Source organism: Acinonyx jubatus, chromosome E4 (genome assembly GCF_027475565.1).
Source record: "Acinonyx jubatus isolate Ajub_Pintada_27869175 chromosome E4, VMU_Ajub_asm_v1.0, whole genome shotgun sequence".
NCBI classification, from domain to species: domain Eukaryota; kingdom Metazoa; phylum Chordata; class Mammalia; order Carnivora; family Felidae; genus Acinonyx; species Acinonyx jubatus.
Window position 1 is genome coordinate 19,719,425 of NC_069395.1, and position 281,796 is coordinate 20,001,220.

Here is a 281,796-nt window from a genome sequence, read left to right on the forward strand (position 1 = left end):
AGAAAGACAAACGTAGGTTGTTTACACACCATTTGTAGCTAATTACTTACTAAGAGTGCTGTATTTATAAAAAATAAATATTCCTTCATGAGACACAGAATCTAGTTCATGGAATGAGTCATCTAAACTTAATACATATTTGCCTATGCATATATGTACACACACACACACACACACACACACACACACACACACACACTCTATATGCACTCTATATAGGAATAGGGCAAAAGAGAATGAAGACGAAAAATTATTTATCAGGTACAAATTTGGCACAGCTACTGGCATATCTAAATTCAATATTTATGGCACACAACTATCAAAGCATTTTTCCACACTTACAACAGGTTTGGCAAACTATATGACCTACTGTCTACTTTTTTTTTTTAGTAAAGTTTTTGTAAATAAAGTTTTATTGGAACATGGTCACACTACACTGTTAGAGTTAAGTAGTTGTTAACATCATTTCGACAATGAAGATCTCAAAAGTCAAAGTATTTACTATCTGGTTCTTTATAGGAAAAGTTTCCCAAACTCTGCTTTACAACCCACCAGCTCTTTTTTATTGCACAACACATATAAATGTACTATGGTCCCACTTGTTTATTTAGCAACTAAATTGGAAATTCATCCACTTATGCAACATTTATTTGTTACTGCCACTAGGCCAACTGCTCACTCTTCTAAGCACCAGTGATACAAAGAAGAGCAGTACAATAAGGCTTTGATCCCATGGACCCTACTTTCTAATCTGGGAAAGCAAACAATAATACACAAGTCAACATAGTTTAAACACGATTAATTTCAGGCAGTGATTTACAGAAAGAAGACATTTTCAAGAAGACCAAGTGATACAATGTTTGAAGGTAAGAATTGAGGGGGGCATTAAATTGAATCAAGGAAAACTTTGAGAACAGGTGACAACTGATCTGCAACCGGAATAAAGAGTGTTTATTCATACAAACATTGGGGAAAGGGCTCCCAGATAGAACGGCAGTAATAAAGGTCCTAATGTAGGACAAACTCAGGTTGTTTTGTTTTATTTTTTTCAGAGAAAAGTAGTGCAGCTGAAGTGTAATGGTGAGAAAATCATGGTAGTATTTGAAGAGATGTAAGCAAGATAGAACAACCTAGTGAGAAAATGTCTAAGTATTAAATTAAAATAAATTCTACAATACAAAGTAGCATTATGACATTAGCAAGGGAAAAACAGTAAGTGCCAATACTCATTTTTTAAGCTTCTCAAAATGGTAATTCTGTATGTCTTTCTTTTGCTCTTTTAAATCAAGACAAGAGATCTTTCTTGAGGGTAGAGATGAAGAGAGGGTAAGCAGAAGCTTGTACATTCTCAGGGATGATATTTAATGTTCCTTATTTGTCTATGCCCTCCCATAATCTCTATACTTCTCACAGAGAAGCCATTATTGACTTTCAGCCCTCACACTGCACAACCCCATATTAAGTAAGAGGAATGTTTCTGGAAGTCTTTGGAATGTATCTGTCAATTGGTGAAGATCTTTTGTATTCTGCATGTTCTCCTTCAAAATACTTCCAGATGACTCAGAATTATATTTATGAAGGCACACTATTAATCTCTGCATCAATTATCAGATATCCTAAACTTAATATATTCAAAACAATAGTTTTTTGTATTCAAGGACACTCTGTCCCTTCTATACTCTCTGTATCCTTTGTGTACCAGCGTTAATAAGGTATCTCCTTTGGCAAAAATAGACCCAGCACTGATAGAGAATTGGTGGGCTAAGGAAAAATAAAATCATTCATATTTATCCAATAATTTGCACCTAATAAGTGTCATTTCCTCAATACTATGTCAACTTCTTCAATACTATTTTCCTCAATACTTCCTCAATACTCAATATTTCCTCAATACTATGTCAATTCCTCGATACTGTGACATAATCTAATAGCTATCATCCTTTTAATTTAGGAGGACTTGAGTTTGAATGTGGATATTTTTACTGACTCACCTTATAAATATGGATGAAAAATAAATATCTTTGAGACTCATTTCATTTATATATACAATAGGAATAACAGTATTTACTTTGTAGGGTATTAGTAGGATTACAATTAGTAATTGTAGAAGCCTAATGAGGTAGCTATTACTTCTTAAATCAAATAGATAGAAATAACAATCACTACCAATTACTAACCATCTACTATTTTCAGTCTAGTTAATAGTTATATATCTATATATATATATAATGTATTTATTAAAGCAATAGTCTGAAATAGATATCACTGGCCCTAAATTAATGATGAGAAACCTAAGTTTTAGAGACATTTAGAAGAAAGTGACAAGTCCCTGGTGAATTCAATATCCGTGATTTATATTGTTTGTAGTAACAGTGCTACATGATCTATTTTCATGATAATACTCTTTTGCCTCAGGCCCTTGACCTGGCAAAGATATTTGTCTTCCTGTCATGACACTGGTTCTACCTCAATATGACCTGGCCTGTCTTCCTCAAGAACACAGCACCTACCCACCTGGATAGCCTCTGTCTTCTATAATAAATCTGGAAATCCTCTATCAGCTAATGGTATTACCATATATCCCACAATGTCTTCATTTTTTAGACATCTGATGTATCTTTCTCCTATATGACACAGAAGCTGGGCATTGCCAACATTTTTAAAACTGGACTGCATCTTCCTTTTCAGCTGCGGCTTATTCCCTAGAATCTATCTTCTAGTCCAGCAGAGCCTCTCTCAATTCTTCAAATACATCAAAAACAATCATGCCACCATGCTTTGTGTATCCCTTTCCTGGATTATCCTAATTGTATTCCTTCCATACTTATGAAGACCTACTTTTTCTCTAGGATATAGGGGAAAAATAAAGGAAAACCATTTCCCTCATTCCAATTCCCAGACTGATATCATGGCTCCATATTCAGATTTCTCCAAACATTTCACATGCAATTCTACTGTAGTGCTTCCCTGAAAGTATCTGTCTCACACATGGCATTGCAAGGTACTTGAGCACATGAATTTAATCCTTTTTCTTTTTACTTCTGTATATCCAGTGTAAATCAATGTTACTGGCATTTATAAAAAAAAACAGTATAAGGAAATAATGTCATTTAAATTCATGCTTTCGATCGACTCTTACATCAATGGCTCACAGTGAATGATGCTCCTTTGTAGAGTCCTTCCTGCACACATTCTGTGTTTGGTCATAAAACTTCCACTGATGAAAGGCATTATCAGAAATGATGTTAGCAGAAGCTTCATAGACACTTGCACATTGGGACTCGCCTTCTTGAATGTTTCTATTTAGAAACCAGTCTACATTATGTAATAAAACTCAAGCTAGAGTACTGAAGGATGAAATTATGTGGTGAGAGACCACAGAATGAGAGGCTGCCGTGAACATTCCAGCTCCAGCTGAGCTCACAGTTGATAAAACCACGAGTGACCACAGCTATACCACATAGAACAGAACTGTTCAACTGACCAGTCAACTCACAGAATCATGACAAATAATAAATTATTGTTGTCTTGAGCCACTACACTTTGGACTAATTTGCTACACAGCAAGAAACACTGAAACAATCCTCTAAAATCCTGTATGAAGCATGTATAATTTCATGTTATATATACGGCTCTGTCTCTGCTTTTGAAATTTAGAGAATGTCTATTTTCTACAACTTGGGGATTTTCTTACCACACTGAATATGAAAGCATTTTGAGATGGCCCCAGCTTTACCAACCCAAAGATATTCTGGAAAGTGTTTACATTTAAAAAGACTCAAATCAAATGATGTCATCAGCAACAGTAAACTAAGGAAGCAAGATATTCTGAGAGTCACTATATTTTTTTGTATTTCCCAGCAAAATATAATGGTTTATGACATATCTTCATCTTCTCTTTTTCCTAAATATATCTCTTCTCTGTATTGTCACTATTTCTAACTGTGCTGAATATCTTTCGCTTGCCCCTTAGGCTAGACTCAAATGTCTACATTTCTCTACCCTGCACTGTGCTCTGGAAAGCAGTTCAATACAGATTGTGTCAATAACCCTCCCCACTCTCTTTCAGGAAGGAGAATATAGCAGGAAATTACAGTAAAGGCAGAGAGTGAAGCTGGTGATTTATATCTAGATACACATACTTTCCTCCTGAAGACTCCTTTAGGCATCATTTGAACAAAAGTTACAGTTCTTCTCAGGTAGCCTCCTTTCCACTGGCAACCATTCCAGCCTCTTGCTCCCATAAACCAAAGATGTTAATGGTGTCTTAGAGGACCTAGGATATAATACCTTGGGTTTCATTAGAGTTGGCCCACATTTTATAAATATTTCTCTTAGTAAATGCCTCTCAACTTGCCCCTATTTAAATATGCTATCTATGTCCTTTCAGGACTCTGATTTATTACTTCAGTATATTTTCCTGAGGGTCATTCATACAAATGTCCCAGCTCAATTGCAATCGAGACATCTCTAAATGGACAAAACAGCTGAGGTTCCAAGTAATATATAGGTTCCAAGTAATATTCCAAGTAATATTTAACCACAGTTACTCTCTTTCTTGAGTCAACACTACATGTGCAGTGTGCAATATCCATCCTTTTACGTGTTATATGAACTTGTAAACCTCATGTTCAATCAGGAAAAGAATAGAAAATAATAGGAATTCCGCATAGATGATTAAAAGAATAACAAAAAAACTATTAAAATAAATGTTTTTTGTCTTCTTTCTTTTTCCTGTATTTTCCTTTTTCTTTGTCTTATTTAGAAGTACAGGAGAGTTGACTTGCATGTCTCAGAAATCATTTTTATTTCTTATACAGGATTTTGTAGAATGCTTTTTGAATCTGCCAGAATGGCTTAAATGAACAATGCTTTGTGCAGTCATAGCTACCGCTTATTTGACAAGTTCCTTCCCTTTGACTGTTTGTCTCCGAAAGGATTTCTTATCAGATGAAGTGTATGTTCCTCCTTATTTTTTTTTCAAATTGTGTTGTGTGGAGTGAGGATTCTACAATGAATATATAACCTATGTATGTCTTATCAAGGGCATTCGATGAGCTGGTCAAAGTCACTGTTTCAGAGAATCTGAAAGTTTTAAGGGAATGATGGAAACTTCTGGGATGGTCATTACAAAGTGCTTCTGAAATCTTGATTTGCTCACCATTTTAAAAATGTATAAGTGGATAAGGAGCATTTAGGAATAGATTACTAAACCTAAAATGGTAAGTTGCTATTTATTCCATTTTCTACAGACTGAGGTATTCAGGTTTTATCTATGGATAAGGACTTTGGAAAAAAAAAGTATTACTATTTAGTAATATTAGTAATTTTTCATGATATTAGAAAATTACTATCAACTATATTCCTGTAAGAATGAAAACAAAATTAAATGCAGGATTTTCCTTAGATTTTAATTTCTAAATTTATATATATATATATATATATTATTTTAAAGATTCAAGGTGTGAGTTCAAGATTAATAAATTGAAGAGTTTACTACAGTGAAGATATTTCATGTGACTTTAACTCAAAAGTGGCAAATTTAAAAAAAAAAACAACCTTCAAATTTAATCTTATGTTTCCTATGGATACATACACACACACGCGCACACACACACACGTATATTATATATAATTGTTTTTATTCCTCTAGAACTTTATTTACTAAGATTATTGAGTAATGATCTTCCCTGTGCTTCCATTCTAAAAGCCAAAGTTAACCAAAAGGAAAGAAAATGTTCCCCTGTTTATACAATCCATTAATACTGGATAAAATTTGAAAAATTATAATAATTGCATTGTATTCTATGGTAAATACCTTGATATTGACATTTATTCAGCCATTAAGTAATTTCCATAAGAAAAGGAATTCTCATTGAAGAGTGAGACTGAGCAGGCTCTCTATGCAAACAGATCAAATATATTGAAAAGGCTGTAGAATTCAAATTCCCCACAGCTTTTTACAAATCAGGATTAAGGAGAAGCATTTTGACAAAAGCCCACCCAGGGGCTATTAAGAAAATGCAGTACAACTGTACTCTGTACTTTGTATAGTTTGTTGAACTTTCTTCTAGTAGCTAGGCTAATTATATTTGGTCTTCCTTTGGTCCCTCCACATGATTTCTAAGACGTTTTCTGCCTCTGTGTGATGACAAACAAAAGAAACCAAACAACACATATCTGGGATGAACATTTTAATACTGAATTATTCCAAACATTTCTCTGTGTGTGCATTTTTTGACAATTTTCCAAAACTGCATAGATTTAGCATCTAAGTTACAGAAACTCAGTTGAGTATTCCCTGGAATAAGTCATGTGTAAGCCATCAGAAATCACTCAGAGAGGGAAACAAAAATGAGCCTTCTATCTAGAAAAGAGTTCATGGTAGGTAAAGTGCAAAAAATATTAGTGTGGGGAAATTATTCACAATCAGGGAAAGTAATGCATAATGTGAATCCTCTGATTGTTCTGTAGCCTTGCCTTGTACTTCCTGGGAATAGGAGGGGAAAAAATCATGAAAAGTAAAGCAGTTTTACCAAAATCTCTTTAAGACATTGACATCTTAAGACACCAAGGCAGTGCCTAAGTATAGTATAAAATGCACAGGAATCCAAGAACTAGTGTTAGTCTGAATGCAATCAGGAGAGAGAAATCACATATGAACAGAGAAAGCTTACCATCAAAAACACAATAAGAAATAGGTACAAACATTAATCCACAAAAAATGAGTATAAGCTAATATAGGTTGTCTTTGGTCTGTCTTAGACACCAGGAACAGGACTATAATAATCAGTAGTTAGTATGCTTCTTTCAAATCTGGCTCTAGGTGTTCATGGAGATCAACATAGGATTATAACTGATCCTTAGAGAATCCTTTACTTCCACATCTACACAGCATCTAGATAATCTTTCAAAACAAAAGTCAACAGTGATATCACTTTACTCAAAAGTGAGCATGAAAACCACTGTAACTGGAAGATCCCAGAAGATCCTAAATCAAATGTTCCATTACCAGGCACAACCACTATTTGACCCTGCATCACTCTTCAACCATAAGAAGACTGCTCTGGTTAAACTGGTTTCCCACATATCCCACCCCAAATACTCCAAGAACACTCACAAGTCAGGGATTCTGTATGTTAGTATTTGCTGATTTCTGTCTATAGCACTATTTCCCAAGATATCTAAGTCCTGCTCAATGTCATTATAACAAAGGAGACTTTCACGGCAAACTTAAATGAATTGCTAACCGCCTATGCTCTTCTCTTACACTACACAGCATTATTACTGTTCCCCCAATCTCTCAACAGGAGGAAATTTGGTTTGTTTCCTACTATATCCTCTTATGCTTTAGAACAATGAAGAGCATTCAATAAGCTACTTTTACCACAACAAGTTGGAGTGTTCTAGATCTTGATCTAGAAGAACATTTATTTCCTCTTATACATAGCACCTAGCCCCTGTATGTCTGAAATATTTAAAATAGCATGAATGGATGAATAATAAATGGAGGTGTCAAAACAACATGACTCTCTTGTTATGAATCAGGAGTGTTTTTAATATGAATAAGCATGGCCTCTGCCCTTCATAGACTTGGGGTTTATTGTTTAGGCCAATCATACTAAAGAAGAAACGGTAGTCAAAACAATACAGTTGAGGTAGAGGAAAGTATAATTTGGAAAAATATAGCATAGTCTAGAGCAGTTCATGAAGGCTTCCTGGAAGAGACAATAATTGGGCTCATTTCTGAACTGAGTAAGGGAGAATGGGGTGTTAACCCAAATAGAAAGAGGAACATAAACATGATATTGAAATATCATGCTTTGGGAGAGTGAGTGAAACCAGTATATGTTTTATGTTCTATGGACCATGGGGAGAAGAATGTCAGCCTTTCTTTCCACTTTATAACTTTCTTGTTTCAAACAGATTTCTAAAAATTACATTCACAGATTCAGGGCAGTTCAAACTTCCAGGTTATTTTAGGTACTTGTCAAAAAGGTAGTTGGCCCCATTATCAAACTTAATGAAGTTCCCACATTTTTGCTTCTTACATTTCTTTCCTTGATGCTGAGATTGAAAAACAAAAATCCTTTGATGGACTTCTACTCCTTTATTTTTCAGGTCCTCAGCTTTATGATGTCTAAAGCCTGAAATTTTGAATTGACTGGTGTGTGTGACTATAAAAAGTAGAAATCCTCTTCCTGTTTTCCTGAATTCCTACATTTGGAAATATCATTTTTCATGTGCTAAGCAGGAATCAAACTAGTAATAATGTCCGTTTGCTGTTTAATATGCATTATCACAAGGTTTGGAAAATTCTGGTGAAGATAAAACACTGGAGTCATCTTCTTAAAGGATGTTCTTGTATTATTAAAATGAATGAGTTCATGAGTTTCCAAGGAGAATGGATTTAATCTGTATTCCAAGAAGACTTAATATATATTATTAGTATTAATTCAATTAAGGATAAGGGGACGAGGAGTTAGGGGAATTAGGAAATCAAACTAATCACTAGATGAGAGAAGGAATGTCTGACTTGTCAATAGGCCTTGTGATCAATACGAGAATTTTCTTTAGGTTAATTAAAATTATTGAAAAATAGGCCTCTTATATAACCCTCTCATGTTAGACAAAAAGAAAACTCAGTTTTCTCAATACACACTATGTAGTTTCCTTGGATCAGACGGGAAAATTTTGTATTAGTGAATTCTTAGAATGTATGTGCGTTGACTCAGAGATATTTGTCAAACTTGTATATCTTAACTTTCAGTAAAAACTAAGCAAACTTATACATACTATTTACTTATCAGAATACTTAAAGTATATCATGAATGTCACTACAACTCCACACCACATGCTCTTGATAGCCCACATAATTATTTTTTCATTTTTCCAATTGATTTAGTAAGTATCTGAGAATTTTGTGAAATACAGTTGTGTTCTCGGAAATCAGTTTATTACAGCTCTGAAATGTACTCTCACTGGCAACTAAATACTAATATCACATAATTACCCAGAGCCACAAAAGGAGCTTCAGATGTAAACTGATAAATGACTTATCTTCATTTGCTGATCCTAGCCCCCTATACCCTATACAAGATTTTTAAAAGGCATCATAACATAGGAGAGTTATTTCCCATTTATTCAATACATATTTAGAGATTCAATGGGCCCTATTGACACTAAACTTGTGTAAATAATTTGTAAAATGTAGACAGTTGTTTAATTAAATATTCTGACTATGCTGTCTCCATTGCTCACAATATTGACAGAACTAATTTTCTCCCGAATCATGAATGTATCTACTTAGAAATATAGGTCTGATTCAGACTGGACTCTCAGGGATCTCATTTTTATGTTAAACTGCATGTTTTTGGAAAATATTTTAGTTAAATCTGTCAAATTATATATTATTTGCAGTAAGTAAAAGAGTCATAGAAGACTAATGGAAATACACTGCTCTCACATGCACACACACACACACACACACACACACAGCAATTTCTCAATAAGAAATGATTCTTTAATGCCTCTCAGGTCTTGCAGGTATTTTGCAATTCAGTCTATACTCATTCTTAAAAAGATTATTTTTATTAAAATGAGTTTCTTTGGGCGCCTGGGTGGCTCAGTCGGTTAAGCGTCTGTCATTGGTTCAGGTCATGATCTCACAGTCCGTGGGTCCCAGCCCCACATCAGGCTCTGTGCTGACAGCTCAGATCCTGGAGCCGAGTTCAGATTGTGTGTCTCCATCTCTCTTTGCTCCCCCCCCACACTCGTACTCCCTCCCTCCCTCCCTCTCTCTTTCTCTCTTTCTCTCTCTCTTAAGAATAAACATTAAATTTTTTTTTTTAAAAAAAAGAAATAATACACAAGTTTCCTAACTCTGGGAAAGAAACAGACATCCAAATTCAGGAGACACAGAGAACTCCCATCAAAAAAAAAAAAAAAAAAAAAAAAAAAAAGCAGGCTAACACCAAGACATATTATGATTAAATTTGCAAACTGTAGTGATAAAGAAAACATCTTAAAAGCAGCAGGACAAAAGAAGTCCTTAGCTCAGAAGGGAAAACCCCTAAGGTTAGCTTCAGATCTCTTAACAGAAACTTGGCAAATCAGAAGAGAGTGGCATGATATATTCAACGTGCTGAATGGGAAAAATCTGCAGCCAAGAATACTCTATCCAGCAAGGCTATCATTCAGAATAGGAGAAATAAGGAGTTTTCCACACAAACAAAAATTCAAGTTTATGACCACTAAACCAGCCCTACATAAAATATTAAAGGGGGCTCTGAAGGGAAGGGAAAGACCAAAAGTGACAAAGACTAGAAAGGAACAGAGAAAATCTCCAGAAACAATGACAAAAATAGTAATGAAATGACACTATTTCCGTGGCTCAGTCAGGTCATGATCTCATGGTTTGAGTTCAAGCCCTGATTCAGGTGAGCTCAAGCCCCTCCTCGGATAAGCCCTGCTTCTCTTTTTCCCTTTCTCTCTTTCTCTCTCTCTCTCTCTCTCTCTCACTCTCTCTCTCTCTGCTCCTTGCTCACTTATGCCCTCTCTCTCAAAAAACATTTTAAAAAAAGATTTAAAAAATCTACTCTGAATATAAATGGACTAAATGTTCCAATCAGAAGACACAGGGTGTCAGAATAAATTTAAAAAACAAACAAAAACAAGTCCCATCTATATGCTACTTACAAGAGGCTCATTTTAGACCTAAAGACACCTGCAGATTGAAAGTGAAGGAGTGGAGAAACAATTATCATGCAAATGGATGTCAAAAGAAAGTCTGAGTAGCAATACTTATATTAGACAAACTAGACTTTTCTGTTCTTGTATTGTTTTTGTGCAGCTTTGGGATTAGGGTAGTCCTGGCCTCACAGAATCATTGTAAACATGTTCCTTCTACTCCAATATTTGTAAGATTTTGACAAAGATTGTTACTAATTATATATTTTTTAAATGTTTGGAAGAATTCACCAATGAAATCATGCAGTCTTGGGCTTTTCTGTGCTAGGAGATTTTTGATTCCTATTCAATTTTCATTCTTGTTATTGGTCTAAGAAGATTTCCTACTTCTTAGATTCATGATTCAATCTTGGTAACGTGTGTTTTTAGGAATTATCTGGATTTTTTTTTCATACTGATCTGTTGGTATATAATTGTTCATAATAATCTGTTATCATACTATATATCCCTATGGTTATCAGTTGTATTGTTTTCTCTTCCATTTCTCATTTTGGCTTTTGAGTCTTTTTTTTTTAATGTACTTAAAGTATTGACAATTTTATTTTTTTTTTTAGAAAAACTGGTCATTACTTTCAATGTTATTATTTATTCTGGTCTCTTATTTCTGATTTTTTTTAAGTCCATCCATTTGAGAGAGACAGAGACAGCACAAATGGAGTGGTAGAGGCAGAGGGAGACAGAGAGAATCCCAAGCAAGCTCTGCCCTACCAACACAGAGCCCAACATGAGTGAGGCTCGAGCCCACAAAGCCATGAGATCATGACCTGAGCCTAAACCAAGAATGGGATGCTTAATCAGTGGAGCTACCCAGGCACCACTATTTCTGATTTTCCTTTGTTATTTCCTTCCTCTACTAAATTTCAGCTATTTTTTTTTCTTTTTCTGGTTCCTTGTGGTATAACGTTGTTTATTTGAACTTTATTTCCTTAATTAAAGCATTTATAGCATAAATATCACTCTAATATCTGCTTTTGCTGCATCCCTTACATTTTGGAATATTGTTTTCATCTTCTTTTGGTTTGAGACATATTTTGATTTGCCGCTTGATTTCTTAATTTGCCTGTTTATGCAGTAGTGTGTTGTATTTTTTAGGAATATGTTAGCTAATATTTATATTATTTAATATTTACATTGTATATTTTTCAGCTTTATTGTTGATTTTTAGTTTGTACCATCATGGTTGGAAAATATACTTGGTCTGATTTCAATCTTCTTAAATTTTCAAAATTTGTTATGTCTCTTTTTATGTGATTTAACCAGGGGATTCATTTGTGTATCCTTGAAAAAAATGTGTATTCTATTTTTTGTGGATGGAGTGTTTTATACATATCTTTCAGAACCATGTATTCTGAAGTAAGCTACAAGTAACAAATGTTCTTTTTGAAAAACTAATAACTTTACTCGGGGTACTCATCTAAAATGGAGCATAGCCGAGGGGAGGTGGACAGGGGAATGCGTGAAATAGATGAAGGAGATTAAAAGCACACTTATGAAGAACACTGAGTAATTGTTGAATCATAGTGTACATCTTAATGTAATATAATACTGTATGTTAACTATACTGAAACTACAATTTACAAACTTAATAAAAACTAGAAATAAATCAAAATTTAAAACAAATCCAGGTCAGAATTACTTATTATTCCTTCTGCTCTCTCATCTTTGTTCCAATCACTATGAATGAGACAAGGAGAAAATGTTAAGGACCCTCAAGGCACTGTTATTTTTCAAACTGTAGATCTCAATACTTAATTTATACAACTAATGCTAATTTATCTGCTTTCTGTTAATTCTACATAAAACTGTTTGCAGGATGGAAATGGGGATTGTGATAGGACCAACTACCCAACAGGTAATCTATTTTCAGATACATCCTTGACGCTTTTCCAAAAAAAAAAAAAAGAGAGAGAGAGAGAGAGATACATAACAGTAATAATCTAGGTTCTTAGATTGCAGATGGCAAGGGCTGGTTTTCACTGAATATTAGGAGTAATTAATGATGCTTAAGGAACATACCAAGAAAGAAGGAGGAAAGAGCAAAATAGAGGTTCTCAAAGACTGAGGCCAAGCCAAGCCTTTAAAAATGAAAGATCTTCCTTTGATAAGAAATGCCTACCTCATGGAGGTACTGAAACCAAGGAGAACTGTCAACTGATGGACAGTATATTATATAGTTATCCATAAATCAGATGTAAGACTTATATACCTATCTGCCAAATGCAAATAGTAATTATGGTCCAGTGCAGAAGTAAATGGAATGCCCTCCCACCTATTGCTTAACACAAAGGATCATTAAGAATTCCTCATGATATTATATTTCAGTATATGTATGTGTGTGTGTGCGTGCATCTGTGTATAATTTTATATTTAAGTGGTTTCCATATCAACAGAGATAGTTTGATCTAGGTGACAGTAACAGTACAAAGATTGACTACAGCGAAAAAATTAAATAGATTAGTATCTCAGCCTTCTTGAGTTGAGACGAGTTACTTAACTTATATATTAACCTTTGAAAATGAAGAGAACCTTTTGGGGGCCACAGATTTTAAGACCAATAACTGAAGTTCTAGGGTCTTTGATTTACTTTTATTTTTTTTCTAATAGATAACTGGCATTTTGGCAGAAAAGACTTGCCAGAATTATCAAATGAAAACACAGAGTGGAAGGCTAAATTTGAATTTAAGATAATGAATAATGTTTAATATATGTATGTCCCAAATTATTCATTGTTGTTCTGAAATTCAAATTTAACTGAGTGCCCTATATTTTAGCTGGCAACTGTATGCTCTTGTTCCATGAGATTCTTTATCTGTACATTCTACTTCTTAAATGCTTATCTACCATACCATTAACTGCAGATAGATACTCCATGTTTACCTGCTCTCCTTGCTGGACAACTGCATTCTTGCTCCCTGTTCTAGTCTGACAGCTGGTTCTAGTCCCATGGATTGACAACCCTCACTTGGAACCCAGAACTCATTTACTCAGAGTTAATCAACCTTGTTAACCTTGTTTTTTGTTGTTGTTGTTGTTTTGTTTTGTTTTTATTACCCATTACTGTGATTGCTTAAATCATGTGTTTTTTTTTATTTACTAACAACTCCCAACTTGCATATTTTTAACATTGCAGTTGTGCCATATTATTTGTTTATTTACTAGGCCTCTTACAAAACCACAAACTACTGTAATATCTAAGATATTTTTGTTTCCCCAAAACCATTTATTGCTCCTTGGAGGCAATATTTTCCCCATTGAGAATGCATGCATTAACCCCTAAAGAGATCTTACCCTGGGCTATTGAGTAGATCTGCCTCAACAGGAAATATTTCATATTTCGGCTGCAGAAAAAAGGGAATCATCTCCTATCTCACCCCACTGTCTCCCTTTCCCCCCACCCCAAAAAGGAGCAACATTATACTCCACACATCTGGAGTAAATTTTCCATATGCCAAATACCTGAGACCTCTGTAAGAGGTCATTTCTAAAGTATACAGAGACTCACGAAAGGAAGAGAATCTACCGATGCTGTGATTCAGAATACCCTTTTTTGAACATCCTAATCTTTTAAACTGCAAGTTTTGAAATCTTTGAAAATTCAATCTTTTAATTTTTTTGAATAAGCAATTGAAAAATAAAATTGGAAAGACTTAGATTTTGAAATAAACAGTTTATAAAGATAACATTTTTTCATGGTTCATTTTACTAGTGACACATGTATTTATCAGCTTGCCATATGTTGGCACAGATGTGATGGTTCTGTCCAAATCTCTACAGATTTTTCTTCTCTGCTCAGAAACATTTTTCAATGTGGGAGCAGAGTGCCTTTGTGCTCTGTTAGGCCATGGTATAGAGTTAGCATATGCTCTCCAATATTTCTTGGCAAGACTGGCAACCACTATCTATTTACTTATGAGGTACTTTCCCATAGTTTTGTTTTGTTTTGTTTGTTTTTTGTTTCGTTTCATTCTGGTGTATATGTGGTTTGTTTGTTTGTTTTTAAAGGCTGTGGCAGGTTTAAATAGTATTTTTTAAATGGGCATGGCAAATACTCTTATTTATTTACATTTTAGATCAAATTTAATAGCATTATACTGTCTCTCTTGTAGAAATATATGATATCCTTTACCCCTTGCTTACCTGTTACCTACTTAAAAATCACTTATTTCAACTGAGATCTTTATTTTCCATTTTTATATACAAAAAACTGATATATATACTGTATACAATGATATTTAGAGAAATGAGTAATACCACACATGAAACCATCACCATGATTAATATAACAGATACATCCAGAAGTTTCCTATACCTCTTTGTGTGTGTGTGTGTGTGTGTGTGTGGTAACAACTTAACATGAGCTCTATCTTCTTACCAAATTTTAAAGTGCATATTACAATTCTGTTGATTATAGCCATTAGGTTGTATAGAAAATCTCCAGAACTAATTAACCTTGCATAACTAAAACTTCAGACTAACTGAACCACCACTCCTATTTTTCTTTCACATGACCCCTGGTAAACACCATTCTATTCTCTGCTTCTACAGGTTGACTATTTTAGCAGATGTGGAATTGGTGTATCATATGGTAGTTCTATTTTTAATTTCTTGAGAAATCTCCATTTTTTTCCACAGTAGCTGCACTATTTAACATTCTTACCGACAACATATAAGGGGTTCCAATTTATCCGCATCTTTGCCAACACTTGTTTTTTTTGTTCACTTTGTTTTTTGATTAGAATGATTCTAGTTTTGAGGTGGTATCTTGTGGTTTTTACTTGCATTTACTTGATAATTAGTGATCTTGAGAATCTTCTCATATACCTGTTCGCCTTTATATATCTTCTTTTGGAGAAATGTCTATTCAAGTACTTTTCCCACATTTCAATGGTTTTTTGTTGACTACAGAGTTGTAAAAGTTCCTTATATTTTTTGGATTAACCTTTTATCAGATAGTGTTTTACAAATATTTTATTTCATTCCATAGATTGCTTTTTCATTCCAAATATATTACAAAGCTACAGTAATGAAAACAGTATGATACTGCCATAAAGACAGGCATATAGATCAATGGAACAGAATAGAGCACCCAGAATTAAACCCACATATATTTGGTTATGGAACAGTCTCTTCAACAGATAAGAAAGTTTGGAAAATTTAACTGCCTCATGCAAAATAATGAAATTTGACCCTATCTTACATCATGCACAAAAATAAACTCAATATAATTAAAGACACAAATGTAAGATCTAAAAATATAAAGCTCCTTAAAAACAAACAGGGGGAAAGCTTCTCTAACAATGGTCTTGGAAATGATTTTCTGGCAACGATATGACCCCAAAAGCAGAAGCAAAAAAGTAAAAATACACAAGTGGTACAACATCAAACTAAAAAGCTTACCATTATTTCTTTCTACTTCCTTTATACTGAAACTAAATCCTTTCCCACTGCCTCCCACATTCTTCCTTCAGTTTGACATAGTACATGAGAAATGTATTACTTCTCTGTCATCAGTCAGATGGGCAATATTATAAATTATTTGACCATGTAACTGGGAAGAGCTGGGGATGAGGACATACTAAGTAACCCAGGAGCAATAACAAGGATGCTAGCCTGGCTTCTCTGTCATAGAACCTGATCCACTGTTCTGCAGACAAGTGAAGAAGCTGGTAAAGGTTTGGTAGAGTAGCAAAAAGTGTGTTTGGGATGCTTAAACTACTTTTTTTAATGAAAAATAAAGGCACATCAAATTATTGCAAGGAGGCCTGCTATCTTCTCCTACTATGTTCATTGTAACCTTGTGACTTTCCTGTGTTAACAATGGAGCAAACTGGAAAATATTTAAGTTTTTTTTGATTTTTCTTCTTTGGGGATGGATGGTCAACAGTCAGTCTAAGGTGCATGTGACAACAGCAACATAACAAGCTGCTAGAAAAAACATAGAAGGCTAAAAGGAGGTATAGGAGATCAGTATGTAAATACGGATACCCAGAACACAGAGAACAGCCAGAATCTCATTCACACAGTAGCACAGAAGAACTATTTCAAATATTATATAGGTGATTTTTATCTGACTAAACTTATTAAGAGATTTCAAACCTCTTAGTGTTTGAATTGATATTCCATTTACTGAGAGTCAGTTGTCAAGAGGGTTGCAAGACTTAGACTAGAACCCAGAGCACCCAGTGTTGAGCAAATTATCCATTAACTAATTTATTCGTCAAATATTTTTGAATGGCTAACTGGGTCAGTAACTGGGTCAGTTACTGAGAACATTTAAGTTTCTATATATAATAGACACGGATCTTGACAGAATGGAACTTGAGATATTATCTTGAGAAAATAAGGATGAAGATCCTATTTTTAGACAGAAGTGCAGAATAGGAGAAACAAAAACAAACATATTAATCCAATATTCAAACTGTGACACAGTATCAGGAAGCATATTTGTGGCTAAATCACTTAAGTATCAGGGGCAGTTGATGGCTCAGTCTGTTAAGCATCCAACTTCAACTCAGGACATGATCTCATAGTTCCTGAATTCTAGCCCCAAATCAGGCTCTCTGTTGTCAGCACAGAGCCCCCTTCAGATCCTCTGTCTCTCTCTGTCTCTCTCTGTCTCTCTCTGTCTCTCTCTCTCTGCCTCTCCCTGCTCATTCCCTCTCTCTCTCAAATAAACTTAAAAAAAATTAAAGTGAATAAATAAATCACCTAAATATCATACTGAATTTACATGGCTGTTTCTTTTATGAAAAACTTGATTCTTCATATTATTATGAAGAATGGCATTATTTTCCTTCTCATCCCATTTCGAATAATATATTGGCCTAATGCTGACAGGTGTGTGTTACTAACAAATTCTCAAACAACAAAACAAAAAAAACCAGATTTGTAGCTTTTGTAAATTTAGTGGTAAATACTCCTACCATGATCTATTATAATGCACTAATACTGCCGGCACAGGTCCTGAAATCATAGCAGTCAGTTCACAGAGAACTACACAGTGTGTTAACAGCATGTTACTGAATGCTGACCTCTTAATGTCTGATTGGCCTCTCAGCTATTAAAAGAACTTACCAAATCTTTGGAATTTACCCTTGAAAACTAATGGTATTAAAATCTTACCTTTGGATAGGTCTTACTCTCAGTAGCTTTTCTAGTTCTGGAGGAAAGAAGAATGTAGACACATTCACACTTACCTTATTTCCTTTCAATTTGCTAACTTTACTTCAGGGTTTATTCTAGAGTTGGAATTGGGGCTTGAAGTCCAGGTAGTTAATTGACCAAAACAATAGAAAGAAGACATATTTGGGACTACAGACCCGTATCTATCCATATTTATTACTCCATATAATAAAGGCAAATCTAGATATACATAGTGTATATATCTCGAATAATCATGACAATTCTTCTGAATACTTAATAAGTCCATATTATTACATGTCAAAATATATAGTGGAATCATAATTGAAATATATTAATTTAATACTTCATATCTCCACGTCTTTGCAGGCACACAGAAATTTCAAATAAGGCCTTACAAATTCAGGTACTGGTTATCAAATATAAGATGTAGGTTAACTTATGTCTGAAATAGATTGTTTACTACTTATCTGTTAAAGAAATATAGAAGGAAAGAGAACATGGAGGATAAAGGTTGTAAGTAAAAAAAACAAATTAAAACTATTAGTTTGTAAAAATGTAAAAAAAATCTGTGGATTTTCTATTATTCATGTGCCCATTACAATGGGTAATCAAGAACTGACTACATTGTAATTAGAACTGAAGTTGAACAACACATCAAACAATTCATAATTTATATTATAATATACCTCATCAACCCACTAAATATATATTAATAGGGCATTCAAAACCATGCATTTGGCATTTCAAAGGAAGCTTCCCACATCTGGGGTGATTTGGAATAAATTATCTAGTGCCCTCTCTGTCTTTCAACTATTTTTGGTGAGTTCTATTTTGCATAATATTGCAATCAGCTTTTGAGTAGAAAATGATAATGTAGTGGAAGGGGGTAATCTTCATCTCTGGACAATTCTAAAGAAAATAATACAATCAAGAAAAGAATAGAGAAACCAAATTTTGAGGTAATTAGCAGAATAAATGAATGTTGATAAATGTTGAGATTATTCAAAAATTATAGGTTTTAACTAACATTTTATTTTAAAATTTTCAGTTTTTAAAAGTAGAATTTCACTGAACTTGTCTCATGAAATTTTATTTAGCTATACGTCCATAATATTATAATAAACCACTGTAATAGTACTTCAATCTATTTATTTGATACTGAGAAATATTCTGATTCATCTGAATTTAGGAGTAACATTAATCATTATGCACTTCTGAGATATAATACTGGCAAAAGCTTGAGATGATGTATACTTGTTCCAATTTGCATAAAATAGTAAATGAGATGGGTTCTGGAAACTGGGAAGCTTGATGCTAAATGCCAACATCATTTCAGAATTCATTATTAATCAGATTATTTGTAGGTACTTTGGGTAAAAAAAGCTATAGTCAAAAGGTATTGTTAAGAACTATTAAAGACAAAGAAGGAAAACTCAATTCATTTTATTTTTTGATATGGTGCTGGATAATCAGCACCATATTTTGATAATCAGATGAATTGGGTAGTTGAATGAGGATAGATGTGAGAACAAGGAATTAAATGTTCGAATTATGGTATTTTTTTAGCAAGTTTAAAATATCTCTTTTAAATACTGAAATATGAACTCAGTTACAATTATAATCATAGAAACTATTGTTTATGAAGCTCAACTTCTGTTCCAGTGATTATTTTAGTGTTTTTTTAATATAATCTAATCCAAACAACATTCCTAGGATATAAAGTATTGTTATTCATTCTTATTTGAAAGATAGGAAATTGAGGTTTAGAGTCACAAAGTGTCCTGCTAAAGGTCAATTAGCGGTCAAAAAAAAGAGCCTGGTTTAAAACACAAGAAGTCTGAAACTAGCATCTATGCTAACTGGCAAGCTGTTCAGTAAGAGAAATACTAAACCTAGAAGTCATATATACATCCTTGAAAGAAGTGGAGGAAAGATCATATCTTTCTTTATTCACTATAGAAAACACAACAAAAATAAATACATAAAAATAACAAAAGAACAAATTTGAAGATATGATTTTTTTTATCTGATTGTGGACAGAGTATAGATCTATCCAACAAAGAAATGAGTTTCTTTCCAAAGTAGCAAACTCCTTATCCTGTGAATTATTCAAAGGGATTGCCTTGACCATCAGATATAATGTGGACAATCTCTCCCTGCATTGGGAGGAATGCTCATTTTTCTAAGAAAAAAAATGCACTTGAGGACCTAAATTTTTTAAAAACTTACTGATGTTAAGACATTACTTTTTAGATAATTTGGATAATTTATAGATAATTTCTAAAAAATTACTGATGCTTAAGACTGATGCTAAATTTCATTTCATTTTTTTTCTCTATAGGCAATAACATTCATCAAACTTAAATGTAAAGATATGTCCACATATTAAGTAGAAAAGGACAAGTTTATTACTGATTACTTGAAGAAATCTAAGCAAGAAATAGCAACAAATTTGTCTTTCCTTTACATCTTTTAGCCTCAAATATAGCAGTAGTTACTTATTCTGAGGATATTGATTTTGAGTCATTTATCACTGTGATAAATGTGTATATATATCATGTACATATGTCTATACAACAACTCATCTCTAGTTTCATTCTGAAATATTAGTAGATGGGTGAATGATGTAACCCAGAAGACAAAAAGGATATGAAGACTACAAATTACTACAAAATATCACAAAAGTTATTATGATTCATTTTATTTTCACTTAGCATAATTTCTGGCTCAGAGTAGGTAAATGGATTGTTTCTTAAACAATACGCCTCTATGAATGTAATACCATTTGATAAGCTGGAAGGGTTTTATTTCTTAATCTGACTAGAGAATTGTACTGTTGGTATGATTTTATCTATTGCTATACACTCATATGTTATTTTATCTGTTTTCCAAAGGTAGTACTTCATAAAGTATGTTTCTTCAAGGTTTGACTCCTAAATATATTCATTTTGTACACTTTTTTATTTCCATTGACCACAGGGTGATTTTGATAAGTGCTGTCATTATGTTTCAAGAGGATATCTTCTGATTCTTTTTTGAATAAGAGAATAGCGTTCAAATGTGTCCTACAAAGCATACACATGCAGTGAAGCTCTGTATGTAGGTACTGATGCGATGAACAAGTCGACAAAAAAAACAAACCAGATAAATTATTATCATGCACAATTGTTGAAATGCTGGAAATTGTACTGACCCAAAGTATATTTTTTAAGTTTATTTATTTATTATTTATTTATTTATTTATTTATTTATTTATTTATTTAGGGCACAAGTGGGGAAGGAGCAAAGAAAGAGGAAGAGAGAGAATCCCAAGCAGGCTCCACACCACCAACACAGAACCCAGTGCGGGGCTCGAACTCACAAATTGCAAGATCATGACCTGAGCTGAAGTTGGACGCTTACCTGACTGAGCCACCCAGGCATTCCACAAAGCACATTCTTATAACTGCTAATTAAGTGCATGTAATATTTAAAACAATTAGGTAGGCAAACATGCATATAAGGTCATCTGCTAATATTTTTAGTCTACCTTTTATTCTAGCAAAGCCAAATATTTTTCTTATAAATATATCAAGTTTAGGTGTGTGTTTCCAGACAACAGTAAGCTACAACTACAGGGAATATACTCATGAACATAAAGAAGATTTTATTATTTATTCATTTTTACATGTATTTGTTTCCATCTTTCTTGAAATCTATTCTCATAGATTCTTTATTTTTCAGATCAGCAAAAGACCTACCCCTTATATTTTTAGAAAATATATAAACCCCTTATAATTTATTAAAGCACATCATAGACTAACTACGACACAGTCATTCTGGATGATGACAAAAAAATGCAGACTTGGGGGATTAACTCACATATGTTTAATCCAGGTGTCTGAGGTGGGGGCATCACAACCTATAGTTTGAATAGGAATACCAGGTAATCTTTCTACATTATGAAATTCTAAGTCCATAGGTTCCATGCTTTTAAAAACTCATTCCAGTGTTGTAATACACACCTGATTAAACAGAAATTCAAGCTAATTTTTCATATCCTTACCTTTTACTTTTTACAAAATATGTGTCTTCCAAGAAATGTGTATCTTCCACTATGGAGACTGATGGAACTTTAACCAGTTATAATGGTCATATGTTTTTCTGGCTTCTCCCTTGAAAATTATTGTGCCACCCTCACTTTTTTTTAATGTTTATTTATTTTTGAGAGAGACACAGAAGGTGACATAGGATCCAAAGTAGGCAACAGGATCTGAGCTGTCAGGACAGAGCCCCATGTGGGGCTCAAACTCACAAGCCATGAGATCATGACCTGAGCTGAAGTCAGATGCTTAACCAATTGAGCTACCCAGGTGCCCCTGTGCCACAATCACTTTAAAAATAATAATTTCTAAGTGGGGGAGCCAAGGTGGCAGAACAGCATGGAAGTTTTTTGTGTGTCTCGCATCCATGAAATACAGCCAGACCAAAACTAAACCATCGTACACACCTAGAAAACTGATTTGAGGATTAACACAACAATCTGCACAACCTGAACCACAAAATTCAGCAGGTACGTGGTGCAGAGAGGTGAACGTGGGGAGAGAGAAGCAGCGGAGGGCAGGGAGCCGCTTTTGCGTGAGGAGAGAGGAGGGAGATGGCGGGGGGGGATATACAGGAAAAGCACCCCTCCCCAAAAGCAGCTAGAGAGAAAGACTAAACTAAAAAGGGAGAAAGGAGAAAGGAGAGGGTTTAAATTCCATTAAGACTATAAACAAGGGGAGTGCAGAGTCTGCAACTCCACAGCTCAATACCCGGCGGTGCTCTGGTGGGAAGGGCAAATCCCTAGGAGCAGAGAGTGGGGTCCCGGAGGTTCTTGGGCCACATGGGAAAAAGCGGTTCCACGACTGGAAGGACATTTGGTAGAGACTGTTGAGGCCACCTGGTCCCAGCAGACCCCAGAGAACAGCCATATTCGCTGGTTCTGGTCATTAAGGGTGAAGCCTGGTGCCAGATGTGTGTTATAATTTTCCATGATCCCTGAAATGCTGCTGCTACACTATCTCGTGAACTTTTTCTGGGGCGGGCTGGCACCTGGCCGCAGTCTCTGGGCATTGGCGGCAGCACAGTCCCATGAACTTTCCTGGGTGCAGCCGGCATTTGAACATTGCTCAGTGAGACCCTCCAACAGAGGGGTGAAATGGGTCAAAGCCACAGTCCCTCAGAAGTAAGGGGCTGGGGAAACAGCCGCATCTGAGACAAAACTCGGGAGAGAGGTACTACCTGGGGCTTGGTGACAGACAGTGTAAAAGCAGGGAGTAGACAGAAACTGAAGACAGAGGACGGGTGCACGATTGCTGATTGGGGAGAACAGAGTTCCAATACTAGAGACTGGATAGCTGGGTGACACCATTTTCACCGCTCCCGCGCATGCGCATATGCACCTAGGAGCACCACAGCAATCCACCCCAATAGGCTAGCAGCGCCATCTGGTGGAGAGCGGAGCCATTACACTGAGCCCTGCCCAACTGGGCTCACCTTGCTCTTCAAGAACCCAAGTCTCACCTGATGCTTAGATTTTGGACTATGAAGCACTTCATAGTCTGACTTCTAGAGGAAAACAAAGTAATTTCAGTCATATTTCAATCTGTTAGCAGGTCCATCCATTCAATTTTCTTTCTTTTTTTTTTCTTTTATTCACTTCTTTTCTTTTTCTTGAATAGAGAGAGTGAAAAAAATCATTTTTATTTTCAATTTTTTAAAAATATTTTCTTTAATTTTTATTACTATATTTTTAACTTTTGCGTAATTTTTTTCAAATTCTATTTTATTTCCACATTTTATTTTAGTCTACTACAGTGTATTCATTTTTTCAAATTTTCAATTTCCTTTTTTCTTTTCCTTTTTTCTCTCTCCCTTTTTTTCTTGAATACAGAAAGAGAAAAAAATCATTTTTATTTTCAATTTTTACTAAAAATATTTTTCTTTAATATTTTTCTACTATATTCTTTACTTTTGTGAATTTTTTTTCAAATTCTATTTTATTTCCATCATTTCATTTTAAAGAATGAATGAATACACTACCTTAGTGTATTCATTTTTTTCAAATTTACAAACAATTTCCTTTTTTGTTTTTTTTTCCCATTTTTTTTATAATCTATCAAGCCACTTTCAACAGCCAGACCAAAACACACCTAGGATCTAGCATCATTTATTCAATTTTTGTGTATGTGTGTGTTTAATTTTTCAATTTTAATATTTTTTTAATTTTATTTTTTTATTTTAATTTTTTCTGCGTCATTAATTCCTTTTCTCTCTTCAAAATGACAAAATGAAGGAATTCACCTCAAAAGAAAGATCAGGAAGAAACAACAACCAGGGATTTAACCAACACAGACACAAGCAAGATGTCTGAACTAGAATTTAGAATTATAATAACAATACCAGCTGGAGTCGAAAATAGATTAGAATCCCTTTCTGCGGAGATAAAAGAAGTAAAAACTAGTCAGGATGAAATAAAAAATGCCATAACTGAGCTGCAATCACAGATGGATGCCACAGCACCAAGGATGGATGAGGCAGAACAGAGAATCAGTGATATAGAGGACAAACTTATGGAGAACAATGAAGCAGAAAGAAAGAGGGAGATTAAGGCAAAAAGAGCATGATTTAAGAATTAGAGAAATCAGTGACTCATGAAAAAGGAACGACATCAGAATCATAGGGGTCCCAGAAGAGGAAGAGAGAGAGATAGGAGCAGAAGGGTGATGTCAGAAAATCACAGCGGAAAACTTTCCTAACCTGGGGAAAGACACGGACATCAAAATTCAGGAAGCACAGAGGACTGCCATTAGATTCAACAAAAACTGACCATCAATAAGGCGTATCAGAATCAAATTAACAAAATACTCAGGGAAGGAGAGAATCATGAAAGCAGCAAGGGAAAAAAAAAAGTCCTTAACCTATAAGGGAAGACAGGTCAGGTTTGAAGCACACCTATCCACAGAAACTTGCCAGGCCAGAAAGGAGTTGCAGGATATATTCAGTGTGGTGAATCAGAAAAATATCCAGCCAAGAATTCTTTACCCATTAAGGTTGTCATTCAAAATAGAAGGAGAGATAAAAAGTTTCCCAAACAAAAATTAAAGGAGTTTGTGACCACTAAACCAGCCCTGCAAAAAATTTTAGGGGGGACACTCTGAGGGGAGAAAAGATGAATGAATGAATAAATAAATAAATAAATAAATAAATAAATAAATAAATACCAAAAGCTACAAAAATTAGAAAGGACCAGAGAACACCACCAGAAACTCCAATTCTACAAACAACATAATGGCAATAAATTCATATCTCTCAGTACTCACTCTTAATGTCAATGGACTCAATGCTCTAATCAAAAGACACAGGGTAACAGACTGGATAAGAAAACAAGATCCATCTATATGCTGTTTACAAGGGACCCACTTTAGAACTAACGACACCTTCAGATTGAAAGTAAGGGGATGGAGAACCATCTATCATGCTAATGCTCAACAAAAGAAAGATGGGGTAGCCATACTTACATCAGACAATCTAGACTTTAAAATAAAGACTGTATCAAGAGATGCAGAAGGACATTATATCATAATCAAGGGGTCTATCCAACAAGAAGACCTAACAATTGTAAACATTATGCGCCAAATGTGGCAGCACCAAATATGTAAATCAATTAATCACAAACATAAACTCATTGATAGTAATACCATAATAGTCGGAGACTTAAACACCCCACTCACAGCAATGGACAGATCATCTAATCAAAAAATCAACAAAGAAACAATGACTTTGAATGACACACTGGACCAGATGGACTTAACAAATATTTTCAGAACACTTCATCCTAAAGCAGTTGAATATACATTCTTCTCCAGTGCACATGGAGTGTTCTCCAGAATAGACCATATACTGGGACACAAATCAGCCCTAAGCAAGCACAAAAAGATCGAGATCATAGCATGCATATTTTCAGACCACAACACTATGAAACTTGAAATCAACCACAAAAAAAAATTTGGAAAGGTAACAAATACTTGGAGACTGAAGAACATCCTACTAAAGAATGAATGGGCTAATCAAGAAGTTAAAGAGGAAATTAAAAAGTATATGGAAGCCAATGAAAATGATAACACCACAACCCAAAACCTCTGGAACGCAGAAAAGGCAGTCATAAGAGGAGAGTATATAGCAATCCAGGCCTTCCTAAAGAAGGAAGAAAGATCTCAGATACACAACCTAACCTTATGCCTTAAAGAGCTGGAAAAAGAACAGCAAATCAAACCTAAAACCAGCAGAAGAAAGGAAATAATAAAGATTAGAGCAGAAATTAATGCTTTTGAAACAAACAAGCAAAAACACAGAACAGATCAATGAAACAAGAAGCTGGTTCTTTGAAAGAATTAACAAAATTGATACACCACTAGCCAGTTTGATAAAAAATAAGAAGGAAGGGACCCAGATAAACAAAATAAGAAAGAAAGAGGAAAGATCACAACCAACACAGTAGAAATAAAAACAATAATAAGAGAATATTATGAGCAATTATATGCCAATAAAATGGGCAATCTGGAAGAAATGAACAAATTCCTAGAAACATATCCACTACCAAAACTGAAACAGGAAGAAATATGAAATTTGAACAGAACCATAACCAGTAAGGAAATCAAATTAGTAATCAAAAATCTCCCAAAAAACAAGAGTCCAGGGCCAAATGGCTTTCCAGGGGAATTCTACCAAACATTTAAGGAACAGTTAGCACCTATTCTCTTGAAGCTGTTCCAAAACTAGCAATGAAAGGAAAACTTCCAAATTCATTCTATGAATCCAGCATTACCTTGATTCCAAAAGCAGACAGAGACCCCACTAAAAAGGAGAACTATAGACCAATTTCCCAGATGAACATGGATGCAAAAATCCTCAACAAGATATTAGCCAACTGGATCCAACAATACATTAAAAAAGTTATTCGCCACGACAAAGTGGGATTCATACCTGGGATGCAGGGCTGGTTCAATATCGGCAAAACAATTAATGTGATTCATCACATCAATAAAAGAAAGGACAAGAACCATATGATCCTCTCAGTAGATGCAGAGAAAGCATTTGACAAAATACAACATCCTTTCTTCATAAAAACCCTCAAGAAAGTAGGGATAGAAGGATCATACCTCAAGATTTTAAAAGTCATATATGAACGACCCAATGCTAACATCATCTTCAATGGGGAAAAACTGAGCTATACCCCTTAGGTCAGGAACAAGACAAGGATGTCTACTCTCGCCACTGTTATTCAACAGAGTATTGGAAGTCTTAGCCTCTGCAATCAGACAACGTGAAGAAATAAAAGGCATCCAAATCAACCAGGAGGAGGTCAAACATTCACTCTTCACAGATGACATGATACTCTATATGGAAAACCCAAAAGATTCCACCAAAAAACTGCTAAAACTGATTCATGAATTCGGCAAAATTGCAGGATATAAAAGCAATGCACAGAAATCGGTTACATTCCTATACACCAACAATGAAGCAACAGAAAGAGAAATCAAGAAATCGGTCCCATTTACAATTACACCAAAAACCATAAAACACCCAGGAATAAATCTAACCAAAGAGGTGAAAATCTATATACTGAAAACTATAGAAAGCTTATAAAAGAAATTGAAGACACCAAAAAATGGAAAAAGATTCCATGCTACTGCATAGGATGAACAAATATTGTTAAAATGTCAATACTACCCAAAACAATCTACATATTCAATGCAATCCCTATCAAAATAACACCAGCATTCTTCACAGAGCTAGAACAAATAATCCTAAAATTTGTATGGAATCGGAAAAGACCCCGAATAGCCAAAGAAATCTTGAAAAAGAAAACCAAAGCAGGAGGCATCACAATCCCAGACTTCAAGCTGTACTACAAAGCTGTAATCATCAAAACAGTATGGTACTGGCACAAGAACAGACACTCAGATCAATGGAACAGAATAGAGAACCCAGAAATGGACCCACAAACGTATGGCCAACTAATCGTTGACAAAGAAGGAAAGAATATCCAATGGAATAAGGACAGTCTCTTCAGCAAGTGGTGCTGGGAAAACTGGACAGTGACATGCAGGAGAATGAGCCTGGACCACTTTCTTAGGCCATACACAAAAATAAACTCAAAATGATGAAAGACCTCAATGTAAGACAGGAAGCCATCAAAATCCTTGAGGAGAAAGCAGGCAAAAACCTCGATCTTGGCCGCAGCAACTTGTTACTCAGCACGTCTCTGGAGGCAAGAGAAACAAAAGCAAAAATGAACTACTGGGACCTCATCAAAATAAAAAGCTTCTGCACAGTGAAGGAAACAATCAGCAAAACTAAAAGGCAACTGAAAGAATGGGAGAAGACATTTGCAAATGACATATCAGATAAAGGGTTAGTATCCAAAATCTATGAAGAACTTGTCAAAATCAACACCCCAAAAAAATAATCCAGTGAAGAAATGGGCAAAAGACATGAATAGACACTTCTCCAAAGAAGACATCTAGGTGGCCAACCAACACATGAAAAAATGCTCAACATTACTCATCATCAGGGAAATACAAATCAAAACCACAATGAGATACCACCTCATACCTGTCAGAATGGCTAACATTAACAACTTGGGCAAAAACAGATGTTGGCGAGGATGTGAATAAAGAGGATCTCTTTTGCACTGTTGGTGGGAATGAAAGCTGGTGCAGCAACTCTATAAAACAGTATGGAGGTTCCTCAAAAAATAGAGTTACCCTATGACCCAGCAATGCACTACTAGGCATTTATCCAAGGGATACAGGTGTGCTGTTTCGAAGGGACACGTGCATCCAATGTTTATAGCAGCACTATTAACAATAGCCAAAGTATGGAAAGACCCCAAATGTCCATCCATGGATGAATGGATAAAGAAGATGTGGTATATATACACAACGGAGTATTACTTGGCAATCAAAAAGAATGAAATCTTGCCGATTGCAATTACGTGGATGGAACTGGAGGGTATTGTGCTCAGTGAAATTAGTCAGTCAGAGAAAGACAAAAATCATGTGACTTCACTCATATGAGGACTTTAAGAGACAAAACAGATGAACATAAGGGAAGGGAAACAAAAATAATATAAAAACAGGGAGGGGGACAAAACAAAGAGACTCATAAATATGGAGAACAAACTGAGGGTTACTGGAGGGGTGATGGGAGGGGGAATGGGCTAAATGAGTAAGGGGCACTAAGGAATCTACTCCTGAAATCGTCGCACTATATGCAAACTAATTTGGATGTAAATTTTAAAAACATTAAATTAAAAAAAAACAAAGAAAGAAAGAAGAAGAAAAAAAGAAAATGTTTCCAACACACCAAAATGTGCAGACCATTTTGTAACTGGTATATAGCAATATACCAGTTACCAGCTACCAAGATTTAATAAATGCTATTTTCCAAAATAATAATAATAATAATTTCTAAAATACCTCTTTCTGTGGAAGAGCTTATAAAATCTCCTTAAGAGGGTTGGCATTTTTTAAATAAAGAAAATAGGAAAACATTTTTTGTTTATTAATCTTTATCAATACCTATCATTTGTTATAAAAATTGAGTAAAACTTTGTTTTAATGCAAAAAATATCCCAAAACAAATACAACAAACAGTAGTGTTATTTTGTTTGATTTCTCAGTATCTGAAACCTTCCCTTCTCTTTTTATCCAGCATTAAAAATGCATACTAAAGATTGTTTAGTTCAATAATTGGCAATAATTTAAAATTGCATGCTGTACAACACAAGCCAGGTGCAAGGTACTAATTGTGTCATTTTCCTATAACTAATGAATGTTTCATTTTCCTGGGTGATAATATACATAGATATAGATATTAACACATTATTTACATACATGTGTATATAAACATTTATGTATATACACACACACATACATATACATACACACACGTAAAAAGAAAGATGCAGTCATTTTAGTTACAATTAGTTAATGTGGATAACACCACCTGAAAGTAATTTTAGCAGTAGAAAAAAAATTCAAAGTATCACTACATAAATGAAACATAAAATCTATTTCATAACTTAAAACATGAGTCAAATTTTTTATGATTAAATTTTTTGGTCAATTTTTATTACATTTCTGAGTAAAGCATTTTCACCTCAGTTATTTGCAAACTTTCTTATCCCCATTCATCAAAAGAAATGTCCAAACTGTATTTCCTTTTTTTGATGTTTTATTTTTACTTTTGAGAGAGAGAGAGAGAGAGAGAGAAGAAGGAGGAGAGAGAGAGTAGTTCAGAGGATCTGAAGCAGGATCTGCACTGATAGCAGCGAGTCTGATGTGGGGCTTGAACTCACAAACCATAAGATCATGACCTAATCCGAAGTCAGATGCTCAACTGAATGAACCACCCAGATGCCCTGACCAAATTTTATTTCAATTGAAAATGATAGATCTTAGGGTGCCTGGTGACTCAGTGAGTTAAGCATCTGACTCTTGATTTTGGCTCATGTCAGGATCTTAGGGTTCGTGAGTTTGAGCCCCATGTTAAGCTGTCCACTGACAACGTGAAGTCGGCTTGGGATTCTCTTTCTCCCCATCTCTCTCTGTCCCTCTCTTTTCCCTGTCTCTCTTTTTCCCAAAATAAATAAACATTTAAAAAAAAGAAAATGATAGATCTTGATTAGATAGAGTGAAGTATAAAATGTGTACACAAAAATTATAGAAAACATATTGGCCTTTCATTTGAAGCCCTCCTAGAGTATATAGAAACAATTGGTATATCCTATCCTATTTAGCTCCATGTTACCTCATGCCTCTCTTCTAACCTTTATTATCCTATTCATTTTGTTTTAATTTATGTTGTATAATACAGAATTTGACTGGCCTTTGTCCCAGGTTCTTGGGAAGGAAACTAAATTCTTGGAATTTGCCAATATGAATGTTTTTGTTATTCAGTAGCTCCTTGAATCACAATGAGTTTATGCTAATCGGATGTCCCAGGATGAGGGCTGGCCTCCCAAAAGACTAAGCATGTGAATAAAAGGTTGGGTCTTTACCAGCTCAGCTTCCATGGAGAGGAGGTGGGCTGGAGTTTAATCATGAGGTATGTGATTCAATTATGCATGCCAACATAAGTAAACTCCATTAAAAACTCTGGACACTGAAGCTCACTGGAGCCTCCTGGTTGGTAAACACATGAATGAACCATGAGAGTGATGTGCCCTGATTCCACAGAGAGGTATGGAAGCTCTGTACTTGAAACCCCTCAGATATCACCTTATATATCTTTTCATTGGCTGGTCCTGGTTTGTATCCTTTATCATAAAACTGTAACCATAACTGAGTTCTGTCTTTCTAGTTAACTATCAAACCAGAGGAAGCTATGGAAATGCTAGTATTTATAACCACTTGGTCAAAAGTGCAGGTCGCTTAGAGACACCCAAGTACAGCTTTGGCATCTGCAGTGAGGTCGGTCTCATTGGAGACTATGTCTTTTAATTTACAAGGTCTGCATTAATTCCTAGTGGATAGTGTTAGAATTGTGTTACAATGCACTACTTAGTGTCAAAATAGTGTGCTTCTCTTAAATAGTGCTCCATCCCTTAAAAGAAATACAAAATCATCATAGGCAGACATACCATTAGTTCCCAGGTATCTCTTCTAGCTCTACACAGATACAGATGCCCGCCAAAGCTTACTTGCAGAGAAGAGGGTACAGAGTCTAAAATTCAAACATGAGAATCAGAGCCAGTTTGAAACTTGCAGAGAAAAATAATTTGATTTTATGAAAAGCAAAAATGGTATTATCACCTAATCTAGGATTAGACAGGAAACAGAATGCAAAAGGAATGCAAATCACAATTACTATCACTTCTCTCTCATCCTTGACATCACATCAATGACATCTGAGGAAAAAGTGAGAACAAAACATTCTCTGGACATATAATTTGTAAAAGAATGAGTCAAGTATGTATCCCATAAGCCATTTTGTTGGAGAACAATTACACTATAAGCAAACGAAGAAAACATTCAAGTCATCAATTGGATCAGTTTACACACAATTCTAGTAAAAAGAGATACATACTACAAAACCCTCCAATCCTGTGAGCAACTTAAGCTTATTTAATAATAATAAAAAAAAAAGGCTACAGTCTTGTCTTCCTAACTTCAAGTCTGCCAGTTGATGCATATTACCAGCTAAAAAATTGCCATTCTTAAAATGATTTAATGCATTTGGTGCTGAAATAATTTTACTATGGTCTCTGCCATGAACACACATCCTCCTCCACACCTTTCCTCTTTTTTATTGCTAAATGCCAGGAGTTTCAAGGCATAGTTCAAGGGTCTCTGTTATCCTGTATATCACTGTCCCACAGGCTATTGGCTTTAAATAACATCTATATTCAAGTAAGTTCCAATGCCAGCTCTGACCTCTTTAGTCAATCTTATGAAGCCAATCGTTTACTTAATACATTTATGAGATATCCAATAGGGATTCCAACTAAAACTTAGACAGAGACTGAGAAAAAAAAATAGAATTCCTTATTTCTATAATATTCATTCAAGCATTTTATAGCCTCACTTTTTTATCCAATTAAGTTTTTTCACATATAATTACACAGATTTGTTTCAATTAATATTAAGTACAAGTTGAAATAGTAAAAGGAATCATGCTCTATCTAGAACCAAATCCAGGGTTTATACAGGCTAGACTGGAGTTTGTATTTCTCTGAAAACACACCAAAATATATCAACTGGAATAAAGTGCTTAATCTTTCTGACATATTTTCCACAGATTAGGAATTATAAAAATAATTTTGAGCACAATAATTAAAGTCTAAGAGTTTCTGGTATTTCACAAATATTTTATTCTGATTTCATTTTTAAAATTCAATATCAAATTACAAACATAAAATTTAATTTAATTATTTTTAAAACTTAAGAAATAAAATGTGCCCATATTAAACACCAGATTTTGTAAAATTTATATTGAACTCTGCTGTTACATTAGCCCATTTTTGTAGAAATCTCTATATAAAGATTATATTACAAATATGTTGTGTGTTTTATCCGCTCAATGACTGATCTTTAACACAAAATTAAATTTTTTTCTTACAGTGCCCAGCCAAATCTCAGATCTCAGCTCTTCCACTTACTAGTAATTGAGGTACTGACAAGTAACTTAGCCTTCCTTAATTTTCACTTCTTTAAAATGGAGACAATCATGGTATTAACTTAAGGAAGTTGTATGAATAAAAAAAGGGTAAAAATACAAAGTTCTTATAAGAGTGCCTGACACACAGAATGCAATTGTAGAAAAAGGAAGACTGGGTTAGGAAAAAAGAATATTCTGATAACATATCCAGAAAAAAAAAATCATGGCTTGGATAAGGAGGTGCAGTGGTATTGTTGATAAATATGCAGATTTAGGATGTATTATGATGTTTAGATGCATTATAACACACATTCCATCAAAGGGATGAGAAGTGCGAAAATGGAAGACTCAAAGATGATGTCGAACTTTTGACCTGACCAACTAAAAGACTATATTTGCCATTAAATGAGATGAGAAGTGGTTTTGGAGTTAAATTTGGAACATATTAATTTTAAAATTCTAATTAAAATATCTAAGTGGAGTACAAGGGGGACAGCTGAGCTATAAATATTTGGGATCATCAATATACTAAATGTTATTTAAAGCCATGAAACTGGGGGCGCCTGGGTGGCTCAGTCAGTTAAGCGTCCGACTTCGGCTCAGGTCATGATCTCACGGTCTGTGAGTTCGAGCCCCGCGTTGGGCTCTGTGCTGACAGCTCAGAGCCTGGAGCCCATTTCAGATTCTGTGTCTCCCTCTCTCTCTGCCCCTCCCCTGTTCATGGTCTGTCTCTCTCTGTCTCAAAAATAAATAAACATTAAAAAAAATAAAAAATAAATAAAGAAAGAAAGCCATGAAACTGGATAAGATCACACACAAAAAAAAAGATTAAGGAATACATTCAACGACTGAGTTTTAGTATTCCAACATTAAAATATTAGTACAGAAAGAGACACAACATAGAGAAAATAAGATGAAACAGCCAGTGAAATAGAAGGAAATCCAGAGTATGTGTCTTATAAGCCACGTAAAGAAAATGTTTCAAGGAAGAGAGTAGAATCAAATTTTGCAAGGAGGAAGAGGACTGAGCATTGACCCTTTGCTTATATGCCTACTTAGTAACAGTGCTTTTGTGTCCAAATAGCAAAATATGACCAGTGTTAGCAATTCAGAAGTGTTTGATTTTTCGTACTTCAGTTTTCTCTTTTTCAAGTTCCCACTAAAGAAAGAAAAAACAATAATCATTTTTTCTGACTTTGCATCAGTAATTCATTAAGATTCAAAGCTGCAGTTTACATTTCAGACGAAGTACGTGTAAATGGGACTTTAATTCCATAAGAATGCATTATTTTTAATGAAATAAATTAATATTTATTTTATTAATTGCATACCAGTATTCCTTGTTAAAAGATAAATGTGTCACATTCTTCAGTTCCCTTTATGACATCCCAATGTTTCCAGTGCTTTATAATTATATTTGGCTTTAAGCCTAAACTTACTCAGCCCAATGATGCAATTTGTCACTTTTATGTGTAAGGTCCAAATGATTTCAATGTGTTTTATGCATGTAAAAAATGCAGGACATGTCCCTGAAGATTGTGAGAACACATTTTCAAATTACATGCTGAATTTTTACTCCTCAAATACTGACTTTTCTACTCAGGAAATAATATTGAATGCCCTGTGGATACAATATATAAAACGGATATCCAAGTACATCTGTGAAATTCTGAATTAGAGCTAACTGCTTTATTCACCAAGAGGCAATCACAAGAGTGACCTGAACTCTTTGTTTTCAATATACACTCATCACCATGCCTGGTACTCTTGTATATTACAGTAAGCAGCTTAAACTGTTACCCTAATCAATAACCCCTTGATCAATCCAGTGATTCAATGAAGAACTTTTTATAAAGTATGTGCTGTTTACACTGAGATATGTGCTGGATCTGAAAGAAAATTTCCTTTTATTCTTTGCTCTCAAGACCACTCATTGCAGAAACATGGGTAAGGCATGCAAAAAGAAAAAGAAAACAAAGCAGTATACCTTAAGTTCTAAATTATCTGGCATATATGCTTACGGGCTATAGGACTCCAGCAAAGAGAAAGATCTGTGTGATTTGGGATATTTAAGGAAGAGACTAAAGATACCATTTTTAGAAGAGGGATAATGAGTATTTCATGTAACAGTGTTTAAGTTCTAACCCTCAGTAGGTATTTGCTAGAAAATAATTGTATGACTTTGAGGGATGTGGCTAACAAGAGAGAAGCAAAATGACCTAGTGATCAAAGCAGACAGAAGAGTTAGCAAAGGCACAAAAGTGTAAATGTGCACAGCCTATTCAGAGCAAATATGATAATAATCTTGCCTAGAACTGAATGAAGTTTCCAAAGTAATATAATTCAAAAAAGAATAAGGTCTCACATGCAGATGTCTTTTGATAGCATATTAAACCAGAATTACTTTCAGGAGATGAAGATTTTTACATTGACAATTTTTACTACATTATTCTCCTCAACTGTCTATTTAGTTTTCCTTAATTGCCAGGCCAACAAAAAGCTATGGATATCCAGAGATAAATAATGTGAGAAAGGATATGACAGAATTGTTAAAAGTACTGTGCTAATCAAGACATAGGCATTAGCTAATTAATACTTTGCTAGACAAATTGTTTCAGCTAGTCTGATTAGGAAAAAGAAATGCATTGTTCCTATTACTTAATCTCTCTCTCTCTGTTTAACTTCCTAAGCCAGATGGCCACTTTTTTGGCTGGTTTTCATCCCTGTTTTGTTTTGTTTTTTTTCCTGAATATCATCCATCAGCCATAGTAATAGTACTCTTGGTAGAAGATATGATGGAACTGGGCTACCTGTCACAAAGCCTATAGGAGAAAAACATTAGGAACTGAGAAAGGTCATCTAAGTCAAGGGTATGGGCTTGTCACTGAATCAAGAGTATGGACTGGGGGTCATGCATTCAGCTGCAGAGGCTGACTTTGTTAAAGTGGCTCAAAATGCACAGAAAATGGACAATTTAGAATTGGTACCAAAAATAAGAATCCGGGCAACAGGTGAATTTATGTTGTGGTTCTGGCAGACCTCTGATTTGTGGTTGAACTCATGCCAGTGACTGGATGCCTGATGAGTAGAATTGAGAAAAGGACTAGCGAGAGCAGATCAAGGCATCAGAATTCAAGTCTAAAAAGCTAAGCTTGAAATGTCTGAGATAAAAAAACCAAGAGAAGAGAAATACAGAATGAGATTAGGGAGGCTTGCAAATTAAACACCTTAAAGATTTGCTACATTTACCTTTGATGCACATATATGAGACTTGTTTGAAATTAAAGAATCTCAACAGTTTTGTGGCAAGGGGTGACCTCTGCAATGCAGAATCACAGAAATAGTATTTTGGCTGTAGTTCCTCTGCAATCTGAAAGCATAGGAATAGCATTTAAGGCTATATTCTCCAAAACAGGAGAACCATATCTATATTAGTATAATTTGTGTTTTCAGAAATAAGTTGAATGACTACAACAAAACCATTGATAATTTTTGAGTGCCTAAAGGAAGAAATAAAACAATGAATAAATTAAATGGTCCTGATCTTTCAGACTAGGATAGTTGACATTACTCCAAATTCCACCAGATGATGGGGCTAATCCTACTTTAGTTCTTAAGCCAAGCAATGAAGATGGCAGTAAATTTTTCATAGACTCAGTAAAACATAAGGCCCAAACAGATAGTAAACACTTGTTATTTCTTGCTTTAGCTGGCTGTGGTAACTGAGACCATCTGTGTCAATGTGACTTAAAGTTTGCCTGGGAAAGATAAGACTGTAAAACAACAAATTACTTCACTGTTTGCTTTGGGAAATGCCTAAAAAGTAATTTATTGAAGACAAGAAACTTCTCACATAAGCCACCGTCCCTTCTCAAATAACAGTTTATTTGCTTCCACACCATTTCCTCACTTGTCCACCAATCCCAAACTGCAAGATCATGAATTCTGCTCCATCCTAATTATGTGTGCACCTTGGAAAATCCAACTTAAAAGGATCTACCTTGAGTTCAAACACTTACAGACTTTTCTGAACCCTACTGCCTTTCAAGTTATTCCTAAAACTCACCCATTTTGCAGTGTTTGAGCTAGTTTTATCTTTGCATTTTAAAATAAGTTGTCTAATTATTGTACACCTAATATTACACTGTATGTTAACTAATTGGAATTTAAATAAAAGCTTTGAAAAAATAAAATAAATTGTCTAATGCTGGTTTGGCAAATTCAACACCTTCCTTAAACTCAATGCCTTTCACCTCTTTATTTTTAGCTACATTGCTGGTTCTGGTTCCTTGCAGTCAGGTTTGTCATGGCATTCATAAGAAGAGGGGACATACCGGTGTTACTATAAATTACCTTAAACTCAGAAATATATGACACTCAGTGCTGAACCAAATTCTGTAATTATATATAAAGTCATCCAGGAGGTCTCTCAAACAAGAAGAATTATATAGTATCATAAAGGGTTGAAGGTAAATGTGGATTTTAATGTAGGAAAGATCATATTCAAAATGATGTACTATATACATTATAAATAGAAGCTAAGCAACTAAACTATTATTAGTTATCATGAATAATTCACCAACTAAACTATCACCAATACTAGCAAGAACTAAATTTGTGATTTTAATTAATGTTTAACAAAGCAGAACTATTCTCCCTTATATAGCATGATAAATGTCAAGGATAAAGAGCACAATGTTTTTAGCATCTTGGAGGGCGGGGCCCTGGGGGAGGTTGTTTTTTGTTTTGTTTTAGCATTTAACATGAGTATTAAAAATCAGATTCTTAAATTGATTTTTGGAGCTTCTTATTCTATGCATTATTTGCAAAACTTCAGATAAGCAAACTAAAATCTAGTACTTCCTTAAATTCTACTACTTAAGTACTATTTCTGGAACATGATATATACCATAGCATCCATCTTTTATTCACTCAAACTCTTCCAAAACACTGAAGAGGAGGAAAAACTCTTCAACTAATTTTATGAGGCCAGAATTAATTAGCTTGATACCAAAATCGCATAAGAACAGTATGGGAAAACTACAGGCCAATATACCCAATGACAACAGATGCAAAAATTTTCAGCACAATATTAGTGAACTGAATTCAACACTACATTAAAAGAATTATATGCCGGGGCACCTGGGTGGCTCAGTCGGTTAAGCATCTGACTTCGGCTCAGGTCATGATCTCATAGTTTGTGAGTTCAAGCCCCACATCTGGCTCTGTGCTGACTGCTCAGCACAGATTCTGTCTCCTTCTTTGTTTGCCCCACCCCCACTCACACGCGGTCTCTCTCTCTCAAAAGCTAAATAAACATAAAAAAAATTTTTTTAAAGAGTTATACACCACTAAATGGAATTTATCTCTGGGATATAAGGATGATTCAAAATATACAAATCAACATATGTGACACAGCACATTAATAGAATGAAAGGTAAACTTCATATGATTATCTCAATAGATGTAGAAAAAGCATTTGACAAAATTCAACATCTTTTCATGTTAAAAATTATCAACAAATCGGGTACAGAAGAAATACCTCAACACAATAAAGGCCATATGTAACAAGCTCACAGCTAGCATCATATTCAATGGTGAAAGTTGGAAGGTTTTTCTTTAAGATCAGGAATAAGACAAGGATGCCTGCTCTCACCATTTCTATTTAACTTGGAAATTCTAGGTAGAGCATCAAGCAAGAAAAATGAATAAAAAGCATCCATAGTGGAGTGGAAGAAGAAAAATTGCAGATGATAGGATCTTATATACAGAGAATTCTAGTGTCCAGCAGAAAACTATTAGAACTAATCAATAGAGTAATGTTGCAGATACAAAATCAACATATAGAAATCAGTTATGTTTCTACACAATAACAATGAAATACCTAAAAAAGAAATAAAGAAAATAATACTATTCACAATAATAACAAAAATGATAAAATTCTTAGGAATAAATTTTGCTATGAAGGTGAAAAATTTGTACATTGAAAATTATGACATGGATAAATTAAAAACAAAACACAAGTAGAAAGATATTCCATATACATGGATGAGAGGAATTGATATTGTTAAAATGCTCATACTACCCAAAGCCATATAAGATTCAATGTTATTTCTATCAAAATTCCAGTAGCATTTTCACAGAAGAAAAAATAATCCTAAAATTCATACAAAACAAAAAAATCTAAGTAGCCAAAGCAACATCTAGAAAAAAAAAAGCTGAAGACATTACATTTTCTTATTTCAAATTATATTACAAAGCTCAAGTCATCAAAACAATATGGTACTGGCTTAAAAACTGACACACAGACCAATAATATAAAATCAAGAACCTAGAAATAGGCTTTCACATTTGCAGTAAACTCACATTAACAAAGGATCTAAGAATAATCAAGTAGAAAGCATAGTCCTTCATTAAATGGCTGTGGGGAAAGTGATCTCAGGCCAAAGAATGAATTTGTACCCCTATCTTATGCAACTCACAAAATTAACTTAAAATGGATTAAAAACTTAAGCATATGACTTAAAACTGCAATACTCCTAGAAAAAAAGCATAGGTAAAAACTCCTTGACATTGGTCTTGACAATGGTTTTTTGGAAGGTATGACACCAAAAGCCCAAGCAACAAAACTTAGTAAATGGCAGTACATGAAACTAAAACCTCTGCACAAAAAAGTAAATGATTAACAAAATAAAAAGTCAACCTATGGAATAAATTATCTGCAAGCTATCCATCTGATAGGGAAATAATATTCAAAATATATAAAAAATTCATACAACTCAATAGGAAAACAAAGCACAATCTGATTAAAAAATGAACAAAGCATCTGAATACGTATTTTTCCAAAGGAGGTTTACAAATGCCCAACTGTCACATGCAAAGTTCTCAACATTGGGGTGCCTGAGTGACTCAGGTGGTTAAGACTCCAACTCTTGATTTCAGCTCAGGTCATGATCTCATGGTTCATGTGTTCAAGCCTTGTGTGGGGCTCTGCACTGACAGCATGGAGCCTGCTTGGGATTCATTCTCTCTCTCTCTCTCTCTCTCTCTCTCTCTCTCTCTCTCTTTCTCTCTCTGCCTCTCCCCTGCTCACTCTCAAAAATAAAATAAACATTAAAAAATGATCAACATTACTAATCATCAGAGAAATGCAAATCAAAATCCCCCAAAAATGTCACCTCACACCTGTTAGAATGTCTATTATTGAAAAGACATGTAATTACAAGTATCGATGAGGATGTGAAGAAAAGGGAATGCTTGTAGACTGCTGGTGGGGATATACATGGTACAACCACCAAGGAAAACAACATGGAGCCTCCTAAAAAAATTAAATATAAAATTACCAAATGATCAATAATTATACTTTGATATATCCAAAGGAAATCAAATCAGGATCTCAATGAGATATCTGTACTTCCATGTTCATTTCAGCATTATTTACAACAACAGAGACATTGAAACAACCTAAGTATCTTTACAACAATGGATGAAACTTGAGGGCATTATGCTGAATAAGTCAGAGAAAAACAAATATAAAAAAATAATAACAAAACAAATGGTATCACTTCCATGTGGAATCTAAAAACACTGAAATTATAGAAACAGAGGGCAGAATGGTGCCCTGGTGTCTAAGGAGTGAGGAAAATGAGAGATATTGGTCAAAGGGTACAAATTTCCAGTCAAAAATGAATACTTCTAGTGTTCTAATATACAACATGGTGACTACAGTTAACAATACTGTATTATATACTTGAATGTTTCTAGAAGAGTAGATCTTAAATGTTTTCACCACAAAAAAAAAATGGTAATTATGTGAGATGATATACTAAAGGTGTTAACTAACCATACCATGGTAATATTTTTCAATATACATACAAACCATCACATTGTACACATTAGATTTACACAATATTATGTGTCAACTGTAGCTCAATGAGGCTGGAAAAAACATTTATGAATGTGGAAGGATGTTACGTTCTCATGGATAGAGTTATAGGATATGGTTTAGGCAAGGAAATGTGAAGGATGTTATGGTCGATCCCAGGTAGAAGCTTCAAGAGACAGCAAATGATTTACTATATATTCTTATTTGATTCTTCTATCATGACAGTTTATTTCAAAGTAGAGACTCCATTAGCTAGGATACTACAGTGAATCATGAGAGCACATAGCCCTTGATAATCTACAATGTTCATGTAGCATAAGCAAAAAATTAAACATTTGTATTTTATGCTAGTATAGTTTCAAGTTTGCCTTGGAATCACATTGTCAAAGTTCGGTTACACTCCATAGTATTTGGTCCTTAACCTAATTAGTATTCTTTGCCTATGTTTATTGTCAGGTCACGGTTTTTGGGGGGGTTTGTTGTTGTTTGTTTATTTGTTTTCATTATTGCCATTTAAATTAGATCAAAAAATTGGTCAACATTAGTGAACCTAAAACTTAACAATTCATAACAGCAGTTAATTGTAAAGTATTATCTATAATTATTAAAATTTTCATGTAGATACTTTGACTATGCAATAAGGGTTAACTCAGCAGGCCTGGGTTGCTCCAATTCTGTGTACTCCAAAAAAAAAAAAAAAAAAAAAAGGACTGGCTCTTGACTATCTTTTCAAAGAAAACCTCTGAGACATTGGAATATAATACCTGATAAGTGCTTTTATATGTCTGAGACCCTGGCCACATTATATGAGTTGACCAGATTATGGTAGCAGTGTGATCTGTGATAAACAACCAATTTTGTATGCCTGAGGTCCTGAGACATTCTGTACTAGTTTGACTTCTGGGGGACAAGAGATTAAGTAGCTATCACAGTCATGCACTACATGCCAACAAAATAAACTACCCCCAAAATATTCTTGACCAAGGCTTGGGTGCCCTTCCCTGGCTGCCAGGCTTTGGAACTTGTTGACACTTATCATTGCTGGAAGAATTAAGATCACTTCTAAGTGATTCCACTAGGAAGGGATGTCTTGAAATTCATATATGGTTTCTCCAGGACTTCACTTTATGCATCTTTCCCCTTTGCTGATTTTAATCTGTATTGTTTCACTACAATAAACTGTAATCATAAATATAACAGCTTTTCTGAGTTCTGTGATTCCTTCAAGCAGATAGCATACTCTGAGGCTAGTCTTAGGGACCACATGACACAGAAACACAAGTTAAAATACCTTACAAGATTATTTTAATCACTAAGTGTTTATAAAAACTAAAAACCATGACGCTAAAAGCAAAGGCAAAAATAATAAACAAATGACACATATCAAACTTAAAAGTTCTGCACAGCAAAGAAAACCATCAACAGAATGAAATGGCAACCTACAAAATGAGAAAATATTTGTAAATCATGGGTCTGTTGAAGAATATCTAATATATAAAAACAACTTATATAACCCAGTAGCCAAAAAAAACAATTAAAAAATGAGAATATCTGAGTAGACATTATTCCAAACAAGCTATACAGATGGCCAACAGTTACATGACAAGGTGCTCAACATCACCGATCACCAGGGAAATGTAAATCAAAACTACAGTGAAGTATCACCTCACAACTTTAGAATGGTTATTAACAAAAAGAGATAAGTTGTGGTGAAGATATGGAGAATAGCAAACAATTGTACACGGTTGGTAGGAATGTAAACGGTACAGCCACTATGCAAAACAGTATGTAGTTTGCTCAAAATATCATAATTGCAACTACCATATGATCCAGCAATTGCACTTGTAGTTATTTATCAAAAGGAAACAAAAACATTAATCTGAAAAGATTATCTGTACCTCCATGTTCGTTGAAGCATTATTTACAAATAGCCACAACATGTTAACAACCTAAGTGTCCATTCGTGGAAGAGTGAATAAAGAAAATGTGGTACGTGCGTGTTTGTGTAAGTGTGTTTGTATATGAATTTTATTAACATGTATCTATAATTTTATATTTATTCTGTATATTTATAGAGAGAATTTATATATATGATGGAATATGATATAAAGGCTATAAAAAAGAAATTCTGCCATTTGTGATAATATGGATGGACTTTGGGGGCATTGTGCAAAGTGAAATAAATCAAGCAGAGAAAACAGCATAGGATCTCACTTAAGTTGAATCTAAACGAAACAAAACAAAAGAGATAAAGAGCAAATTGATGATTGCCAGACGCAGGGAGTAGGGGGTAGGCAAAATAGGTGAGAGTGGTCAAAAGGTATACACTTACAAGTTATAAAATAAATAAGTCCTGGGATGCAATGTGCATCCCAAATGTTTTATATTTCAAAGTTGCCAACAGAGTAGGTCTTAGAAGTTCTCATCACACACACAACAAAGTTATAGTTAGGTATAGTGACAATGTTAACTAGACTGATTGTGGTGATCATTTTGCAATATATATAAATATTGAATCATTATGTTGTACATCTGAAATTAATACGTTAACGGCAATCTTACCTCAAATAAAAATCCTCTAAAAATCAAAATACAACTCTGTTAAAAAAAAATTAAAGACTGACCACAACAAATAGTGAAGAAGATGTATAGCAACTGACACTCTCACCTACTGCTTGTGAGTATGTGAAGTGATAAAACCTATTTAGGAAACTACTAAAAGCTTCTTGTAAAGGTAGACATAGATCTATCCTTTAAACTAACAATTCCATGCTTGGGTATTCACCTAAAAGCAGTAACATATGTCCACATTAATACTTGTACAAATATGTTTCTAGAAGTTCTAGTCATAATACTTAAAACTCAAAGAACCCAAAATTTCATCAATAAAACAATGTATAAACAAAGTATGATATACTCATAAAAATGGAAATAAGTGAAAAAATCTATATGATCAATATGGTGTGGAGAAAAGGAGGCCAGGCACAAAAGAACACAAAATATATGGTCTAAGAAGTTCAAGAACATGCAGAATAATCTGTGATGACAGAAATCTAAATAGTCATTTTACGTGGTATGGAAATGAACTGGAAAAAAGATGCAAGGAGCTTTCTAGAATATGGAAATGTTCCATGCCTTGATAAAGATTTCTGTTACATGAAAGAAATTCTGTCCCAATTTGTACAATTTTGATTCATAACTTTCATTATAACATTTAAACAATGGGTATTTTCTGAGTTTTATTTGCATTAGAGCTAGGGTACCCTTTCAGTTCCTACTCCAAAAATTTTTCTTCCCTTCTAAAAGAAGCTTGATCTTGTTTTCTTTGCAGCCCTCTTTCTTTAGGAGGCTCACTGCAGTGCCATCTGAATAAATAGGAGACCTTGTTTAAAGTCAAACAAAATGTTTTTTCCTTTCTATGCATTTTGTTTTAGCATGGATGGGTTATGTAATTCCAGAAAATAAGATGCTAAATTATTTGATGGTTTCCTGAAGAAAAGTTCTCTTGTTCTTAATGGACACACGGTTTCATCTTCTTGTTTCAACTGTCATTTTTGTTTGAACTGGTACATGTTTTGTGACCATTGCTAATGCAAGCCTAATGACACTCTAACATCAATAAAGGCAAAGGTGGAAAAACTTGATCTCTTTGATGCTATTGTATTGGTTCAGTGGATAAACCTATTATGGAGCCACTCTGTGGATGACTTTTCAGGTGTGTATAAAAGTTCCATATTATGGAATAAATATATAACATTATAAAAGTTCCTTATCAATATAAAACTAAAAAAACAAAAAAACTTAACAGAACTAGATTTTTTCCCAATCCTAAATGGTAAATGGTTTATAACAAAAGATAAACAAAATTACATCAGCAGAAATCCATCAAATAATAAATATATAGGCTAATCACAGAGTCAATGTTATGACTCAATTGCCTTGACCATCAAAACCTTACCTAATAGCCTCAGATAAAACATAATTTTTCTGTTCCTATATGCTCCAGTATGATAAAAAATGATAATATGTTGCAGTATAGTCATCAGTGATTTAAAAAGAAAAAAGAAAACATCTCCAAGTACCATACTCCTCTTGAAGATACACAGTACAACATCTCTATTAATCTCCATGCAATATTAACTTAGTACATTTACTCTGAGTAAGCAAATATGTATTCCAAGTAATGTATTATTTACTAAAGCTAAATTTATTTTCAAATTTTATTTCCAACATTAATGATTAACAAGTGAATGTTATTACTTGACACTGCCTTTAGCTTGACTTTATAGAATAATATTCATATTGTAAAATATGTACCTGAAGCCTAAGAAACCTACAAGAAATTCTATCACAGTGATTCTTAACGATATACTAATTTAATCAACTATAAGAATTCAGCTTTCTAGAAAGAACTCTCAATTGTTCTGAAACCAAAACTATTTTGCCTTTAGAAGAGAACTGATTGGAAAGTTACAGAATATGCACAGTAGAGTTTAAACAATGAATACAGAGTAGGTACTTTCACTTTGATTTCTTCTAGTTAATTTCACTTCTTAGTTTCTCATACAAAATTTCACTTTTTACCTCTCATGAGGTGCCAACGGAATATTTAAACACTACAGAGAACCGTTTTCACTTGCTTAAGATCCTAATATGATTTCTATTAATTTTCTATTTTATAAAAATTTAAGGTATATACCAAGAATTATACTTTGTACACTGCTTTTTTAAACTCCCGAACAGTCTCTTCATGGATTATAAGAAGTGTCATTCGGTAGGAATGAAAGCAGAATATTTGAATGGAATGTTTTTATTTAGGGTTAACGTATATTTCCAGTAAGTAAAACACTGGATCTTAAATCACTAACCCATTATTACTAGGGCTGAGCAAATTAACTCAGCCAACTGACCCTTCCTAAAATAAATCCTTTACTGAAGTCTATAAATGTTCAATTAAGTTTCTTTTCATTACCTTTCCTTTTTAAAATTTTTTTAATGTTTATTTATTTTTGAGAGAGAGAGACAGAGTATGAGCAGGGGAGGAGCACAGAGAGAGGGAGACACAGAATCCGAAACAGGCTCCAGGCTCTGAGCTGTCAGCACAGAGCCTGATGCGGGGCTCGGACTCACAAACTGTGAGATCATGACCAGAGCCAAAGCTGGACGCTCAACCGACTGAGCCACCCAGGCACCCCGTACCTTTCCTTTTATTCGCAAACACTCTTGAATTTACATGTTAAATCTCAAAAAATAAGGGAAAAAAAGACACAAGAAGAATTTTCTTTGTAGTTTATGAAAGTTCATAATTCTCTTTTCCCAAGATGATTTCTTTCCCTTTAATATGGATTCTACTGACCATTGTGGTTTATTGTTGGTGCCCTGAAAATTTTATCTTCCTGTATTTATGTATTACCATGATTTACCATAAAATATTTTTCTACAATAACATTTTATTAAAACACTGATAATTTTTGAGAGAGAAGAAACATAAAATGGTACAGATCCATTTTTCACCTACTACAGTTACATACTATAGTTACATGCTACATTTTTCACATACTACAGAATACCAAAGAATGTAACCTACACTCTATATCTGAATCAACTTCATATTTAACATGAGGCCCTTATAGTGCATTATTAAATAGTTTAATGCCATGGAAGTTTGATATGTCAAGAGACAGTCTTCTGATAGTATATAGTAACCAAACACTTACATTATAACATCAGCAGTACTGCTCTACTCTACATTATGCCATGTGAACACTATGAATGACTGAGAGAACATATCACAACTTCAATGCCAGAATTGCACAAAGGAAGCCAACATCACATTAAGAAAACTTGTATTTTCAATCTAACTTAAATCTGGAAGTTAATCATGTATTACTCTAATGATTTTCTTTATATGTAGAATAGATCCTAAGTCTTGATGGCACTTTGACAATTATTAGAAAAGAATGAAGAACCTAGCATGAAAGACTGAATCAAAACATCCCAAAACAAAAAAGTGGCCTCAAATAGAATACTGTCCATAATATTCAGTAAGAATGCTTGCATTTCAGAATAAAAGAATTGCTTCATCTAGGTAATCAACAAATCAGTTTCTTTACAGCTTTGTCAGATCACAGCAGACTTCCAAATTTGAGGAAGAGAATAGACACGTCTAGAGGCAGGGTCAAGTTTACAAAACATGAAACATTTTGCAGTGAAGAATATCCTTTTGTAGTTTCACATAACTTGTGTTTAAGTCAAAGTCTTGTGTTTCATAAATGTTTCTAACAGTGTTTGATGAAGGAATGAATGCTGTTTGATATCTAACAAAAGCTAACACTTTCACCTTATATTATTTGAACTATGCTGACCATACAACAAGGTTGAGGTGCTTTAAAGGCAAATACTATATAAGAATTTCTAATAGGAGTTATTTTTAAAGCAATTATATTTTCCAAGCACTTATAGATGGTAAGAAACACATTTTTTTAATTAACAGATGTATTTGGATTTATAGCCCAGGCCAACTAAATAGAAAGAATTCACCCAGAAAACAACTCATCAAAAAAGTAAGCAGACATTATCATTTAATAAGTAGGTTAAGGTTCTATGGTTGAAATAAATTACCAATTGGCTTTGTAGTTAAGTCTTTCTAATGTGACATACAGGCAGGGCTATAGCAAAACCCAACATGGTTCATCATGTTCCAACCCCTTGATCATAAGTCCAGAAATTTGAAAATTAAAAGCATAAAGACACATATTTACTGAGCCTTGCACAGTGCTTGTAACATAGTAAATGCTAATAAATATCTGCTTAGGATGGTGAAGATTCCTCTAATCTTCATTCTGGTCATGGGTAAAAGAAAGAAGTAGACTTCTTTTTTTTCCTGGAAGATCAATAATCTCAGTATTTTCTCACAATTAACTTTACCATGTCTGTTGAGGCCAAGATTCGGTTTTCAAGATTTCAATTAAAAAACAGGTTTATTTCTAAAAACTCTGATGTGAGTGTGCAGTGTGACACTGACTGAAAATGTGTCTTTCATCATCACTATTTTAAAAAACTGGTAAAGAACACGTTTGAAGCAATATGAATTACTACCACAAGCAGTCTTATTCTCAGAACATGTCAACCACAGGGAAAGAATGGAGAAAACTAGCACCAACTGCATGCTTCCTAATTATTGGCTACTCTTTTTTGGCAAAGCAATTAATTTAACAAGCACATATACACTGTTTACAAGGTGTCAGGATTTTACTCTGTGCAACTTTCCACATACTATTTTAGCTGGGTTTCAACAATCACTTTATGAGATAAATATTACTAGCATCTTTTTTAATAAAATACATATTCAAGATAAATAAGTTTTCTAAGACAGATATATTAAGAAATGAGAATTTAAATCAAGCATACCTAACTTATTAGGAATTATTGCTTGTTCTCAAAAGCCAAGATTTTCCACTTATTCTGCGGTGTCATTGAAGAAATCCATCAACTAATCGCTCAAGGCATTCTTTGTGGCAGTGGTCTCATATGATGGTGAGCAATTGCTACCCCGTGTGACCCCACTTCATTTAGTTTTATTTCAACAGTAATCGATGATAGCAATAAAAAGGTAATAAAATATGGATCTTTGCCCTAAGGATCTGGTACTTTAGACATTACATCCATATAATTGGAAACTAGAATTATATTTTGCTTAAGAAACAAAATCAGACATTTTTGTGTCTAATTTTTTTAAGGGAGGTACAAATGGCAAAACCTACTTTGCCGTATTAGAAGCTCTGTAATAATAAAACATTTTTTCTTCTTTTTGAGAATTCACTACTTTCAGGAAAGATGTAAAGTTTTGATGATATTATCTTTACTCCACAAATAATATTTCTGTCAAATCTGAAAACCCCGAATATTGTAAAAAAGGGAAGTGCAAATAAGGGATGTTAACTTGCCCTAAGACACACAGTCACAGAGCTGAGATTACAACTACATGGATTTAATATGCGTGCATTTGTCTCCACTATATTACACATGATAAGAGGTACCTAGAGGACTGAAAGAGTTGATTTCCGGCCAAAATAATTGAGGTCTTAAGGTTAGTGCAATCCATAGGACTACATCAGTAGAAATTGCAAAGTGGCTTTGCTATTTAAAGATATTATGACCCAAAGCCTTTAAAATGACTGAATAACTTTTTAAATGCCACACAGCATTGACTGTTTAGCTATATCTGTAGTCAATGCTACAGAATCTCAAAGCAGAAAGTTTTGTCTGGACTCCATGTCTGCAGAACTGTAGAGACACTGGGTTTTTCCACACATATAATATTACGATCAGGGCAGTCTCACAAGCACTATTGTTCTGATTTAAAATAAATGAATCAAAATAATGCCACCGTTCATATTTAATATGGCAACTAAAAAAATAAAACAAATATTTTCATTTTAGAACACAGAAATCACTTTTTCTATAAGGGTCTAAATTGGTTTTGCAATAAATTTTCATTTGTATCAATTAGAATTGTTAATTTAAATATCTCTTTACACAGCAAACCATAGCTGAATCTTCCTTCAAGATCCAGAAATTATATATATATATTTTTTTTTCACCCAGGAATCAACATAAGCCAATTCCTTTCCATAAATCTGTGAGCCTCTAATAGGAAAACATGCTGAAGAAAAAGCTTGAACTTTCAATCAGGCAAGATATCCTTGAATCAATCACATGTATCCTGGTCAGCTTCACCAATTATGCAACCACACAGCGTAATGCTAAGGTGATGTCATGGGAGACTGTCATATTTCTAATGCATTTAATGTGCGTGTGTGTTTTGTGTTTTGGTTTTTGGTTTTTTTTGTGTGTGTGTGACTCTTAGTCTTCATTTTTGAATCTCTAGAAAGTAAATTTAGAATTTATCAGTTTAATAGAGTAGTGATACTGCAGGTGATGTTCTTTTCTTCTTAAAGAATAATTGTTTCTTAGACAATAATTTAAAGAACAAGAACAGAGGTACATAAGGTGTTCTCTACAATTTTATATGAGTACCATGTGGAGACCATCTTGTATGTGGAGGGAGCAAGAGTAATGAGAAAAGGTTAGTTTGGGGTTTATTTAAATAGGAGAGATACCAACAGGACTGGCTAATGGACTAGACAGAGGATGTGAGACAATAAGAATCAAGAATGCATTGCTTCAATACGTACTGTTTCTGTCATAATAATAAAAACTGACAAATCTTCTTTTCCAAGAATATTGATATATTCGTGTCATGTGGGATGGCATTAAACACCCACATACACATACACATGCACAAATTATTGTATCTTTACCTTACTATAGATAAGGATTCATTTAATTGTTTTATATGTGATTATCATGTTTGACCTTCAGATCATCCTGTAGCATAAAAAATTGTATTATCTCCAAGTAAGATGAAGAAAATGAGGCACATGTCAGTCAAGCAAGGTTTCACAAGGTTGCTCATATATATACTAAATAGCAGAGCCAGAAATTAAACCACAACACTCTGTCTGCAAATCAAGGCTTTTAACTACTATTCCATGCTTCCCAAGCATGTCTTATTTATGTATTTATCAGGGAGAAGGGGGTTCATTATAAATTTGATCCTAAAAATATCATTTCTAAAGCCAGGTCAAAAGTATAACTTAGGGGTGTCTGGTTGGCTGAGTCAGTTAAGCATCTGACTCTTGATTTTGGCTCAGGTCATGATCTCACGGTTCGTGAGTTTGAGCCCTGCCTCAGGCTCTGTGCTGACACTGTGGAGCCTGATTGAGATTCTCTCTCTTTCTCTCTCTCTCTCTCTCTCTCTCTCTCTCTCTCTCTCTCTCTGCCTCTTCCCTGCTTGCTCTCTCTTTCTCTCAAAAATAAATAAATAAACTTTTTTAAAAAAGTATAAATTTGGGGGCACCTGGGTGGCTCAGTCGGTTAAGCATCTGACTTCAGCTCAGGTCATGATCTCCAGTCCATGGATTCAAGCCCCACATTGGGCTCTGTGCTGACAGCTCAGATCCTGGATCCTGCTTCAGATTCTGTGTCTCCCTCTCTCTCTGCCCCTCCCCTGCTCACACTCTGTCTCTCTCTCTCAAAAATATATAGACATTAAAAAAAGTATAAATTAAACAAATTGAATTACACAAGTACAGAATTAAAGTTAAGGGATATTTTATGATTTGTTTGAAATGCAATGATGTCTGTTATTCATAGACTATTTCAGAAATAAAACTATAAAAGTTTGACATCTGTTTCTTAATTTTTACTTCTAGCTTTTATTTAGCTTTGGTAAAATGCATTACTGTTTGAGTAGGCTGTGTTTCCTTCCCCCTATGCATCACAACTTTTATATACCTCTTAACCTTCTTTTACAATCATTAAAAAAACACCCCTGTATTTCAATGTAATAATCTATTTTCATTTTCCTTGAAAACTTACTCCGCTTTTTTCCCTTGTTTTCTATGCAGAACAAAAGTTGCATCTATAATTAAAATGAAGTGTGTGAGGGAGAATATACAGGGGATACCAAGATGACTCCAAAAAGTACTTGGAATAGGATCTTTCTTTCTGGGACGGCTGCTGCCTAATATAGTGGGGCAAATGGCTAGAACATTTGCATTATTATTTCAAGTATTATTTGAGTTGTGCCCATAAGCTGGTTTGGCTTCGAAAAGCTTGATTTACGCTCACATATACTTCTAAACAAGGTAAGAGACTCTCGATTTTAGTGTTACTAAGTTTCGTCTCCCTCACATGTTCACATCTTGAATACCCAAACTGGATTCAAACTACTTTCAAATCAAATCACACTTAGCTAATGAATATCTGTGTTGTGTTTACCAAGTTCATTGTCCTAAGTTTCAGCTTTCTCATCTATTAGATGCAGAGAAAGATAGTACCTTCCTCATACGGTTATTAGGTTTAAGTGAGATAGCAATTATTCTACAATTTTATTCATTCACACTATAATGATTGTGTTGATTCTTTTACTATCTGTTAATATCGCTGCTTGTTTGTTGCTGTTAGTGTAATCTAATTACATAAGCTATTACTTTCAGACCATGATAATGAACAATAATAGTAATGGCAGTGTATCCCTGTATTGTTCTTAACTTTAATGATAATTTTTTATTGTTTTGTCATGGTATACTTATTTTAATTATACTATGTTAATTATGTTGATTATGTTATGCTATGCTATATTACAAAATGTTACAGAACTATTTCAGTTTAATATATTTATATTAAGTGTACTATATTATATTCATATTATTGTATTATATATTAATAATATACATATGAATTATATATTCTATTTCTATATTTGTAATTTTAGTTAATATAAGTTATTCACAATTTATATTTAATAAGGTTTTACTTTGAAATAAAAGTTAACAGTTGGTCAAAGACTATATCTAAAGACAGTATCATGTTTTTAATGTTTGACTTATTCACATGGGTGAAGTGTATCAACACATTTCTGAAGTTGGAAACAACTCTTCATGGATGGAATGTGTGTGCTGTGCCCTTCTCTTAAGGGCTAATAGATTTGAGTTGGTAATGAAAATGGGAAAGGGGAATGGAGAGTGGTTACAGATTAAGTTAGAAAGATAGGATAAGACTAGATCAAACAGTAACTTGATTTTAGGAAGTTAAAATCAATTCACAAAGAATTTATATTCTATTTTAAAGTGCATACCATTTTACACCTTCTCTTCTCTGATACGTTATCTTCTCTCTTTTTCTCGGCTGATGAACTTGCTTACTTGACTGAGAAATAAGCAATCAGAAGAGAATTTCCTAATGATCCTCTTCGAAATCTAAAACCTCTCTACATCTGTACTCTGCCTTCCCTCATGTAAAAATTAATGAGATGTCTCTGCTACTGTCTAAGCCAACGAAGGCACTCAAGAGATACTTTTTTATGTTTTTACCTATTTCTTCAAGGAATTTGCTATTACAATTAACCTCTCTTTTTTACTTTCTAGTTAAAAATTACCATCAGGCCACAAACATACTGACGTTTCTCTCATCTGAAACTATAAGAGCAACAGCAATAACAACAAAAACACAGCAGAGTTGTGAAACTACGTTTCACATTCTCTCACCACAGGGCTTTCCTCCTTATTCTTCCTTCTGCATGTAATATGCTTCTGCAAAATGTTGCATAATACTCTCCTCCCTCATTTATTTTATTAAATAGCTACAGAGAGACCTTTCCTGACACGATACAAAGTCACTCTTCACTAATTTTTTTTTTAATTCTCCATTCTCAATTCCTATAATAGTATCTGATATTTAAAAAATAATGGCTTCAAAAATAATTGTTTGGAACAAGGCAGAATATACAAAGGACTATTTGGGAAGTTATTTAAATATATAGAGGCAGAGTGAATAAAGGAATGGAGAAATATTAAAAGAGTAGTTTGGAAATAATTTCTTCTCTTAGAAACAAGGGGTAAAATGCAACTGGTAGTGTTACACACACACACACACACACACACACACACACACACACACACACGATGTCAGCTTTGTTTACAAAACAGAGAAGTAGAAAGAAAAACATAGTCACCATACTGGATATAGTTACTTCCATAAGCCATGTATGTATGATGCTCTTTCTAATTTGTATTCATTATTCAGAATAAGTGAGTCACACTTAAGGAAGGTTAAGAGTACCAAACTGCATGTTAGAATTTATGTAAAGAACAATGTCTGCGCATTTAAAGTGTGAGATCCTTAACCAATTAGTATGTACAAATTTCAGGAACATATAAATAAATTTATATATATATATATATATATATATATGAATCTCTATTAGGATACCTGTAGAGTTTTCAGCACGATATAATATGAAGTGCAAAGAGCAAACCGCTAAATGTCAAGAATGAATTGATTTCAACCCTAGAGGTACTGTGTGAACTAGTAATTTAATCCTTGGGTCTAGATTTCCATATGTATACAAAATGGAAATAATAATACTTGGTGTATGCAATATCTTGGAGATCAAAAAAGGCAATGGGTGTGGTGCGTCTGAAAAGTACTGAAGTACTATGTGTAGATGAAAATATTTTATATAAAATGCAGTAAATACCTTTGTGAAAATGAGATTCTGTTATACTTACCAAAATGTGTAAGCAAATACATAATCGGGAATCAGTGGTTGATAAAAACAATCTAATTAACTGTTTTCAGAACATTCAATTTTTATTAGAAAAATTCCATGCTTTCAGTCACCTAAAAAATTGGAAACTTGACTTAGAGCATTTAAAGCTTTATTTGTTTGCACAGCGTTCAGCAAGAAAACATTGGTCATTCCCCTTTAAAGATCTCATTTATTACTTGTCAAATGGGACAGAATGCAATACACAACTGTTTTTCCACTGGGCCAGTTTCTCGGCTGAGGTGAGTATGTCAGGCAGAGCTGGACAGTTAAAGAATTAAAATGTCCTAAATAGCACAACAGCAGAAATGTGATATGTGGCTCCTAGAGAATTTAAACAGTATAAAACCAATGGGTATTTTTAAAAATATTTACTTGTCTCAAAATGGGAGTCTCAGAATGGGAGTGGGAGTGGTAGTATGAAGGGTACTGGTGGTGGAGGGAAAAAAATTGGCAAATTCTTGAAGTTAAAGATCACTTAAGAAATGGAAATCTCAGGAGCGGTGCGCGTTAAGTGCTTAAGTGCTAAATTGGTTGGAGGAGGGACAGAGTGGTAGCAGTGAGTAGATGCACCAACATTTCTGCAACAGGCTATCTCAAGGACCAGCTGTGTCAGCCACGAGCTTTGGAAATCTAGGAGAATTCTACTTTAATTTTTTCAGCCTTATTTTTTTAACAAAATTCCAAGCAGCAAAACATTAAGAGACATATGGAAAGATAAATAAAGATCTTCTTGAAATAATCTGCAAAATCCTGACTGAACAAGACCTTTTTTTGGTCAGCTAGCTGTTAGAGGCAGTTCCAGTATTGTGTTGAATTTTAGTCTCAACAGTGTTTGAGAAAGTGTTACACAGAATCTGACATTTGTACCAACTGACAGGATATTCCCAAATTCGGTTCCTTTTTAGTCAATAATATTACTAATTAGCCTGATTAATGATAAGATTAAGGTGACACCTTAATTATTTACCTCATGTTTGGGGAGAAGGATAAAGTAAAATAATGAACAAATCCAGGTCCTTGATTTTTCTTTGCATGACACAGGGTAAAATTTTATGTTTCTTACCATAATACTTTAAGGTAACACTTTATGGGTTATTATTACACTTCTAAAAATGAGAATGCTAAAGAATATTCTTGGCATGGAAATAATAAATGTAAATACCTCTCTCTGTACAGAATCTGGGACCATCCGTCTTCCTTCTTTGACAAGTTCTTGGCAATTTCAATAAGCACTTCAGAAATCTTTCCAATTCCTTGACCAATTAATTCCACTTATCCTCATCTCCAAAAATCCCTCGTGTAAACTCAGTCATCCACTTACACGATCATATCTTAGATCTTGTCATGGAACCAATGGCTGCACACACTCAATAATCTCTGCTTCAGACATCCCTCTCTCTAATTTTACCATCAATGATCATTTATTCCTCTTCATCAAATTCACTTCCTTGTCCACACCATCTAATCCCCCGACTCCAAGAGTAATTCATGCCACGATGATCTCTACCTATTGACTCTACCATTTTCCCGCTCAATGATCTCTCCTCACTTATCATGTTTATCTACCCTAGATAACATGGCTTATATTTATTAGTATATTGATTTTCCTAATGTAGAAATTGAAGCTCTGAGGGGTTAAATATCTTGCCCAAGCAGTCATAGGATTCAAAATGAGATTTCCAACTGCAAAATCTTGACTCATTCCTCTTAACTATTTTAACACAGTTCAAGGATGATAATAGTGGCTACCCATCAGTGGTTTTCAAACCTGGATGCATGTAAGAATCACCTGGGTACCTTTAAATATGCCTTGATCTAGTGCCCTTGTCCTCCTCCTCATGCTCACCTCCGTCCTGATGCCCATTCACAATTTTCTCTTGAAGTTCTTAATTTTGTTGTTTCAGACCTCCTTCTTGGAAAATCTGATAAAATCTATAAACCTCCTCAACAGACAAATACTCACACCTGCAACTTCAGAGGACTTTTGAGCCAACTGAAACACATACAATGAGTAACAAGTTAAGAACTTATGAATTATTTCCCAGGGATGAATCAGGTCTTGTGGATTTCTGAATATTACACAACATTAGGAGCTAATCTTAAGAAAAATAATTCAAAATTATAAATACAATTAGTAACAAGACCTTTATAAAGGTCATTATGAGAGGTCTTTAAGCATAAGCTTCACTGACTTCATGGTTATTCCATTTCTCACTATACCATGTTGCCTTCCAAAGCAACTACTTTGTAATCTGTCTTCCCCGCACCCTGCAAAAAAGAAACCACTCAATGATCTGGGTAAATTAATGAATATGAGTCATTTAATCATAGGGAACCACTCGAGAGTTTCCTGCAGGCTAAATTTAGGGAATATGTACCTAAAACAGTACCTATTCCCACTGTACTTTGGTGACTCAATATCATATTTGTTTACGTATTAATGATTTTTTTTTAATTTGCCTTTTAAGTAGTTCCAGGGAAAGGTATTTAATTGATAAATTTAAACAGTATTGAAAGTAACATGACTAAGTATATTCCTAAATAGAAAATATACTTTTTAGTGTTTTTCTTTCATGATTTAGAAATTATTGTACATAAAATGCTGCCATCCCTGGTCCCAGTGATCAGGAGTTTAACATCATTTGCTAAATCCTATCCTTGATGTAGCTTATAATATAGTTAAATATTTTGTACCCACCTCTTACAATTTATTTTTCATACTACTGTCCTAGCTCAGGTGCTTGCCTGGAAACAATAACCTTATTGCTGATCTCTCTACCTCCAGTATCTTCTTCCAGTATTCCATTTTCCATCATCTAAACTATTTATTCAAGAGCTGCTCAATTCATTCAGAGGCACAGCTTTGATCTTACCATTACCTAACAAATCTTTATGGTATTATTAAAATACTTAACTATAATATCTATTAAATGTTTACCATATGCTTGGCACTTGTCATGCATTCTATTCACTTATTCATAATGTCAAAATCATTAAGTAGATATTTTTATTACCCTTATTTTACAGATGAGAAAACTGAGTCCTAGAAGAGCCTGACTTCATACAAACTGTGTGGCAGCACAAAGTGCAAGAGTCAGGAGTTAAACAAGGTCTGTCTTACTTTCAAAACCCTGTGCTTAACTGTTATATGTTAAAAAACTAAATATTGAATATTTGACTTCATTTTGCTTTCCCAACTTATTTCCCACAGTACAACATCACAGCACTTCCAGAGATGCCAGATTGAACTACTTCAATTTTACTATCCTTATCTTACCCTTTCCATCTTTAGGACTTTATCTGTCTTTGTCCTGGACTTCCTATTAGTCCTTCTCCTCATATTAAAACCTTACATATTCTTAAGAACCCACCACAAATTCCAAGTGGTCTAGAAGCCATTTCCTGTTTCACTTCTGAAATAACCTCCTTCCACTGAACTGCCATATCCTTTTTTTCTATTCTGTATACACAATCTACATCAGTATTTTACCTTACACTTTATTTCTGTCTTTGATAGTATGTTCATTTTACTTGTCTATATCCTATGTGAGCTCCTAGAGGGCAGATTGTTCATCTGATTTGTCTCTGTGTGCCTCAAAGCACATAGTATCTTCTCCCTAGCAGACGTTTAATAAATACTGTTGAAAGAATGGATGCAGCATAGACAAATGTTTCTTTCACTCCGTAAATCTCACTGTATTAACTTCTACTGGCCTATAGATCCAAGACGCGTTCAATATCTTCCATGGGCTCTTATATCCAAGTGCTATAATCATTTAACTGTAGAAGAGATCATTCATTATTCATAGTTCCATTGAACAATAGCCATTATTTCCTGACTTCTACAAGTATTTCAGGGTTTATTTGATTTCCTACTATCATTATCACTCACTTAACACTAATTGAAGGACAATACCAGAACCCCTATGCAATACATATAATACTGCAGTTTAGAGGTTGCCTTGAGGTTATAATCCAGCATTACAGGGACCTTGAAAAATTCAAGAACTGAGTTTAGGTTCTAATTGGGCTAGAAGAAATCAATACAATAAAAATAAAATAAAATGATAATGGAAAAGACTAGTGATGATAGAAGTGACTCCCTTTATTTTTTTGTCTAACATGGAATAACAAGAGGTGTATTGCGGTCTGGCTTTTCTCTTGACTTCTGACATTTGAGCCTAAAATCATGACGTTCAACTTATGTATATAATGGGAAGTGGGAAGCAATAATCCTCTTCTAATATAGTATCGCTCAGCCTCTGGTGGGTTCTAAATCATCTAGACATTCTGAAAGTTAAACATGTTTTGTGGTTCTGGATCTGTGTGCTTTCCAAGATTTCTATTACTTATCCTTAATTTCTTAACCTCAGAGTGGATTTAGGAGTTTGCTATACTTAAACCAAAACTTTAGGAGGACATTTTAAAAGTTTTGGGTATGTTTAGATTTTGAAAATAATTGTAACCTCTGAAAAGTGCTCCCAAAACACAGAACAAATTAATTGTCTCTTTTAAAACAAAATTCTAGCCAGGTCTCTGAGTCAACCCAGTGAGCTCCATTTGAGATTCTAATTGTGATTCAAAACCAATCTACACTCTGAATTCTTCTATGGAAATGGAATATTCTTCTGTTTATCATTTGTATATTATCATATGAGTATTATCATTTGTAATGTATTTTTCAAAATTATGGTTAGTCACAAAGCAATATTACATGCCATATGCAGTCTTAAATATTCTTAAAATGATAGATGTTATGGCAACAAATAGAATAGAAAATGGTTAATATTAATGATTTCAGTATTTGATTATAAAAATAGAATCACATTTTGCATATTATCAATCCCAAATGTCCTTTTGTATTATATAAGATAGAACCATAGCTAATCCTTAAACAAAATATGAAATGACACATTCATACTGTTAAATGTTATTTTTACATTAAGATTTGATCTACTGTTTGACAATTTTAAATTGAAATAAATATTAAGCATTTACAACTTTCAAGAATAAGAATATATTTTTTCTCATCTTAGGTTCTGTAACTAGAGAAAGGTGTTACAGTGACCAAGTAATAATTTTATCAAAAATCAGACACAATGCCAACACTACCTCCAGCCACTAAAGAAACCACTATTCTGTAAGAATACAAGAATTTAATCCCTGCAGTACTATCACCTGACATGCTTATCTTCTCTGCCTGCCTACATAGAAAGGTGACATGACAGTAATAACTAGCACTTAATAATTCTACATACTATTCACTGTTTTAATGTTTCTCCTATGTTAATTATCCTACTGCCTGTGAAAATAACCCTCTCCTAATCAACTCTATTAAATGGCTTTGATCAGAAGTATCTTCACTGGATTCTTAATTTCCAACAATATTACTCCAATGACTATTCCACAGATAACCATGCCTTATTATCTGAAATTAACAGTCCATGCAGTGACTATTCTAGGTTTTATTCCAGCAATTGAACTCAACCTCATATCACAAAATCTAAAATTTGATCACCCTTCAAACCAATTCAAATTTTCACATGGTATTTTTCAACCATCATGTATCACCTTCTACTATTCATGAATTTATCAGCAAGTTAAAAATCACTATTACTAGACTTAATCCTCTTAGAACCAAATTCACCTACTTTCAGATAATAACTTCCACACTAATTTCTGATCAAAAAGACCTAGTTACATTTCTTCATCACATTAATCTTAAGCTTGTCCATATTTAATTTACACAAGTAACCTCCATAATAACCAGAACACTGATGAATAAAGATCAGCCAGTCACAACTCCCAATCAAGTCCCACATCTATATAACACAGTAATCCCCACAGGCTCCCCACTAAAAAATCCAGTACCTCCAGGATCAGAAATTACTTAATCCCCCAATCTTTTAAATTCAAACATTATTTTCACTTTACCATTCTTCAAAATATATAAAACCACTATGCCCTCTATCAACAATTCTTTAAAAAAATCCCCAAGATAGTCATATTAGTAGGTCAAGTCTCAGGATAATGCTTACTAAGTCATAACCCTTATATAAACAAAAATGGCCAATATTCCCTCTCCCCCCCAAAAAAATCTTTAAAGACATTAAACATAAAAAAAATCCACCAAATTTATCACAATTCCACAGACAATTCCTCCACTCACAATCAACCTGAGTCCACCACAAATAGGTGAAAATTTCAAAAACCTAGGAAAGTAAGCACAAAACTAGTGCTTCTCACATGAAATTTAACTATGACCAGTGACATGAAAAATAAACATAATATTGTCAAACAGCAGATCAAATCAAAATAAAAAATAATATTTCAGCACCTCTGTCATTGTCCTATTCTGATTACTTGTAGCATATCTACTAACACTAAATGAATTGAAGGACAACCAGTTGAACATCCATTCATAATTATTAGCCAACCAGCATCAGTCCCGTATTTTCTCTTTATTCTCATAGTTATATCAATCACAAGCATTATTGAAAACAACTTTCTAAAATAAATAGTCTTTGTAGTGTATTTATTACTTTGGTCTTATAAAGCAGAAAAGAGGAGTAATATTTCTTCCTAACACTCAGGAAAGGAGCTCCAATTCCATCATCACACCCAAAACTAAAATTCCACTTAAAGTACTGCCTAGAAACTTGTGCATGAAAAGAGGACTATTATCATGTTCTATATCAGTATCAAAAAACAAATCATAAATCACCCAATAACTATGTAATTTGTGCATTCAGGTATCTCATGTATTAGCACATGTACATAATACACACTATGTATAATCACACATTAACAATTTATCCCATGCATATAAGTGGGTGCATTAAACTACTGATATTTCATAATACATACAATGGTATATTTGTTCATACATTTTAAACCCCATGAAGTAGCAGCATAATAACATGATTAATATTACATAGCACATAATATTGGTTGTACATACCCCATTAAGTCAAATCATTTCTAGACAACATGCCTATCATAACTGATAACCATGCTTAATCACAAAACTTCAAGAAACTAGCAACCTTTCCACAAACGTGTCCCTCTTCTTACTCTGGGCCCATAACTTTGAAGGGTATGCAGAAATTAATTATATCTGGAATCTTGTTCTTACTTCAGGACCACCTCACCTAAAATTGCCTCTTTCCTTTTAAATAAGACTTCTCAATGCACTAATGACTAATTGCTCCATGCTCACAGGTAACTATGCCATGCATTTGCATGTGGTAAGTTGTTTTTTTGTTGTTGTTGTTGTTTTTAATTTGGGAATGCTGTGTCTCAGCTATAGCTGTCAAAGGCCTCAGCACAGTTAAGCAGACTTTAACTGAGCTTAAACTGAGTACTACTTACCAATATTATAAACCATAAGGTATAATTCAACCAATGGTTACTGGACATAGAAGAATCTGTGTATACACAACATGCACACTTATTAAATAAATGATTAGCTTAGCAAACCCTTTACCATGCATAAACCTTATGCTGTATATATTTATTAGCTGTTTTCCCAAATCACAAAAACAAGATTAAATATGCAACATATAAAGCTTATCATTCATCTCATATGTATTTTAATTACAGCTAAAATACTCACACTCCTGACCTTACAAATTAAAACCCCACTTAAGACAATTTTAAATCCTTCCCACTGATACCAACATGTTACTTTAATCCATAAAACACCCAGAGACAGACATCTTCCTAGATTGGAATTTTTAATCAAAATAAGAGTACATTAAACTACATAATAAATTAAGTATGTTAAAATTTTTTGACCCTAACAGAAAAATATATTCAAGTTCAAGTAATTCCACTATATATAAAGTTGCTACTTAAAGATATATATCCCAATAGCCAGGCACCCTCATCACTTTGCCCACTTGGCAGTCTCTTATCCTTAGTTTCTATACTTGTGCCACTAAGCCTTCTTTCAATTTATACTACTCACTCTTGCCTTCCACAGGATTTTTGAAAATGTTACCACCTCTGTTTAGAATATGATCTTCTCCTAGTTTCCTCTGTGCTTTTCACTTAGTTAACACATGTTCTTCTGCAATCTTGACCTGGCAACTTTCTTTCTCCTAGTTCACCTCAGGCAGCTTTGCTTAGTGCTATTATGTGATTATGTAACTCTGCCTCAAAGCAAGTATATGAGGCTATACTGATAGAGTTCTTTCTCACTAGAGTACCAGTGTCATGAAAAAAAGAACTATGTTAATATTAGGATTTCCATAGTGTCCCATGTCCTTAAGGGCAAGGTTTATGCTCAGTACAGTGTGAATGATCAAAATTTTTATCCTAGGAGGAAATAATCCATGTACCCAAAATAAGAACAAGACTTGGTGCTCTTTCTATATTCAAAACTTCTGTCCACAACTCATTGCTGGGTTTTTGACTTAACTCTATATTCACCAATGCACCAATTCAACAAACAGATGACTAATTTCTAAAATTCTCAATATATTAAGATTTGAAGGACATTAGTGTTTAATCGCTATTAGCTATGCCTTAATTTTCACACACTCAAAAATGTACAGATTTTTGGTTTTGTTTTTGTTTTCCCTAATAATTCTCTCTCTGACCTGTAGCTTCAAAGATCCAAATATGTCTCCCCTATTAGGATATCAGTCTTCTTTTCATAGTAAATGAAAATATTAAATTACTTTCCTTTTTTATCACTGAGATGTTAAGTTAAATAATGTATGCCATCTATAGTCCTGTATGTGGTATCTTTAATAATAAATTTAAATTCTTCTCTATTAAATTGAAAATAAATTGTGTATTAATATATTTTATAATTACCATTGCAACATAAATGTTCATTAGTCTAAACTGTCAAGATTTCCAAAGGAGAGACAAAAGGTCCATGTGTCTGTTATACTGAACCCAACAATATATAGAAAGGGATCTCTCTGAGATGCAAGCTAAAAATATTTATAGCAGAAAGGTAGAAGGGCAATCATTATACCACCTACTTTCTTTTTTTGCTAAAGCAATTGTTCCCCCTGGTGTAATTTCTAGTGTTCTTTGTTTCTGGTCCAGTTTTATATGACTTAAACAGTGAGGTTCGTGCAACTCCCCTAGAGAGATAACTTCCTGCAGTTTAATAGGTTTCTTTATTAGGATCCTTTTCCCTGTTAATCAGCCATTGTATATATTCATTATATAATTTCCTTACATCTGGTCATTATCTAGGAGCAAAATGCTCAAAGTTCTAACTCATAACATTTATAATAAAGTTATAATTTATTAGTATTTGTTAATAAAAGTAATAATTTATTACTAGTAGTAATAGGATAATTAGGAAATGCTCTGAATGCTATGGGCTTGACTTGACATTAATATACGATGTCGATACTGTTTTTTTTTTTTCTTAAATCGACAATGGTAAGAAAGCATTAAAGATTCTGACTCAAGGGGCGCCTGGTGGCTCAGTCAGTTGAACGTCTGACTTTGGCTCAGGCCATGATCTTACAGTTCATGGGTTTGAGCCCTGCATCAGGCTCTGTGCTGACAGCTCAGAGCCTGGAGCCTGCTTCAAACTCTATGTCTCCCTCTCCCTCTCTGCCGCTCCCCCGCTCATGCTCTATCTCTCTCTCTCTCAAAAATAAATAAACATTAAAAAATTTAAAAAAAAAGATTCTGACTCAAAATATAATTGAATTGTATTATTAACTAGGGTTATGAGAATGAAGCTGAATGTCTTCAAAAAGAAATAAAATTTTAACAAATACAAATGTATAAGTAACACATGGTAAGGAATTATCAACTTAAATTAGAGAGGGAGAACTGGTAATTCAGAACACAACAGAATTAGAATTATGGATTTATGACACAATGGTGAACCACAATCAAAGGCATGACAGCAAAAGAACAAATTTTCCATTCACTGCAGTAGATTTAAATATCAATCCAATAGAATGTTGCCTGGAACATAAATATGCGTCTCCCTGTTCAGCAGAACATAAAGCTGATTATAGAAATGATTTTGGTCAGTGAAAGAGTAGAACGCTGTATTAAGAAACAAAGATGTTAGACAGCAGGAATACAATTGATTTATGATCACTATAAGTACTTTTAATAATAGTTCAACTTTACAAATAATTCAGAGGCACCAAAATGTGATTAAAATTATATTAAGAACACAAAACCAAGATGATATAGAATCTCAAAACACAGGATTTTTATAGTTGCATAACTTTTAATATAAGCATTCTTATTGAAGATGGCAGTGTAGTAGGAGGACTCTATGCTTACCTCATCCCCCAAACACAGCTAGATAAATATGAAATCATTCTGAACACCCAGAAATCGATCTGAGGACTGAGAGAACAAACTGCACAACCAGAGGGAGAAAAGAGGCCACACTGTGGAAGTCAGGAGGTGTGGACATGTGATTTGGAGGACAAAAGAATTACAGGACAGGGAGCCCTGATCAGGGAGAGAGGAGAGAGAGAACAGAGAGAACAGAGTACAGGGCGTTGCACAAGAAAAAAAACTTCCCCAAAACTACTGAAAACAGGGAAAACTAGAGGGGGAGCTGATGTTTGCAAGTTTTTACAAACAGCAGAGCTCAAAGTCTGACGTGAGAAGTCCATGCCATCCCCGGTGTGAAGCCTGCGGGCATAGAAGTGCTCCTTCTATGGGAAACGGGCAGAGGCCCTGCAGCACACAGACAGTGTAGTCTAAGGATCCCCCGGGTCACACCGAGAGAGACAGTTCCCCTTTTTGGAGTGCATTCAGGGAAGTGGCACTGTCTCACCAGGGATAAAAGAGCAGGCCAGCACCACAGACCTGCCCCGTTCATTAGCATATGAACAGAGACACCTGCTGAGGGCAGCTAACCTGGACACTGGCCTTTGACCATACTTTATCATAAATTTAAGCCCCTGCACATTCCTGCAACAACTCCTCTGGACAAAGCAGCACCAGCCACAGTGTGGCCAGACCCGCACCCAGAGGATCAGTGCAAATGTATGCCTCGTGAGGTCCTTAAAATTTGGAGTTTTGAAATGCAGCCAGGGTGCCAGGGATAAAACAAGAGCACTGTACCATTGGGTTGCCGGACAGCTGAGACCCAGAGAGGGTGAATGCAAGGATCTGAGGGATGCCTGAGACAAATGAGGGGAGACTGTTTGCTCTCTCTGAGGGCTTCCTGAATAGCAGCAGGCACAAACTCCCCACTCCGTGGACTAGAGAGCCAGCTGACACCACTTTTACACACACTCATCAGCACAGATGGACTTCAGTGAGCAACAAAGTGCACAAAGTGGAGGTGTGAGCCACTTTCACCAAGCCCTGCCTACCCTGTGGTCTGCAGGTGCTTCTGAAACAGGGCAAGTGTGCCTGAGAGTGGGAGCAACAGCGGGCCTCTTGCCAAGAAGACCAGCACAAACCCCCTTCATGAGCAAAGTCTACCATAGAATTCTGCAAAGCTTCAGCTCTAGGGGAAATCGGATCTAGCCTCTTTTAATAAGGAGACCAAAACACACCTAGCTAAAACTTGCCACACTGTGGCTAAGGTCCAAACATTCCCCATTAGAGGCAAGGAGAAACTGTGCAGAGGATTTACCTGAGGGAAAGAACAGCCAAAACAAAACAGCAAAGCATACACAGCATACACCAGAAACACTTCCTGAAGTGCCAGGCCCTGGACAATTTAGGACCTCTTCTTAATATAGCCATTACTCTCAGGAGCAGGAAAAATAAAAGGCCTTCTTGACACGCAGAAGAGAGAGACTTAGACACAATGCCAAGACAGAGGATTTCAATCCAAAAGAAAGAACAAGAAGAGGTCATGGCCAGGGATCTAATCAAAACAGATAAAAGTAATATGCCTGAACAAGAATTTAAAACAATAATTATAAGGATACGAGCTAGGCTTGAGAAAACCATAGAAGACACCAGAGAGTCTCTTACAACAGAGATAAGAGATCTAAAAACTAGTGAGGCAGAAATAAAAAATGCAATAACCAAGATGAAAAACTGATTAGATGTAATGACCACAAGGATGGAAAAAAAATATGAATGAATAAGTGATATGGAAGAAAAACTTATGAAAAATAATGAAGTTGAAAAGAAAAGGGAAAGAAAAATACTGGATCATAAATGTAGACCTGAAATGACTCAGCGACTCCATAAAGTGTAATAACATACATATCATCGGAGTCTCAGAAGAACAGAGTGAAAAGGAGGAAGAAAGTTTATTTGAGCAAATTGTAACTAAAAACTTCCCTAATCTGGAGAAGGAAACAGACATCCAAATCCAGGAGGCACAGAAACCTCCCATCAAAATGAACAAAAGCAGGCCAACAGCCAGACATACTGTAGTAAAATTTGCAAAATACAGAGATAAGGAAATAATCCCAAAGCAGCAAGGGAAAACAAATCCCTAACCTAAAAAACAAACAAACACCACAAATCAGGCTAGCAGCAGATTTCTCCACAGAAACATGGCAGGCCAGCATGCTTAGCATGCTGAAAGGGAAAAATATGCAGCCAAGAATACTTTATCCAGCAAGGCTGTCATTCAGAATAGAAGGAGAGATAAAGAGTTTCCCAGACAAACAAAAACTAAGGGAGTTTGTGACTACTAAACCAGCCCTGCAAGAAATATTAAAGGGGACTCTAGAGGAATCACCAAAACTGACAAAGAAACAGAAAAACTCCAGAAACAACAAGTAATAAAATGGCACTAAATTCATTTCTATCAATAATCATTCTGAATGTAAATGGACTAGATGTTCCAAGCAAAAGACATACTGTGTCAAAATGGATTTTAATTAATTAATTAATTAATTAATTTTAAAAAGGGCCTTTCTATATGCTGCCTGTAAGAGACTCATTTTAGACGTAAAGACACCTTCACATTGAAAGTGAGAGGATGGAGAAATATTTATCAGAGATGAATGTCAAAAGAAAGCCTGAGTAGCCATCCTTATAACAGAGAAACTAGATTTCAAACCAAAGACTGTAACAAGAGATGAAGAAAGGTACTGTATCATAATAAAGGGAAATATCCAACAAGAAGATCAAACAATTGTAAATATTTATGCCCCAACATGATAGCACCCAAATATAGAAAACAATTAATAACAAACATAAAGTAACTCATTGATAATGCAACAATAATAGTAGGGGATTTTGACACCACACTGACAGCAATGGGCAGACCATCTATGCAGAAAATCAGTAAGGAAACAATGGCTTTAAATGACACAATGGACCAGACTGACTTAACAAATATATTCAGAACAATTTATGCTAAAGCAGCAGAATACACAGTCTTTACAAGTGCACATTCTCCAGAATAGATCACACACTGGGTCACAAATTAGCCCTCAACAAGTACAAAAAGATCGAGATGATACCATGCATATTTTTCGACCACAATGCTAGGAAACTTAAAGTCAACCACAAGAAAAAAATTTAGAAAAACCACAAATACATGGAGGTTAAATAATATCCTACTAAGAATGAATAGGTTAACTAGGATAATAAAGAAAAAAATTTTAAAAAATACATAGAAACAAATGAAAATAAAAACACGACAGTCCAAAATCTCTGGGATGCAGAAAAAGTGGTTATAAGAGGGAAGTATATAGCAACACAGATCTAATACAAGAAGCCAGAAAAATCTCAAACACACAACCTAACCTTATACTGAAAGGATCAAGAAAAGTAACAGCAAATAAAGCCTAAAGTCAGCACAAAAAGGGAAATAATAAAGATTAAAGCAGAAATAAATATACAGAAAGAAAAAATAGATCAATGAAACTAGGAGCTGGTATTTTTGAAAGAACTTATAAAATTGATCAACCCCTAGCTAGGCTTATCAAAAAGAAAAGAGGGGCACCTGGGAGGCTCAGTCCATTGAGTGTCTGACTCTCGATTTTGGCTAAGGTCATGTTCTCTGAGTTGTGGGATCAATCCCTGCATTGGACCCCACTCAGGATTCTCTCTTTCACTCTAAAATGGAAAAGAAACAAAAAGGACCTAATAAAATTGTGAATGAAAGAGAAGAGATCACAACTGATACCACAGAAATGCAAACAATTATAAGGGAATATTATAAAAAATTATATGTCAACAAATTGGGGAATCTGAATGAAATGGATAAATTCCTAGAAACATATACAATACCAACACTCAAATACAAAGAAAAAAATTTGAACAGACTCATAACCAGCAAAGAAATTGAATCAGTTATCAAAAATCTCCCAACAAACAAAAGTCCAGGGCCAGATGGCTTCCCAGGGGAATTCTACCAAACATTTAAAGAAAAATTAATATCAATTCTTCTCAAACTCTTGCAAAAATAGAAATGGAAAGAAAGTTTCCAAACTCCTTCTACAAGTGCAGCATTACCTAAATTCCAAAACCAGACAAAGACCCCACTAAAAAGGAGAATTACAGGCCAATCCTTGATTGGATTGCAAAAATGATGGATGCAAAAATTCTCAGTAAGATACTAGCAGATCGAATCCAACAGTACATTAAAAGAATCAGTCACCAAAAAAAAAAAAAAAAAAAAAAGAATCAGTCACCACAATCAAGTGGGTTTTATTCCTGGGCTTCAGGGCTGCTTTAACATTCATAAATCAATCAATATGATATACCACATTAATAAAAGAAAGGATAGGAATCATATGATCCTCTCAATAAATGCAGAAAAAAGCATTTGACAAAGTATAGCATACATTTGTAACAAAACTCAACAAAATAGGGATAAAAGGAACATACCTCAACATAAAGGCCATAAAGGCTAATATCATCCTCAATGGGGAAGAACTGGGAGCCTTTCCACTAAGGTCAAGAACAAGACAGAGATGATCCACTCCCACCATTGTTATTTAACATAATATTGGAAGTCCGAATTTCAAAATCAGATGACTCCAACAGAAAGAAAGAAAGAAAGAAAGAAAGAAAGAAAGAAAGAAAGAAAGAAAGAAAGAAAGGGCATCCAAATCAGCAAGGAAGAGGTCAAACTTTAACTATTTGTAAAGGACATGATACTATATGTAGAAAACCCTGAAGGTTCCATCAAAAAATTGCTAGAAGTGATACATAAATTCAGCAAAGTTGCAGGATATAAAATTAATAGAGACCTGTTGTATTTGTATACATTGATAATGAAGGAACAGAAAGATAAATCAAGGAATTGATCCCATTTACAAATGCACTAAAAAACATAAGATACCTAAGAATAAACCTAACCAAAGAGGTACAAGATATGTACTCTGAAAACTACAGAACACTGATAAAAGAAATTGTAGAGAATGCAAAGAAATGGAAAACATTCCCTGCTCATGGATTAGAAGAAGAAATATTGCTAAAATGTCTGTACTGCCCAAAGCAATCTACACATTTAATGCAATCCCTATCAAAATACCACCAGCATTTTTTGCAAAGCTACAGCAAACAAGCCTAAAATCTGTATGGAACCACAAAAAAAGCCTGAATAGCCAAAGCAATCTTGAAAAAGCAAAGCGAAGCTGGAGGCATCACGATTCCAGGCTCCAAGTTATATTACAAAGCTGTCTTGATCAAGCCAGTATGGTCCTATTATAAAAACAGACACATAGATCAGTGGAACAGAATAGAAAACCCAGAAACGGACCTACTACAATATGGCCAACTAATATTTGACAAAGCAGAAAAGAATATCCAATGGAAAAAAGACAGTCTCTTCAACAAATGGTGCTGGGAAAACTAGACAGCAACATTCAGAAGAATGAAACAGGACTGCTTTCTCACACCACACACAAAAATAAATTCAAAGTGGATGAAAGACCTAAATGTGAGATGGAAAACTATCAATATCATAGAAGAGAACAGATACAGCAAATTCTTTGACATGGGCCATAGCAACTCCTTACTAGACATGTCACCAGAGCAAAGGAAACAAAAGCAAAAATGAACTATAGGGACTTCATTGAAATAAAAAACCTTCTTAAAAGTGAAGGAAACTGTCAACAAAACTGAAAGGCAACCTATGAAATGGGAGAAGATAGGGGCGCCTGGGTGGCTCAGTCGGTTAAGCGTCCGACTTCGGCTCAGGTCATGATCTTGCGGTCCGTGAGTTCGAGCCCCGCGTCATGCTCCGTGCTGACAGCTCAGAGCCTGGAGCCTGTTTCGGATTCTGTGTCTCCCTCTCTCGATCCTCCCCCATTCATGCTCTGTCTCTCTCTGTCTCAAAAATAAATAAACGTTAAAAAAAATTAAAAAAAAAAAAAGAAATGGGAGAAGATATTTGCAAAGGACATATGTAATAAAGGGTTAGTATCCAAAATATATAAAGAACTTAATGGAGTGCCTGGGTGGCTCAGTCGTTTAAGCATCTGACTTTGTCTCAGGTCATTATCTCACTCTTATGGTTCTTGGGTTCGAGCCCCACATTGAGCTCTATACTGAAAGCTCAGAGCCTGGAGTCAGCTTCAGATTCTGTCTTCCTCTCTCTTTGCTCCTCCCCAGCTCACACTTTGTCTCTGTCTCTCAAAAATAAATAAACATTAAATATACATATATATATATATACACACACACACACATATATACAATATATATACTTATATACAAAATATATATATATATACATGTGTATATATATATGTGTATATATGTGTATATATATGTGTGTATATATATATACACATTTTGTATATATAAGTATATATATATTGTATATATATGTGTGTGTATATATATATATACATATAAAAGAACTAATCAAGCTCAACACCAAAAAAAAAACCATTTAAGAAATGGACAGAAGACATGTATAGACATTTTTCAAAGAAGATATATAGATGGCTAACAGACACGTGAAAAGACGCTCGACATCACTCATTGTCAGGGAAATGCAAATCAAAACCATGATGAGATACCACCTTACACCTGCCCGAATGGCTAAAATTAACAACACATGAAACAACAGATATTGGTGAGGATGTGGAGAAAGGGGAACCCTGTTACACTGTTGATAAGAATGCAAACTGGTGCAGCCATTCTGGAAAACACTATGGAAGTTCCTCAAAAAGTTAAAAATAGAAATAGCCTACAACCCAGCAAATGTACTACCAGGTATTAACCTAAAGGATACAAAAATACTGATTTGGAGGGGCACATGCACTGGTGTTTATAGCAGCATTATCAACAATAGCCAAATTATGGAAAAAGCCCAATGTCCACTGACTAATGGATAAAGAAGTAGTACATATATGTGATGGAATATTAATCAGCCATCAAAAAGAATGAAATCTCGCCATTTGCAACAAAGCTAGAGTATATATAAGTGAAACAAGTCAGTCAGAGAAAGACAAACACCATGTGATTTCACCTATGTGTAATTTAAGAAACAAAACAAATGAACATATGGGAAGGGAAAAGAAAAAGAGAAATAGAGACGCAAACCATAAGAGACTCTTAACTATAGAGAACAAACAGTTGCTGGAGGGGAGGTGAGCAGGAGGATGTGTTAAATGGGTGATGGATATAAGGAAAGCACTTGTGATGAGCACTGTGTATTATATGTATGTGATGAATCACTAAATTCTACTCCTGAAACCAATACTACACTATATGTTAACTACCTAGAATTTAAATAAAAACTTGAATAAAAAAAGAAATTAGTGGGAAAATGCAAAAATATCTTAGTGCTATACTTCAATTGATAATATTGTACTAAGATTAATTTCTTAGCTTTAATTTTATTCCCTTCTTGTGCAAGACATTTCTTATTGTTATTATTGACACAAAATGAAGGTGAATGAAGCATATATTGGAACTCTCTGGACTCTTTTTTTTAACAGCTTTAAGATAAGATACACATACCATAACATTAAACCATTTAAAGTGTGGGGGAAAAAAACAGTATTATGGTACATATTATGTAACTGCATTTTATAAATATTTAGATTTTCAAAATTGTTTGATTTTCTTAAGATAAAAAATTTCATTTCATTTACCTTATATTTAAGTGTTTCAATATACAATTTATAAAATATATCAGTTACTTTTATTAAGGTATGTAATATCAATAATTATAATTGCGATCATTTATTCATGGTTGGAAAACAGGTTCTGACAATTTCTTAATCAACTTTGTAAGCCTGAGCCACATACTTAGTAAGAAATTACCCTTTGAACTATTCTATCATGGCTCTGTGCTCCAAATTATAATCACATTGATCAAAACTGTCCTTTAATTTGTAGCTGAATAGTAATCATCATCAGGAGGTACTACACATGGTACAATAGAAATTTGATTTTAAGTTTGTAGGAAAGTCTATTAAAAGCAAATAAAAGGATAAGATGTCCTTGTTTGAAGTAGGTAGTTGAGGTTAACAACTTTGAACTCTCATCAAAATTTGCTGAAAATTTTCAAAATAATATGAAGTAAAATTGTCAAGATGCTAAAACTTGAGCTAATGTCAGCCTTCTAAATATATTTTACCAAAGTCCTCAGGAAATTATCATTCCACAGTAAATACCAGCATGACAAACTCTTCCATTTTGGAACTCAGTAGGGAATGTACAGAAAAACAAAACAAGAGAGGCCTTCTTCAAGTATAAGCCTCTCCAGTTTCTTTACTCATAGAATGGACACATTATCATCTAAATTTTACATGTTTTTAGATATCAAAAATATGATCTGAAAAGTCACTAATAAGAAAAAAAAATTTGTTGAGTCCCTATCTTCACACATTCTACTGCTGATGGCATTGAATGTTACCATAAACTTATTACTTAACAACATTTTATCATGAGACACAAAATTAAATCATGTATGTTTTGTCAACTGCTTTCACAGGCATTATATTGTTTGATACACCATATTTCACACTTTCACAATTTCACAACTGTGAAAATATTTTCACTATTTCATCAGTTTGCCAGCAAACATGTATTTATTGAACAGTTTTCTTCACCTGATAACATGCTGGGTCTGGGACATTCATTGATAAACTATCTCTGACATCATGGAGTTTAGTGATCTCATTGGATCTAGCTGAAAAGATGTGCAATAAAAAAATAATTATGGGTAATTACATAATTTCAAGTTTGCAAAATGCTGTAAAAAAACGACATAGTTCAACCTTATTTTCTTACTTCCTCAAGGAAATATATCCAAGAAAGTATTGGTTCAGAGCTCAAACTTAAGTGTACAATTTTATCTCCTTACACTACATTATACCTAGAATCTGACACCATCCCGTGCGGTGTGCTGGTGAAGGGATCAAGGGAAAATCAGGCACTTATATCAGTCTCCCCCTAATACTGCCACCAAAATTATAATGCCTATTTTTAAAACAACTATATACTACTAATATATTATGGTTCTACTTGGAAAATAGTACCAGTGCTAGTTTCTGAACATATTTTCATATATTTAGGAATTCATGTAAAAGAAAGAAAACTCTCCTGGGCCATAGACACTTAAATTTCATGAAAACAGGAGCTATGCATTTCCTGTCCCCTCTAGTTACTTTCAGGGCTTCAAAGACTGCTTGGTTAATTGCAGGCATTTCAATTCCTACAAATGAGTGAAAAAATAGAGTATAAGAAAAGGAAAAACATAAGATGAAGGATTATATCCCAATTGGAGGAAAAGTAGAAAAAATATTTGAGCAAAATGGCAAAATGGTTATACAAGATTCTGGTAACCCATTAATATAATGCCGATGTATGTTGAGGTTGCTAATGAGAAGGATTTTGGTGTTTTCTTCACTCCATGTCATAATAACCTGTTATCATTAATATATTCTAACAATTACTGTGTGTTTAATCTATCAGCAGTAGGATGTTCCAGCTAAACAGCAAGGTCCAACAGTATGTTTTAACAGGCCTTGAGAAGCAGTGTTTTGTGATAAGCAGCAAGCTTTTTACTCCATGTTAGGTCAAAGAAGAAAGGATAAGAGGGATTAGATGAAGGGACAAAGCACAGAACCTGATATGTTTAAATAATGGAGAAGAGTCTTTCAAATTATGTTTTGCTAGGATGATGATGATGATGGTGGTGGTGGTGATGATGATGATTTATGCTTAAAACCCATGAAGTCCCAACATTTATTATAAGCCTTCTATAAAGCATTTTCAAGAGCTCAAAGAGAATCTTATACTGAAAACTTATGAGAGTTTCAGGTCATATTTTTCCAAAAGTAGAGTATAAGATTTGCAGAAATGAAATACTGTAGAAATTTCTGGAAATAGGTGCATATCCTGTTTGAAGAAAAATAAAAAGTCTGTGTTTCAAATTAAAGGTAAATTGATGAACCTGAGAATAAATCTTAAGGCTAGTAAGCTATTCACTTTTCTTGAAGGTAGAACTTAAAGTTCTCATAGACTTCTTTTCATGGGAATATCTGGGAATACTAAAATTATTTCTGTGGTAGACAGAATTCTAAGAATGGCTGCCAATGACTCTTGCTCTCTCCCCTTGAGTGTTGGTGGGATCTTTGAATGTTGAAATATTATCCAAGATGTTATATTATAAAGCAAAAGGGAAATAATTTGGGTATATTCAATGTAATCATATGAATACATAAAAAAGAAATTTTCAGGGGACCTGGAAGGCTCGGTTGGTTGAGTGTCCTACTCATGATAGTGACTCACATGATGATCTTGTGGTCATGAAGCCTGCTTGATATTCTCTCTCTCCCTCTCCCTCTGCTCCTCCCCTGCTCATGCCTTCTCTTTCTCAAAATAAATAAATAAACTAAAAATAGTAATAATAGAACAATAAATAGAAATTTTCTCTGGCTGGTAGCAGAAGAAGTTAGAGATCTGAAGCATTGGAAAAATTTGGCAGGACCTTTATGGCCTGAATTTGGAGAGGACCACATGTAAGGATAAGACACTAGTAGCTGAATCCCAATTTGATAACCACTAAAAAAAAAAAAAAACAGTGTGTATGCACACACTTACGCACATGCATGAGCAAACATGAAATTTTCCAAAATAATTCAGCAGCAAATTTGAATCACATAAGTAGGAGGGTTCTCCAGAGATCTAAAGAATCTCATTTGATATTAAGTGAATATGCTATATTATAATATCCAGAAATATATTAAATATAAATATGCTATAATTATAAATAACTATAGTATCTAGAAAAAAATCTAGACCTAGGCATTATTTACTAAATCTAATCTTCCCTGCTTTTGAAAGGTTATTTCTTTTCAGGCCATAATCAATATAAGTATAACATATGCCCTTTATTAACTGAATCCTGTAAGTATCATCACAGAGTAACTTCTTATTTTATTCCTACTAGTCTGACACTTGACTGATCTCTATTTTTAATCAAATGGTAAATAATGTCGGAAAACCAGCACTCTAAAAAAAGCAAAACAGGAATACTTACTTGTATTTGTATTCCTTCTTACAGATTCTAAAGAACTTCATCCCAAATCCATTTTAAAATTAGAAGGAATATAATTAATTCAGCAAATCACTTTTACATATAATATTTACTACTGAAATAATCTCTGTGCCTTACTCTCAGTTTTATTGTAAATCTAAAACTGCTCTAAATAATAAGGTCTTAAAACAAACAAACCAAAAAGTAGTGGTAAGATACTCCTGAGAATCTCAGAAAAAAATAAATTTCCTCCCAAAGTTGAAAGTGGCAGTTGAAACATATAATGAGTAATCAATTAATTCTATGTGTCACCAATATTAACTCATGTTTGCCTGTTTCTTCCCCCAGAAACAAGATGAAACACACGAACATATAATATTTCAGAGTATAACTTTGAATACTGTATATTTCAGTTTTAAGTTATTAAAATGATTCTACAACTATCAAATTCATGCATAGGCAGCAGTTTAAAAAATCCTTTAAGAATAACAACTAAACATTTTATTAGATGTATAAAATTGTAATAATGGGTATATTAAAATTTAATTTAAATCAGATAAATCCAGCCAACCATTATGCTTTATTTTTCAGTTCAGATTTTGTTTTTTTATTCCCAATTATTCTTTTATTATCAGGAAATCTAAAATATATATCACATATGGAATGCTATTAGTATTTTATATTGGAAATAAACCATTCTTGAGACTATGCAACTAGAAAAAAATCTTTTCTCCCTTTCCTTCTAATTTCTAATAGAATCCAATTTAATCTAATTCAACAGATTGGCAGAAAGCATTAAGCAGAAACATTGTGAAGAATACTCTGCCCAAATCATGTTTTCTTTACGGCAATAATTACAACTGAGTGTATCAGTAAAATGGTTAGCTTGAGGCTTGAGCAAATAAACCAACTCATATTCTGCACTCTTAGGAAATAGCATTGTTACTTGATATCTGTTCTTGCAGTAGCTTCACTAATAATGAATAGTTATTATTTATCTCTTAATGTGTTTCATCTTTAAGACTAAACCTGATATTAGAAAACATCCTAATTTTAAAAAAAATGATGCAGGAAATAGTCAAAACTTAAAGTAAAAGGGACAAGCAGAGTTTCTGTCCATTTTTCCTCAAAGGGATTGAAACCTACTTATATTCAATATGAAATCACCCTGCATTTAAAAACTATGCCAGGGGCGCCTGGGTGGCGCAGTCGCTTAAGCGTCCGACTTCAGCCAGGTCACGATCTAGCGGTCCGTGAGTTTGAGCCCCACGCCAGGTCACGATCTCGCGGTCCGGGAGTTCGAGCCCCGCGTCAGGCTCTGGGCTGATGGCTCGGAGCCTGGAGCCTGTTTCCGATTCTGTGTCTCCCTCTCTCTCTGCCCCTCCCCCGTTCATGCTCTGTCTCTCTCTGTCCCCAAAAAAATAAATAAACGTTGAAAAAAAAATTTAAAAACCATGCCAAAATTGGCCACTGGTAGAGTAAATGGAAGCTTTGGATTCACCTCCCTAGTGATTTAATATAGGGGATGAGACAGAGAAAAATGATGAAGCAATAGTCTTAAAATTGAGATTAAATCATTGACTTGCTTTTCAAAAAAGTGAGCATTAGTTGCTTCAGGACAGCCTGTGACTCAATGGTTAGATGTCAGAAAAGAAAAAAAAAATTAATGTTTATTTAGTTTTGAGAGAAAGAGAGGCAGAGTGTGAGCAAGGGACAGGCAGAGAGAGCAGGAGACACAAAATCTGAAGCAGGCTCCAGGCTTTGAGCTGTCACCACAGATCCCAACACGGGGCTCGAACTCACAAACCACAAGATCATGACCTGAGCCGAAGTCAGATGCTTCATTTACCGAGCCGTCCAGGTGCCCCAAAAAAGAAAATCTTAAACATTAGAATGAATTCCTTTATAAGCTGACAGAATAGTAAAATTTTATTATTTTTTTTCTTGACTTCAAGCTTCCATCATAATTAAAGCTAACTATGGGCACCTGGATGGCTCAGTCAGTTGAGCACCCAACTGCTTAAGATTCTCCTTCCCTCTCCCTCTGCCACCCTCCCCAACTTGCCCTCTCTCTCAAATTCTAAAAAAAATGAAATTCAATTCAATTCAATTCAAGCTAACTAGAACAAAATAAACAATCATAGAAGTCAATGTCCTCGCATTTTATAAAATATGGTAGAGTTTCTTAGTACCATTGGATTTTACTTCTGTTACTTAACAGAATTTCTTGGTATAAGTTTGAAACCAAGAGGTTCCCTTTATTGCATACTTTTAGAATATGAGGATATTGCCTTAAATATAGGATTTAGTCCAGTGCACACCAATATTTTACAATAAAATCAGTTTCTTTAATAATGGAAACCAAATCTGAATTTCATAACAACTGGTGAAAATATTTACTTTGTAACAATAAGGATTTGCATAATTTTCTTTATGAGGAGTAAGGGTGATTTTTATGATTTTACCATTAAGATGCTTTTTGTATTTCTAATATCTCTTTTAATATCTGAGTTTATTAGGACTGTACTTACAAAAAAAAGCAACAATTTTTGTTGAATTCAGAATGGTCTTGTATCATTAAATTCAAATAATTAATATAAAACATTTGGTATTTATTTCTTGTCTATGACCTGGTAAAGAAAAAAGGAAGAGGGAAATGCCAACTTGGTTTTGGGGAAATAAAGAGACTGCTTACAATAAATTATAGAATTCTCAGAAGTAGAATTCTGAGGACAAAAAAAAACAGATTTCAAAATAATATGAGATGATATGTTTTATATAAAGCTTAAACTCATGAAAGAGACCATATATTGCTATTTATGCAAATAATTACACTGAACTTAAATTATAAACACAAAAAACAAGAGAGAAGAAATGAAATGAGGCGGAGAAAATTAAAGGTTTCAACATTCTTTGATGGCATATCAGGGTTTGTTTGTTTTTTTACAATCTATATAATATATCAGATTTAGAAAAATTTCATAATAAATTTCTATTATTTCCTTTTTTATTTATAGCCATCTAAGAATTTTCCAACTATACAGTTAGGAATGCATAATACCAATTCACTGATGATATTAAGTTCAAGTTCAAGGTGTCCTAAAACTACCCTTGGTTTCAATATTTCACCAGCAGGACTCACAGAACTCATTGAGAGCTATTGTATTAAAACTGGCCAAGGGAAGAAGTGCCTATGGCAGAGTCTACAAAAAGCACTAAATTTAAAGCTCTGTTGTCCTCTCCCATAAAGTAATGGACAGTGTTACTTCCAGAATATCAGTGTGGAACGACATGCTGGAGTCTTGCCAACTAGGGAAGTTCTCTGAGCCTTAGTATCCAAAATCCCTACTAAAGCTGCACCACATAAGCATAACTGACTGACTGTCCTACTGGTAGATGTCTGTTTCCAGCTCCTCAGGGGATCTGATACCTACATATCCAAATCACTGCCCCAAATTACATTGTTACTATCTGGATCGCCCAAGGGCCTCAGGCAAATAAAAATACTCCCATCAAACATGACATTTCAAGGATTTAGAGATTACCTCCCAGAATTACAGGGCAGACTTGACCTCTCTTTTATCAAGGTTAAATTATTTACTACACAACATCTCTCAGACAAAAATAAAATGTCTGGAAGGTAGATTAAGGGAGAGCTTAACTTTCCACAATATTTTAATGTTTATGTTGATATATATTCTTTAATAGAAAAAAGATCTTAAAAAAAAAGAGAGAGAGAACCTCACATAATTCTGCCATTTGCCATCAGCTGAGCATTCATAGAGAAACACTGGTCTAAGGGCTTTCAGTCTAAGGTTCCTACCCCAGTGGTAAATAACCAAACATTTCACTTTTTAATATCTTTATTTACAAGAAACAGTCAGAATTAACACTTACAAGTCATGTAGTAATTTAGATAGGGCTTCCTACAGATAAATCTATTTAAAAGTAAAAAATTAAATTTGGATTTAAGAAGCTGTGTATAATTCCATTTTTTAGTGATTTTTTTGTTTTGTTTTTTTTAATCAATTACTCCATACTTTTTAATCAGGTACTTCTAAAGGACAGGAGCAGTTTCTTCATCTGATTTTTCTTCTCCTCTTCTTTTCCTAACCTCTCTTTCTTTCCCTTTGTCTCTAATTCACATACATTAGTCTTTGTGCAATAAAAGACACATCTCAAGGGCCGATCTGTTGTTCCACCCAAAGTAGATTCAGTTCATAATTAGAAAATGCTTTCATTGGTCTTCTGCATCAAAGAAAGCAATAGAAAAAAAAAAGAAAAATAGACTGGAAACAACCTGGAATTGGAGAGATTACATAAAATGGCATTTTCTCAGAGTGAATTAGGTTCACAAAAGCTAAATATTTGGGGCCCAACAGTAAACTGAAAATACAGGTTACGTGTTTTTTTGTTCATTTAAGTGAATCAAGTCAAATATATTAACATAATGGAAAAATGCTTATTATCACCAATTATCAACTAATTGTCAATTCTTATTGATATAAGCTCCATATATGAATAAAATGAATCATGTCTTCTCTTTGCCACATGCTAGAATAATTAAAAAAAAAAGAGTTTCAGCTGCAATCTGAAAAGTTTAATCCTCACAAACTAAATATTGAACTAACCTGTTGGAATTTCTTTCTCTTGAGTGCTTAGAAACATTTGATAAATTTAAATGGTTTGACAGATTTATAAGTCTCTGTGGATGAAAGGACTAAAGACTTCCCAAGGTATCTTCTACAGTCTCCTACTTTTGGAGAATCTATGATGTATTAGGAAAACTGAAGTAGAGAACAAGATTGATAGAGAATAAGAGTGCTGATATTAAGCTAGTAAACTTCAACAGCCAATTTAACACTGTGCTGATAAATTGTCAGTATTTGTAATTCATCAGGGATTTTACAGGAAAAGAGCCCTTGTATGTTCTTTAAGGGTTCATGGTACAATACATATAAATCTTTAGGATTTGGGGGGTCCAAGGCAAAAGGACACTAAATACACTGACTTTACTTAGATATTCTTCCCAAAGAGAAACATTGGCATAGAATCCATTATCTCCAAGAACTGTTCAGTAAATATCTGTCCAAATAGAATAAAAGAACAGAACTGTTATTTATGAAATTATTTAAATACTAGTATATTTAGGAACAAGTCAAATTGTCCCTTCTTGGGATTTAAATATTTCTTGCAATTCTTACAAAGTGTAGAATATTATGCTATGCATATAAGAGGTACTGCTAAGTTTTTAAATAACAACCATTAAATCAGTTAAAGTGTACAGAGAAAAATACAATACAAATCTAGTCAATGTACCTTCAGATAGTTTGTTAAATCTGAAAATAATGTCAAAAACTACAAGTGCATAAATTTGCTCCTTAGATAATTAACATAGTTCCAACTGATTACAGACAGCTACTACTTTATTCTTGAATTCAGTTATTCTATTTGTTAAAGTTCATCTCATATCAGGAAGAGATCAAGTGTAGTAAAATGATAATAAAATTTTATGAAAAAGTATAAAATATTTTAAATTGACATAATTTTAAAGAAAATTTAAAATAGGGGTTATTACATAGTTTGTTGAATATGTCAGTATTATTATTTTATAATAAAAGTAAATGTATTTCAAATTAAACAACTATATTGTATCTACTCTTGGTAATTTACTCCAGCACATTTTAAGCATTTGGTGCCTTCTGGCTTAATGGGTACAATCCTTCATTCACCTGAGAGAGAGAGAGAGAGAGAGAGAGAGAGAGAGAGAGAGAAGAGAGAAAATTAGTCCTAATAAATATAAAAGAAAAAAGAGACAATAATCCCTTACTATGAAGCTTGTATCTGAGAACTGCAAAATTGTTGGCATGAAGGACTACATCCAGTGCCACTCATCCCACCTCCACACACTAAGTGACCAAAATTTAGCATGTTTGTTTCTATTCAAGGTTGTATCCCTTGGGCAACAGCAGCATCCTTAATAATGAGAAATGCTGCCAAAAGTATTTACTGTTTGTTCTAGCCAAAACGTTTGGCCCCTGACCTCCCTTTTCTTAGAGCATTTACTTTAGAAAATTTTCAATAGCAAATCATTTCCTACCCCTTTGATATGTGAATTTTTTACAACCCAGGAATGTCTTTCTCAAGGACCTGTGAGCCACCGCTTTGAAATACAAGCATCAAAAATATTCTTCAGTACTTTTCCTTTAGCACACCCCAGCATTTTAAAAACCTCCCACTTTTTGTTTTAGTAGAGTTGAGCTCACTTTATATTGGAGCCTTTCTCCCCATTGCAGTAGTCCAAATAAAAGCTGTCTAGCTGCCCTTGACAAATGCCTAGCACTTTTCTCTTGGACAGTTTCTTGGAGCTGTCAATCAGATCTGGATAGGAAGCACCATCAGACTACAGGACACAATAAGTGAACCTCGCAGCACTCTCCAAGACCTCTGTCTGCTTGCTCATTAGTGTATCCAGTGATGAGGTCAATTCCTGATCCAGTGTCCCAGACACACGCATGGTGATGCAACATGAGGACAAATCTTAAGTTGCTGAATGCACTATAGAAACTGATTGACAGGCCCAGTCTTCCCTGTTTGCAAAATATCATTAGATAAGAACATGGAAGGTTCTTAGTCGACTAGAACATCCTCTTCTGAAATTCTTTCATACTATGTGCTTTACCATTACAGCCCTAATTCTATCCACCTTCTTTCTTATTGGCAAAACTTGAGTAAAAACCCTCTTGAGCTATAATAGCCTCTCTCAGTCTCCTGGAATATCTCCAAATTAGTCTATTTAAGAAGAAGGAATCCCTAGAGAAAAAGGGAACAAAAATCTTAGATGTACTGTAGTCTGCTTACTTTGCCAGGTATGAAGAAGCAAAAAAAAAAAAAAAAAAAAAAAAAAAAAAAAAAAAAAAAAGACTAACCCAAATTCTCATTCAAATTCTCAAGGCTCTTAAATAATGTCTTTAGGGAAAAAAAACAATGTTTGACTCAGTAAGTGCCCTAAAGCCCCTACTGTACCTTCATATTCCTCTCCTAGCTTTCCCCTGCATCCTTTTCTCCCAGAATGTTTTTCACCAGCCCTACCTCTAGCCCTACAACTCCCTGTAAGTGTAAGTTTCACCAGGGCCCCCATTTTCTGCAGATGAAACCCAGGATGCAGGCCATATCTGCTCTCAAGTATGACCAAAATTTAGAGAACCTGAAAAATTATTCCACAGCAAACTCCAGAACTGTGGGCTCCTACTGATTACAACGAAAATTGCAATAGTTGCTTAAATGTAAGGCAAAGTGGCACTGAACTCAAGACTGCCTGGTCCTCAAAAGGGGAAGGAAAATTCAAAGTCCCCGTCCCCACCACCTTAACAAGAAAATTATTGGTTCCCTCCAAGGACAAAAATGTCCAATGCTTTAAAATGCCACTGAACACACAGGGAAAAATGACTCTACAAGTTGAAGGGGACTTCATCACATTTCTCATGAATAATGGGGCATTACATTCTCCCATTAACATCACCTTATTTCCTACCTCCCTTCCTTGGAGTTACAAAACTTTACCAGTGAGGGATTTTGATAATTTACCTCATGATTTGCCTCTTAACATTTTACCATTTCTATAGGATCTGATAAAGCTCTGCACAGCTTCCTTTTCAGATATACTATCACAGTAAATCTATTAAGAAAGGATCTTCTCATGAATTAGGATATCAAAATTCATTGTATTCCTCCTCCCATTTATGCTTATGTCCCTTTATCTTACTTCCCCAAGTTCCTCTGACCATTCACCCTAGCACTCATTCAACTAAGGCCTTAAATCAATTATTAAATAAATTTCTTTATTTGTGGCCAAAAGATCTCCAATATGTACCTATGTCCAACATGTGCCCATTCTAACCTACATATTTTCTAAATGGTTAGAAACGTTCCCCATTGAAACACCTCAGTAACATCAGTTACCAAAGTTTTCCTAGAATGAATTTTCCCTACTTGATGTATTCCTTCTACCATGTCTACTGACACATTTCTCTGGCAAAATAGAGCAAGAAATGGAAAAGGCAACATGCCTTAGTCAAAAACTGTACTGCCCTTATCATCTTCAGTCATCAGGCCCCATAAGAAGAATCAATGATATCCTCAAGACCAAACTGCCTGAACTGTTTGAAGAACTGAACTGAACATGGTCACAAGTAGTACTCACTGCCCTTATGACACTAAAATCCTCACACCTGCCTCCTCAATGATTATCCTCTTTTGAAATAATTGTAGGAAGATACATGAGAATACTCTACTCATTCTGGCTAATAGAGGATTCCACTCTAACGAACACTGAGATATATAGTCAGGGATAAATTTAATGCACACATAACTATAATAAACAAGAAGTCAAGGCTACTCTTCTCCTCTAACACTCTGGTCAGCCCTTTCATGACTTACAAATAGGAGATCTGGTTTTTGGGAATATCACTATTGGAAAACTAACTTTGAATTTTTTTTAACGTTTATTTATTTTTGAGAAGAGACAGACAGAGTATGAGCAGGGGAGGAGAGAGAAAGAGGGAGACACAGAATCTGAAACAGGCTCCAGGCTCTGAGCTGTCAGTACAGAACCCAATGTGGGGCTCGAACTCACAACTGTGAGATCATGACCAGAGCCAAAGTTGGACGCTCAACCAACTGAGCCACTCAGGCGCCCCTGGAAAACTAACTTTGAACCCAGATGTAAAGGCTTGCATACTGTTTTACTCATTGCTAACACTGCTGTCAAATTTACAGGCTGTTCAAATTTAGATCCTTTTTTAAAGCTGAAGAAATAAACTATTCAGACTAAAAAAAAGAACACTCCCACTAGAAGTCTCAGACTAAGGCTCTATCAAGAACCTCTAAAAATCAACTACCACCAGAGGCAGGCAGCATTCTGAAGAACCACAGAATAAGTAGATGACTGACAGCTTTTACCCAAGAACAAGACGTTCCAGAGACTCCCCTTCTTTCCATCCTTGCTAAGTTGCCTAAATATTTTCCTATTTTTAGCACATATTCCTGTATTTAGCACAACACCTTGTCTCCATTTCTAAAAGTTCCTCCTCCTTGTCCCAAATATATCCATTCTTCCATCTTGATCCCCATCTGTTTTCTCATCTCACTCTACCCATGTTTTCTTATTGGGACCATTATGTCCTCATTCTCTTAGCCCACCAAATAGCCCATAAAACAAACCAAAGAAATTGCTGGATTTGCTCTCATGGTCCCCCACCCCAGCTCTAAAACTGGTATTCCCTTAATAATTGCCTCACTTATGCTTTTAGATGTGGTGCTGGCAGGAAACATCACATACACCAACCAGATAGGTCCCCCTTTTCAAATGATAGTACACTAAGCCATAATTGCTCTCAAGGCAGGACTCTGCATGGCCGCTTTAAACCAAAGAATGTGATGCTTTACTAGCAATCAGTCTAATGAATATAGTTGCTCTGTGGGACACAATAAATTCTCCATATCCCTATGGCAGGGTAAAATCTATTTTCATGAAACTGGAACTTGTTGTAAGAAAAAAAATTCCCTTTATGGACATCATTTTCCTTTAATGCCCTGTGATATCAAGATCATTTATTTAATATAGAATACAAGTGAAAGAAATTGTTGGTTAAATGAGACCAAAATACCCAATTAGGGGATGGTGGTATGACCTTCTCTTGGGAGCCTACTACCAATTAGCCCTTCAAGACTCTGTTATAACCACTACAGGTAGCAACCAAGGCTGTTATGCTCTTAAGGGATATTATTTTATATGCAATAAAAAAGCATACCAGCCTATGTAACTGATCCTTGTTTTGTGGCTTATGTTGTCTTTCAAGTGGCTATCTAAAATAAATTTCTCAAATTGAAAATTGGAAACATGAAGTATCTTGGAAATGCTGATCCTTAAACTTGTGAACAAATCATGGTAGAGTAGCCTTAACCAGGTCTTTCAGAAAGCCACTGACTCAGGCTAAACTTACAAGGCACTCTGTTCTCAGCATCTTACCCATTATCATTTCAGCCTTCTTCTGTACTGGGAGATACACTATAAGATTACAAATGGTGTTAGAAAAGTTAGCCTAAAATTGGAAGAACAATCTACCTCTAACTTAGGACAAACTATTTTCATTAAACCATGCAATTTTTGAGCTTCACAAAATGACTTTATAAAACAAGTTTGTCTTAATCTATGTACTGGCATCTCAAGGAGATGTTTATGCACTGGTGGGTTCCCAAGGCTGCGTATTTGTAATCAACAGTCACAAAAAAATTCATCAAGAAATAGTCGCAGCAAAGGTGCACATCTGAGAAGCAGCCAACATAACCTACACCCCTCCAGAAAAGACAGTTTCACAATATTTTTAAATGGTTTCCTCCACTTACTGGATAGCTGAGGAGACTACTTAAGGGACCTGGAATCTTTACGTTATCCCTAATGGTCATGCTTTTGTCTTTTGAATGTATCAGTGTCTCCATGGAACAGTTGTGTCACTGGTTGCCTGACTTGGCAATTTGACCCTTCCTGAATTGCACAATGGCTGGAAGCAAAGGCTGGACCCTTCTCAAAAACACTGACATGATGATTAATAATTCTTATGCAAGCAAGAGATCTACTCTCTCCCTTAAACAAAAAGGAATTGAGAACTGCAAACTCTTGGCCCAAATGACTCCATCCAATACCCTACTCACACTCTCACATGTGTGTTTACACACACACACACACACACACACACACACAGAGATTTGGCCAAAGTTTAGCATGAATACTATTAGCTCAAGACCTTATCCTGAGGATGACTCACTTCCCTTAAATACCTGTCTGAAAAGTACAACACTCCCAAAAGAATTTAGTGTTTGCTCCAGCCAAAACCTGACTAAAACCTCTGACTTCCTTCTCCTTAGAGCATTTACTTTAGAAAACTTGCAGTTATAAATCCTTTTTCTGCCCCATCAAGATATAAAACTTTTGCAAGTTGAAAATGCATTTTGCAAGGACCTAGGAGGAATCCCTTTGAAATGTAATCATCAAGAACAGAATTCCTCTGTTCCAGTCTCTTTGGAAAAGTAGGAGTCGAACTTCAATAAGAGTGGATTAGCAAACACAGATGGCCTAATCACATTGACCAATCTGTCCCTTCCTTCCTTCATTCCCCTCTCTTAAATCCTTCAGTATTTTTCCTTCAGTACATCCAGCATTTAAAATGGCCCATGCCTCTTATTTCAGTGGTATTGAGCTCAGTCTTAGTTTTATACCAATGCCTCATTCTGCTATTGCAATAGTCAGAAAAAAATCTGTATTGTCACCTTAAATAAATGTCTCTGTTCCTCTTTGACACATCTCAGTGAGGTAAATAGACATTAACCAAATAAACAGACACATAATGCAACGAATACAAGTAGTATGTAATGTTAATCATGAAAATAACAAGGTGCTATGGAAGAAAGTAAAAGTAATACTTTTTTGTGTGTTGGGTTGACTGAAGAGGTGATGTATGAGTTGAAACACCAAGAATGAGTAAAATAATATAAAGGAAAAGAATATATGGGGGCATAGAAACAAACTGAAAATATAGGGGTAATGAAGAGGATTGGGCATAATGGGAATGACAGATGATTGTACAGCTTGAATATAAACAGAAAGCAGCATAGTAAAGCTGAACATGGAAGCTGAAAAGCACTTCATGCACTACCTTCTTAGTCATTGAAAGTGTTTGTATTTTATTACAATTGTCTTAAAAATCACTGGAGGAAAGAAGTCAATAGATAAATCATTTTCATTTCAAATTTTCACTGTAGACCCTGTGTGCAAAACAGTTGGGAAGAAAGAAAATACATTAGTAAGAAGAGCTGTTAGGTTAGTGGGGTCGTCTAGGTGAGAAGAAAGGTTGTAGTTAAGAATAGCTAGCGGTGAGGGTTGCCTGGGTGGCTCAGTTGGTTAAGCACACGACTTCCACTCAGGTCATGATCTCACAGTTTGTGAGTTCAAGCCCTGCATCAGGCACTGTGGTGACAGCTCAGAGCCTGGAGCCTGCTTCAGATTCTGTGTCTCCTTCTCTCTCTAACGCTACCCACTCGCATGCGCTTACTCGCTCTCTCTCAAAAATAAATAATAAACATTAAAAAAATTAAAAAAAAATAGCTAGTGGTGAAATACATCTTTTGGCTAAGAACCACTGACTGAGTATTGTGGATCAGGAAAAGACAATATGTAAAATATCTCTAAAGTTTCTGACTTCAATAACTGGGGAAATTGTTATTCCAGTTCTTGAAACTTGGCAAAAGATTAGACTTTAAAGGACAAAAAATTAAAGATTTCAATTTTGGATTGGCTAAGTTTAGAATTCTATGAGCTATCCAAGTGGAAATATCAAAAGCTCAGTGAAAATATCTTGGCTGTAGCTACACATGTGAAAGTGTATGGATGGTATTTAAGTGAATGAAATAACTCTCAAGTGATGATACAGGAAAAAAAATAGAGAAGAGCATACCTATGATCTGAGAATCTGCATCATTTAGAAAAAAAGAGATGTTGGGAAAGTCTCAGAATGGTGGTCAGTGAGGCAAGAGGGATAGCTGAAGAGGAAACTACCACAAAAGTCAGGAGTAGATTTCTAAAAGTGAGCAATGGTCAATTCTGTCAAATGCTACTAACTAGTCAAACACAACAAAAATTTTGAAAACATATGTGACAAAAGTAGTTTCACTGGAGATTTGGAGAATTGGGAAGTCGGTTGTAGTAATATGTCAGTCCAGACTATTATAATCTGAAAACCTTGCACCAAAATATCTAGGAATACTAACTAATTGATACTTTTAAAAATCACACAATGCTACTGCAGCAAGGGAAAACAATATACCAGAAAAAAGAAAAAAGAAAATGAAACAATACTGAAGATTACTCATAAATTACTGGTATAATGGGGAACTAAGAGAGGAAAGTTGCCATTTTAGTAACTAAAGAGTTGCCTTCTAATTCTATATAGAAACAAACCCTCTGCTTTTCTGTATGCTTACAGAACCCTTCCTTATACCTCTTTTTTTTTTCTTTTTAATGTTTCACATCCAGGAAAAGCTTGGGTGAATTCTAAATTTTTTCCCAGAGCTCTGAGTTACTACTCAGAGCTTATCACAATTACTTATCACAATTACTCTAGTTCACATATTTATTATTTTTAGCATGGAAAATGGTGATCACTTCCTTACTAACCATTCATATCTTACCCCTACTACCAAATGCTCATTATCATGCTTTCTAAATTTCTAAAACCAAATCCGACAAGGTGGGTACTTCTTTAAAAATCCAATGGAATATTATCAAATTCAGGTTAAAATAACAACTTGTTCATAAGGTGTTTGCCCCCACTACCCTGACAAGTTCAATTCCCTTAATTTCACCATAGTATCCTATTTGGTCACAAAAAAACATTTGCCAACATCAGAAATCACTAGGTATCACTTCTCTCGTTGCTACATATGATAAAGGTCTTAAGTTTTTCTTCAATGAGTCCCTATGATAATCAACCTCACCTTTTCATAATTCTTGATTAACTCAAATTACCTTGTAAAATATCTTCTGACTGCTTTCTCCATCTTGTAGACAGAAAATCCTTCTCTACTCTTCCATAATGCCTTGATCCCCTAATACTTATCACAATTTGTAATATAAAATTACCCAAGTAATTACCCAAGAAGTATTATCTTCTTCAAGGTGGGCCATGTAATTTTGAGCTCAGCTTAGAGTAAATAATAAGTGTTAAATTAACAACTCAAAATATTTAGCATTCATTCATTAATTATATTCACATGTTAAAGTGGTCTCTGTTGAAATCATTATTCTGTGTTCATTTATTCTTGAGTCTGCATTTGTTTCCATCCTTAAAGTTATTTCTTATTCCTTACATCCTTTTAATTCACTTCTTATAAAGTGTATTATTTTAGAAACCTTTAGTTGAATTTAGAAAGAAATTCACATTAAGTAGCTTTAAACACTAAGAAAATTCACAGTAACAAAATTGCAACTCTGATAAGGAACATACACTGGTAGTTTTGTATCTAGTTATTCAAGATAGCAAAAATTACCCTGTTTTGGGATCTTATGAATATAAATTAGGTCACACATCAACATATGTTGCTAGGGGCATACAATGCAACAATTGGCTTAGGCATGGTTTCTGTAATAAATGTTTAGGAGGGAGACTGGCTTACAATCATGAGGGTCCAACTTTTGACCTGAGCCCTTATCACTCGTAGTTCTCAGTCAATGCCCTTATCCTAAGCCAGTGAGAGAGCTTAGGGGTATTACTGAAGAGGTGACACAATGTTCACAAGACATGACTCTTCACGTACATCTGAATACATATATATTTATGTCTGGGTTGTTAAAAAAAATTGTATGTGATGGATGGTAACTAGACTTATGGTGATCATTTTTTGGTATATACAAATATCAAATTATAAAGTTGTACATCTGAAACTCATGTAACGTGTACCAATTTCACATCAATAATATAATAAAAATTTCTTTAAAATGTTTTTAAATGCAATTAATGGCTGTAATTTCTTTTTGAGGTTACTCTCAAAAATTATTTTTAACATGGAAATGGAAACTGTGCACTTTGTCACATAGATGATTATTTTAAATTCATTTTAGTATCATAAAATTTTTTTTTAAAAATATAAAACATCTGCAAATAAACAACATCTAATCTGAACAAATATACTCTCCAGTTTGGTATGAATGGTTAACAGTAATGAAACAACTTTAAGAAAATACCTACAAAGTAAAGATGTGCACTTGCTTTGGAATGACTGATTCTTGCAAAATGTTGATTATTTAATGCCTATAAAAAATACAAGTGAAACAGGTTTAATTTTTTTTGTTGTTTCTGTTTTTTTTCTCTTAAACAATAAAATTCCTTCTCATATTTAATCTGAAGATGAAAGATTATTAAAGATTCAAAAGTCAAGCATTACAAGAATGAGAGCAATAGAATACATTAAATTGGAAGTGTTCTCATTCAAGATATTTTAGTAATTTGTCTTTGCTAGATAAGCTTATTTTTTATGTTAGTAGGAAAGGTGAGTTATTATAAAATAGTTAATTCACAGTTGGCGCCTGGGTGGCTCAGTCGGTTAAGCACCCTGCTCTTGGTTTCGGCTCAGGTCGTCATGATCTCACAGTTTCACGGGTTCAAGCGCCACATCAGGCTCTGCAGTGTGGACCCTGCTTGGGACTCTCTCCCTCTCTCCCCCTCTCTCTCTGCCCCTCCCCCACTTGCACTGTCTCTCTCTCTCTCTCTGAAAATAAACTTTAAAAAAGTAGTTAATTTACAGAAATAAACTTTTCCAATAAATTTTCAAGCACCAAAAACCACAAACATCAATTTGTGCTGTACAAAATATTATCATACTGTATAGTGATTTATAATTTACAAAGCACATTCACAAATATTGTCTCATTTACTTCCTATAAAAGCCCATTTAAGATAAACTTTCAGAATTAAATACCAAATGATTTGTATTTGTAGAACTACTGACCACTAGTTCTAACAAACTGCTAGACCTCTACAATACTACCGGAGTTTGCCAGTCAGAGTTAAGACTCACAAATGTCCCACGATCATAGAATTTTGATGAAAATCTACTTCATGTTAAGCACAGGAAGAATCTAAATAAACCAACTCACTACTCCCTGCATTCCTGATTTTGTAGTTGAAACAAATTATTACTCATATTTATGGATGAGAAAATAGGAAAATCTGAGGGATTAAATTGTGTGAGATAATAATAGGAAGCAGAGCTGAAACTTTAACTTAGACCACTAATTCTCCATCTAGGGCTAATTCTTTTACAATCACATCCTTTTATGCCCCAATTTATAGTTTTGAAGAGGATATTATTCTGTCACATACAAAATTACCAGAAAAATGTGGGGAACACCCGGACACACAAAATGTGTGCTTCTTTAGTGGCAATACAGGGAAGCACTAGAGAAAAAGTATGCACAAATATCAAAGGTATGAGGAAATGAAAAAAGATTATTGCAGATGGATGTAGAGGGTGCAGAGCAATTAAGCCAATAACTCCTACTTGCTTAATTATAAATTCTGCCACTGAGAAGCCCATGCTAGATCAGCAGACAAGAATACATTGATCCAAGTCTTGGTACAACTTCCTTCTAAGGTAGCTTTCCACTAGCTGAGAGTTTAAAGAAGGATGGGGATTTTATGAGATTTTTACCAAGACAATCTGAAACTGCTGATTCCAGACTTGAAATAGTTAAAAGGGAACACACCTTAAGAACCTATGACCAGAATAGAATGATAGAATGTTCACTGTTTCTACCCCATGGGGAATTCTTGTTACTGAAACTTTTTTTAAGTTTTTTTTTTTTAATGTTCATTTATTTTTGACAGAGAGAGAGCAAGCAGGGGAGGGGTAGAGAGAGAGGGAGATGAGAATCTGAAGCAGGCTCAGCACTGTCAGTGCAAAGCCCAACATGGAGCTCAAATCATGAACCGTGAGATCACAACCTGAGCCGAAGTTGGAAGCTCAACTGACTGAGCCACCCAGGCACCCTTTTACCTGGAACTTCTTAATGAGAAACTGACCTTTTCTCCCAGATGAGGTAAAAGATAAATGCCATTGATGTGGCAACAAGTAGAAATATGATCCTGGCTGAATATAAACACACTGGAGCGATGAAAAGAGGTTTGAATATAAAATTACAGATAGAAACCTGGGGCACCTGGGTAGCTCAGTCAGATGAGTGTCTGACTCTTGATTTTAGCTCAGGTCATGATCTCATGGGTTCATAAGATCAAGCCCCACGTCAGGGTCTGCACTGACAGTACACAGCCTGCTTCGGATTCTCTGTCTCCCTCTCTCTGCCCCTCCCCAACTTATGTGCACATGTGTGTGCTTGCTCTCGTTCTCTCTCTCAAAATAAATAAATAAACTTAAAAAAATAAGAAACGAGTTAACAAGGTAAGTAAAATCAGGCATTTTGCTCCTCCTGGTTGTGCATCATTAACCATAGGATAACTAGAACAAAAGTCAAGAGCAGTCTAGTAAGTGTCCACTAGATTTGTAAAAGAGGGAAGATACTCAGGTATAATGAACAAGGTCATGAGTTGAGCAAATATAAAAACGAGAATTCCTCATCCAAATCCAATTACCAGGTCTGTTCACATACTCTGTGTCCCTTTAATGTAATAGAACCTGGATACTCTATGAAGAAATTTACAGTTATTTTACAAGCAGCCTCTGCAAATCCTCTTCCAAGACTTCTTTAAAAAGATCTCAACTCATTTAAGATAAACTGACATAATTAAATATCAAATGATTTGTAAACTAATGAGCATTGGTTCTAAAATAAATTCCTAGATCTGTACAATGTCACTGGAGCCTACTGGTCATGAAGACATATAAATGTCTCATGTTAATAGCATTTTGGTGAAAATCTACTTCATGTTAAGCACAGGAAGAATCTAAATTTAACAACTTGTTACTTCCCAAGTTCCTGATTTTGTAGTAGAAACAAATTTATTTAGCATCTTTTATCTTCACAATGATTTCCTATCTTGTGAAGTCAGTGTTGTAACTGAAGGGAGAGCCAATTAACACTTTTGACCTTCTCCCTACCTAAATATCAAATCAAGTAACAAATTACCATGTTCCTGGAAGATGGTGCTGATTGTTGCCAATATCAAACAAATTAGAGATGCAGGAGTGATCATCCTCACTTTCATTTAACTTTCTTGATTGGATTCATGGAAGATAGATAGTTCTTAGGGAAAGGGAGAGGCATTTATTTTTAATTTAATGAGTTAGTGTCACCAATTACATATGTTATTCCATATATAGTCTTCTTACTGGTGTTGCAGTCTAATATACGTATCTTTTTTTTTTAATCTCCTATGCAGCATAGTAACAACATAGGATAATTAGGAATAGGATAATTATTTTCCTATTCTTGTAAATAGATGTTTGCTTTTACTGGACAAGAAAAGCAGTATACCTTCAGGGTCATAACTCTTGAACACATCAATTCTACAGCACTAGATCATATTAGACTGAAGTGTCTATGGAACTTTTTTTAAATCTATTACATTGATGATTTCATTCTGGTATGTCCTAAAGTTTAAGAAGTACAAATATCCTAGATTGTTTCCTAATATACACATATATGTTGAAGACAAATTATCATAAAATAAAAGGGTCCTTGAGTTAATTTATCAGTTGTGATCTGAAGAATGCTAGGATATCTCCTCCAAAAAAAAAGGGGGGGTGGCAAGTTATTGTCTCTTATATCTCTACCAAAAAAAAAACCAATTGATGGATCTCTAGACTTTTGAGAAAATAGATCTCATATCTGGGTTTATGCTTCAATCCACTGACCAAGTAGATTCACAAATTCTCTTCTTTGAGTGGAATTCAAAGCAAGGGAAGGCTTACTTGTTAGTTCACGCTGAAATATTCACAAACTGCCATTTGGCTCCTATGGTCCACCCTGCTGATGCTTAGCGTAAAGAGTGTATGGTGGTGGTTATAAATTGTACACAAATTCTATAGATACTTTCAGTCCAAAGAAGTTGCACCTCTTTTAATTAAAGCATAACTTGCAATGTATTTTTCATAATGGACCAGACTCATTATGATATGCTAAACCAGCTGGTAATGGCCTGCCAACTATTAGATCAAGGAGATTCTGAAGGTCTATGCAGAAGAGAAATAGGGAAGTCTTGCTATTGGTTAAAATCTAAGCAATGTAAATTATTTCCCACTTTTCTAGTGAAGACAGTATAGGTAAGAATAATCACCAATTAATATGCAGTGGTTTGGCTAGATAGTCAGAGACTTTGGAAAAGATCCAATAATTGGGAGAACTGTTAACAAGAAAGTTTGGTAAGATAAAACTGGATAGAGTATAGCATGTAACCAGAAGGGGGTGGGAATATTTGTGTAACATATAAAATCTCAGCCCAGCTTTGCAGAAGCAAAATTAAACAAAATTATCCATTTCCTGGATATTATACAGTCACCTTTCCCTACTAGCCCACTTGCCAAAGGGGTTCATGAAAAGGGACAATAACAAAAATACATAAGCTATGTTTGAGCTCAAACAAGAACTCAACAAAAATGACCCAGAGCGCCTGGGTCGCTCAGTCGGTTAAGCGTCTGACTTTGGCTCAGGTCATGATCTCGCGGTCTGTGAGTTTGAGCCCCGTGTCCGGCTCTGTGCTGACAGCTCAGAGCCTGGAGCCTGTTTCAGATTCTGTGTCTCCCTCTCTTTCTGGCCCTCCCTTGTTCATGCTCTGTCTCTCTTTGTTAAACGTTAAAAAATAAAAAAATAAAAAAAAAACAAAAATGACCCAGATACCACTTTTTTTGTGCAACTTTCAAGTAGTACTGACCAATGTGGGCCCCAATATTTTATCATACCTTATAATAGCACTGAGACTCTCAATACAGTTTGATTTCTTCATGGATAGAGAAGGAAGTTCTTATTTCTTATAGAAAAACATTTTTTAAGTTTATATTTCACTTCCTGCCTGTCATATTATCTGCCAGTATTTTCATTTCTCTATCTGTTGAATGCCTTCCACACTCATGACTTTCCCCAATAATACTGGCATTGCATCTGATCAAAGAAACTCCAGAAGCTCACGTCTGTCCCTTCTCCTACTTTGTCAGTACACAGAGCAACAACAATCAACTCAAAGGTGGCCCTAGAATATGTGTTAAAGGAAAGGTAACAATAACTCCTCTTGGGCTGGAATTTTATCATTTGGTCTTTGTTAGGTCTTTGGATGTGAGAACATTTCTTGTTTCCTTTTTCTATATGGGTTATTTTTTTCTCTAAAATCTTTCATGCAGCACAGCAGATAAGAGGGGGGCCCCCAGACCCTTTATTTCAGAAGGCATCTCTCCCACTGCCTCCGAGGAGCACTTATTTATATATCAGGAAGGCCTGAAGAGATAAAAAGGTAGCTGTCAAAATTATTTTAGACCTGTTTCTAGTTTAAGCAAACAGGAACGTTTTGCTCACTTAGGAATCAAACTTGCCCACCAGGAAAAGGACCGGGAAGAGGACCAGGCAGAGTTCAAAGACCCCTGGTAAAAATGAAGCACATTAATATCTTGGCATGGTCCTTCCACTGGGAATTTTCTGTGATTATAAGCAGTCTGTATGGATTTAGGGATGCTCAGTCCTAACTATGTAAGTCATACAATTTCAGTGACATATGATGAATACAGTTTATTGTCAAACCTACAACTCAATGTGAAGGCATACTTTTTTTTTCCATAAAACATTTACTAATAGTTGTTGTAAATGACACAGATAATAGACACAACTGTGGTAAGCCAAATGTATGAATGGCCCTTTGAAACCAGTGAAACAAGGAAAGAAAATTAAACCAAGTATTAAAAGTATTAACCCTACTTGTCTATTTGAACCAGATTAAATCCATTTCACTATATGAGGTCAAAACTAGTTAGGTTTGGTTTTGTTTTATTTGTTTTTTTTGTGGTTTTTTTTTTTTTTTTTTTTGCTGTCCTACTTACTTAACCATTTCTGTCAAATATAACCTGAATACTATGCACTTTTCAGTGTATCCTAACCAATTAAACAAGTACATTAAGGAATAAGAAGGCCAAAGTAAGACAGAGTACTGATAATGGAACACTGGAAAAGAATTTTAAAAAGGAGAATGTCTTTTATAAAATGAATTTATATTGTACAGTAAATTGCCTGTAAGTTTTTAAAAATAAGAATATATGCATATTTTTAATTAATTTCGCACCAACTCTTGTCTATCCAATCCAATTATAAAGTGCTATTATTTTAACTCTTTTAAATATTAAAATGTGTTTCATCCCAAATCCCAACAGCCTGTTTTAAATCTTTCTTACTCTGCATTGCTTTCCCTTTTCTTCTCCCTTGCAGTGTTTCCTTCTTCTGACTTGCCTACTTTGGCCTCTCTTCTGACAAGCTGCAGTTTGTTCCTGTGTCTGTCTATACAGACACACATCTCCTCTTCAACCCCCTTCCCTTTCGCTCTCCTTCTCATACTCTTCCTCCTTAACTATTCTTTTTCCCATCTCAACTACTTTTAAAAAGTTACATTTCTTTTCTATTTCTCAGTGGAGGAGGAGTATGAGCTATTTGGGGACAGAGTACCAAGAAAGAAACCTTTAACCTCTCCTCACCTGGAAATAATTGAAAATCTTCAGGAAATGACAGTATTTGAATTGTATTTTATACTGAGGTTTATGTTAAGGTCAGAAATCCCAGCTGAAATTTTTCTCGCTTAAGGCAGGAGAATGAAAATGCCAAGCTGTCGCATGTGTTTGCTTTGAATGTAATCTTAACTTACCTGCTTTTGAGATATTCAAGTTGCTAAATATGTTTCTAATTAAACTGTACCAAGTGTGATACATTTTTTTTTCAGCTCCATTTACTTACATTGAATGTTTAAAACTATCCCTGGCTATGTCATCCCTTCCCTTTCTACAATAGACAACATACTGGACTATCTTCCGGGGGGCAGTATCCCTAATGTGAAACCTGGAAATGAAGGTTGTATCATCATCATCTACTATGCTGCACTTCAATTCAAAAGGCTTTCCAGGTAGCTGTATAGAGAATATAAGATTGAAAAAAAAAATCCTAGGTCGCCAATTGTACTTGAAAGCTATAATTATAATTACAAGTGACAGAAAAATTTCATGTGAGTGTAATAGCATTAATGATGCCACCTTCTGTCAGGTAGTGAAGGTTAAATACCACTAAAGCATAGTAGGCCCAGACTTTGTCATGATACTCACAGCTCCCTAGAGAAAATAATAATGAACAAAAATGCTAGCTTGGGCTCCATCATCAAATTTAGGTGGGACAAGTTCCAAACTAGTTCACTTCTTGAACCTGCAACCTTCTTGAGCTAACCATGGTTTAAGCAAAACTAAATTTGAATAGAGACAATTATTTCTACCATCACCTCAGCCACTTCTAATGTATAATTCCACTCCCATTACCACAGCATCAATAAAACTACACCCTAAAAGTGGGAATGATTGTATGAATTCCTGAACATATATTTAATTTTTTTTTAATTGTTATTCTTTGAGAGACAGAGACACAGAGCAAGTGGGGGCGGGGGCAGGGGCAGAAAGAGAGGGAGACACAGAATCCAAAGCGGGCTCCAGGCTCTGAGCTATCAGCACAGAGCCGGACTTGGGGCTTGAACCCACTAACGGCAAGATCATGACCTGAGCAGAAGTCAGACGGCTTAACAGACTGAGCCATCCAGGCACCCACCCCCATCAAACACATATAATATGAACATAACATGCACAATATCAATGTAGTTATTATCATCTTATATGGTAAGCTAACCTTAATGGGTTTATTCAGTTTAATGACCTAGAGATATGGGGCAGAAAACAATTCTTTACTTATGCAAAAATATTTAATTCCTTGCAATACAAGAAGGAAAAGAACACAAAGCATTGCCTCAAGGTGTCCTTTCACAGTGGTACCCAGAAGCTGTATAAATAAAACTGTAATGTAGCCTCATTCTCTTATATACCAACAAAGCAAGTGTTTTCTGAAGAAATTGGAGGGTAGATATAATGCAGACTTTGGAGCTAGAGATTTGATTTATGACTTAATAGAGTGGTTAAGTCATTTAGTTTTTGTAAGTTTTTGTTCCCTCACTTCAAAAACACAGTTAATAATATCTAATTTGCAGCTTGTTGTGAAAATTAAATATTTGTAAACCACCAGAAAGTAACAGTGCTCAAAAAAGATTCTATTCATATGATTATTAATTTATTATATTACATTAATATGAAGAAAATTATTTGAGGTTGCTAATAAATCAGAAAAAGGAGTTATGTCAGTATTCATATAAATCACACATAATATGCAATCAAGCTAAATCTTTTATACTATCTAATAAAACTACTTTCAAAAAAAGCTATAAAACTTAAAAATTACTACATTGAGGTGAATATAACACTTTTAAGGTATTAGTGCATTAAAAGTAAGATGAGAACACAAATGTATAGCCTTTGTGTTGTGATGTGAATATTTCTTAGAAATGTATTTTTTTAGGGGTGTCTGGATGGCTCATTCGGTTAAGTGTCCAACTCTTGATTTTAGCTCAGATCATGATCTCATGGTTCATGGGTTTGACCCCATACTGGGGTCTTCACTGGCAGTGTGGAGCCTGCTTGGGTTTCTTTCTCTTTCTCTCTCTGCCCCTCCCCTCTTCTCTCTTGCTCACTCTCTCTCAAAAGGAAAATAAACACAATTTTTTTTAAATCCTACTAAATGGATAGATGGAAAGCTCTGTAATTATATATAAATGTTTTCCTGTGAATTAAACTAGAATGCTAATAATATGGTAAAGCCTAAAAAGTAATCTCAGTCTAACCCTGTCACAATTTGAGAATTCTGAATTAAATTTTTCTAACACAGGAATTAGAGACATTTTGTACATGCATTAAATTTGTTTGTCATTTTTTTTCTAATTCTATAATGAGATAACCTAAGAAATACATTCCTTTATGAGTTTAATCAGCATTTATAACCATACATATGTAATATACCTCATTAGTGCCTTCTGTTTTTAACAAAATTAGGCTCCTACAAAGAAAGGAAAGAAAAACTGTTAGATGTTTACTGAATTAGGGAGAAGCCTACAGGGCCATGGGTATAAACAACTTCAGTGCTTTAGCTCCTGAAACGGTTCCAGCATTTCTGAGGCAAATTAGCTCTCTTAAAGCAGGTCAAAATCAGGACAGTCTCTATAACTTTCTTCAGGGATACAATTCTTAGCAGGATAGGACTCCAGGAAATTTTTATGTGATGCACTGAAGTAAAGGAATAAGTTGAACATATTAAATACACTGAAACAGTTGACCTGATCTCACCATGTGTTATAGGCATGGGAAACTACAGTGAATAAAGCACTGACTAAAATGTAGTTAGCATTAAACAAAAATAAAAATTAAATACAAATTAAAAAGAACATGTAGCATGACAAGTGGTAATGAATGCTATGGAGAGGCGAAAAAAAGACCTGAAGGAAAATAAACGCTGTGGTGAAGGGTTGTAATTCCAAATATGGTGGTCATATAAGACATTCATGTACGGGTGATCCTTGAGATAAGACACACTGAAGGCAAGGAATTGGCTCATGAAGATATAGGGATGGGAAGCTTAAGTCTAATCAATAGCAGAAACAAAAGCTCCAGGGCAGGTGGGGGTGGTAGGGCAGTGAGTTATGGAGAATTTAAGAAATAAAAAGGAGGCCAGTATAACTGAAGTGAATTGAATGAAAGTGGTAGGGAAGACTCACAAGGTGACAGAAGATGGTACCTTTTGAAATATATACAGATACAGCTCAAGCAGCTAGAACTGTTAGGTAGCTTTGGTGGACAGTTGCAAACAGGATAGAGAAGAATATATTTGCTTATTCAAGACCACTTCAAAGCCACTCATAAGTATTACTCATTGTGTCTCTGAAAGTGTTTTGGTCTCTCTTGTTTATTATGTATCTTTCTACAAAATACCTAGATTTCTAAATATGTAATCCAAATAATATATAATCCCCAATATACACTCTGTTTCATATTCACATTTGTAGTTATACACTTGAAATTACCATATATATGACCAGATAGCACGTAAATACTCAAGACAACCTGCATTAAGTTTGAAATCTTCCTTCCAACCTACTCTTTTAGTAAATGAAATGGACATTGATATAGAAAATCCTGTGTGCATAGTCCAACATCCATTCTCCTATTCTCTTTAATACCAGGCCCAGATTTTAGGGGCCTATGCTTACTGTTAGTCAAAGTCAACATTTCTCTAACCTCTTTTTCCATGAGTTTGGCAGTATGACCAAATTTTGGTGAATTGGTTGTGAGCAGCAATGTTATTTGGGTCTGGCTGTTTAAGGTGGACCAACTCCATCTACACTTCTGCTATGACCTCTTCCTGCAATGAGGACACCATGAATGAAGTTCTTGAACTGTAGTCTTAAACCACATGATGGAAGCTTGATAATGGGAGCCTGGTATAGGACGGTGAAATAATGAGATTGACATCTGTTTCATTGATGATATTGCACAAGAACCACAATATCAATTTTGGACTGCTTACCTAATTTTTTTAATGTAATATTAAAAAAAAGTATACCTTTCTCTTGTCTAACAATTTTTACTTTGAATTTTTATTTTAAAATGAGCTGAACATATACACAGGGTTACAACCATTCTTTTATTGGTCCATATTTAGAATCACCTTTTATTCTGCTTTAATTCATTCTACCTACTCATCCTAGCAGTTAGCCATCATGTTCTGTTTATTTACCTTTGGCTATCTAAGCTATCTAAAACATCTCTTCTCCAAGCAACCGTCCTGCTCTCATTTTTGGACTGAAGGCATTGTCTTATGGATTGTCTATAGCCAGTTGGAAAAATACATATCCCTACATACAGATCGACTTCTTCTGTTTTCTTGCTTAAAGTTGGGTGCTAATTTTAGTAACATAACTTCCACGGCTATCCTAAGACATTTACAACTTATATTTCTGTAAACAACATATTTGGCAGTATCATGCCCACGTGTCTCCCATATTCACTTAGGAATCAATCATAGATTCTTTACATATCTGAAGCTGTCAGGCAAGAATTTATATCTACTCTCAGGGGCACCTGGGTGGCTCAGTCGGTTAAGCATCCGACTCGATTTCAGCTCAAGTCATGATCTCATGGTTCGTGGGTTCAAGCCCTATAGTGGGTTCCATGCTGACAGCATGGAGCCTGCTTGGGATTCTCAAAATAAATAAGTAAATAAATAAAACATTTAAAAAAGAATTTACATCTACTCTTATCAATGCCTAAGGTGCCCTTATTTTTTTCATCAAAATATGAATAGAATAAGATAATAAAAAATCATATGGACATAAAACTCATACGGGGCACCTGGGTGGCTCAGTCAGTTAAACGTCTGACTTCAACTCAGGTCATGGTTTCACAGTTCATGAGTTCGAGCCCTGTGTTGGGGTCTGTGCTAATAGCTCAGAGCCTGGAGCCTGCTTCAGATTCTGTGTCTCCCTGTCTCTCTGCCCCTTCCCCGTTCATGTGCTCGCTCTCTCTCTTTCTCTCAAAAATAAACATTTAAAAAATTTTTAAAAACACACACACATGCAGTTTAGAATCTTGGGTTAAAGACTTCTTAGCAGTTTGAACTTGGGAAATTTTCTTAATCTTTCTGAATATCGATTTTCTAATTGGCAAAATGTCAACCATGTCTTGCTCATGGTAATGGTTAAAAAACTAAGTTCAAAATGTTAGAGTTGAAGCCATGATGGAACAAGAGGGAGAAGATTATCGCTACACTTTAAATATATAACATATATAAATGACACATGCTTAATAACTGTTTTCAGATATTGGCCAGCAGACAATGGTCTGCTGTGATCCTGCTTGTAAGGGAAACAATTGCTGATACTTTCTCTGCTTCCAGGCACGTTCTAAAGGAACAGGTAAACAATCCCAAACAGTTCATTGCAATCTGAGTTGAGACAGAATCAAAGGTCAGGATGTCTGCTGTGGTTGGAATTTTTCAGCCTTGCAAAAAGGCAGGACATAAACAGTAAAAGGGATCCAGAAATAAACATAGTGGACTGTTTGCATCTTTGTTGACTACTAAAACATAAATATGTGGGGTGAAATTTCACAATGTCAAGAAGACAACTAAAAGGGAGCTGTAAACTTCATAGTTCACAGAGTTAACACAGGAGTAGGAGGCATTTAAGATCTCCCCAGTCAGTGTTACTATTCCTTGATTGCTTAAGCATCTAGTAGAAAAGTCAAAGAAGAGACTTTTAGTGGTAAGGTTAAATATTTGCCATGGTAAAAGCCACTCTACATGTACACAAACAAACTAGACTTAAAATGAATCACATGTAATTCAATAGATGTGGGTAGAAGAATTGGATAATCTCATAGAAAGAAACTTCAACCTCTACCTTACACCAAACACACAAAAAGCAATTTGAGATCAATCATGGATCTAACTAAAGCATTAAAATATGAAAGTATAAAAGCAAAATACACATATATATATATATATATATATATATTCATACACACACACACACAGGAAAATAATCCTGCAAAATCAGGATAAGCAAAAATTTCTTAGAAGATTAAAAAAAACCCTTAAAACAAAAAATTGATAGAAATGGATTTTACCAAAATTAAAACTTCATAAAATATTACCATTAAGAAAATGAAAAGGCAAGCTACTGAGTGGAAACAAAGTTATTTGCCTTTTTTTCTTTCTCGCTTTGTTCCTCCTTTTCTTCCATTTATCTATTTAATAAATATATCTTTAATAAAGGATTTTAATATGAAATATATAAGCTGTGATATTATACCTCAATAATAACTAGGCAAAATAATGTAAAAATGGGCAGAATATTTAAACAGAGAGTATGGAAAAAGATTAATTAATGGCTGCTACACATACATGGAAAAATACTCATTATCAGTCTTTAGAAAAATGGGAAAAAATTAATATCACTGCAAACATACCAGAATAGCAAACATTAAAATGTTGACAATTTCAAGCCTTAAACACAACTGGAGCAACTAAAACGATCATGCACTGCAAATGGGAATGCAAAATGGTCCAATTACATTGAAAAGCATTTTGGTAGTTTCGATAGAATTAAACATGCACTCACCACATGACCCAGCAATTTCACTCCCGGCTATTTACCCAAGAGAAATGAAAACCTATATCAACATAAAGACTTCTGCACAAAATTTTAAAGTTGCTTTGTGTATAGTAGCTCCAAACTGGAAACAACTCAAAACTAGAGGCAATGCAAATGTCTAATCTGGGTCTTAGCTCTTAGTTACTGGCTCCTTTCTGCGTCTTCTCTTTACCTACCCACCTGAAGATCTCTCCTTGTATACATCTAAGAGAAAGCAGGTGCTTACCCAATCAAATTTATCTTGATTTTACCAGAACGTTTTAAAACAGGCTATCTTGTAAGCTGTTGAAAACACAATGGATGGCTGATTTGCAGTCAGTTGTGTATTCTCAGTCCATTCAGCTTGATCAGATTGGCCACATGATCCAGAATATGCCATCAATTCTCTCTGAACATACTAATTCTGCTTTCATCAGTTAGGGCTAAGCTATTTGGTTTAGAAGCATCTAGAAATATCAGATACCATGAATAAACTATTTAAAACAAAATCATAGATGGAAAGAAGGAAGAAAATAACTTGAATTATTATATAGCAGATTTGCCTGTGACAACCAAAAGGATATGAGTAACTAATGAAAAAGGTCATTTTTCAACTAAAGAAAGGTCATTTCAACTAATGAAAACTAGGTCATTCTTCTATTTGCACATAGTAGATTAAACGCATTGAAATAATGAAGGCTACAATAAATGAATTATAATATTGTGGAACTGATGCTCAGCCATCTCTCTACCATATTAACTATTATATAGGATTATATATAGGTTAGTAATTCTTAGTCATTTTAGAGTATTATAATTGTTACTGTTCATTATTACCATATCATTCTAGATACTACATCCACCAAATAATTTTAATTGATTGCATTATGATCAACACTATTTTAATTTAGTTTTTGAAAATTAGTATGCTATGTACATGATGACTATTTTTCAAGGTACACAAAACAGATACCAACTGAAATAATACAAACTATCAATATTTTATAGCAAAATTTTATGTGGGTTTTTAACATATTTATACTTCAAGTAGTTGGATATCAGTATGGAAGTTAGAATAAGTTGGCATAATTACTGAACTATAATGAAGAAAAAATTCAATTAAAAAGGATACATACCTTGCTGTATTTATTTCTATTGCATCGCCAATATTATATTTTCCTAAAATTACTCATTAGATGCCATTTATTTTTTCTAGAGACAGCCTATACAAGTGAAATGAAAGAGTCTGACTGCAGCTTATGCCATGAACAAAACATCTCTGGTTATTGCCACTATATAGCTGATGGACCATAAAGCATGATGTTTTTGAAAGGCCAAATATAAAACTGAGTTGTTAAAATGTATCACATCATTTTATAGATTAAGAAAGTGCTAAAACGATATGATATTTCAAAGATGCCACAACAATTAAGCAAAGTGACCCCACCAATCACTTGTTAGGTTTAAAAATGCAGCCCCTCATAATTTAAATCACTCATTTGACATTTTACACAAAACTCAGGGACAACCTTCATTTTTATGAGAAGAAGCATAACTGACTTATACCTTCCTTTCTTGCTTCAGGAAAATCTGGTGAAGGGGAAGAAGTATAGTCTTAGAAGTTCAAAAAACCTATCTTCAAGTCCCTTACTGCCAAGCACTGACTAGCTATAAAACTTTGGAGGTCAATAATTTCTTTGGACATGAGCAGGAGGAGTTGATATAACAATGTTAAAAGGAATGACATGAGGATTTAAGATACGATGTCAGGCACATTATAAATGTTGTTGCAACAACCTCCGCCCCAGGACCACAATAAAGGAATTGAAATATTTCAGCAGAAGCAAGTGAAGGCAGTAGTATGGTATTCTACACGTGTGGCAGGTTTTTGTTTGTTTAAATGTTTATTAATTTTAGAGAGAATACATGCACGCTAGAGTAGGGGAGGGGTAGAGAGAGAGGGAGAGAAAGAATCCCAAGCAGGCTACATGTTGTCAGTGCAGAGCCCAACATGGGGCTTGATCTCATGGATCATGAGATCATGACTTGAGCCAAAATCAAGAGTCGGACACTTAACTGAGTCACCCAGGTGCCTGCACTGACAGCAGAGAGCCTGCTTGGGATTCTTTCTCTCCCTCTCTCTCTGCCCCTCCCCCACTTGCATGTGCACACTCTTTCTCTCTCAAAATAAATAAATAAACTTAAAAAAAAACAATTATGCCAATTTTGGAATTCCTAGATGTTCATTTTTGAACATCATTGCTTTTGATGTATTTCATACTATTCCTACTTGTCTTTTTCTTTTCTCTAGATCCTGTTTTTATTCTGGGAGACACCTAACTCCACATAGATGACAGATTCAATAACCTTCTATATCATGTCTTTGACTTCCTCATTTTTAATGATTTTCATTGCACTCCAATTTAATCATACTTTTCACAGTCACTGTATTGGTTTCTTAGGGTTGCTATAACACATTGCCACAAAGCTGGTGGCTTAAAACATAATTTTTTTCTCACAGTTCTTGAGACCCTGAGTCCAAAATCAAGGTGTTGTCAGAGCCCCACTCCCTCTGCAGTCTCCAGGGGAGACCTTCCTAGCTTCTGATGCTTCTGTGCATTCTTTGACTTACGGCTGCCTAATTCCAAGCTCTGCCTCTGTCTTCAGGTAATGTGGATCTCAGAAGATTTTTCCATTATCCCCAGAACTCCCTTATCTTTTCTCTTGTGTCTCTTATAAAGGATATTTGCCATTGGATTTAGAGGCCAGTTGGATAAACCAGTAGGATCTCATCTTGAGATCTTTACTTACATCCTAAAGACACTACTTACAAATGGTGTCACATTCACAGGCTCCTGGGGTTAGGATACGGATTTAATTGTGGAGACACCACCGTTCCATGCACCATAGTCACCATTTCAACTTCCTCATCAGCTGTGGCCTTTCTCATTTGCTGTTTTTCGTAGTTTGCTCCAGTCCTCCTCACAGAGATACCAGTTACTTTTTCCTTGTGTTCCTATAAAACTATATGATCCTTTCTTGAGTTTTCTTTCCCAGAAAGCTAAAACCTAAGTTACTTCACATACACTGTTTTCTTAAAAATGTCCCCATTATCATGACATTGCAAATACTTAGTAAAGCTCTGACAATGAAACAACTCAACTACTATCCTTCTGACTGCACACAGGATTATCAGAGCTGCTGGATTAATGTGCATGCACACAAACAGAGACAGAAACATCTTTATAATCTCATGATTGCCAATGAACCTGGGCTATGGGTACTCATTGGCACACTGTTTATATTTTTCTAGTTAGGTCTCTTAAGTTATACAGATTATTTTTAAATTTCATTTTTCTCAAATATCTTATTCTAATTTTTCCTCATTCTCTTTCATCTGATAACTATTCAAAAAACTTTTAGCTGTCTTTAAGACAATCTGTTATCCTGACCCAATCTCTGTTCCCCAGTTATGGAGGAATAGACATTCTTCATCTTGTACAACGTGTGCTTTCCATTCCGTGGTGTATCAGGGTCCCCAAGATCACCTCAAGTTTCAATTATTCACTAGAAGAGCTTGCAAGACTCAGCATATAGTTATACTTATGGTTATGATTGATTACAGAGGAAAGGATACAAAGCGAACTCAGTAAAGGGAAGGCAAATGGGGTACATCCAGAGGAAATTGAGAGTCCTCTCTCACTGGAGTTAATAAAACACCCTTAATTCCTCTAACAAGGAGTTGTAACAGGTGGAAAATGCTGTCTACCAGGAAAGCTTACTACAGTCTCAGTGCCAAAGGCTTTTATTTGGGGCTGGTCACATAGGGAGGCACTCTCTGCCTAGCATATATCAAAATTTCAGACTCCCAGAAGGGAAGCATGTGTTCATCATAAACCATATTGTTTGAACAAATAAGTTAGGCATAATGAGCCACTTTTATCAGTTCTGGGGATCATGGAAAAGTCTTCTGAGATCCACATTCCCTGATGACACTTAAGGGTCTGAAGGCAGACCTTTGTCAGGATTATAATCTCATACCTTCTCTTTTGTGCACATGTAGGCTTCAGCCTTCCTTTCCTTACCCTTTATATATTATTCCCTTTCTTTCCTGTATTTTCCTGTTACCACTCCCTGTTCCTCTACCTTTGTACATTTGTGTCAAATTATCTTAACATTAATATCTTTAAAAAAACAAAAGTTTCTCCAACTCATGTTTCCCTCGAGCTGCTACACTATCACTGTCTTCACCTTTATATATAACAATCTTGAAAGAATTTTCAATCCTACATCTTTCATTTCCTCACTTAACACTCATTCATCTAACCACTCTCTAACTTCATCCTCAAATACCCCACTATAATTGCTTTAACATAAATCACCCATTGATGGTATTCTGGGTGCTAGATAAGCCCAACTTTCTTACACTTTAATCTGTTAGCAGCAGACAAATTGTTGACGCTGCATTCCTTTGAGAATGTTTTGTTTTGTGATCTCTCTGGTCACTTCTCAGGCCCATTTCCTCCATCCAACCTCTAAATGTTTATTTGGCACAGTGTTTTGCCTAAGCCTACTTTCTGCCTCATATAATTGGCCATCTTTTGCTAGCCATGTATAAGTTGCTCCTCTCCCACTCACATCACATATGGGTGAACATAATATGTATCTAATCTAAAATTTCTCAAGTGAAAGAAATCTTATTAAAAATCCATTTAAAAACATGTAAAGGGGCATGCCCTTGTATTAAAAAAAAATCTGTCTTAAGATCATACATTCCCTGAACAAATCCATCAAATAACTACCCTAGGAATTGTTTTCTGTCCATTTCTGGGATCTCATCCAGTCATCTGATTAATCAGGTTTTATGTGCCAGGCTTTGTATTAGCCACTGGTGGCAGACATTTAATTGCTTACACTTTATTCCTTTCCCTTTTCTCCTTACTAAAATTAAGTTATTATGCAATTTCTGTACCTCACAATTCCAAGAGGTATCATGTGCAAAAAGGTGACCCTAGAACTGTTGTATGATCCTTTCCTTTCAACCCTCTCAAGTCCTCTAATGCAAACAGGATGTGTGAAAATGGAGCCATCATCCTGAAACAATCAGGTAACAATGATAATGACTACAGCCAATACATTGAGGATGGCAGAGTAGAAAGACAGGTGAAGCCTGTGTCCAGGACTGCCTTGTCAAACTGAGCTCTCCACCTACAAACTTGTGAAAAAACAAACAAAAAACCCAACTCCTTTCTTTAAGCCACCATTAATTATGAGTTGCATTATATATACTCTTAAGTACCGTTATTTGGTTCCTATCCCGTTTTTGTCAGGCAGGCTGAAGTAAAGTGGAGAAATCCCTTATTGATCTATTCTTTAATAATGCTGCACTTAGGAAATACAAGCAGTTGTGGTCAGGTTACAAGAGCAGGGATATGTTGAGAACATGCATGGCACTTGATTATCCTTAGTAGAAAATGAAGCAGTCTGCTAACTGCTAACCTACACTGCATTTAGGGACTCAGAGAATTAGTAGTACCAATAATAGCCACTATTTACTGAGCACTTACATGTACCAGTTATATGCTAAATACTCCACAGGCACTATTTCAATCTAATCCTGACCAGGATTACTTTATGTTCCCCACTGTGGACATAAAGAAACAAAGGGTTGAGAAGAGTAGAATTAATTTGCCCACTGCTTGACAGCCATTAATTGTTACGGTTAGACTTTGACGCCAGTATCAGTTCATATGCTACTAAAAAATTCTGTATTCCTATCTGGTCCAAATTTCTTCAGTGAATTCCAGAACAGTATTTAGCCAAGTACTAGATACCTCTATTGAAAATCTCATAGATGACAAAAGAAATAAGCATAACCCCAAACCTGAGCCTCCTCTTATTTAAAAAATGAGTTCCATTACCTATACATGTTTCTGAACAAGCATTTTTTCCCCCTCTCACCCTCAATTTCTACTTACTGACTTGTCATATCCAATGAATCATTAAGTCACATAGATTTTCTTTTTAAGGTACAACCCTATAAGGGGTCATAAAAATCAGTTGAGTGGGTCATAATCAACATTTAAACAGTAAAATAGATTACTACAAAGCTAACAAATTAAAATCATGTGATCAGATCAATAAATGTAGAAAAAGCATTTGACAGAATTTAACACCTATTTTTTTAAATGTTTATTTATTTTGAGAGAGAAAGAGTTGTGAGTCAGGGTGGGGGTGTGCAGACAGAGGGAAAGAGAAATCCCAGGCAGGCTCCATGCTGTCAGCATAGAGCCTGATGTGGGGCTTGATCTCACAAAACATGAGATCATGACTGAGCTGAAATCAAGAGTTGAGCACTTAACCAACTGAGCCACCCAGGTGCCTCAGAATTTAACACCTATTCATGATAAAAACTCTCAGTAAACTAGCAATAAAGGGGAACATCCTCAACATGATAAGGTTATCTAAAAACCCTGTACTATGGGCACCTGGGTGGCTCAGTCACTCGAGTGACTCTTGGCTTCAGCTCAGGTTATGATCTCACAGTCATGGGATTGAGCCCTGTGTCAGGCTCCATGTTGAGCATGGAACCTGCTTAAGATTCTCTCTCTCTCTCTCTCTCTCTCTCTTCCTCTCCCCTGCTTGTGCACTCTCTCTCTTTCTCTCTAAAATAAACAAATAATAATAAAATAAAACAAAAATAAACCTGCAGCTAGAATCATACTTAGTAGTGAGAAACTCAAAGCTTTCCCACTAAGATCAGGCTTAAGGAAATGATGTCATCCCTCAAAATTCCTTTCCAACATTAAATTAATAATTTTAGCTGAATGCAACAAGATATATATATATACATATATATATATATATATATATATATATATACACACACATATATATATACATCTTGTCATTATATGTATTGTCAATAATATATGGCATTATTATCTATGTAGGAAATCTGAAAGAATCTACAAAAAAATTAGTATAAAAAGCAATTATAGCAAGGTTGTAGAATACAACCAATTAGTCTTAGACCAATAAAAAATGAAACTAGATTAAGGGAACTGAACAACACCATCAAGTATAATAACATTCACACTATAGGGATCCCAGAAGGAAAACGGAAAGAAAAGTGGACAGAAAATTTATTTGCAGAAATAATATCTGAAAATTCCTGAATCTAGGGAAGGAAACAGAAATTCAGATCCAGGAGACACAAAGAACCCACAACAAAATCAATGAAAGAAGGTCCACACCAAGACACATAGTAATTAAAATGGCAACAAGTAGTGACAAAAAAAGAATTTTAAAAGTAGCAAGGGAAAAAGCAAACAGTTACATACAAGGGAAACCCCATAGGTCTATCAGCTGATTTTTCATAGAAACTTTGTAGACCATAGGGAGTAGCATGATGCATTCAAAGTGCTAGGGGAAAAAATTTGTAACTGAGAATACTCTATCCATCAAAGCTATCATTCAGAATACAAGAAGAGATAAAGAGTTTCCCAGACAAACTAGTTAAAAGAGTGTATGACCACCAAGCCAAGCCCTACAAGAAATGTCAAAGGCGACTTTTGAGTGAAAAGGAAAGACCATAATTAGATGAAAGGTAGGAAGCAAAAAAGGCAGAAAATTAAATATATCTATAAAATGTAATCAAGGGATTCACAAAATACAAGGATGTAAAATATGACACCATGTATCAAATACACTTAGAGGAGCTAGAAGAAGTACAAACAAAACCCAGAACCAGAAGAAGTAAGGAAATAATAAAGATTTGAGCAGAAATAGAAAGAAAGAAAGAAAGAAAGAAAGAAAGAAAGAAAGAAGAAAAAGAAACTGAAAAAAACAATAAACTAGATCAATGAACCCAGGAACTAGTTTTTTTTTTTTTTTAAGATCAGCAAAAGTGATAAACCTACAGGCAAATTATTCAAAAGAGTGAAAGAGAGAGAGAGATGAAGGACTCAAACAAAATCAGAAATGAAAAAGGATAAATAACAACCAACACCACAGAAATATAAAGGGTTATAAGAGATTATGAAAAATTATATACCAATAAACTGTACAACTGAGAAAAAATGGATTGATTCCTAGAAACATTATTATCTCCCAAAATTGAATCAGGAAGAAACAGTTTGAACACATATATTACCAGCAATGAAATTGAGTCAATAATCAAAAACCTCCCATCAAACAAAAGCCAACTACCAACTACCTTCACAGGTGAATTCTACCAAAATTTTAAAGAAGGGTTAATACCTTTCCTTCTCAAACTATTCCAAAAAATATGAGAAGAAGGAAAGCTTCTAAATTCCTTGTGAGTCTAGCATTACCCAGATAACAAAACCAGATAAAGACACTACAGAGAGAGAGAGAGAGAGAGAGAGAGAGAGAGAGAGAGAGAGAGAACTACAGGCCAATAATCTTTGATAAACTTAGATGCAAAAATGCTAAAAAAAAAATATTAGCAAACCAAATTCAAAAGAACATTAAAAAAATCATTCACCACAATCAAGTGGGATTTATTCCTAGGACACAAGGGTGGTCAATATTCACAGATCAATCAATGTGATATATCACATCAACAAGAGAAAGTATAAAACCATATGATCATTTCAAAATAGATGCAGAAAAAGCTTTTGCCAAAGTACCATACCCATTCATGATAAAAACCCTCTGGAAAGTAGGAATAGGAGGAACATACTTCAGTCACCCACAACTAACATCATACTCAATACTGAAAAAGATCTTTTACTCTTAAGGTCAGGAACAAGACAGGGATGTCCATTCTCACCAGTTTTATTCAATATATTACTGGAAGTCCTACCCATAGCAATTAGACATTAAAAATAAATAAAAGCCATCCAAATTGGCAAGGAAGACGTCAAGTTTTCACTATTTGCAGATGACATGATACTCTATATAAAACACCCAAGAGGCTCCTGAGTGGCTCAGTCACTTAAGCATCAAACTTAGGCACAGGCCATGATCTCATGGTTCGTGGGTTCTAGCCCCATGTCAGGCTCTGTGCTGAGAGTTCAGAGCCTGGAGCCTGCTTTGGATTCTGTGTTTCCCTCTCTCTGCCCCTCCCCTGCTCGCTCTCCCTGTCTGTCTGTCTGTCTGTCTGTCTCTCTCTCTCTCTCTCTCTCAAAAGTAAATGAGCATTAAAAAAAAAACCACTAGAACTGATAAATGAATTCAGTGAGGTCACAGGTTACAAAATATACAGAAATCAGTCGCATTTCTATACACTAATAATGAAGTATCAGAAAGAGAAATTAAGAAAGCAGTCTTATTTATAATTGCATCAAAAATAATAAAATACCTAGAAATAAATTTAACCCAGGAGGTGATAGACCTATACTCAGAAAACTATAAAACACTGATGAATGAAATTGAAGATGATGCAAACAAATGGCCAGATATTCCATGCTCATGGACTGGAAGAACAAATATTGTTAAAATCTCTATACTACCCAAAGCAATCTGCATATTTATCACAATACTTACATATATAATAATACATATATATCAAATACATATGTAGCAAAATACTAACAGTATTTGTCCCAGAACTAGAATGAACCACAAAAGATCTTGAATAGCCAAAGCAATCTTAAAAAAGAAAAAAACAAAACTGGAGATACCACAAACCCAGATTTCAATATATACTACAAAGCTGTAGTAATGAAAACAGTATGGTACTGACCCCAAAAGAGACACATAGATCAACAGAACAGAATACAGAGTCCAGAAATAAACCCATGATTAATGGTCAATCAATCTTTGACCAAGGAGGCAAGAATATGCAATGGGAATAAGACAGTCTCTTCAACAAATGGTGTTGAGAAAACTGGACAGCAAAAGAATGAGACTGGATCACTTTCTCACACTATACACAAAAATAAACTCAAAAAGACCTAAATATAAGGACCTGAAACCATAAAAATCCTAGAAGGGAACACAAGCAGTAATTTCTCTGACATTGGCTATAGCAACATTTTTCTAGATATGTCTCCTAAGACAAGGAGAATAAAAGCAAAAATAAACTATTAGGACTTCATCAAAATAAAAAGCTTCTGCATAGCAAAGGAAACAATCAACAAACCTAGAAGGCATCTCCCATTCCCTACAGAGATAATGTTTACAAATGGCACATCCAATAAAGACTTAGCATCCAAAATATATCAAGAATTTACACAACACCCATGTAAGACTCATGAGGGGAAAAGTTCTCTTAGCCCTGTTCATGATTATATCGCCACTACCACAGTCCCTGGCACAATGTAGATTCTCATTCCTTCATTCAGCAAATACAAACTGAGCACCTTCTGTGTGCTAGCCAATGATCTAGGCACTGATTATTATAAGAGTGAAGAAAATAGTTAATACCCCTACTTCTAGTGAACTTACATCCAGTGAACTTACATTTTAGTGAAGGTTGTCAAGAAAAAAATATATAGTCTATGTTACCCAAATCAAAGTTAAAGGCTTAACTGACCTGATATGCATCAGGGAACAGGTAAAGACCAGGTAATACACTGAGCCAAAGCATACTCCAGGTTTTATAGGGCAGAGAAGAAAGTGTGTTTCATTGTTGTTTGGATCAAGTTGCAGTTTCCTTTGTGTATGAAGGGGGAACGTTTGGATTGTTCCAGCTTTGTGTCCCTTGCTTGGGATTATAGAAATTTCAAAATAGCTCCTTTGAGAACTTTGTAAACCTTGTAGTTTGTCTTTTCATCAAAGATTCAGGGGAGACACAGGTAGAAAAAAGAGAGGCATTGGGTTGTGGGAAAGGGGAGAGGGGGCATGCCTGTATCATGACTGTTTTAATTATTTTACAAAGGATGATTAAAAATTTTTCTGAGTGTTTTACAGAATTGTATTTTCATGCTAAATATCTTATAAATTCTATTCATTTAATACAACAACCCCATCAGGAGGGTTACAGATGAGAAGACTGAGTCATAGAGAGATTAATTAACTTATCCAGGGTTACATACCTAGAAAGTTGTAGAAGCAGGTTCCTAGACAATCTATGCTCCAATTCACTTTGGTTAACTGCTCCTGAATAAAGATTCTTGCATAAATGAACAGTGAGCATTTTTCCTTAGAAGGTAGAAACAAATTTTCCTAAAATCCCACAATGCTAATCAGGTATTTTACTGCCAACCCAGTTTCAAGAAGCTGATCTGTGCACTGCTACATTGCATCTACTTGGTATTCATGATTTGAGAACTGATTCCAATCTCCCTAGAATTCTTCTCTAAAAGACTATCTGAGGAATACTAATATAAATGAGAATTATTTTATATATTACAGCTTAAAATGGAAAGCATAATACTATATAAATAAAATATTATAGATAGCACTTAATTAAACATAAAAGCAATTGTTCTTTTTTATTATATCATTAATAGACATTGAAATTTCTTGCTTGAAGAAAAAAAATGTTAAATGAAGTAGTGACATTTGAGTTTAACTGTAATGTAAAATATGCTTCCACATCAGTAAAATGTAAGTTAATGAGCTAGTTCTTTCTTTCCTACTCTCTCAGATGTTTTGGGGTCCTTCTTAGACTGATCAGATTAGGAGATTGACGAGAAATCACATTCAATGTTCAGGGTCTATTGGCCTGACACATCTCCTGAACTTGTCATCCAATATAGCAGAAAATGAAGAATAATCTGGAAACCTAAATTCTAGTTTTTATCCTATTTGCTTGATGTCGCTTAGGCAAGACACTTGACTTCACTTACCTCTTCTGTGGACTTATCACAGAATGTTGACAAATATTCTATAAAATGTAAAAAGGTCTTATACACTCTAATAAGGTATATAATTTTACACATAAAATATATACATCATGTACAGTTGCAAAATTACACTGGTCCTCACTGTTAAATACATGACCTAAGGAACCTAAGGTTAAATACATGACCTCAGTATCTAGTTTTCTTATTTATAAAATAAATGTAACATCTACCACTGAGATCATTTTAAAACTCTAACTTTCTAGGTGTACATGAAAGAAGATCATATAACTTTGAAAAACAGTATTAGGACAAGAGAGTGGCTTGGTTCACTGGGCTTCTATAAGCTTCTGCCCACTGGGGTCCACTGCTCCTCATCAGGATCCACAGTAATTTATATCTCAATAATTTATCATTTCAGTAACTCTCCTCATGAGTGTCAGTCATTCAAAAAGGCAAATCTGACATTGTCACGTAAGTTCTTATACAACTGTATTTTCAGCCACAGAGAAAAGTTCAAATTCTTTAGTAAGACATCAGACACTCCTTGTATTATGCCCACATTTCCGGTATCTTCTACTACATTTTTTTAAAGCTTATTTATTTTCACAGGGAGAGAGAGAGAGAGTATGTGTGCATGGGTGGGGGAGGGACAGAGAGAGAGAATATGAGTCCACAACAGTAAAATGTTAAGTTAATGAGCCTACTTCTGTCAGCACACAGCCCCATGCAGGGCTCGATATCCGGAACCATGAGATCATAACCTGAACTGAAACTAAGAGTTGTACACTCAAGTGACTGAGCCACCCAGGTACCCCACTACTACAAGTTTCTAACCTTAGTATTGGGGTGAAATTCTGTAGGGACTTATAGGCCATACTAAAAAGATTAGGTTTAATTATAAGATAGATGTAAGCAATTGGAGGGTTTTATTCCTGGAAGTGAAATAATTGATCAAAAAAACAAAAACCAAAAGAACCCTTTGTTTGCCATGTGACCATTAAATTATAGAGAAAGTAAGAAAAAAAAGAAGAGTAGCAATAATTTAATAACCAACTTAGAATTATTGTGGTTTTCTGGGGTGCCTGGGTGGCTGAGTTGGTTAAGCGTCCAACTTCAGCTCAGGTTATAATCTTGCGGTTTGTGAGTTCGAGCCGCGTGTTGGGCTCTGCGCTGACAGCTCAGAGCCTGGAGCCCATTTCGGATTCTGTGTCTCCCTCTCTCTCTGCCACTCCCCTGCTCACACTCTGTCTCTCTCTGTGTCTCAAAAATAAATAAACATTAAAAAATTAAAAAAAAAGAATTATTGTGGTTTTCCCTAAGATAGTGATAAAAGAGATGGATAATGTGGACAGATTTGGGTTATATTTTGACAGAATACTTGATTTTAGATTGAATGTAACATAAATGGAGAATTGTCTTGAGTATCTGGTAAGATAGTGTCATTTACAGAGAGAGGGAAATTGAGCTACTTCTAGATTGGTCATGTGGAGTCTGATGTGCTTTCAGACATAAAACAGAACTTTTAAGTAGACAGTTTAAGTTCAGTGTAAAGATTGAGAAGTTAGGGATGGAAAGCCATCAACATGTAAAAGGTATTTAAAGCCACTGAAACACTATGCAGTACAGAGCACACAAGGATGATGACTAGATGAAACCTCAAAACGAAGCCCTGTGGTGCCCCAAGATTTATTTCAGGAGGAGGAGACAGAACCAGTAAAGAAGATAAGAAAGTATTGACCAATGTGTAAGAAAAAATAAATCAGAATATTCAGTGTCATAATAACTACATTTGTCTCTTATTGGTGCCGAAAAAATTACTATAAATTTAGTGGCTGAAAATCACACAAATTTACACTTTTACATTTCTGAAGGTCAGAAGTCTAAAATAGGTTGTCAGGGCTACATTCTAGGGAAGAATCTTTTTTTTTTTTTTTTTTGTCTTTTTAAGATTCTAGAGGCTTCCTGTATTCATTACTCTGACTTCTGTTTCAGTTATCACATCTGAGACTGTCCTGCATATCTCTTTTAAGGACTTTTATGACAACATTGGTCCTACTCAGATAATCCAGGATAATCTCCCCATTTCATGATCCCTATTCTAATCTCATTAGCGAAGTCACTTACACTATGTTAATTTATAAACATATTCACAAATTCTGGGGTTTGGATGTGTATACTTTGGGTCATTGTTTACCCTGTCACATTAGCAAAGAGATTCACGTGTACCATAAAGAGAGACTGTGGTCAACTATGTTAAATATTGTAGAAATGCTGAGTGAAATAAAAAAAGAGAAGTGAATCTTGATTTGACAATTACAGTCATAGTAACATCAACAACTACCCTTCCAGAACTAAGTTGTAACGGGCTAAAGAGTACTTGAGAAATGAGAAAGAGATGACAATGAGTATAGAAAATTCTTTTGAGATGTTCTCTTAGGAAAGGTGATAGAGAAATAGTAGTTGGAAAAAAAAGTACAGTTAAAGCAAAACCTGACTGTTTTAAAGATAAAAGTTACCAGATGCTCTTTGTATACATATATACATTATCTACAAAGATGAACAATTTTTGATATGGGAAAAAAATAATAAATAAATATAAAAATCGTATCCATAAGGAAAGAAAAGAAGTGTATAACTGCATAATTGGAGAAGTTAGTTTTTTCTAAATGAGACACACTTCACTTCTTCCATCTACAAAAACAGGAAAGAGGACAGAAAATATTTACAGATAAAGACAACAGAATTGGTGATTGGAAGATGAGTGCAGTCCCATTTATATGAATCATCTTTTTTCAATCTATTTGAAGATGAGATGTTCAGCTGGGATTTTCAAAGTGGGTTTAATTCTGGGGAGGAAGCATATATAGTAAAACAGCATTCTCAGATATTGAATTGGAAATTAAGTATCATTACTGACCTATACTGAGTGCTCATTTGACAATGTTATCACCACTTTAAAAAGAGCTCAGCTATATGATTTTTTTCCCTCTAGTATTTGGTTGTCTCTATGCAGTCACTGATAGATTTAATGTGATCAATGAATTCAACCAAAGTTGGCTTTCAAAGTATAAAGCATTGTGGAGGGAAAATAGAGAAATTAAGTTAATTTTTGCTAATGAATTGCACCAGTATTCACTCAGTGATCAAGCTTCACATCGAATTCACAGTGAAGCCACATCATTATATCCCAAATAAGTCAAACGCATCCTCTTCTAACTGCCTTCTATCTCTATAGGCTAGTCCAACCCAGCATCATCTCTTTCTTGGATTCTTTCTTTTTTTTTTTTTTTAATTTTTTTAACGTTTATTTTTGAGAGAGCACAAGCAGGGGAGGGGCTGAGAGAGAGGGAGACACAGAATCCGAAGCAGGTTCCAAGCTCTGAGCTGTCAGCACAGAGGCCCAGGCAGGGCTCGAACCCACAAACCATGAGATCATGACCTGAGCTGAAGTCGGACGCTCCACCAATTGAGCCACCCAGGCACCCCTTGCTTGGATTATTTCAATACCAACTTAATTTGATTTTTCTCTAGTCCATTTTCCATTGCAGACACAACAGAAATTAATAATTTCAGCCAGTCCTCCTCCTATACCTACCAGAAAATGTCTCAAATTATTCCTTATTATGAGTAGGATAAAGACAAAAATGTATACATGTGATTTCAATGTTCTATATAGTGTGATCTCTTCCTTTGAATGGTATGTCATCCTTTTCTTCCTCGTGTTATCTCAGCATTCCAGCCACTCAGAAATCTCTTTATTTCTCCAAATTCTCCAAGTTTCTTCAAGGCCTTCAAGACATTGTCCCTTTCTTTAGAAATAACATTGATTTATCTCTTTGCCTAGTCAACTCTTACTTGGCTACCAGATCTCAGTTGTATTTTGCCCCATGGAAGCCATCTCTGTTCTTGCATGTAAATTCAGACTAGTGATCATTTACTTAATAGCACATATAAAGATTAAAATATATACATTTTCATGGAATTATATAATTAATGGCTATCACACCACTAGGTTATATATTGTATAAAAAGAAAACCAGTTTTTCAAATAACATATCTATGTAAATTATAACCATATTTACATAATATATATCATCCCTATTTTATATAGTATGCATATGAATTATAACATAATTTTACATATGATTTTACATAGTTATAGATTTTATATACATACATGTCTATTTTCCCCCTATTCCTTGATCCCTACAGAACTGTTAGAAGAATATATCTTGGATCTCAATAGAAAAAGTAAGGAATTATGAAGACCTGAAAGGAAGCAAAAGCTGAAAAAAAATGTCAATTTATTTACTTTAACTGGTAATATATTATTTCGTTTTTCTTTATTTATAATACTTGAAAAATATATGACTCTCTTATCAACCAGCATTGGAATTTTGCTACTTTTCTTTGTACAAGAATAGTTTATAAATTTAAGGGTTCTGTCAAATAGTATAAAAGGATGCTTTTAAACATGGAATATCTAAAAAAAAGTTAAGAACCGATGTTGGTTAAAATTTTCAAGAAAAATAAATTTTATTCCATACCTAAATTGAGAAGATTAACAATTTTCTTCCCACTATAAACAGTTCAAAAACAATTTAAATAGAAAAAGGATGAATCTTAATTAAATATACTTTATATTGTTGATATCTAAATATTTATATATCAATACTTATATAGATATATACATATATACACATATACACATATTTGCATGCCTGTATGTATATGTATATGTGTGTGTATATAATCAGCAGATATTTAGATATGCTTGGGAGTGTTATTTATTCCTTATACTTTTTATTTATTTTATTTATTTTGAAGGAAGACTTGGCAGTGGAAGGAATTTTGTCAATATTGATTCTAATTCTGCTTCTAACAAGTCCATTTATTCTAAGCACTATCGAACTTCTGATTTACTGAGAAGATAATCTTCCAGCACCTCCTGGAGTCGCCACATTGTCATTTCACATCACATTTTCAATCCATTTGCTTTTCACCTCATGGATTCTATGCAACTATGCATAGTCAATTGCAATACCCTCCAGCATTCTGGAGTTCCCAGTTAATCAGTTCGTGTTTATAAACATATAACAGACTTCATGACACGTCACCAAATGTATTTGAAATAATTAAGCCAAAATGAAAAATGACTAAATGGCTGCTCAATTAAAAAGGACATGCATATCCCTTTTAAATATTGGTTTTAATCCCAAAGCTTCAATTTTAATCAAAATCAATGTGGGATCAGTTATATTTGTAACAAAATTTGTCATAGTGTTTTTTGCTTTCTTGGTTTTTTTTCCTTACCTTAAGTCAATTGCTCTTTTTTTTGTTGTTGTTGTTGTTTTTTCAACGTTTATTTATTTTTGGGACAGAGAGAGACAGAGCATGAACGGGGAAGGGGCAGAGAGAGAGGGAGACACAGAATCGGAAACAGGCTCCAGGCTCTGAGCCATCAGCCCAGAGCCCGACGCGGGGCTCGAACTCCCGGACCGCGAGATCGTGACCTGAGCTGAAGTCGGACGCTTAACCGACTGAGCCACCCAGGTGCCCCAAGTCAATTGCTCTTAATGATGTTTTGATATTTGGTTTGGTTTAACTAAAGCACCATTGTCTAACAGTAAACATGCCTTATAGTGTTCAATAAAGTGTTAACTTTCTTTCAGAACTAAGAAGTAGGCCTGCTACTGAAAGGCTGCATTCTATTTAATACCTAACTGAAACGGCAAAAAGACCTGGGAGACAAATGGTATGGAAAGAAGGCACATGGGCAGAGGGGAAGGACACATTAACAGGCACACATTTCTAGATTATAACTGGCAAAGCTTTAATCGTTCATTTTTTATATTTTAGACTTTAACTCACTATCACTTTGACAAGAACGAACAGTCACTAAAGGAATGAACTGTTGACCTGAACAGGACAGATAGCCTTGGGGTCTAAAAGAAATCCACCCCTATCCTTGATACTGGCAAGAGATTTTCTTTTCCTAATACCTGTTTCTCATCTATTACTGTCTGATTTCCCACTGTATGCTTTCAATTTCTTTGCCACAAATCACTCCAGAATTTAGTACCTGAACACAAGATATTTATTACCTTCTAGTTTCTGAGGGTCAGGGAACTTGGGGTGGCTTTAGCAGAGTGATTGGGCTTAGGGTGTCTCTTGAAGTTGCAACCAAGCTGTTGACCAGGACAGTGATTATCTGAGACTTGTCTGGGGTTAGAGCAACTACTTCCATCCTCCTATCTGTGACTGTGGCTGAAGGAGGTTTCAGTTCTTCTGTTTGTGTGTCTTTCCACGGCCATAACTCTTTTCTCTATATAACTGATCACATGCTAGATCATTATGAAGTCTTCATCTCATCTAAAATACTGGTATAATCACCAAAAGATGTACTGAAAAGACAACGTGTTGGAATTAGGTATTGTTAGGGGTATTGTCAGAGTCTCAAGGAAATCCATGAATAAGGTACTCCTCAAAGGTTTATTCTAAAAAGGAATGATTTTTCTGAGGCTTGAACCCTCATGAAACTATCCCTTCCTCCCATAATCAAGGAAAGAGAATGACATTGATTCTAATCTTATTACACAGTTGTTTTATTTCCTAAATTAATTAAAGAAGAGAATGAGGTCTCACAGCTTGGTTCTTACTTTCTTAAATCCGTAAGAAAATAATCAGAAATTTTAGTTTGAAGTTGTGATACTGTGTGTTTGTGTGTGCTATGCTCATATAGAAAAAAAAAAAGAAAGAGAAAAATATCTAAAACAAATAACAATGAACAAAATATTCAAATTCAAGATTTGACCATTTTGTGGAATTAAATTAACAATGTACATTCACCTTTTCAATTTTTTTTTAACTATTACCCAAAGTTTCCTACTTCCTTCATTCCCAAATTGGGGTTTCTAGACTTTTGTTTTCCGTTCAGTAAATATCTTTCTCTCTTTTAGATAAGTAGAGAGATAAATAAATACATTTTCCCATATCCCGTATGAATATACATCACAGAAAAAAAAAAGATGTACGTCTAAATAACACAGCAATTATAATGCAACTATATGCAGTTATAATGAACTATAATGGAATGGATAAAAAACTTGTGAAGTGGTTACAGGAGGAGTATAACAGGATAAAGGTGGTAGATCAATCTCAAGCTCATTAATTTTTCTCATGTTTCATATCAGCAAAGCAATAAGATACTCCTGTTCTAACAATTTTTAAAGGTGTTAAATAACCACCAGAAAAACTAAAAACAAACTATATACTTTCAATCTAACAGAGAAAGAAGAAAAATACATAGCATGCCAATTAACGAAAAAAATAAGATGACAGAATCATGTCAAACATACATTTGAAAATCTCACTTAAACAAAAAGAGCAACAATCTGGCTTCAAATTACATAAATGAAATATGCAAATCAAAGTTACATGGGAAGCTTGAAATCAAAAACATGGGCATGGAACACACCAACAAAACTCACTCAAAATAAAAATAAAATTAGGATATTAACATTAGACAAAATGAAATAAAAGCTAGTAGCATTAAAATAATGAAGTTAATGAACGATTAACATATTTAAAATGATAAAAGGGGAATTTTCATCAAGATGCTGATTTAAGACACATAAAATTTATTTTACATCAACATTTGTAAACTGCAGAAAGATTTAAGATTGATCTTCTAAAAATAATATAAGAAAGTGTATATGACATTTTGTTGTTTACAATGTAAAGTACTTTTTTAAAGCATGACTATAAGACTAGAAGACCAAAGGATATGTTTAACCTAATCATGAAAGAATACTGTAAGTGGCTGCAACTTTTTCAAAGACAGTTTGCCAGTATTTGATTGAGCAATTTCACTTCTTGAATATTTGATTGAGAATTCACCATACAGCTGTATTCACCTGTGGTAAGTGAGTAATGATCCCTAAAATATATAATCCCTAATAACTGAAACCTGTGAAGTTAACTTATATGAGAAAAGGAGCTTTGCAGATATGATTAAACTAAAGGAACTTGAGACGGGAGGTTCTTCTGAATTATCTTCATGTGCCCTAAATTTAATTACAAGTATCCTTATAGCAGGGAGATTTGGCTAAAGAAGAGAAGGCCATGTGACTGCGAGGCACAGACTGGTGGCCTCGCATCAAAGACCAGCAACCACCAAAAGCTGGAAAAGGCATGGAACACTTTTTTCCCCAGAGCCTCTGAAAGGAGCTGACACCTCAATTTCAGCTCCATGAGACTCAGTTCAAACTCCTTGCCCCCAGAGACTGTAGGAGAATAAATTCCTGTTGTTTGAAGCTACTAAATTTGTGGCACCTTGTTACTGTGAAAAGAGAAACTATTCTATCCCAAACCTTAAAGATAGGAAAACAAAAAACCTTTTCTTAATGACGATTTTTTAAATAAAATTTCAAAACAAAGTAAATATCAACTAAGAGAAAATGAAAATAAATCAATAAGATGGAAAACAGAAAAATACAGAAAAATCAATGAAATACAATGCTGACTTCTCTACAACATCAGTGTAATTCATAAAATTCCAGACAGATAAGAAAAAAAAAGTTACAAGATACAAATTATCAATCTTGGGAATGAGAGAGGGGCACCTAGGTAGCTCTGTTGGTTAAGCTTCTGACTCTTGATTCAACTCAGGTCATGATCTCATGGTTCCTGAGATCGAGCCCCGCATCAGGCCCTGGGCTGGAGTGCAAAGCCTGCTTGGGATTCTCTCTCTCCCTCTCTCTTTCTGCTCCTCCCCCTGCTCACGTGCATGCGCTAACTCGTGCTCTCTTTCTCTCTCTCTCAAAAATAAATAAATAAAAATTCAGGGGGAAAGGGGGAACGAGAGAGGTAATTTAACTACAGAGTATTTATTGGCGTTAAATGAATCGTAAGAGAATATTATGATCAAATTTGTCACAGTAAATGTCGGTTTGCAACCCTCCCAGGAGCTTTCCTATTGCAATCTGAAACTGGCCCTCACACAGAGAGAGACCAAAGAAAGAGACAGTCACTCCAGGTTGGCAGGTGGCAGTTTTAATAAGCAAAAGGAACTTACATAGAAGGCTTGCCCTGGGTGGCAGCAAGACAAATAGATCACCACAACCAGCCACCAAATCATATAATTATATAAAGAGGCCCTAACTCAGTTCAGTCATGCAAACTGTGCAGACATTCTCAACATCATGCCGCATCACTATCTCAAGGCTTTGTCTTCAAAGCAGTCTCTGCAAGTGGGAAAAGCAAGTGGAACCCACATTCCAAGGACAGTCGAGACAGTGAAGAGCCTCTAAATGCCTGGGTGCAACTCATGGGTCAATCAACAGTCACATCCTTTTAATGACATTCCCCAATAGTAAATCCAACAATTTAAATGAAATGGGCAAATTTCCAGGAAAATAATTATTAAAGCTTTCTCAAGATGATATAGAGTCCCTGCATCACAGTATATCAAAGTAATTGAAATTCCAATAAACAACAAAAACCTTCCCTAAAAGAAAACTCCAAACACAGATCACAGGTTGTTTCACTGAATTTTGCTTAACATTTAAGCAGAATACCAATTTATGCAAAATCTTATAATAAATTTAAAAAAATAAAAATAACTTTCTAGTATTGTATCAAATGCTCCAAGTATTAAGACATTTCTTCCCTCTGGCTGATGAAAATGTAATCTCCTACATTATATACATGTAAGCTCTCTTATTACAAGCCATGTGTGAGCTTTGGGAATTGCCTGTGCTGCCAGTTTTTGATGATTCTTTGCTAGCTTGTGGAGTTTCCCATCACTGATGTGCAGATAAGTACTCAGGCAGAAATCTGATGGATCCCTCTGTTGATCTCAGAAGATCTCTTTGCAAGCTTCCTCTTCCCCAAACCATACATCTGGCCTCTCTCAACGTTAATTTCTGTCTCAATAATTCATCTTCAGGACTTCTATTTGAATTCTTTCTCTCTGAGCAGTGACCTGAAAACTGTCTCTGGCCAATACACTGAGGCAATCATGGAGCTAAAGCAGCTTATTTCCCTTGTTTCACAGATCACAGCCATATTGAGTCCATTACCCACAGCGAGAGTTCAATTCCCATAGTACTCAATCCTTCATGAGTCAAAGCAGAAATATCACTAAGTTTTAAGAAATGAAACCATAATAAAAGATACATGACCCTTTAAGTGGGTATGGCCTTAAGAACATAATTGAGAGAGAACCTGCTCTCAACATACTACAAAATGACTAGTACTGATTTGATGAAAAGTCCTTGATAAAGCTGACCTTAATGGGTAAAGCTTTGTTGACAACAATCCAAATACCTCTGCTAGCCTATAGACTATCTGAATTATTGTTAACATTTACAATTAGGAACTTATTATAAAGCAAGATGAATGAACCTTGACCCAACATAATATCTATTTGTATTATAGTAATGCCACCTATTCAAAATACTAATTTTAAAATTATGTGCCAGGGGTGCCTGGGTGGCGCAGTCAGTTAAGCATCCGGCCCTTGGTCTCGGATCAGGTCATGATCTCACAGTTTGTGACTTCAAGCCCAGCATCAGGCTCTGTGCTGATGGTGCAGAGTCTGCTTGGGATTCTGTCTTTCCTCTCTGCCCCTCCCCACTGTGCACACTCTCTCTAAATAAATAAATAAATAAATAATCTTAAAAACTTAAGTTATATGTCAAACAAAAGTCTGATGAAAGGAATAAACAGTTATCTTCAGATATTATGTTATGGGAAGAGGCTCTATACAGTTGATTGTTCCCTGGATTACAATTACTGTAAAATGTAAAAGAGAAAAGCTCTTGAAGAGTAGTATTTTCAGTGTCACTTTTGTTAGCATTTTGTATCTACTGTACTGATTAAATGAGTTGCACTGTTTCAGTATTCTAAGTCATAAATTATATTCCATTTATCTTCCTAAGAAAATTCTCTATGCTAAAATGTTTTTTTTTTATATATGGCCCTAAGTTAGAAACTGTAATTATAAATACTAACAGTCTCAAGGAACATGATAATCCTTCGTTTGTACAAGAATGCCATCTTGGGATCACTTGCTATTAGAAAACAGTTTTTTAATAGATGAGATTTAGAAATATCCATTAATATGACCTTAAATAAACTCATCCTTTTCTATCTGTGTATCTATGCATATTTGTGTATCTATGTATTTATCTAATTGATCACTCTATCTATATATACCAAGTATTTAAAAGTATGGCCCATATATCATCTGGCTTCACCTATTTCACCTATGAATATTTATTTATGCATTTGTAACATATATTTTTTAAGAATGAAATTCACAGTACCATTTTCATAAACTTGCAAAAATTAACAATCCCTTAATATAATTTGATAATACTTTCTCCCTAATATTTAATAAAGTATTTTTTCAGAGTTTTCTCCCCCAAAATAAGGTTCACTTATGGCACTTGATATTTCTTCAAAACTCTTAATCTCTAAGAGCTTTCCCTTTTGAGATGTTTATTTTTTGAAGAAACTGCTCCATGGAATTCCTCACATTCTGGATTTGGCTACATCCTTATAGTCTTTGTTGAACATCTTCTTTCACCTATGGCATTCCCCTCAAACTGCTATGACTCAAATCATGAGGCTTGATTAGATTCACATCAATAATATTTATAGCAATGTAATTACCTTTTAAAAATCCCTTGCAGGGGCACCTGGATGGCTCAGTAGGTTAAGCGTCCCACTCTTGATTTCGGCTCAGGTCATGATCTCACAGTTGTGAGATCAAGCCCTGCGTCGGGCTGTGCTGGGCATGGAGCCTGCTTAAGACTCTCTTTCTCCCTCCCCTTCTTCCCTTCCATCACTCTCTCTTCTTCTCTCTCTCTCTCTCAAAAAAAAAAATCCCTTGCAAATCATGATTCTAAAAGATTTCCATATTTGCCACATGAATTTCTGAACACTGAGAAAAAGACACAATGCTTAGTTAATTGGGTCACTGGGTAATCAAGTATTATAGATGCTGACGGTAATAACTACCATAGCAATAAGCAAAACCTCATTTATCAAAAATTCATCACAGTATAATTTAGCATTAACATTTTGAACAGATTTAAGCAAAAAACATACATAAAGTATGTATGCTTCAGCAAATACTCAACATTAAATAAGCATGATACTTTGACTATAATAATCAGTATATTTAATAAATATATAGTGTTACAATGCATGTTATAAAAATAATTCTCAAGTATTACTTGGATGACCAGGCTAGAGTGAGAGGGTACTCTTGAGAGAAGTAGAGGAACATTATTACCACGTTTTACAGGGAATAAAGAGGGAAGTAAGGAGAAAAGGGAGAATAAAACAGAATGAAACTAACCTTCATCTCTAATTCTGGTAGCTCTGATATGGATGCAACTTGAAAATTTTCTCTCCACATATATGTATATTGAAGAGTTACCACTCTTACACATTTTGAAGAAAACACCTTTAAATATCAATCTCTGTGGGTTTTGTTTGTTGGTTTGTTGTTTTTTGTATTGTTTTGTTTTGTTTTGGTACTCACTTATTGGGAAGAGAACTTGCCTTGCTAGGAATAGAATTTTAATGAGGAAGAAAGGGAAGTATTCTACTTTGGAGTTCCACAATAAGCTCTTGAATCCAACATCAGAAGGAAAAATTGTGAAGGCCCTCTCTGTTTAGTTCTGCTTTACAAAAGCAAGATATGGAAGAGAGAATAAGTTTCTTTAAAGGACAGTGCATAAACATTTGACAAAATACTGCAAAGACACTAGAGGAAAATCCATGCTGACCCACCCCCTTTGGACACCAAACAGATTTCATGTGAGGAGGATGAAAAGAGGAGAACTGAATAATATGCAAGCATGCCAAAGGCAGGAGGAAACTAGAACAGACAGAATCTAGTGGATGAGATTACAGAAAAATAATGAGAAAAATTATACACAGTAGAGCCTGTAACGATGTGGCAGTGTCCATGTACCAAAATCAGCATCAAGATGTGGCCCAGAACCACCTGGAATTAGAACCAGGTACCTAAATGGAGGACAAGCCAATGCTGGCACTCACTATCACCATTCAAGTGACTACCACAAATCACCTGTGTTGACATTAATCATTCTCATTACTATTTGATGAGACTTTTCTATACTGCTCCTTGAGTACCACCAGTGAGTATATTGTCCTGCAGAAGTGAAATCTGCTGAAGGTAGACATTCACCTGTGATTAAGTGAACTGCTCTAAATGGAAATTCTCAATAGCCCTACGGCCTCAAAAAAAGTATATAGAGTCCATGATTCTCAAAGGCATTGTGGTAGTATGGGAGAGGAAGGTCCTCACCTTGCCCAGTCCCTCCACTTGGACAATATTTGACAGTGGTGAAATCCACTCCAGTTACAATTGTAAATCAGTTACACATCAGACCAGCCAGTCACTCCTCAGTGACCTGTATAGATCACCATTCACCTCCTCTGTTCCACACAAACCTGTCTCTCCCATAGGCTACAAATCAACTCACCCATGATCCTCACCTTTAAGTACAGAAGGCTACTTACTGCTCCTGATAAAATGACAATCTGAATTATACTAATATCATCTCTAATGCTAAGAACCCCACTCATGCTCATTTGACTCTCCCATGCCTTGACAACTTGGCAGTCATATGGACAGTAATAATAAAATTTATGAAATTTATGATGTTATACAATCTGAGAATATTAAGGGACAGTAATAATAAAATTCATGAAATTTATGATGTTACACAATCTGAGAATATTAACAGGGGATTGACAGAAATAGTTAATGACATATAGTCACAGGTCCAAAATCAAATAGAAGTTAGAAGTAAAATCCTGTCACTGTATCTCTATCTAATTGGTATTGCATGAGTAGGCTGATTGATAATATCGTTTCAGACAATAAATTAAGGTGCATGCTTTTTATATAATTCAATTCCCCACTTTCTGTGAGGGTGCACCTGCTGAACTGGAGCACTAAAGCATCACCACCAAGATGATTTTCATCCCAGTAGATTGTTGTACAACACAGAAAATGAATTATAGCTACTAAGGAGGAAAAGACAAGTGTCCATCAAACTCTCAGACTAGGAATAACTGCCAGGATTGGCAGGTAAGATCTCATGGGGAAAGGTTCCTGAATCTTTTTTTTTTCCTCTCTGAACATATTGAGGAGCAAGAGAAAACCTAATACCTGGTTCAGCTGTTATACCAAGAATTTGTATAACAGAAAGTTCAATTATTACATGTGCTTTCATGTTAATACAATTTAACTTAGTATTTAGGAACCCAGAATTTAAAGTTTGATAAAACAAAGTTTGAAGTGCCTCTGTCACTTACTAACTTTCAGCAATGGGGTGGGCCTTTTGTCTATTGAACAAACACCTTCTTTTCTTCCTTGGTAAGGGAACCTGAATTCTATTGACTTAGTTTGGTACTGTGTTAGCCGCAGTCCTCTGAAGGCACAGCCTGAGACAAAGATCTAAAATGTAATATTTGGAGAGATACTAATTGCAGAGGTAAATAAATGTGAGAATGAGAGAGAGTAAGGTGAGTGAAAGATTAAAAGCAATTCAATTTTGTGCCAGTGGTGATGGTTGCTTCACAGGAAGCTATGAAGAGACTATGACAAGTTACTTAGAAAGTGCACTGATTCTATTTTAGAACATTTGTAAAGGGAAATCATCTCAGTGAAGTTCAATGAAGGCAGAAGGAGAAGGATTTGCTTTATTCTCTCCTAACTCCCTTCCCTTATTTCTCACTGATTGAACTTTACCTGAGAGTTAAATTCTCCATGTTCTTGTATGGAGCCAGGCTCCATACTTCATCACATTCTAGAAGTACAGGAGTGACAAGAAGGGAACAGAGCACTTACCAAGAGAAATAAAGAAAGGAGGGGAATGAAGGAATCTGAGAAGGTTGCACAAAGTTTTTGTCTAATGCTGTTACATTTTACCAAGCCCCTGTGAATGATTTATGAATGAATCAAGGTTGATATAAGTCATTCATAATAGTTCCCTCTATATTTTCTGGGGATTGGTTGAAAAGTGGGCAAGTGTTCCATCCCCAACTGTTGAAAGAGTCCTGGAAAATATTTTCTTTTCCAATTTATAAAGAGATAAGCGCAAGGAGAACTCTTATTGTTCTTTGTCTTGAACACCTAGATTTGACCTAATATAGAATGTATGAAGAGAAGAGTGACATCATGATTAGGGACACAAGATCTGGAGATTTAGTTCACATCCTGGCTTTGTCATGTACTATGACTTGGACATGTGTTTAACCTATCTGTACCTCATTTTCCTCACCTATAAAATAATAATGACAATAATGGCAATCTCATAATATCATAAAGACTCAATGAGCTAAGATATATAAATATGATGCAGTAAATGAGAAACAAAAATTATCTGTTTTATTTTACTGATATATTCTCAGTAATCCTAATGTTTACAGGTACAACTTATCTTCTTGAATACCGTGTAAAGTACTCAACTTTGGACAATCTCAGGTTTGCTCAGAGTGAGGCACTAATGAGTGACATGATCTCAAATACCTGGGAAGTACTAATTTACCTGTAAAAGTAAGTACTTTACCATCTATTCTTTGAAAAGAAGGGTGGCAATATAAAAAGTATTTTGAATCCCTAAGAAAGAGCCCTTATAAATCCAAGTTTTTATTGTTTTTTCTCATAGTTCTTTTACCAAGTTATTGGTTGATTTGAAGCTTTTTGAGAAGTAATCGGCTCCTCTCTGAACTTACATTTCCTCAGTAAAATTCATATCCTAATGAAAAATATTGCTAAATATTACCTCTCTGAATCATCCCGTCATCTTTAATGTTAGTGTCCAATTTATCCACATTAGGCATTTCAGTATTTCAGTTGATTTATGTCGTGGCTAAAGTTCTTAGGAAATAAGTTCTTTTGTTCATCTATTTATTCTCCTCCTAGCTTTCTGCCTTTTGTTCTGTTGCCTCAATGTTATCAAGAATATAGCATATTCGTATTTCAGCATTTTCACTTAAACTCTTATATTCAACTTCATTTCATATTATAAAAGTGGAATTTAATGGTTTCCTACTACATATTTTTTTCTTTAATAACAAAATCTCATACATCCTCTTTTAAGGGCACAGATGAATATCAGTCTACCCATCATTGTCTCCTTTCATTATCTTTTAATCCTAGGTGAAATGTACTCTGATAGCAACTATCATTGTCACCCTTTTAAAAAATAATAATTCTATACTCATTCTGAGAAGATTCTTCCTTAAAAGAATGCTTTGAATATTGCTTTTTTCCAAGACAGTTTGAGCCACATACTTCTTAATGGCTTCACTATTCTGATAAAAGAGTTTCAACAGGCCACTTCAATCCTTTAATGAAGGAAAAACTTCATCTGCAGAGTAAAGATGTTTAAGGCAATGGTAGCACTAGTAAAATCTTTTCTGATGATCATGGTGCACCTTTAAAGAAGAAAGCTGGGTTTTAAGTATATTTAACTTTTTGTTTTACCTTAATAAAAATGATTGTTTAGATTTCAAGGGAAGATGTACAAGATTTACTTGCCTTGTTCATAAAATGACCAAGTAATTCCTTCTGTGCATTACAATTTGGAGCTTTCAGCCGAATAATGAAACATGAACGACCAATGCTGAGTGAGCTTCAGTAAAATTATGAATAGACATTGCAAAGTTCATTATTACATTAAAGTAATAAGTACAGGGAGTAAGTAGGGCTTCTTAGGAACTTTTCAGTTACGTTAGTGAACATTTTTTGTTATAAAATGTTTATTTCTACAGATTTTGTAGTCTACTTTGAGACTTTTTAGAGATCTTTAAGTCTCTTTTTAGAAATAACACTTTCCGCTCTTGTCAACTTATTCTATTAATTTTTGACAATTCATTTCAGAGCAATTAATTATCCTCCTTGATAATTAATCTTTCCAGTTGCTGTAGGTTTCCCACAAAAGCTGTGTTCTCCCCCACAGACACTTGCAAATACCTTTATTCCAGCAGACATTACGTTGTTCTTTGTTTAAAAATCTGCCCTTCCTACTGCTCAAAACCAAGAATTCTTTATATTCATCTTTATAGCAATGGTTCTTATAAGTGATATTTAAAAATGTTTTTTAAAATGGCAGAATACCAGAGCAAAATTATTTAAACAAAATAGGAAATGTATTGATTTTCATAAGTAAACATTCTAGGGGTACATCTGATTTGAGATAAACTTTGATCCAAAGGTAAAATGATTTTATTAAGGTATTATTTTATCCCCCCATTTCATTCTCAAGCAGACATACCCCTGAGGCTGACAATGTTCCTGCTTTAACTCTGATTTGTGCAAGCTAACCCAGAGACAGTGAGTGTCTTATGTCTCAGTTACTCAAACGAAATTCTGAAAATTGTAGTTCATTGTCTGTAATGAAGTTAAATGTTTATAATGTGTCCAAGGGCATGAAGTATATTGCTTAATTTTAGAACAGGTCCAATGACCTCTCTTGAAACATCTAGTTGAGTCACTTTAGATCTACGGTTCTCTTTTTTTTTTTTCTTTTTTTCTTTTTCTTTTTTTTTTTTTTTGAGGTTTGTTTGTTTGTTTGTTTTGAGAGAGAGAGAGCAACAGCAAGTATGAACAGGGAAGGAGCAGACAGAGAGGAGATAGAGAATCCCAAGCAGAATCCATCCTGTCAGCACAGATCCCGATGCAGGGCTCAGACTCAGGAACCATGAGATCATGACCTGAGCTGAAATCAAGAGCCATACACTTAACCGACTGAGCCACCCAAGTGTCCCAGTTAGGGTTCTCAATTGTAAATAGAATAGCATTATTGTTGCATTAAGCAGGAAGTTCTGCTTTTATTGTTTGTATTAGTAAGAAGCTTAAAATACTTTGACTAAGTTCCAGGATGAGCTTCTAGAAATGACTTTAAGAACTACAATTCAAAATTAATTTAGCAGGAGTACTGACACTGTTAGCAAAAGTGAAACTAAGCTCCCTCTACCTCAGTAAAGAGCTGCCAACCCCCCAACTACCCTACAACTATATACCCTGCTGCTAGCTGCACCAGCACAATGGGTCTCACACACTGCCATCTCCTTCCTCAGCCCATTTCGGAATATCAGTCTCAAGCAGGTACATTCAACTGATGGCAACAAGTCACATGTCTGCCCATCAGCATACAAAAGTAATGATAAAAATAGTTGTTTGGTTCTAAAATAGGTAAGCAGAATGAACACTGAAGAAATACCCAGATATTCAGGGGTTGTTAAGAGACAGCAATTGCAAGTTGTGCATGGATATCTCCACTCAAACATGTGGACTAACATTGAGGAATTCATATACCCTATGGAAAATCATAATTTTTCTTTCTTTTTTTTTGTAACCAGTGAATGGATGATAAAAACTGTAGACAATAATAATAATTATTATTATTATGATTAGGGTATATTGATTATCTTAATGTGTCTAGAAGTAAACATACAACATGGTATCTGTTAGTTGAATGAATTACTCTCAAAATGAAATTTCATCTAGTATATATGTAAAATAAAACCAGATGTCATAACATCTGGTTTTATAGCACAGAATAGGCAAGCAATGACATCAACATAAACTATGACAATATCGACATAGCACATAGAACATTTTTTAGCTATTATCAGTATCTTTAGAGATAAAGGAAATTACAAAGCATAGGAAAATAGAAATTTGTCGATTCCAAAACGATAAATTTTAATATGACATTCTCCCCAGGGTCATTTAATAGAGATAATGGCATATTTTATGGATTTAGGGGAAATCAGTAAATTTATTTAATTTAGACAATTAATATTATTTACAATTAAGGAGGATATTGTTAGGATGAACACTGAGTGTTGTATGTAAGTGATGAACCACTGAATCCTGAAACCAATATTACACTATATGTTCAATAACTTGAATTTAAATTTAAAAAATTAACTTTAAAAAAAATAAAATCATATACAAGATTTTTAATGTTCTACAGTCACCTATTAATGATTTTCCCCAAAGTAGGGAACTGAAATTTTGGCTACATTCTGACTCCTCAGACTCAGAAATTATAGCAGACTTCAAGACTCATCCTCTCATTTCCCCCTATGATGCAGAAAAACAAGCAATTCCAGAGAGAAAATGATATCTTCAGAGACAAAAATATGTTGGCTGAAACTGGCAATTAATTCTATTCATGTCATGAGAATTGTTTTTTTTTTCTTTTTTTCTTTTTTCTCTTGTTTTGTTTTGTTTGCTTTAAGTATGAGTAGTAACATCCTGGGTCTATGAGAAAAGGAACATTAATAAAGGGAGTTAAAAACAGTTACATGGAAAGACATTCCACATTCACAGATTAGAAGATTATTAAAATGTCTATACTAACCAAAAACTGAATGTAATCCCAATCAAAATCGTATTGGCATTCTTTACAGAAACAAACTCTAAAACTCACATGGAGCTACAAAAGATTCCAAATAGCCAAAGGACTCTTCACTAAGAACGATAAAGCTGGAGGTATCATACTCTCTGATTTCAGGACTGACTACAAAGCTACAGTAATCAAAATGGAATGATACTGCCATAAAAATAGACCTATGAAACAACGGAACAGAATAAAGACACTGAAACAAATCCATGTATCTTCAGTTAACTTCAACAAGGGTGCCCAAAACACAAAATGGGTAAAGAACAGTCTCTACGATAAATATTGCTTAGCAAAATGAATAACCATATGCAGAATAATGAAACTGGAGCCTTATCTAACACCATATACAAAAGTCAAGTCAAAATGGACTAAAGACTTAAATGTAAGACCTAAAGCCATATAAAGCTTCTAGAAGAAAGCATGAGAGAAAATCTTCCTACACTGGTCTGGACAATAATTTTTCTTAGATAGGACACTAAAAATCACAGACAATAAAAGCATAGACAAATCCAATAGCACCAAACAAAACAGCTTCTGCATAGCAAACAAGAGACTGAAAAAGCAAACGTGTAAAATGGGGAAACTATTTGTAAACTATATGTCTGATAAAGAGGTAATATCCAAAATATCTAGGGGGCCATACAATGTAGTAGAAAAAAAAATTGATTCTAAAATGGGCAAAGGACACATTATTTTATTTTATTTTATTTTATTTTATTATTATTTTTTTTTTTAAATTAACATCCAAGTTAGTTAGCATATAGTGCAATAATGATTTCAGGAGTAGAATCCAGTGGTTCATCCCCTACATATAACACCAGTGCTCATCTCAACCAGTGTCTTCTTTAATGCCCCTTGCCATCCCCCCTCCAACAACCCTGTTTGTTCTCTATATTTAAGAGTCTCTTGTGTTTTCTCCCCCTCCATTTTTATATTATTTTTGCTTCCCTTCTCTTATGTTCATCTGTTTTGTATCTTAAATTCCACATAGGAGTTCATGATATTTGTCTTTCTCTGACTAATTTCACTTAGTATAATACACTCTAGTTCCAACCACATTGTTGCAAATAGCAAGATTTGATTCTTTTTGAGGGCAAAGGACATTTCTTAAGAGTATATACAAATAGCCAATAGGTATATGAAAAAGTACACAATTTCACTAATCATCAGGGAAATACAAATTGAAACCACAATGAAATATCATTTCACACCTATTGGAAGGGCTGTGATCAAAAAGAAAGAGAAAACAAATGTTGGCAAGGGTGTGGAGAAATGGCAATCCTGTATACTTTTGGTGGGAGTATAAGTAGAGCCATTACAGAAAAACAGCATGAGTGCCTCTCAAAAAATTAAAAATAGAACAGATGATCCAGCAATTCTACTTCTGGGTATATACCCAAAGAAAGCGAAAACAGTATCTCAAAGGGATATCTGCATTCCAATGTTAATTTTAACACTATTCACAATAGCTAAGATATGAAAACAACATAAATGTCCATTAATAGATGAGTGGATAAGGAAAATGTGGTATATTCATATAATAGAATATTACTCAGAATTACAAATGAAGGAAATACTGCCATTTGCAACAACATGGATGAATCTGGAGGCTACTATGCTAAGCCAGATGCAGAAACACAAATTTTGCATCAGCTCACTTACATGTGGAATCTAAAATCGTTAAACTCATAGCCCTGGAGAGTAGAAAAGTGATTATTGGGCTTGGATGAGGTAGAAATGTGGAGATATTGGTCAAGAGCTATAAAGCTTCAGTTACGCAAAATGATTAAGTTCAGGTGAACTGACATACAGCAATATAACTATAGTTGACAATACAGCATTATATACTTGAAATTTGCTGTAGAGCTTGAATATTCTCACCACAGAAGAAGGAGGAGAAGGGGGAGAAGGAGAAGAAATGAGGGAAGGAAAAAGGAAAATAAGGTAAAGGTATAAAGTAATGAATGTGTTGATTAGCTTGGTTGTGGTAAATACTTCACCTGATCAGATAGTCAGGTTATAAACCTTAAATATCTACAATTTTTGATTGCCAGTTATACCTCAATAAAGCCGGAGGTGGGGGGGGGGTGTCAAAAAGGCATGATGGAGCATTCTGCTTAAGCATGGATCTTGGAGCTTAAAACACTTTCTTCTCATGTGATCATGTAATTGAAGTATTTAAAGGAATACCCTCCCAGATGTTCCTAACCTTAACAGGCCATGCAATGTCAGGTACAGAGCAAGTAAAGTTAAGACTCTGGTGGTGTTAGGGGATTAAAAGAATTCACTTATGCCATTTTTGCTTTAGAGGATAAGAGAAAACACTATTATTGCTTTTCTTTTTTCTTTTTTTAGCTTTATTATCCATGTAGCAAGACACTTGATTTGAAACTGCAATGAACAGACTGAATTAAGCATTTATCTTTTGAGGGAAAAAAATGGTTTAAATAGGTGTTACAAGAGGTATTTAGGTACAAATCCTGGAGGGAAGATTCGGACGTAGGCCAAAGTATACCTTAAAAAAATTTATCCTTTTAAAAAATTTTATATTTTCCTCTAAGCAAGAAAAGCAGATGATGAGCTTGAATAAGAAAAATGATACTTTGGGGAAATACAAATCAAAACCACAATGAGATACCACCTTACACCTGTCAGAATAGCTAACATTAACAACTCAGGCAACAACAGATGTTGGCGAGGATGCAGAGAAAGAAGATCTCTTTTGCATTGTTGGTGGGAATGCAAGCTGGTACAGCCACTCTGGAAAACAGTATGGAGGTTCCTCAAAAACTAAAAATAGAACCACCCTACACCCAGAAATTGCACTGCTAGGCATTTATCCATGGGATACAGGTGTGCTGTTTCAAAGGGACACATGCACCCCCATGTTTATAGCAGCACTATCAACAATAGCCAAAGTACGGAAAGAGCCCAAATGTCCCTTGATGGATGAATGGATAAAGAAGATGTGGTATATATACACAATGGAGTATTACTTGGCAATCAAAAAGAATGAAATCTTGCCATTTGCAATTATGTGGATGGAACTGGAGGGTATTATGCTAAGTGAAATTAGTCAGAGAAAGACAAAATCATATGACTTCACTCATATGAGAACTTTAAGAGACAAAACAGATGAACATAAGGGAAGGGAAGCAAAAATAATATAAAAACGGGGAGGGGGACAAAACAAAGAGACTCATAAATATGGAGAACAAACTGAGGGTTGCTGGAGGCATTGTGGGAGGGGGGATGGGCTAAATGGGTAAGGGGCATTAAGGAATCTACTCCTGAAATCATTGTTTCACTATATGCTAACTAATTTGGATGTAAATTTTATAAAATAAAAAAGAAAATTAAAAAAGAAAAAGAAAAATTATACTTTGGGGCACTTGGTGGCTCCGTCAGTTAAGCATCTGACTTAGGCTCAGGTCATGATCTCACATTCCTGGGTTTGGGCCCCACAATGGGCTCTGTGCTGTCAGATCAGAGTCTGGAGGCTCCTTTGGATTCTGTGTCTCCCTCTCTCTCTGCCCCTCCTCTGCTTGCATTCTATCTCTGTCTCTCAAAAATTAAAATGTTAAAAAGATTAAAAAGAAAAAACAGAAAAATGATACTTATTCATCTCATGATTTAAGAATTACCTCTGTTTTACTTCCATTTAATAAGCAGTCAGTATTTTTTAAAGATTGTTTTTATTATTTTTAAGTAATTTCTAAACCCAACGTGGGGTTCAAACTTACAACCCTGAGATGGTCTACGATTAAGCCATTCAGGTGCCCCAGAAGTATGTCTTAAAGGAGTTTCACATTATCATCATAAAATGGTCTACAAATAAAGTGTTCCATGATTAATTTAGGATTGGGGAAAAGCCACATAACACAATCCTCCTGTATAGGCATACATTAAATCCTGCATGAATTCCTGCCAAAAAAGTATTATATTTAGAAAAATTATGAGGTTTTATTTCCTTCACATAAAAGCCCGGACAAATCTCTATTTATCTAGCTTTACAAAATTCATTCATTCAAACTAATTTATTTTGAGTCCTTAATGTGACTCATATTAATGGATAATAGTTAACAACAAAAAAACTTAATTATTCCATATATTATGTACATTTAGAAGAAAAGCCACCTATAGCTAAATATATTCAAATTCTACTTCCTCACTTACATTTAATCATTGCTACTATATCTTACTATATAAATCTCTTTGAATAAAGAAAATACTTAACAAATTATATTTTTATGATAGCTACTAGTAGTGGGAAATTATTAGGATTCCATAATTTAAACTCTTGAATTCTCATAACTATACTTTGTTTTCAGGACAGTAGGCTTTGATGCAATCATATAAAGGTATAGAATCACATTTTTCTCAAAGAAACCATTTAAAGTATTTCCACTTGACAAAATAAATTTCACTAGAAAGAAACCAATTAACCAAAACATTTTTTTTTTACTCTTTAAAAGTCATTAGTGATTTTCCCCCAACAAGAACATCTCTCTTGAAATTAATTTTTGATTAAGTGATTCAAATCAAAATATTAAACACTCCGGTGGATATAGAAGCAGTGATACTGGATAGTAGCACGTTTTGAATTTAAATATAGAATAATAAGATTTAAATTAAAGTTTCCAATGATGCATTTAATTTAGCATCATCTAATCTAATAAGATTTTGGTACTGTTAAATAAATGCCAGTGAATTCCCAAAATCATATTTCAATATACAATAATAGCTATGGGTATTATTTAAATGCATTTAAAGTTCTTAATGATGGTTACAAAAATCAGAATCCTCTGAGTGTTGCAGTCAATATGATGTAGTACAAAGAACTCAGGAATGAGACTGGAGGTGACCAACTTCTAGATGATTTGACTAAATCAGATGCTAGGTTATTCCGAAGAATGTTAAATCCTTCAAATAAATATCAAATTTCTGAATTAAAAGAACAACATTGGCATATTTAAAGACAAATGTTGAAAACAGCTACTGATTTCTGCTGACCATGGAACTTTTGAAATCCATTCTCATTTCTCTTAAGGTGTTTTCAAAACTCTGTTCCTTAGCAAAACAGATGCACTGAAGATATAGCACTCCTGTCTCTTTTCTTGGCCTGGCTGGGCATGTCTGGTCATATCAAATGTGCTTCTACTTTAGAAATATACCTCAAACTTAAATTAGACAGGATACATGGTTAAATGTTCAACATCACAAATAATTCAGTTACGTAGTTCCATTGAATAGTACACTATACACTTAAAGGTGCAGTTTTCACATTTCTCTTAAAATGTGAACAGTTTAATTTTCAGGAACTCCTTTTGACCACAGGAAGCACCAAATTAGTTTGACTAGGTGTTGCTACATCCAATCAGAAATGACAAGGCAATAAAAAACTGATCCTCATCAGGATCTGAGGTACTCACATCTGTATTAAAGTCAAGGAAACCACACCGCTTCCTCACCACCCACCCACACATGCATACAGTTTACTAAAACAGTAATTATGGGATAAGGCCATTTTGGGAGGTCCAGGCTTACCAAGCTTCTTTAAGTTCCTCTAAGAAGAAATGCTTCCCTGTCTAATGATCGTAACAGTAATATTTCCTCTGCTGGGCACATTTTCATTATGTGTCATATTCTAAAACTCCCAGAACATGCCAGTTTTCACTTAGAAAGCTCCAATTTCTCTTTAAGGTTTCAGTTTGGTCATCACTGGTTTCAAAAAGCCCTTTTAATTCCCCAAAAATCTCCTCTGTGTTCATAGAGTACCACACACTCCCCTAGCATAGCGGTTACCGCTTTACATTTTAACATCTTGCTTTCTGCTGTTTGTCCTACTACTGTGTCGTACTGAACGCTAGACTATACACCCTAGAAAGGTTGGAGTCTTTTTTTTTTAACTCTACCCTCAACATGGGGCTCAAACTCATGACCCTGAAATCCAGATTTGCATGCTCTACCAACTGAGCCAGCTAGGCACCGTGAAAGGTCGGAATCTTGAGTGTTATGTTCATGGTATATCAACAACACGTAATTTTATGCTAAATGAATGAACGCATGAGTGATCAAAGTGAATAGACTAGAAAGTCTGAGACAGAAATAACAGAAGTACAATGGTGAGTCTGTCCAGTGCTGTTAGCTAATCTAAGGACTAAAGTTTCTCATAAGGCTTATAAAAGTAACTTAAAAAAAATGAGTATAATTTGGATACTTTTAAAAGACTCACTGACTTTTGCACCAAAGAGATTCTGAATTACTCACATTTCATAAGAAAAATTCACCGATTAAAGAGTAGAAAGTACAGTATACTCATTTATGATTAGAATTTGTGTGTGCCATTTCTTCAGTAGGTCACCAAAAAGTCAAATGTTTTATAAAAGGCGAGTCATTTAAAACAATAAATAAATAAAAGGCTGGGAAGACTACAAACACTCTTGAATGAAAATAAATAGATGTGTGTATACATAAACATATGTATATGTGTTCTGTGGAAGAATTTTAATTATTCCAAAGTATGGGTGATATTGAAAGACTGTGTCTGAAAAGCTAATAGAGACAATTTTAGCTCTCTTTCACGTATACTGACCATTGTTCTGGATATAATTCCATGGTAATGTTTGCTCTGTTTGATGAATTATTTAATTGTGGAAATCTACTGATATTTGATGCTGTCTACCCTCTTCCATTTTGCTAATCAGTTTGATTTTAATTTTAATCATAGAACTTACTACTAATTTTCATTTATCTGTTTCAGTAGGTTTTCTCTTCTTTATCTTGCACATTTTTCCTTCATTCATATCATGGAATAGTTTTACTAAGAGGGGCTAAAAAACTATATGAATTATTTTATAAGACCTTGTTGAAACTGAGACAAACAATTAAATGTTAGCTCCCCAAACTCACGATATGCAGTACATATATTTATATATATATATTGACATTGATAAAACAGATTTTAGAAGTTATTTTAGAATATTTTAGATCTTTGACTTTATTTTTTTTTGTTTCAAGTTTTTATTTAAATTTCAGTTAGTTAACTTGTTGTGTAATAATGTTTTCAGGAGTCGAATTTAGTGATTCATCACTTACATATAACACCCAGTGCTCACCACAAATGCCCTCCTTAATCCCCATCACCCATTTAACCCATCCTCCCACCCATCTCCCCTCAAGCAACCCTCAGTTTGTTCTCTATAGTTATAAGTCTATTTTCATGGTTTGCCTCTCTTTTCCCCCCATGTTCATATGTTTTGTTTCTTAAATTCCACATATGAGTGAAATCATATGGTATTTGTCATTTTCTGATTCACTGGTTTTGCTTAGCATAATATACTCTAGTTCCATCCACATCATTGCAAATGGCAAGATTTCATTTTTTTTGTATGACTGAGTAATATTCCATAGTATATATTTATACCACCACTTTATCCATTCATCAGTCAGTGGACATTTGGGTTCTTTCCATACTTCGGCTATTGTTGATAATGCTGCTATAAACATTGGGCTGCATGTGTCCCTTAGAATCAGTGTTTTTGCATCCTTTGACTAAATACCTGGTACTGCAATTGCTGGACCATAGGGTAGCTCTACTTTTAAATTTTTGAGGAACCTCCACACTGTTTTCCAGAGTGGCTGCATTAGTTTGTCTTCCCACCAACAGTGCAATAGAGTCCCCCTTTCTCTGCAACCTTGCCAACATTTGTTGTTTCTGTGTTGTTAATTTTAGCCATTCTGACAGCTGTGAGTTGATATCTCATTGTAGTTTTGATTTGTATTTCCCTGAGGATGAGTGATGTTGAGCATTTTTTCATGTTAAGTGATATGAAATATCTAGCTATGGAGATTATTCAACTTTTTAAAGAAAATCATGCTACATACAATATCATGGCAATTTAAAATCGTTTCCTCAATTGTGTCTAAATCACACATATGCACACACAGAAACACAGATATACTATCAGCAAGAATAAAAAAAAGTTATGATTATAAAGAAGTAAATCTGATTTTGAGCAGATATCAAACAAACCCTAAACTAAAAGCAATATTAAAAGAAATATTATCAAAAATGTAAGCTAATGTAGTACTACATAAGTATGCTTCCCATGGTAATTACTTTTCATGGTAATATATAGGACTTTTTCATCCACAAAATAAAAACAGAACACTATTTTAGTGTACTTCATATATTTATTCATTCCTAATACTGATTTGATTTCCCTAGAGATTTAAAAAAGAGTCTACTTAGATTAAGCACATTTTAATTATTATCTTAGGTAAACTGACCTTCTATCTTTGTTCCTCAATCTCAGTCATGGCTAGCTGAGCTCAATTGGCTGTGGAACATTTAACCTAATGCTAGACATTAAATAAGATATTTTTGAGAAACTGCTGTGGCAAAACTGACTTTGTTTCTTTATACTAACATGCTCTGATTTCAAGTTTGTTATTTTAATATATACATATTAATCAAGAGATGATTTCAATTAATGCAGTAGTATCTTAAGGAAGATTGCTTGGTCTTTAGGTCTTTATTCTTAAAAAAAAAAAAAAAAAGAGAGAGAGAGAGAGAATAACTGAAGAAAGCCTGAATTATCTATAACAGTTTCTGATTACAGAAGTTCTTAATTAAAATTATACTCAATCAGATTTAAAATTTGCTGGTAGAGTAATTCAAGGTAACAAGCTTCCTAATTTTTCTTGTAATGTGTGAAATTTGGATACAGATCTCTCATTTTTTACTTTTTTCTTTGTTTTTCTTAATTTTTCTATAGTAACATCACAAGCAACAGACAAAATATTCCTAAACCACTCATAAGAGATTTCTATTATATAACATCAACTTGGAATTTTATGCAAGGTAAAATTAAATTAAATTTTACAGTATTAAGAGCACTCTAAAACTATAAGGAAACATAATATGTCATGCCCAAAGGCCTTCTGAAATAAAAGTAGACATAAAGAGTGCATTAAGAAGACAAATCCTTTGAACATATCAGAAAATAGGGTAGTCTATTTCTGTAGGTCCTCAAGGCTAAAATTTAAACATGACTGCTACTGTTAAATGACTCTAGCAATTACGTGCAATAAGTACAAAGAAACTAGACATTGACCAAAAAAAAAAAGGGCAACTAGCAAATTTTATGTAAAATTATTTTAAAGAAATCATTGCCTAATACCTCTATTCAATAATAACCAAGTTAATTTAGTATCTAATACATGTCAGGTATTGTGTCCAACACTGGTGAGACAAAGATGAACATGGCAATCAAACAATTTTACAAGAACCAGAAAGAGACAAATTAATTATGTAATGACAGGAAACCTTTTGAAATACATACATATAAAAAAATGATGAAGGAACCTAAACTGGTTTGCAAATGAGGTGTGAAGGAATAGTGAATGAGTGCACAGATTCTTTTAAGAAAAAAAAGTTTTTCAAGAAATGAAATATAGCAAATATGATTGAAGTACACAGAAAATGAAAAAGTTGTGTAAAAAGGAGTTTCAGAATTACATGGTGGGCAGATCCTATAGTGTTTATGAACGTTTGATGAGGCGTTTTGTTTTTTATTCTAAAGGTAATGACAAGTCACTGAAGTGTGTTTCAGCAGAGCATGATAACAAGATTTATCTCTAATCTCTGCATCACTGTGGTTTGGGATTGAGATTAAAGTGGATGATCAAAGTCCAGCTAGAATATACTTATTTTATACTAATACAGGGAATTAATAATGGTATCTTGGGGTGTCAAAAACACAGGAGGTAGAATTGGCAGGATTAATAATTTGAACTGACAGGCTTTAAAGGATGATATAGAGGGAGCTTTTAAAGATGACTCAGAGGTTTCTAACATGACTAACTGGAGGTAATTAGTAAGGTGGGGCATGATCATGAAATGATAAAAATCTTACTTTCTGCTTACTTTTATTCACAACAAAGTTATTATAGATTCTTCCCAACCAATAAGTATGAGAGATTAGCCCAATATAAACATATCATCCAATAACTAATAAAAGTCTTTGTTTCCTACAGTTAAAATTTAAGAAAGAATAAACAAAATTTCAAGATTTTCATTTTAAAAGATTTAGTTAATCATTAACATACAATGAGAATATACTGATACTATTAAGAAGAGTTGTTTTGTAAATTTCTATTTTTACATATCCTACCATTAGCCAAGTGAAAATGTTGGTATGTGTTCTGATGCCTACAGTATAGTTTTAATTATATCTGCTTATAAGTGGTTTTCAAAAGCATGGATGTGGCTGAGAAATCCTATAAGGAGAATATAGTGTGAGAACAAAGGATAAAGATGGAATTACTCTTAAAAAACACAACCAAAGAAGTGAACAAATTAAGAGGAGCCCCATGAAAGAGAAAAGCCCTAGAGTTTGAAAGAGAGATTGAGTTAATGATACCTTTAAATGAAGGGAAGGTGAATTCCAAAAGGCAGCATAGACAACTGTGTCATTGTGGTAGACTGTCCACAAAAATGTCTGCAATTATTCCCTTTCCTGTATCTACAGTCTTTTTTTCATCTCTTCCCATTTAAAGTGGATATTCTTTTCCCCATTCCTTGAATTTGGACTAGGTCTGTGACTTGCTGTGATAGAATGAAGGAAAAACATCACCATGCAGTTTTGTGTTCATGACTCAACAGATCTTGTTTCCTTTATTCCTTATCTTCTCCCTTCATAATGTGAACAAGTCAAGCCAACAAAACCCTTCTTCTTTTTTTTTTTTTAACATTTATTTATTTTTGAGAGAGCACTAGCACAGGAGGGGCAGAGAGAGAGAGGGAGACACAGAATCAGAAGCAGTCTCCAGGCTCTGAGCTGTCAGCAAGAGCCCGACGCAAGGCTTGAACCCACAAATCACGAGATCATGACCTGAGATGAAGTCAGATGCCCAACTGATTGAGCCACCCAAGCACCCCCCAACAACATCCTTCTAAAGTCAGAGAGCCTAGAGCTTGGACCACAAATGCATATAAATGTATGCCTGAGTTGACCGTAGACAAAACAAACAAACAAACAAACTAAACCCACCCAGTTAACATAAAAACTTGTGACAAATAATCATTATTGTGCTACAATTTGGTTAATGATCTAATCATGTATTTCACTGAGCTTGAGTAAGATGAGAAAGAAAATTGACCAGTGAGATCACAGTGTTTATCATTTTTGTGTAATGGTGATATAAACAGAAGTCAGACTTTATTAGTTTGCAAAAAAAAAAAAAAAAAGGACATTGGGGAAATGGATATAGAACCAGGGGTCCTGGAACATTTTTTAGAGAGTGAACTTCAATCACTGGGGATTTGGAGAGAATTTCCTGGTAATATTAAGTGCTCTCCAAGCAATGTGCAGAGACTCTAGACTCACCCCTACTGATGACTAGTAGATGCTGGGATGGATGTGACAAAAATGGTTTTAATTGTGTGAACAATTAAAATGTAATCTTCTAATGCAAGATGAAAAGAAAAAAGTTATTCAAAGAATGGATTCAAAAGAAAGAACTTAGCTTAAAGGAATGAAGGGGAGTGGATGACTTGGATATCAATATAGTTAATAAGTGAAAAAATAACAGATTAATAGGTCCCAGTATAAGAAAAAATGTTAAATACTTGTGAAAATATTCTGAATCTGATAATCATATAATTCTCTTAACTAGAGAAGAAAACTGAGAATCAGTTATGTTATTTATCTTTCCAAAGTTTATACAACTAAGCAAAAATTAGGAATGCATCCCATAAAATTCTTTTTACTTTATCTTCATTTCCATCTAAGAGCCCATTCACTGATGGTTGTTCTTATAAAATATTTACTGAGGGGCTGCCAAATAGTTCACTAATCAATGTTTCTTCTCTAAATAATTTGTGTGTGTGTGTGTGTGTGTGTGTTAAGACATGTTTTAAGTACATCCCCATACGTGTAACAAGTAGCACTGAATAACATTAATGAAAAGTATATAGAAGTTTATGTGCATTCTTAATAGTAATGATTTTCATATCCATGGCAATACAGTTATGACACTAAATTCCAACTCAATTTAAAACTATATTTGATTGGTATTTCAGTTCACAAAAACCTGTTAATTACCATTATTATTTTCAAAATTTCAAAAACTATACATATTTTATTAACATTATTATTTTTAAAACTATACATATGAGAAATGCTTTCATGTCCTTTTTCTTCATTAAAATTTGAGCTTTCATTCTCTTTCATTCTCTTTCAAGCTCAGAGAACATATAGTATATGTTCACAACTATAACATTGCATGAGCCTATCACTCTGAGGAGATGTGAGGTGACAATTGTGATTAGGGAAGAGATAACACTGATGCCCCCCCTTTATTTGCATTTGACTCAGAAAACCTCGGGAGAGAAAAAAGACAAATCTGCTTCAGGAAAGAGTTCAAACTGATTGAATTGTTAGAATTAGTTTGTTCAACACATCCTCCAGAGACATAAGTTATGTCATGAACCTGAATCATAGAGTAACAGAGAGTATTCACTGTGCACCTCTAACGTGCAGTTCAATGGTTATTTATCTTAATAATAACTCTCTGGTTTGCTAGAAGAGGCTGTGTGTTAGGCAATATGATGTATCATCCTCAAATGCAACTATTTAGAGAAAAACGGGTATAGAATTTGCAAATCTTATCCTAATGTGAAAACAGAATGAAATTGGTTTTCAGTGGAAATATTTGGGGCCAAAGGTAAAGCATAAAATTTCACAGGGCAAATACAAATATTAAATGATTAAACAAGAAAAAATATTCTAAGACAAATTAACATGTATATTACAAAGTCTTCTCCAATTCTAATCATTAGATTACTTGGCACATAAATCTTATATAGTTATTATACAACATACAAATTTATTTCCTTCTATAGGAACATTCCCATCACAGGTGATACTACTCAAAATCATTAGTAGTTCCTATTGTTTTATTTCATGTTTAATGCCTGGTATTTTCATAGAAATTTCTTTTCACCATTTAGCAAAATTTTGTCTCAGATTTAATTCCTTCAATCTCACTGATGTATATAAGTAACAATAGATTAAACACAAACTTTTAAAATTTTTTTAGTTGTTTTTAGGAATAATTAGTGGATGTTCTATGATAAAACCAATGTGCATATTATACCTCTATCTAGGCGATATACAAAGCATAATAGCTCTGAGAATGATTTCATTAAAGAAATCTGTTTGATTAACCAATTTTCTTCTCAAATTATTTAGTGATGGAATACTATACCTCCACCCCCTTCTTCTTGCCACAAGTTACCAATTAACATCTTGCTGAAAGATATTTGTCAGAATATTACTGTGGTAAAATCTAGTTTAAAGTGTTATCATTCATAAATAATAGCTTCAAATGGGCAGAATACTTCTAAATTAAGTAAATGGAAAAGGAATTTATAATTACTGAACCCCTGCTATGTTCCAGATGCTGTGATGAGCACGTTTTTTCCTAACATGGTTAAAAAAAAAAAATGGTGCTTTAAAAAATTCTCTCTTGGAGATACCACAAGCAGAAAAGGGTGCTATTCCCACACTTCCACACTTATAATGAGAAAAAGAAACTGAAAACAACTTTTACTATATTCACTAGAGAACTGAAACTGTAGGGCAAACAATTTGACCCAAAATACATAGTGAGGCATTCACCTACAGGTAGAAACAGGACCAGGATACTTATGTACTTGGTATCATGGAATTCCATAAAAGCCTGTAAGAATTCCCTATGTTCCATTATGGGCTAGTGTGAAACAGTGAAGCATCTGGGACTATAGACTGGGAAGGGAAGTTCCTACAGGAACTCTACTAGATGATTAATGAGAAAAATGAGAGTGATTTCTGAAAATAATTTCTTGTGATACTGGCTGGATAAGAGGAATAGTGGTTGATGTGGGAAACAAAGGCAAAAGAAAAAATTACATTTTCTTGCTACTTACAGCCCGCTGAAACAGAGTAATTCAGCCACCTCTATGTGGCTCTCAAGTAATTCAGCCAAGTAATGGCTGAATTTCTCAAGTAACTCAGCCACCTCTATGTTCATACTTGGCTAGAAGCAAAAGGCAGCCTTAGCTTAACATTATCCTGACTTCCATGATCCTGTAAGTGTACTTTAACACATAAAAATTCCTTTGGAAACTTCGTTTATCTCTACCCCCCAAAACATGTTAGCATTAGCAATCATCCTCCAAGCATATGTATGGCCCATTGATATACATCTGAACGGTCTCAGGACTAAGGTTTTATTACACAGTAATAAATTACCTCTTCCTAACAATAGCTAGCCTCCTCAAGGTCCTGGAAACTTTGATTTCAAAATTCCTTAGAGACTTACACTATCCCTGACCCCCTCCTAACCAGAAAGTATATAATCAATTTCTCTTCACAATCTCAATGAAGCTCTTTCTGCCCACAACCCTGTCCCCATGCTTCAAAAAAACAAAAACAAACAAACCAAAAAACACCTTTTTTGCACCAAAGGTGTCTCAAGAATTCTTTCTTGGCCATCGGCTCGGAACCCCATTTCCACATCAGCAGCCACTGGCAAAATCCTCCCAGAATTGTCTCTGTGATTTCCTCTTAGAACAAAAGCTTTAATCTAAACAGGGGAGAACAATGCAACTACCTTGAGAGCTCTAGTAGAAACTCCCTATATCTAGTATAGAAGAGAAATTCAAAAAATTAATTAATTAATTAATAATAGGTAGATAGATGTTCTGTGGGAGAGGAGCAGAATCTCTACCTCTGAGGGGAAGCAGAGTCAGCATCATATCAGTAGCAGATGCAGAACACTGAGAAGGCCATGCCCCTGAGATCCACTTCCACAGCACTAGCCGCAGACCAAGGTTTCATCAGATCATCAGAGAAATTTCCACCAACCCCTCTACCACCACACTAACAAGCTTTAAGGAAGATAACACTGGAATTCCAGTGCAATGCAAAAAACATTCTCTTTGGAAACAGTACAAGGGGAAGACCAGAAGTCAAGTGGGCAGATTCAAAGCCAAAAGTAATTAGACAAATCCCCTGAAATATTAGCCCACACTGTAAGGTATGACCAGGGGAATTTGTAGCTTCTCAGCCACTGATAATAGCCTGAGCTGTAACAAATGTCAAACACAAAACATCTTCTGACTGAGATTAACACAAATCCCCACACAAAAGGCCTTACAGAATGATAAGAATCCAGGAATGTGAAGATAGGTGCACAAAAATGTGAAGAAACTGAAATGCAAATAGAAAAAGTAAAACACACACATAACAACACCATTATTTATGTAGTACTTTTACCAAATTGATTTCAACACTGAGAAAGCTATCAGAGAAATCTAGAACATGAAGTATTCTACAAGAAAACTTAGACTCCTCCAAAATGTCAAAGTCATGAAACAGAAAAAATGGTTGGGAAACCTTTCTGGCTAAACAAATTAAACAACCAAAAGCAATAAATAAAGCTTGATTTTTCCTATTAGAAAAATGTGTGAGAGAACAGAAAGAGGAAGACGAGGAAGAGGAAAAAGAAAAGGCAGTAACACCATCACCATCACTGCGGTCAGATATCAAATGTTACGTGAATGTTATTACATTATTCTTTCAACTTCTCTGCAGGGCTAAAAAATTTTAAGATAAAGAGAAAAAATTGTTGTTGTTGTTGTTGTTGTTTTCTTTTGCCTGGCCTTCTTTCTATAGAACTTCTAGTACCAACTTAGTCTCATAGGAGGAGATCAAATAAATAATTGCTGAATGAATAAACGAATGGGTGAATAAATAATATACAATAGTTTTCTTCTAGGCTCCTTACTAAAGGAAAAGAGTTATACTGGGTCAGTCTTTTTCTGTTATTAAGGAATAAAAGCACAATTTTTGAAAACCCTTTTAAATCCATGCCCAGGTATCTCAAAATTTCAAACACAGAGCCATCTCAAATGATTCAAATGTATACTTGATGAGTATGAAGTCCAGTCAGTAGTATTAGTTTCCACTTTGCTTTTCAAGCTTTAGGTAGGAATGGACAGTTATTAAATAGTAATAATATTAAGGATATGTTTATACGTGCAAAATGCATTGAATGTGAATCCACAGGAATTGAACTGAATAATTATTCAATGAATATAGACTAGATCTAAGAAAAAATTATTCCCAGTAAAATTTACACACCAAACAAAGAATTTTAGAGATACTTATATGAAGGAGAATGAGGGAAAATTTTAAAGTGAGAAGTAGAAAGTACTGTCAAAAGAAGAAACCAGATTGGTATCCTTGGAATATTACTATTCAAAGAAAACACCTTCTAACATAAGTTTATTGCTAGGATTGTTACTACTTTTTAGAACGGTACAATAATTTTCAAAATGGTTATGTAACTTCACTGGAACAGATGATACAATTTCAAGAAACTAGGTTGGACTCTATACCTTACACACAAAATGTCCAGAGCTCAGCTTCTTATGTATGGTTTTGTATGTAAGAGAAATGCTACAAAATTAAGTGTTACTCTTTACTCCTTTCGTTCCTTTTTACAGAGCCTTCATCATATAACTTTTTGGGGGGTTGGGTTTTATTTTTTATTTGTTCTTACCTGGTTGTGTTGGCTGATGGTAGATCTTCATGCAATTAATTAGCTCTGATATCAAAAAATGATTTATATAATGATGGGCCATTCCATACTGTGTGTATAATTAACTGAAGTGTTAGGATGCTGGAAAAATCAAACTTTTGTCAGTGTACTGAAAAGGAATGGCCTAGAATATAATTTGTTTTTCATATTCATTCTGAAAAATTATTGTAATTATCATTCATTTTGAAATTATTTTTTATTAGTACCAGTATCAACACAGTAAGCATGTTTATTTTACTGGTTTTCGTTTTGTTTTGACCATTTGGAAGCAACTTAGATTTTATCTAAGTTATCATTTGTACCAACATCCTCCTAACACTTTATAGATAAATGGGCTCTACCTAGAGTTTTTAATGAGGAATGATTCCATTCACAGCAGCTACCTCAGAACATCAGTCCAAAGGATTGTGTTTGGCACACCAAGATGTAAAATTTTCCTATCATTTATGTGTTTTTTAAGCATTGCCTGTGGCTTTACTGTTCATTATTAAAAGCAAAGCACCCTTAGAATTTCAATTGGTTTCTTCTTCCCAAATACCAATTAAATCCTGTTTAATACAACAGTGGAAACACACTTCAGTTCATGACTTTGTAACAGAATATGTAGACTTAGATCTGATTAGAAGAAAAATCAAGCTATATATATTATTTGTCTAACCAAGAAAGAAGGAAGTTGGTATTAAGTCTATCGTTTTAATTAGAATTGTATGAGGTAGCAGTGAGTTATGAACTTGAGTCTGCAGACATTGGGGAAATCCATTAGCATGTGATTCTGCGTTGAATTAAAGTGATAAAGAAAAGGCCTAATAATAGAATACCATAAAAACACACAAAAGCATATGGCAATTATCTATGGAAAGTAATATGGAGAATCCTCAAAAAAATCAAAATAGAGCTACCATGTGATCCAACAATAGCACTTCTGGGAATATATCCAAAGAAAATAAACATTAACTTGGAAAGATATCTTCATCCCAATGTTTATACTACATTATTTATAATACTTAAAATATGGCAACAACCAAGTGTCCACTGATGGATAAAACAAAAAGTTCTCGTGTATATATACAATGGAATATTATTTAATCATTAAAAAACAAACAAACAACGATAACAAAAAAAAAAAAAAAAACAAGGAAATCCAACCAGTTCCAACAACATATATGGATGTTGAAGGTATTTTTTAAGTAAAATAAGTCAGACAAAGATAAATACTGTATTATTTCACTTATATGTGGAATCTAAGAAAAAAAAGAAAAAAAATTCAGAAAAAGAGATCAGACATCTGGTTACCAGAGTTAGAGGGTCAGGGGAGAGGGATAAGGAGAAAGTTGGTCACAAGATATAAATCATATCCATATTTACATGCACACACACACACACACCTTGCATATAACAATTGTGAATATGTATGCACTCACCATAGGATCACCCAAATACATAAAACAATTAATAACAAACACAAACTAATTGACAATACAATAATAGTAGGGGACTTTAACACCCCAGTTATATCAATGGACAGATCATCTAAACAGAAAATAAACAAGGAAACAATGGCTTTGAATGACGCTGTACCTGATGGACTTAACAGACATATTCAAAACATTTCATCCTAAAGCAGCAGAATACACATTCTTTTCAAGTGCACATGGTATATTCTCCAGAGCAGATCACGTATTAGGTCACAAAATAGACCTCAACAAATACAAAAAGATTGAAATCATACCATGCACCTCTTCTGAGCACAATGCTATGAAACTAGAAGTCAAACACAAGACAAAATCTGGAAAGGCCACAAATACATGAAGGTTAAACAACATGCTACTAAACAATGAATTGGTCAACCAGAAAATAAAAAATACATGGAAACAAATGAAAATGAAAACACAATGTTCCCAAACCCTTGGAATGCAGCAAAAGCAGTCCTAACATGGAAGTATATAGCAATACAGTCTGCCTCAAGAAGAAGAAAAAAAAAAAAAAAAAACACACACACACATAACCTAACCTTACATCTAGAAAAAGAACAAGTGAAGTCTAAAGCCAGCAGAAGGAAGGAAATAATAAAGATTAGAGCAGAAATAAACGACATAGAAACAAACAAACAAAAACACAATAGAACAGATTAATGAAACCAGGAGCTGGTCCTTAAAAAATTAATACAATTGATAAACCTCTAGCCAGACTTATCAAAAAGAAAAAAAATCACAGTTAAGAAGAAATAACAACCAACACCACAGAAATACAATTATAAGAAAATATTATGAAAATCTATATACCAATAAATTGGACAGCCTGGAATAAATGGATAAATTCCTAGAAACATATAAACAAAACTGAAATAGGAAGAAATAGAAATCTTGGACAGACCTATAACCAGCAAAGAAATTGAATCAGTAACCAAAAATCTCCCAAAAAACAAAAGTCCAGAGCTGGATGACTTCACAGAAGAATTCTATCAAACATTTAAAGAAGAGTTAATACCCATTATTCTCAACCTATTCTGAAAAATAGAAATGGCAGGAAAACTTCCAAATTCATTTTATGAGGCCAGCATTATCCTGATACCAAAACCAAATTAAGGCACTAGAAAAAAGGTCAATATCCCTGATGAATACAGATGCAAAAATTCTCAATAAAATACTAGCAAACTGAATCTACCAATACATTAAAAAAAAATCATTCACCATGATAAAGTGGTATTTATTCCTCCGTTGCAAGTATGGTTCATTATTAGCAAATCAATCAACATGATACATCACATTCACAAGAGAAAGGATAAGAACCATACAATCATTTCAATAGAGGCAGAAAAAGCATCTGAGGAAATACAACATCCATTCATGATATAAACACAACAAGTAGGTTTAAAGAGAACATACCCGAACATAATAAAGGCCATATATGAAAAACCCATAGCTAGTATCATCCTCAATAGGGAAAAACTGAGCACTTTTCCTTTATGGTCAGGAACAAGACAGGGATGTCCACTGTCACCACTCTTATTCCACAGAGTACTGGAAGTTCTAGCCACATCAATCAGACAACACAACTAAATAAAAGTCATCCATGGAGAGTTAAGATGACAGAGTAGTATGGGGATCCTAAACTTGTCTCATCCTTGAAACACAGCTAGATCAACATCAAACAATTTTGAACACCTAGAAACTTGATGTGAGGATTAATGCAACAATCTGCATAAACTGAGCGACAAATCTTGTAAGCTTCTCTTAAAAGAAGACCAAAATACACCTAGTGTTTAGCTTACACTGTTGTTTTATTTTTATTTTTTTAAATTTTTTTAAAGTTTACTTTATTTTTTTTTTCTTTCCTCCAAAATGACAAGATGAAAGAACTCACCCAAAAGGAAAGAACGGAAAGAAATAAGAGCCAGGGATTTAATCAATGCAGATATAAGTAGGATGTCCTAACTAGAATTTAAAACCACAACTATATGAAGATTACCTGGGGTTGAAAAAAGCATAGAAGATACCAGAGAATCCCTTTCTGTAGAGATAAATTAACTAAAATCTAGTCAGGTTGAAATTTAAAATGCTATAACTGACATGCAATCTTGAATGGTTGTCATGACAACGAGGATTGATGAACTAGAGTAGGGAATCATTGATATAAAAGATACAATGATAGAAAATAATGAAGTTTAAAAAAAGAGGTAAATAAAGGCAAAAGATCACAATACAAGTCTTACAGAACTCAGCGACTTAATAAAGAGGAATAACTTTCATATCATGAAAGTCCCAGAAGAAGAGAAGGAAAAAGGGGCAGAGGTTTATGTGACCAAATAATGGCTGAAAATTTCCCTAATTTGGGAAAAGACACAGATGCAAAATCCAAGAAGCACAGAGAACTCCCATTAAATTCAACAAGGCATAACATCACTCAGCCATATCACCAAGGCAATCATAGTCAAATTCACAAAATACACAAAGAATCATGAAAGCAGCAAGAGAAAAAAAAGTCCCTAACCTGCAAGGAAAAACAGATCAGGTTCACTGCATATCTGTCCACAGAAACATGGCAAGCTAGAAAGAAGTGGCAGGATATATTCAACATAGTGAATGGTAACAACATACAGCCAAGAATAGTTTACCCAGCAAGGCTGTCATTCAGAATAGAAGGAGAGATAAAGACTTTCCCAAACAAACACTAAAGGAGTTCATGACCACTAAACAAGCCCTACAAGAAATTTTAAGGGGGACTGTTTGAGTGGAAAACAGAACAAAACAAAACAAACCAGACCAAAATCAAAAGGCTAAAAAAGGACCAGAGAACATGACCAGAAACACCAACTCAACAGGCAACACAATGGCACTAAATTCACATCTTTCAATAATCACTTTGAATGTAAATGGACTAAAAGCTCCAAGCAAAAGACATAGAGTATCAGAATGGATTAAAAAACAAAACAAAACAAAACCAAACACCAAGCTCCATCTATATGCTGCCCACAAGAGACTCATTTTAGACCTAAAGACTCCTGCAGATTGAAAGTGAGGGAATGGAGAACCATCTATCATGCTAATGATTGTCAAAAAAAGCTGGAGTAGCCATACTTATATCATACAAACTGGATTTTAAAATAAAGACTGTAACAAGAGATGAAAAAGGGCATTATATCATAATTAAGGAGTCTAAGAAAATCTAACAATTGTAAATATTTATGCCCCCAACGTGAACACCCAAATATATAAATCAGTTACTCACAAACATAAACTCATTGATAACAATACCATAATAGTAAGGGATTTCAACACTTCAGCAACAGACAGATCGTCTAAGCAGAAAAATGAGCAAGGAAATAATGGGTTTGAATGACACACTGTACTGGATGGACTTAACAGATATACTGAGAACATTTCATCTTAAAGCAGAATACACATTCCTCTTGAGTGCACTTGGAACATTCTTCAGAATGGATCACATACTGGGTCACAAATCAGCCCTCAACAAGTACAAAAAGACTGAGATCATACCATGTATATTTTCAGACCACAATGCTATGAAACTTGAAGTCAACCACAAGAAAAAAAAAATTGGAAAGACCACAAATACTTGGAAGTTAAAGAACATCCTACTAAAGAATGAATGGGTTAACCAAGAAATTAAAGAGGATATAAAAAAAGCACATGGAAGTCAATGAAAATGAAAACATGGCAGTCCAAAACCTCTGGGATGCAGCAAAGGTGGTCATAAAAGGAAGAATACAGCAATCCAGGCCTTCCTAAAGAAGGAAGAAAGGTCTCAAATATACAACCTAACCTTATACCTAAAGGATCTGGAAAAAGAACAGCAAATAAAGCCCAAAATCAGCAGAGGAAGGGAATTATAAAGATTAGAGTGGAAATCAATGATATTGGGGGGAAAAAAACAGAAAAAAAAAACCCAGGGAAACAGGATAACAAAACTATGAGCTGGTTCTTTGAAAAAAATAACAAAATTGATAAACCCATAGCCAGACATATCAAGAAGAAAAAGACCCAAAGAAATAAAATCACAAATGAAAGAGGAGTGATCACAACCAACACCACAGAAATACAAATAATAAGAGAATATTATGAGCAATTATATGCCAACAATTTGGGCAATCTGGAAGACACAGATAAATTGCTAGAAATATTTAAACTATAAAAACTGAAACAGGAAGAAACAGAAATTTGAACAGACACATAACTCAAAAAATGAATAATCCGATTAAAAAATGGGCCGAAGACATGAATAAACATTTTTCCAAGGAAGACAGATGGCCAACAGACATATGCTCAATATCACTTATCATCAGGGAAATGCAAATCAATACTACAATGAGATACCACTCCACACCTGTCAGAATGGCTAAAAATCAACAATACAAGAAACAACAGGTGTTGGTGAGGATGTAGAGAAATAGGAACCCTCTTGTACTGCTGGAGGGAATGCAACATGGTGTGGCCACTCTGTAAAACACTTGGAATTCCTCAAAAAGTTAAAAATAGAGGGGCATCTGGGTAACTCAGTAGGTTAAGCGACTGACTCTTGATTTCAAACTCAGGTTATGATCTCAGGGTCATGGGATCACACACTGCATGGGACTCTGTGCTGACAGTGAGGAGCCTGCTGGGGATTCTCTCTTGCTCCTCTCTCCCTGCCCCTCTTCTACGTGTGCTCACTCTCTCTTTCCCTCTGTCTCTCTCTCAAAATAAACTTTGGGGTTCCTGGGTGGTTCAGTCAGTTAAGCATTTGACTTCAGCTCAGGTCATAATCTCAGGGTTTGTGAGTTCAAGCCCCACATCAGATGAGCTCCAGCCCCACTTCAGATGAGCTTGAGCCCCAGTTCAGGTGGGCACAAGCCCCACTTGCAGTGAGCCCTGCTTCTCTCTCTCTCTCTCTCTCTCTCTCTCTGTCTGTCTCTCTGCCCCTCATGTGATTCTATTTCTCTCCCTTTCTGCCCCCCCTCACTCACTTGCACCCTCTCTCCCTCAAAATAAACAAACAAACTAAAAAAAAAAAAAAAAAAAACAGAACTACCTTATAATCTAGTAATCACACTACTGGGTATTTACCCAAAGAATACAAAAACACTAATTCTAAGGAGTGCATGCAACCGGTGTTTATAACGGTATTATCTACAATAGCCAAATTGTGGAAACAGCCCAAATGTCCATCAATTGATGAATGGATAAAGGGATGATATAATATATGTATATATGTATATATGTTCATATATGTATATATATATGTATAATTTTTTTATATTTATATATGTATATGTATACACACACACAATGGAATATTACTGAGCCATCCAGGGGGTTTCTGGGTGTCTCAAGAGATTGAGCATCCAACTCTTGACTTTGACTCAGGTCATGTTCTCATGGTTCACAAATTCAAGCCCTGCATCAGGCTCCATGCTGACACTGTGGAGCCTGCTTGGAATTCTCTCTCTCCCTTTCTCTCTGTCCCTCCCCTTCTTGTGGTCTCCCTCTCTCTCTTTCTCAAAATAAATGAATAAAAACTTTTAAAAAGGAATATTACTCAGCCATCAAAAAGAATGAAATATTGCCATTTTCAAGGACATGCATGGAGCTAGAGAGTATCATGCTAAGTGAAATAAGTCAAAGAATGACAAACACCTTATGACTTCACTCATATGTGGAATTCAAGGAGAAAAAATGAACAAAGGGGAAAAAGAAAGAGAGGCAAACCAAAAAACAGACTCTTAACTACAGAGACAAACTGACGGTTACCAGAAGGGAGGTTGGTGGGGTGATGAGTTAAATTGGTGATGGGGATCATACTATATGCCTGAAATTTATACAGTGACATATATCAATTATTTTTCAATAAAACTGGAAATATATGGTAATTAAAAGACAAAGTAATAAAACAGCTACTAAATAATTTCAGAAAAATACTATTATCTTTGCCTTTAAAAGGCAGATTAAGATGTTCAGGACTATGAAAAATAAATTAATGCCTGGTTTTTAATGGGATAACTCAAAAAATTACTGAAAACTACATAGCAGTTAACATAATAGGACATCATGAAAAATATATCAAAATATAATAAATACATCAACAAGGGTGATATAACAGATGTGTATGGGGGAGATAAAAACAAGTTCTAAATTCTTAGAGAATTTTTTTTATAAGTTTTAAAACCCTCAAAAAAAGTAATGCAAAGCATTTTCTGGACTCTTTTTTTAAAAAACTCCTAAAATTGGTCCATATAAAGGTTAAATTATCTAAAAAAAATCTAAAAGTGATTTTGGAATTCATATGTAAATGAGTGTAACTAGCTAAACAGCAAAGTCCATCCACGTACTAAGCAAAAACATTTACTCAGCAACTCTAACTATTGGACTTTTAGAGAAAAACAGATGTTGTAGATATACATGTTTGTGTGTGTGTGTGTGTGTGTGTGTGTGTGTGTGTGTGTACAAGATCAGATATATATTTATAAGATCTACATACAAATATAAGATCAGTATCAATATAGAGATACAGAGATACAGATAAAATTCTGAATTAACTGGAAAAAATCTTTTAAGCACTGTTATATCTGGATTTTGACTTAAGCAAATAACACTGCTTGCTGAGATCAGAAAACCTGCGAGAGAATGGGTTTAGGAAAAGGCTTGAGGGGAATTAATATTTTGTTTGAGCCATATTACATTTGATTGCCCTTTAAACATGTAATTGGAGAAGTCCAACAGGCCACTGGATAAACAGAGTTCTGGAGAGTGTTGAGCTTTGAAGATGTGTATGTGAGCCTTAGTACATAGTTGGGATGGAACATTATGAGAATGGACAAAATCTCCTAGGATCCAGAGAAGAAGAAGAGATGGAAAAGAGAAGATGGCAGCCAAAGAATCAGGTCAGGGCTATTCCATTGTTTGTTAGAAAGAGGAGGCTGCTCCAGCAAAGGAGAAGAACAGACTAGGAAAAGTAGAGTCACAAACAAAACAAAACAAAACATAAAATGGTTTTAAGAAACAAAGTGTTACATTTGTTAAATGCTGGAAAGACTTCAGTAATGACAAAATAACAGAACATCAGATATGGGAACATGGAATGTTGGTGACTTGACAGGAAGAGACTGCAGAGTTTGGGCACAGAAGCCCAGCTGGAATGATGTGGAAGTACAAAACTCATTTGAATCATTTGAAGGACAGTAGGAAAAACAAAAAAAGGCACAATAGCTGGATAGTATTATAAGATAAATTTAGGATTATTTAAGGGATGAAATATGAGAGTAGGTTTTTGTGCTAACAAGAATGCTCAAAGACAAGTCATGACATAAAAGAAATGGGAGAATTAATAAACACAAACAAAACTTGCTTGTTAAATATTCAGAGCCATGTAAAGATAGAGTTATCTTTTTATCTTTACAAAATATCACCCAACAGATGGTAAACTTTTGCAACTAGCTTTGATACGAAAATAACCAACCTGAATTGCAATACCATGGACTTTTGACTATAGGGTTCAGAAGCAAATTCTGACAATTTCAAAAGTAACACAATGACCTATAACTAGAATGGGGGGAAAATGACTATTTAGCATGGTCAAAATAGATGACACTCTAGTTACACCTGACCAACAGTTTTACCAAAACCTCAGGGAGAATTTGTAACAAACTGTACTTTGTAATGTAGGTTACATTATGTATGCTAGTAGGCAAAATATGTGTAATTAATCCTGAGTATATCTTCAGGGAAGGCATCACTATTCTTTTGCAACCTTTCTAAGTGAATGACAATCAAGAAATTTCTTCAGGAGTTTTAAATGAATTGTAGTCACTTTTTTTTGTTTTTTAAGTCATCTGTCTGTAGGTTTTCAGAGTCCAGTATACATTTATTACCTCATAAAAAGTTTCTGTTTGAGTGTGTTAAAATAGGACCACAATGATAGCTACATTGTCCAATAATTCCCTTTAAAAATATTTGGAACGTGCTCCTATTGCAATCCAGAAAGATGATAGAAAATGTGACTGGATATTTAAATCTTGACAAAAGAATCATTTCACAGAACCGTCCTAACTTGTATTCATCAATCCCTTTTGTATTCCATAGTATTTATCTTTTGCAACTTCATTTCTTTTTGCCTATTCTTCCTCCATGTAGCAACGTGAATCCAGACATCTCTCTGATAGCCAACAGGCACTTCCTTAGGACATTCAAAGGAGCTAACCTTAAGTGAACAAGCAGGAAAAAAAAAAAAAGAACAAGCACAAAAAATGAAAAGATTTTATTTTTTGGCTTTATTAGATCTGATCTTACTTTCCTGCCCCACCCTTCCTTCCTTCCTTCCTTCCTTCCTTCCTTCCTTCCTTCCTTCCTTCCTTCCTTCCTTCCTTCCTTTCTTTTTTTCTTTTTTACATTTTGGGACAATGTCATGACTTTTTCAGTCATCTTCAAATATTAAAAACTTATTTTTTACTTATTAAATATTCAAATTCAGTTTAATAAAAAGCCAAGTCTTACTGACAACATGAAATGCTGACAAAAATGTGGAGAAACAGGAACCTTCATCCATCGCTATTGAGATGCAAAATGGTACAGCCACGCTGGAAAACACTTTGGCAGTTTCTTACAAAACTAAACATGCTATCACCACATAATCCAGCAGTCATGCTCCTTCATATTTACCCAAATGAACTAAAATCTTATGCCCCACAAAAATCTGTATCCAGATGTTTACAGCAGTTTTATTCACAGTTGCCAAGGCTTGGAGGCAGCCAGGATGTCCTTAGTTAAGTGAATGGATAAAGAATCTGTGGTGCATACAGACACAAATTTTATTGAGCACTAGAAGAAAATGAACTATAAAGTCATGAAATACATGGAGAATCTTAAATGCCTATTAACAAGTGAAAGAGGGCTGTCTGGAAGGTCAACATACTGTATGATTCCAACTCTAAGACATCCTGACAAAAGCAAAACTATGGAGAGAGTAAAAAGTGATTTTTCTGCAAGTACTAATCATCACTCTGCCCAGTTGGGCAGAAGAATTCCTACCCCAGGAAAACAGAATTCTAACAACTCCTTCAAAGAAATTCTCAAAGATTTATTTTTCTGCTTCCCTAACTCACATATAGGATGGTTTGAGTGATGGGCTGCTGTTAGCAGGAATAGATTTGGAAAATCCAATTTACAAGCCATGAATAGATCATCTGGAATCTCAATTTTGTAGGATACAGTAGATAGCAACTGTTATTCTCAGCTTTAGGGCCTCCGGTAAAAGTTTAAGAGGAAAAGTTCCATTTAACAACCTATTCCATTAACATGCCTGATTTTGCTTGTCATTGTATAAACTAAAAATTAAAGACAAATGCCATTACTCCAAATAAAGCATCTTAGAGATTCAATATTTGCTATCTTAATACTAAATTATATACAACTTGTTCAGCTTTTTCTAAGTATTTCTCAAGAAAATAAAATTTTTCTTACTGATTTCCCATTTATATAATTGATTAGTAAAATATTATTTTGCCCAGGTTTTTCCTTGAAGTTATAATCCAAAATTAGTAATTATATATTTTTTGTCATGCCAAAGATTCTGTACAAAATGCCCCAAACTTATAAATGGATTTGTTAGGAAATTAACTCAACTTTTACATAAAGTACACATAACTATTTACAAATATGTTACGTATCGATATATTTATATGGCCAAAGAATATAGGTGTGCATGTGCAAGGTATTATATGTAATTTTATTTTTGAACACTTGTGAGGATTGAGAGTTCATTTTAAAATATGAAAAATTAAGTTACCTACCACCTACACTTGCTACATTAAAATTTGAGCTATTCTCTGGGGCATCTGGATGGCTTAGTCAGTTGAGCATCCGACTTTGGCTAAGGTCATAATCTCAGGGTTCATGAGTTTGAGCCCCGCATCGGCTTGCTGCTGTCATGGTGGAGCTTGCTTTGGTTTCTCTGTCCCCACCTCTCTCTGCCCCTCCCCCACTCACTCTCTTTCTCAAAAATAAATAAACATTAAAAAAATATTTGAGCTGTTCTGGTGAACTGGAAGGATTCACAAGAATACCTGAAATATTGGTATAGGAGATATAAAAATTTAGGAAGAGGTACTGAAATGTTAATAGATGTGTGAAAAAATGATGTAAGTGGAACCATTTTTAAATAGAGCTAAACTATCTGTAGGAAGTATATTGTAGGAGACCTGTTTTCTAAACCTTTGAACAGAATCAAACTGCCAACATTCATAAAAGTCAGCAAGAATGAAAAACTTCTGTTGGAAAAGACTGATTGATAAAAGTAAACTTCTGCTAATGACCACTTCACCTGACCTATCAGTGCTTGCTAGCACCAATGAACACTTCTCAAAAACAATTTGCCTAATCTTCGCCTTTTTTCAAGAAAATGTCTAATCCTGTAATAAGGACACTATTAGGATTCTACCTAAATCTGTGCACCCCACAGTGTACTTTTTTGGTCCTAAATAAATGCATTGTCTCTCGAACTGGTTTCTTGTTTTTAGGTCGACATTCCTGCTATCAGAGGAGACACCAACTTTTTCCTAACAGAGATTTTCTGAATGTAATGGAATACCAGATGCAGTGCAATATCTTCTATTGTGAGTTACAGCCATACTATAAACAAGTTTTGGTGTATGAGAAAGTAAATAGAATTTGACCATTGCCTCTGACCATATAGACTAATATTAAGCTGGCTAAAAAAAATTGAGAAAGGAATTTTTTTTAGCCTATTAGTTGTTCTAGAAAAAAAGGGTATTTTTGTAAATGTAGACACATTTGTTTAGACCATATATAACCTCAGATTGAAGACACAGTGATAGTTCCCTGCAGTATTGTGTTATAATGTTACACTTGTCAAATCACCTGTGTAGATAGTAATATGGAAGTAACAGAGGTCATGGGGATATAATTTTATTGTTATGTTTACTAGAGTTGTTCGTCTGTTGAAAAATCAACAATTCTTTCTATTATGTTTGTTCTATTCCTGTAAAAATCTTATCTTAGACTGACAGACATGTTCCTTACATTTTTCACTTGATTTGAAAACCTCTTCGTCCTGTCTCTCTTATTTAATGGCTCAGTGCTTGAAAACAGCATAAGATTGAAAATCTTGAACTAAGTGTGGAATTTACACAAATACTGTATATGGTTGTGTCATCATAGCAGGCAAACATGTTGATTGACTATATAACTGGAACTTGTAGTCCTGAGAGAATAGGATTTTTCTTTTTAGCCATTAATCTATTTACCATTTCAACCATTAGGCAAATATTTATTTCCAGAAATATTTCTTGAAAATATTGTATCTTACAAATTTTTTTACAACAGCAATATAAATCAATATATATCTTTTAAAAGCCCTAAGAAGAAATACACACACACAAACACACACACATATACCTACATACTAAATTGTGACATTTTAAATGACACATAGAAATTTTTATGCAAGTTTAAATAATAAATCCAACTGTGGATGAGTTCTTTAAAACTGCAAATACACATCATAAATACAAAAATGTGTCTATTTGGCACGGGGATTATTTTTAAATGAGTATTTTGTAACAAACAGTAGACAGGTAAAGCTCTGAAAACCGAATGGAGGTTACCCTTTTATAAGATACATTTACATCTAATAAGGGAAATCTCCATTTGTAAAGGTGTTCCTCCTCCCCGCCCACCCCCCTCCCCCCACTGCACCAGGAAGAGGGGGATGTCTCAATCTTTAGAAACTCTCATCAATAAAAAGGCAGAGGCAAATCTGCATAACAAACTCACCCTTGTGCTGTGTATGGGTTTGAAAGAACTTTAAATCCACTTGTTTGTGACTTGACTGAAGTTGTTTCAATCCACTTGCTTATGACAAAGACAAACAAAAAGTTGCTTTGATGTAAAAATGAAGCTGTGCCAGGATGTCATCATCTCATGCATTCTCACCCCTAGGAACTCAGTAGCTCATCTGCTAAGGGGCCCCCACCAGGTGCTTATCACTAAAACATATGGATTTTGGCTTGTGAAACTCTCACAGTGAACCTGTGTTAAACAAATCGTTGGCACAGACAAACTCAGTCTCTGAGTGTTAATTTGCCCTCCCTGAACAAAACAATTGGCATAGTTGGCAACCTGACCCAAAGTAAGAATAATTAAAATGGGTTGGCGCTATGGGATATATCATACTCCATGCCAAATTTGAAATACATGCTGATCAATTATACTAAATTTATAATTGACCCAAATTTGGCAATGCCCATTACTGGATTAAAAAACTTCAAACTTTACTTACTATTTACCATCTATGGCATCCTACTGAAATTATCAATATCCTATGAATAGACAATATTGATAGGGCCATTATACTTTGGATTCTAATACTGGCCACAATAATTATCTTAATATTCCTCTACCATATTATGAACTATTTGGAATACTCTATTAAATGTCTCTACAATAAAACATTTTGAACACGATTATGAAAGGTAAGAGGACAACAGCAAATATACCTTGCCTATTAACGCTACCAAAATAACTCAAGCAATGTTTTAGGGGTAGAGTGGATTATATATTAATTTCTGGGAATCCCTGGATATCTAGTGAAGATTTAGTCCTAATGAAACTTAAAATTAAGGAAATTCCAGATGTTGGCTTCATCACCTAACCCATTTAGTTATATCCTACATTAAAAAGAATAAATAAGGAAGAAATCTTTGCACTCTTTTTAAAAGCATTAAGTAACACAGATGCCAATAGGCAGAAAGGAAAAGTGCTAGTATAGAAAATAATCTCCACAGTAGGATGAATCCAGACCTCTTTGCTCCTAAAGGCACCTATCTACAACCTGAGGATGACAATTATTTTAAATCAACTGACTGGAAATTTCAACTTACTAGAAGCTAGGCCCATGAAAATAGACAAAACTATAACAAATGATAATATGGACCCAATCAGAGTTACTGAAGAGAGAGCTTATATTAAATAAGAAAGGACAAAAATCAGAATGGAATTCTAACAAACTGATTTGGTCTCAGATACCAGTGGCTGTCAGATTTATGACCCAAAAGAGGACATAACCTGATCCTCTTAGGAGAAGAAGTTATACAATTTGGACCTATTACCACTGATGCTAAACTTAATCAACACCTTAGAGCATTTGGAGAAAATAATATTAATAAAAAAGAATCTTTGTTTGACTGGGTACCAGCAACCTGGAGATTCAGATGGCCTATACCTAATATATTATCCCTTAAAACATCCCCATGGAAAACCGCAGGAGAAGCTAATAATTAAATTAGGGTTAGCAACTATGATTTATAAGATGAGACAGACACCTTAAGTGCCTCATGCAGAAGCAACAGAACAAATTCAAAAGGTCAGTCTAAAAGCTGTGCCCCCATAGGATGAGGGCACATTTTTATTATTATTATTTATTTATTACATTTTATTTATTATTATTTAAAATATTTATTTTAAATAATATATTTAAAATATTTTAAAAATATTATTTAAAATATTTGCAGACACTAGACACATAGAAGAGTCATTGACTTGACAAGAGCAGCTGAAGAATAAAATTTAAAAAAAAACACTATAGTTTTAATGTTCATTTATTTGACCAAAACATGTCTATAGCTAATGTAAATAGACCCAGTCAAAATGGACCACACAGACCTAAATCTGTAAGACCCTTTTGACTGCATAAACCACTTAGACCACTAACCTATAATCCAAATTATAAAAATAGAAACTCCAGAAACTACTTACAGTGGCAGAGAGACAGAAACAACCAATCTTTTAGAGGAAATTGACCTACTGAAAATAAACCCACATACAGACTCATTAACCCAGTTACTGTAAATACTAACCCCCTTATAAAATTCAATCCCATTAAGAGACAAGCCCCTGATAAGCAAATAAAAGAAAACCCTATAAGCCCTCTACTGGAACAGGCTTAAGCCAGAGACAATTGCCCATATGTTCCACTGGCCATATCAATAGAATCGCCTTTGTAAATAAAAATACTACACACAACACATTGTTATATACAGGGTCCCAAGTAACAAAAATATAAATATTAATACATTCACTACTTTACTACTAATTTAGAAAACTTTAACAATAAAAAGGGACTAACTGAAGGATTAGGAAAAAAGTAACCGAGGGACATGAAGCACATAGATTAAAAAAAAATTAGTAGAACATGAATTCAAAGCTATAAATGCTTATAGGTCCCAACTTAGAAAACATTGTTGGAATGGACATAGTAAGACACCATATAAAAAATAAAGATGCAACAATTCCTAAAACTAATTTGGCTATGGCAAAATAGACTACAATTAAACTGCCTGTCCCATCTTAAATAACAAACATACCCTAATACAATCTAAAGAGAGGACATACTCAAATTGAGGAAGAAATTCAGTAACTTGTAGAACAAATTACTGTGCTTACTCTTTTACCATGTATAATAATCCATCTGACTTTTTAACAGATTTTAGGAATTTAAATATACATGCCCCCAAAATTGAGGGAGCATTCCCAGGCATAGACACTATCATAAACAGTATCACCACTGGATCCAGAATTTATTATATGGTGATAGACTTATATGACATATTCTTTGCTATTTCAATTGACAAGTAGAGCCAACCCATGGCTGCATTCACACGGGAAGGTCAACAGTATCCACTTTACTAGGCTACCACAAGGATACTTTAACAGCCCAGTAATAGCCCACAACCTCCTAACACAAGTCATCCAGGCCTTTCAGGAAAACACAACATACACACAAAACATTTTTTTCCTATATTGATGACATCCTTATCTATGGTGATAACTTGGATGAACAGACTAGGGTCAAAATACAGCTAATTGAATTCCTTACCCTCAGAGGATGGACAATCAATCCAAGCAAAGACCAAGAACCCCACACTACAGTAAAAATTTCTAGACACAATTTCATCCTCTGAAGGTAGAAAATTACCAAATTTAGTCATAAACAAGATAGATTGTATACCACTCCTCCCACAAAAGCAGCAGCTCATAAAATGATAAAACTGTTTGAGATTAGAATTAGTTCATACTACATATGGGGATTATATTAGTAACTGGTAAAAATACAGTATTTGGAAATACAGAGACTCAAGAGGCAGCCTTTACTTATTTAAAAAGTGCTGTCAGAACTCATTTTTAAAAAATTAATTAATTTTGAGAGAGAGAGCAAGTCATGGAGCGGCACAGAGAAAATTCGAAGCAGACTCCACATTGCCAGCACAGAGCCCAACACAGGGTTTGATCCCACAAACCATGAGATCATGACCTTAACCGACTGAGCCACCCCGGTGCCAAATAAAAGTGCTGTCAGAACCCTTAATACATTGGTACCAGCTAATGAGGACTCCAAATATAAACTAGAATGCTTATATTCACAAGGGTTTGCAGCATGTTCACTGTGGACTTAAAACACTTCAGTACCTCAAATTCTACCCAAGTGGGTTCTGGACTAGGAATTTCTCATGGTCTAAATAAATAAAACAAAACAAAACAAAACAAAATAAAAAAGGAATTTCCTATGTTTTGAGAACAGATACCAATCAACTGAAAAGCTCACCTGGGCACTCTATGAAGCACTACAAAACAGAGCCACTAACAGAAAATAAACCAATTATATATACTTAAATTATAATAGCTTATTCTGAAGTGGGCAAAACAGACCCATGACAAACAGATGGTAAGTACCTCTGACCATAAAGTCCTAACATGGAAATGGTATATTTCCTAGTGGGACATAGATGTATGACCAACCCTCTAAATGAACTAAGGAATCTCAGCAATGCCAACACTGAACATGCCAAGATATCCAAGGGGTGAGCCTATCCAAGCTTGAGCAGTTGGGCGATGAGAATCACTGTGGTACACCTCACACAGTAAAGTGTGGTTTACAGATGGATCAGACTTCATGACACCATCCAAAGGACACTGGCAGGCAGCAGCCATGAGGACAAATAATTGTCTAATCCTGACAGAATCAGGCTCAGGAAAATTAGCACGATATGCTTATCTAATAGCCATATAAGTGGCAATTTAATAATCTATTAAGAAAACTCAGAATGAGATCTATCTTTTCTCAGACTCATGGGCATTGCTAATGGAATAGCTTTTTGGTCAAGAACATGGTAGGAAAGTGACTGGAAAATAGGAAATGAAGACATATGGGGTAAGGGCATATTGTAGAAAACAGCACTGGCTGTCATCTTCTTATTTATCACATATGACTCTGCATATCAGAAGGACAACTCTGAAGTATCTGACTTTATTTATTTATTTACATTTTTTAAATTTCTTTAATGTTTATTTATTTTTGAGAGAGAAACACAGAGGGTAAGCAGAGGAGAGACAGAGATAGAGGGAGACACAGAATCTGAAGCAGGCTCCAGGCTCTGAGCTGTCAGCACAGAGCCCAATGTGGTGTCAAAGTCACAAACTGTGAGATCATGACCTGAGCCAATGTTGAACTCTTAACCGACTGAGCCACCCAGGTGTCCCATGAAGTATCTGAATTTAAAGATGAGGTAGACAAACTCACTAGGAAAACTAAAGAGACAATGGTTCCTAAAATCTAACTTAAACACAATGATTCATGACTAAAGAGGAAACCAATTTGAAACATAACCATACATAAACAAGTGCAATGGAACATGAAACCTGAACAAATATACCATCTGATATGATCACTGCATGGGCACATTACCAAACATGTCATGTTAGCACTAGAACATGGTTAAAGAAAAGAAACATGTATATACCTAACAAAAGCCTCCTATTTCAAATTAAGAAATGTGAGAATTGCCCAAAGTTTAAAGCTTGGAATTACTGAATACTTCAGATTAGGTCAAAGTTAACCTTTGCCTATATCAGAGAATAAATTATATGCGTGCACTAATGTAAATACATGGTCAGGAATAGGATTACCCCGTCCTTGCAGAAAAAATGATCCAAGATGCACCAGCAGAGCATTAGAAATCTGGATTGCTTGTTATGGTATCCCAATCATCACAGAATCAGATCAGGAGAGCCACTTCACAGAAAACCTAATACAAGAATGGGCTAAGAAACAAGGCATACTGTGGAAATTCCACTTACTCTACCACCCAACTTCCTCTGGATCAACTGAAAGGTTACAATGACTTCCTCAAGCAAAAGCAGCAAGTTGTTTAGTAAGAATCCAGATATAAAAGCTTAGACTAAAGCAGTCTGGGAGACAGCAAGATGTCTAAACCACAGATATAGAATGGATGGAAAAGCTTGTATTGAATTAATATTTCAGACACCGTCAGAGATAAGAATCAGCACTAACACCACCCCAGAATCTAATCTAAATTAAATGGGGAAATGTTAAGAAACAATGAGATATATAGTACTGGTGAAACTATAGCACCTGCCACTAATAAAACCAACTGGGTGCTCAAAGGAAAAGTCACATTACATCAAAGTAAAGCTATAAATATTTCAGACATGAAGAGCACCTTATTTTATTGTTAACACCAGATACCTAGTATATACCTTAGCATGATGCAGGGCAATTATGCTTAGAACAATATTGTAGTGTATTGACCATAAAACTTAAGGTTTTCTTGAGTGGTAAGAATAGGAAGAATTAGAAATTTACAGGACGCTATGTTTATTTTGAGAGAGAGAGACACAGAGTGCAAGCAGGGGAGGGACAGAGAGAGAAGGAGACACAGAATTGGAAGCAGGCTCCAGGCTCTGAGCTGTCAGCACAGAGCCCAAAGTGGGGCTTGAATTCACGAACCATGAGATCATGACCTGAGCTGAAGTCGGATGCTTAACCCACTGAGCTACCCAGGTGCCCCAGGACACTATCTTTATTTTAAAGGCAATAAATCCATTAGGCATCTTGAATCCAACAAATATTGCTAAATGGGTCAATGTGGCATGCTGCCTACTGGCGATACTATGTTGCTTATTGCTCACTACTGGGTCCCATACTCAGATAACTATGGATACTCCACTGATAGCATCAGCAATACCAATTGTACTACCACTCCATCTAGAACACCTGGCAGTGCTCCAGACACAGCTGTACTCCATTGTCTCTGACATCTTCAACTTTCTCCACAAATCACCATTCTGGTCACCTTCTTGCAAATGAGGACTCACCAGCATCACCAAGCCCAAGCTCTCCATCCTACTCCATCAGCATGATCTACTTCCTGGGAAACCTTTGATCAATGGAGAAACCAAGTACTCAGGAAAACTGACAAAGCAGTGGAAACCTCCACTTCCATCTCAACAAGAGTCAACGAAGATCCTGAACAACACACCCTATTAGACATTAACTCAGAAAATGAAGATTGGCCTGAACTAGTACCTGGCTCTCAGAATAATAACCCACCATATATGTTAAAACAACTTTTAATATATGACTTTTGTACCTTTCCCTTATCTTACTGAATTAAATGCAGCAATACATATTTTCCATGGACTCTGTGAAAATAACACCAATTTAATTCTTGATTTACTTTGTATGCTGCCATTTTACTGTAAAAGAGCAGATGTTGAATATGCAGATAACAATTTTATCTTTAAATGTAAACGGACCACAAATTTGATCATTTACTATACTCCCAACTTACTCTGTTTAATGCATAGCCATATTTACCTCTTAGAAAATTATGATATTTAGGGGCACCTGGGTGGTTTAGTCGGTTAAGCATCTGACTTCGGCTCAGGTTATGATCTCACAGTTTGTGAGTTCGAGCCCCGCATCAGGCTCTGTGCTGAGAGCTTGGAGCCTGCTTTGGACTCTGTGTCTCCCTCTCTCTGCCCCTCCCCTGCTCATGCTCTGTCTCTCTCTGTCTCTCAAAAATAAATAAATGTTTAAAAAAAATTAAGAAAATTATGATATATAGACACTATGCCCAAAAGAACAAGGACACCTTGTAAATGTACAGGGGACACCTAGGACATTTAGCATATAACATACAGCATCATCTTTGGTGGTAGACAACAGGTTTCTATCTCACACGAGACATTACTTCCACCTCAAGAACATGGGAACCTATGCTAATAAAACTTCTTGAGTTCATTGGAACCTACAATAGTACTCCTATCAGGGAAATTTTATATTCAGGACTTCCAGGCCAGTTATAGATCCCCAAATTTACTCAGTTTTACCCATCTTTGTTTATGCCCAATCTATATAACCTATCCCCAAAGCAGATTCAGTATAAGGAAGGAAACTTTTACAGCTCCATGCTGGATGGGAGGTTGTTTAATTGGAGGAGCAAAGGCAGCCCCTTTTTCTCAGGAACAAATTGGTCAAATCACATTAAATGTTAAAAAATTTAAAACCAATTCAATCTCAATCCAACACGCATGCAATAGAAGCTTTGTCATTGTTGGGTATATAGATGGATAAAATTAGCAATATATTACAAAACATGAATGAATTTCACACAGAATAAAACAATGGAAAGTCTACATAAAGCAATTGGAGAAAACACTAAAAATAACAAAATACTAAAAGATGACATAAAAATGTTTCTCTACCATAGCTTGGCAATTATTGCAGTTATAATTGATATGTGGAATAGTTTTAGAGTGGCTGTAATCTCAGGAGCAATATGAACAAACTAGGATAACAGCCCAATCAGAAGTAAAGTAGACAACTCACATCCTAATGGCTGTAATTCCTTGGGGAAGTGTGCAATTCGAATATGGGCCCTTAGAGGACACATGACACTGGGTTTCCACACTTTTGTGGTTCCCCAGTATCAAAAAGGAGAGTAGAGCCTACAGGCCACAGAAAGCCCTCTTACATTGCAAAGAAAACATATTTCTAAAACTATGTTAGTGGAATGGAAACAAAATACCATTATTATTCTTAGGTCTTTGGCTATAGCTATGGTACAAGTACCAACGACTATGGCTTTGATGCCTCCTCACTCGGTTATATATAGTATGGGAAATTCGACCATGACAGCATGCTCTAAGCCAAACCTCACTCTAACCTATTACAGTCAAGGGAAAAATAGGGAACACAATATGAAGAGATGTGCAAAAATAGAACAATAATGAATGTGACAGTAGAAGGAAAAAGATACTATTCAAGGTTAATAGAACATAGAGTAGCTATTAAAAATAACTAAGGAAATATTTCACATTTAGCCTCTCAAAATTAAATAAATGTAAATCATACAAAAGAAAACTTAAGTGAAAGAACATCTGGAAAATGAGACTAATGAAGTCAAAATAACTTTGCAGAACTGAAAAGAACAAAAACTTGCATTCTCTAAAATAATGACAGCCTTGCATTCTGATGTTATATCGATTCAAAGTGTGGTTGAGAGTGCTATGCAAGCTTTACCCCCTGGAGCCTTATAAAAATGGCTTTTACATGGAAACACAATTGTCAAAGAAACTCAAAGGAGTGTTTTAAAAAGTTTAACTTTTGGTGGTTTGGCAATCAGATATCGTATCATAGAAAAGAGTTCTCTGTTATTCTTTTGTTAACTGGAAATATGGCTTCTTAAACTGGTCATTAAAATCTGATGTAAAAGAATGTGTAGTAGAAAACAAAACAAATCAAAAACGCCCAAAATACAGTTGTGATTAAGACTGTAGATGATGTAGAATCACAGAGTGGACTGATGTTCTTGTAAACTTAGATTTGTACAGAGAATTAGGCCTTTAGGATTAATGAGTGTATGAGTGATATGAAATCACAAGATCAGTGATTGTTGTACTCATTTGATAGTATCTCAGAGCCACTTGCTTATGGCTTAACTGAAGTTGTTTTGATCCACTTGCTTACAACAAAGACAAAAAAAGATTTTTTGATGTAAAAATAAACCTGTGTCAGGATGTCATCTCTCATCTGGTCTCACCCATAAGAACTCAATAGTTCACCTGTTGAGGGTATCTGCTGGGGGCTTATCACTAAAACATATGGAGAAGCAAGTATGACAAGGAGACACTTTCACTATAAATACCAATCATTTGTGAAGACTATCTGAAGGTGTTCCACCTGGGCAAGGTGACACTTTGCGGATCTAAATAGTTAGTTCTCTAAAGACCTTTGGGGCAATTAGGTCCTGCCAAGGTAAAGGAAACTCTTTTACTGGCAGTGGAGAAAGCCTTGCAGTCATCCCACTAAGATCACCCTGCCCATCGACACCTGCTCCACTGGTCCCAACAGAACGCTGTGTTCCCCCAGCAGGGAAGTTTTACTTCTGGCAGCTATACATCAGCTCTCAGTTGGCTAAGCCATCTCTCCTGAGTACCAACCCCTATCAAGTTACACCTGAACTAAATTTGGACTTTATTCCTTTCATGTCCCTTGCCTGGAACAGTACTATGATTAATCTATCACTGATTTGGAGTACGTTATTTCTTTATTGGCTTATTAAGAGACATCATCCTACAGGATTTTGGCTTGTGAAACTCTCACAGTGAACCTGTGTCAAACAAATCCTTGGCACAAAACAACATGAAATAGATTGTTTACTGTGCTTTTCCTGGTAACCTCCTGTAGCTGATTCCCCAGCCCTAACATTTTTTGTCTTTAGTTGAAAATGGTTTTTAAGGTGATGAGTTCAACCATTTCAGAATTACTCCATTTTCTTGGGTCTCTCCCATGGATAGAGCAGGTAAATTTGTTATTAAACTTGTTTTTCTCCTGTTAATCTGTCTTGTAGCAATTTAGTTACTAGGCCAACCAAAGAACCTAGAAGGAAAGAATGGAAAATGTTTCTGCCCCTACACGAAGAGTTTACCTGTCTGCATTGTGAGCCAATGATGATAGTAAAATTAATCAAGCTTGGTAACAGATTTTTCCAGCAAAAAATGAAGGCTCTCAAGGTTACAACAAAGGAAAAACTTAACAAAAGATAAAGAGGGTTATAACAAAATAAGAAAGTCAAGTCATCAGTGATGGGGTTTTGGGGTGATGGTGGGGGGTGGTCTGGAGCCAATGGCTAAGAAAGAATTCTTGAAGATGTCTTTGGTGCAAAAAGGTGATTTTATTAAAGCAGGGGGACACGACCCGTGGGCAGAAATTGTTGCACTGGGGTCGTGATGGGTAACTGATTATATCCTCATGTTGGCAGGGTGTTAGGCATAGAGTGAGTCTCTAAGGTATTTTGGAAGCAAGGTTTCCAGGACTTTGAGGGGCTAGCTGCTCTTAGGAAATGCCATTTATTACCATTTAAAACCTCAGTCATGAAACCCTTCAGATGTATATGAGGGGCCATAAGCTTGGAGTATGATTGTCACATATATCTTGGAAGAGTTGAGATAAAGTTTTCAAAGGAATTTTTATATATTAAAGTAGACTTACAGGATCCTGGGGTATCAGGATAATGCTAAGCTAAGATTCCCTTTTGCCCCCAGCAAAGTGTCATCATCAAGGCAGTTGAGCTCCTAGAGGAAGGTTACTCTGCTGGCTTCAAGGACTCATCAATGAGCTGTAGGCAGTAAGGGAATTTAATTTTTCATTTGCCTTAGTTTTCCACATCACCCTGGCAAGCATTTAAATCCCTTTCCTTTTTCTTGGATAGCAAGGAGTATCTGAGGAATATCACACGTATGTCACCTAGGAGGGGAGGGGAGTGGTGCTGTTACTCTATACTCTGCCCTCAGCTTGCCCCCCCCCACGCTCCCTCATCATTCAGTAAGATAGAAACACTAGAAATGTGTGTGCGCTTACTAAATGCAATCTCAAAATATGTTTGTAACAAAATAGTTGACAAAAAATAAGGTAAAAAGACAAAACTGCATTCATAGTGAGAAATTTTAACACATTTCTTTCAATAAACGATAGGTTAAAACAGAAGTGTATAGATTTAAGCAACACCATCAATATGCTTTGTGTACAGGTTGTTTTTAGAAGGCTGCATCAAAAGTATCAGTATACACGTACTTTTCAAGCACACAAGAAAAAATTTCAAAATGAACTCTACATCTTGACTTATGTTTTATAATAAAGTATATTTACTGATGTGCAGAACAAAAGTAAAAGAAATAAAGAAAAAATTAAATTTCCTTTGCAGCCCATTGACAAGTACTTGAGACAGGCAGAGTAACCTTAATACTTTACTAGAGGCAAAAGGCTACCTAAGCTTGATATTAGTCAGGATCCTATAGGATCCTGTTAAGTCTTCTTTACCATATGAAAATCCCTTTGGAAACTTCCTTTATTTCTACCCCCCTCCCCCAAGATATATGTTAGCAATCATCCTCTGAACACATAGCCCTAAATAAACATCTGAAGGCTCTCATGACTAAGGTTTTATTAGACAGTAGTAAATGACCTTTTCCTAACAATAGCTAGCCCCCCTCAAGGTCTTGGAAACCTTGTTTCCAAATTCCTTAGAGACTTCTGCTATCCCTAAACCCCTCCCAGCTTGAAAGTATACAATCAGCCACTCCTCACAACCCCAGGGCAGCTCATTCTGCCTTTGGGTCAATGTCCCCTTGCTTTAATAAAACCACCTTTTTGTACCAAAGATGTCTCAAGAATTCTTTCTGACTGTTCGCTCCTGAACCCCAAGATTTCACATCATTTACCACCTGATAAAGTATAATAAGACTCTTAATGGAGAAAAATAGAAAGTATTCCAAATAAAAACAGGAATGAAATATGAATATTTGCTTCTCTTGAACATTTTACTGGAACTCTTACCTAGAAGACAAGTGTATGTGAGCAGAATTTGTCACCCCAAACTATGCCTCTTTGGCATGAGGATTATTTTAGGCTGATTATTTTTTTTTAAATAGACATAGGAGAGGCTTTGAAATACCATGTTATCCTTTTGTAAAAGAAATTTGCATTTTTTTTACTGTAATCTCCATTTGCAAGAACATCTCCCTCTCTAGTTGGAGAAAGGGGATCTTTCTAAATCTGTAGAAACTCTTATCAATGAAAAAGGCAATGACTTAAATCTACATAACAATATTACACTTGTTTACTTTGCTTGGCCCTCAAACCTCCCTTAAGGCACCTCCTACCCAACACCTTCTTTTGTCTTTAGTGGGAGGTCGTGTTTTAGGTGAGGGCTTGGGCCATTTTAGGGAGTTACTCTGTTTTCCTGGTTATCTCCCATGCATACATGAAGGATACACGTTATTAAACTCCAGTTTGTTTTTCTGTCTGTTTAAATTTTGTTAAATTGCCCTTTTATTATAGGAGAATTTTAGCTGAGAATCTGGAAGGGCAAAGGGAAAATATTTTTCCTCCTCTATACATACAAGTTAACTAAAAAATGAGTATTGAGAAGAAAAAAAATAGCTATTTATACATTATAATTTTCTGCAGTCTACATAAAATCTACAAATAAAATGAGTTTTGCAAAGTTAATTATAATATACATAGAGAGAAATCAATTGTATTTCTATATGGCAGCCAAAAAGATTTCAAAATCGGAATTTTAGGGGCACCTGGGTGGCTGAGTCGCTTAAGCATCAGACTCTGATTTCAGCATGCAAACTTTGAAAGGGCGGGCCTACACCGTCGGACTCCATCTTGTTCTGTGTCCTTCACCTTGACCACGCCTCCTCCCCTTGAGTAACCTCCCTCTCACCTGTTCAAACTTCCCAATCAAAACACGCCCGGCGACCTGTGTAACAGGACTCCGACCCTTCCCCAGCCAATCAGCTGAGGCCACAGCCATTACCTCACCAACTGCCCCTAGAGCCCAATAAAACCTTTGTGCTTTTGAAACTCTCTCTCTCTCTCCCCGGTATCTCACCGCTGCATCGGTGCAGGTAGGAGACTGAGCTCAAGCTAGCTCAAATAAAGGCTCTTTTGCTTTTACATTGGACTCAGCTCCCTGGTGGTCTTTGGGGATCACGAATTCTGGGCATGACAACTTTTTAGCCTTTTTTTGTGGTGTTTTTGCCATCTTTAAGTCTGAAGGAATATGGTGTTCACTGGAATAAATGAAAAGGGTTCACCCACCAGGAGATGTGGCCATGGAGAGAGAGACATGGCTGAGGAAATAAGGCTGCAGAGTAAAAAGAATACTTTGACAGAGTGAAAAAATAAAAGACCAAAGTATTACCTTTCCTATTTCCTTTTGCCTGCCATTGGTTAAATCTAACTAAAAGCCACAGGAAAAGGAAGCTCATGTAATACAGTTCATAAAGTCTGCTTCTGCAGGAAGCAAAAAGGGTAGAGAAGGGCAGACTACTATTCCAAGCACATAAATGGTAAAAAAAAAAAATAAAAAAAGTAACTATAAGGCTCAATATATTTTGGAATATAGAAACCAGATGTCATGCCATCTTAACTCTTTGCACAGTAATGTGTCACAATGTTCACAGATCCTGTTGTTGATACATCCTGGGCTGCTTGGCCTTGCTCTCTTCAGTTTCATTGTTCTGTTTACTTTATGACAATATTGAACTATGTTAAATTCTTTAATTTTGACTCTTATCTTTTTATATGATAGGACAATTCTCCCCTCGTGGGTCTTCAAGTGTGCCAGGTATGTTCGTGAATTTTAGTATTTTTAGATATAATTTCTGATAGGCCTTTCACTTTTCCAAACACAAAAACAAAGAAGAATAAATAACTGGTGGTATTTGAATAGAGTCACATAGAATTTTAATCAATTTTGGAATTTATATATTTATAACTTTTAGTCTTCCAAAGTTCTTATTAATGTCCTTAAAAACAATTTAATTTTTTTTTTTCTTTTTAGGACAAACATTTTTGTTGAGTTGATTCACGGCTGCTTTATACTTTTTAATGTAAATATCATCTTATAATGATATGTGATATACATGACATCTTTCTAAAATTTCAATTTTTAAAAAATGTTTATTTATTTTGAGAGAGAATGCACATGCAGGGGAGGGGCAGAGTGGGAGGGAGAGAGAAGCTCCAGCAGGCTCTGGTGTTGTCAGCGCAAGGCCAACGCAGAGCTCAATCTAGTGAACCATGAGATCATGACCTGAGCCTAACCATGCCCTTTTTTCTCCAACTCTGTAACAAGGCTCTAAATTAATCTCTTTGCCAAATCCAAACTGACTGTGCCTTTTCTCTCTGCCGGTTCTCAGATATAGAACTATAATATGCTATCTGACTCCAGTTTTTGGTATTTGATAGCCGATAGCTCTTAAGCTTCATTGCTCCCTCTTGTCCTAAGAAAGCCAGCAAGAAAGCCTAGATGCTCCCTCCTTCTATAATGACAGGTATTTAAACCATGCAAGCCCTGCCCATGCATGGGAACTCTAGTCCCATCCCTTAACGACAATAAAACCCCCAATTCAGTTTTCTCTTTCTACTCTCTCAAATTTCAGACCTACATGATAGATATGTTATGTTCTCTAAACAAATTTCAATATGTAATATACCTTTTAATATCCTCTTAGTGTGTATGTGACATCATTAATCTCAAAATCTAAACCAAGTTTCAGATGGGGTTCATCCCAACTCCACAGGGTAGTCCCAACAATTGGTGTAGTGAGCAGGATGCCTAGACAAGGGTCACTAACACCACAGATCTTAATTTTCTCGCTTTGACCTGCTTACTGGCTCCACTGATTGCAAACAAGCATGCACTTTAAGCTACAAATTGCTGGCTAGCTGGTCCTTTCTTCTGAGCTGTTTATGTTGCTTTAGTGAGTCCCACTGAGTCTTTGTTATAGAGTTAGCTGACTTAAATCTGCAACTCCCATGTCTGACGTTTAGAGAAAGGATATGGGATCAGAATCATTCTTAAAGTAGCCCTAGGTCATCTGTCTCAGCCCAGCAATCTCTGTGTCTTAAAATTAATCTGTGACTCACACTAGGCTCAGAGGAAAGATTATACCAATAGGTTCTAAAGATTATGCAATAGGTTCTATCTCTCAAACAAGCATTAACCCTGATCTACAACATATTGCTAGGAAAGACTCCCCACAAGGAATATGGACCCATTGAGTGGTCTCTTACAAAAGAGAAATCCATAGGGAGGAGGAAGAAGAGAGAAAGAGAGGGGAAAAGAAGGATGGGGAGGGTGGAGTGGGGGAGGATGAGAAAGCAAGGGAAGGTAGAGCTAGACAGAAAGGGGAAGAGAGAAAAGGGAGAAAAATATAGCAGCCATTATGTAATGTGCTGAGATTCACACTTCTAAAAGCAGATGGCTCACCTGTATCCAAAATATCCCTGCTGCTGTTGCAAATGCCTCTGTTGTGACCAAGATCCTGACCCTCTTGGTCATAGGGAAAACCATCCATAGCACTCCTATAGCACAGTAATAAAATTTATCTAAACTCAACTATTGTTTGGAGTCATTGAGCTCTATAAAATAAACATTTCTTGATACACTGATTTGATATTTTTGGAGGAAGAAATTTATAAATATGAGCATAACAGAATTCCCTCCACCATGAAATATATCCAGTGAACCAAAATAAAAATTAAAAAGAAGGAAGAAAAGGAAGGGAAGAGAAATTGATTAGTTCTCTTTATCCAAAATAGCAACCAAAGAACTAGAAATTGTTAAACAGCTTTCTCTCAAATATTCTCTTAATTAAAAAAAGAAAACACTTATAGGGGCACCTGGGCGGCTCTGTTGGTTAAGCATCCCACTCTTGACCTTAGCTCAGGTCTTAGCTCTGATCTCAGGGTCATGAGTTCAAGTCCCACATTGGGCTTCACGCTGTATATAAAGCTTACTTAAAAAACAAAAACAAAAAAAAAACCCAAAGTCTATAGAAACTCCTTAAAAGTTCTTACACTATTTATTATAAACAACCAATGATGATATAAATTTAAGAATAGGAAGTGTATGCTCAATGAGATACTGTAAATGGACAGGCATGGCAGCATTTGGGGAAAAAAAATGGTTAACTCTCAGATTGCCTGCTCCCTGTTAAAAAATCTAGTGATGAGTTACTCTAGATATTAACTCTATTACTTCCTAAATATTAGTAAAGACTCTATTAATGGTTTGTGTCTAGGTTGTTGCTATTTATCTGTTGCCTGCTCCCTATGTTCAGCCTGCTTATGAAAGACACTTGAAAATACTAACATTTAGTTAAAATTCAATACACTTCAGGTCTCAGGGTAGCCATATCTTTTTCATACATGATACACTACAGAGAATATTATTTTAGAAACCATTTTTTCAAGTTTTCAGAATAGTCTACAAATATTTAAAAATGTTATTGTCTCTCTCCAAATGTCTTGGATTCATACTCTGTAAAACTAAACTATCTTCGAGTTCATCTGAGAAATTCACTTGCCTAAAATTCACCAGAAAATACTTCAATCAAAAAGAAATTAAACAGTGTAGGATCAAGTAAGAAAAATACATTAGAAATGTTAGTGTCAAGTCAAATTGCATGATTTGATCTTCTAACTAGCTACCAAAGGTAAGACTTTCCAAGTTTTCTTCTCAGCTCTCTCAGATGTGGGGCAGAAAAGAAAGTGGGAGCACTGGGGCTTAAAAGTTATCAAGAAACACCAAAACTGGCATCACACACTTTAATTTTCTCTTCCACCAGATAAAAATCTTTTATCAGTCTTGCTATATTGAAACTAGTGAGTCTCTGAGATATGCCTCCACCCTACCATATTTGCAGGTATTAAGCACTTTTTTTGTTTTTGTTTTTTTTTTACATTTTCAAATTAAAAACAACTATTCCAACAATATCAGACATTCCTTAAACCTTGACTTTTCTTAAAATCAATTTCATTCTTTTCTAATAGAAAAACATCCTGTGCTATGCTTTTCTTACTGGCAGCTTTATTAGTTCAAAAATATGCACTTAACATTCAACTTCTGAGAAAAATTCTATAGGGCAATGCATGCATATATTTTCCTAGGAAAATAACATTCTGATGGAAAAGAAATTAAGGTTAAAAAAAAAAAATGAAATCTAAAGCAGTACCCCAGAATCCAATAGTTCAAAATAAATAACCTAAAGATTTATCTGACTTCAACACATTCAAGCAAGAGAATGTCAGGGAATATCAGATTCAAAGAAGGTATATTTCTGGTTATTGATAGAGGACGATGAGTTTACCTTCAAGACATTAATTTTTTTGTGTGAATCTATACAGATGTGCCCAACCCAATTTAAAGTTTGACACACATAGCATGCAATTACCTTCTGAGAATCAAATTCCAAGTAACTTGAATTTCATACCTGTCAGCACCCTTACTTGGCACTTTATGAGACATATTAGGATTTTACGTTTGAAAAGTTACTCAAACAAGTAATTCTGAAGATGTTTTTATTTTGTAGCAAAAAAGCAGAGAAACTTCCTATTTAAACTTTTAAAATAGTAATTATTGATTTATGATACAGATTAATGACTATTTGTAGCTTTGGAATTATTTCTCCCATTAAATTAGCCATGTATAACTAACAATAGCATCGGCAATGAAAGTTATCTTGGCACCATATGTCTATATGTGTGAATTAAGGATGATATCTTTTTTAAAAATTATGACCAAGAACAGGTATCTTAGTGAAATGAAAGAATCCATTTCAAAGCTAAGTGATGCATCCTAGTAAGATTTCTTTGAAAGCCAGGGAAAGAGCATGTTAAATCCCCTAGAAGTATGTAAACTTCATGCAGAATTTTGTTTCTTATTTTCCTTCTCTTCCTCAGTACCTAGAATATTGCCTTAAATATAATTGGCATTCAATAAATATGTATTAAATGGCTAATGGGAAATGAATGTTTCAAAAATAAAATCATAATCTCCATTACCAGAGGAATGGAGGAATTCCTGCAGAGGAATAAAGTAACATCAACATGAAATAAGAGATGACATTTGCTATTGCTTCATATTCAGAAATTAGCCTTTGGTTATGATTTGGTTCAGAAGATATGTCTAAGTAGGTATTTGTGGAAAGGGGCTTAACACAAGTAAAAGTTAAAATTACCCCATTCAATTTTTAAGAATGGTAGAGTCAATCTGTAGATTAAACCATCTAGTATCATAAAACTCATAAGATGGCAAGCTGGTAATAGTAGGGATACAGTGACTTAACTGAATAGTTCAGTCTTTCTATATATTCTTACATTATTCTTCTATATCCTGAGCATCTAAGTCTATGGCCTTGCACTAAAATCTCCAGTAAAGAAACACAAAGAAGGAAACGGGGTAACCTCACATTCACTGGTTTAATCTAGCTTGTGGTAAAATATGTGCACAATAAAAAAAGGCAGAAAAAAAAGTTCCACCTGCAGGAAGAAATCATGGTCCAAAATAAATATAGATCTATACTGAAATGTTATTCATCACAATAATCCAAATCAAATAAAATTGTTTAAGCTTTAATATGGGATGTTTTTCCAAAGTACCTTTGTAATTCATGTTTATTAAAAAGAGTGTTTTCTGATAAAAGAATCGTATTATTTATATTTAATTTCTTAATTTAATTTAAAAATTAAATAGTTGAAATAGTTTATTAATGTAAAAAGAGATTTTTTAATACTTATGAACGAAAATAGTAAAAGGTACATTTTTCATCATTTATTATGAACACTAAATTTTCAAAATCTGAGTTTAATCACAAATATTAGCAGCTTACTTGCCTAAAAATTAATATTAATGCTGTCATGAATTTATATCCTTGATGTTACCTATAGGAAAACAACTTAATTCCTTTATAAGATCACTTGCTGATCTCCAACATGCCACAGTTATTCACTTCTGTGCCCTTTTTCACATGTGCACTTTTATGTGATTAAAATATCATTACACCAATAATGAAGCAGCAGAAAAAGAAATCAAGGAATCAATCCCATTTGCAATTGTACCAAAAACCTTAAGTTACCTAGGAATAAACCTAACTAAATAAGTAAAAGATCTATATTCTTTTAGTATTAGAACACTTACGAAAGATATTGAAGAGGACACAAAGAAATGGAGAAGCATTCCATGCTCATGGATTTGAAGAACAAACTTTGTTAAAATGTCTATACTACCCAGAGCAATCTACACATCTAATGCAATCCTTATCAAAATACCACGAGCATTTTTCACAGAGCTAGAACAAACCTAAAATTTGTATGGAACCACAAAAGACCCCAAATAGCAAAAGCAATCCTGAAAAAGAAAAACAAAACTGGAGGCATCACGATTCTGGATTTCATGCTATATTATAAAGCTGTAGTCATCAACATAGTATGGTACTGGCACAAAAACAGACACACTGATCAGTGGAACAGAATAGAAGAAACAAAATGGACCTATAACTATATGGTCAACTCATCTTTGACAAAGCAGGAAAGAATATCCAATGAAAAGATAGTTTCTTCAACAGTTCGTGTGGGGAAAACTGGACGGTGACACACAGAACAATGAAACTGGATCACTTTCTTAAACCACACACAGAAATAAATTCAAAATGGATGACTAAAACTTGAGACAGAAAGCCACCAAAATCCTAGAGGAAAACACATGCAGCAACCTCTTCGACCTCGACCAGAGCAACTTCTTACTAGGCATGTCACCAAAGGCAAGAGGAAAAAACAAACAAACATGAAGTATTAAAACTTCATCAAGATAAAAAGCTTCTGCAGTATGAAGGAAACAATCAAAAACTAAAAGGCAGCCTATAGATTGGGAGAATATATTTGCTAATGACATATCTGATAAGAGGTTAATATCCAAAATCTATAAAGAGCTTATCAAACTCAACACCCAAAAAACAAATAATCCTGTTAAGAAATGGGCAGAGAACATGAATAGACACTTTTCCAAGACATCCGAATGGATAACAGACACACAAAAAGATGTTCACCATCACTCATCACCAGGGAAATACAAATCAAAACCACAATGAGCTACCACCTGATATTTGTCAGAATGGGTAAAATTAACAACACAAGAAACAATAGGTATCGGCAAGGATGAGGAGAAAGGGGAACCCTCTTGTACTGTTGATGGGAATGCAAACTGGTGTAGCTACTCTGGAAAACGGTATGAAGGCTCCTCAAAAACTACCCCATGATCCGGCAATTGCACTCTTAGATATTTACCCAAAGGACACAAAAATACAGATTTGAAGGTGTACATGCACTCCAATGCTTACAGCAGCATTATAAACAATAGCCAAACTATGGAGAGAACCAAAATGTCCATCAACTTATGAATGGATAAAGAAGAGTGGAATATTACTCAGCCATCAAAAATAATGAATCTTGCCATTTGCAACAGCATGCCAGAATACATTATGCTAAGTGAAATAAGTCAGTCAGAGAAAGACATACCACATGATCCCACTCATATGCGGAATTTAACAAACAAAACAGATGAACACTTCGGAAGGGGTGGGGGTAGAGATGAAAGGGAAACAAACCATGAGTGACTCCTAATGATGGTTAACAAACTGTGGATTGACAGAGGGAGGTCAGTGGGAGATGGGCTAGATGGGTACCAAGGAGGGCACTTGTTGGGATGAGCACTGGGTATTGTATATAACTGATGGATCACTGAGTTCTACTCTTAAACCAATATTGCAATGTATGTTCACTAAAATTTAAATTAAAAAATACTTGATCTTCTCCATAATCTATAAAATCTTAGTTATACCTTACAAAGCCTAGCTCAGATGCCCTGTATTCAAAATATCAAGTTTTAAAACTTCATGATAAAATTTTCACTATAGTAGTCCCCCCTTCTCCTCAGATAATATGATCTAAGACCTTGACTGAATACCTGAAACCATGGATAGTACTGAACCCTACATATATGTTTTCTTTCTCCACACAAACATGCTCATGATGAAGTTTAATTTATAAGTTAAGGACAATAAGAAATTAACAATAAGATAGATCATTTATAATAATATACTATAATAAAAGTTATATGAGTATGATCCCTCTCACAATACCTTATTGTACTGTACTCAACCTTCTTGGATGATGGGGGATGATAAAATGTCTATGTGATAAGATGAAGTGAGGGAAATGAAATGGGTATGGTCACATAGGTTAGGCTCCTACTAACCTGAGGATTCATCAAAAGGAGAACCATCTGCTGCCAGACCAACAGATTGTGGGCAATTCTGCTACCTCAGGCCTAACTTTCATGTATGATGGCTGTTTTATTATGTTTCTCTGTAAGAGCACAGGTTGTTATTCATATTTATATTCTTAGGCCCTTTAATTGAGCACCACATGTAGTTGGTTTATCTGATTAAGTTATATGCAACTTTTAAATTACAGCCCTTTATCCTCCAGTAAAATATTGTACCAGGAGATCAGCTGAGCTGGGAGAAATTGCTAAGCTGTCAAGTATTATAGTAGCTGATTAAGACAACAAGGTAAAAATGAAAGAGTTAATTAAGCTTTTAATCACTTACTAAGAGAGTATAAGCAAGTTTCAACTGGAGAAAGCACCAATTCCCTTTGTTTCATTTTTTCCCCAAGAAATGGAACACTGGTCAAATGTCAGGTGGATTAGGGAAGATATGGGTTTTGTCCTACTGTTGAAGGATCCTCAAACAAGTCTCTGTGAGTTTTATGCACTATGAGGTCATGGAGAGTGTGATGGAGAAGGGGCAGGTGTGGAAAAGTACTGGTCATGAGTAGGGAAAAGTGCCTTCAGCTTCCCCCTTCCTGCTCACCCCTTGTAACATGGAAACCTCTGAAAAAGTCCTGTGCCCAAGGCCTGACATAAAAAGGCTTAGAAATAAAGGCACCTGGGCTAGGAATGCAAGTACGCAAATGTATGACTGGTCAGAGGGGACAGAGACTTTGGACTACAACTCCCTTCAGAGACCACAATACGCCAGCTGTGCAGCATATCTGATGTGGGAAGTGTGGCTTTCCCCCATGAGGCCTGTCAGGTAAAGCCTTTACAATTGTGTATGGTCTGACCTGAAAAATCACACAGGGGATTTTAACCAGGAGCCAAACTCCTCATGCCATTGTTATAGTCTCATGACATCACCCATGGGGACACCAGAGATTTTCAGTTTTCCTAATGTGTGATGTATTTCAAAAATATATTTTTAAAAACAATGACAATACTAAGTGTTGATAAGAACATACAGCAACAGAAACCCATACACTGCTGGTAGGAATATAAATATTCACCATTTTTAGAAAACTGACATTATTTACTAGGGTTGAACAAAAGCACAGCCTGTAGCAACAAAGCACCTTCTGGTGTGTCACAGAACCATGTGCACTTGTGTATCAAAGATAGGCAATCAACATTTACAGCAGCATTACTCAAAATGGCTCAAAATGTAAAAAAAAAAAAAACAAAAAAAAAAAAACAAAAAAAACTAGATGTTTATTAATAGTGGGATGCATAAATTATAGTCCTGCAGTGGAATATTTGACAGTAAGAAAAATTAATGCCCTACTATAACACAAAATATTGTGTTTACAGATGAATCTCAAAATATCGAATCAAAGAAGCAAAACAAAAAACACATTTTATATAAGCCTGTTTGTAAAAAGTTTTGAAAGATAAAACCATGGTATGAGATGTTTAGCTTGGTAAAAGGGAGGATAGTAACTGAGAGAGGTCACCAAAATGTCTTGTGTGGTGCATTTACCTGAGTAGCGATCACTATTAGCCATCGAGTCCTAAATTTGTATTTTGCACATTTTTTCTGCATACGTTGTATACACTTGAGTGAAAAACTGCTTTAAAGTATATAATAAATTTCATCATGATTTTGATTATTTATTGTTTCCACTGTTACAGAAAAAAAGACTTAACTATCCAGGCAAGAAACAATTCACATGTAATAAAATAGTAAGAACACTCTGGTGAAAATGATATTCCGTGAGAAGAAACTTAAGTTATATAGAGAAGAACAACATAAGTAGCTAGAGGAGAGGAAATCTGGGATGAGATCAGAAATGGCAATCACAGATTATTATTTTTGTTGGGAATGGGGACATAGTGATTTTGAGTGAAAAGAAAAGATCTTACAATTGACTATTTACACCTATACAACAATAGCATGAGATTTTATGTCATAGAAGTACCTTATTTTAAAAACCATTTGCTTTTCTAGAATTAACAAAAATCACTGAATAAAAATATCATTTTAAATTATAGTTACATATATTAAAAATATATTTGGTATAATTTAGGCACATGTTATTTTTGGTGTGAGAAATAAAAACTTTTTAAATAACTCAGATGAATATTTGCTAAATATTAAAAAATTAAAACATGTTTCTTCTTGAGATAGATGAATTTAAACTTAATACTATACAGCTGATGTTAATGAAATAGTGCCTTATGCTTAACCTGCTACTGATCAGGTTGATTTAGGTATAATGTGATGGAAAAGAAGGGACCAGAAACTAAAATCTGTGCACTTATTGTCATGATTTCTTGTGGATACTTCTCACAAATCCTGAAAGTAGAAAGATAAGTTTTACTGAGAAAACTAACAGTATATTCTATCTTTTATTACATAAATGTGTGCTTCACTACAATGTAGGGTGACTGTCAATTGAGAAAGGTACAGAAAGTTGCTCAGTGAAAGAATAACTTAATGGCAGGTGCACTGATGGGTGAAGACTTTTGGAGATAGACATGCTTTGACTCCAAAGGCCTTGTCCTGGTCCCTTACTTGACTCAGCCACTGAAAGTATGTAAAGTGTAATTTCTTGAACAACAGCTACATTTCAACAGAGGGATTAACCTCACAAATCATTCAACTAAGGGATCATAAAATAGCAATCAAAGGATGGAAAACCTTCAATTGTTACTGGAATGTCTCATCTCACATCTCCTCATTAGCCATAAGGCCAGTAAGGAGAGCCTATTAAATGGTGCAGTATGGCTCTTTCTTTTCCCATGGATGAACTAGTAGAGAAATCAAGCTGAAGTTTGGAGGTTCATAATGTGTTGGGGAAGAGGTATGGGAATACTTATTTGTCACACATTTGTCATGGAAGAGTTATTCCTTTAAGAACCATTTAGTTTATAATTGCAGCCACATTCAGCTAAACTCCTTCAGAGCAATCACTGATCACTGGAACTAAGTCAGCACTTCTGGAGTACCATTAACTCTTTGGTCATCATGGCTACTTAATGCATGAATATTAAGAGCTTACGAAATAGGACCCTAGTGCTCCAAAAGAACCAGTGGAATGCACTGGAAGGAAACAGTGATTTATATATAATTTTCTTCATTTAAAAAATATATTTGTCAATTTGTGAAATAAAAATATTTCTCTGAAGGAAAGAAATGTAATTAAAACTAGCATATTGTCACCATTTTATGACATTTGCTTGGTTCTTACAAATCATTGTAAGCACAACTTATTTTAATAATTTTTATTTCCTTTTTGCTTCCTTAAAATAAAGGCTACGTTATATTTTGAACACAAATGAAAATGAAAAACCACTAAATATATGGAATCTGCATTGATTAACAGTCTGGAATACATGATAATCAAATTCTTCACATACTTCAACAATCCCACATTTTCATTGGAAGCCTTAACGTATGGGATTACTCTGGGTAAGCAGATATACCAGGCTTCCCAGGTCCAGTACTTTTCATTTTTCTTGGCTCTCCACTGAAGAATTCACTCCTAAGGACCTTGTAGTGACTTCAAACCCACTAAGGACAAGAAGCAAGAGCACCCGTGGATTACCAACTTCTTTTTCATTTCTCAGTTTAGCAACTTTTAGATTTTGAACTGGCGTCTGTGGTTAGCATCTCATCTTCCCAGTAAAAATTTGAGCTGATAATAAACACTATTCTGTTATACTTTAAATTTTTAAGAATTTTTTTGATGTTTATTATTCTGAGAGAGAGACAGAGAATGAGCAGGGGAGGGGCAGAGAGAGAGGGAGACACAGAATCCAAAGCAGGCTCCAGGCTCTGAGCTGCCAGAACAGAGCCTGACGTGGGGCTTGAACTCACAGACTGCGAGATCATGACCTGAGCTGAAGTCAGAAGCTTAACCGACTGAGCCACCCAGGCACCCCTATTCTGTTATACTTTAAACACTTTCACCTATCCTGTTTCTTAAAAGTACTTTAATTTTGTGTTTTTGTCTTATCAAAACTTAAAATTTTCATTTTCCATCATTTTGTCTTCATTTTGTATTTTTAAAATTTTCTATCTTGGTTAAGATTAGATAAGTAAGGCACCAGACATTTTATTCCTATTTGTATATGTTCCATATGTCATTTTGAATAAAATTCACTTTTTTCTTTATTCCTTTGTATGTGGCATTCCTTCCCCCTTTTTAAGTCTGTGGCTTATATTTATTTTATATTACTATATTAATTTGTTCTTCTGATCTTTTCTTCTAAACCAATTTCATTTTTGTATCTTATAGTTCTAATGATATATTTACTCATGTTAAAGGTATTTTTTAAATCTTTTGCTTATTGTAAAATGAGCAGAACAAAATATAGGCATTTGAGAATAGTTATAGTAATGGCTTCTACCTAAGGTAGGAAGGAAAATTTTTATTATCCTTTTTTTATTTGACTTTATAGAGGACTTTCATTACCCTATTCACAAGGCAACAAAATCTTTGAGAAAATATAATAAATTAATAGGACAGTATTTCTCCACTGGTATTTTTCAGGGACTTTCAGCTTTACATATTGGGATTTTTGTTTTTTCTATAGTGAATTCATTTAATGTTTTTGTAATCCAAAATTCTTCATTACTATCTTATGCAGTTATACAATAAGCTAAATCATACAGATGATATTTTATAAAAGAAATAGAATTGGTAGAAAGATACCAGAGGGAAGCTCTCATTTCAATTTCCTATCTTTAATCTTAATGAAAAGTAAGGCATTATGGAAACATACAGTTAGCAGACCTGCCCTGCAAAAACGATTTTTTTAAGTTCCCCAGAATTGTTATTATTAACCAAAAAGATAACTGTTTGTAGTGACAATGTATTAGATGATTAGAGAGTATGTAGATAAGTAAAATAAATGACTGCAATGTCAAATGAGGCAGGAGGGAGATACTGGGAAAACAGTCATAAAATGTCCACACTACACTTGAAGAAAAACAGGTTATTTAAAGATAAATTATTAAAATAAATATGTTTCAAAGTCTAGGGCAACCTCTAATGATTTTTTAAAGAGAAGTATAAATAATATGCTAAGAGAGGACATAAAAAGGTCATTTTATGAAAAGTCAAACCAGAGAAGACATAGAGAGAAAGAAGGAACAAATAACAAATGAAATGAAAGCAGATAAAAACACTGTAGAAACCCTTCAAAAAATGATATTGGCAAAACTAGACATCCACATGTAAAAGAATGAAGTGGAACCCTTATCTTCTACCATATATAAAAATTAACTCAAAACGGATCAAAGACCTAAATTTAAGGCATAAAATTTGAACACTCTTAAAAGAGAACATAGGGGAAGAGCTTCATGATATTAATTTTGGCAATTTAATTTTCTTGAATGTGACACCGAAGGTACAAGCAACAAAAGAAGAATTAAATTGAACATTAAAACTTTATAAAATAATTTGCATAAAGGGCACTATAAACAAAGTAACAGGAGAACACACACAAAATGGAAGAAAATATTTTCAAATCAGTTATCCGCTAAAGGAACGATATCCAGAATATATAGAGAACTCCTAAAATTCAACAAAACACAAACAACCCAATTCAAAAATGGGAAAGTACTTGAATAGACATTCTCCAAAGATATACAAATGACCAACATAGTTCAATGTCACTAATCAAAAATTCAACAAAACACAAAAAGTCTAAAAATGGGCAAAGGACTTGGATAAGACATTCTCCAAAGATACATAAATGACCAACACAGTTCAATGTCACTAATCATAAGGGAAATACAAATCAATACTATAATCAAAACTATCAAATACCACCTCACTCAGTAGGATAGCTATTACCAAAAAAGTAATAAAATAACTAATATTGGTGAAGATGTATAGAAATTGGAACCCTTGTGCACTGTTGTTGGAAACATACTGAAGCCACTATGGAAAACAGTACTGGAAGCTCCAGTACTTAAATTAAACTTAAAATTAAAATTAAAAAAACCTTAAAATTAAAAAAAAATTTAAAAATTAAAAAAAAACTTAAAATTAAAATTAAACTTAAACTTAAAATTAAAAATAGAATTACCACATGATCCAGAGATTCTGCTTCTAGGACATCACCATAGATCATGCAGCCTCTGGAAAAATCCTCTGTATATTTATGATAGAAGAAAATTTAAAAAAGCAAATAAGGTCTTACTACAAACATAACTTTGACATTGCAAACCCTCCAAATAGTTCAGAAATCTGCAAAGTTCCCTGGATAATGTTTGGAGAACCACTGGCCTAAAAATATGCCAGATGCAGATTGGCAATAAATTAGTATGTGTTGGATAACTTAAGTAATGAATATTCTTCTTTATAAATTGTATTAAAATACATATGGTTATCAAAAATGTATTCACCAAAGTGTTTAATAATAAACCTTAATCTTAAATGTATTCACTAAAGTGTTTTTATAAATGGTAAGATTTAACATAAAGAATCTAAATATATTTCTGTACATTTCTTCCATATAATACTATCTCTGTTTTCTTTTGTATAAAATAAAGCAGTCATTAGGATACAGATTGTCATTTCTCAAGTTTAAAGTAACAACAGAAGAGCAAAGAAGAAGTAGATATTAACACAAGTCATGTAAATCTTTTAGAAATCCTTTAAATTCTTATTTACAGTAATGAGTAATGTATATACTTGGATTTTGGAAGCATTTGCACAAATCTCATAAACGTGGTAGTATGAACTCATACCGTCAAGTCATATGCTTGGTGATTCAGTGATCTTAACTCCTAGAAGATCCTCATATTCTGATTCACCATTCTTCTGTGACAAAATGATCACAAAGCATCTGTCTACATCATCCGGCTTCACTGCCTTGACTACCATGAAGAGTATATTCCAATCATAAGATTCATGAGGTCCAAGCCTTATCTACCTAATTCATCACTGTTCCTGCAACTAGCACAGTTGTAAGACACAGCACCCACAATGAGTTTTTTTAATGAATAAACTTTTAGATTTATTGAATTGCAACGTAGTGATTTTTCCATAGAATGGGCCAAAATAGGATGTCCTTTCCTTTCATACATCCAACACTTTTTTTAATTTAATTTTAATTTTTAAATGTTTATTTTTGAGAGAGAGAAAGAGAGAGAGAGAGAGAGAGAGGGAGAGTGAAAGCATGAGCAGGGGAAGGGCCGTGAGGGGTGGGGTACAAAGGATCTGAAGTGGGCACTGCACTTACAGCAGAGAGCCCGATGCGGGGCTCTAATTCACAAACCTCAAGATCATGACTTAAGCCAAAGTCCAATGCATAACCCACTGAACCACCCAGGCACCCTCATGACACTTTTGATAGTATGTTTCAGCTTTAGAAGACACTTAATAAAAATAAAACGGTATCATAAAATAACTCCATGTAACATTGTTATTCAATGCACTTAAACCATAATGGCCTTTGCCATTGTTACTACAGAAAAGAATACGTATGTTTGAGGAAGACAAAATGTTTTAACATGTTACAGGGGAAAAAAATAAATCATTTAGTGTTAGAACTGAAAGTTTGTAACGTAACCAATTATATAAAGACAATTTTTTACTTATCATTTGATTTTAGAAAAGTGATGATAGCCATGATAGTCTCCAAAGCAGGAGGAAGTAACTTAGGTACTGAAAAGTGTAATACCAGAGTTAAAATAAAGAAAGTAGCACCAGCCAGATAGGAAATTAGATCCCAGGATACCGACAATCTTAGGTCATCTTTCTGAGTATCAATAACTATCTCTCTTCCCTTGGGCACGTTATTTGCCACAAGTAATTTTGTAACCAATGACATTTTTGGCAGAGAAAGAAGAAATAATTGTTTCTCCTCCACACCGATAATTGGATTTTATTTAATGAGAGTGCACGGCCCCTGAAATACCAGTTAAGTACACATCAGACAGGGATTTAACTAAGAGTGAGGTTTTAATTCTTTATTAAATGACAAAACTGGGGCGCCTGGGTGGCTCAGTCAGCTGACCTTTCAGCTCATGGTTCATGGGATCCAGCCCCATGTTGGGCTCTACACTGAAGCACAGAGCCTGCTTGTATTTTCTTTCTCTCTCTCATCCTCCCTAGTGCATGTGTGCTCTCTCTCAAAATAAATAAACTTAAAAAAAATGACAAAACTCCTTTTGAAGACTCAAACTTTGCTTGTACAAGTTTGATTTCACTTAAAAATTCTAATATAGCATGAATTATCAAGAAAATACATAGAGAACTACGTTATGCATCATTCATATGACCAAACTCCTGACTGTGAAACATTTCAGACCCTAGGTATCAGTTAAACTATTCTTTGAAATAATAAGTTGAAGTAAAATCACTGATAATTTCACATAACTGTTTTCTCAGAGCTGAATATAAAGCATGTGAAATTACTACCCTGTAGTCATTTGTCCTTTGCACAGAAACAAAGCATTTATATTAAAAATGACATATTTAGATGTATATATGGATTTTTAAAGTAAAAAATAACCTAGAAACAAAGGAAGTATGTATGCAGGAGGTAATAATAAATTTTGCTAAAGAGAAGGACCACAACACCACAATAACCACAGAGAAAACCCCACACAAGCACATCTGACCTAATATTTTGAATAATATTCCACTCAGATTATAAAGATCTTAAAAATATAGAAATTTCTGAAGCTCATGATATATACAGAGTAATGCATGAATATTTTCCAAGGTAGGATGTAAAGGAAGATGGTCAAGGGCCTCTCCTTGTCACCCAGGATAATCAGCAGTCAGGACTGACATGAAATAATAGTTAATTTCCTTTTCTTGGAATAGTCTTCCAGGTCCAAAAAGTCTATGGAATTCTGTTTCCTTCTTGATTAAAAAAAATTATTTTTAATGTTTATTCATTGTTGAGAGACAGATCATGAGGGGGGAGGGGCAGAGAGAGGGAGACACAGACTCTGAAGCAGGCTCCAGGCTCTGAGCTGTCAGCACAGAGCCTGACATGGGGCTCTGACTCATGAAACTGAGAGATCATGACCTGAGCCCAAGTCCAACACTTAACTGACTGAGCCACCCAGGTACCCCATCTGTTTCCTTCTTCAAATTCAATGGAAATGTTGAGTAATTTGTCTCTAATATAGGACATTGGGAAACCACACAGTTCTAAACAGTAAGATCAAAGTTACATTTGAATTGGCATTTCACACACAATAGAAAGGAAAAATATATCCAAAATCTATCATGATTACTTTCTATTTTAAGAAATGCTTATTAACATATGGGAAAAATGATTGCTATTATTAGCAATTGGCTAACAAAGAGTTGTAAGAGAAGTGTCAAATTTGTGCCACATCCTACCCAACATTTAGAATTGTAAATCCATTTTTTAGTCATTCTAGTGGATGTATAATAGTGCATAATCATAGATTAAATTTGTGTTTCCCTGAATAATATTATGAACATCTTTTTATGTGTATACTAGAATTTAAATAGCTCAGTGAAGTATGTATTAAAATATTTTGTCTATTAATGTGATGTCTGGATTATTACTGAGTTGTAAAAGTTTTATATTCTAGACACAAGTCGTTTGTCAAATATATGTCAGATATGGGTGTTTTCCCTTATCTTTTTCTTACTAGTAAATATTAAAAACAAATTTTAATTTTTATAAATTCTAAGCTATATAATTTTTGGGATTAATCTTTTTGTACCCTAGTCCAAGGTCACAAATAATTTCTCCATTTTATAATCTGATTTAATTAATTTTATTTATAATTTTATATTTTCTTTTAATAATTTGATGCTATAAATTTTTGTCCAAACAGCCACACTATCAACATTAATCCACTGTATATTCATTTTCATTTAGTTTAAAATATTTTCTTTCTTTTTTTAAACTTTTTTTTTTAATGTTTATTTATTTTTGACAGAGAAAGAGCATGAGCAGGGGAGGGGCAGAGAGAGAGGGAGACACAGAATCTGAAGCAGGCTCCAGGCTCTGAGCTGTCAGCAGAGAGCCCGACACAGGGCTTGAACTCACAGTCCACGAGATCATGACCTGAGCCAAAGTCAGATGCTCAACCTACTGAGCCACCCAGGTGCCCCAATTTTCTGACTTTCTTACCTACTTTTATATTTTCTTAGAAATTATGTGTTTTATTATTTTCTTACGTTTTGTTTGTAAGAGAAAAGTGCTTTTATATTTTACTATTTTTCAATTTATTGAGAGTTTATATATGATATTCCAAATGGTATATCTTATTAAATATTTCATTGGCACTCGAAAATAATTATTATTCTGTTGATATTGGGAAGTGTGCCCTGTATTGACTACTAGGTGATGTTTTTGATAATGTTATTCAAATAGTCTATCCTTACTGAGAATTTAAATCTGCAACTATAATTCTGGATTTATTCATGTCTCTTTTCAATTAAACCACATTTTACTTCATGTAAAACAATTTATCTTTACCAGATCTCATATTTTTAAGTATAAAGATTCATGGCTTTTATCAATTTATTTCTGGGTCTTCTATTAAATAAAAATTGAGTTTTTCACATTTTCAAAAGAATTATCCTTTCATATTCAATTCCCCTGATCATTTTATTATTATTTGCCATTCTTGGATAATTTCTTCAAATATTTCAATTCATAATTCAGTTTTTTGCTTCAATCTCATTTTAACATATAAAAACTTAACTTCCATGATTATTTTTCTCTTTAAAAATTTTATTTCCAAAGCTACTCATGATTTTCAACCAATGTGTTCGTTTTAGAGATTTAATCTGTATTTGAACATTTTGTTAATTTTTTTTAATTATCTAAATATATAGTCATGTATTTCCAATGTTTTTAATGTTTGCTAAGTTTCACTGAGAAATTATTTGTGGATTGTGCTGTGTTTTTTATTTTGATATCACCTCAAGAGTTGTGAACCTTTGGCTTTACCCACTGAAGCATTAATTAAAGGATTTGTTTTACCTTTATTTGCCCATAGCAATTCAAAGCAATTACCACCTGAGACCAATTTTATAGTAATTTGACAAGGTGATTTCTATTTCACACTAAATTAACAGGACATTACAATTACAGTGACATTTTGTATTTTATATCTTGTGTTGTTTTTGTTTTTTTTAATACCCAAAACTATCGTTTTTCCATCCAAAACTATTTAAGTTTCATCCTCTCTCTTTGGCCACATCTGCATTTATCAGTCTAGTTTACCTTGGAATTATATTTTAAAAGTGTTCTGGATTTACTGAGATTTATTACTGTTCACTTCCCATCTTGTTCTGGTCTGAGGTCTCTATCTGCTTTGGGATAAAACCCAAGCTGTGGGCAGTTACTATGCCAATAGTCCCAGGTGCTGCCATGAGGAAAGATTCTAGAGTTCTTCCTTCCAACTCCTTTTTTGCTTAGGGAAACTGGATATTCCCTTTTCTTCTCTTATCTGTTCAATCGTGCTTTTAAAACAATTGTGCCCCAGTTTATTAAAACATTTTTCTTTGTTGTAAGAGTGTTTCATATTAATAAAAGTAAATATTCAAGAAGCCTTTCATTATAAAATTTTCTTCCCATAGATATACCTTTTGGGGAGGTTCTGAAATTCTGAATAGAATTTCAGTTAGTAGAGCGGAAGTTAAGTGCATCTTGTTTAAATTTTTTTTTTTTGAATGCTTATTTATTTTTGAGAGAGAGAGGCAGAGTGCGAGCGGGGAAGGGACAGAGAGAGAGGGAGACACAGAATCTGAAGCAGGCTCCAGGCTCTGAGCTGTCAGCACAGAACCTGACGTGGGGCTCAAACCCACGAACCGCGTGATCATGACCTGAGCCATAGCTGGACGCCCGACTGAGCCACCCAGGTGCCCCAAGTACATCTTAAGTTTAGAAAATGACTTTAAAACATGGGTGTCAGGAAGTACAGTATATTCAGTATACAGACATATTTGCTAGAAAAGTGATTACTTGAAGAGATTTTGACGGTGGAAATAAGGTGGAAAAAATGTATTTTTCATGCTGTTTTGTTGTTGTGATTATTATTGGTTTTTACAATAGGGGAATGTCACTGTTCAGTTTGTAATTAAACCAAACCTAAAAACCAGGCAACAAATCACTTTATAGCAGTGTGCATGATGACTGTGTAGCAGGATTCTCACACAGAGAGATGGGACACCTAGACTTTTCCGTCCAGGAAGCAACTTTATTTGTCCCACCAGCGCGGATTCAGTGAGTTGGTACCTGAAAAACTGAGTCCTGAGCATGGAGTGTAGCCTTTTCTGTAATTTCTACTTCTTTGTCTCCCATATATGGTGACATATAGCCTGACTAGACACGGTCCAAGTTATAGAGTCGTGTCAGGGCTATGCATATGTGTATAGGAGTTGATTGGGCCACGTTGCCTTATGTTCTGAGGAGGCCTCCACCACATTCCTTAGGGATGGGCTATACCACATTCCCCCCTTTGATGCTTGGATCCCCTATTTTGGGTCAAAGAGCTTCATCTTGGTTTAGAGGTTTATACTTCCATAACATGCATGGCCATTTTCCTTTCGACCGTTGCCTCAATGAGGCTGGAGACATAACCAGGGGAGCTAGGCAAGCTCCCCAAATCAAGAGAATAACACCTATGAGGGTTTTGAATCCCTCGAGAGTTGTAAACCATCCTCCTAGTAACTCCTCAGGGTCCCAACCTTTCCAGGTCTGAACTGGGCAATGAGCAACCTTTCTCATTCAATCTGTGATCTCCTCTATCACTTTTCCTTCATCATCTATCTGTAGGCAGCAGTTGCTTAGGTTAAACTTTCCACAAACTCCTCCCTCAAAAGTAAGCAAGTAATGTAAGGCCAAGCGCTTTTTGATAGATAGCTTTGCACATTTTGGTTTGTGGCTTGGCTAGATAGCTTTGCACATTTTGGTTTGGAACTCTGGCAGTTTCATTGGTTATAATTTCTGCAACTGCTTGCAGTATGATTATGTGATTTAGCACGTAAATGGGAGTGTGGTAGCCCCAGGAGCTATCCTCTGCCCCGGTGGCAGGGCCATAATATTGGATTATACACTTGAGAGGCGATTCATCATTTTTCCAATTGCCAATTTGTAGGGCACATCATTTCCTTCAAGTCTCCCTGTCCCCCTACACCTGGACTCCCAAATGTTCCTCTCTGGCAAGTGGGAGCAGGAAGAAAGATGGATGAACAGTTCCCAGCACGCACATAACCCAAACCAGCCTGAGGGAAGTACTGTATAGGCTGTCCTCCCACATATACAGTATAGTCCACCTGAGGCCTGCCATTTGATGGCTGCATCGACATTTTCCCAGGCCTCTTGGAGATGAGAGAAGTAAGACAAGGGTGGGGATCTGGCTCAAGGTGCTCTGGGGACACCCACCATTGGGTTTTCCAGGCAGTTGAGTTATAAAACCTTTGGCCTAGGCATGTTGAGCTTCCAACAGAGATGGTTAACCTCTTTCCCCACCGGGAAAGGCAGGTTTTTGTTTTTTCCTTTTCCCAATAATTGAGGTTTTGAGGAGCCAAACTCTGGTAGTAGGACCGGAGTATTCTGTTCCACTATAAGGTTCGTGGGGATCTAATTCTCTAGCCTCCCATGACCATTGATCTCCTACATTGACTCGCCCACACACATAACAAGAAGAAAGTTTAGACTCTGGGCTATAGTCTCTGTTAGGGCTAGAAACAATTTTTCTGTGTGATGGAGACAGGAGGAGGACTCTTCTCCATTTCTTCATAAAAGGAATGAAAGACCTGGTGGGTCATGGCCTTGTGTGACAGTAACTCTCTTAAAATACAACACAGTTCCTGGGTCTGTGCCCTGCCCATAGATAGGTATACCAACCTGGAGGTCCATTTTCCATTTTGAGTCTCCTGGGTCAAGGACGGTAACATCAACGAGGTTACAGGTTCCCGACTGGCAATCTGACTCAGCCACGCCCTTTTGGAGGAGTGCTGTTTTGTCTTTAGTCTTCCAGGTGGCCTATGTGACACAGCTCCAATAAGGACAGAAGAATTCAGGTGCCTGGGGCCAGGAACCACACATACCAGACCCCTCACACATGTATTTATCATTGAGTCGGTACTCTTGTTCCCATGCCAGACCTTCACGTGACAAACCATATGGTAATATGTCACCTATGGCTGTACATACATCAAAGAATATAGACACTGGCCAGTTTGGATTAGTAATTTGAGTTTGGTCAATGCGTTGGCCCACACCAGCAGTGCCTGTCTTGGGGTGACTCCAGACCTCTAACCATTCCTTAGGTGGGGGGTACTGTGGGTCAAAACAAGTGTATTGACTCTCCCGTTGGCAGACAGAATAGGTGGTCTTATTGTGTATGCAGGTCCCCAGGATCTTGCCCTGGCAATGAGAAGTGGGTATGTATAGTAAGGTCCAAGCGACTCCCTGGCCTGACCTGGTTATGAGAATACATAGGTCACCTGATTAGGAATCTAGGTCTACAGAAGGGATGCAGATTAGAAGCAACCAACACCAATGAAGCATCCTATCCACAAAAGGAAGGTGAGTGCTAACAGAAACCTCTCACCAAACTCTCAGTCTGCCAGGGCGGCCTCTGCCAATCCTATGGTGAAAAGTAGATCAAGAATCACAATAACAGCAAGAAACAAGGGGTGACAGTGTTATCACAGTAAGGAAACAGATATGGAAAATAAGGACAGTCTATTTATTCCACTGAACCATCGATTCCTCAAGCTTCTGCTGTGCCTAGATTAGTTAACTTCTGGAGTGACTAAAGCAAGGCTGCAGTCTCCCAGAACCTCTGGAGTTGTATATTGCTTCATCCATATGATCAGCTTGCATCGCGCTGATGGATCAGGAATGCACTCCCAGTTTCCAGATGCCGATTTCATTCTGCTGTGGTAAATCCAGGGACCCCCTTTGGCTACCTTTACTGCAGTAGGAGTGGACAAATGACAGTGAATGAGCCCCTCCAGAAGGGTCTTAGGGGTTGGATATTCCATTCCTTCACCCATACAGCATCTCCTGCTTTAAAGGGGTGAGCATCTGTGATCAGACTCACAAGTAATCACTCCCTAACCCAGGTATAAGGTGGTTATGGTAGAGTCAAGGGCCTACATCTGTTGCCTTTGAGTTAGATTGAATATCTCATTTAGATTCCCTCTTATGACCTTGATAATGGGGGGAGGGCATAAGAAGATTTCATAAGAGGAGAACCCTATCTGCTTCTTCAGCCTCCCACTTGCAGCTGCAGTCTGCCTACCTGAAGGTCCCTTATCTCTCTCTGCCTAATGTTAACCCTTTCCCTATTCATTTCTCCCCCTGGAACAGGGCCCCTAACTGCCATAAGGGAACAGGGACAATGATTTTTCTGGCTTCTTCAAGCTGATAAGGGATGGTGTGGGAGTACAGCAGTTAGGGTCTACCCAAAGGTTGGTCTAGTGGCCCACGGTATGGTTCTACAGGAAGGCTGGCAGGCATGAGGCAGCACAAACATTGGCAGAAACAAAGAGAAAAACACAAACTAAAAATTATACTGACCAAGATGGCAGCTTAAGATAACGTCCCCAGTTCCCAAACCAGTCAAACAATACAGGAGAGACCCTGACTTTGTCCAATTATGCCTGAATGTCATCTATCAGTTCTAAGACTCTGTGAGAATTATCGGTTATGTTGAAATAACGCATGTCGGAATCTCTCATAACCTAGGTGATGGAGGAGCAGTGAGTAATCAATGGTGGCTCTATTCTTCAAAAGCCCAGTCCTAACTTGAATTTTTTATTTAAAGCATCTAATGCTTGTGAGGTGTTATTTAGAGTTTTGCGGAGTATAAGCAGGTAGTTTGCTTTATTTCAAGTGCAAAAATTTTTTAAGAGCTGGGAGTCCTAACAGAGAAAGAGTCAAGGCAGCCATTTACCATTATTAATTTGCAAATTTTTAGGTAAGCTGAACCTGGGTATTATTTTATAAAGCAGAGCTTTTATTATTTCTTATACCTTTTCTATTTTTTCCCCCCTTAGAGGCATTTTTTGTGCCTCTTCCCAATTAGTAAAAGTATCAACCCATACCAAGAGATGTTGTAATTCCTTTGACCCTGGCATATGAGTGAAACCTAACTGTCAGTCTCCCCTGGATAACCTCCAGTTCCTTGATTGCCTGAGAGAGCAAGTTTGTGGTTGAGAGGATTGTTCCTAAGACATATTTCACAGGCTGATACTACTTGCTGAACTGCTCTTGACAAATTTTTCCAATAAACATCTTTTGGGCCATTTGGTAAGTTTTACCCTCCCTAAATGAAAGGCCTGATGCAGTACTTTAATGATCTTTTAGCTCTGTGAGCTAGGTCTGCACCCTGCTCTGTTTGTAACCATCCCAAGGGCCAGAGACATTGTCCACGAGTCAGACCCCAGTTTACTTCCTTGGGAGAATAGGTGGGATTGAGTCTTCTTTGATAATTGATATGGCAGGAAAGCTATTTTCCTGAACCCTGTTATCTACAGTTTACAATATCCAGTAATTCCCCAAAACTCACACAATTGTTTATGTGTCCTAGAGTTAGTAGCACTATAGTCGCTAATTCAGTTATAATGTCCCTTCCTAGCAAGGGAGTAAGGCACTCTGGTGTTATCAGGAAAGAATGAGAAAAAATTAGTTTTCCCATATGCATCCCAGGGGCTGAGAGAAAAATTTAGTTATAAGTTTTCCAGAGATGCCTCTAATGGTTATGCTGCATTTGGGTAGTTGGCCTGGAGTAGAAAGGAGGACAGAAAAGGTGGCTCCCGGTATCAGTAAGGAAATGAACCAGCTTTCTAGTTATCTGAGTTTTCCAGAGTTACCTGAGGCTCCAATAGACAGTTGGTTCCAGGGAGCCACCCCAAAGAGCCCCAGGCCCCATCAGTTCCTTTCCAGAACACCGGTTATCTAAGCCCTAGCAGATAGAGGTCCCCAAGGGCATTCACGCTTCCAGTGACTGTCTCCACACAAGGGCATGGCTTGTGGGGCCTTGACTTCTGTTGTCGCTTCTGAAGGTAGTCTTATTTCCAGTGCCCTCACTGGCCACATAAGTAGCATTCGGTGCCAGGACCTCCAGAAATCTGGTCTGACATGGTGTGTAAGACCACGACTAAGGCCTCAGATATTTCTTAAGCCTCCTTTCCTTATGTATGTATGTATGTGTGTATGTATTTGTGTATGTATGTGTGTATGTATTTTGTATGTACGTATGTGTGTGTATGAATGTACATATGTGTTTATTTTGACCTCAGTTGTATATACCCGAATGGCAGTTCATAAGAGCTCCTCCAGGATCCCTTCCAGGCCAACACCCAAATTTTTGCATTTCCTCTGAATATCTAAGGCTGATTAAGTGATTTGTCCTTTAAAATCATCTCAGCCTTAGAGGTGTCTGAGGAGATAGCCATATATTTAAGGAGAGCCTCCCTCAACCTCTCCAGAAAGGCCATAGGACTCATTCTGTGTTTATAAAATACTGGCTAACTTAGTATAATTTAAGAACTTAACCTTGGACCTCCTTAATTTCTTTACAGCCCAAGCTTGGAAGTAGTCGCAATACCACTTCTTAAGGGGATGGTCATAGTCCCAATTAGGATCTTGGGATGGAATTACCTAGGCATTAATAGAAAAACGTAAGTTCCCTATAGGGCCTCCAGCCCCATCATAATTAAGGAGTTTTTTGTTTGTTCGTTTGTTTGTTTTTCAGAGTTTATGGATCAAAATCATCCCAGCTTTTCAGAATGCATCCCAAAGGAGTACTGGCCTTGGTTGGGGAATTGCCCTTCTATAGGAAAAAGGAGGAAGAGGTGTCTCTTATCTTAATTTTCCATAGTTGGCCAGGAGAAGCCATATCTCCTGGCCCCTTGTTTTGGCTGGCTATTTGAGTGGCAGACAAAAGCTTTGCCAGTCTTGTGAGGTGCTGGGAGCAGTCACTCTTATCCAGGCTTGACGTTACCTCCAAGAGTTGACCTTGTCTTCCCTGATTTCTCCTATACCTCTGTTTTCCACCTGTGGTACTTTGGGGTACTGACTGTAGCCAAACAAGACTTCCCTGATTGTAGAAGCATGCACTAATTTTATTTTGTTCCAACAGTAATACTCTTTACAAATATATTTTAAAAGGCTGGGGAAAACATTGTTTGTAAGGATAGAATTGACTGTCAAGGGGGATAAAAGGGCCAAAGTCAAGATCTGTTCCCTTGCCTTTTTTAGCAGTGCCCATATAAATATGTTCCAGCCATGTGAATATCCATTTTAGAGTATCTAGGTTGTTACAAATTGGCATACACTGGGCTAAGTGTAGCAAAATGGCACCACCTGTATAACACTAGAAAAATCCAATTTGGCCTTTAAGATATAAAATTATGCTAAAATTTTTACATGTGTCTTTATTTCAAACTTGAACCCCAAATTTTCAATTATACTAGTAAAACAAATGATGCATTAAAATTTTTTAAATTTTTTTTTTTACATTTTTAAAATTTCTTTTTGAGAGAGAGCATGCACACAAGTGGGGGAGGGGCAGAGAGAGAGAGAGAGAGAGAGAGAGAGAGAGATTGGGAGACACAGAATCTGAAGCAGGCTCCAGGCTCCCAGCTGTCAGCACAGAGCCCGACAAGGGGCTCAAACTCACAAACTGTGAGATCATGACCTGAGCCGAAGTTGGATGCTTAACTGACTGAGCCACCCAGGGGCCCTAAAATTTTTTTTTAATGTTTATTTTTGAGAGAGACAGAACATGAGCATGGAGGGGCAGAGAGAGAGGGAGACAGAATCCGAAGCAGGCTCCAGACTCTGAGCTGTCAGCACAGAGCCTGACATGGGGCTTGAACCCACAAACTGTGAGATCATAAACTGAGTCAAAGTTGGACGCTTAACTGAGTGAGCTGCCCAGGTGCCCCTACAAATGATGCATTTTTAACAGTAAACATGCACTTAGTTCAGGCAATAAATGCAAAATCACAAATTGTTCCACTGTCCTATTTATAATAAATTACACTGTTGTCCCATTGAAATCTGGGGAGCCTAACTGCAATTTGAGAATCAAAGGATAACTTCACATACAAATATGCTTCTAAAAATATAAGCAGATCCTCTGATTGTGAGACAACTGGAGCAAATTTTCCCTAGATAATCTGAAGCTCAAATTTCTACCACCGTGATCAAATTGTAACATAATTTTATCTTAAAATCAAGAATAAAAACAGCATAATACTGTAAATATTTTCCTTATGGCTTATTAATAGCTCAAACTTAGTTCATTGGTATGAGTAATTAGGAAATTCAATCGGTTAAAATTAGTTAAAAGTAATTAATCTTCACACACCAGGAGAAATCAAGAGTCAGAATCAGCTTTCCAAGCTGCGGTCAGAAACATTTTGATTTTAATTAGGGGACAAGTAGAAACGAAAAAAATTTTCATCAAACTGAAGAGTATAAAAGATTAGGAAGAAATTTTCAAACCAGAACTATAAGAAACAACTCAATCACTATTCTAAGGTCAGATCCAATTATTTGTGGAGCAAGAAATCATAGTGGAGGATGACGGGACTGATTTAGACACAACTTTCACAAACAAAAATAGACCAAAAAATGCATGAAAATCCTATGTATTTTAGAGTAATTTGATATTTCTTTTACTCAAAAATTTCTATATCAATCCACTTCATAGTTTATTAGCAAAACTTCTTTCTAATGTCTAGAAATCTGTTACAAGGACCCACAGCTGAGGATGACTATACCACTCATTTTTCACTCTAGTCTTCAGCTAGTATACAGAACTCAGACATCTTGGAATTGATATAGAACAGTTTTACACCTTCAAAATTTCAAGAGTTCCTATGAATACGAATTTTAAAAAATGTTTTAAGTAACTTGAAGTTCCTTTATCTCAATTCACCATTCAAATAAATAATGAACATGAAAATAAACTTCAGCCAATAGAGATTTAAACAAAACTAGAAATTATGGAAGTTCAAGATGGTGACCCAGGAGGATCCCAAACTCAGCTCCTCCCACAGATACAGTCTACAGCTACATATGGAATCATCTCTTCTTAAAAAAAAATAAATTAAAAATAAAAAAACAAAAAAACTAAAGGCTGGCTGAATGGCAACTACACATTAAGCAAGTGAGAGAAAACCACACAAAACAAGTAGGAGAGACTGGGACACTATCTTGTCACAAATCTCACCCCAGCTGCAGCAACCCACAAGTGAGAGGAAACTCAAAACCCAGAGCTTTGTCTGAAGAAGGAAGGATTTAAAGCCACCATGAGGAATGCCTACTTTTAGGACATACAATAGAGAAACAGGCCTCCTTTGACAAACAGTTGAAATACAGAGACCCACAGGTTGTAGCCATCTTGAGAAACCACTCTTAAAAGGGCTGGCACTCTTGATCTCACCCACCCTGGGGACCCAGCACTGAGGCAGCCCAGGGCACTCAGACTTAAATGAGGGAGGCTAACACACTTACAGTAAAGTGTTGGCCTGAGAGGCATGCACCTAAAACCTATCTTTCAGGCATTTAACATCCAGATTTCTGTGGCTGCCCTCTAGGATATGCCTCTGACTCTAGAGAACAGGGGAGGTTCCATTCTCAGTCTGATGGGACTATAATGTTACTCAAAAGTTGGTTTTCCAGTTTTTGTGACTCCTGTTGGATTAGCATTACATCATCTGGCTCTTGCAGCCAGTGGAGCTTAAGCTTGTGTCTCCCAGAACTTTAACAAATAGAGGGAAAGTTCTTAAACAGCTACCACCCCTGGGATACAAGCAAGAGGCTACAGACCCACGAAACAAACTCCCAAAAGAAACTCCCGCTTTGTGTGAAAGAGCCCTATTAACGAATCATCATGACTGTGGCCTGAAGGGCAGCCTTCTCCACAAACCAACATCTGGGACCTGACTAATCCTTTGCAGAAAACTGGGAAGGCAAGTGTCTTTGTGCTTTGTGCCATGTCCCATATGTCAGTATGCCAGTGTCTCCTGGAAGGGAGCTCTAAACATGATTGGTGACGTGAGTTGTTGTCGTTGCTGTTTTATGTCCCTAGCTACAGTTTTTGTGGCTGCTGCCCAGGAGACACCCCTCAATCATCCACCTTTGGATGGACTGCGGGTCGGGGGATGCATTTACATTATTTCCTTCCTGCTTGTTTTTACCACTTTATTAATGATGATCCTGAGCCACAAAGAGGCTACAAAACAGATTCAAAATTACCTGCCTAGTAAATGACATAACTAAGGTTCAAACCCAGATGGCTTGACTCCAAACTATGCCCACTTCCCCACAGACCAGACTACCAATCCTGCCAATGGCAACATGGAGACATGAGAAAATAATATAAAAGCCTCATTTGATAATGAACTCTAAGCTCTACCAACAACTACAGGCAATCAATGTCATGTACTCATCCATTCCTTTGTACCATTACAAGTAGACTGTATTTTATATAATTTAGAGTTTTATTCATCCCCGTATAATTTAAGCACAGTACTTGTCACACAGTTGATACTCAAATAATATCTGTTGAACGGGCTGCCCCAGATATTGGCGTACATGATGGAGGCAATATATGTACTGATGATCCTAAGCATAGGTTCACGATCTGGGATACTGACGCTTAATTCCATTTCTATAAGTTACTAGCTGTGTGAAGTTAGGCAAGTTACTCTTGATGCCTCAAGAGTATAATGGGGACAAAAAAACAAAAACAAAAACAAAAAACAAAAACAAAACAAAACAAAAAAAAACTTAAAAAGTCAAATGCAACCATTCTTTGTTTTTCAAATTTGTTTCTGGTTTTTGTGTTATCAGTTTCTGCTAGAGTTTAAGATGTTCAGTTCATCTTAACATGGTGTTAACATTTTCCTACTGGTTCTGGACTTCTGCTGTGTATTTGCTTTTATTCTTTACTTATATGTGTTTATGCTGCTATTCATTAAGTGGCAAGCAGTCTGTGAGCTATAGACACAAATAGGAGAAGGAATTGATCCTGTTTTCAGAAAATTATACACTTTTTACTCAGATAACCTTAATTACCAACTCTAGAAAATGGTCTTACACTGAGTCATACATAATTCAGGGTGTCCAATATGGACACATAAGAGGAACTGATTTTATATAATTTTTGAAAATGTTTAACTCCATGACATCTACGTTTATGTTTTGTTTTAATGCTGATTCTCCCATGGCAAAGGCACTTATTACTTTAAAGTTTATTTTTATCGATTTATATTTTTAATGTATTTTAAAATAATATTTCTTTAGATCAGAAATCTCACATGTTTATAAACATGCTGAACTGGCAGTTTAGTACCAATAATATTCCCCTAATACGCAAGTATGACAATTGTTTTCTGTTTATAAACATGGTCTTAAAATTTTAAATCAAGTGTAGATATAGAATAGGTCAGAAAATATTTTTTCTCTTCAACAAGAGATGATCTATACCTTTCCATAAATCAGTTCATAAGACATTTATGTTTGAGACAACTAAGCAAAATAAGACATTATCCAATGACAATATTTGCCACGTTTAATATGAAACACAAATAAAGAACTATTATAAAAAGCAGAGAAAGCAATAACCATTCTTAGTCATTGCCAGTATTTTAACAACAAAAGCAAAAGAGAACAAATGAGAGAAAATAAAAACCAGATATATTTTTTGTCTGTATAATGTGTGCATCACATAGGTGCTGAATGAGTAATATATCCATTATTTCTAGAGGCAGACCATTGTTATATCTCTAGAATGGAAAAACAAAAAGTAACACAACAGATTATGTTAGAATAATTTACTGAGATTGCTGATCTGTTGGTTCTAAAACATATAGCTTAGAAGTAGCAGATATTAACTGTTCCTGTCTATCCTACAAGGATGATCCTGAAAAAGAATAACATACTAACATTTCAAAGTTAGATAATGCCATTTACTTTAAAATCTTTAATACTGAAATATTGTGTCTTAAAAAATATAAAATACATTTAAATAAGAAAGCAAACCAAATAGCTAACACCAAAAGAGATTTTAGAAAATATCTGCATTGGGCGTGGTAGCATGAGTGAGACCAAGGAACATCAGCATGTCCTAAATTTCTTGCCCTGATAGAAGGAAATTTTTGGCATCTTATTTTGTTGTTTCAAAATTATATTAAAAATTTTAATGTAGATAGAACATAACTCTCCACACCTTCAGTGTAGACTACTTCCCAAGTGACTTTCTTCCAAAAGGGGTAAAAGAGTGTAACTTTTTAGGAGAAATCTGACAAACACCACCTCAGCCAGGAGATCAAGGTCAATATCAAGCTATAAATCACCTCAAGAGTATGTACCCTGTATATTAAATGATGGAAAATGGCACATCACCCCTGCTTCCTCCCAAAAACCCATAACCCCAATCTATGAGAAAACACACAAATGCCCACAGAAGGACATCTCATAAATGCCTGACAAGTGTTCCTCAAAACAGCCAACTTCATCAAATACAAAGAAAGTCTAAGAAATGGTCACAGTCAGGAAGAGCCTAAGTAGGCTAAATGTAATACGATACCCTGAACGAAATCCTGAAACAGAAAAAAGGAAATTAGGTAAAAACTAAGATCTGAATGTTTAAATAATAATGCATTAACAATAGTGGTTTACTAATTGTGACAATGTAGCATATTCATATAAGATTAATATTAGGGGAAACTAGATATGGAATATATGGGGCAACTACTATTTTTGTACTTTTTTCTGTAAATATAAAGCTATTCTGAAAGAAAAAGCTTATCGTAAGCAAAACAGAAAAGAAAATGTAGAAAAACGAGTAGACATTAAAATACAAATTAACTTAAACAATTATAAATGTTTCATTCATCTAACAAACATGAATAAATTGCATTTTTCATTTAAAGATTGTCAAATTGGCTTCAAATAATCCAGTAATATTCAACTTTAAGACACACAAACATAGGTCTAAAATAAAAGTAAGAAAAAAAACACTGTATTTTACCGATTCTAACCAAAAGAAATCTAGGATGTCTAAATTTGTGGTAAAGGATTTTGTTGCAGCAAACATCTTTAGTAAGGAATATTGTAACAAAGTGATAACAGATTTATTTCACCAAAAGGAATTAGCAGTTGTGAACATGTATGCATTAAGAGTTTGTACAGAAAAATTCAATGACCAACAATAAGAAAATGACAAACCAGTATCAGTATATTTTAACACAGATCTTCTAAATGTAAAAAATAGCATCTGGGGGCACCTGGGTGGTTAAGCTGCTGACTCTTGATTTTGGCTCAGGTCATGATCTCACTATCTTAAGATCAAGGCCTGATGGGCTTCACACTGGGCATGGAAACTGCCTGAGGTTCTCTCCTCCTCTCCCTCTGCCCCTCTACCCCATAGAAAAAAAAAAAAAGGTTGGGGGCGCCTGGGTGGCACAGTGGGTTCGGTGTCCAACTTCAGCTCAAGTCATGATCTCACAGTCTGTGAGTTCAAGCCCCGTGTCCGGCTCTGTGCTGACAGCTTGGAGCCTGATGCCTGCTTCAGATTCTGTGTCTCCCTTTCTCTCTGCCCCTCCCCTGCTCATGCTCTGTCTCAAAAATAAATAAAAACATTTTTAAAAATGTAAAAAAATATAAAAAAATAGTGTCTGATAAAAATCAAACAAAGGTAAGAATATTTGAATATCAAAAACAACAAAAAAACTAATAAATGGACACACAGGGGATTTTTTTTTTACATTTGACACTTAGAGATTATAAGTTATCTTTTATCATAAATGGAAATTAACAGTGGCAATCATCTTGTATATGTAAGTATATACCACATTGTATACCTTAAACAAAATTAGCTTAAAAATATAATATTTACTGGGGCGCCTGGGTGGCCCAGTCAGTTAAGCATCTGACTTCGGCTCAGGTCATGATCTCACAGCCTGTGGGTTTGAGCCCCAGGTCCAGCTCTGTGCTGACAGCTCACAGCCTGGAACCTGCTTCAGATTCTGTGTCTCCCTCTCTCTCTGCCCCTTCCCTGCTTGTGCTCTGTCTCTCTCTCTGTCAAAAAATAAGTAAACATTAAAAAAATAATAATATTCACAAAAATTGTCACATAATAGCCATAAAGCAAGCCCCTCCAAATTTTATGAAAGAGGGTACAGTTAGAAGAAAAAAACGATTTAAAGAATAGAATTTTAAAGATTAAATGTCTAAAGAGCATACTGAGTTAGAAGTTAATGACAACAGTAAGTATATAAATATTCCATTAAATTTTAAAGTGTGTTTCTAAACTATCTATTGGTCAAGGAAAAATCATAGGTGAAATTTTTAAATACTTTAGTACTGAATAACATTTTTAAAAACAAATGAAAACTTATGTAGACAAATGTTCACAGTGAAGCTGTGATATTTCCATAGTTTTATACCTACATAATTCCACCTGGAAATATGAACAGTTAAAAATGAATTAGTAAGAAGTTAGAAAACAACAGGAAATGGAGAAAGGAAGCCATACCACCAGATTCAAATCAGTGAAACAGAAAACGGGAGCTAGTGTTTCAACCAATGATAGATTTAACAATAAAGCCCTTACTTGATTAATGCCCTGCAGGAAACAGGCATAAACACTGAATTACACCAACAGGTATAAATACCTTGACATAATACCAAAAAAGTTAGCAGGTGAAGGCACAGAGGAGGTGATAACTAGTTGCTGTTTTTTTGTTTTTGTTTTCTTTGCAGCTTTTAGCCAGAGGCTAACTGCAGTTGATGATACCAGAGTACCAGTGTGGTCTTTCTAACTGGGGGAAGCCAGACATGCCCAAGTAATCCTATAATTTACTAAAAAAGCAATAAGCAAAACATATGCAAACAATTTAAAATATTTCTACAAAGATGGCTTTACTAGCTTCAAGCAACAAATCATCTCAATCTTATAGAAAATAGAAAAAAAAGCCTACTTCATAATACATTCTAGGAGGCCAGCACAGTTTTGCCAATGGCAATAAAATAGAAAAATATTTATATCTATTTCATTTATTAAACATTTAAAAATCCTACACAAAGTATTAGCATAAAAGGCAACATAACAAAATGTGAAAGATAAAATGAAGCACTGAGAATACAAAATTTAAGACCTAAAGCCTTATGACAATAAAATGTTAAGGTACAAAATTTGAACCTCTCGACAGACATAAAATTTACAGAAATCATTATGGATTTATGGTAAAATTAAGTAAAACGGGAACAGAGGATATTTTGTCTTGTCCAATTATGTCATTAGAAAACACTTGCACACACCATCCAAGCTGGCTTAAAAAGCATTTCTTAAAATCAAACAAGATAGGGACACAACCGCATTTACCTTTGTTGGTGCCAGCCTAAGAAGGCAGAGTAAGAAATTAAAGAATTTTTTTTTACTGCTTATTTATTTTTGAGAGAAAAAGGGAGAGTGCAAGTAGGGGAGGGGCAGAGAGAGAAGGGGACAGAGGATATGAAGCAGGTTCTGTGCTCACAGCAGAGAGCCTGATGCAGGGCTCAAACTCACTAACCATGAGATCATGACCTGAGCCAAAGTCAGACACTCATCCGTGCCACCAAGGTGCCCCAGAAGTTACAGAATTTCTTATTGGAATGTAGAAAGAAAAACCTGAACTATTAACCTGCAAACATAAAATCCATTTTACCAAAACAAAGCACTAGAAAATATGTAAGAGGATACAACTTAAAATAGCATAAAAAGCCAAGTAGTATATCTAAGAATAAATCTAACAAAGGAGATCATATTCTCTGCGAAAAATTCTGAAGCTTAATTCTGAGATATTTTTAAAAGGCCAAACATGAAAATCCCACTTTATAGGAATAATAAAGTATACTATGATGCCACAGTGCAAACATAGAACATAGACTTTGGAGACCTAAAACCTGAAATGTTCGTCATTTTTCCTAAATTTTCTTGTTGTTTGATGTTAATAAATCCTGCCTTGTGGATTGCTGAGATGATAAAATGGTGGTAAAGCAAAGCTCACAGTTCTCGAAACATAGGAAGTTCTTGTTTAGCTCAACTATTAACATTAAAAAGACAACTTATAAAGTTTGAAAAGTAACATGAAAACCTGTTTACGAAAAAAAATTCTAAGGAAATGGGCTTTTGAGAACACTAGAAATCTGAGGGTCAAAGATATTTTTGAAGGGTGCTTAGCCACTGATTTTATTTAATTTCTACTTTTAAAGTGAAGATGTGTCTCTTTGCTAAGGTTGAGGTTGTTTTAGGAAACAGGAGAGTCAAGTGACTATAAATATTTCTTTAATGGATGCATATAGATTTTTTTAAACCTCAGTGATGAAAGTGCATTGACAACTGAGCCCCTCCTATCCAGCAGGTCACCTCAGTGATGAAAGTGCATTGACAGCTGAGCCCCTCCTATCCAGCAGGTCACTTTCCAGATCAATGTAACAGCAGCAGCATGCCTTCTTTTGGAACTCTGGAAATATGGGGGGCCATGACATACCAAGTCTGTTCTTGCTCAGTGTGGCCACCTTGATTCCGTTACTTTCTATACTCTTACTTAAAATATCAGTGAATTGATGTTATCTTAAAGGGGGTATGTGTGTGATGTCAGTCACTAGGACAAGACATTTCATATATGAAATGATATCAGGGGACAATGGAATAATGTTTGCAAAATGACTGCAAATTATACAAAGAATGAGAATTTTTAAGTTTTTTATTTTTTAATGTTTATTTAGTTTTGAGGAGCGGGGGAAAGAGGGACACATAGCACCAGTGGGGGAGGGGCAGAAAGACAGAGAGAAAGAATCTGAAGCTGGCTCCAGGCTCATCAGCACAGAGCCCGATGCTGGGCTCAATCCACAAACTGCAAGATCATGACCTGAGCTGAAGTCGGACGCTTAATTGACTGAGCCACCCAGGCAACCCCCCCCTGCTTTTTTTTTTTTAAGTTTTTTTTTTTAATGCAAAGAATGAGAATTTTTTAAAACTTAAAGCATGTATGTTATTTTGGTGGTTTTATCAGTTATGTAATTATAATGTATAATAATTAAATTTTAAATGAAAATATGAATAATTGTATATTTGTTTGAAAATAAACTGTTTCTTCAAAGGAATCCCTTAAGAATATGTCAGATAAACACATTCAAAAACAACAGAAGTGATTGGTGCAATTTTATTCTTCACTGCTCTTTCTTGACGAATTGGATCACAAACTATCCCTGCCTATTAAGTTGCTGATTTTCACCCAACAGCACTGTATAAATACAGAGTTCTCTACAAGGATTCTTATAAAGAGCAAGGACATCAACCAAAAGTACCACTAATTTCAGAGGTTTGACAAATAACATTTTGGAGTAGGTAACATTAAACAACGTGATGACTTTATGAGAGAGATCTCTGTGTTGTCTTCAAGAACATGATTTACATTGTACTTTTATGTGTCTTTTGAATAAATATTCCAAACGATTTTAATTATTCAGGCTAGGGCATTTTCACTTTGTCAGTTGTACTGGTGCTGGGCATATAATCAAATGATGGCAGGGAGCGACTCTTGATTCATTCAAGATCATAGACCAGTGGTCAGGACTTTGAGACAAAGAACACAAAACTGCTCCTGGTATTCTTCATGAATGTTGAATCAAGTGAGATATTCCACCCATATTGGTTTTGGCTGAAGTTCTATAGCTCTAAGTATACTAGGATGATGAATGAAAAGTCCATTAAATTTCAAAATGTGGTTTCTGCAACTATATGAAACTTTAACAGGGTTGAGTGTAATGTTGGGTTATGTAATAAAATCATTATTAAGATCAAGCTATAACTATTCTGATAATTATCTGAATTGTGCAGCCTTCCATGCCCAGTCCCTGCACTTCTAAGTCTGGAAAAGAGCCAACAGTTGTATAATCAATCGTCTAATGTCTTCCTAGCTCCAATATGGTGAAATAAAGTATCTGTGCTTTTGATAGATCTACAGATATAGAAATAACATTTAGTAAGACACTATATTTAAGTATGTTAAATTCTTTCAGGGCATGGTTTTTATTAGGTTTCCATAATATTGGTCAACATAGAATGTCTTCAGTTTGCAAATTATTTTTCAAAATAAAACAAAATCATATTATCTGCAGTTTATTTATTTCCATATCAAGTTTATATTGCCCTTTAAAAATACTGGACTGAAAACAGTTTTACATTTTCCTGAATTGGGCTTTCATAATTATTAACAAGTTTATTTAACTTTGGATAAAAACCAGACATAGTATATAAATTTAGAATGATTCCATTCATGTATTCATTCAACAAGATGTTTATTGAGAACCTATTATATGCCCAATATTAATATGTTCTATATTTTCCTCTCTAGTCAAGATGGCTGACAAACAAATAAATCCGAAACATGTAAAAAATAGGTCTAGCATATATATATGTGTCTCTGTGTATATATTCTTACATGTTACATATATATAAGGGTATTATGAAGAAAGTTATCACTAACTAACTGAAGGAAGAGAGTAGAGAGTCTTCAGACATGGACACAGGAGGCAGAGAGCATTCCTAAAAGCACTGACCCTTAACTACCTCAGCAGTACTCCAGCATAACCACTGGAAATGGAAGGCAGGACTGAGAGTTACAATGTGGGCAGCAGCCTGAGCATAAGGAGTTCTGGGTAGTCACAATTCAGTATTTATGACTGCTATCTCTATAAAACAGTTTGAGAATCAAACATTCAACTCAATTTTGATTTGGGCAGGAGACTTTCAAAGGGGATTACAGTAACAGACAAGTTGAAATACTTAGATTCTTATGTAAATACAAATACATATGAGGATATTAAAGGGAATGCACTCAAGCTAGAGAAAAGTCAAACACTAGTGGCTATAACAATTTTAAAATAAACAGTGACTCATACCTTCAACAAGTATTTCTTCATATGCACACGGTCTAGGTTATGAGCAATACAACACTATTTCTGCCTTTTTCAGTCTCCTTGGAAAGATACAAGTGTATTGATAATACAAACACATTTACATTCGTACAATGGGGAAAGCATCATACACAAAAAGTATAGGCGAAAATATAATATGAATTCCTGACTTATATTGCACAAAAGGAAATAGCTCATAGAGATAGTAGTGATCAAACTGAAAAGTAAGGATAGGTAGGCAGTAGCTACAGAAATAAAGTGATAAAGAAAATTATGTCTTAACCTGGGAAAAGGCATTATCAAATAGGTATCACTGATATTTTTCAAAATTTACTGCTTTAAAAAATTAAATTGGAGATTAATAAAATAAAGAACTTTTATAAAGACTAAACATTTTCAGTCAATTTAATTGGAAACTGAATTTCACAAGTTCAACACTCTGTTACACGACTGAATTTGAGAATTTCTCCACTGGACAATCTGATAGTTCCCCTTCTGTTTTCTTTCATTAAAGATCTATTAAATTCCTGAAGAGCCAAGAATGCTGCTAAATGTGGAGGAAATGATCCCTGAATTTATAGACTTCAGACTATAGCACGGGAAACAAACAGGAAAATGTAAGGGTGTTAACGCTGGAAGTGCCAATTATATATGGTCAGTAAAATAAGCAGTTGCGAATTCAGTTCTTGGGATAGCAAGAAAGTTTAGAGCTAAACTTACAGTTCAGAATGGCCAAAAGGCACATGAAAAGATGCTCAACGTCACTCCTCATCAGGGAAATACAAATCAAAACCACACTGAGATACCACCTCACGCCAGTCAGAGTGGCTAAAATGAACAAGTCAGGAGACTATAGATGTTGGCAAGGATGTGGAGAAACGGGAACCCTCTTGCACTGTTGGTGGGAATGCAAATTGGTGCAGCCGCTATGGAAAACAGTGTGGAGGTTTCCCCAAAAATTAAAAATAGATCTACCGTATGACCCAGCAATAGCACTGCTGGGAATTTACCCAAGGGATACAGGAGTTCTGATGCATAGGGGCACTTGTACCCCAATGTTTATAGCAGCACTTTCAACAATAACCAAATTATGGAAAGAGCCTAAATGTCCAACAACTGACAAATGGATAAAGAAGATGTGGTTTATATATACAATGGAATACTACTTGGCAATGAGAAAGAATGAAATCTGGCCATTTGTAGCAACATGGATGGAACTGGAAAGTGTTACTCTAAGTAAATTAAGTCAGGCAGAGAAAGACAGATACCATATGTTTTCACTCATATGCGGATCCTGAGAAACTTAAGAGAAGACCAGGGGGGAGGGGAAGGCGGGGGGAGTTACAGAGAGGGAAGAAGGCAAACCATAAGAGACTCTTAAATACTGAGAACAAACTGAAGGTTGATGGGGGTGGGGGAGAGGGGAAAGTGGGTGATGGGCATTGAGGAGGGCACCTGTTGGGATGAGCACTGGGTGTTGTATGTAAACAAATTTGATAATAAATTATATACATATTATAATATATAATATATATATAAATATATATATAAATATATATATATATTTATATATATATATATAACACACACACATATGCACAAAACAAAACAAAACAAAACAGAATGGGTACTGCAGTTGAAGGTATGGAAATGAATGCATGTCCCTTCCCAAATTGTGTTAAGCAGAGGTGAAATATATAGCCATTCCCCAAATGTACCTGTCTAGAATAAGTCCAATTCCTAGTAAAAATCCTATGTATAACCTTTACACTACCACTATAGTTTATTTAAAAGGCTTTAAATAATCTGGCAAGCCTTGTGGCAGAATGCTGCCCTTGCCCCACTAGACTTGATGTCTTTGAGGGAGGTTGCAGTCAAGGGCTCAGGCCACCTTGGCCAGCCATACTTTGATGCATTTCTGAAATACTAATGCAAACATTTCCATTCAGAAGGAGCCTCCATTACCAAGGGGCCTCCTTACCATGCCCTGATGGATGCCTGGATTCCTAGTGTAAGCTCCATTCAGAAACTTCCTTACCAAGGGGCTTTGGCCTTCCCCAGACCTCTCTGCTGAGACCTTATTGGAAGTAAGAAGGGGAGGGGGGGCTTAAAGATACTCTTAGTATTCAATACTTCTCCTTTGCTAGTCTTACCCCTTTCTCTACTCCAGGGCCAGGGGTCTATAAAACAACAGAAGCCTTTTGTTAGATGCTCCTTAATCAGTAAGACAATCCTCATTGTATGCTAATACATCTGAATCTTCTAGGCATATTCTTTTGGTGGGGGAAGGATTACTGAGGGAGTTGGTGCTTCCTCTTTTCCCTTAAACTAGCACAGTGATTAAAGGTTTCAATGTTACTTTTGTTTTGGTTCGTTGTCAAAACCCACAAGACCTAGAAGCTCTTCTCTCCAGAGCAGCTCTTCATACACAGCACATATTTATAATTAATCATGGCACTCCTTCAAGTGGGCTTTGGATAAGCTCTCAAAACTCTTCCCAACAGTTCTTCAGTCTATCAATATCAATTGTTTAAGGTGGGCATGCAAATTAACATCTATTTATTCTGGATACACAAAGTAAAAATGAGGATGGAGTCCAACAACACATTAATATTTAAATATTTGGAAAATAATAGTGGGAAGTACTATCTTGTTTCAGGACTGAAATTGCTGACAAAGTAACTCCATGGTTTTCTTTAGAAAACCCCAATTAATGTCAATGCTAATGATGTTAAATATATATAGGGGCTTATTTCTTACAAAGCGCTTTCCAATCAGTTTCCTCATCGACACAGAAGTATATTTCCTAGGGAGAAGTGGAAACTGTCCAATAAATGGCTTGAGTTGAGTGGACACAGTAACATCATTTAGGCTATTCTACAGAATTCTGCTCTTGCTTTGATATTTTAACTATTCAAGCCAGTTCCACTGCAGTGGCCCTTAACGGTAACAAATTAATTATGAAAATATTAGAAGATTTCATCAGGTGACGATCAATAATGATCACAAAGTAAGGTTTCATTAATTCAAAAATTTAAGGTAGAGGGGTATGTATGAGTGGTCCAGAATACAATGGATTAAGACTAAAAACTATGAATGGACATGGGCTACTTCCTTCTAATTATAAATGTGAGTTGGTTTTCATCCAAGGGGCAAAGAAATTTAATTGAGATTTAAAAGAAGTTGTATTGATTAAATCTTGTATCTTCTAAAGCTTTATATGGAATATATATACAGTTGACTTGAACAATGCAAGGTGAAGAGCATTGACCCCCTATATAGGCAAAAAAAAAATCTGTGTATAATCTGACCCCCCCCCAAACTTTACTAACAGCCTACAGTTAGACCAAAGTCTTACCAATTACAGCCAATTAACATATATTTTGTATGTTATATACATTATAAACTGCATTCTTACACTAAGGGAACCTAAATATGTTAAGAAAATCTTAAAAGAAAATACATTTACAGTACTTTATTGCATTTATCAGGAAAAACACACAAACCCATGTGGTTTGAGGATTAACTGTACTTAAAACAGTGCCAAGGATATATCATCGATAGATATAGTAAATAGAAATGTATGTCAGTGCATATGTCAATTCTTTAACAATAATACATGCTATTTTCTTGATGTTTGAAGAGTACGATAGACTTAAGTGACACAAAATTATACGATTGCATATTAAAGGTACAGAGCGATCATATTTAATGAAAGGATAGGGAAGACTTTCCTAATGGGTATATTAAGATAAGCTTTGAATGAAATGAAGCATTTACCTATCAAAACACTAGAAAGAACACTGATAAGGAAACAGCATGGACAAAGGCAGGAATACTTCTGGCATGGCAGAATAGCAGCAATGGTAGAATACCACTTTGCTTCAAGCTTTTTCTTAATTTGTTTTTATAAAATGATTTAACTGCACATTAAAAATTATCATGTAATTTCACAAATAACTAAGTAAATATAAAGTGGGCCAACAATCTAGATATGATTTGACTCATCTATTCAATAAATTAGATAAAGCAGTAATATAAAACTCATATCCAAGGTATCATAATTTGCATTGTTTTGGTAGCTGTGAGATTTAGTTTTAAGGAACATATGCTTTAAAAGGTAATTTTGAATGGGGCGCCTGAGTGGCTCAGTCGGTTGAGCCTCCGACTCTTGATTTCGGCTAAAGTCGTGATCCCAGGGTCGTGGGATTAAGCCTCACATCCGGCTCTGTGCTGAGCATTGAGCCTGCTTGGGATTCTTTCTCTCTCCCTCTGCTCCTCTCCCCTAATCACTCACCCTCCCTCAAAAAAAAAAAATAACAATAAAATAAAATGAGCACATATTTAACAAAGAGAACTGTTTAAAAAAAAGAATTTTGAGAAATAAAAAAATGGTGTGGATATCAATATTTAAGGAACATGTGTTTAACCATTCATTATAGAACTGATTATTAGATACCCACTTTGTTTCTCTGCTACCCATTTTCCTTGTATTTTTTTTTATTATTTTCACTTTTTTTTACTTTATATTACCAGTAGTGATTTATCATCTCATTTATTCAAGGTTACTAGTAACTATTATTTTAAAATGAAATAGGAAAGTGTTGAGGTGAGGTTGTTTGTTTTTAATAAGAAACATTTCTATTCATCCAGTTTGAGAAAATCATAGTTATGTGTAAAATAATGATTTGTTGCTAAATTATTTTAAAAATATCATTTCATGCTTAGAAATAATAGCTTTCATTAGCATATACTTTATGCTGCAGCACATAACTTCAATATTCCAGACAAATTATATGTTGACAAAATTGGCTGAGTTTCCTATTTGAAAAAATGAGCCACAGTATGTTGCTTTCAAAAGTCATTACCTTTTAGATGGGCTCCTTCCTTCCTTAAATGCATCGACAATAATCTCAGGGCACAATATGTGGTAAAGTACATGGGTAAGCATTAGCTTTCTATTCAGAAAAAAACCAAACCTACATTTCCCAGAGATCCATATCATGGATAGCTTATGTGGGCCCACCAGACAGAAATAAAATGATGGAAAATAAATGGAAAGAAATAACTATAGAACCAACACCTTGTTTTTACTCTTAACTTTAAGCAAGGTCACGATGGGTTATGGGACTCGTGACTCTCCTTAGGGACATGATTGTTTCACATTTCTCACATCAGAAATCAAATAAAAATGCCCAGAGCTGTCTTAGCAAAGAAAAGTCAGTTGTGATTATGAGACTACAGATAATGTATTTAAAAAATGGGGGATGGAAACTAAGGAACTGATTACAGGACTGCATGAAGGTAATTAAATCTAAGATACTTTTAACTTTTTCCAGATACACATGTGTGTGCATATGCATGATGCATGTATGTAAAACTAAACTACACTCTTTTTCTGAATGATTGCTTCTCCAACTTTCCTCCCAGGTACACTACTACAATCCCCTCCACACCACTTTCCAATTTATCAGCTTAATTCAGAGAACTCCAGGAAAATCTGCAGATTTCAAGGAGGAAAGAAAGGAAAGGAAGGTGTTAATTTTACTCTTACTTTGCCTCAGTATCTACTGATTGCTTTTCTAAGGAAGCTATTCCAAATGATGTTGGTATAAGGTAAATGTCCTTGCAAGTATAAAACAAACAAATCCACAGCTTTGTTAAGGTTTCATAAGGTCTGCTTGCCATATTAGAACGCCCAGTGTTCTCAGAATGTCAGATCAGCTACACTTTACTTCAGCCAAGTGCATTTATGCTCCTACGTTCTGGCACCCCGCCACAATCGAGTTGCTTTTCATTCATCAAACACTGCAGCAGAACACTCTAACTAGGCAACTGCTCCTCATTTCTGCCCAAATCTCTTTATCATGGAATTGGGTTCCCTTCAAAAAGTTTATCATGTTGAAAAGGGCCTGCAATGCAAAAACAATGCCATTTATCAGCTTAGGCAAGGAGACTGCGAGAAAATGATAAATTTTCCATACTTGGCTGTAGTTTATCACCAGTTTATTTTAACTTCCCCTTGTACTTGCTGGATACATTTGTATGACAGGTAAACTTTAAGTGCCTCATGCTCCTTTTCACTGATGAATGTGCTTAATAATGCAGATGTGCATTTATAAAGTTGACTCCTACCACGGAGTATACAAGAAAGGCAAACTGTAAGAATTATATAATGTTTTAAGAATATATGATCTTAAGGATTATTCAGTCCAACCTTCTAATATGTAAATAACATCACTGAGTCACTGATGGTCAAATAAGCAATATAAGATCACGAAGCCAATTTATGACAGAGCCAGGAACTCAACCTGGAAAAAATTGCTTCCTATTATCTCACATGAATAAATTGATATACTGTGATAATTACTTCATTAAAAGATACTTGTTGAGGGGTGCCTGGGTGGCTCAGTCGGTTAAGCATCCGACTTCAGCTCAGGTCATGATCTCATGGTTCATGAGTTTGAGCCCTACATCAGGCTCCACACTTAGTGTGGAGCCTGCTTGGGATTCTCTCTCTCTCTCTTTTCCTCTCTCTGCTCTTCCCCACTTGTGCTCACTAGCTCTCTCTCAAAGTAAATAAACTTGAAAAAAAAAGATACTTGTTGGATCTTTATTTGGTATGAGATCCTGGTTAGACAACAAATGAAATATATATAATATATTCATGTCCTACTGGGATTTTTAGTGAGTAGTAGAGATGCTACGTAATTACAAAAAAAAAATTGTGATAAGTACTGTCAGAAGTACAATGAGAAATAATAGGCAACTTAAACTCAGTTGGAAAGTGTGGATAAATCAGCACTGATGGCTGGTGGTCAAGGACAAAGTCTTTGCAGATGTGATATCTGACCTGAGACCTAAATGATGTTTTTTGAAATAAAAGCTTTAACTTCTGTGTTCTTGACCATCTCACACTTCTGTGTTCTTGTTCTCTGCCTAATCTCACTTTCTCCCATGATAATACTTCACTCATGCTTCAATTAGCTGAACATTTTACAAAGCATTAAGATCCAGAATCTTATTTTCTGGCTGTGAATTCTCAGGGCTTCAGCTAACTTATAGTGTCCTTTCTCCAATAATTCTTGGACACCTCTGGGACCTCCCCCAAAGTCAAAATTCATATAGCCATTGCTTGCTAAATATATCCATTTCAATATCTAATAGGTATCTCAACATTTACATATGAGTCAGATTCTAGAATATAGGGAGAAGACAAGGTATTTCTAAAAAAGTGGAATAACAGGAAAGAAATTCCATAGCAGCTACTGGAACTTACTAAGAAGTTATAGAACTGGTACCTATTGGCATCATGTGATCAGTGGTACAAAATGGCCGAGAAACAGCCCAATATCCACACTGAATTTCACTCATGACCGAAGAGTAGTATAACATCATTTAGGACAGGCAAGACTAGTTAATACATAAAAATTAGAAAAAAACTAGCGAAAATCTAAACTTAAATTTTTAGAGGATAATAGAAAATGCCAGGCTGAGATACAAGAAAAGGAAGGAATAAGAAAAGAGCATAAAACAATGAAGGTGTTTTCAAAAGGTGTAAGATACATGTAATTGGAATACCAGAAGGAGAAGAAACTAAGAAATATTTATAATAATGACTTACTTTCCAAAATTCTTGACAGATGCCAAACCATGTTTACAAGAAGCTCAAAGAACATAAAATAGGATAAATTTAAAAACACCAAGCAAGCTACAACTATAAATATTATATTCACATTTGTACTAAAGCTTCTGACATTTTTTAAATGTTTGCTGAAAACCCTTAAGCTGTGTCCCCCGTCTTCACATTCGTTCTCGGGTCCAGGCAAGATGACAAAGCCGTTTTCCCTCCTTTGGTGCCAAAGGGAGATTCAACCATGTAAACCTCTTCCCATTAGCCACAACTCCTGCTCATTAACTTCTATAAAAATTCCAAAACAATCTCCTTTCTCTAATTCCTCAAGCCATTTTTGGACTAGGTAGAAGGGCGACTGTTTTCCACAGGAACTCGTTATGTGAATAACAAATCTTTTTATACTTTCTTGGTGCGTGTATATGTGGCATCACCAGTTCTGATAGTTGAACCAAATTCTAAGTGTGGATCCTCCCCATCATTGCAGGGTAGCCCACACAAAACTATAGAAGCAAAGACAGAAAATCTTGAAAGAAACCAGGCATAGATGGGAGAAGAATAAAACCAGATTACACGGAACCCAGATTAGAATTACAATGACCTTCCTTCCTGTCAGAAACCACTTAAAAAAGCAGTGAGTGCAGTTTAATATTAAAATGTTGAAAGAAAAACAAATGCCAACCTATAACCCTACATCTAGTGAAATTATCTTTAAAAGAAAAATAAAACTTACTTTCATGAAGAAACTGAGCAGTCATCACCAGCTGATTTTCCCTTGAAGGAAAGGCGATAAATTCTTCAAGAAGCAAAATTACATGGATCAGGAACTTGAATCTGCTTAAAGAAAATAAGAGAAACGATAAGTGGAGGGAAAATATTTCCAATTGATCTAGGTTGATGTAGGTTGAGCATCTAACTTTTGATTTCAGCTCAGGTCATGATCTCAGGGTCATGATCATGCTCATCACAGATCTTCCTTAAAATTCTTTCTCTATCCCTCTGCTTCTCTCCCCTGCTCACATACTCTGTCTAAAAATAATAATAATAATAATAATAATAATGATAAAATATATACTTTATATATTATATAAATATACTATATATACTATATATTTATAAAATATATAAAATATATACTATATATGATATTATACACATTATATGTGAAATATATACTATATATATTATATATAAGATAAATAATATATATATTATTATATATAAACTATATAATATAATAGGTTATTTAAGGTAATAATGGTAAAATGAGTTAGGTCATTATAGTATCTGAAGGTATGGAAGTGCTTAAGGAATATACACAGGATATACAAAAATACAATCATAGGAAAATACAATCAAAGGAACACAGATGCCAATTGAAAGAACTTCCAATGTCCAAAGCTGGAACACCCTAAGCAACAACAACAACAACAAAAAAAAGCAGGTAGTATTGGATTATGACCCAAAGTATAAAATAAATAACCATGAGTCCATACTATTGTAAATAAATGATTGAATACATAAATAATGTGGGAGAGCAGAAATTCTCCTGAGGAAAAATTTCCAAATAGTTTATGTAGATATTTTGCCTTCAAGCAGGTAGAGCACACATTCTTATTCTTTAAGAGTGAGCTATGTGTAGTGACCTCCTTTCCAAAAGTACAATATACAAAGGAGAGGTAAAGAGTAAAGTTACACTCAAGAAACCTGGAAAACTTCATTCAGCTTATGAAGGTGATACATCATGTTGATAATATGTATCCTTGATATAAGGTGATGAAAATTACACTTTAATAGTGGGAGCTAAGATGGCAGCATATTAGGAAGACTCTAGGGTCCCCTTGTCCCTCCAACACAACTAGATAACTATCAAATCATTCTGAATACCCAAAAAGTCAACCTGAGGATTGACACAACAAACTCTACAACCAGAGGGAAAGACATGGCCATGTCGAGGAAGGTAGGAAGTAATGACATGGTGTGGAGGAGAAACAGATCACAGGTACTGACTGTGGAGGAGAGGGAACCCTACCTGTGTAGCAAGGCCAGAGAGAGAAGAACACACAGTGGAACACATAAGGACAACATTTTCCCAAAGCCACTGGCTGGGAAAACAACAGGGGTTGATTTTTGTGAGTTTTTGCAATCAGCTGGGCTTTAAAGACTGCAGTTTAAAGGTCGGTGGGGATGGCTGGGATAGAGCCCTGAGGGCGCAACCCTAACTCCTGGACAGAAGTCAGGCAAACAATCCCTGGACAGACAGTGTGGAAACAGCAACCTGAAAAATGCCTGGGACACACAGGGAGGAGATTATTTGCTCTTCTCAGAGTGCTTCCCTGAGAACAACAAGCATGGAGACTCCTCTCCAGGGACAGTGGAGTTTGCTGGCATCATTTCCCTCCCCCAACCATCTGCATAAACACAGAAGCACTTGTGATAACACTACAGCACTGAAACTAGATGTCTAACCTGTTCGTACCAGGTCCCACACCCCTGTGTTCTGGCGGTATTGCCCTTCTCTGTCAAGTTTGCCTCAGTTCCAGTGTGGTGGGCCCCTTCCCCAGAAGACCAGCAGAAACCCCTGCCCACACCACATCTCCCTCACCAGAGAGTTCTGAAAGGCTTCAGCTTTAGGAGAAGTAGTGTCAGGTCTCATTTAATAAGCACTAAAGCATACCTAGTTAAAACTCACCACACTCTGGCCAAGGTCCAAACACTGTGCACAGCAGGAAACCTCTGCAGAGGACTGGCCTGAAGGATACAGTAGCCAAAACACAGCAGCAGAGTGCATACAGCACACACAAGAGACACTCCCTGAAGCATCAGGCCCTGGACACTATATGGCCTGTTCTTCATAAAGTCATTACTCTGACAGGCAGAGAACATAACAGGGTTTCCAAATACAGGGAAGAAGACAGAGACCTAGACAAAATGCCAGGATGGAGGAATTCATCCCAGATGAAACCACAAGAAAAGGTCACAGCCAGAGGTCTAAGCAAAACAGACATAACTAATATGTCTGATGGAGAATCTAAAGCAATAATCATAAGGTACACTGATACCAAAATGAGATAAAGACACTACAAAAAAAAAAGAAAGAAAAGAAAATTACAGGCTAATATCCTTGATGAACATGGATGCAAAAATTCTCCACAAAATGCAAGCAAATCAAATCCAACAGTACAGAATTATTTACCACAATCAAGTGGGATTGAGTGCTGGGTTGCAAGGGCAGTTTAGTACTCAGAAGTTAATCAATGTGATATACCACATTAATAAGAGAAAGGATTGAAACCCCATGATCCTTTCTATAGATACAGAAAAAGCATGTGAGAAAGTACAACATCCATTCATGATACAAACCCTCAACAAAGTAGGTTTAGAGGGAATGTACCTTAACATAATCAAGGTCATATATGAAAAACTCACAGCTAAAATCACCTTCTATGGGGAAAACTGAGCACTGTTCTTCTATGGTCAGGAACAAGACAGGGATGTCTACGCTCACCACTGTTACTTATAGTATTGGAAGATGTAGCCACACCAATAAGACAGCACAAAGAAATAAAAGGTATCCCAACTGGCAAGGAAGAAGTTAAACTTTCACTATTTGCAGATGACATGATACTCTATATAGAAAGTGGTGAAAGTGTTACACCAAAAACACTGAAAACTGATAAACAAATTGAGTTTTATATTCTGCAACTTCACTGAATGCACAGAAATCTGTACCATTTCTATACACCAATCATGAAGCAGGAGGAAGAGGAATTAAGAGAATAATTCCATTTACAACTGCACCAAAACTAAAATGCTTAGGACTGAACCTAACCAAAGAGGTCAAAGACCTATACTCTGAAAACCATAAAACATTGATGAAAGACATGGAAAAAGACACAAAGAAATGGGAAAGCATTCCATGCTCATGGGTTGGAAGAACAAACATTGTTAAAACATCTATACTACCCAAAGCAATCTACACATTCAATGCAATCTCTATCAAAATACCACCAGCATTTTTCCTAGAGCTAGAACAATCAATCCTAAAACTTGTATGGAACCACAAAAGACCCCAAAGACCAAAGCAATCCTGAAAAAGAAAATGCAAAGCCGGAGGCATAACAATTCTGGACTTGAAGTTTTATTACAAAGCTGTAGTGATCAAGACAGTAGGGTACTGGCACAAAATCAGACATATAGATCAATAGAAAATCCAGAAATGAACCCACAACTGTTTGATCAACTAATCTTAACAAAGCAGAGAAGAATATGCAATGGAAAAAAGACAGTCTCTTCAACAAATGGTGTTGGGAAAACTGGACAGGAATATGCCAAAGAATAATAGTGGACCACTTTCTCATACCACACATAAAAATAAGTTAAAAATCAATTAGAGCTAAATGTGCATTAGGAAACCATTAAAATCCTAGAGTAGAACACAGGCAGTAATCTCGTTGACACTGGCTGTACCAACTTCTTACTTGATATGTCTCCTGAGGCAGGGAAACAAAAGCAAAAATAAACTATTGGGATTTCATTGAAATAAAAGGCTTCTCTACAGTGAAGGAATCATCGAAACCAAAAAGCAACGTTCAGAATAGGAGAAGATATTTGCAAATGGCATGCCTGATGAAGGGTTAGTATCCAAAATATATAAAGAATTTATAAAATTCAACACCCCCAAAACAAGTAATCCTTTTAAAAATGGGCAGAAGATGCGAACATTTTTCCAAAGAAAACATCCAGGAGGCCAATAGACACATGAGAAGATGCTCAACATCACTCAGCATCAGAGAAAAAGAAATCAAAACTACAATGAGATATTACTCACACCAGTCAGAATGGCTAAAATGAACAAGACAGGAAACAACAGCTATTAAAAAGGATGCACAGAAAAGGGAACCCGTTTGAAGTGCTGGTGGGAATGCCAACTGGTGCAGCCACTCGGGAAAACAGTGTGGAGGTTCCTCAAAAAAGGTTAAAAATTCTAGTTACCGCACTACTGGGTATTTAGCCAAAGAATACAAAAACACTAACTGGAAAGAATACATCCACCCTGACGTTTAACATTTACGGAAATTTACGGAAAGAGCCCAAATGTCCATTGACTGATAAGTGGATATAGGGGAGGCGGTATTATATACAACCGATTATTTATTACTCAGCCATAAAAAAGAATGAAATCTTGCCATTTGCAATGATGTAATGGAGCCAGAGAGTATCACGCTAAGTGAAATCAGTCACAGAAACACAAATATCATATGATTTCACTCATATGTGGAATTGAAGAAACAAGCAAATGAACATGGAAGGGGGGAGAAAGAGAGGAAAACCAAGAAACAGACCCTTACCTATAGAGAACAAACTGATGGTTACTAAAGGGGAGCTTCAAAGGAGAGGGAAGGGTTAAATAGATGATGAGGATTAAGAAAGGCTTGTGATGAGCACCAGGTGTTGTATGTAAGTGTTGAATCTCTAAATTCTACACCTGAAATATTTTAACTTTATTTTTTATTTTTTAAAATTTACATCCAAATTAGTTAGCATATAGTGAAGCAATGATTTTAGGAGTAGATTCCTTAATGCCCCTTACCCATTTAGCCCATCGCCCTCTCCCACAACCCCTCCACTGGAAATTAATATTACACTGTGTGTTAACTAACTTGGATTTACATAAATACTTGGAAAAAATATTACAATTTTTAATGTCAAATAAAAAAAAAGAAAACAAATGGTACTTCATCTCTGTGGTCCTCCTTTCCCAAACTCATAAACACCATCTAATTATGGAGAAAAAAATCAGTAAGACAAAACTCAGTTGAGAGACATTCTAAAAATACCTAATATGCTTCAAAACTGTCAAAGTCATCAAATACAACAGTTAAGTCTGAGAAATTGTTGCAGCCATGAGAAGCTTAAGAAGACATGACAATTAAATGTAAAACAAGGCATCTTGAACAGGATCCTTTCACAAATAAAGGTTATTAGGTAAAAACTAAGGAGCTCTGAATAAAGTATGTTCTTTCATTAATAATATTGTATCAATATTGGTTACATTAACAGTAACAAATATACTACATTAATGTAAGATGTTAATAAAAATGGAAACTGTATGGTAGGGAGGAGATATGAAACTGTACTATCTTCACAATTTTTCTGTTTATAGAAAACTGCTCTCATAAATTATGTAAAAATTTGAGTTTTCTTAATAAAAGAATGGGTAAATATATTGTGGCAAATCTCACAAAGGAATATTCCATAAAGCAGAGGAAAAATAATGAATGAGAGCTTCTTTCAACAAAATATGTGAAATCGACTCACAAAAAAACAAATGATAGAATACAACTTTTTACAAAGTGTGGAAATAATTAAAAGCCAAATATATATTTTAGACATATGTAAAAACATAACAATTATCAAGACAATGGTATTCCCAACTTTGGGATAGCATTCGTCTCAGATAGAAGGATGCAAGCTGGTTATGTAAGAGTAGGGAAATACTTGCATATACGTGATTTTCAGTTTTTTTACACTTGAACTGGTTTATATTTGTGGATGTGTATCATTTAATAAGCAAACACATATTTATTAAAATAAATATAAAGGGTTCTACATAGACCAATACTGATAGCAGGTAACAAACAAGAATTGTCATTAATCAATTCTGTGCACCTGAATTCAACAGCAGCAATTAGTCACATGTAAATGAATGTTTAAAATATTTATGTCATATGCAAACTTTAGTTTACCTTTAAATTGTTATAGCAATACTGATTCCAGTACATTTCTAATGTTATCATTATGCTTATTTTCATAGTTTTCACGTGTTGTGCCAGACCAAAACAGCCAAGAATATCAAAGGAAAAACGGCTTGCAAGTTAACATTTTATATAACTACATAAATTGTTAGAAAATGTTAAATGTTAATGGTATAATCCAAATTCAGAGAATATTTAGGCTTATAAATGAGCCAGTATTTGAATGCAAACAGAAACCCACTCTGTTAATGAGAAAATATAATAACATCATATGACAAGATAACTTACAAAAAGTAACGTTGTTACTAGGAAGCTTCCAGAAGTACTGTAAGTTCAAGCTACTCCATCAGAATCAAGTACATTTCAGGAGTGGTTCTTGATGAAACATCAGTGACACTCTCACTAGGCATAGTCTCTAACTGTGACACTTTAGCCCCCCAAAACCAGATGTCCCTGAAAGCTGGATTCCCAGGAGGACTCAGTGAAGTTCCTTCTTTATCCCCTACATCCAGCTTCTATACTGCAGTTCTGGGTAAGTTCATTTGGTTGGTGGAACTTAGTTTGCCTGTATGGGCTCAAATGCACTGACGCTCGGAAAGAGTTTCTAGCTTCCATTTATGGAGTACATGAACATTCACATGATGAAAAATTCCTCTGAACAGTTTTTAAAAGAGCCTTGCGAAACAACAAAGGTACACAATCGTTAGAATGTCTCAGGCAAAATTTACTTTGCAATTATTTATCTAAATACTGGCAACTGATAGTTAAAGACAGCTAAACTGTGCTACTTGTATATTTCAATTAACCTGGATGATATCAAGTTATTAAGAAATAAATAAATTCAATGGAATAGGACCAGAATCCATTCTTATTTCATGTCATTAGACACTATATCATATGTTAAGAGATTTATCCTAATGATACCACCTCTGAATGAAATACCATCTTAATGAGGAAGCATGATTTATAATGAGCTTATACAATTCAGTTCATAATTGATTCCTGACAATAAGTCAAAGTTCAATGAAATCTCAAAACAATTATGGTTCTCATAATAGAGTTCTCTACAGAATTGTTGCCTCTAAAGCTTCATTGCTTTTAGAATTTTGCCTGATAACCCTTGCAACTGATCAAGTAATTAAATGGTATGAATCATTTTACATAAAAAGCTAGTGTGTAAGTGTATCTAAGAATGGAGAAAAAGGCTATTCTCTTTTAAAAACAAGACAAAAAGCACTGTTAGTTTATTGCAGAGAATGCCAGGACACAGAAGTTCACATTAGGATGTGTTTCGAATAAAACCGAAATCTAAGACCATTATATTGTAGTTTGGGTCTTTTGGCAGGAAAAGAGCAAAAAATAAAAAGGGGAGGGGGTACATAAGCAGTTGTATGGCTGAAGTGACACACTGCTTAAATGGTTACCTGAGATAACCCCAAAAGCAAACCTGAGATCTCCTGGGAATTTAAGTCTAGAGGAAGAGATGGGAAGCAATGTTACTGGTGTGTGTTCCTTGCTATTATTGCTTTTGTTGACAAGATATTTATAAAAATAAACTGGTTATTAGCAAGAAGAAATAGAGAAAAATAGAAAGGTTCTAGAAATCTGGGAGCTTGGCAGTCGGAAAAACCAGCTGCCTCTAAATTCCAATGAACAATTTAACAGTCTGAAAAAGATTTTAAGTTACAAAAACCAAACCAGAGTTTTCACTGAACAAAAATTCTTTACATAGTTTAAATTACAATTTTTAAATCTAATGCTTTAAGATTAATCTTAAGATAAATATCATTGAGAAGGAGGAGGAAGAGTGGAGTGGGGAGAGGAAGGAAAGGTGGGGGCAGAGAAAGGGAAAGAAGCATGTTGTGTAAAAGTAAATCAAAAATTTGTAAGAAAAACTTTGGATTTACTAACATAGCACGTGGGACTAACCAAAATTCAATAAATAAGAAGCCTAATAATATTTTAAGAGAATTATATTCCCAAATAAATCATAAAAGTGGATAAAGAATTATATGCTGATAATTTCAACTTCACTGACATTAAAAACATCATCTCTTTTAAAAAACACTGTTAAGAAATGAAAATGCAAGCCTCAATTGGGAGAAAATATTTGTGATTCATATGTCTGATGATGGAATGATAGTCATAATATAAAAAATTCAAAACTCAGTAAAAGATAAACTCATGCCCTAAAGGACATGAGACTTGAACAAAAACTTCACAAAAGATGATAGTCAAATAGAGAAAAGAAAACAGAGATGCTCAACATAATTAGTTTCCTAAGTTTAAACCACAATGGAATTCATTTTATTAGAAAACTTCAAATTAAAAAGACTGATCAATTATTGCTGAGGTTGAGCGGTAACTAGGAGCTTACTTGGTTCTGAAGGAAATTCAAAATGGTAGAAACTTCAAAAAACTATTGAAAGTATTGTGGGGTTTTTTTGATAAAATGAAATGTACACTTAACATATGACCAAGCACTTCAAATCTTAAACATTTCTTCCTATGAAAATGTGTATTTATACAAAGACCTGTACAAAGACCTAGGAGTTTTACTCATTGTAGTCAAATTGGAAGCAATCCATAGTTCCATAAATCAATTTTGGTCTGTTCATACTATTGCACAATTTCTGTAAACCAATCTTGGTCTATCCATACCACTCAGAAACAAAAAGAAACAAACTACTGACACAAGTACTGATACATGGATAAATCACATGGCCACATAGATACAACATTTGATAAAAACCATCCCAAATCTTTAAAATTACTCAGGATGGAAGCATGCTACAATTACTTAGTAGCCATGAAGCAAGGCAAATGTCTAACAGTCTCTTCAAACAAGGAAAAGGGGGATGATGGAAGAAGAGAATACAATCAGGGGCCAAGAAAAATGAGTAACTCCCAGAGACCAGAATCAGTCTACTCAAGGAAGTTCTGTACCACCAAGGTAGGAGCCTTCACTTCCCAATAATTTTGGTTAAGTAATTCTTCTGGGTCTTCCATTCTTCCATTTTTGGAATGTTACACATCTGTTTACTGTGTGTGTGTGTGTGTGTGTGTGTGTGTGTGTGTGTGTGTATAAAGGGTTGGGATCTGATAGAGGTAAGTTATTATTAGTTCATAAATGTGAGAACTATCCCTAATATAGATGAGAACACAATAGCCAGAGCTTTTAGCCTTTGAGCAGAATCCAAGAACTGGATGAGCCTATGGTATGCCTCTTTTGATGAAGAAGAGAATGTGCTTTGTGAAGAAGAAAACAAGTAAGTACTGAAAGAAGGGTAATCTGTGGCAAATAAATAAATAAATAAATAGCGTTCCTCATCCTCTGCCTATCTTTTTCTTTCATTGGCATGGAGGTAAAATATATTTCTCAGTCTACCATTATTAAGTGAAGCCCCAACACTGGGCTCTAGCCAATGGAATGTTGGCAGAAGTGATATATGCACATCTCAGGCCAACTTGAAAATGACTCATGCAATCTTCTATGAATTTTCTTAACTCCTATCTGTTAATTTAATGTCAACCCCAAGGGGACCTTGAGAGTCACTTTTTTTTTTAACATCTATTTTTGAGAGAGAAAGAGAGAGAGAGAGAGAGAGAGAGAGAGAGAGGAAGCGTGAGTGGGGGAGGGGCAGAGAGAGAAGGAGACAGAGAATCCGAAGCAGGCTCCAGGCTCTGAGCAAGCTATGAGCACAGAGCCCGACATGGGGCTCAAACCCATGAACTGTGAGATAATGACCAGAGCTGAAGTTGGAGGCTCAGCAAACTGAGCCACCCAGGTGCCCCAAGAGTCACTTATTGAAGGAAGTACCACAAAGTTGAAAAGTAAATAACCTTGACTGTATGCAGCAGAGCTCTCCCAACAATCTGCATTGGACCATGATATGGGTGAAAAATAATTTTATTTTGTTAGGCAGTGAAAAATTTTCTTTAGTGCAGCACTTAGTATTATTCATTCTGATAATTTCAGTGTTAAATCATAATTATACCAGAAAAGTTTATAGGAAGTATAAAATATTGTGATATTTGAAATCTACCATTCAAAATCCTTGAAAAGCTATGAGGGCAAATATTATATGTATGTATATCTTTCAAGTAAATTGCATTATGTGAAAGAATTTCCTGGAACTACTCAAAAAAGCAGCTGAAGTATATTTAACCTTGAATTGTAAAGCTGAGAAAGAGAAATATCATTGAAAATCTGAGTTACTGCAATAGCATTCACGAAATTCATCCTCTAAAACATTGGTCTTAGACTTTTTCCTTATTATCACTCTATTAGCAAACTCAGGTCTTCACATTGAAGAGGAGGTCTAATTTTATTTTTTTCAAGATTTTGAAGCAAAAAACATTTTAGAGTATGATTAAATCATAGCATGCTGAGTTCCTCTTCTGATTTTTTTCATGTTTTTAAATTAACATTTTCAGCATTTGGTTATTTTATTGCCTAAATGTTTTCTAAAACCACAAGACCATTCCTAACATCAAATTTCCAGAGGCAAAAGCTAAAGCTAGATGAAAGAGCCTTTTCAAGGATGTAAAGCCCACAGAAAAGAAACTCTGCTTTGACACACTTGAGGTAGGTTTAAAAATAATTCACCATAGAAAGTTTGTTTTAAAGTAATGTACTCTTCACCAAGCATAATTATCCAGTCTAATCATGAAGACTAAATGCTTCAACTGTACTCCAAAAGTTAAAATAAAGCAGCATTATCAATTTATTACAAGTCAAAAATAACCATCTTAAGAATGACAATGAAGTAGACAGACTATATAACATAGCCGTCTATTAGAGAACCCAGCTCTGACAGAGTATTTCACTCTGGGTCTTGAGAAAACATGGGTAGGTTTTCCTTAGGGAAACAGATTCACTCAAGGGATGAGCAGTATCTAAGGATCCAATAACTCAGTTAAATAAGGCATAAATATGAATTATTTATGAGGCTGGGCTACTATAGTTCCAGTCACATAGGTTCATTCAAGGGTAGCATTCACCCATTTTGTTGAGTCCTGAAAAGCAGAAATACAATGGCAGAGAGCTTAAGTTGTAAGCAAAATTTTTATCAGTAAGGAATCAGTCACTCAGTGAATAGAAACATGGACCCTGGTGAACAACTGTGTTTATAAGGCAGCTGGATTTACAAGCTCTTGAACCTCCTATGTGAGTAATTTTGACCAAATTATTAAACATCTGTACCAACATTCTATCTCCCAGTAAGGAATAATGGTAGTATTCATCTCATCAGAATTTTGTGAAATTAAATGAGTTAATACATGTAAATGTTTAATAAAATGACTTCTATTAGATCATATGCTCAACAAAATATAATTTACATATTTACTTGTCTCTTATTTGATGAATGCTTATTAAGCACCTATATTTTCAAGTACTGGTCTACATGTTGGAGATGTAACAGTGAAGATCCACCCACAAATTTATGTTCTCATTCATATCATATTGTACTGGGAGATAAACAATAAGTAAAATATGTACCATGTGAGACCATGATAAATACTATAGGGTAAAATAAGGAACTAAAATTAGGAAATGATGGAAGAAATCAGAATTTTTAAAAAGGTAGGAGTGTATATTAGCTCAGGCTGCTCTAACATAATACCATAGACTAGGTAGCTTGGACAACAGAAATTGATTTTCTCACACTGTGAAGCTCAAAGTCCAGGTTCAGGATGCTACAATGGTTAGGTTTGGGTGAGGGCTCTCTTTCTGGCTTGTAGGCGTCTGCCTTCTTGTGTCTTCACATGGTGAAGAGCACTTTCTGGTGTCACTACCTCTACTTATTAAGGGCAACACTTCTATCAGATTGGGGCTCCACCTTTATGATCTCATTTAGCTTCAATCACCTATTTAAAGACCCTATCTTCTACACAGTCACATGAGGATTAGCATTGCAATATATTCAAAGGGACACAATTCAGCCAAAAGCAGACAGCCAGGAAGTCCTTATGGAAAAGATAGTATTTAAGGGAATATGTGGAAGTATGTAGTAGAATGACCAAGGGATTATGTGGGGAAGAATAATTCAAGGAAGAATAAAATGCAAGAACAAAGATCCTGAGTGGGGAAACATGCTGAGCAGGTACCTGTAACAAATGAGGGGAAGAACAGCCAGAAATGAGATAGAAGGTAAGCAGAATGTCAGATTAGATTCAGCTGTTGCACCATTATAAATACATTAATTCTTAATTATGAGATAGGAAGCCATAGTAGCAAGTAAGTGACTAAATTTTAGTAAGTCATTCCAATTACTATATAGAAAATATACTAAGGGAGGAGATGGGAAGTATGCAGACCAGGTAGAAAGCTATTAAAATAATCCAGACATTACAGGTGCTTGGGACAAAGTTGAAGCAGCGCAGAAAGTGAGTAACAAAAAAAAATCAAATTTGTTTTTAAATTTTTTTATTTATTTTTGAGAGAGAGGGAGACAGAGCATGACAAGGGGGAGGGGCAGAGAGAGAGAGGGAGACACAGAATCTGAGGCAGGCCCAGGCTCCAAGCTGTCAGCACAGAGCCCAACGCGGGGCTCGAACCCATGAACTGTGAGATCATGACCCAAGCTGAAGCCAGATGCTTAACCAACTGAGCCACCCAGGCACCCACAAAAAATAAGACTTTTAAGGAATGCAAACAGTGGTGCAGCCACTGTGGAAAACAGTTTGGAAGTTCCTCAAAAAAATTAAAAATAGAATTACCATATGATTCAGTGATTCCATTACTGGCTATTTACCCAAAGAATACAGAAACATTAATTCAAAAAGATATGCACCCCAACATTTATAACAGCATTATTTACAATGGCCTAATTGTGGAAGCAACCCAAGTGCTCATTGATAAATTTAGATGAATGGCTAAAAGAGATGAAGTATGTATGTTTGTGTGTACATATACACTATGGAATAGTATTCAGTCATGAAAATGAAATCTGGCCATTTACAACAATATGAGTAGATCTAGAGAGTATAAGGTAAGTGAAATAAATCAGACAGAGAAAGACAAATACCGTATGATCTCACTCACACAGGAAGTTTAAGAAACAAAACAAGTGAACAGGAAAAAGGAGACAAACCAGAAAATAGACTGTTAACTATAGAGAACAAAGTAATGGTTACTGGGGGTGGGGAATGGGTGAAATAGGTGAAGGAGATTAAGAGTATACTTATGACGAGCTCCAAGTAATGTATAGAATTGGTGAATCACTATATTGCACACCTAGAACTAATATAACATTGTTATGTTAACTATACTGGCATTAAAATTTTTGAAAATCATTTTTTTAAAATAAATATGTAAAGATCTTTTGGTACAGGAGATATAGGCTGTGAGAAAATAAGGAAAGTCAAGGATGGCTCCAAAAAATATTTAAGCAACAGGAAAGGTAGTCATTTAATATTCAAGGCAATATTGTAAAGAAATAAGTTGGAAATAAAAATCAGACTCACAGTTGGATATGTTAAGTTTGAGATGTCCATTAGGAACCTAACAGGTGATTTTGAACAAGCAATTGTATACAAAGCTCAGGGAGAGAAGTCGCTATTTTCAGCATATAGATTCATCATCAGCATGACACTAGATGAGTTCATCAAGAGAGTAAATTTAGATAGAAAAATAAATCTAGACCCAAGCACTCACGTTATGACATTGTAACTTTAGGAAGTGAGAGGAGGAGGTGTCAGCAAAGGAGACTGAGGGAGACAGGAAAGAGACAGAGCACAGTGTTTTGGAAGTCAATTTGAAAAGGAGGGGTTAGGGGTTCTCAAAAGGAGGGAGTGAGCACTTGCATGAATTACTACCAGGAGATGAAGTCAGAAGAATTGAGAAATTGCCAATGGATTTTGCAACCCAGAGGTCACTGTATACATTGACAAAATTGTTCCAGGAGAGTGGTGGGATCAAACTGATGTGACTGGTTTCAGTAAAGATGCAAAAAAAAAAGTCCAAAAACAGCAACCATCAAGCATATACCAATATGTCAAAGAATTCAGTTATAGAGTGGGGGTGGGAGGGTAGAGAAAGATAGGCAGTAATTCCAGGGATAAGTGAAGCTAGGTGGGAACTTTTTTACTCATAAAGTGGGAAAAATAAATTATGTTTACATACTGATAGGAATATCCAACTATATTGAAAGTACAATGCTAAGTGAAGTCTTTTCTTTCATTACCACAGTGAGAAATATGCTGACAAGGCCCACCAACCAAATTATTCTCCCCCAACTGTGCAAAGAAGGGAAATAAAATAAGTCAGAAATACACACATTACGTGAGAAACACGTTTATTTACATGAAGTTCAAGAACCAAATCATGAGCTCTACAGTGGCTTCTTCCATAAACAGCCAGTGGATTTCACACCACTTGGTTTCTCAAATGTCGTATCAAGGGTATTGCCTGATAGGCCTCTCCCTAGGAAGAAAGGTTCTTGATTTTTAGATATGATTTCCTGAAATTCCAAACTATGTGATCAATCCCATATATTCCAAGAAGAGAAGATCCTCATCTCCATAATAATGGTTTGGAATGTCAGGAAGGGATGCCACTTCAGCAATCAACTGGGAATTTACAATATGTGTATTAATTGTTGATCTGAGCACCTAAGTCACCTGGAGTTTTCAAGAAAATAAAACTAGTACTTGTATAATTAACCAGTGGGGCAGGAAGTAGTGGTTGCAGAAACATTTGCAGCAGCAACACTAAATTTCTCCTACTTACACTCAACACTTTAGAGCTAAACATACTGATATAGGAGGCAGGGGGAAATTAAGTGACACACAAAAAAGATACAGCGAAGATGTAAAATAAGAAATGGAAAATTAGATATTAAATATAAGAAAACAACTGGGGCACTTGGGTGGCCCAGTTGGTTAAGGGTCCAACTTTGGCTCAGGTCATGATCTCACGCTTTGGGAGTCTGCTCTGACAGCGTGGATCCTGCTTGTGATTCTCAATCTCTATCCTCCTCCACTTGCACTCTCTTCCCCTCTCTCAAAATGAATAAATAAACTTTTAAAAAAATGTGTTAAAAAACAAGAAAAAAGAAAGGTAGGAAATTTAATTTTAAAATGAAAATGAATTTAAAACAAAAAACTAATATAAAACATATGTAACTTAATTTTTTTTAATGTTTATTTATTTTTGAGAGAGACAGAGACAGAATGCAAGTGGGTAGGGGCAGAGAGAGTGGGAGACACAGTATCCAAAGCAGGCTCCAGGCTCTGTGCTGACAGCTCAGAGCCCAACTCGGGGCTCAAACTCATGAGCTGTTAGATCATGACCTGAGCCGAAGTTGGATGCTCAACCGACTGAGCCACCCAGGTGTCCCTATGTAGCTTAATATTTTAAAAATTTATTAAAGATATAGAATGGGAGTGCCTGGGTGGCTCAGTCAGTTAAACATCTGACTTCGCTTCAGGTCATGATCTCACGGCTAGTGAGTTCGAGCTCCACATTGGGCTCTGTGCTGACAGCTCAGAGCCTGGAGCCTGCTTCAGATTCTGTGTCTCCCTCTCTCCACCCCTCCTCTGCTTATGCTCTCTCTCAAAAATAAATAAACATTAAAAAAATTTTAAAAAGTGTAAGCGATGAGAAAATATGTTAAAAACAGGAAAATAAAGGATGGGATATACCTATACAAGAATGGTGCTAAAATTCATGAAAATTTCCACTATAAAAATAAAAGAAATTATAGATTGAAAATAAGAATGACTGAAAGATATGTCAATGCTTTGTAAAATAGATTAAAAACGAATAAACGCAGAAAGTATGCAGGATTAGAGAAAGAGATGTATACCAAATACACTAACAAAACAAGAAGGCAATTAATACAAAAAAAATCAAAGTAAAAAATATTTAAATTTTGTAAATGTATTCCAACATATTCCTTTGTTATTAACATGTGGTCTGTTATGAATCACATTTTCCTAGATTACAATAAAGATGCCTATTGTCTCTTACCTCCAAACTCCCTTTTAAAGAGTCCACCTAATGAGACCAGGGACCCAAAGGGGGATCTCTCTTTTGATTAACTCCCAATCAATGGATTAATGATTTTAATTATATCCGAAAAAGTCCTTGTTCTTTGGCATGTAATATAATCTGACCATGGGAGTGAAATCCATCATATTCATGTAAATCCCATCAACACTAAAGAAAAAAGGATTATACAGGGCCTGTATATTATGCAGCAAAAATCTTAGGGGTCATTTAAAATTCTGCCTGGCATGGGGCTTCAGGGTGGCTCAGTTAAGTCCCTGCAGGGTGGCTCAGTTAAGTCCCTGGCTCTTGATTTTGGCTCAGGTCATGATCTCAAGGTTCATGAGATCAAACCCACATTGGGCTCTGTGCTGACATCATGGAGTCTGTTTGGGATTCTCTCCCCCACATCTCTCTCTACCCCTTCACACCCTCTTTCTCTCTCAGAATAAACTTAAAAAAAAAAAAAAAAAAAAAAACTTCCTAACATGCTACTCTTTCCCTTTACAAAAACCTTAGTGAATATTGAGAACATTCTTTTGTGCTTTCACATATGACTGCAACTCTGAGAAGAAATGCAGAATGAGTCTGAATAGTGTTCTTAATTAAACAAAAAATAGATGAGTAAGAATTAGGTCTTTCACATGAACCTTTTAAAACTACTTTGAGTAGTAAAATGAAATGCTCCTGCTTTCCTCTCTCTCTTACACACACATATAGATGTTTTCAAAGTAAACTTGGGATGGGCTCTCCAACAATAAAGATTATTGAAAAGACATATAAGGAAAATGTCTAATTTATCTAGTTCATTATCAGTATAAATTTAGACTGTTTAAAAATAAGTATATTAGGGGCGCCTGGGTGGCGCAGTCGGTTAAGCGTCCGACTTCAGCCAGGTCACGATCTCGCGGTCCGTGAGTTCGAGCCCCGCGTCAGGCCCTGGGCTGATGGCTCGGAGCCTGGAGCCTGTTTCCGATTCTGTGTCTCCCTCTCTCTCTGCCCCTCCCCCATTCATGCTCTGTCTCTCTCTGTCCCAAAAATAAATAAAAAACGTTGAAAAAAAAATTTTAAGAAAATAAAAATAAGTATATTAATATATATTATATAATCGGTTAAGCATATAATTAGTGCAGATTATTGACAAAAATTTCAATAGAAATAATTCATAACTTCTTGGTTTTTAATAGATGGCTATATATAAATATAAAATTACATAATAAATTACATTGTAAATACACTCTCTTATTTATAATGTCTATATAACAAATTATTATTTTTGGTACTGGTATTCTGCTAGATGTTTAAATTCTAAGCTCAGTTAATAAAAATACAGAAGAAAGGCTTTGAATCATTTCAGAGTATATTCAAAGCTGTATGACTTCTGTAAAGAACAGAGGTGAGGACTTGTATCATACTTCTTATTTTCTTAGTCTAGCAAGTATACATGATTCTGTAAGCATAGACAACATGCTCCATTGATGGAAATTAAAGTAGGTACCTGTCTTGCACAAGCTTAGCATTAATTTGCAATCCAGTTTACCACTGCCCTTAAAAATTGCAGTGTAAGATGTTCTTAGTAGTGTAAATAGTGACAACTTGTTATGAGGCCCTGTGAAATTCATATTATATTTTTGACCCAGCTAAAATCACAGCATGCTGAAAATCTCACAGAATTTAGTGGTTTGGTAGTCTTTGAGCTTGCATATAAAACTAAATTCTTTCAGTATTTGTTTTCTTAGATTTTGCCAACTACACATTTTTAAAGATAAAATGTATAATTGCCAAAGTATTAAAAATAGTAAGATATTTTTACTGACTTTATGTTCTGATGAGTAAATTATTTAATGTTTTATATCTAGATTTTAATTACCACATAAGTAATTTGACAAAATTTTAGTCCCTGCTATAAAAGATATATGAAATTTTAATGTCACAAAATATTAACACTTAAAGACATCCAAACTGAATCCGGTTTCTAAGAGCAACAAGGAATAAATTTAAACAGGATATAGATTCATTATAAAATATTTTAGCTAATATTTGTTTAGCACTTAAAGAGTAATTGGCTTTGTGGTACTTTACATTTGATATTTCATTTCTACTTCAAAACCACCCTATGATGTAGGTATTCTTTAGATTTAGAAATAACTACAGGAGACAAGTACTTATATCAAGGAGGTAGCAAGTGATAATTATCAGATTTCGCCCTATTTCTCTTTGATTCTAAAGCCAGAACCAGGAACCATAAAGTAATATTATTACAAATTCTTTAAAGTATTTTTTGGTATCATAGAATATTAGAATTTTCAAAAAATCTAAAATCTCTAAGTAACCTGTTTAGAGGTGCTTTATGTGAATCTAATTCAATCACTTAGAACTGTTTTATGTTTAAACCACATTTTGGGGGAAATTCAGTGCTTTATCATATATGTATGTATATGTATATGAGGTATACATTTATGTGTGTATTCAGTGCTTTATCATATATGTATGTATATGTATGAGGTATATATTTATCTGTATATGTATATATACATATAGATGTATACATAGATATGCAAAGATGTGTGTGTGTGTGTGTGTGTGTATATATATATGTATATATGTATATATATATCTTATGGGTTCTTCCTGGTTATCGTCTAGTATATATTATGGCTATGACAACTCTTAGACAGCAAGACAAGAGGAAGAATGGGGATGTATCTTCACATTGATCACTGGAGTTGATTCACCTGATCTAACAGGGTATATAAGCGTCTCATTTTTCTATACTCCATGGAGGTACCTCCTCAACTAAAGTGCTTTCTTGAGAAGTATTACCTTCCAGTGAAGAGGAAAATATCCTTCAATCGAGGACATTTTATTGCATTATCAATGCCTTGTTTCTATTTACATTCTCCCCAGTCTCAAAGATATAAATACATAGGTCTTTAAATAACAAATGGGAATCTATGCTTATCCTAGATATCATGCTCAGTCATCCATCCACACTAAACTTGAGCTATAAGCTGCACTGACGCAGCTGCTCAGTCTCCTGGCTTGGCATTTTTTCTTCCCTTGCCTTTGAGGCTACTACATTCTTTTCAGAGTTAAGACTGTTTTCTTCTCTCTGTCCACTCTTAAACATTTTATTTGCTATTTCCCCTCCATAAAATTTTGACTGCTTCAAGGCTCAGCCTTTGTACCTTTTCCCTTCACTAGTTATAGTCACTTTCTAATTCATTCAGTCTCATTAAATTCCCTAAATATTGGGGCACCTGGGTGGCTCAGTCGGTTGGGCGGCCGACTTCGGCTCAGGTCATGATCTCTCAGTCCGTGAGTTCGAGCCCCGCGTCGGCTCTGTGCTGACTGCTCAGAGCCTGGAGCCTGTTTCAGTTTCTGTGTCTCCCTCTCTCTCTGACCCTCCCCTGTTCATGCTCTGTCTCTCTCTGTCTCAAAAATAAATAAACGTTAAAAAAAAATTTAAATTCCCTAAATATGATGATGAATTAAACTTGTATGTCTAATCTGGACTCCTACGAAACACAGACTCATATTCCAGTACCTACATTACCACTCAGATGTATACTTTCATGTCAAATTTAAAGCTGTCACAAGGAGGGGCGCCTGGGTGGCTTAGTCAGTTAAGCATCCGACTTCGGCTCAGGTCATGATCTCGCGGTTTATGAGTTCTAGCCATGCATTGGGCTCTGTGCTGACAGCTCGGAGCCTGGAGCCTGCTTTGGATTCTGTGTCCCCTCCTCTCTCTGCCCCTCCCACGCTCATGCTCTGTCTCTCTCTGTCTCTCAATAATAAATAACCGTTAAAAAAAATAAAATTGTCACAAGGAGATGAGGGAAGTAAAAAACAGGTTTTTGTTTTTGTTACAATTATTCCCATCACTACTAGTGGAAATTCTTCCAGTTGTTCATGATGAAAACCTTGGGTTCATCTTTGTTATTCATTTTTCTTTCAAACCTTTTATCAATCTATTGGGTAATCCTGTTAGCTCTATCTTCAGAATGTATCCAAAATCAGAACAGTTCTCATTTCATCTACTGCTATCTCTGTGCTCCTAGTTACCAGCATAGATCACTTGAGCCGTTAAAATAGTCACCTCCTGATCTTCCTACATTTACTTTTACAACCTTTATTCTCTTTCCTATTCAGTTGCTAGAGTTGTGAAAATACAAGTTAGATTGTGTTACTCCTCTATTCAGAAGTTTTCTCTGGCTTCACAGTTCATAAATGGTAAAAGAAAAATTTAATAGCCTAATTATCTTAACAATTTTTTATATCCTTTTCCCCTATGACCTCATCTCCTTTCCCTCTAGGTTGTAGCCATGCTGGCTGGCTTCCATGCCCTTCCTCAAACATGCCAAGCACACCCCTGCCTCAGGATCTTGTCACTTGTTTTTCCTTTGAAAATACTGAAATACTTACTCTCTCATCTTGCTTCCCCTTACTTCAAGTCTGTGCTGATCTCTTCCTTATGAAATCTTCCCAGGCCACTCTTTAATAAATTGCTATCCTAAAATAATAATCTTTTATCTCTCTTTGATTTTTCTTAACGCATATCACTAATGTAGTATTTTTTTTTTTGCCATTTATCTTGTTTATTCTGTCTCCATCTACTAGAAAGTACTCTCCATTGGCACAAACATGCTTATCTCCTTTATACTGTTCAATCACAACAACTGAAATAATCATTAGAGTATAATACTTAACATATTTGTTGAAAGAAACCAAAAGGTAACAATGGAAAGAAAAACATTTTCGATATGTTTATTCATTCAACAAGTATGTATTGAACCCCTACACTGTGATATATTCATTGGAAAGCTAAAGTAGTGTAGGAGCTGACAAAGCCCAAGCTCTTCATGGGGTTACAATTTTGTCAGAGAAAAGGTCAAAAAGGCAACAAGTAAATTTTTTCTTAACTCTGTTCAAATGGTAGTAATTACTATGAAAAAGATTACACAGAATTCTGTGTTAGAATGAGGTTTGGCTATCAGAAGCTGTGTTAGATAGCCTCTTCACTACTTCAAGAAATGTATTTAAATGGAGACTGAAAGGATATAAATGAGGCAGCCGAGGCAAGGTGTGTAAATGTCATTATTTACCAAGGATAACGCAACAACAAAATAGAACCACAGGGCAGGGCAGCATAGATCTAGGAACCAAAGGGATTGAGTGTAAAAAGACCTTCAGAACCAAGGGAAAAGCAGAAAGGGTTTAGGCAGGAAAGTGATAAATTTGGATATTTTAAAAGTTCATTCAGTGTGTCTCATGGAAAATGAATTGTAGTAGAACAGAAGTGGTAGCCGAAGGTGACTAGGAGGCAATGCTCTTATTTAAGGCTATGGATGCCAGTTTTGAAGACTAAGGTGGTGGTAGTGGAAACTAAGAAAAGCGTATACATTTGAGATACATTTTAGAAGTAGAGTCTACAGTACTTGCTGATGGATTGTATGGGAATAAAGGAAAGAGGCAGATAAATAATAAATGTTCAATTTTTAGGCTGGAGCAACTCTGAATTTTAGTATCCCCTTTAGGGAAAAATTCAAGAATTATGTTTAGTATACATCATGTTTGAAACGTCTATTAAACATCCTAGTGGAGATGTAAGTGGGCAATTGTAGGCATCTGGAACTAAGATGAATGCAAAACTGTACCTGCTGTAAATATTTGCTACTCCATCCCCACTGACTAGATCAATGCCTTGCACATAGCTGAAGATCAATAAATATGTTGAATGAAAGACTGTTCCTCACTCCTCCAAATATGCATGTGGAAAATCTTATCTTTGTTTACAATTCCTAATATTTAGACCGTTAGCATTTTTTTTCTTACTGTTAATAATAGGATTAAAATCTAAATCATTTGTTCTCAAATTATTTTCTAGAATAACTTAAAACTATTTCTCTAAGCATAGTGAAATTATGCTAATGTATGTCTAAACTACTTTTTTCAAACAGACCATTTGTAAATTCTGAAACTATATTAATTAATGCATGTTCTAAATCTTTAATAATCAAATATCTTGTTTGAAACTCTTCATTTGGGACAAATATTTTTGTTTTTCTCTGAGGTTTTTTTGGGGGGGGAGATTTTGCTAGAGGTTTTACTCTTTTAAATATGATAAAACCTTAGTATAAATGACAACAACACAACACAAAACTTCTATTTTGCTTCAGGGTCTAAAATCCAATTATATTTGATTGTGAGCGTTGGAATAAACTAAAAAAAAAAAAAAAAAAGTAGAAAACACCAATACATCTTGTAAGTGAAACAATTTCCCTAGAGACAAGAATAACACGTATCTTCCAACCTCATCTATCTCAGCATTCAGAGTACTGTGTACAAGATTTTAAATAAAGCCAATATGCTCATATTTCTTTTTTCCCATGTGTTACTAAACCTTAAAGGACTTCATTAAATGTTCTTAAATGTATAAAATGACTTCCTGCCCCCTCTTCAGATTAGGCACTTAATCAAAATTGTCGAATAACAAATAATTTCTCTGTCAAGGTGTTATTTATTAGCTTCTGCTTTAGTGGGCCGTATACTTTTAGATGTGCACCTGCTTTGATAGGGGTTTGTCTAACTGCCACAAGCAATATCATACAATCCCATGATTAGAATGTCAAAATGGGACAAAAATCAAAGGAAACTGGAGAAAGACAACAGATACTATGAATACATACACACACATTGGTTATAAGTGTGTTTTTCATGCATACTGTTAGAAATAAAATACTATTGTATTGAAATATTTTAAGACTCTTCTAGACATTGCCATATTTAGAACTTTTAATAGGCTAATTAAGTGGGAGAGGTAGGCTTATCTTATGCACTTTTACCCGATTTTGACGAAATAGATCAATCTGATATTATATTACACATACAAACCACCATTCTTTTGTTGATAAAGGACTGAAGTCCACACATTTAGTTTTTTTTTTAATAAAAAAATTTTAAATATAATTTATTGTCACGTTAGCTAACATACAGTGTATACAGTGTGCTCGTGGCTTTGGGGATAGACTCCCGTGATTCATTGCTTACATACAACACCCAGCGCTCATCCCTACAAGTGCCCTCCTCAGTACCCATCATCCATTTTCCCCTCTCCTCTTGCCCACATTCCATCAACCCTCAGTTTGTTCTCTGTACTTTAGAGTCTCTTATGGACAAACCATCATCCTAATTTATGAGAAACAATATATTCCTGAAATGTTAAAAAAAAAAAGCAAAATTAAAGAAAAAAAAACACATGGATGGATATATTAGAAAGGTAAATGAAATTTAAAACCTCAAACCGCATAATAAATTATGTTTGTTTTGTTATATCAAAAAACAACTATGTTTTCTTTGCAGTAAATATTGAAGTTTCAAAATCATCTCTAGTGCGTACTGCTTCTCTCTCTAGCCTCCTCTGTCTCTACACCCAGGTGCACAGGGTCCTTGCCCTCATAGAATGCCTTCCTTTTTTTCCCTATTTCAATCTTTCCTATCCTTAGGATAAGCAGAAGTTCACTTTACTCTGTAATGCCTTTACATTTCTTACTGACTTTCATTTCCTCAATCCTATAGTACATTATTTTCTTCATGTATTTTTCGTAAAAAAATCCTGGAAGAAGAAGGAACATAAAGATTACTTAACTCATACATCAAGTGCTATGTATATTCATTGTCCTCTGTAACATTACTAATATACATTCTACATGGATAATCATATGAACTTTCATTCACATAATTCACGAGGCATCTCATTTAACACAGTTTAAATGCTTCTCCCCCCTTGTGTGGATTTAAACTCTGCTTTCTAGTTGCTAAATTCTTATCTCATCATTCACATAACAAGTATGTGAAACTTGTTTATCAATTTCTAGATGGAAGGAACACAGTGATTTTACTTGAAAAATGCCTGTGCAAAATGGAATAGATATTTGTTGACCTGTGTTTCAAAGCATAGGTTCTAATTTTCTACCCAAAGCTACAGGTGATGTCTGACTAGCATGTATGGTAACATATATAGCACTTGCTTTGTGACGAACACCATACATTTATTTATCTGGACAACAATTTCGCTGGACATTTTGGCAGGCCCACGACACCACCATTAAATTGTATTGAACCTCAAAATCTTCCTCACGTTTTGTGATAGGTATGTAGCTTTGCATTTCTCAATTTGAGTTGTTTTAGCATAGAGTTACTATTTCTTCTTTATATAGTGCCTGATATACTGTGGAACCTCCATACTTTTACAGAGTGACCTTAGAATCAAAGAATTTTTTTAATCTTAGAAATAAATGAAAATTCTTTAGAGATATAACCTATGAACAGAAAGCATCCAGCCTGTTCTGACTTTGGACTTTCTCATAACTTCTTTTCATTTACCATACCCTAAACCTCATTTAAAAATAAAAACTAAAATACAGAAAAATAAATAAAAGTAATCTTGCATGCACTCAGTAAACGGATATGTAAAACATTTCCAACAACAACAACAACAACAAAACAAAGTCTCAGCCTCAGAGAAATATCACCAGAGCCTGAGAGAGCTGACAAGTATAAAAAAATTAAAAACTCGTTTCTCACTTAAGAACTTACAAAAGTGGCCCTCAGTTGAAGATCTAGGTTAATAACCCGTAAAGAGGAATCTCAGAGAATAGCTGAGGAACATAAAATTTCCACAAACTTTCGGTCATACAAACCAGTTGGTCATCAATGTCAGATCTTTGTCAAGCTTCAAAAACATCTCTCTTATGCTATTTACAAAACTACATGAAATCCTTAAAAGTTCTTAATGCCCTAACTAGTACTTCCCCAACTGATAAATTTTGTTTTTTTGTTGTGAAGCCTAAGAGCTGTGTGTTATGAATTTTCATTTCAATACAGATCAAGAAGTACTGTAATTGCCAATCAGAGATCATCTCAGACGTTAACTTCATCTTCTGAAGTGTTTGTCAACTCTCCAAACAATTGATTAGTACTTCAACTTTTTTAGGTCAATGCTTTAGAAAAAAGAATTATTAAGCAAGTTAGCAACTTACTGGTAGGGAGCTCTTACTAGAATAATACACATATGCTAAATCTCACAATTTGGGAATAGCAATTCAGTTACACAAGCACCTAACTCCATTATCATCCTGTATTTATCCCAAAGAGAGCATGAAATACTATCAAATACCTTGCCAAAATCTGGATCAGTGTACCCATGTAATTCCCTGATTTACTAGTATCATAAGTATATTCAGAAAGTCAACAACATCATAAGAAACTTTCACTCAAATTTCCTCTTCTGTTGGGGACTACAGCCAAACCCTAACTTCTTTGGGGGGTGGGGTGGGAGGAATGAGATATTAATAGCATAATAGAACTAAATGTAAAAAGATGGAGAAACATTCACAAATATCTTGCTCTTTGGTCCTTGGCAAATGGGTACCTTAGCCTTAAGAGTGTATCACTAAATAATCCAGATCAAAGATTGAGATGATGTGAGGGATTATTCTATTTTAGCTTGATGAAAAGTATTGCCAGGTGTTTCACTATATAAGATACCAATGCCTCGAGGCATTGGTATCCAAACCCACCTGAAATGTTCAAGTACCTGTGGGTGTGGGAAATCTGGATTTACATTAGATCAACTTTTCTTTTTTTATGGCTACACTCCTGAGATTTATCAAGTAAACATCAAGAGAGTATCACAGGGAGATGCATGTTGAATTTGGGAGCAAAATCATTCCTACATAGTTCTTTTTTCATTTATTCAAAAGTTCATTTAATCATATGCTTAAAAACTAGGGTCTCTTTATATATCGTTGTTCAGATGAAATATTTATGGTGAGAGTTTGAAGGTTATAGTATCCTAATTTTATTCCATGATGCTTTCAGTTATAATACATTACTATTAAAGACTTGGTTCCCTACTGAATTAAGTCCATATATAGGGCTTGATCTGGTCATCTTATTTTTCACTCTTTGTGACCTCATGAAAGAAGTGTCTTCTGTTTCTGAAAATAATTAAAATTACATATAATCTATCACACTAGAACAGGTTCTTTGAAGTTATTTTCTTAGGACAACTGGTTACTAAATATAATTTTCTTAGAATTTTTTTCAATCTTAGCAAAGTGTGAAGTACAAGACAGTTGTTAACTTTTTCCAGGAATAAGAAGCCAGGCAATAAACAAGCAGCTCTGAGGAAAAATTAACTCATTCAAATCAATGCTCATTTGTGAAGCTTTTGTTCCCAAGTCAGAACTTAGGAATGGAGAGGAAATAAATCTCCTTCCTCACAGTATTTATTCTTGAGAGTGATCTGTGGACAGAGAAACTTTGGATTGTTGTCTTTCAACTTTCTTTTGAAAAGATTACCCAAATTATTTGCTATTAAGAGTAATTTAGTAGTGGGTTAGTGGCCTATTCTCAATAAGCTACGGAAATCTAATTTCTAGTCCTAAAAGGTTTAAAGAGATAAGAAAATATCAATTACCAAATTAGAAGTTTTTGAAATATATAGGGTGCCTGGGTGGTTCAGTCGGTTAAGCATGTGACTCTTGGTTTCAGCTCAGTACATGATCTCATGGTCATGGGATCAAGCACCATGTAGGGCTCTGGGCTGGCAGCATGGAGGCTGCTTCGGATTCTCTCTACCTTTCTCTCTGCCCCTCCCCTGCCCACAGTCTTTCTCTCTCTCTCTCAAAATAAATAAATGAAGATTTTTTTTAAAAGTAAGTTTTTGAGGGGCGCCTGGGTGGCACAGTCAGTTAAGCGTCCGACTTCAGCCAGGTCACGATCTCGCGGTCCGGGAGTTCGAGCCCCGCGTCGGGCTCTGGGCGGATGGCTCAGAGCCAGGACCCTGTTTCCGATTCTGTGTCTCCCTCTCTCTCTGCCCCTCCCCCGTTCGTGCTCTGTCTCTCTCTGTCCCAAAAATAAAAAAAACATTGAAAAAAAATTAAAAAAAAAAGTAAGTTTTTGAAATACGTACTTCTAATTTACTATGACTTAATTGATAGTAATCTGAAAACATTGGGTTGTATAATGGATGTTAACTTGAAATATAATGAGCAAATTTTAGAAGATGAATAGAGAACAGCAAACTGCTATGAATAAGTCAGTTAAGGTCAATTTCAAATATCACTTTTAAAGATCTTAGAGTTTATGTCAAGCTTTATTTTTCCATAGTGTGTGTGTGTGTGTGTGTGTGTGAAGATCAGTAAGTCACTGGTAGTGATTTAAATTTTGTGTGGGTGTGTTTATATATAAAATATTTCAAACCTAGCCATTGGCTTATATATTCAATTACTCAGAATTATGTGTAAAATTTCATCTCTATCACAAGAATATATTTGGATTAATAAAGTAAACTAGAATTTTATAAAATAATACTGAAATGGTTTTAAGTATTATAAACATTCTCATATATAAATCACTGTATTCTGGATTGAAAAGTCTATGTCAGTTTCTGGAGCTAGCATGTTTGTTTGTTTTTTTACCTTTTTGGTTGGGCCAGTGAGATTAAAGGAATTAAACAAATGCTTAAAATATTCTTCTAGGGGTATCTGGGTGTATGAGTGAGGTGAGTGTCCAATGTTGGCTCAGGTCATGATTTGTTTGTTGGTTTGAGCCCTGCATCGGGCTCTGTGCTGACAATGCAGAGCCTGCTTGAGATTCTCTGTCTCCCTCTCTCTCTCTCTCTCTCTCTCTCTGCCTCTCCCCCACTAACACTCTTTCTCAAAAATACACATAAAAAATTAAAAAAAATACATATATATTCTTCTAGTTTGAGTGTTTCAGCTACAGTTTAAGTTAGGACTAGATTTCACTGCAGTCTCATACTTGCCATTAAGGGTAAAAAAGAAAATATTCTCAGACACAAAATAGGAAATCTTGTTTCAATAGATAGTCCTGCTTTGTTATCAAATTTATATTCTATCTCAGGATACAGATATTCATTTAAAAATTACACACAAAATGATGAGGGTGACCAGAAAAATGCTAGAATTTGACTACATAAAAAAAGCCTGTTTGTTGGGTTGTTTTAAGCCCTTTGTGTCAGGGTGTGGAAGGGGAACAAGCAAATCCAACAGCAAGGCAGAGTGCAACAGAAAGGAGAAACTATCATGGGTTCTGAATCTGGAGATTACAGGGATCAGTGATAAATAAGCAGTTGTTAGGAAGGTCTAAAAACAATTAACTAGGATTCACAACAGGCAAAATATCAGAGCCAAAAAATAGGAAACCTAGGTGTAGCCAAATATAAAGAAACAGACTCACATTAGGCTTCAGAAATGTCTATTCTGAAAAATCTAGGACTGAGCATAGAAAAATTTGAAAAATCACATTTACTCTCTCACATCATTTATTAAGTGATAAGTAATACACCTTTCAGTTCTGAAAAATTAAACCCCACTCTTAAAGTGTCTGTGTTTTTTATTTTTTTTAATGTTTATTTTTGAGAGAGAGAGACAGAGAGAGAAAGTGTAAGTCAAGGAGGCGAAGACAGAAAGGGAGACACAGAATCCAAAGCAGGCTCCAGGCTCTGGGCTGTCAGCACAGAGCCCGATGCAGGCTCAAACTCACAAATCTTAAGATCATGACCTGAGCCAAAGTCAGACGCTCAACCGACTGAGCGACCCAGGAGCCCCTAAAGTGTCTGTTTTAAGATAGCTGTGTTCTAATAAACACTAGATGATGGGGAATAAAAAAACCAACAAAGCTTCAGACCTATAGGAACCTGTGCACTAAGGTAATAATCAGAAAAGGCATTCAGGCATCAAGGAATAAAACTGGAAGAGAAATGTGGGATAAATTCTGGCCCTTGGAATAAAGCAGAAGCCTCTATCTAGAAGAACTAAAGGGCAGAGCAAGTTAACACAGAACTATCCTGGATAGCCGACTGCAAAAACTCCCTTAAAAAAATGATCCCTGGTAAAGTCAAGATTGTTTTCAAATCCAGTAATCAGATTGGGCTTGGAGGGTGTATATTAATCATGTGATCACAGCCTTCAGAAGAAAAGGTCTAGGGAGGCAGGAAACAAGATGGATTATGAAATTTAAAGTGGATTTTACTATCTATTTTCCTAGTGTACATTTTTGGCTCATTAGGAACTGAAATTCTTCATAGATTTTAACTATCTACAAATCCAACATACCCCTATATCTTCCATTTTTTTCATGTTAAACTATAGAGGAAGAGAAGTTGCTCTTAAAAGGATTTTCATCTTTGTTCGTAGGGTGACTCTGAAATTCCCACAGAATATAACTCCATCTATCCCCTTGTTTTGGTATTTCTGTACTTCATTGTGCAAACCGAATTGAACATGGAGGAGGAATAAAGAAAACAAAAATAAAAAAGGCATTGTAATGCCCATTTCATCTACAAATTTAAGTTGGAACTACAAGAATATTTAATTATATTACCTGCTTGCTGCAAAAACACATCAATTAAATTTACTGCAATGGTTATTGATTGATCTATTATCAGGGCATTCTGAAATAAATGAGGAAAAGTCAAAGACAGACATTTCCCCTAATATTTTGCATTTATCTAGAGGAGAATTTTGATACATTAATCTTTATCATAACAAAAGTTATAAATGCTATAATAGATGGGATTAAACAAATGCACAGTGGAGGAATCAGCAAACTTTATCCCTTGTTGGTATCTTACTTATTGTAAAGAATAAGATTTCAATTATTTTAGATACAGAAAAACTATGTAAAGAAAATAAGCACTGTCAGAAATACACAAGGCAGCAATTTAAATCAATCATAATTAGTCAGATTATCTGTGTTGGAGAGATCAATAAATAACAGGATTTGTAACTTTGGAAGTATTTAGAGACCTTATAGTTTGAATGTCCTGTTAGTGTACGAGAACTGGACAGAGGAAATACTTGAAAAGATAATAGCTGAAAAATGTTTTCAGAACTGCTGAAATACAATTCATAGACTCACGAAGCTCAAATGATCTCTAGGACAGGAAAATACCAACAAAAACTATATAAAACCTTCTAGATTACTCATAGTGAAACTGTCCTACATCAAAAGAAAAAAATCTTAAAATCAAGTAGAGAAAAAAGATTGTTCTTAAGAAGAGGGTCAATTAGTCTAGCAAAAAATTATCTCAATAATAAAAACAAGAAAGTAGAAGGATATGCTAAAAGAAAGTAACTAGGGATTGATGGCGCGGAAGATGGTGGCGTAGGAGGATGCTGGGCTCACCTCGTCCTGCTGATCGCTTAGATTCCACCCACATCTGCCTAAATAACCCAGAAAACCACCGGAAGATTAGCAGAATGGACTCTCTGGAGACAAGCATAGAGAAGAGGCCCACAGAAGCAGGTAGGAAAGGCAGAGAGGCGGTGGGTGCTCCACAGACAGGCAGGAGGGAGCCAGGGCGGTAGGGGTGCAGCCTGCCCAGCAAGGCAGAGTCCCCGAAGTCTGGCTTGCAAAAGCGGAGGGGCCGGAAGGAGTGTGTTCTGACAGCCAGTGGGACTTAATATCTAGAATGTTAAAAGTCAACAGCTCTGCTCTCGGAGAGCGGGGAGGGAGAGAGCATGCCAGGAGGGAGAGTTGTTGAGTCCCAGAAGGACAGACATCTGTAGGGAAACAAAGGCACTGGTAAATGCTATTTCCTTCTCCCATCCCCCCAGCCGAAAACCCAAAGGGAACCATTTCCTGTTACCGAACTTGCTTGCACTGCACAAACGCCCAACACTGTGCTTCTGTGGATCCATCCCTCCAAGGGGCCTGCCTCCCTCCCAGTGCTGCAGGGCCCCTCCTGCAGGGGACCACTGACAACAAAGCTAGCTAAGCCTGCCCCTCCCACCCCTGTGCACCTTGCAGATCCACCTTGGCTAATACACAATTGGCCAGATCCCATGGAAGCAGCACCATAAGCCTAGCAGTGTGCAAACAGCCCAGACAGGGACCACACCACTCCACAGTGAGTCCTGTCCCTGGGAGATGGGAAGATAAGGTACACACCAGTCTGACTGTGGCCCCAGTGGTGGACGAGGGGCAGACATCGGGGCTGACTGCAGCCCTGCCCACCAGCACAAGTTATTCCAGACAGCATGGGGGAAGTGCCCTGCAGTTTGGAGCTACCACAGGGACTACCCAAAATGACGAAATAGAAGAATTCTCCTCAAAAGAAACTTCAGGAAGTAGCGACAGCTAATGAATTGATCAAAAACAATTTATGCAGTATAACGGAACAAGAATTTAGAATAATAGTCATAAAATTAATCGCTGGGCTTGAAAAAAGCATAGAGAACAGCAGAGAATCTATTGCTACAGAGATCAAGGGACTAAAAAAACAGTAATGAGGAATTTAAAATGCTATAAATGAGGTACAAAATAAAATGTAGGCAGCCATAGCACGGATTGAAGAGGCAGAGGAGAGAATAGGTGAATTAAAAGATAAAATTATGGAAAAAGAGGAAGCTGAGAAAAAGAGAGACAAAAAAATCCAGGAGTATGAGGGGAGAATTAGAGAACTAAGTGATGCAAACAAAAGGAAAAGCATCTGTATCATAGCAATTCCAGAAGAAGAGAGAGAAAAAGGGGCTGAAGGTATACTTGAACAAATCATAGCTGAGAACTTCCCTGATCTGGGGAAGGAAACAGGCATTGAAATCCAAGAGGCACAGAGAACTTCCTTTAGACGTAACTTGAATCTGTCTTCTGCAAGACATATCATAGTGAAACTGGCAAAATACAAGGATAAAGAGAATTCTGAAAGCAGCTAGGGAGAAACAGGCCCTAACTTACAAAGGTAGACACATAAGGGTAGTGGCAGACCTATCTACTGAAACTTGGCAGGCCAGAAAGGAATGGCAGGCAATCTTCAATGTGATAAACAGAAAAAAATATGCAGCCAAGAATCCTTTATCCAGCAAGTCTGTCATTCAGAATAGCAGGAGAGATAAAGGTTTTCCCAAACAAACAAAAACTGAAGGAATTTATCACCAATAAACCACCCCTACAAGAAATCCTAATGGGGACACTGTGAGTGAAATGTTGCAAGGACCACAAAGTACATCACTACAAGCATGAAAACTACAGACATCACAATGACTCTAAACCCATATCTTTCAATAATAACACTGAATGTAAATGGACTAAATGCTCCAACCAAAACACACAGGGTATGAGAATGGATAAAAAAAATACAAGACCCATCTATTTGCTGTCTACAAGAGACTCATTTTAGACCTGAGGACACCTGCAGATTTAAAGTGAGGGAACAGAGAACCATCTATCATGCTAATGATTGTCAAAAGAAAGCTGGAGTAACTATGCTTATATCAGACAAACTAGACTTTAAATTAAAGGTTGTAACAAGAGATGAAAAAGGGCATTATATAATAATTACAGGGTCTATCCATCAGGAAGAGCTAAAATTTATAAATGTCTATGCCCCGAATATGGTGGCCCCCAAATATATAAAGAATTAATCACAATCATAAGCAACCTTATTGATAGGAATGTGTAATTGAAGGGACTTTAATACTCCACCTACAACAATGGATAGATCATCTAGACACAGGATCAATAAAGAAACAAGGACCCTGAATGATACATTGGATCAGATGGACTTCACAGATATATTTAGAACTCTGCATCCCAAAGCAACAGAATATACTTTCTTCTCCAGTGAACATTGAATATTCTCCAAGATAGATCACATACTGGGTCACAAAACAGCCCTTCATAAGTATAAAAGAATTGAGATCATACCATGCACGCTTTCAGACCACAATGCTATGAAACTTAAAATCAACCACAGGAAAAAGTCTGGAAAACCTCCTAAAGCATGGAGGTAAAGAACACCCTACTAAAGAATGAATGGGTCAACCAGGCAATTAGAGAAGAAATTTAAAAAATATATGGAAACAAATGAAAATGAAAATATAACAATCCAAGGGCTTTGGGATGCAGCGAAGGCAGTCCTGAGAGGAAAATACAGGGCAATCCAGGACTATTTCAAGAAACAAGAAAAATCCCAAATACAAAATCTAACAGCACGGCTAAAGGACATAGAAGTAGAATAGCAAAGACACCCCAAACCCAGTAGAAGAAGAGAAATAATAAAGATCAGAGCAGAAATAAACAATATAGAATCTAAAAAAAATATAGATTTCAGATCAATGGAACCAAGAGTTGGTTTTTTGAAAAATAAACAAAATTGATAAACCTCTAGCCAGGTTTCTCAAAAAGAAACGAGAGATGACCCAAATAGATAAAATCATGAATGAAAATGGAATTATTATAACCAATCCTTCAGAAATACAAGCAATTATCAGGGAATACTATGAAAAATTATATGCCAACAAACTGGACAACCTGGAAGAAATGAACAAATTCCTAAGCACCCACACACTTCCAAAACTCAAACAGGAATAAATAGAAAACTTCAACAGACCCGTAACGAGCAAAGAAATTGAATCAGTAATCAAAAATCTCCCAACAAATAAGAGTCCGGGACCAGATGGCTTGTCTGGGGAATTCTACCAGACATTTAAAGCAGAGATAATACCTATACTTCTCAAGCTATTCCAAAAAATAGAAAGGGAAGGAAAACTTCCAGACTCATTCTATGAAGCCAGCATTACTTTGATTCCTAAACCAGACAGAGACCCAGCAAAAAAAGAGAACTACAGGCCAATATTCCTGATGACTATGGATGCAAAAATTCTCAATAAGATACTAGCAAATCGAATTCAACAGCATATAGAAAGAATTATTCACCATGATCAAGTGGGATTCATTCCTGGGCTTCAGGGCTGGTTCAACATTCACAAATCAATCAATATGATACATCCCATAAATAAAAGAAAAGATAAGGAGCATACGATCCTGTCAATCGATGCAGAAAAAGCATTTGACAAAATTCAGCATCCTTTATGATAAAAAACCCTTGAGAAAGACGGGATAGAAGGAACATATTTAAACATCATAAAAGCCATTAATGAAAAGCCCACAGCTAATATCATCCTCAATGGGGAAAAACTGAAAGCTTTCCGTCTGAGATCAGGAACACGACAGTATGTCTACTCTCACCGCTGTTGTTTAACATAGTGTTGGAAGTTCGAGCATCAGCAATCAGACAACAAAAGGAAATCAAACGCATCATCAAAATTGGCAAAGATGAAGTCAAGCTTTCACTTTTTGCAGATGACATGATATTATACATGGAAAACCCGACAGACTCCACCAAAAGTCTGCTAGAACTGATACATGAATTCAGCAAAGTCACAGGATACAAAATCAATGTACAGAAATCAGTTGCATTCTTATACACTAATAATGAACCAACAGAAAGACAAAGAAACTGATCCCATTCACAATTGCACCAAGAATCATAAAATACCTTCCTAACCAAAGATGAAAAAGATCTGTATGCTGAAAACTATAGAAAGCTTATGATGGAAATTGAAGATACAAAGAAATGGAAGAACAGTCCATGCTCATGTATTGGAAGAATAAATATTGTTAAAATGTCAATACTACCCAAAGCAATCTACACATTCAATGCAATCCCAATCAAAATTGCACCAGCAATCTTCTCGAAGCTAGAACAAGCAATCCTAAAATTCATATGGAACCACAAAAGGCCCCGAATAGCCAAAGTAATTTTGAAGAAAATGACTAAAGCAGGAGGCATCACAATCCTGTCTTTGGCCTCTACTATAAAGTTGTAATCATCAAGACAGCATGGTATTGGCACAAAAACAGACACATAGACCAATGGAATAGAATAGAGACTCCAGAATTGGACCCACAAACGTATGGCCAACTAATCTTGACAAAGCAGGAAAAAATATCCAATGGAAAAAAGACAGTCTCTTTAACAAATGGTGCTGGGAGAACCGGACAGCAACATGCAGAAGAATGAAACTAGACCACTTTCTCACACCATTCACAAAAATTAACTCAAAATGGATGAAGAACCTGATGTGAGACAGGAAACCATCAAAACCCTAGAGGAGAAAGCAGGAAAAAAACCTCTCTGACCTTAGCCGCAGCAATTTCTTACTTGACACATCCCCAAAGGCAAGGGAATTAAAAGCAAAAATGAACTATTGGGACCTCATGAAGATAAGAAGCTTCTGTACTGCCAAGGAAACAATCAACAAAACTAAAAGGCAATGAATGGAATGGGAAAAGATATTTGCAAATGACATATCGGACAAAGGGCTAGTATCCAAAATCTATAAAGAGCTCACCAAACTCCACACCAAAAAAACAAATAATCCAGTTTAGAAATGGGCAGAAGACATGAATAGACATTTCTCTAAAGAAGACATCCGGATGGCCAACAGGTACATGAAATGATGCTCAATGTCACTCCTCATCAGGGAAATACAAATCAAAACCACACTCAGATATCACCTCACGCCAGTCAGAGTGGCTAAAATGAACAAATCAGGAGACTCTAGATGCTGGCGAGGATGTGGAGAAATGGGAATCCTCTTGCACTGTTGGTGGGAATGCAAACTGGTGCAGCCTCTCTGGAAAACAGTGTGGAGGTTCCTCAAAAAATTAAAAGTAGACCTACCCTATGACCCAGCAATAGCACTGCTAGGAATTTACCCAAGGGATACAGGAGTACCGATGCATAGGGGCACTTTTACCCCAATGTTTATAGCAGCACTTTCAACAATAGCCAAATTATGGAAAGAGCCTAAATGTCCATCAACTGATGAATGGATAAAGAAATTGTGGTTTATATACACAATGGAGTACTACTTGGCAATGAGAAAGAATGAAATCTGGCCATTTGTAGCAACATGGATGGAACTGGAGAGTGGTACTCTAAGTAAGTCAGGCAGAGAAAGACAGATACCATATGTTTTCACTCTTATGTGGATCCTGAGAAACTTAACAGAAGACCATGGGGGAGGGAAAGGAAAAAAAAATGTCAGAGAGGGTGGATGCCAAACCACAAGAGACTCTTAAAAACTGACAATAAACTGAGGGTTGGTGGGGGGATGGGAGGGATGGGAAAGTGGGTGATGGGCATTGAGGAGGGCACCTGTTGTAAGGAGCACTGGGTGTTGTATGGAAACCAATTTGACAATAAATTTCTAAGAAAGAAAGAAAGAAAGAAAAGAAAGAAAAGAAAGGAAAGAAAGGAAAGAAAGAAAGAAAGAAAGAAAGAAAGAAAGAAAGAAAGAAAGAAAGAAAGAAAGAAAAGAAGAAAGAAAACAACAGAACCAGGAACCTAGAATCCTATTACTTTTGCAAGTGTCTTTTAAGGCACCATTATGAAGAAATGAACAGAAAGCAATTTCATCACCAGATTATGCCAAAAGAAAATTAAAAAGCATATATTTTAAGTTGAAAGGAATTGATCCAATATGGTAAATTAATATAAAAGGTAAGATTAAAGAATTTAGAAGGCAGTAAACATGAAATAAACAGACATGGATCATAAAGAGTAATAATGTCTATTGATGTGAAAATTAGATACAATTAGAATATATGACAACAATATAATTTTAAACAGTAGATGGAGTTTTTAAAGGTGAGTGCATACTCTTGTGAGGATGTAAATATTAACTTTGGACTCTAGTAAATTATTTATAATTATTTTGGTGACTTAGGAAGAGAAAACATATAACTCATCAGTTGATATCCTATTCCCCCAGAAATCAACATCTCTCTTCATACTGGTGGTTTCTTATTTAAATTTCCACCTGAGTTTTTCTCTGGCTAAAGAAAACAACTAATCAACCATAAATGGAACAGTCAATAAATAAACCAGTTTTCTTGCCATGTGAGTGGTACAACTCATTTTTTTACAGATTTGCAAGAGGCCCTCACCAAAACTAAGCTCCAGTTGCTCTCAGGATTATGATGCTCAGTAGTAACTCATCTATGTTGACTTTCTTCTTTTCCTGTCTCATTTCTCCACTCTCTACTACCTTTCCTATACAACCTCCCTTATAAACTACTAATTCATCTTATTCTCAGAAAGATTCTGAAAGAACACAACTTACAACAAATTCAATCAAGTAAAGGAAAAATAGAGCAAGAAATACTCAAACATGAAATGGTGGTAGGGTAATAGTAAGAAAAGGAACATAAACCTGTTACAAAGAAGAAAATAATGTATTGTTATATTTTACTCAAATATACTGTTTAAACATATTTGATGGAAATTGACTGAATATTCCAATCTAAAAAATGTTACCAGGGCAGTATACAAAATGATCAGTAGGTATATAGAAAATTTAAAGTACACTATTAATCAATACGTGCTAATTAACATTTATGGAAAACTATGTCCCCAAACAGATGATGGACCATATGTTGAACCTTAAATGAGCCTTGATCGATTTCAAAATATGTAAATACTCTATTATATTCTGAGACACAAATATAATCATTTAGAAATTAATAAAAATGAGATTCTAGGAAAATCTCAACTATTTGGAATGAAAAAAAAAAACATGCTTAGATAACCAAAGAGGAGATGGTGGTAGGAATTAGAATATATTTTGAACAGAATAATAATGAAAATATAACACATTAGGTACTTTAGATGCTTCCATAATGAAAGATTTAAAAGAATGAAAACAAATATCTAATTTAAGAAGCTAAGGGAAAAAGAGATAACACAATTGAAGCAATGGGGTAATAAAAGGGGAGAATTAAATACTAAAAATAAGTCCATAAAGAAATGTTAGAAGTCAAAAGTTGGTTTAAATTGATAAATGCACAGCAAACGAGAGTGATAGAACACAAATTGCAAATATCAGGAATGGCTATTTCTACAATTATAAAAACATTGAAAGTATAACAAAAAATATTAAGAACAACTTCATGGCAATAATATTGACAATTTAGATAAATGAGATAAACCCTTTAAATAATGTAGTTTACGAAATATGACCTGGAAGTAAATAGAAAATGCAAACAGCACTCTTTTAATTTCTAATTACAAACATATCCAAAAAGAAAACTCAAAGTTCAAATGGCTTCACTGGTGAATTCTATCAAATAGGTAGTTAAGAAATCGCACCAATGTTAAAAAATTCCCACAGAGGAATTCCTGTAAGAGGAAACACTTTCCAATTCATTTTAAGAGAACCAAAAAGCCGATAAAAATACTACCAAGTAAATTATAAACCAATATAGCTCTTCAAATTAGAAATAAAAATCCTCCCACATGGGCAAAACAAATCCAGTAATGTAGTAAAAGTATAAAATGCATAATGAAGTATGACTAATTTCAAGAACCGTTAGTGTGACAAGCATGAGTGTAATTTAGCAATACTGAATAAAAGAAAAATGATAATTTTAATAAATTCAGAAAAAAAGGATAAAATTCAGGAACTGTAACCATTTATGATAAAAATAAATTTTTGCGCAAGTTAAAAATGAAAGAAGTTTGTTCATGCCCCATAGGAAGAAGAGGAAGTCCTCTCTTAGCATTTGCATCCATCATAATGGAAATCTTAGGAAACATTATAAGGCAAGCAAATAAAACCAAAAGTAAAATATTAGAAAGGATGCAAACCTGTGATTCATAGCAGACATGACTAAAGAGAAAATCCTAATAAGCCCTAATAAATTTAGAAAAGTTTACAGGATACAAGTTCAATACACACTTCAATCATATATATACTTGAGCACTAAAACTTAAGATAAAACCACTGTTTAAATAGGGTCAATAATAAAATATGGAAGGATAAATTTAACCAAAGATGTTTAAGACTTCTAAACTAGTAACCATAATAGTTTGCTGAGAAAAACAAAAACAAAAACAAAATAAGACAAATAAGTAAAGAGATATTTTTAGCTCATGGACAAGATGACTCATTTTTTTGAAATATACTTATTTTGAGAGAGACTGAGAGAGAATGACCACAGGAGGGGCAGAAACAGGGAGACAGAGAATCCCAAGCAGGCTCTGTAGCTGTTAGCACAGAGCCGAACACAGGGCTTGAACTCACTGACCGAACTGTGAGATCATGACCTGACCTGAAGCCAAGAGTCTGGAGGGACTCAGCCACCCAGGTGCCTCAACTCAATATTGTTAAGATGTAAATTCTCCCAAAGACTGATGTATATATTTTAATTCCTTTTATTTTTATTTATTTTTTTTTTTAATTTTTTTCAACGTTTTTTATTTATTTTTGGGACAGAGAGAGACAGAGCATGAACGGGGGAGGGGCAGAGAGAGAGGGCGACACAGAATCGGAAACAGGCTCCAGCTCCGAGCCATCAGCCCAGCGCCTGTCGCGGGGCTCGAACTCACGGACCGCGAGATCGTGACCTGGCTGAAGTCGGACGCTTAACCGACTGCGACCCAGGCGCCCCTAATTCCTTTTAAAAATGCCAAAAGTTTTTAGTTGATCAGCTGATTCTGAAACTTACATTTTAAGGACAAAGAATAGCCAAACAATCTTTAAAAAGAACAAATTTGGAGACTTTACTCATCTTGATTTTAAAACTTACTCTCAAGCTGCAGTAGTGATGAGAGTGGATCTGAAGAAAAAATGTCAAGTCTATAAAAGAGATTATACACTGCAAAACAGTGCGTTTTTGACAAAGGCACCAAGACTATTTATTGGTACATATAACATTTTTTTTTGCTTTTCAGTAAATGGTAGTAATTAAACAAGACAAATACAAGGGAAAAAAATCCTTGGCCTCATACTATACACAATTATTAATTTATGATAAAATCATGGGCCTCTGTAGAAAAACACAAAATGTGTAAAGATTATATTTTTTGTTTTGGAGAACACAAAATTTTAAGATAGAAAAATAATCATCAGTGGAAAAATCAGATGGTTTTCAATGTACCAAAATTAAACACTTCTGCTTATCTAAACACCATAAGGAAAATGAAAAAAAAATCAAGACTTAGAAAAAATATTATTTCTACATATTGATGTAACATCTCTACCTATCATATATCCTATCTATAGTCTGACAATGGCTTATATATGGAACACATAAAATCCTACATATCAGTAACAATCTAATAAATTGGATGACAAATTTAAAATGTTCTTAACATCAACAACAAGGTATATAAATTGCTAAGAAGTTCATGAAAGGTGCTATCATTGATAATTGGGGAAATGAGAATCAAAATCAAAGCTGGGTAGCATTTCACATTGCTATCAAAGATAAAATGACTGTCAACAAAAAAAAATCATACAATTACTTTAGCAGTTTCTTATATAGGAAATATGTAACATCCTATGACCTACCAATTCCACATCTAGGTATTTACTCAATAAAAATGTAACATTAATTGATAAAAGTAATTATACAGTAATATTTATAACAACATAAATCCTAATAGGCCAAAACTAGAAAAAACTCAAATACCTATAAAAGGAGAACTCATATACAAATTGTGGTTTACCCATGTGGAATACAACTCAGTAAAAATAAAAAAGAACTATGGCATATGCCACAATTATGAATGAACATCAAAAATAATAAGTGAAAGAAGCCAGATGTAAAAAGTATATATTATACAATTCCATGAATTCAATAATAGGATAAACTAATCTATGGTTATGGAAATCAGAAAGGTGATTTAGAACACTATTTGAAGAGATAAATGCTGTATCTTGATCCAGGTAATTATTACATTGATGTATGCATTTGCCAATACTTACTGAATTGTACCTTGATATCAGAATATTTTACTCAATGAAATTTTATCTCAATTTAAAATATTTTATCAAGGTATTTGATTCGGCAATATTACCTATTGGTAAATTTGATTAAAAATGTATTTCCCACACCCATGATGACATAATTTGCCAGCATTAATTTTATGATACTACTCTAGTTATTTTACAACCTTTGAGGAGATATAAAAGGTACCTTCCCTGAAAAAAAAATGCATTGATACTACAAAATATTACTCAGAAATAGGCAGGGTTTGGTAGCATATCCTTTCATTGTCACACTGAGTCATTGTTCAGTGAGTTCACACAAGAGTTAACTTTAGTAGAAGATAACTATGTTTGTGCTATTCACTCTTAAGAGTATGGAATCTGTTGTAGAAGGTAATTGAGAGGATGAGAACTGCTATTTGACCCTCAAGCTGGACCTAGGCAGTCAGAGGCTCCTCGCTCCTTGTCCTGTCCTTTAAAGGTACATCCCACCCACTCTTTCCAGTGGGAGCTGTTTTCAAAAATGCAGCCTTGGTAGGGGGTGCCTGGCTGGCTCAGTGGATGGAACATGTGACACTTGATCTCAGGGTCATGAGTTCTAGCTTCACGTTGGCTTACTTAAAAAAAAAAAAAAGAATGCAGACTTAAGAGTTAAGATGTTGCTGAGACCATCTGGGCTGTAGAGGTGACTAAACTCCATGAAGGCCTCTATGTAAACTTTTAGGATTCTGGTAGGCAGGTGTGTCAGTGTAGTCAACTTGTAGCTGCCCATGACAAACCTCTTATCAAAGTCCCCCTATTAAACTTGCTACCAATCCCGTCTGGAGTGATAGAGATCTTTCTTTAGTCTCCCCCTACTCTGTGCAAATGGGAGCCAGCTTTGTATTTCACCTAGGAGCTCCTAACGTTGTGAGCCAACAGAATGCATAAAGTTACATCTTAACATGTAGATTTCTCTACCGTTACAATTATAATGTCCTTTAGAATACTAATCCACTTTTATCTCTAATTCAACAAACATTTTAAAATTTATTTCCTGGTGAACTATACATATCCTGTTACACAAAAATATCTTGAAATAAGCTTTATCAATTAGGCTTTGAATGAACTTTACCCTAATGACTAAATTCTTTCAATTTTGCTAATTCTATATAAACATGAAAGTCATGTTTTTAACTTTTTGAAAATTATGTTTCAATAATGCTCATATAGAAATAGTTTTAATGTATTACTTTATTCTAAATTTGAGGAATTTATTCTACTAAATTTTCTGTAAAATGTACACACCAAGATGTACTTTCCATTTAAGGAGTAAAATAATCTCCATGATTTTTTTTTTTAATTTTTCAATGTGATGCTCTTTTACTCCCTGAACTTTGCTTATGAAGTCTTTTTTCAGTGCCCTCAAAAACAAATTAAAATAGGACTTCTTTAGATGGCAACATAGCAAACCAAGAATATTTTAGTTAAAGTATCAAAATAAATTTATGAATGAGTATAACCTAGAACTCAGGTGGGCAAACGTGGGAAGAGAGGATACAGAGCCTAGAAATAACAGGTGAGAGTTTTACCTTGAAGTATGGTTTCTTCTCATGATGTTAAAACCTCAGGAAGGTTAAACCCACTAAATACTTAAAATCATTGGAATTACGAAGAAACTAGTAAAAGGGCTGTATATGAAGATCAAATTCATGTAGACAAATGTAACTGCCAGTCGTAGTCAAGAACGTGGGTTCAGAGAAACAGAAGGTAGCATGCACAAATTCACTGAAAAGATTTTTGTTCCTTTTCCTGGAAATACTTATAAAATTTTGGCTCCAGATGTTGTTTAGATTAAGAAAGTCAATTTGTGTGTTGGGGAAAATAAGACTGTTTACATATCAGTAACAAACTATTTGAAAATTCAATATTAGACTTACCAATTGCTAGAGAATCTTAGGCCATTTCTACAACTTGGAAGTCAGCCAGCTGCTGTGTTGTTTTTCTCAGATCCATCTCTCTTATCTTTCCTTTTCCATTTCTCCTTATCTTACTGTCTTCTCCATTTTAGTGACAAGTGCCAGCACACACACCCACTCCCCCTTTTCCTCCCTACTCTCTTCCTCTGAATGCCTCTCGGCCTCTTAGACTATAAGATAGTACACTCTGGGAAAAATAAAATGCGCCTTGTGTTGTAGTTCTTTGAAAGGATTAACTTGCATTCGTAGAGGGAAACTGGTTCTGAATTTCCAGTTATATTCATCTATGAGCTGGTCTCTGCCCTCCTAACCAACACCCTCCCTTCAATTTCTGTTCTAATTATAAGTGCCTTCAAGGCAACAACAATGTTTTCTTCACCTCAACAAAGACATGATGAGCTAGTTCACTTAATGGCTTGCCACCAGTCATCATTTTTCAGATGAACATATGGGGACTTAGAGGGATGAGTTTTCTTAATATTAGCTTCTACACATATTGTTGAGCTTGTATTTGAACTAGGGCAATGTGACTCCAGAATTGTTGTGTTCTCTATACATTTTGCCTCTGACAACTATTGAATGAAAAACACTTTTCCATTCCAATACATATATTTTCCCTTTTCGCTCAACCCATCTGAATCTTATGTCTGGAAGTCTTCATTCTTGATTATATTCCTCTAACTCATTATGATTTCCTCTTTCTGATTTTCCATACTGCTTTTACACACACTTGTGATATTTTATTGCCATCTGTATTATATTTTATCTCTACTGATTAATACAATGCTAAAACTTATGTTTATATAGTACTTAGCAAATTTTCTAACATCCATATACATTACTATATTGATATTCCAACTAAGTTATAGTACTGAAAATATATATATTGTTAGGTTATATCCTGTAGCATGCAGCAGGTTTAAGATACACAGAAATTACTAAGTATTTTTATAGCAAAACCATCAAAATTACTTCAAATAATGATTTATTTGAATTATGTATGATATTAAATATGTAAATCTTTTATTTCCAACTTTGCATAAACAACCAATATTTAATTGGGCATTCTGCCAACACTTACTACTTTAGAATTTATGATAGTAATAAATCTAAGAGCAAAGTATTTTTTGGTTACAAGAGTGAACAGATCAACTCATGCTATTTTTCTTCATTCCATCTATGTGCTTTGCTGTATAAGCAAAAAACATCCTATTTGGATGTCAGAGAGAGAACATGAATAAAAAGCCATTAGCTATAGCTGTTCCAAACGTATAATAGGCTGGGATTATGAAACCAACAAAACATCTGTTTTTCCTGTGAGGTTCTGACAACTTAAACTCTAGTTGTGGTGGACTGCTATTAGATACCATTAAAGCCTGCACTGAACGCACATGCCATCCGTCATTATGAAGCTGCATTAACTCATCATTTAATTGTGTGCCCTTTTCAAATTGTGTCCTTTAACGTTAACTTCACAAAATTGTACTAACAGCTTTTTTAAAAACTATATATCCTCTATGTAACAATGAGCAGTATTCACTGAGGCAAAGAGTCTTTTCTGTATGTGGAATAAACGTAGCTTCGTCTCCAGTGACTCATTATTTCCCTTTGTTTTTTCCCTACCCTCACTGAAAGAGATAAATATTTATCTGCTCTAGGAATCTAATCACAATTATTCACATGCTCATCCCTAGAGAATTCCTAGAGAAGCAGTGTGTTTGCCTCACAATCTACCCATTTCCTCTTTGATCATATCATTCGTACAGTAACTTTTTCCTTTCTTCTTACACTACTTAACTTAGCATTACACATCCCATTTACTTATGATAGTTACAAAACCATTCCTTTTAGAGTTTATGAACTTCATGTTTTGTCTCTATATGAAAACTTATGCCACTTGAAGTCAGTTGCAATCTTTCCAAGAATCATAGTATCTTGTTCTAAGTATGTAGTGAATAATGGAGAGTGATTTATAGGTGAAATCCAGTTAATCCTAGGTAACTATAATAAATTATATAAAATAAGTTATTTGACTAGATGTAAGCATCTTGAAATAAATAAATGAACATAAAGACTAAGAGTATAGCAATTTACAAGAACACAGGTGTTCTCAATATAATTTCACAGAATGCACCTTCTGAATTATTTTTGTAAATAAACTCTGCTCTGCCTAACAATACTGTCAGATTCCAGATTTATTATGATGATGCCTGAAAGTGCTCTAGAAAAGGAAAAAATGGCAATAAAAGACAAAATGGGTATCTACTGATTTTTGCATCTTAAATTTATTGAAAGCGTCACTGTTTTCAGGATGTATGGAATTAATATCCATATTTAAGTCACTGTTTCTTGCTATGCTATGTACTAAAAATAGTGGGAGGTAAATTTATGTTGTTTTCATAGCATGCCAGATACAAATGTTTATAGCATTTTATTCATAAAATTATGTACCTGTCATATAAATTTAACAGAGAAAATGTTGAAACATTTGACCAACCTGATAGCTAGTGATTTTCCATGACTTAACTTATGTCACCTTCTGAGCTAAATAATGGTATTGTAGCTCCTCCTCATTGTACTACGTCATTTTAAGTGGATAGTTAATATAAATATATCATGTTCTCTGTTATTTTTGAAGCTATTAAACTAATACTTAAAATTGTACATTTTAACTATTTTCTATTAAAACAGTTTTCTGCTTTCTAATATTTCTATTAGTGACAACTGTTTTAACTGATTAATCAAATCAATGTATTAAACATCAATCAGTAACTAGAAGGTCAAAATAATGTGTTGTCGGAATATGTAAAAATAGAGCCTATTAAAATGAGCATGTGTCTTCTCTTCCTAATCCTCTGCTATTAAAATTGTTATATTATTAACTTGTTTGAAAACATCTGTATCAAGAGTTATAATGACATTCAACTTGTTATCACAAGTAGTGAACCTTAAACCAAGGCGTTTATTTGATCATTACTGGATACTTTAAAAATTAATGGCATATACTTAATATCAACTGTTCCTGAATTTTTTCATGCTTTACAGATTTTAACATTAATAAATACAATGTTCAATTTATTTAGTTCTAAGACCCCGGGAAGTCTCTCTTGTTTCCAAAATTAAAACCGCATTAATATGATAAAAAAAGAACATAATGCAGTGCTGTGGATAGTATCTCTAATTTATACTAATAACTCCTTACAAAAATTAGTTTTGAAAACTTGGAATTAGATATGATTTCATATTTTACTGATTTCTTTACAACTCCTTTCTTGTATATAAGCTTGATTTACTCCTCATCCATTTCATCTTTATTAGTTAAAATTGAATATTTATTATTTTCAGACTAACATATTTCCATTCTCTTTCACCTGTGGTTTTGAGTAAAAACAAGGCAAACCCCCCTCCTCAAGCACACACACTAAGCCAAAGCCCAACACCATGTATGTACCAAACAGAAGATAACATTCTATTACAACTTAAAGAATATATTATACTGCTATTTCCAACATGAAACAAATTCAGAAAGATGTTCTTTGAAACATTGCACTTTTATAAAAAAAATTACTCTGATGATAAAATTACTTATCACCTTATCATTACTTATCACCTTTCATCACCATATAATTTAGCTATGCTGTATTACTTAACATATGAAAAAAGTTAAAGACTATTTAGTGAGTTGAAAAATCACCATCTATTAAAACAGATGTGTTTTCTTACCTTGTTATGCATATCACTAAGTTTAAGAACAATTTCTACAAACTCATTTATTAAAACTTTATTTTTGTTTCAAGGATTCACATGTTTTTCATTTTGAGACTATATTTTTGTGTGTGCATACTTTTTTTTTATTAACATTTTCCCTTGTATTACAAATAAATAATTTGGGCTTTAAAAGCCCTTATATAATAAAAGAAATATTTATTCAAAGTGTAAATTTTTTAAGTTTATTGAAAACTATAATTTCATGTAATCTGTTAACATTTGGGAACTTTGAGTTTATAGCTAATATGTAATTATAATAATGTAATGTGGGAAGAGTTTACAAAAGCCTTATAAATAGAAGAATCAAACATCAGACAGGAAATTTGGAAACAACTGGATACACTCTTATGCCCATTCAGTTAGCTAAAAAGGAAAATATAGGAAATTATTTGTTACATGCCACTCAAAATGGTTTCAATATGTTATACCTAATCCTAATAAAAATATTTATCCTTACAGAATCCTAAAATATGATTTTCATCTTTCTTTTTTAAAGAAAAATTACATTTTAATTCATTATTCTTTGTTCCTTAGTTGCCATAACTATTGATCATTTAAAAAAATTTTTTTTGTTTAATGTTTATTTATTTCTGAGACAGAGCATGAGTGGGGGCGGGGCAGAGAGAGAGGGAGACACAGAATCTGAAGCAGGCTCCAGGCTCTGAGCTGTCAGCACAGAGCCCGACGCGGGGCTTGAACTCACCAACCGTGAGATCATGACCTGAGCTGAAGTCGGTTGTTCAACTGACTGAGCCACCCAGGTGCCCCCAAATATATTTTGTAAATATTTAATAATAGTAACCAGAGATAAGAACTGAAGTGGAGTCAGAAATTTTATTTCTTCCTTCCTATAATGCAAGTTTAGATTAAATCTACTTTTTCAATTCAAATATAGAAATATCACTAGTGAAAAATTAATTCATATATTTACAAATTAAGGGGAAAACTTTACAATCAGATTCATTTATTTGAAACTGAATTACAATTTAGATAAACTTCAGCTAAACACCTAAACTTAAAAGGAAAAATGGGTTTAAATCTGATCTCACACAGGAAAATTTATTTGTGAAACATCAATGTCATACCTAAGATATTTCTATTGTCTGATATTCATTAAAAATTCATACCAAAAAATTCATTTCTCTGTAATTATTTTTATCCTAGCAACTGAAGGATAATACCATTAGTAGAATTTACCCTATGGGCATTTGGGAGAATGTCAAGTGACTATGCTGAAGTGTTGCCTACTTGTTCACTAATTTGATGAAGAACAAGCTCAGAATATAGATTTTATTTTTTATTTCCCAATAATCATCTTCATCAGCATGTTAAGAGTAAAATATTTACTTTTGTGTGGTTCACCAGATAAATAAATTAGGCCCTTTGCCACCTCTATACAGATTTGCGAACTTTCTGAAATAGGACAATTTAAAAGATCCAAAATTAAAAGAAAAGTTTATGGTAGCTTCAGGCAAAATAAAAATTGACATCTTTTAAAATATTCTAACAAGTAATAATTTTAGAAATATGTGTATCTTAAATTTGGTTGTCAGATTTCAGTGTGAGCTCTCTACGGTTTTCTTTGCCATTGTTTTTATACCAGATCATATAGAGAGTATGCAGAATATAGGTAATTTTCAAAATCAAGCCTATAGTGCTGTTTAGTTTTCATTAGCCACATGGTGTTCTTAGATGAGACCCATCTGGGGGACATGTGCTATTTATTCTTAAGGCACACATATTAATACAGACTTTAATAAGAGCAAAAGTGAAAAGTTTGCTAACATTTATCTAGCATCTATCAATTGACATATAATGTACAATATACCCTACTTCATGTATTCTACACAGTAAATAATGAAGAATATATACTTTTATTGGGGATACAGTTTTAACCATAAAACAATATAATTAGATAGTAGCCAAACTAGAATTCACACTCAGAAAGTATCAGCTTACTAGTGATATGTAATAGTATTTCTACAATCTTAGCATCTTAGTGCAACACATTTATTATGTCCTAGTTGTTCCAAGTCAGGAATCAGCACAGTTTAGTTGTGATCTCTTTCTTGGTACTGATAGCTCTGAGTCTCTGAATCAAAGTCAAAATTAACAACAGGGCCCAATTTCCCCTAGACTCAAGTAGATAAAGGACATGCTAAGAAAGGAGATCAGTTCCACTCTTGGTTAGAAACTAGGGAGCTTTAATGGAAAGAATGATGTGAAAGAGTATCTCTAAAATCTTAAACTCATAAACATGAATTCCCAAGGGTTAAAAGGAAGTCTCTGATACTGCTTTAAATGTTTGTATTGCCAAAATTTGGCAAATATTTACTCAGTAGTAACAGAGCTTTTGTGATGCAAAAGTGTTGATTCTAGGAAAATGGACCCTAGATCTCTCAAAGGATCTGAAATTAAACTATACAAAAAGATCCCCTCTAATAGGAACATACAATATAAACATACTACATTAATATATGCTTCAAAATCACTTGAATGTATAAGGCTTTTAGGATTTAATGTAAGTTTTAAGTTGTTACTATATCAGAATCAACGTATATGCCAATAAGTGGATTCCAGTTTAAGGACATACCCTTTGACAGTTGTTACTTTATTACTAAAAACAACATCATAATATCCAAAAGTTCCCCCATCCAAGAAGCAAACTTAACATGGAAATAAAATTCAAAGCACTACTAATTATACTTTAGTAAGGAATATATTTAATACAGTAGGATATTCTCTGAACATTTATGCATCTAACATGTAATTTAACAAGTAGAGCATTCATAACATTTATATCTGCCAATGTGCAATCTATGTACTTCTTTGCTACCCGATTCCTTCCTCTGAGGTTGCCACTTTCCTGACTTTCGTGTTTATCATTCTCTCACCTTTGGGAAGTAGTTTTATTATTTGTACCCACTGTTTAAAACTGTATACTATTGGGGCCCCTGGGTGGCTCAGTCAGTTAAGTGTCTGACTTCAGCTCAGGTAATGATCTCACGGTTCATGAGTTCAAGCCCTGCGTCGGGTTCTGTGCTGACAGCTCAGAGCCTGGAGCCTGCTTCAGATTCTGTGTCTCCCTCTCTCTCTGTCCCTCCCTTGCTCGTGCTGTCTCTCTGTCTCCCTCTCCCTCTCTTTATCTCTCTCTCAAAAGTAAATAAAAAACCAAAAAAAATTAAACTGTATATTATTAAAATAGTATTATAATGTATGTAATTTTAAGGAACTCGTATTTTACATTTAATATTCTGCTTGAGATTCATTCATACAACATATAATGGATAATTCATTTTTGCTGCTATAAGATATTCCTTTCTGTGACTATACCAAAATAGTCTCCTGTTGACGGGTATCTGTTTCCAGTCTATTTACTGTAACAAAAATGTTGGAAATACTTTTACGACATTTACAATTAAAGCTTTGCCTACTGTAATGTGATTATATTGCTTGGTATTAAGATATACACACAGTTCTATAGATAGTCCAAAATTTTCAAAATTATGTAAAATACACTCCAACAAAGTATAAGAGTTTCCTTTGATCCATATTCTTGCCAACAATTGGTAATGTAAAAATTATGTTTGTGAAATTGTGGTTACACAGTTATTTTGATGTGTCTTATGGAGGTCTAATTTTTCATATATCTTTTATGTGATACATTTATGATCATGAGGAATTTTGTCACCTCTCTCATTCGATATTTCTCATTTTTGATGTGTATTTTTTGGTATAGTTTCATTCACCAGCTCTATAAACAACAAAAGTATTCTTTACAATTTTGGTTTCTATTTTCCTTTTATTTTGGTGTCTTGATAAAAAAATACTCAAAAATTTAATATTTGAATCTAATTTTCTTTTTGTGTATTATTGGTATTTTTTTCTGCTTTATTTAATAGAGTCAACTCTAATTCATTTAGATAGTCTCCTTTATCATCTAATAATTTTAAAGAATTGTATTTTCCATTTAAACATTTAATTAGTAGAGAATTTTTGCATACAGAATGAGAATGTTTTTATTGTATTTTTATATGTATAAGCATGCCGTTTTTGAATATCTATTTCAAAACATTTCAGAGTAGTCATTTTGTTCCCTAACAATGCCACAATTGTCATATAGGGTCTATGGAGATGTAGATTTATAGAATTTCTAGTTTATTCCATATATCAATATACTCATGTACTAATATCACCAATTTCTATAATTTTATAATAAGAATATCTGGTTATATAATTGTTCCGTCTCTTATTTTCTGATAAGTGACTCTGGTCTTCTTGTTCCTTGATTTTCCATGTTAAAATCAGATAAATTCATTGAAAAGGACTTTAAGGACAGCTAGACAATATTGCATTGAAAAGATGTGTCCTTAGATTTTGATTACAATAGTAAAAGCATAATTTAGGTAGAACTAATAACTTCATGACACTGACTCTCTTTTATGGTATACTGCCATATAATGAAGCCTCAAATGTTTTAAGTTTCATAAATATCTCTACAAATATCTCAAATACGTTAAAATAGGTCTATTTTAAAGCATTTTATGACTATTTCTTATGAGAAAACAATTAAATATGGAAAGAATAGTCTTTTCAATAAACTGGACTGGGAAGATTGGTTATCTATATGCAAAAGAATGAACTGAACTCTATTTCACATCATATAAAAAAATTAACTCAAAAATCACTAATCTAAATTTAAGTGCTAAAAGTACAAAACTCTAAAAAAAAATAAGTATAGATCATTATTTTCTTGGATTAGGCAACAGTCCCTTAGACATTATACAAAAAATCACAAGCAACAAAAATAAAATATTAAAATTAAAATTTGTGTATTAAAAGAAACCATGAAGATAGTGAAAAGATAATTCATACAATGGGAGAAAACTTTTACAAATCATTTATCTAATAAATGATGTATATAGAATATAAAAATAACTATTTACTAGAAAGCTACATTCAAAAGAATGAAACTGGACCATTTTCTTGAATCACATACAAAAATAAACTCAAAATAGAGTAAAGGCTTAAATGTAAGACCAGAGGTCTTAGAACTCCTAGAAGACAACATAGGCTATAATCTTGGTGATATCAGTCTTAGCAATATTTATTGGATCTGTTTCTCAAGCAAGGATAACAAAAGCAAAAATGGAATTACATCAAATTAAAGTCTTTTGTACTGCAAAGGAACCCAATAAAATAAAAAAAGCAATCTACTGAATGGAAGAAAATATTTTAAATGATGTATCTAGTAAGGAGTTTACATACAAAATATATAAAGACTCTTACAACTCTACATCAACTTCCCCCACAAAAAAAAATCCCTTTAAAAAATGGACAGAGGATGGGCACCTGGGTGGCTCTGTCATAATCTCACAGTTCAGTTCATGGGTTGGAGCCCTGCATCAGGCTCTGTGCTGACAGCTCAGAGCCTGGAGCCTGCTTCTATTCTGTGTCTCCCTATCTCTCTGCCTCTCCCCTGCTCATGCTTTGTCTTCGTCTGTCTCTCAAAAATAAATAAATGTTAAAAAAATTTTTTTAATTAAAAAAAAGGACAGAGGACCTGAATAGACATTTTCCAAAGATGACATACAAATGACCAGTGAGTACATGAAAAAATGCTCATCAATAACCATCACAGAAATACAGATCAAAACCACAATGAGATATGACCTCACACCTCTACAATGGCTGTTATCAAAAAGACAAGAAACAGCAGAAAAGTGTTGCTGAGGATACGGAGAAAGGGGAATCCTGGTGCACTGTTGGTAGCAATGTAAATTGGTGAAGCCACTATGGAAAACAGTATGAAGTTTCCTTTAAACATTAAAAATAAAACTACCATTTGATCAAGCAATTTTGGTAGCAGGTATTTACTGAAGAAAATGAAAACACTAATTTCAAAAGACATATACACCATTATGTTTATCATAGCACTATTTACAATAGCCAAGATATGGAAGTAACCTAAATGTCCACCAATAGGTGAGTGTAGATAGAAAACTCAGCTATGAAAAAAATCCAATATTTTCATTGGGACAACATGGTTAGACCTAGAGGATATTATCCTTAGTGAAATAAATTAGACAAAGACACTTATGATTTCACTTATATGTGGAATCTTTTTTTTTAAGTTTATTTATTTTTGAAAGAGAAAGAGAGAGAGAGAGAGAGAGAGAGGTAATGTGAGCTAGGGAGGGGCAGAGAGAGAAGGAAACACAGAATCCAAAGCAGGTTACAGGCTCCAAGCTATTAGCACAGAGCCCAACGTGGGGCTTGAACTCATGAACCACAAGATCATGACCTGAGCTGAAGTCAGACACTCAACCAACTGAGCCACTCAGGAGCCCCTATATGTGGAATCTTAAAAGCAAAATAAGTGAACAGAAATAGACTCAGATTCATAGAACAAACTGATTATGTCAACTACTGATGGGATGAACAAAATAGGAAAGGGGATGAAGAGGTACAATTTTCTAGTTATAAAATAAATAAAACATGGGGATGCAACACATAGGGAATACAGACAATAACATTACAAAATTTCTGTAAGGTGACATGGTAACTAGACTTATTGCAATTATTTTGTGATATATATAAATATTGAATCACCATGTTGTACACCTAAAACTAATTAATACTGTATGTCAATTATACTTCAAGAGAAAAGAACTATTACACTTAAAAAATTAAAATGGTCAAAGGATCTGAGTAGGCATTTATACAAAGAAGATATACAAACAATAATATGCACATGAGGAGTTCAGTAAGTTTGATAGAGTTTGTGAGTTTCTCAAATAATTGAACATAGAGTCAACCAAATGACACAGCAATTCCACTCGTAGGTATAAACCCAAGAGATATGAGAACATCCACACAAAAATTTGTACCCAAAATTTTTTGAGAAGAGAGAGAGGGAGAGAGAAAGAGAGGCATGAGTGTGATCAGGGCAAAGGGGCAGTGGGGAGGAGAGAGAAGGAGAGAGGCACAGAGAGAGAGAGAGAGAGAGAGAGAGAGAGAGAGAGAAAGAGAGAGAGAGAGAGAAAGAGAATATTAAAAGCAAGCTCCATGCTCAACACAGAGCAATCCCACAACCCTGGGATCATGACTTGAGCTGAAATCAAGAGTCGGACACTCAACTCATAGAGCCACCCAGGTGCCCTGTACACAAATTTTTATAGCAACATTATTCATAATAACCAAACTGAAGAAACAAACCAAATGTCTGTCAACTTATGCATGGGTAAATATGTGGCTTAACTATATAATAAATTATCATGCAACAATAAAAAAAGAAAAATGAATGAAGTACTGATACATGTTATAATATGAATAAACCTTGAAACCATTATGCTAACTGAAAGAAGCCATTTAAATTGTGCCCTTTAACTAGTATCCAAAGTCTATAAAGAGCTCACCAAACTCCACACCAAAAAAACAAATAACCCAGTGAAGAAATGGGCAGAAAACATGAATAGACACTTCTCTAAAGAAGACATCCAGATGGCCAACAGGCACATGAAATGATGCTCAACGTCACTCCTCATCAGGGAAATACAAATCAAAACCACACTCAGATATCACCTCATGCCAGTCAGAGTGGCCAAAATGAACAAATCAGGAGACTATAGATGCTGGAGAGGATGTGGAGAAACAGGAACCCTCTTGCACTGTTGGTGGGAATGCAAACTGGTGCAGCCACTCTGGAAAACAGTGTGGAGGTTCCTCAAAAAATTAAAAATAGACCTACCCTATGACCCAGCAGTAGCACTGCTAGGAATTTACCCAAGGGATACAGGAATGCTGATGCATAGGGGCACTTGTACCCCAATGTTTATAGCAGCACTCTAAACAATAGCCAAATTGTGGAAAAAGCCTAAATGTCCATCAACTGATGAATGGATAAAGAAATTGTGGTGTATGTACACAATGGAGTACTACGTGGCCATGAGAAAGAATGAAATATGGCCCTTTGTAGCAACGTGGATGGAACTGGAGAGTGTGATGCTAAGTGAAATAAGCCATACAGAGAAAGACAGATACCATATGTTTTCACTCTTACGTGGATCCTGAGAAACTTAACAGAAACCCAGGGGGGAGGGGAAGGAAAAAAAAAAGAGGTTAGAGTGGGAGAGAGCCAAAGCATAAGAGACTCTTAAAAACTGAGAACAAACTGAGGGTTGATGGGGGGTGGGAGAGAGGGGAGGGTAGGTGATGGGCATTGAATAGGGCATCTTTTGGAATGAGCACTGGGTATTGTATGGAAACCAATTTGACAATAAATTTCATATATTAAAAAAATAAAAAATAAAAAATTGTGCCCTTTAAGGGGGTGATTTATATGATCTTTCAATTATATTTCAATTTAAAAAATATATACATTCATAAATTATTTGTATTATTTTAAATGCTTTGTTTTGAATTATGAATGTACTTCTGCTTGTTTATAAAATACATGCATAGTTTGTATATTTATTATATCCAGATTGCACCATGATTTGAATTTAAATTGCAAGGATATACTTTGTACTTTACATTTAGATGAAGGAATATTTTTTCTATTGTAAAACCTATTTCTTCATTTATATCCTGTCTGTAGCACAATTTTGATCCATCTGAGAAAAAATTTAAGTTCAAAATACTCAGAGCAAAATTTCCACTTCTATATAGACCATGATGAGGAAGAAGCCCGTGAGAACCCCAGTTCTAATAACCCTGTTCTAATATTACCCTGCCATTATATGCCTCAAGATCCGCAAAACAAATCTCATGGTTGTCCATAACCCTGTTAATGGTGATCACTCCAAAAGTCTGCTAACCCTGTGGCCATCCTTTATCTCCAGCAGTCCATTCCAATGGAATCTCACATTCCTAATTATATCTTTTTTCCATTAGCTTCCAAGTCCTGAAATTTACTCATGATTATCTATCAGCAAAATGTTATAATCTCTGTTCTGAACCTTCCCTTTATGTTTTTGGTTTAACTCCAATAAAGTTCTCCCTTGAATCTTTACTGTTTTCTTCTACGTTTCTCATAGCAGTATATGTAGAGATGGGCAGTGTCCCTCTATAGTACTTACAGTCACTTATAGATCCACACATCACCTCTTTCAAGTAGCTTGGAAATTTTATCTCCAGGGTCACTGCCATTGATTGTCATTAATATGACTCATACCTTGGTTTTTGGTCACTGAAATATTCTGTACTTGATCCTTCCAATACTCTGGCCTCTCAAACTTTTGAAATCTATTCTGCCAATAAATTTGTCATTCTCTCTGCCTCTCTTCACACTTCTGGCATTCAATAGGTCTTATTACAAATACAAACCTTCACTTAACCCAGCTACACGTATTTCATACTAAACAACATCTCCCATCCTTCATGCTCTAATACTCCATCAACCCTTCTCCCTTGACATAACCTCCAATCAATTTAACCTTTCTCCTTCACCATTCTCTTTTTATTTCTCTGTGGTCAATTGTCCTTTTGTCCATACCCTAATTCTTTGACCCTCTTTCTTCATTTATTTCCTTTAACTTAAATACATTTAACACTTTAATTTTTTTAAGCCTATCTAAGATGTCCAGGTATCAAATAATTCCAGAGCAGCTTTAGAAATTTATTTAATGTCTCCCCCATCTGACTATAACATTCTCAAAGATAAGGGGATATGGTAAGTCACTTCCTTACCCAGAACTTGACTTTTATTAAACAGCTTAGGTTTGGGTCTACTGAATTTCAGGTAGGTCTTGTACTGTCTAGATTTCCATTCATTATGTATTGATAACCTTTCATTGAACAAGGCCCTCTCAAGGCACTGGGAATACAACAAACAAAAACATTAAGTTTAAATGTCTTTTGAAGTTTAAACCCTGCCACAAAAATAAAAAAATAGTATGATAATTTAAAATGGTAATAAATACCACAAAGAAAAAAATCAAGGTGATGTGAATATGAAGTGGTTGGGAACTGTAGCAGACAGAGTCATGGAAAACTCCTCTGAACAGACTAGATTTTCAGTGATACCAAAAGATATGAAGATACTAGACATATAGGTTTTGTCAGCAATGCTCATGGGTAAGAGAGCAACCATAGTTGAAGTACTGACATCGGAGAATAATCTACATACTTATGTATCAGAAAGAAGACCAGCCTGAAATAAGATAAAACCAGGAAAGAATGACAATGGTCATGAGCCTGTGTTGTTATTGTTAGTATATGACAAAGTCAGAGGAGAAAATATTTCTCAAGATATACAGATGTGATTTTCTTTCCATTCAAATGAGACTGGTCTTTCTATTCAAGCCTGTCCTAAAATTGTTTCCATTGAAAAAACTAATAGAGTATCTGGTTCCTTTCACTGTAAGCAATTTACCAAGCTCTTTGCCTGTTTTTCAAGTTCCTATATGAACTTTTATTATTCTCCTGAGCTCATATATGGAACCTCCCAGATATTGACAACATTCATTCAACATTTTCTTTCGATTAAAATTTATCTTAACACTTCTAATTGAGTTCTAACACTTCAAATATTGAATCTTGCTAACAAGCTTTATCTTTTATTACTTTTTATTACTTTTTCCTAGGAAATGCCATATCACTCACATTATTTCATGGCACTTTATTTTAAAGTACTGGCTGAAATATGATAAAACTATCATCTCTCTCTTGTAAATCCAGGTATTTTGAGTATTTTTTTCTCATTGAAAGTGATCTTTGTCCTTGATTATACAGGTAAGCTATCATAATATAAAAATAAATTTCAGCAATACAGAGAAATATGAGAAAATAAACATCATCACAAATCACATTACAGTGTAGTAACATGATTCTCAGTGCTATGTGCTATGTGTATTTATAAAATGAGAAAATCCTTTGTATGACGTTCTTTTATTCAATGTATATAACAGGCATCTTTAAAATCATTAAATATAGAGTACCATAATAATTTTAACAGCTCTATAATAGTTCCTTAAATTTATGATTGACTTAAGCAGCTCTCTATGTGTATTTAGATTCCCAAATTATCTATAATACAAATAAATTCTAATTGTAATGATCAAACTCCATGTGTATAATATTGCACATATCATTATGGTAGGTTCCCAGATGTTGTTTGGGTTAGTCAAAAGTAACTACTCATACTTAGGGTACACATTTACTTACAATGACCACTAGGATACTTGGATTAATTCTCACACCCAGCAATAACTAGAACATATTTGCACTCTTTTTAAAGGTTAGCTTATTTAACCTCTTAAGTACTTGTATTATTGGTCAATTTAAAACAAATTATGTATTAATTTTGTCAAGCATGCTTTTGATTGCCAGTAAAATTGAAAAGTTTTCCATGTATTTATTTTT

At 34.9% G+C, this 281,796-nt stretch overlaps 1 long non-coding RNA gene across 1 annotated transcript; it reads right to left on the minus strand.

The window, feature by feature from the left end:
- Positions 1-90,321: 90,321 nt before the first annotated feature.
- On the minus strand, positions 90,322-224,143 carry LOC128313030 (uncharacterized). Its single transcript, XR_008293137.1, has 3 exons — positions 224,038-224,143; positions 99,163-99,199; positions 90,322-90,386 (listed from the first exon to the last, which is right to left on the minus strand). It is a non-coding gene; the product is annotated as an uncharacterized LOC128313030 (long non-coding RNA).
- Between the last annotated feature and the right edge of the window lie 57,653 nt (positions 224,144-281,796).